This window comes from Ammospiza caudacuta, chromosome 3 (genome assembly GCF_027887145.1).
Source record: "Ammospiza caudacuta isolate bAmmCau1 chromosome 3, bAmmCau1.pri, whole genome shotgun sequence".
NCBI classification, from domain to species: Eukaryota; Metazoa; Chordata; class Aves; order Passeriformes; family Passerellidae; genus Ammospiza; species Ammospiza caudacuta.
The window spans coordinates 116072945-116361302 of NC_080595.1; the positions used below are offsets into that span (position 1 = coordinate 116072945).

Below are 288358 nucleotides of genomic sequence, written 5' to 3' on the forward strand. Positions count from 1 at the left end.
CTGAAACACAGGAGCTGTTTGAAGCGGCATCACTTTGTTCAAACCTCGCTCTTCCCGGAAGGTGGCTGTGGCACCTTCCCTGCGCTGCCACGTTCTGTTCTGCAGCCAAAGCTGGCTTGAAAAGGCTCCCATCAAAAAGAGCAGGAAAATAATTTTTAAAAAACCTCCAAAACTAACAAAGAACACCTTTTTTTTCCTCCGTTTTCCTTCAAATTAACGCCGCTTCCATCGGCCTCGCTTGGCTTCAAACGCTTTGCCATGGGAGGCAGCAGTTCCTGGGCTTCACCCTGAGTGGAGAGAGGAGCTGCCCTGCCACGAGCTGGGCACATTTCCAAGGGGGCTTTGCTCACCTTTGGACACCAACCTGTGAGAAATCATTGGATTTTCTCTGATCAATCTGGTTTCCCACCAAAGCAGGCACAAAGGGCTGGAAGTGCAGCTTCTTTGCAAAGCACAGACCTCCAACGTGGATTTATTCCTCTTGTGTTTTTTAAAACATCTCCAAAATGGAGCTTTTCTGTATTCCTGGTTTTCAGCTGTGAAGGAGGGAGTGGGCTTCATCCAGCATCCCAGGTGCAGCAGACACCCCTGGAAGTGTTTTTCCCATCCCTGGAAGTGTCCAAGGATGGAACTTGGAGCAGCCTGGGACAGTGGAAGGTGTCCATGCTCATGGCAAGGGGTGGGGCTGGATGAGATTTGAGGTCCCTTCCATCCCGAACCATTCTGGGATTCCATGATCCCCAGCCTCCAGAAAATTCCCTCTGCAAACACAGCAGCTCTAGCAGCTGATGATGGGATGATGGGGAGGGTTAAGATAAATTTTATCCCCCTCTTTGATGTCTGAGAGACACAAGGAGCAGTCTGAAAGGTGTTTCCACTCCTGAAGTTCATTATTAACCACCTGCACCACTCCAGAGTTGCCTTCCTCCCTGTTTTGGGGTGTCCATCCTGAGCAAACCTCCCAACCACAGCTGCACATCCTGATTTTAACCTGGGCACCATTTCACTGAATAAATCAATTCCTGTGACTTTGTGTCTCCCCTGCCATCCAGCTCAGCTTCCACACCTCCTGCAGGAATTTCCTCCCACTCTGAGGAAGCTTTTCCCACCCCCCCACCCCATGAACCCTCTCTGAGCCCCCCCCAAGCTGCTCAGGACCAAAGGGCAGCCACAGCCCCTCCTGCCTGGGGCTCCTCAATAATTCAACATCTTCTGGTGTTATCAGCCAAGGGCTGCTCCCTCCAGACCTTCAGCTGCTCAGCAGGAGATTTCATGGTTGGGATGGGGCTCACAGGGCCCTTCCTGAGGCTCTGGTGCCTGCTGGGGGAGGTTCCAGAGGGAAGGGGACATCCCCAAGGACACAACACCTTTGGATGAGCAGCACTTGGACGTGTGACAAACCCCAGCCAGAGGAGGGAAAACTCCAACATCTCTTTTGAGTGGAAAGAGACCCAAAAGGTCTCTGGAATCAACCCATGGCTCACATTCCAAGTGATTCCACTGCTCCAAATCCACCATCATCGTGCCCACCACCTCCATCCCTTCCAGACAGGGAGTGCACAAAGAATCCATTTTTCCCCCAAATAAATCCAAATTTTCTATATTCTCTTTGTTCTCAGGATACCATTGCAGCATCTCCTTTGAGTGCAGAGACCCAAAAAGTCTCTGGAATCAGCCCATGGCTCACATTCCAAGTGATTCCACTGCTCCAAATCCACCATCATCATGGACACCACCATCATCGTGCCCACCACCTTCATCCCTTCCAGAGAGGGAGTGCACAAAGAATTAATTTTTCCCCAAACAAATCCAAATTTTCTACATTCACTTTGCTCTCAGGAGACATTTTAGGTCTCAGACAAGCCCTGCACAAAAAGGATGACAGAAGAAAAGGGTTGGTGTTGAGTTATACGTTTTTATTTTCTAATAGGTACAATACTAAAATAAACACAAATTAAAAAAAAGTTTTATTAAAACAAAACTGTACAAAAAAGCAGTTATACTACATTTTAATTACAGAACAGTCTACTGTCCAAAAGGCACTAATCCAGAATAGGAGATACAATGATACAGGACTCATTTGAACTATTTTAATCAATACAATAGAGCACTTGTTTCTCTGTCCATTCACATACAGAAACAAGGACTTTTGCTACAGTCATTACACATTGTTATAAATATGAGCCCTACGTAGAAAGGTGCAGTATCGCTCTCCCCTGGCCATGGGTCAGCTCTGACAAAGACAGGGATTAAATTAAACAAAAAACCCAAAAGGGCACAAGGGGAGAGGTTGATAGTTCATCCTCACAGCAGCTGTTGCCAGGGGAAGGTGTGATGGATATTGACCCTCACCTGCATTTGGGATGGAGGCTGGACCAGTTTCCTCAAGGGGCTGTGGTGGGACTAGAGGTGAAGCTCCATCATCTCCTGCCCCAAGCTTCCCATCAGTGACTCCACTACATCCTGCGCTATCCAGTCTCCTTGGGCCCTTTGTTTCTCTGTGATGGATAAATAACAATTCCCAAGCACACCAAGGGCTCTCAGGTTTCCTTTTCTCCTCCAAGGGAGCCACCAGCACCTTGCAGGTAAAGGCAGTGACTGGGAGAAGAGTTGGGAATGCTCTTCCCAACACTCAGGGCCTTCACTGCAAGGACATCTGGCAAGAACAGATGGATCCCTCTCAAAGCTGCTCCAACCTTCCCAAAGAGCCAAAGAGCCCCAAAGCCACCAGGGGTGCAGGGTGGATGTTCCTGAGGGGGCACAGGGGGAGTTACAACCCATCATCACCTCCCCAGCCCTCCTTCCTGACAGCCAAGCCCCCATCCAGGAGCAGCCAGTGTGGGAACTCAAGGTGCTTCCTCCATCCCCATGGGGTGGGACCAAGGTTCACCCCTGGCACCACCCCAGCACTTTCTTCCTTCCCACCATGAGGAGCAACTTCTCACCATGAGGATCTGCTCATCCTCCCTCCCAACCTATCCAATCCATTTTTTTCCCCCAAAATGTCAGGCTGGGGAGCAGCAGCAGACCATGGAAATGTGTTTAGGGAACAACTACAGAGGAATCAACCAGAACATGAATATTCAACTTCACCACGAAGAGGAGCTGGGAAATGAAACATCTCATCTTTCAGCTGAACGAGCAGCCCTTAAGATCAAGACCAGGGTGGATCTGAAGGGGATGATGATGATGATGATGATGATGAGGATGATGATGATGATGAGGGGCATCACCTGACTCGTTCCCTGTGGAGGAAGGAGGTTGGACACACGGCAGGAGAGGGATACTGCACCTTTGGAACAGTGTCATACACATAAGACAAAGACAGGCATCTGGATGTTAACAAAAATAAGTAACAAAGAAATATGATTAAACAAAATCTCTTCTCACATCATCCTATACTACATCCTCCTTCTGCTTAGCAGAAAATTGTACGTACACAAAAATACAAATACACAATTTTGTAGAACAGTCTGATTTTAATATATTTATATATATTTATATTTATATGAGTGGCAGGTTAGTTCATTATATAGAGCTTTTTGCACTTTTGGCTCATATGCAACAAGGCTTTATAAATTCAGCTTTAGCTTTCATTCAGGTTTTATAGCTTCTTGAACATTTGTTTTCACATTTAAAGCAGCATCCAATTTGCAAGAGGAGTTGGTGGTGGCTACAGCAAGGATCAGGTCAAGAGGTTATTTGGGGGCTGGGGGAGGGGAATATACATTCCAGTGTGTGTGAGTGTGAGTGTGAGTGTGAGTGTGCGCTAGTGCTCATGGAGAACGGCCCAGAGGGTGAGCACACCACTCCAGGATCCCATGGCTACCCCTTGAGGTAGGCAGGACTCCTACAACAGCAGATGAGACACAGGCCCAGCCGGGGCAGAGCAGCAGCTGGGGGAGAGGAGGAACGGGCAGGGCAGGGGTGGGACACTGGGGGGACACTGGTGGATCTGGGGACAGTGAAGTGACAGGAGGCAGCTGGTGCCACCCCAGCACAGCCCAGACAGGAGATGCACGGCTGGCACCAGCCACAGGGTGAGACCACAGTGGGACAAAGTCGAGGCACACACAGAATTTGGATGTGAGAACCTCCCCAGCCCTTGCTGGGGTTTTGCTGTTTCTGTGTGGCTCTGGGGTTGTTCCACTGTGCCACACTCACCTACAGCACCCATCTGCTGTCACCAACACCCACTGCAGGGACAATCACTCCTCAGGGAAACCTCACTTCCAAAAGGCATCTCGGAGCAGGGCCAAGGGCTGTGTGTGCCACAGTGGGTTTCCATCAGGAATGTCCTCATTCCCATCAGGACCCCAGCAATGGATTCCCACGGGATCACTGCTTCTACCAACACCCATCCACTCCCCAGAGGCTGAGTTCCTGCCCTTTGCAGGGATGCCCTCACAGCTTTCCTTGCCAACAGTCCCTTCCCACCTCAGATATTGTCAGAGTGAGAACATCTTGTTGCTAATGAAAAAATAAAACATTTACACACAGATTGCTTTCATTTGCTGAACCCTAAAGTGTTACTAAAACTCCTTCATAGTGTTCTGTTACCTCCTCTCACTGCGGTCAGAAGAAGTCCTCCTGTAATTAAATATTTTAAACTATCACTGATACCTCTATTCTTTAAACCCACATAAAATTCCCACCTTTACAAAATTATAACCACCTGCCAATAGCTAGGGTTATTTGGACAACATGTTTAGCAGGTGCCACTATGATAAACCTAGAAATAATTAAGAATATAGGAAGAAACTGCCTTTGGGATTCCAGAGGGGTTCTGGCTGCCCCATCCCTGGAAATGTTCCAGGCCAGGCTGGACGGGGCTTGGAGCTGTGTGTGGGATAGTGGGAGGTGTCCCTGCCCATGGATGGATGATTTTTAAGGTTCTTTCCAACCCAAACCATCCTGTGATTCCAAAGGAGGCGATCACAGAAGCACATCAGCTTTTTCCACCCAGAGATGGATGTTTATCACACAGAGCTCTTTGTATCTGCAATCCAAGAGGCAGTTTCCTACTGAATTCCATCCTCTTTGCCACCCACCCCAGATCAGAGATTGCAAACGTTTGGCTGAGGAATGAGATCCCCCCCAAAAGACTGAGAACCAAGGGGGGCAGCACGAGGAAAGAACAGGGAGTTTTTCCAGCCAAATTCTGCTGGGCTCACTGGAGGGATGTGTGCAGGGATGCAGGGAGGGCTCTTTTCTCAAGAGGGAAATGAGGTCTAATCCTATTCCTCCAGCTCACTCTGGAGTCCTGTTCCTCACTTAGGCACTTTTTAAATCGACATTAAGAAAAAAAACCCTAAAATGAAAGAAGTACTGCACGTATCTCCCACTTCCTGGGCTTCGGGAGGATCATGAAGACCAAGAGGAAGACAGCCAAGGCAATGGGTCAGGAAAATGGTTTTCCCCATGGCCACAGCTGGCTTTGACTCATCACCCTTTGACAGAACTGCTGTGGAACTCAACTGAGTTTAAATATGGGCTTTCAGCCTGTCCCATTGTGCCATCCCATGGGATCTGATTTCCAATGGGACACGGGGCTCTCCAGCCTCAGCAGCAGCACTGGGGGCAGAAATGCTGCCCAGAACCATCCAGAACTCCAGCACAAAATCAGAGAGGCTTTGATGACATTCAGAAAGACACTCCTGGAGCCAACAGCAAGGAAAAAGGGATTTTACTTTTGGGTTTTTACTGGGTGATAGAATGGGGAATCTGTCCCTCCCGAAAGACCAAACAGGGCTCTGACCCCACAGCAACCAAAAACCAGCTTCAGGTCAGCACAAGGCTCAGGATGACACCCAAATTCACACAGAAACCACAAAAAAGGAACAGAAAATTCAATGGGTAACACTGGAAGATGGGAAGCTCAAAATCCAAACTGTTTTCACTGTAATTTTTCATTTGGAAAAGTGACTTCAAGATTTTCCAATGATTTTTCAAGCCGAAACCAACTTATGAATAATAATACTAATAATGATAAGCTACTCTGGCTGCACTGAGGGATCCCTAACCCTGGATAAATGAAGTGTCCAAGGGAAGCAGCAGACTCCTGGGAAAGCTGTGCAAATCCAGGCATCCTGTCCCAAACACCCACATTAAAAACAGGCACACAAAGCAGGAAAATCCACTGCTCCAATGAAGGTTCCAACACAAAGGGCAAGCAAGGCAAAACAAATTGGAACAAAAAAAGGCCAGGCTGGATGGAGCAACCTGGGACAGGGGAAGGTGTCCCTGGCCATGGCAGGGGCAGGAACTGGATGAGCTTTAAGGTTCTTTCCAACCCAAACCATTCCATGATTCTATGAAAAAAAGCATTTCCACCTTGTCCCTCTCCCTGTCTCCAACCCCCTGATTTCACAAGGATTGTGCAAGTGAAGAACCTGCTGTAAACTGGCTGAATTTATGAGCTGATTTTTTTTTTTTTTTTAACCAGCCAAAGTAGATAAAATTGTTCATATTTATTTAATATATACTTCAAGTAAGTAATGGATACAGCACCATCTAAAAGGCCAAAGGAAAGGGGAATGTCTCCCAGTAAACAAATCTTCCCAGTGAAAAAAGAAGACAGACCAAGTAATAATAATAATAATAAAAAATTATACTTAAAAATTGCTATTTCTGTGATTTTCTAACCATCCAAACTGCAAGGGGGAAGGGAGAAGGGTCTGAGAGCTGGGAAACCCCAGAGTAGAAAGTTTGGAAGCTTCTGCCCTACGCTGGATTGCTTTTTACAGGGTGGAAACAACATAAATCCCTTTCTTGGAGGCTGCAAGGACAACAGCTTCTGGTCAGAGCACTTCAGAAGAGGCAAACCAGGTAAAATGGGATTACTGGGATGTGAAGGAGTTTGCATGAAAGACAAAAGAAAGAAATTATTTCTATGAGAAGCACTGAAATCTGGGAAAATAATGTGAAAATAATAATTCAGTGCTAAGAATCAACTTCAGAGGGAAGGAAATGGCTCAGAGCAGTTGAGGAGGGCTGAGCTCAGAGTCCACAGGAATTCCTTCCAGGAATGCAGGCTCCATGCAGGAAATAAGGAGACTTCAGTTTAGCAAGAGGGCTTGTGCTGGCTGTGGGATTGTTTGAAGCCCTCTGAAAGTGATATTTGTGGAAATCAGCTGCTGAGGCACTGCAGCCCAATAAAAAGGGTTGTAGTTGATCAAATTCTATTTATGCTGAATTTTTGGGATAATTTTTATTGTATGGAACTGGAAGTGGGGTCAGAGACATAAGGCACAACGTGTTCTCTGATGGAAAGTTCTTGCTGCAGAGAACCCCTCCAGAACTCAAATCTCTATAAACTATTCAATATTCTCAACAAGTTCTAAAGGTAAAAGACACATTTTATCTCTTTGGAGTCACAGATTTACAATTAAGGCCAGAAGGGACCAGGGTGTCACCTACAAGGAGACCCTGAAGGTCGGGTGGCCTCCCACAATCCTGATGCAAACTCCCTATTTCCATCTACTTCATAAAAAATAATAATTAAAAAAAAAAAAAAAAAAAAAAAAAAACACAAACTTAACCCTAATTGAAAGTGTCTCTCTATTCTGCATCACTCTTTACAAATTTATCACAGATATCCAATGGATTTATAAACATTCCCACATCTCAACAGCATTTATTTTCTCCAAGGCCCTGGAGAAAGAGAACTGAGATTTACAAAGCTCTACAGAAAAAAGATTTGTGTAAGTAAAGAGCTCTGAAGGAAGTAAGTGCTGAATTGAACTGTTTGAATTGTTCCTGTGTGCCAAGGTGGGAATGTTTGGTTAAACTGAGAGGGAACCCTGCAGGGAAATCTTCCAGGGCCTAAAGGGGCTCCAGGAGAGCTGGAGAGGGACTGGGGACAAGGGATGGAGGGACAGGACACAGGGAATGGCTCCCACTGCCAGAGGGCAGGGATGGATGGGATATTGGCAAGGAATCCTTGGCTGGGAAGGTGTGGTTGGGATGAAATTCCCAGAGCAGCTGTGGCTGCCCCTGGATCCCTGGCAGTGCCCAAGGCCAGGCTGGACAGGGCTTGGAGCAGCCTGGGACAGTGGAAGGTGTCCCTGCCCATGGCAGGGGTGGGATGGGATGGATTTAATGGCCCTTCCCACCCAAACCATTCCAGGATTCTCTGAACTACCTCTGTGAGAAAATGAACACAAGCACAGCTCAAACACAGCACAGCTCCTAAACCACTCCAATTCTCTCACCAACAAAGATCCCAAGGTGTTTCCCCCTTTCAGGGGGCAGTTCCAGATGCTGTGCAACACCCCTGGGCCCCTCCCAGCAACATCCTTAATTCCTTCACCATTCCAAACCCAAACTCATCCCACTCCATCCCATACCCTGGAGGTGGAGATGCTCCTGCTGCTGTTTTCACTCCATAATTTCACCAATTGTTTTCAAGCAGCTTGGATGTGTCAGGGACAGCCTGTTTGGCTTGAAAAGATCTGTCCAAAATGCACAAGGAAAATGGGAAACCTGGTCAGTGAGGTGATATTGGGAATTCCTGGCTCTGGGCAGCTCCTGAAGAGTATTTTCCACCCTGTCCCTACAGCCCTGTCAAAGAGAGACAGCAAAAACTTCATCAGCAGGCAGACTTAAAAAAAAAATTCTATCCAAAGTCAAACGTGCTTTGAGGAATGGAATAAATGCTTAATATTCTTAATGGAATATACTGGATGAGAAATATTAATTAATAATTTACTTTCATTATCTCTTTGCCCTCCTTGAGCGATCTGATGGATAAACTGTGTAAGTAAAATGTATTTTTAAATCTCAAATGATGTCAAATATATCTCAGAAGGCTGAATCCAACCTCTTAATTAAAGAGGTGGGTTATTTAAGCTACATATGCCATCTTGCCATAACATGGAAGACTTTAATTAGTTAAGGAGAAGGGAGAGGAGGACGGGGAAGCTGAATTGAGGCCAGTGACAGCAGCAAGTGAATGTCTAAAAATATATTTTCTAAAACAGAAGTTGTTCCCATTGGTACTGTGAGTGCAATGGGAACTGTGCTTGAAGAACTGAAGTACCCACAGCCACAGGTCTTCTCTGAACTGGGATTCACAAGGATTTCAGTGCAAAGAAGCTGAAAAGTAACTGGAAGATTTAAATAAAAGCCTAAGGAAGTCCCTAAATTCTCTCAAGGATTTTTTGGTGATAGGAAGCTGCTAGTTTTACTAAATTTGACTCAAGAGTCCCTCTAAGCATCTTTACATGCCAACAAAATGTGGAAACCTGCCTGGTAAGGGGAGAACAGCACTATGGAAAAATCTGGTCAAGAAATTTAAGGGCAGAAATGGAGCACAGGCTCTGCAGTGCTCAGTGGGCAACAGATACTCACAAAAACAGATTTAAAAGGCACAGAACACCCCATGGCAGATGCTTTTGGAGACTACAGCAACAGATCAGGGGAAAATGATGATATTTTGGGTCACCACCAGATATCCTGGGTGAATGGCAAGGATGGTGTCCAGCCAGCTCTCCTGTGAGGGGAATTTTGAGATTTTTTTGAAGGAAAAAGGGGAATTAGCTACCATCACTACAGTGTATTAGTTGAGAGAGCAGAGCTGGAGGAGAACACGGCAAGAAGTGCTGATAAGGCTTCCAAACAGGGAATGGGAATTTGGAATGGCACCCAAGAGCCAGGGACATTCCCTGCTCCAAGGAAAACTCAGGATGAGTCCAGTGGAGCTCATGGCTCATCCTCTTCATCTCCTTAAATCCAAAATGAGCCAGAAGAGCTAAACCAGGCCCTGGCAATCTGTCCCCAGGCTGTCACACCACCAAATGTCCTTTTTGTCTCCCGAACTCGCTGGGAGTGACACGCACGTGGAGCAGGAACACAGAATCGGGAGGAGCAGCTTTGCATAGAAACTGAGCTCGGTTCAGTCCCTGCTGTTGTAAGTCACCATTCACCGAGGTCATTATTTAAGTTTACAGAGGAGCTGTGTTCCAAGTGTCACTAATAACACCGGCATTAAAAGAGAATTAGGGGGCGGGAGATCTTCTGTTTTCAATCACAGAAAAGACAGAAATCCTTTTAATCACGGCCATGCCAATCCCCGCAGTTCTAAAGCTGCTAATTACCCGTCAGGGACACCCAGGCATTGAAAAGAGCTGCCATCACTGTGACTGCCATACTCCCATGCATTTATCCTGCCCATCCCAATTACCCTGGCTGCAGCCTGAAAGGATTCAGCACAAGTGTGCTGGGTGTTTTGATCAGCAGAACACACCCGCTGCCATTGAGCACAGAGGGAATAAATGGCAGGGGGAGGCTTCTGCCAAGGCAGCTGAGGGAGAGATGTTCTGCACATACAGAAACATCAAAGGCCCATCACCAGCCCGCTCCAGCTCAATGGTTTCAGTTCATTCCTGCTCGAGCTCTTGGCTGGAGCACTCCAGACCTCCCTGAAAGAATGGGAAAGAGCTCCACGCTGCAGCCATCAAGCCCAGCGGTTCTTTTGCTGCATCAGCCTGATTAAAAGGGACATTTAAAATGTTCTGTGAGTTTTTCCCCCCCGCGTTTCAAATGGCAAATTATTTTCTAGCTCTGTGGCAGTTGGGGCTGCTCCATCCCTGGAAATGTCCAAGGCCATTGGAGCAAGCTGGGATAGTGGAAGGTGTCCCTGTCAATGGCATGGGTGGGACTGGATGCTCTTTAAAATCCCTTCCCACTCAACCCACTCCACAATTCTCTGATATAAACTACAGAACAAACAATTCCAGGCCATTTTTAAGTGACAAAAACCTAAGGCCAAGGATGGCAACAAATTCTTTAGTAAAAAAGTTTAAATTTTTCTCCCTCTGCCTCACTGCTGCCACTGAGATAAAACTTCCATTGGTTTGATTTGATTTACATTTGTTGGACAAAAACCAACATCAAATCACTGTCACCATACTGACAGTCCTCAAAACACCCAACCACGCTCCTCTAGTTGTAACACATTTCTCACAAAGGAAAAAAAAAGATAATTTCAGTGTATTTTAAATTTGGATTTGTAGCTGCCATCTCTAGAATGCCTCTGGTTTTCATGAATGTGCAACGTCTTTAGTCAGACAGTTCAAACCCCATAAATTTGACAGCAGTAAGAGAGGCAGAAATGAAGGTTTTAGGGCTGTACCAAATCCCTTTTGGCCAATAACTGATCCAATATCCTGAGTAAATATCCCAGCTGCTCAAAAGCCCAAAGGGGAATGTTTTAGGTTGAAATATCTTCTCGGGAACTGCAAGGTATTTTTTCGGTCAGGCGATCAACCTTCCCTTCCAAGGAATCACAGTGAAAACTCCACAAAACTCCATTAAAGTAGCCGGGATCAGGATCCAACCCCTGACTGCTGCTACAAACACAGAAAATCCATGGAAGGAACATATATTAAGGTCACTGACATGTAACACAATTTTAAGACCAATCCTGCCAACAAATATTCCTGCCAAAAGCTGCACCAAACCAAAGATTATTGCCTACAAGCTTAAGACTTTGATCAAAATAATATTATCGAGTTAAATAACTTCAAAGAGTGCAAGAGCTACTTGAGTGAGAAAACTCAGATAAAATGAGAGCAAAGTTTTGACAAAACCCCCTAAAATTTGCTGGTAATTACACAATGAGTTTGAAAGAAGCTGATGAGCACTGGGAAGTGGGGGCTGCACCATGATGGAGCTGGAGTGGGAGGAGGAACATTATTTATAAATATTAATTAAAATGAGTAGGGATAAAGCAGAGGAGGGGTTGGAAACCATCCCTAGCTGAACACTCCCAGCTCAGGATTATGGGCAGGGTCTCACAGTGAATTTAGTAATTTGCAAAGGAAAACGTGACTCCAGTTTTGGATTCCAGGTAGGATCATGCACAGGGAACCAACATCCTGCATCAAGGCAGCAATTCTGAGTTTGGAAAATTCTTACACCAATTTTAGTGGTTTTAATTGTATGAAAAATAAAACCTATTTCAGCTACCACACTGCTTTTCCTAGAAGTGGCCAACAGCATAAGGAAAGGGGGATCCAAGTGAGCAAAATATGACTTTTTCCCAATCAAACCCTTTCAGCTCCTAATAATCACCAATTTGTGATTTATTGACCCAAAATGTCTGGCTTATCACAGCAGTCACCAGTGGTCTTGAGTTAATCTCAATTTTTCCTGAAATAGGTTCAGCTATGTGGAGTTTCTCACTTGCACTCACAGCAGCAAGACAAAGATAAATCCTCACAAATGAAGGCAAAAACTGATCTACAAATCACAAATGTTACAAAAACATGAAAAAACTTACCAGTCTGACGTTAGGTAATGAAACAAACAGAATAAGTCAAATATCCCTGAAGAACTGTGTAAACAGAGCAAATAATTAATGAAATCTCTAACTTATGGCTTGATTGGAGCCTGGAGCCAGACCCTGCAAATAAAGCTCCCCTCTATTAGTAAACTAGAAAAGATAATTTTTATGAACAGCAAAACGGAAAAAAACCTCAACAAATTACCAGGATTTCTTTAAACAAGTCAATATGTACAAATCAGAACTAGGGAACACCTCAGCCTGAGCAGGTCGGCACAGGATCAGAGAATAATTTAGGTCAGAAGAGACCTCTGGAGATCTCTAATCCAACCCTGTCCAGTTGAATTTTGAGTATCCCCAAGGATGGGAATTTCACTGACTTTCTGGACCATTTCTAGCACTGAGCATGAAAATACTTCTATTTATACTCATCTGGGATTTTCCTTCATGCAGCTTTAGCCCTCTGCCCCTCAGGGTTTTGCTGGGCACCTCTGAAAAGAGCCTGGCTCTGCCTTCTCTGGAATCACAGAATATCCTGAGTTGGAAGGGACCCACACGGATCATCAAGGTCCAACTCCTGATCCTGCACTAGGTAAAACTAATTTATTAAGACAGTTAAAACCCAGAGCCAGCCTGGACAACCCCAGCTCCTGCAATCTCCCACTATGTGACATGTGCTCCAACCCTCCCATCTGCCCCCTCCTGCCCATGCCATGGCCCCACAAATGATGGACAGAGGGGTCCAAACCCTTTCCATGACCTCCTGAAGGCTCTTAATGAGATCCCTTAATTGCTGCAAGGGTGCACTGCAGACTCACATCCAGCACAGGATTTCACTGTAACCACATGTGTCTCTGCAGAGTATTCAACAGAAAACAAATCTGCTGATTTTTATCAACTCATAAGGCTTTTGTAAATGTTTGGATCTCATACTTCAGGAAAAAGGGTGGGGGAACTAAAAAAATACCCAACACCAAAACAATCCAGAAAAGAAGTGGAGGTAGAAATTGTTGTTTTAAGAAGACGGTCAAGAGACAACAACTCAAGTAAAAGGACTTTATGAGGGACAAAATATCAGCCAGAACTCACTCTACGAAGGTAAAAGCAATCTGTGACCATCACAGATGAGGAGCTTCTTAAATTAACTTCTTCTCTGTTCACAGAACAAAAAGGTAGCTCGGATCTGCCACCAGAGCCACTTCAACGAAACAAACTGCAGTGACTCCAGCCTGGCTACAACAAACTGCCACTCCACTGCACTGCTACCCAAATGAGGCTTCATTTCCAAGGCAGCCCACAGGCAGAACGACAAAGACAACTCCCATATTGTGGGAAAAGCCCCAAAAGAAAGAATTACAGGATTCCTGAATTCCAGGACACAGCCTCCACTGATTCTTTCACTTACTCCAGATCACATTCGCTCGCCTCGGTACCATCAGCACCTGTCCCATTACAGACAATTCACCTCAAACCAAAAAGGATTGACTAGCTGCAAATGAACTTCCAGAATGAAGGGAACAACCTGCCAGGAGCACCCTGGGGACAGCTGAGGTGCCACTTGTTCCTCTGAGGCGCCACTTGTTCCTTGTACCTCCTGATACCCAAGGAGAAGCCGGAACACACACACCTCAAACACCGACCCCATGGAACCAAGGGGCTGATTCCTCAAAAATTTGACATTTTCCCTAGTAAGATGACAATGTGGGAAAGTAAAAAACTGGGTGTTTACAGCCCAGGAAGATCTGCCAATCTCCAGTTGCTCACAAGGGGCTTTTTACCTGTTTAACCTTCAGAGAAGATGCTGTGTGGGATGTCAGCAGCTTCCTGACAGTGACAAACAGAATTAAGACCAGATTATTCTACATTAGATGGTACAGACACACAATTTCAATGGTGTTACTTTGATCCTGCATCACATGAACCTATAATCAGGATACAGAAGTTATAATGCTATTTTTATTCTTCCCTATTGCTTTAAAAAGGCAAAGCCTCAAACAATGCCTTTTTTTTTACAGATACTATAGTAAGCAATAAGCAATATTTCTTTTAAAATTGCAGCTGTCCAACAGTTTGAGTCTGTTCTTTTTAAAATGAAACAGCCAGAACAAATGGTGGTGGCAAGCCCAACGTAAAGAGGTCATCGATTATTAAAATCTCCTTACTATAAATCGTGGATGTTGCTTGTCAGCTCAGTGTGTGACTGTGGAATGAATAAGTAGGTAAAATTCCACTAAGGCTCGAGTTTGCTCGATCATTCTGCTGTGCAAAAATAGAAATAAAAGCTCTCCCCATCCTTTCACTCCTAAGTACCAAAACATTCATACAGGCAGTAAGAAAATAACTGCAGTGGTGCAATGGTCACTGATCCAAGTCCTGCCTTTCCTGAGTCCGCCCTGATGCTACTCATGAATTTGCCTACTCGAGAAATGCAATAAAACAGGAAAAAAAGACGGCTCCATTCTGCTCCAGTGATCTGTATCTAAGGAAAGCACATAAATTCTCCAATGAAATCCATAAGTGGAAGTCGAGGCCAAGCCCTACCTATAGATCTTCCAAGGGACACAGAGGTGGCACGGCGGTGCCCTCTGAGAGCACAGGATCTCCTCAGCACGTGGGAAAGCAGTTTGCTCCACATGGACAGAGGAAAAGCTGAGCTGGAGGGCTCAGCCTGGCTCAAAACCTGCTGAGGAGCCACACTGGAGCCATCACGAACCTCTCTGAGGGTTAAGAGGGAGGAAGGGATGAGAACAAGGCGAGAAACAGGAATTTCCCCTTGCTCCACCTCCAAAGTGGAGGGGAGCAAAGGGAAACCCATCCTTGAGCTGTTTTCCCCTCTTTAGGCTATCCCCACACAAACTGGGAAGATAAAGAGGAACGTGGAGGGAAATGCTATGCAAACTTTTCTGTATGTGTCTCCATACAAAAATTTCCGTAGGTTTTGAATTTGTTCTCTGTTAATGTAACACAGCCCTGCCCGTCTCTAACGCTTCTCGTGCTGTTTCCATCCAAACGTTTCCTCTTACCGGCAGCAACATATCATTTTATCAGGATGCCAGGAGATCATTTCCACACAATGCTAGCAGATGTAATTTTCTTAGATGCACACACAGTTCATCATTTAGATACTAGATGACAAGGTGATTGCAGGGTGACTCTGTAATGCAAGTTCGCTGTTTGGTATTTGGAATTCTCAAATGATAAAAAAAAGACTTATCAAATATAAATATCTTTAAGAAAAAAGTAACAAAAGTGCTACATATGATCAAGGAAAACAATTCCATTAGTTCCTGCTACTTAGAGTAGGTTTGCTTTACAAATATTACCACATCCATTATCAGTATGGCTTCCAATTATTAATTAAATTGCTCGTAGCAGTATAGCTTTCTCACACCTTAACAAAGACAGAGTAAAGAGAACACAAAACATTCACACCCCATTTCTCAGGTAAGAGATCCTCCTGCCTTCAAACAAACAAAAGAAGTTCGTATTTAGGAGAATAATTATGCTCTGATGGTTATCTAGCAAAGGTCAGATGTCGAATTCTCCAGAAACCTTTCAGGCTAGTCAGGACGTAGGCATTACTTACACAGGCATGTAAAAATCCACTCACCCATTTCAGGACCTTAACAACCTTCCTGGAAAACATTGCTTTCAAAAGTGGCAAAGTGGAGAGGGGAGCAGAGCGGGGACAGAAAAGGTGAGAGAGGAGGAATTAAAGGTGAAATTGTTAATGACAGATGGCTAAGAGTCTAGACCTCTTCTGAGCAGGCACTGCCAGCCATGCCAAGAACAAGCAGTGGTTCTGAGAAGTGGACTTGTTGTCCATTTAGACATTCAGCTCATTTTTCACTTGATCCCAGGCTGGGCTTCAACCACAGTCGCAGAGGCAGAAGGCAGCACTTCTCCACTAAGCCACGCAGCTTGTGAGAGCAGAGGATGTCTGTGCTGAACATGTGAGCATCAACTGAAATGTGGGGATGTGTTTCCAATGGACATTCTCGGCACAGCACCCGAAAAGTAAACGGAGTCACTGTATGACCAGTGAGGCACGGCTTATTGCAGCTGGAAATCATTTATTCCCATGCTGGAGTGGGGTTTCTAAGTGTTCTTTTTACTCTCTGTTGATACTCCCAGTCTGGTGTCCATCGACCCTGTGCCACTACCTCAGCTTGCATCCTTTCAGTCTCAGGGCAGGGAAAGCGTACGGACTATCGGTTTCAACACCATCTCTAAGGTTATCCAAGATTTTAAGTGTAGCCTAAAGACTTGTTATTGAGGGCTGTCTAAAATACCTGGAAGCACTTTGAATGCTAAGACAGAGCAGCAAGATTTTTTTTTTCTCTTTTTTTTTTTCTTTTTTTTTGTTTTTTTTTTTTTTTTTTTTTAATTTTACCTTTCTAGCCACTGGGGGCCGGGAGAGGGAGGTTGGTTGGTTGATTGATTATTTATTGGGAATTAATACTGAGAGAGTATATGCAAAGGCTGAGGGCACCATGCCATCTTCACAGAACAAGACCCTAACAGCTAACTGACGTACAAGAAACTGCAAAGTTATACTGTAAGAACACATATTAAGGACCGAGGAAAGTCTGCTAAGGTGCTACGTCTAAAACTAAGTTACTTCTTGCTTTGACCCTCCCCTCTCTTGGCATCAGTCGTCGTCCAGAGCCTCTGTCTTGATCTCGTTGGCTCCTTGCCGGGCCAGCGCCAGGATGGTGTGGTTGACTGCTGCCATCTCCACTGCTAAGGAAATGGGGTCTTGGTGGTCACTATGGCTAGTGCTGTCATCCTGGGAACCATGTGGGAAGGAGCAGAGAGAAGCAGGGTTATTCCACGAGTCCAAAAAAACACAGCAGAGAAAAAAAAAAAATGCGCCGAGTGATTGTGGGGGGACAGAGCGGGGTCATAACGTGGGTTTAGGACTGGTTTACAACTGATTTAGGACTGGTTTACAACTGGTTTAGGACCGGTTTACAACTGGTTTAGGACTGGTTTACAACTGGTTTAGGACTGGTTTCCCTCACTGTGCAGACAAAGGTAAACCAGGCAGGGAGTGGGGGACCCAGCTCTGGAGGAAAATATTGAATTATAAAGACACAACAAGTGATACACAAGGTTAAATCAGGGAAGTAAATTAAGACAGGAATCACTGGGCATGGCACAGGTACATGCTTATAGGTGGAATATACAGTTCTGGTCATCCCTGGTCATGGCAGGGGGTGGAATGAGATGAACTTTAAGGTCCCTTCCACCCCAAACCATTCTGTGGGTTCTCTGATTCTGTTTAATGCCACAACAGAAAAAGAAAAGGCAGAGAAAAGAAAAATCCCAAGGGAAGAAGTTTCCTCATGAGAAAAAGCTAAACAGAGTCAAGTTCCTCCAGTTTGGGGAAGAAATGGCTGATGGTTGATATGATTAAATGTTTATTACAAATAATTGGAAAATAAGAGGACAATTGTCCTTGGTTTTTTATGATTTAATAATCAAAGACACTGGCTGGAATGATAATGTGATCCAAGGCAGCAGTGGGAAGCACTGCTCACTTAGCACAGCTCAGTTCAGGATTCACTGATTTTTACATCAGACAAAAGTAAAAATGGCTTTAAAAGGTGTATGTTTGACAAATCCAGGGGAAATCAGTCTGCTAGAAATTATGGAAACTCAGGAAACCTCTTAAAACTACTGACTTCCAGAAGCTGGAAGCTACTAGAATGAAATAATTCTATATACATTAGAAAAGTATTTTCTGTAACTGCTACTATTGACCAAAACCATGACACAAACTGAGCCTAAGCCTTGGTCCTAGTCAGCATCCTGTGAAAACACTGAATTCACACAGATATAGGGGAAAAGATGCTGGAAAACTCTTCCAATGCTAAGAAAACCAGTGACTGAAGGGGACTGGAACCACCATAAATCAAATAGGGAATTTTGGGAAAAATCATGGTGCTTTCTCCTCTTTAAAACAGGGACTAATAATTATCCCCCTGTGATCTTGGATTTTTAAATTATTACCATTTACAGAAAGGAAATGATAAACATTTATCAGTCTCCCAACAGCCTTCAAGTGATGAAATTGTGATTTAAAATTTAAAATGTGCATAGACTATTTTTAAATTAAGATGATGGGTGGCAAAAGTTGAGGAGGACAAAAAAAAGTCAGGATTTGGTAAAATCCTGAGATTATTTAGAAGGATTCATTCACTTATAACAAGGGTCTGGTAAATTTTAGGGCTTCTCAGAAATCTTTGTCATGGTACAAATACAGAGCCCTAAAATCTGGGGTTTAGGCCCTTTGTTAGTATTCAGATGAACTTTGTGTTTTAAAGTTTATTAGAGTTTAAGCGTATCTGTGGAAAACAGAATTTCTGGGTTTAACAGCTACGGGATGTTGAATGGTCATCAGGAGAACTTGCCATTTAATCTGCTTTGCTGCTGATGACTAATTACACCTCATAGAGGAGCCCAGATTACTGAGAAATGTCATTTCTAAGGCCTCTAAACAAAGATCTTTAAATTTTAATAACCCATTTATTTCTCTTTCCAAAGTATCCTGGTTAATGCACAGAAGAAAAACATAGTTCAGGAGTCTACATCACGCTCCACCTCAGTATTCCAGTCCTGTCTGTCTGACAGGGAATTTTCTGGGCTTGGCAGTGGTTTCTAAATATTTTATGGCAGTAACAAAGCAGCTTCTCATCACTGAGAGCCAGAAAAGTTGGTCCCACCAAATTTGCTGGTGCTGACCTATAAAAAGGGTCTCAATCCCCACCAGGAGCAGAGCAGCTGGGGATGCGAGCTCTGCCAGGGATCTGCTGCACTGGGCCAGAGCCAAGTGTGCCAGGGACTCATTCCAGGACACTCAGCTGCTGTTCCACTCCACCAGCAGCATTTGCAGAGGGAGAACTCTCAGATTCTCCCAAAAAAGGCAGGGAAAAGTGATCCAGCCCAGCTGTGGGGTAGCACAGAAATATCTCCTCTAAAAAGCAGGAGTGAACTGGTTGAGTCACTGGTGCCAAACACACACAACCATGGGGGTTTGGTTGGAGCTGGTTTCCCAACACTGGAAAACCAACCAAATTTCCCAATACTGGGAAAATTGGGAAGGGGATTCAAACCTGTCAGGAAGGTGTGTGAGGAAGGGTCACCAACTTTAGGGTAGATGAGGGCTCAGAGTGTGGGAAGGGGTATTCTTTTGCTAAGAGGATTTAAAAAAGAAGTTGCTGTCAAGGGTTAAAAATAACCAAGAGAAAGAGAGAACAGGCAAGAATTAAAATGCAAAAGCAAACAAACAAAAAAAAAAAAGACAGATAATATGTAAAGAATCCAAATAGCGGCACACTCTTACAGAACAATATGGAATGGGCCAATTAAAGGTCAAAGCTTAGTAAATCAAATCCTTTCCCCCCAGCCTTCACCCTTTGTCTGCCAGTGTCTGAGGGGTGATCCTGAGAAGCTCCTGAAAGAACAAAGAGGGAGCTCAGGAACTTACAGGAGGGTGCTGGGTGCTCAGAATCCAGCTGGGAAAGGGTGGCACAAGGAATTCTGAAGGGTCCTGGGTAGGGCTCCCTCCTGCTCATGTCTGGGGCTGGGTCAGCAGCTCACAGCAGAGATGGCCCTGGCTAGAACAGGGCCCTTCATGCAGAAAGAAATCAGAGGTGCAGGAGGTACCCAGTTTTTCAGGGATAACTGCAGGTGCCTGACACACAGGACTGTGAAAGACCTGTCCATCCCTTCCTGAGGGAGGGCAACTCGGAGTGACAGGGAAGGAGAGCGTGTGTATGGCAGGGCTCTGGCTGAGGTGAGGCTCTCCTCAGACACTGTGTGTGGTGTGAGGAGTGTAACTTGCTTGTTTGGAGCAGATCCTCCTGTCTTCTTCTACCTTCTCTGCTTCTCTGCCTCCCTCGGAACACCGTCCCTCCTCCTCCCCGTTGCGTACTTGCCAAGTGTCCTGTTGTGAGGCAACAAATCCACATGGGTCAATACTGGGTATTCTCACCCTCTCCTCATCACAATGGCACAAAAGCCAAACAAAACAGGATTTTCAAGAAGCAAAAGGGCCTTTTTGAGGTGTTTGAGTTCTCCCTTTTCGGCCACCAGGCTCCAGTGCTCACCTGCTCTGAGTAGTCGTTGCCGTCCACGTCGTCGCTGTTGGAGTGACCTCCTGGACTCTGTACATCTATTCCATGGCTCTCCAGGATTGCTGCTTCTTCGAAAAAAGCAAATGGATCCCTCATTTATCTGATGCATTGGAGAAGTTAAAGTAACTCAGGGGTTTTTTTTCCCTTTTTCAGGAAGTTAGAATAACTGGAGGAACAGGGTTAGTACTTAGCACCTTTCTCTTCACTCTCCAATACTGGGGAATATAGCACAGGTACAAACACTGGTTTGCCTGAAATCCTTCCCTGCCAACTACCAGACCTGTCTGGGAGTAAAAATCCCTGTATTCCAGCCAGTCCTAACAGAAATCAGTGTCATTTCTGAGGTATTGGGGTGACAAAGGCATTCCCTGTAAATCTTCCCCCATAGTTTGGACTGGCAGGACTCAAGGGGGTGAGGAATGTCTGAAAATAGATGGGAGAAATTTCTGAAAGCACTTCAGGGATTTGAAAACACAAAATATTCCAGCAGGATCCATATATCTAAAGCTCTTCTTGATTCTGTCTGATCTCTTTTAAAACATCCTCTCCACACACTAAGTTTGCTTTATTTCCCCATTCCTTTGAGAAGCCATTTTTACTTGTAGAAAAATAAATTTAGTTAAACTTAAGTGACATTTTAAATGTTGTAATAAGAGCTTTTTTCTTATTCAGAAATAAGGCAAAATAGTGGAACATTTAAAATAATTAAAAATACTGGAAATATGCAGATATGGATGTCTCTTCACCCATGTGTCACTAAAGTAATTCTGCATAATATCTAAGTAAGGGCATCAAACTTTTTATGAATGGCAGGAGTTCGTTGAATCCACAAAACAATAAATCACTGAGGTGTCTTACTCTCCTTACAATATCTTATCCACACCAGACTCCTTCCTACAAGTTCAGAGTCACTTTTGATTTCCCCACAATCAGCTAAGAATTCAAAGGGTTAACTCTGAAGTGACTTTTGTTTTTTCCTGATCATCAACAAAAAATGTGGCTTTTTTCCAGCCACTTGTCCCTGGGCAGAACCTTGGAAAGCTGTCAGGGGCAGAGGTATAACCAGGATAAAAACCACACAAAGTTTGTGAACCTGCCAACATCTTTATCTCCTTTATTTAATATTTTGAGATTTCGTTTCAGATTTGAGTTTGGATACTCAAAGGAGGGAAATGCAACTCTCCTTCCACCTATAAAATTCTCACTTTGCTTTTTAAAGCTGATCTTCCAGTAAAACTTTGTAACTGCATCACTTTTTCCTGCACTGATGACAGAATTCTACAAATTACACGTATTTCACAAAAAAAATCTGGAACAGCAAGTGACTCATTTTCATAATTCCTCCACATTTCTCCCTATGCTGTCAGCACCTCTGGTGTTTTCACTAATTTATTCTTACGTAATTGCCACCTCTCCTGAGCAAACCCCAAGCCCTGCAGGCAGGCTCTGTGATACATTACCAATATTGGCTCTTCTCTTGATCTCCTTCCTCCTGTTGGCAAACCAGTTGTACACTTTGAGGGAGGTAACTCGCTCCAAATCCGACAACTTTTTTCCTAGGAAAGCAACAGGAGGGAAAAATAATAGTTCAGTCGTGTTAAAATAATATTTCAGTGGTGTTACTCACTGGGTTCCAGAGAAGCTGTGGCTGCCACAGCCCTGGGAAGTGTCCAAGAACAGGTTGGACAAGGCTTGGAGCAACCTGGGATAGTGGAGGTGTCCCTGTCCCTGTTCTGGGATTGGAATTTTAGATGAGCTTTGGGGTCCCTGCTCGCCCAAACGAGTCTGGGATTCTATGGGATAAACCCCTGAAACACAAACAGCACTGGCAAGTTATTATAACTGAGAAAAACGTGAACTTTATGTGGATGACATTCCAGTGTCCAGGTGCTGTGATCCTAACTGCCAATTATCCTCTTTTCTTCTGTTTTTTTAAAATCTGAATTACAGGAGTTTCTCTGCAGCTTTAACCAACTCAATCCAGAGCCATGGGAGAATGAAGGGCTGCTTTTCCAGTTTGAGCACAAAACTGAGATTCAAAAACTGAAATTCCTGCCACAAACCCCATCCCTGGGGCTCCTTCTCTTACTACGAGTCATAAGGGTACAGTTGACTGTTTTACACAACAGCAAAATGAATGAAGAGGTTTTGTGTCACCCTTGCAATCTGCTTTCCTTTCTCTCAGCACCCATCAAACCCTCCCAGCTGTACCAGGACACTTGGGATCTTTTGGGAGAACGGGGGTGGATACTGGAAACTGGATTTTTACATTTAAACCAACAAAAAATTCCTAAAAAACCAGAAGGCAGTTATAGGAAACTATGCCTTTATCTGGTCATCAGCATAAATAAGGGAAGACTGGAGGGATTCAGTATTCCAAGGACATCCTGGAAACCTCTTCAGTTGCTCTTGACCCTATATAAAATATACCCCACATCTGCATCCTCAGACCTCTGCAGGCTACACAGGGTTGAGCCCCCCCTGCTTCTGACTCCTTTCCAAAGTTTATTTATTCAGCATACAAAACACCCATGTAATTGCAGCAATCTGCACACTTAAATAAGTTAGGAGAGAGATGAGACAAGTGAAAGAAAGAAAACTCTGGAAATTGATAGCTTGGCTGCTGCCTAATGCTTTGCATCAGCAGCACTGGCAGTATTTTACTGCTCCCTGTCATGGCCTTGCAGCACTTTGTTCCAAGTTGCTCCACAAACCAGCAGCACAGCCAGGAATCAAATCCTCAGCTCTCTGGTCCTCTTACCTAATGGATTTTTCAGGGAAAATTTCAGCAGGTATTAGGGGAAAAGTACTTTGCCATGAGAGTGCTCAACATTGTGGAACAGCGGCCTGGAGAGGGAAAAATCTCTGGTTTTGGAGATACTGAAACTGAACAATCCCATCAGATGAACTCCAGAGGTCACTTCCATTCAAACCTGTCTGACCCTGAGCTATCCTGTGACAGTCCCAGCTCTCCACTACTCCCTGAAAGGATAAAAAGGTGGGGATCCATCTTTTCTCCCAGGGAACAGGGACAGGACGAGAGGAAATGTCCCTCAATGACCTCAAGCTGCACCAAGGATGCTCAGGTTGGATATTGGGAGTAATTCCTGCCTGGAAAGGGCTGTCCAGCCCTGGCACAGCTGCCCAGAGCAGTGCTGGAGTCCCCATCCCTGCAGGGATTTAAAATTCCTGTGGCACTTGAGGACACAGATCAGTGGTGGCCTTGGTTGGACTCAATGATCCCAGAGGCTTTTCCATCCTAAATAATTTTGTGATTCCATGTGCATGACTCACACTTTAGTTGCCTTCTCATTAATTTTTATTCTGGTTGTAAGAAATCTAAAAATATCCAAAACACTAGTTCTGAAATCTATGTAAATGTTTGGTTAGCAAAACTAAGCAAAGGCAGGTGCATCCACTAACACTACACTGAATATTCATGCTCCTCTCCTAAGTATAATTTCTCCAGAAACAGGGAAAATGCAACTTGTTGACCTAAAGATAAGGTCCTGCATTCACACCCAGGTTCTAATCTGAGATCCATGTCTGGAAGCTGCAAAATATTGAAAAACAGGAGAGCTGAGTTCCTTCCTCCTCCAAAAACCTGAATTATCAAAGGTTGATGACCTTGGAGGTCTTTTCCAACCCAAATAATTCTGTGATTCTGCAAACATCAGTCTCAGAACTGAAGATGCTGAAACCTCTTTGTTTTTGGGAAGGACCCCCCAGCAGCTCCTCACCTGGTTTTTGTATAACTGCATTACAGGCGTTGGCAATTTCTTCTCTCTTTGCCTCGTCGGGATATTGATTCTCATTGAAGTAACTGCAAAAGGGGAAAAAAAATCATTTTTTTCTTAAGAAATCAGAGCATGAAGGTTCCAAAGCAGCTCCACTAAAAGGTGTCAGCTGCTGATTAATGCATCATTCCTCCAAAGGTACCACAGTGAATTTTATGGTAAAGTAACATCAGCCTGCACTTATGTCCACATGGAATGAAGGAAACTTCCCAAATCCCTCAGATAAATGAGTATTATCTCAGAATTTGGAATATTGCACTAGGACACCCAAAAATGTAGGCAATTCCATGGGTATCAGAGTTAAGACTGTCAAGTGAAGCATCATTTCCAAGACACCACAGGTCTTTGACTTTACTATAATTTATTTATTATTTATCCACTGACACACCCTCATCTCAGGCACAATGTTTAGCACTTATTTTGATATATTTGTTAATATATACACATCCATACATACTTTTAATATCTGTACTATGCAAAACCCCACAAATACTGCAGAGATAGACGTGGTGTGGAGATGCTATGAAATTACACAGGATGATTTCTACAATCAGATTGGTTTTTTAAAAACACAATTCAAAATTCTTCAATCTTCCTCAGAACGACACATTGAGTACAGCACGTTTCTAACACTATTTTTTCTGGAATAATTGTGATTTTATTGTACTTTATATGCAGTAAACATCCTATAAAAGTTAAAACTGTTTCCTCTTTTACCTCATTGAACCATTCTGCAAATTTTAATGAACTGATTTACATTCCACAGAGCTTATCAGATCTGCATTAAAACCAACAAAAAGTCCTGTTTTCTTCAATGGACTCTGCTAATCACACCACAAGCAGGGATTACCACTGTTTTTTTCTGTAGATTATCTATAATATATAATCCTAGGATTTCTTTTATCAACTTTGATCAGCAGCAGGCCCGGCTGTTGGACAGCTGCTCTGGATTTGAAAAGAAGATATTTATTTCCTTAACTATAGATCATTTGGTAATAGGAGATTCAGGCATATTGAGGCAATTATTATTTTCCATTATTCATCCAGGGGATTGGCCCCAGTTACTTTCTATGGAAATCCAGATTCTGTTCCATACAGGAACTGTTTCTGTCCAAACTTTGAACATTCAGGTTGAATTTTAGGTGCCACTACCTCATCCTCCTGCTCACAGAGTCATTTACAGTCACAGCTATGCCCAAAATTGGGTCCTATTTCAAAGCTGCTGCTCAGTCAGTAGGAGAAATCACACATGAGCTCAGAGAGTTGCACCATTCGTGTATTTCCAGGTGATCTCCTAGGAGAGAGCAAATGGAACCACAGGAATAGCTCAATCTTCCCCAAATGAAGGGCAGCTCTGCCTTAAATTTTAGTTCAAGTGTTGGAAAAGTTTGGAATTTGTGAAATTAGAGCAAACTAATTGCTGGAATTAAGGTGACTGAAGAATCAAAGGAGGAGTTCCCTGACACAGGATTGGTGGTTTTGCTCAGCTTTATGAGAATTTAGAATGAACATCAGGCCCTCTGGACATGGTAATTTTTCAAGTGTATTCTTCCATCTTCCATGTCTATCTCCTTTGTGTGATTCCAGCCTTTGAAGTGATGTGTGTGTCCACCTCAACCTGTAAATTTCTCTTCAAAGGAAACTCAGGCTGAATTTTAGGTGCCACTACCTCATCCCCCTGCTCACAGAGTCATTTACAGTCACAGCTATGCCCAAAATTGGGTCCTATTTCAAAGCTGCTGCTCAGTTAGTAGGAGAAATCTCACATGAGCTCAGAGAGTTGCACCATTCGTGTATTTCCAGGTGATCTCCTAGGAGAGAGCAAACGGAACCACAGGAATAGCTCAATCTTCCCCAAATGAAGGGCAGCTCTGCCTTAAACTTCAGTTCAAGTGTTGGAAAAGTTGGGAGTTTGTCAGCCACTATTAGAGCAAACTAATTGCTGGAATTAAGGTGACTGAAGAATCAAAGGAGGGGTTCCCTGACACAGGATTGGTGTATTTGTTCAGCTTTATGAGAATTTAGAATGAACATCAGGCCCTCTGGACATGGTAATTTTTACAGTTTATTCTCCCCTCTTCCATGTCTATCCCCTTTGTGTGATTCCAGCCTTTGAAGTGATGTGTGTGTCCATCTCAACCTGCAAATTTCTGTTCAAAGGGGCATTTTTAGGGAATGGAGAGCTTGGAAAGCAGAGCAGAAAATGCTTTTTCCAGTAGTTAGTGCTGGAAGCAGAAGCTCAGGATCCCAGTTCAGCAGCCCCATGACAATATTTCAGCTCTCCCACCTACAGAGCACTGTCCTCTGCCCAGAGCCAGGAATCATTTCCTCTTCTGAGCACCCTGAGATAAAGGAACATCAAGAGACCACAGCTGAAAAATGCTGTTCTGTTATTTACATGAACATATTGCCTGCCCTGGAGTCCTGAACAGCACCACATGCACAAAAAAAAACAAACAACATTCATGGAAGAAATTACAAAATACATAAAATTATCAATCAGGGTGACCTTGAAGTGCCCATTCTTGTTAATTCACGAAACTGAGACACTAATTAAAGCAGCAAAGACAACAACAGAGCCACCAGTGACTCTTTTCTTGTCACCTAACTCAACACTGTCCCTTTCCCAAGACACAGCCAGGCCTTTGCTGCCTCCAACAAATAAAAATATTTTCTACCAACAACAAAACTTCAGCCCATGCTTACCTTTCTCTGGGATAACAGGAAATCTCCCTGTGATGGAGCAAACTTCCAGAACTGGACAAGGAATGAGACATCTCTTCTAGCAAATGAGGGAGTTTTGTGTATTCCAATCATTTCTGTGATTCAGAAACTGCTAAAGTAGTAATTCTTATCTCTAAACATTTTACAACTAAGTTATAAATAATTAATTTGCCTGACATTTCTCATCAGTCTGAAACATTTCCTTTAAATTCAAATATGAATTTCTGATCTTTTCATGTAAAATGTCTAAAAATTTCTACAAGAAAACTGATTCTCACTAGAAAATGTGAAATTCTTCTCACCCTAAATCTCAATTTATGAAAAAGCATCAAAAATCTCAGTGAGCTGTCACACAGCTGTCCTGGTCCTTTTTGTGGGGATCCCGAAGCCAAGTGGGTACCAGCTGGAAGGGGAACTAGTGGAGCAGTTAAAACTCTGTTTCTGTATCTGACAGTAATTTTAGAACCTGCCTCTCCTCCCCCTGCTGGGCTATTCCTTTTCCTCATTAATGATGGCACTTTTCCTCCCACACCTTCATAAACTTGGCCAGCCCTCAACTTTGTGCTCCCCAAAACTGAATCTTCTCCTCAGCACTCAATCCCAGAATGGTGTGGGGTGGGAGGGACCTTAAAGATAATTCAGTTCCAACATCCTGCCACGGGCAGGGACACCTGACACCACCCCAGGTTGCTCCAACCCAATCTCGGACACGTCCAAGGATCCAGGGGCAGCCACAGCTTCTCTGGGCAACCTGTGCCAGAGTCTTACACCTTGGAAAGAATTTCTCCCCAAAATCCAACCTAAATCTACTCTCCTTCAGCTTAAAGCCATTCTTGAGGCCATTCTATTCCTCTCCATGACCACATTGTGCTTTTAGTGGCAAACTGCTTTATCAGAGCTCATCCCCTGAAAGGAAAAGGTCTCACAGCTCCAGGAAACCCAAAATATACAACCCTAATTGCTGATTTTCCTCCTCAGCATCCAAATCTTCTGTGCATAAACTCTACCAACACATCACATTTCATCCCCATCCCAACATGGTCTTGTGCCAAAGCACAACATTTTAAACCTCCCACCATGTGGCACTTGAGGACCTGGTTTAGGCACAAATGCTGGTTGATGGCTGGACTTGATGATCTTGAAGGTCTTTTTCACCCCTAATGACTCTATGGTTATATGATTCCATGATTCCTGAGAAGCAGATGAGAATAATTAAGTTTTCAAGATAAGAAAGCCATGGAAAAAAATTCAAGACTTTATCACTGACTGTTTTGTCTGCTCATGTAGAAGTTGTGAAAACACTGTGATTTTTTTTTGGACTACAGTTCTTCTTGCAGTAAATTAATTATTCTGCCTCTAGTTCTGTTTCTTATCAGCCAGGTACACAGGGAAAGAATGCAAGATGTCTGAAATTCCCTTCACAACCACAAACCTGTTCACAGTCTGAAAAGTTTTTGAAAGCTACAGATGAAAAATATGAAGCCATATGAACTTAAAAGGCAGGAAAAAAAAAAGAAAAGGAGCAGGCACAAGTAACTCCTGCAAAGGCACACTGCTTTCTAGACAAAGGGCAGCTGTCAGCTGAATACCTTCCATGAAGAAACCAAATGATCTCTTTTGTAGAAAATGACAGTGGAGGATTAAAATGAAAAGTGGCCAAATAATTTACATGAGATGAGAATCCATATGATGGTAAAGAATGTAGATATCCTTGAAGCCGTTTCATTTCAATAACACTGAAGCCTAGAAAAATTGCAGATTCAGAGAAACCCTCTTTCTTTCAGGGATAATGTGCTTAGGACAATGATGGAGAGGGAATCCATCTCAGCCCAGGGCTCTGTAATGGAAGGAGAAGTCTCCCCCCACTCTTTACCAAGGTGCCCCGCTCTGAATTCCTGCAATAGCTGCCAATCTTTTTTTTTTTTTCCCCTTCTGTTCTCGAGGCTGAGATATCAGATGCATTAAGCAATGCCTCAGTAGTGTTCCTGATAATCCACAGTGGAAGTTTCGTTGCTTCCTATCAGCTTTGCAGCTGCCAGGGAAGTGTCTGAAATGACAACCACGGAAGGATGGGTGGAGTTGGTGCTTTTCCAGGTAAGGGAAGAGATAAAGCCCCCCAAAACTGATCAAAAGACCCCAAGTTGAGGAAATGCTTAGTTTACAGCAGGACCTAATGGTTAAAACTTCCAAGTGTGGGAGTGGAGAGGCTCAAATGTGTTGCAGGTAACAACTGACAGTGCTGCTGCAGCTGAGTCACTCTCAGGTGAGGTCACTCAGGTATGGAGACACACATCACCCTCTCTTGAGGATAACTGCCTTTGAAATTAATGGGAGGTAAGAATACACAGATGGATATTCACCGAAGAACAGCAGACACGCTGCAATCCCTCACTTGATTTTTTGTTTGCATCCCTGGGTTCCCACTTCCACGCCTGTGGGAGCCTCACCTGCAAGTGAAATACCCTGGCACTCTTGTGGGGCTCCAACTCCTCTGCTGGAGATCAACGAGGTCACAGAAGGGTTTGGGTTGGAAGGACCTTGAAAATCCTCTATAATTCCCTCCTCCTTCCATGGGCAGGGACCCCTTCCACTACCCCAGGCTGCTCCAAGCCCTGTCCAGCCTGGCCTTGGACACTTCCAGGAATGGGAGATTCATCTTCCCCAAAACTCAGGCTGCAGTCCAGCTTAACGCAATTTAATCACAGAGCAAAGGGAATGATCCCATGCTCTCCTTCATTCCCTTTCTGCAGGAATGCTTTGTGCCCAGCTGCCTCCCTGGTCCAGCTCCCCACACGTGCCAAGAGCAGCGGTTGTGCAGCCAAGGGAGGCGGGATGACACGGCTGAAAAGGCAGCTGGGCCCAGCTCCTTCCCAAAGATCCTCTCCCAAGGGATGCTGAAAGCAAAGCCAGAGCCACAGGCTGGGCCACCAGCCCAGAGAGGGATGGAAAAGCAGAACTGTCCAGCTCCCACCCCTGTGGATGAACAGAAGCTTGTGCTGTCCCCAGGGATGGAGCTCCCTGCCAAATTCTCTGGTGTCTCAAAATACACGAGGTGAAAGCTGCTCCTTTGGCTCTGATAAGATGCCTGTAATTTCAGCTCCATATCTGGTTTCCCTGCCATGAGTTCCTCTGCTTTCCACTGACAAGGTACAGAAAACACTCCAATGCAGTTACCTATTTATCTCTCATTAGTACATTTATCACCCCAGTATCACCCAGCAGCCAGAGGTCACTGTTCCAGCCTTTGTGGCTTGTAGCACAACTATTATTCAGGCTGTCAAATCAATGGAAATATTTCTGAAGTTAGTCTGTCATCTGTGCCTGAGATCTTATCTCAGCGTGGCGTGAGACAGACTGTCAGAGGAGTGACATTCAGAGCATAATCTCATCAGAAAGTGTAATGACTGGTTTATTTCCCAGTAAATACTGGCCAAGAATATCACTAATGCCACTCTCAGTGAGGTCAGCAGATGACACCACCAGTTTTATCTCCTGATATTTCTACTGATTCCTTAGTAACGACATGGGTGTCAACTAAACCCATGATATAAAGTCATTTTTATTTCTGACAGAAAAATTAAAGCTCAAAGATATCCCCTCCACAGATAAACTCTGATGGAGCTGAGAACTTCCCCCAGGACTGCAAAACACAACCAGGCAAGGATGGGAAGTGCAGCTCTCTGGTTGAACTTCAGTTGAGGCATCAGCTCAACCAGACCTAAGCAGCAAAACAAATCTAAGGAAAAAATCCACTGACAAACACGATGGCTGCAGCTCTCTGCTATTTTTTCCACAGCAGCATCATCTAGCCAATGGATTCCACAGGTCCACGGATTTAAAGGAATGGAGAACCCACTGCAGGATTGTACCCTGACCTCTTTTATAGCATTGACAAGAGGTCTCTCAGCAATTCTGGAAGCCCAGAATTAAGCCCAGATCTTCTGTCCAACCTGCACACATATCCAGTCCCAACATAAAAAATTGGGGATTCATCCAATGTATAATCTACCATAACTTTATATCACCTTTGGAAACAAACTGTAAAAATCCTCATTTTTAAAAATCTCTCTCATTCCCCACCTGATCTTTCAGGCCCAAGGTATGGCCACACTCTGTCCAGGGACAGCACAGCTTTTAAGCCTCTCACTCTAAGAAATGTTTCATTCTTGGATTTCTTTTCATTGCAAGTGCAAATCTAGAGGAGAGATCTCACCAGCACTAGATCACTAAGAGCACCAGACAGAGAGAAACTGAAATTATTTCACACCTCAGGACGTGCCTGCATACATAAATTCCAGAGCCATGTCAGCACACATTAAAAACCTCTCTCACACAACAGAGCTGACTCTCAATTCTGGCTTTACAAGTCGCTGTCTAAACTCCAAGAGAGGCATTTCACTGATGTTTCTTAGCAGGAATCTCCTCTGCCACATAGATTAAAATGCCAAAAATACACCTTGCATGGGAGTGGGTAAAGCTGGATGACCTTCAAAGCTGATAGAACAACGAGGTTTTCATTCTTTCAACATCACTTTCTCAGAATTTTGACAGTGGTCTCAAGGACCACAATCCTATCAAGCTATTCATATTATCCTAAAATTTGTTTAGAAACAGAATTAATTGATAATAGCTCTGAAAGCCTTGTACTTGCAAAAGATAATCTGTGCCTCCTAATCTCTAGCACCCTACTGTCGAGATAATTAACAATTAAAAAAAAGAATAGTTAAGACATCCGAGGTGGCGATTTACTCTTCCTTCTAATTGGATTTGGTGATAAGAGCATTTCTGAAATTACACAACAGGCCTCTCCTGAATGGCAATATTTGGAGTTTGCAGCAATTTGAAACACACAGGTACTTTTTGCTTAAGGCACCTTGAAGACACTGACAGCTGAGATTTTGAATATCCTTAAATTTATCCTTAAACTTACTGGCACCATCAGACTCTCAAAGCCAACACAGGTCACTAAATTGTTCATAAAATAAAAGGGCATTTTTTGAAGCCAGCAAGTAACCAAAACATCGAGGTAAGATAAAGTGAGAATTGTCCTGCTGGTTTGTGTGAGCAAACAGCATCTTCAAAGCTCTTCCTAACAAGGCATCTAAGCATGAATAACAGGATCTCTTGTTCTCTTTTATTTACCAGAAATATTTAAATGGAGACCTCCATGCTGCAGGGATATTTATGTGCATTAAATCCGCTGGACTTTGTGAGTGATAAACAAAACCTTTCTGCAAACAACTGTGAAACAAACATCCAATCTTCATTTTTTAACGTGCTACAGGGCAAGAGTTATTTATTTCAGTTGTATTTTGGATTATCTGGTCCTCACAAGCAAAGGGTCAAGCCCATGGGTGGAACATCTCCAAGGAGGGATGAGCTCCTGCAGGAATCATTCCTGGCCCACCCACTGGGAAGGGCTGTCCTGCTGCTGCTGACCCACAATTCCAACCAGACAAACTCTAGTCAGCACTGAGGGTTTTACACACACCACTCACAGGACAACAAGGATTCCAAGGCTTTATATGGCAACATAAATAAATAGCAAAACTTGAGTTTTTACATTACTCAGAACATCTTTGTTTGCTCTCTGGAACAAAATATTCCACTCAGCAGAGCCAGAGCTCACTTTTCAGCTCATCTGGTTGGGTATTCCTAGAACAGCCTATCCCTGCCTCAAAACTCTGTTTTAGTGGGATGCTCAGCCCTGGATGTGTCGCAGACATCTTTTATGAAAAATCCTTTCCTTAGGATTTTTTCTCCTGAGAAGCTGAGAGGCCTCAGGAACAAAACACAAACATTGATTGTCTGCTGCTGTGGAATGCAACAGGTGCATCTGTGATGGGTCTCATGTGGTTGTTTCTAATTAATGGCCAATCACAGCCCAGCTGTCTCAGACTCTCAGTCAGACACGAGCTTTTGTTATCATTTTTCTTCTTCTTCTTGCTTGCTAGCCTTCTGATGAAATATTTTCTCCTATTATTTAGTATAGTTTTAATATAATATATATCATAAAATAATAAATCAGCCTTCTAAACATGAAGTCAACATTCTCATTTCTTCTCTCCTCCTGGGACCCCCTGTGAACACCACCAACCACACTGGATGTGTGTAAACAATGTCAGTGTGAGCACCAAGGTCCCTCAGGTTCTCCTCACTTTAGCCTCAGTAAGGTTTTAGCTCTTCTGGATGGGAATCTTGGAGTCTCCCTTTGTCCCAAGCCTCCAGGAGAGGAAAAATACTAATAATGGAATTTGGGGTTAATCTTAGTATAAACTGACAGCTCCCAACATCACCACCAGCATTTTCCCTCAAAAATCCACAAGTTTTTATTCTCAGTTTCAGACCACACTTGGTTCAGCTCAGCAGAGCCTCCAGCTGCTGCTGCCTTTTCAGAAAATGAACATTTATTCAGCTAAATGAAAGGATCCTACAGGACTCCACAGACAAGACCAATTCCACCTGAAGTTATCCTACACCTGGATATCCAGCACCTAAAGTCAAAATAAAATCTGACTTTGGCTTCTATACATATAATTTTCCTCACACCCAGTATCTCCAAGATCTGGGCCAAAACTGTTATCCCATTAAGTGTTGTACAACCAGGCAGCAGAAAATATATTTAATTTTTAAATATCAATCTATTCTGTACCTTGCATCTAAATACAACACAAGAGATGGACAGAAGCAAAGGAAAATGAGAAATAATGAATGAACCCAGTAATGCCAGTGGATTAAACTACTACAGTGCCAAGACAAACTTCAGGAGGTTCTTCGTAGACAACACAGCAAAAAGGAGATTTAAGGGACATTTTAAGCCATCAGGAAACTCTGGGGTCTTTAAAGAATATTTCTCAAACCTGGCAGCAGCAACATCATTCTTTATTTGCTAAAGATTGTTCACTGACCATTCACCATCCAGACAGAAAGAGCTGCGTTTATTATCGAACATTTTTTACTATTTTCTTTTTTTTTTTGCCTACAGGATAGTGAATAATTATCTTGTAAATAATAAGCACTAAAGACTCAAAAGATTATTTCATTTACCAACATCCATCATGTTTCATATTTCAAGAGCACTTTTTATACCCAGATCACCATATCCTTTAAAAGTATTCTGAAATTGTCTTTTTTCACCTTACTCTTTAATATTATGACAAGAATTTACAGGTAGAAGAGAAGCAAAGTTAAAAGACACAGAGCCAAGAAACCAGATTAAATCAATCCACAGCTCTTCACTCCAAGATTTGTGCTCCTTGCCCTGGGCCAAGGCTTTTGCCATGTGCTTCCTCTTAAATGTCACTGTCACCCTCACTCAGATCAGCAGAATTTCCTGGGGACAATCCTTTAAACAGTGCTGGTAGTAAAGCTCCAAAGACAACTGAGGAATTGTTGACTAGAAACTAATTATTTTTAGCATTTTTGGACTTTTAGTAAAGTATTTGATAAAGTGACAAATGGGAAATTATTCATGATTTTGGAAAAGACAAAGATTATAATTACTATAAGAATTCTTATTTCATATTTTTATAATATCTCATTATAATTATGAAATAGGGTAGAAAGGAAATATCTAACTAGGAAGAGGCTGAAAAAATAAATTAATGGTATTGAAACCAACAATCAGGGATACTCCTCAAGTATCATCTTTGGAGCATCTCAAAACCAAAACCAATTAATGATCCTGACAGGAAGTCTGCACATGGTGATGAATCTGCTGAGACCCAAGACTGAAGCCACATCAAAGCACCATAAAAAGTAATAGAGAATCCTAAGGGCAAGAACCAAACAGAAATTTAACAGTGCAGCAGCCAAGGTCACCCACTTTGGGAACAACAACTTCACAGGCACAAAAAGATCATCAGCTGGGAAGACCAGCTCTTGTGAAGTCACTGTGACCAAAAGATACAATGCAACAAAAGCACCAAAAAGGCCAAGCCTGACACAGATGGGGATGCTGCTATTCCCTATCCAGGGAGAAAAGCATTATAAAAGACACTTCTATGTGGCTGACAGAGTTCCTCACACACAGCAAAGCATTCAAAATGAATTAAAACTTATGTGTGTTTCAAAGGAAAATCAAACAAATAAGAAAGCTGGGTTATCCTGGATCAAAAAAAAAAAAAAAAAAAAAAAAAAAAAACCACCCAAAAGAATAAAAAAATAATCCAGGATGTGGTAATGACTTTTGTGGCTAAAGCCCATATGGTTCTCTGATAGAACATTTTTTCAGGTGCTCCATTTAAACATTTTCAAAGTGCTCCACAGTCTGACCAAGAGCCCATAAATACATGATGCAACAGCTTAAAGAGTCTGACTTTGGAATTTTCCTCCCTCACTTCTGCTGGTAATGACTCAATGACTCTCTTTATTACTGGTGTAAAGACCTCCCATCTGTTAGTCCATGGCAGGGAATTTCCTCTGGCTGAGTGAGGTAGGGCTGGACTCTGCTCAGAGCTGAGCTGCAGTGAGAGTCAGCAGGAAGGCTCTGCACAGCTCTGGAAAGCAGGAATGGGAAAATCCTATTGTCTGGGATTAAATTTAAATTAAATTAAAATTATAAACCCAGTCTGGGCTGGGTGGTGCTCCTGGATCTTCCCTGTTGACAGGAGGAGCAGCAAAGCCCTGGCTGCAGCAAAGCAGAGTGACAAGGTGCCAGCCTGGTCCTGAATTCCTTCTGAACACTCCCCAGACCAGTCAGGAAGTGAATTCTGTCATTCACTTTTGAGTTTTTGTGGTTGAGATGACCCCCAAGGTATTAGAAAGTGGGTTTTTTTCAGCTTTGGGACTGAAGAAAGATTTGTTGGTTTTGCTTTTCAGGGTTGTTTATTTTTTCTTATTTATTACAATCTTTCTTTGACTTGTTGAGATTTGTTTAGCAGGTTGGGTGTGGCACAGCCACTGCCCTTGGGGTGGTGTTAACTTTTTATACTATGAATTATGTGCACTTTATTTATAATAATTTTCCAATACTTATTACTTATGTTAGACAGTTTGTCTTTACTTTCAGCTAATTAAAAAGTGTCACCATATTAGTAGAAGACGGAGGACAAGAAGAAGGAGAAGAAGAACAGGACACGCCCACATTCTTTTATTTTGTTTTCTGAACTTCCATTCGAAAACTTTAAAATTTTGCTTTTTCACTTTGTGACCAATTAACTATTACTTTACTGAAATTTTTGTGGCTTGTAAATTTTCGCACAAAGTTGGTAAATTTTCTATGGACCAAAATCAAAGGCACAGGTGCTTTTGACTTTGTGCTAAGGTCTTTGAGTTCTTTGCTAGGGATTCAAATCACTCAGGGTAGTTAGAGGAATGTCCTGGGTCCTGACAATTCACTTCAGGGGGTTTGTTCCAGGGGTAATATTACACTGCTGGGAGGGAAACTCTTCCCTCAGCTTGGAGCTGTTCTGGACAGCCCAAACATTATGAACAACCACATAAAATACAGCCTGAACTTGCCAGGGGCCACTTCACACAGTTTGTGTGACAAGTTTGTCATGGCTTTCCCTGCCTCCTGAATCCACGTTAGAATATCTGAGAAAAGAACAATTTAGCTGACTAATACAAGCTTTTTGTTCCCAATTCCTTCTGTGTCCTTTAAACAGGATAATCACAGGAAAAACAACACCATGAAGGACTGCAGCAAATCAAGAAAGCTCCAAGAGACAGAAATCACAGCACCAAACCTCTGTTTTTACACTGTCCTTACAGCAGGCAGCATCTAGAGGTCTCAACATGATTGTAAAGAGCAAGAGGTTCTGTGTATGAGGCCAGCACAAGCCCTTGACTCACACAAGTTGTGCCCTAGAACAACTGGCATTAACAGTTACAGTAAATAAAGTTCTGCAAGGAGAATTATTTATACTGGATACAAATAAAGCTGGTATTTTTGAAATTCACAGCAATTAACACTCCCACGACTGAACTTCATTTGTTATCTTGGCATTAAGCAAAGCTCCGCATGTGGAAAAGAACAAATTCTAACTCTTCACGTACATGACCAGGTCTAAATCAGTGGTAGTTTTTCAGGAAAGAATATTCCAAGATGAGACACTCTTAATCAATACACAAAAATGATCAACAAAAAAAAAAAAAACAGATGCTAGGCTGGAGGTCAGAGAACAACAGGACTTGGATTCAGCTGGAATATTTACCCTGGAAATATGGAAATCAGCTCTGCTTGGGTCCCCACTCACCTGCCCCAGGTCATTAGAAATTGAATGTAAGAATAGAAAAGGTCCAGAGAAGAGTGACAATTAATATTATTAGAGGCAAGGGAAGCCTTGGTGTCTGGGAAGAGATAAGAGAGTGACTGTTAAGTTCAGAGAGGAGATAAACAAGCAGCACATTGATAGCAGAACATACAGAGAATGATCCTGGATAAATGCAATGTTCTGCCTTATTCTTTCTCATGATACTCATGCCAAAGGGACCTTTGACTTTTTAAACGCATTTTAGCATTTAAAATGAAACTAGGTATAATTAGTTCTCCAGAAGTACCCTGAAGACCTTAGCAGGATTTAGAAGGAATTACATATTTATGTGAATAATAAGAACGCCCAGAGCTGCAATAACAGGATTAAAAATACAGGATAGGAGATAAGAGCTTTTGTCCACAGCCACATGGCTGCTGGCCAGGTGTGAGCCAGGCACAGGATGGAGAGCAGAGGTAGAAAAAATGATAAACACCACAACCATCATCAGCTGGGATGAGATCCTGCTTGTCACCCTCATGAGCAGGGGGACAGAACACTGAGGATCTCAACTGCAGCAGAGTATCTGGACTAGAGGAGAATTCTCATTTCTAAAATGTGGGTTTGCAGCACCAGCCAGAGCTGTTACAGACCAGACTGACAAAGTTGCATTTTCTAAATGTTGATTTCAGTTATTTTGACCTTGGCAGACACAAGGATTTTATCTGAGGTCTGCTGCAAGGAGCTGCCCCTCCCACAGATCATCTTTTATTATTTTTAAAAAAAGAGAGAGAGAACACAGGGATACAAAAAGCACCTGAGCTCTCTAGAAAGCAAAATAACTCATTAGGTGCTGGATCCTTGAAGAAACCAGATCCTGGTGCGGCTTTGGACAGACATCCTTACATTCTATTTTACTGCCTGCAATCTGTCAAACAACTGGGATTTGCTTACAGCTGATTAGAATAGGAAGCTTGTATATTATGCATGTCTGAGAGGGAACAGAGCTTGATCTAATGCAAAATAAGGCAGATCCTGTGTGCCAAGCAGAAAATGGCTGCTCTTGCATTTTATGAAGACACAGAGCAATGACCCTGAGCCAAACCACTTGAACCTTCATACAGCCACATGATCCTCAATGGTGAAGTGAACTTTGCTGGGTGCCTTTGCAAAGTGCCTTCTCTCAGATCTCGAAGCATTTCAGGAGCACAAACAGCAAAGATCGTAAAAAAAAAACCCATTCCCTGCATCTCAAAGGATTTAATGAAGTTGAATCTCCCCCTGGAAGTTGCTGACTAACAAACACCTTATGACAGGATTGAAAGAGCTGGAAAAAAATATAAAGAAATCACCTGATGTTTCTCTCCGCATTAAGATCAAGTATCTCAGAGCCATCCTGACAGATTTCAGCTGATTTGCTGCTGAGAAATGTTCTGTAGCTGCTGTAGATAACCTGCTCAGTGCTGTGCCATTCCTGAAGCCAGGAAGTTTTTCCTAATGCCAATAGTCCTCGGTAACGCAAGAATTAGAGGCTTTTGGCACTTTTCCCTTGGCTTGACTCATCTCCTAAGCTGGTAGTGGATATTTTACAGCTCAGAACAACCAGTCACCAAAAGGTTCAAGGACACCTGAGGGTCACAGGGACAGCAGAGATAATTCCCAGCACTCCTGACCTCCCAGCAAACCCAGGAAAGACGAGCAGCATTCCCGAGCCAACCCGTGGCCATGGTTATATTGATGAGAAGCTGCTGTTCTGTTTCTAACAATGTAGCAGCCTAATGGAAGGGGCCAAAGGACATTACTTCCTGCTCTGCTGTCAGCTTGGAAAGGGAGAAACGCAATGAATCCCAAACTTAAATCTCCTCCAAAGCCTTGCACAGGAAACTTAGATCCCCTATGGGGCTGGTATTAAGGTTCTGCTGGAAGACATAACTAAGAGTAATGGGATGAAATTAACTAAGAAAATTTCCTAACTGAATTTCAGGAGCTAATAGAGCTCTCGTGGTCCCCAGGGAAGCTGTGGAAGCCCCGGCGCTCAGGAGAGCTGCAGTAAAAGCGCTTTCACAGTCGGAAGGATTTCTAATAAGGCACGTCAGGCCTCATCTCACTGGGGGCCAGGACCATGCCCAGGGCACTGCCTCAGGATCAGGGTGGGATGTGCCTCTTCCAGGGGGGGAAATGAGGCTGAATCTCCCAGCACGGTGATGGGAATGCAGCAGTGACTGGTCTCGGCATGGGGATGGCCTTCCTCAGCTTTGGAAGGGAAACAAAACCACAAATGGTTAAATCAGACAAAGATGGGCAGTGGTGCCCCAGTAATCACAGAATTACAGAATGGTTTGACTTGGAAAGGGACCTGAAATACCATCTTGTTACAATTCTGACACCTTCCACTATCCCAGGTTGCTCCAAGCCCTGTCCAGCCCTGTCCACTCCATCCTGCCTCAGGATCAGGGTGGGATGTGCCTCTTCCAGGAGGGAAATGAGGCTGGATCTCCCAGCACGGTGATGGGAATGCAGCAGTGACTGGTCTTGGCACGGAGATGACCTTCCTCAGCTTTGGAAGGGAAACAAAACTACAAATGGTTAAATCAGAAAGAATTGGGCAGTGATTTCTAATAGGGCACGTCAGACCTCATCTCACTTTGGGCCAGGACCATGCCCAGGGCACTGCCTCAGGATCAGGGTGGGATGTGCCTCTTCCAGGGGGGGAAATGAGGCTGAATCTCCCAGCACGGTGATGGGAATGCAGCAGTGACTGGTCTCGGCATGGAGATGACCTTCCTCAGCTTTGGAAGGGAAATAAAACCACAAATGGTTAAATCAGACAGAGTTGGGCAGTGATGCCACAGTAATCATGGAGTTACAGAATGGTTTGACTTGGAAAGGGACCTGAAATTTCATCTTGTTACAATTCTGACACCTTCCACTACCCCAGGGTGCTCCAAGCCCTGTCTGGCCTGGCCTTGGACACTTTCCAGCTTCTCTGGGCAACCTCTGCCAGGGCCTCACCACTCTCACAGCCAAGAATTCCTTCCCAATATCCCATCCATCCCTGCAATCTGGCAGTGGGAGCCATTCCCTGTGTCCTGTCCCTCCATGCCTTGTCCCCAGTGCCTCTCCAGCTCCCCTGGAGTCTCTTTAGGTGTTCCAAGCTTTGCCTAGATTCTCCTCCAGGCTGGAAAGCCCTAATTCTCTCAGAGGAAAGGTGCTCCATCCCTCTAATCCTTATGGATTTCCTGTACCTTGGAAAAATCAAAGGACCCCTCTTCCACTACAACCATGCCTGTAAAGCAACCAGGAACTCACCCAACACAAACCAAACAAAATCAGAACAAAACCAAGCAGATCAAACAACTCCAAACTGATGGAATCACCATCTTTTTGTTAAACTTGCCCTTCCTGATGCTCCCAGTTGTGCATTCCTGTCCTTTGCCCCAGCACAACAAGCCAAAACAATTCAGGAAAACGCAGGGGGAAATAAAAAGGATTTATTTTTCCTGAAGCAGGCTGAATTGGCTGCTATTTCCATCAGACAAGAAACATCTCTGGCACAGGCCAGGGTGGCAGGAGCAGGGAAACTGAGGAGGAGGAATTGAGAAGGGTGGTGAGGCAGGGTAACACCTAAGGATGAGCTGGTGACAAAATGTTAATTCAGCTCAGCTGCAGCACGAAACTGTACCCCCCTATCTTGGGAAATCTACACCCATTTCTCTTCTGAATAAAGCCAAGTGAAAACACCTGACTCTGTTTTGCCATCTATGAAATGGGGATGATGGGGATCTATAACAACTCAGTCTTATTTAATCTAAATGCACCTTTACAAATGAAGCTTCAGAAGCTACAGACAAGTGTTAAAATAAAAAATAAATATAAAATAAAAATCCAGAGCCATAAAATCAAACCAAATAACCCTCAACCAGAAAGCAAAGTCCCTGCTCCCTAGACAAACTGAAATGCGTTCAACTGATGAATTATTCATTTTTGTTTAGGGCAGAATTTACAGTTATTTTAATTTAATCTTTTGATAAAGCATATACTTAAAAAAACCCACGAAACTCCCCCCCCCCTCAGTCTTTAACAGCCCTCATGAAAAGTGCCTTAAAATGGGTATAAAATCACTGATTCTGCTGCCAATCTTAGTTATTTTTTTGCCTGAAAAAGAAGATAAACCTCTACTCCAACATATGATTAGAAGCATAAATCACTGGGGGAAAAAAAATAATAATAAAAAAATAGACTGACACGACAACACAGCTTCATTAAAAAAAGAGAAAGCCCTAAGGGAAATTTTCAATTTCATACTTCTAATGAGAAGGGTTGAAAAGAAGAAGCAAAGCAGAGAAAATAAAAAAAAAACAAACAACACAACATTATCTGTGGGACAAGACGTAACAAAAAAAGAACACAAAAGTGAACCAGAAAGAGGCTTTCAAGTTTAACCTCAGGTTTGCACAGAAAGGACTCCTGCAGTCTTAGCTGTGCTCCCAAAGGAGGGCAAAGCCACACAACAACCTCGACACACTCAAAACTCAGCATATTCCACGAGCAGGAGGCTCCAGAAGAGAACAGGTCAAGGTTGGCATCAGTAGCACTGCAGTTGTCTGAACCACACCTAGTCTGCAGTTAAATATAGAACTTTACTTTCTGGAACCACTGCTCCTCTTAACCTTCAGAACATAAATATTCAGGGAGATATCTACAGAAAAATAAAAAGTAAAGGGATAAAGAGACCCGAATCTATTGTCCAAAAAAATCTCAGAGCAGGGATTAATAAACTACCCTGGGAGGATTCCAAAAAAGCAGTAAAGGCTGGAGAATTGAATTAGAGAAACCACAAGCAGCATCCTGGAAGTCCAGTATAAACCAATTAGTTCATTTAATACACATACCCTGTACTCAGACCCTCAGGTACATCAGACATTTCAGGATATGGCCCTAACTCTAATCTTCATTCTATCAGGTTGGCACCAATATAATAATTAATTGAACTGGAATTTTTTTTTGTTGAGTTAAATATTTTTTTAAAAAAGAGAAACTGCCCCTTCAACCCTGACCCTTCTCATCAGTTCATGGATCAAATCCTGACTGGTGCTTGGTCCTAAGAAAGAAATCCCTCAAAATTTTGCAATCACTTTCAGATTCTTCCCTTGAAGTGCTCTCAGCTGGTTTGACACATGAATTCTTAGCAACTATGATTTTTACCTACTGAATCCAAGACAAAAGCAAAAGCAGGGGGCACAATTAAGTGATGGAGCAGGTCAACACTCCCATCCTCAGCCAAAAAATATTTATACAGCATCACAGAAGCATTTCAGAGGGAAGGAGTTTTTTTGCAGAGATTCCATTCAGGTCTGGATTCCACCCTCATCTTCAGGCATTAAACTAAGCCACCAAAGTTAGTTCTAATTGCAGGAGGCAGCCAGGGAGGACAGAGAGCACAGAGCCCTCCTCTGAGTGCATTAGTGGGATGGAATTGTCTCCTGGAGCTCTGTTTCTCCTTCCTGGACAGGTATCAGCCCAAATGAACGAGCACTTTCCTGAGGCTCCCAGAGCAGCAGCTCCAAACCAGGTGCCCAAATCCTTGTGTGCACCAACATCAGAGCCAGAAGCTGCAGGACACACAAACTCACTGCACTGAAAGTTGAATTTCATTAGGGAAAACAGTCCATTAAACTGAGATGCCTCCACTTAGAGTCAAAACTTAATCCTGCAGAGGAAAATGCAAATTACCAGACAAATGGCACCTGCCCACAGGCAATGCCAAACACCATTTCAGTGGCCAAATGCTCATTCCTGATCCTGGGGCACCAGGGAAATCTGATCTGCTCGGGCCAGAGGGGTCTGGTTACCTTCATCCTGCTGCTGTTATGAGCCATATCATGGCCAAGCCTGGAAAACTCCAGTGCCCTGTAAGTGAAATTAGTGATTTTCTTTTCCAAGGGCTCCCAAAAGAGCGTTTTTCTCCCACTCTTTCAAAATTTGTCACATAAAACAGCTCATCCTTACAGCTCAACGAGGCCCATTAAAGCACAACAGTTAAACAACCATATCCCCATTGCTTTATGGTGTAGCTTTACTGCCACACAACACTTTTACTGTGTTCTTGCCTCGAGTAAAACTCCTCAGCTTTGCTTCCCAGTACCCGACACAAGGCTGTGAAACCCAGCACCCACAGTGACCTGCTTGGCAAATTAGTATTGAAAGCCAGGATTAAGGCAATGTGGCAGCAGCAGAATAAGGAGAAAACCCTGGCAGCAAAGACCCTACAGAGAACAAGACATAGAGAAAAACACCAAGAAGAATTTCATTTAAAAATTTGATTGAGTGATTATGTATCTGCATTCATAACTGGATGATTTGCAGTGTCAAGACCAACTTGATTCTTTCAATAGCCAAACCCAAATCTCACACATTTCTAACAGATGCACTAAAACACCAGAGTTTTAATTTCTAGAGTGTCCCAGCAGAGCCTGGCTTGAGGAGAGAGGTGGATGAGGAAAGGGTGACTTGCTCAGCTCTCTATCAACAGTTTCTCCAGCAAAGGAGTCTGAGGCATAATCAGGGTTCAAACAGCAAATAAAAACAGTTACTGCACTTTGGACCAGACAGAAACCTTCAATAAAACCAGCCATGCCCAAAACCAGCCATGCCCAAAGAGCTCCAATTCCACTCCCAATGAGCATTTCACACACAGAGGGTTGATCAGGAGATGGTGCTGCCCTGAAAGCACACAGAGCTGTGGTGGTTCTGTCCTGCTGCACACACAATCAGGACAGTCAGACAAGCATTTCAAAGTGCTAAAGATCCTGTGCTGCCCCTTGCTCTGCCTCTGTGGAGGGGGACACTAGAAAAACACACTATCAGATCACAGGGCATTGCCTTAGCTGGGTCTAACAAAGCAGAACAGATTTTAAACATTTACATTATTTCCTTTGGGGAAACATCCAGGCAAAGCCAAAAATATCAATGCCAGATAAAATATCAGTGCCAGGGCAGAACAGGCAAACAAACATTTAAGTTACTGGTTCCAGACCAGCAAAGACACAGCAGTGTGTCCAGCCTGTATTCCTGAGGGAGCTCAGGAGTTCAGCCTCAGCTCAGGCAAATGATGCTTTGCTGCTCCTAATCAGTTCCCAAGACCCCAATGCAAGCAAGAGGAAAGGAAAGCATTTAAGAAATGGTGAAAACACATCCTACAAATCTGCTGGCTGAGATCTCACTGGGGTTGCAGACCCAGGAGGAGTGTAACATACACAGTCATCCAGCCCTTCCATGGAAAGGAGGCTCTCAGAGGGGAAAAACTCCTCCCAGCCTTTTAGCCCTGGACAGAAATAAACATTCAACCCTAAACTACACTCAAATTCCCCAGCCCTTCTCTACTGTACAGCATTATCCACAAAAGAGACATTCCTGTAAGGAGAGGGAAAGGCAAAGCATGCCCAGGCTCAGAGAGGAGAGCTGGGAGCTCTAATGGTCACCTGCCACTCTGCATATGGATTTGAAAGATTCACTTTGCTCTGTGCTGCTCCCAGCTCCTGTAAGAGGGTTCTAAGAGCCTTTTTGGACCAGGAATTTACTGCTTGTGAGGCAAAGTTCTGCATCCCAAACAATTACAGCCGCTTTAAACCACCACGAGGCATCAGGGACACAAGTCAGGAAAGTGGAAAGGAGAAATGCAGAATGGAAAGAGCTTGCAAGACCCTCCCAAGAGAGCCTGGATCAGTATAAGTGGAAAAGTTTCTACAAAAGCAAAGAGCTGAACACCAACAAGCTCAGACTGAGCTAAGGACATGATGTACACAAAAATAAAGAGCTCCTGTCCAGAGCAGTGTTACAATTTTTTAAACAACACAAGAGGCAAAACAGCTCCTCCCACTCCACCATCACAAATCCAATTCTTACAGGCTTGCAGGAGGCTACAACACATCCATGAAAACAACTGCTGGCATTCACCAGAGCAGGGAAAAGCCCTTCAGAACTTGGCTTTAGGAGTCCCATCTCCAAACCCCCTCAGAGAGCCAGCACATACCTCTCCATAACAGCCAGGCACTCCTTTCTCCACGTGAACCGACTGCCTCGCCGTAGTCTGAAGGTCCCAGAGGTAGCTGTGACTGGGGGAGGCGTCTGTCTCCATTCTGGCTCTTCTATTGGGATGGGAGCGGGTCTCATGCTTAGTGTAGCCCCTAAGGACAATAAACACTGTGTTTCCCAGAGGGTTAAAAGTCAGGCCCATCCTCTCACTCCTGCTCGTGAAAAAAAAAAAAAAGACAGGTGATGAAACCATTCAAAACCATTCAAACTGAAAAAAGATATAAGGTATTATCAAAGACACCCTAAAAATACACAAAGCCTGCTAGAATTCCTATTTCCCAACCTCCAATGCAGAAGGAAATCCAAGGAGCTGATGGGCACTTAGGAAAATCTGTCCTGTCTTCATCAAGAGGAAGAGGATCACACAGACAGGGTGAGCTGTGCCCCAGCTGGGATTCATTTAGGTTGTGCTGCCACCTGAGCTGTCACAAAGTAGGAAACAGCAGCTTCCTTCTATTGGAATGGGAGCGGGTCTCATGCTTAGAGTAGCCCCTAAGGACAATAAACACTGTGTTTCCCAGAGGGTTAAAAGTCAGGCCCATTCTCTCACTCCTGCTCATGAAAAAAAAAAAAGATAGGTGATGAAACCATTCAAATGGAAAAAAATGTAAAGTATTATCAAAGACACCCTAAAGATACACAAAGTATCTAGAATTCCTATTTCCCAACCTCCAAGGCAGAAGGAAATCCAAGGAGCTGATGGGCACTTAGGAAAATCTGTCCTGTCTTTATCAACAGGAAAGGATCACACAGACAGGGTGAGCTGTGCCCCAGCTGGGATTCATGTAGGTTGTGCTGCCACCTGAGCTGTCACAAAGTAGGAAACAGCAGTTTCTATTTAATTACACAGCAGCTTCAGGATGCAAAATGGAAATTTATACCAAAGGTATTTCAGTGTGTCCGAAGAGCTGAGGAAATAACTGAAGCAGCTTCACCAATAGAAACACACCCTGTGGCCTGGGCAAAGGTGGGCTCATGAGTGCCAGGGTGCCTGAAAAAGGCGCTGACAGCAAATTAACATCACAACCTTCCTCTCCTACTCCCCTTCTATGGATGTATTTCTCCTTTCCCTGAGTCTGAGCTGGAAAGCATCAGGCATGAGACAGGATTTGGCAAGATGCCTTCAGGAAAGGCCCCTTTGAAACTTACCCCTGATCCTTTCCACAAGAGCCTCTCAGCTAATAAATCAAGATAAATCAAGACAACACTGGGAGATCGATCTGTCCTACATCCCTTGGTGAGGATGGGAACCTGGGATAGGACACGAGGACAGAAACCAGGGTATGTTCTGAAGGACAGCTTTGTGCTCAGTGACTTCCCCTGCAGGGAAGAGACAGCTGCTCTAGGGTGCAAAAAATACAAAAAAAAATAGAAAAAAAAAAAGTTGTAAGAAAAGATAAACCACCACCTATATCCCATAAGCATCCTGAGCTCCAGTGGAATTTCTGCACTGAGCCAGACCCAGGAGAAGCAGCAGCCCTGCTCACAGGGTTGGGCACACTCAAAGCAGGGCTGTGAAACCCCTCTGGGTGCTCAGGCTCACTCAGAATGGCTGGGATTTAATCATCAAACTACACAGTGTTAGTGCAACCACACTGCTCCTCTAATACACAGAGGAGTGAAAGGGTCAAGGGAACCCAAGAGTTTAACCAATAAACAAATTCCTAGAGCTAAAAAGCAAGAAATGAGCTGTTTAGGCACTTGGCCGTGTTCCTTTTCAGAAATGCACACAGAGTCTTTCCCTCCCTGCCAGGGGCTTGCATCTGTGTTAGGTACTGGAGCCCAAAATAATTTCCAAATGCTCCCCAGGAGGAGTGAGTAGGAAGTGAAGCCCACAATCTCTGCCTTGCACACACAAGGCACGGTGCCTCTCCCTAATTCCCAGCTAACGAGCCTACACAGATTACTCGGTTCCATTGAAACATGAAATATTTCCTATAGTGCCAATTTACTGGGAGGCCATTTCAAGGAGAGCTCCTTATCTAGTCTTTCTGCTACTTGCACAGTTTAGGGGGCTGGGTGGCTATCAAGTTGCCAGGCTTTAAATACACTTCAAAAACTTTAAAAAAATTAGAAATTACAATTTTACAAAGAGACAGGGGAGAACAGGAATAGAAATTAGGTTTTCCTGCATTGTGTTAGCAATATACTTTCCCCAGCTGAAGATGTGGTTTCAAAAAGAGAGTACAGGAGTATCAGTGATCCCTCACATCAAGCCAAGAGGTGCAGAATCCTTCTGTTAAATTTGCCTGAGATTTTTCAGACAAAGGTAGAAAAAAAATCTGCATCGAAAGCATAAATTTTCTGCTGCTGCTACAGGTATGTTCACATACTGCATATAATACACTTTTTTTTAGTAGCCTTCCTAGATCAATTTAGCCATTTCTCTTTTCTATGGGGTAACATCAATATCAGCAGCAGATAAGAGAGGAATATGCTGAGAATTACAAGCAAGTACCCCCACACAGCAAGAGAGGAGGACCTGAATGCATAAAGAGGCCCAAAATGGGCTTGGATGAACGTGTGGAAAATGGGAACATGGGATGGCCTGAGCCCCTTGCAAGCCTGAAGGGGCTGCAGGAGAGCTGGAGAGGGACTGGGGACAAGGGATGGAGGGACAGGACACAGGGAATGGCTCCCACTGCCAGAAGGTAGGAATAGATGGGATATTTAGAAGGAATTGTTGGCTGTGAGGGTGGGAAGCCCTGGCACAGGGTGCCCAGAGAAGCTGTGGCTGCCCCTGGATCCCTGGAAGTGTCCAAGGCCAGGCTGGGTGGGGCTTGGAGCAACCTGGGATAACACAAAGTGTCCCTGCCCATGGTAGGGGGGGGGGAATGAGATTACTTCAACCCCAAATTCATCATTTATGACATGCACATTTGATAAGGAACCTATGGAGCTTTTCCTCATCCTCCTCTCTTCACTGAGCTCCCGTTTATTCTGCTGTTCCAACATTCCATCACAACACTCTCGCCACCCAGCTCCACTTCTTTATAACTTAGCAAGTTCCACCCTAGTCACCAGTTCAGATTCTTTTTTTAAACCATTCAAACAGCTTTTAAGGAGAAGTGAAACTTCTCTCCTGAGCAGACAGAGTGGAGAAGACGCACTACAAGGTTTTCAGTGTGTGCATCAAACAGCAAGACACCTCTGAGGGGTGCAGAGGTGAAGCGCCTGGGAAGAGCTCCTTTCACACACAGAAATGAAAGGAGACAGCTCTCACTCCCTGCCAGTGCTCAGCACCTTTTCCTACAGCACTGCCTTCTCTCTGTGAATTTTCTGTGTGACTGAGGATGCTGCTGGCAGGTTTGGGGGAGAGGAGGCAGGAGAGGTGCCCTCCAACTGGAATGCAGCTCTCTCCATGCTCCAAATTCCTCCTGGACAAGGCCTGAATATCCCAGACCCCATCCTGAAGTGAAGGGAGCTGGTCTAAGAGCATCCCAGGCACTCAGTGCTCCCCATCCCATGCACTCACTGCTCCCCATCCATCCCATGCACTCACTGCTCTCCATCCATCCCATGCACTCAGTGCTCCCCATCCATCCCATGCACTCAGTGCTCCCCATCCATCCCATGCACTCACTGCTCTCCATCCATCCCATGCACTCAGTGCTCCCCATCCATCCCATGCACTCCCTGCTCCCCATCCATCCCATGCACTCCCTGCTCTCCATCCCCATCCCATGCACTCACTGCTCCCCATCCCATGCAATCACTGCTCTCCATCCATCCATCCATCCATCCATCCATCCATCCATCCATCCCATGCACTCTCTGCTCTCCATCCCATGCACTCACTGCTCCGGTGTCTCCCAGCCACAAGAAACCATTTCCTGGCAAGTTTTCATTTGCAGCAAGTACCTGCTGTACATTATCCTGATAAGAACAGATGCCTCACTGTATTTTTAGCCAGGCTGAGCCCAGATCACACAACAAACACCTCTTGGTCAGAGTGAGCCACACTGGATTGAAATCAGCAGCAGCACAAGGTTCCCTTGCAGAGCCCAGGGTGGGGAGAAGGAGCAGAGCAGGGACTGTTTGCTCTGCAGCTCTGTGGAACAGCACATCACCAACCATCCCTTCCCAGTGAAAACCTTGTGGGACAGCCCCTGATTTTGGGCTGGCTCTTCTTTCACAACTAAACAAGAACCAATGAAAATAACAGAAGAGATGCCACATCCTGATAGTAACTCCCTTTTGTTTTCCCTTTTGTTCAAGGAAAAAGCACCCATGCTTCTCTCCAAGGTGACCACAGCTGCCTTCCTATTAGAGAAGAGTGGCAGAAATAAATGCCCAGCCTAAATGGAAGCAGTCTGCATCCATCTGTAACTTTAACACATCATTTTGAGGTGCCACCTTCAGTTTGCACTACACAGAGGCAAGAGACAAGCTGAAGTTACTCCATCACAAACTTCCCACGCTGCCCAACACCCAGTGCCAGGGAAACTAATCAGGCTAACAACTACCAATCCAGAAAAAAAAATATTTAAAACCTATGGGCTCTGAAAAAATAGTGAGAACATTGTAGCACTATTAGTTTCTCAAATACATAAAATTTATCTATTGCCAAAATGCTCTCAGTCCTCCACAAAACACAGGACAGACAAGTGGTGCCTGTGTGAAAAAAAAAGCTCCATCTAAATGAACAGCATCCCTATTAATTGGAATGAAGACCTTTTAAACATCAGCATTTAGCATTTACTTCTTCCCTCCAACAAAAAAAAACTGCCTTTCACCATAACTGGCAACTCCTTCCAGAAAAATTTACAATCAGTAGCAGGCTGGAATTCACAGCGTTGCCATTAACTCTGACATCACTCCTACCAAGAAAACATTGATTAAGACATTTTTTTGAACAAGATTATTGCATACAGTGGGACAAGTGGGTGTTTTTCTCCTGTTCCGTGAGACTCCAAGTCTCCTTTGCAACATTCCAGTCTGGTGCTGTCTGAACACCCACCACACCAAGGACAGGAGAAATGCAGAAACTGCCCATGCAAACCAGCAGTCAAACCAAGGCAAATAACAAACAGCACATTCAAGAGCTCAAAGCCAGCTGGAAAAGAATGGAAGGGATGGAATTGCTGAGTCTGGTCCATATAGGATCAGTATCTGAACAGCAGCAATGCCCTAAAACTGCCCTAAGGCTCCCCAGCACCAAATCCTTTGATTGGCAGATGCAGCATTGCCTGTGGATGATTTAAAGAACATTAAAAAAAAAAAAAGAAAGGGAAATAAATCTCTTTTGATATATTTGTAAGTCATAATTTGCTTATATAAGCACAGTAAAAGACAGGTCCTGCTGTGAGGAGCTGAAGGCAAGGCAGGGGTGTCACCCACAGGAAAAAAATCTCAACTGTACCCAGGAGATGGGAAAGGGAGATAAAAGGTGAATTCTACAAGTTGCACAGAAAAACTTGCACAGCCAAGGGAAAATCTGCCAAGAGACCTCCAGTTCTTTCCCAAACTATTCTCCCTTCACAGTTTAGAAATCGATTACATCTGCTGTCCCTAGTTCTGCAAAACTGTTTCAGTTTTAGGTTTTCTTTCCATTACTACACAAATTCAGCCCAAAAATGGATTTACTCTGAAGATCCAGTTTTTCAAGGTAAGGAATTACAGAAATTGGGGAACCAATAGTTCCCAAAAGCCTCACTTTGCCCTCTGATAACTCAAACCTGCAGGTCCCTCTGCACACAGACCTGACTTTCCCTCAAAGGACTGAGATTCCCCTCCCAGCAGCTGGAACTGGAAAAGATGGGATGTATGAGAACAAAAAGCCACCTCTTAGTAAGCTAGCAACTAGACAAAAAACCATGGCAGTCATTTTATCCCACAAGTTTCTTCCAAAGAGGACAATCTTTCACACCCTACAGAGAGTGTGGTGAGGGCATCATTTTTTGGGAAATGATTTCCTCATTTTCGGGCTCTAAGGAGGACACCAAACCCATTACTCTCTCTACTAATCACAGGATACTCTGAGTAGCAGCCAAAACTTCAGCTCCAGATTGGTTTTGTAACAGTGATTTACATCCAGGATTCTCTGGACAAGGTTGGTACCTCCCTTTACACACTTGTTCATATCCCTGCTAATTATTCTTGGCTACCTGGGCTGACCTGCAATATAATAGATGGCAATAACTCAAAGCAGTGGATTATCCTACAATGAATAAATAAATACAATCCCATTTTCCTCAGGTAGATTTTCCCAACAGCAAGAGGAAAACTGAAGGTTCCTCCCTCTGCCTCAGCCTCTAAAAAGAAATCAAGTGCTGTCTGGCTCTAAAAGGAATTTAAGTGCATCCAAATAGTCCCTGGGCTTAGGCAGAGGAAACAATTTGCCTTTTACACTCCTTGAAAATACTGTTTAAGATCTCTTATTGGGGAAAGGGTTACACTCAAACAACCACTCTTCAAGGAGTTTTTCCATGTCTAAAGCAAAGCAGAGTTAAAGTTGATTCATTTCAATTTCAGCCATAACCTTCGGTGGGGAAAGTTTTCCTTCCTTAGACACCTCTCAAGAGCAAAAGGACAAAGATGATGTGAACTCATGGATATGGGGAAAAAAAGAAGGTAAAGAGGAAGAAGTGAAGATTTTAGAGCTAAGTTGAACAAGGGTTCAGTTATTAGCACAAAATACAATTTCCTAAACAGCTTCGTGTGATACTGTAAATAAAGGATGCACGGCTGGGAAAAATCCACACAACAGGTTTCATCTGGAGAGGGTTTTGGTGGTTTTCACACCTTCCAGAAACTCTCAAGTTTTCTCCACTACTTTGGAGGCAACACCTTTCATCACAGGGAAATGTCAGGGAGTTATTTTGTAGGGTAAAACCTCAGCCTTTCCAAGCAGCTGGTACTGGGTGGCTGTACCCAGGAATTCTGCTGATCCTCAGTATCACAATTCCAACCAGTGATACTGGTGCAAAAATCAAAGCTTCTTGGCACTTTTACTCTTTAAAACAACTTTAAGAAAAAGAAGCATCAACATGCTTAACAGAAAAACCAGGCTTAGCTGTCCCTCTGAACCCACCCAACTTAAATCTGAATTATTCTCAGGCCAACTGTCAGCTGGAGCCTCTTGATTTTCAGTTTACACACAAAGCACAAGTTTTGAGGTTCTGATTCCCCTGGAATTTTTCTTAATAGAATTCTGGATATTGAAGCCAAGTTCACATTAGAGAGCTGAGTTTTAAATTCCTTAAAACAATTACACAGTTAATTTAATCAAGCCAATGTTTAAAGGAAATTAAACATAAATATTTTGATCTTTACAATAAAACTGTTAAAAGGGAAAAATAAGAGCTGTGGTCAAACAAAATCTATGGAGAAGAACAATACAAGGAAATTAACTGAACTGTGATTTTGGAGATTGCTGGTTAGTTAAAGATAATGAGGAGCTTTACTTCTCTTTTTGTATTCAAGATCTATTTTGAGATTTGGAGAAGCAGGTGGGATTTGAAATACACATCGCCAGTTTATCTCTGTAGCTGTCAACATCCCATCCATGAGCTCGAGATCCAACCCACAACCCTCTGAAGATCCTCTCTGACAAAGTGTGTGGGGTTTTTTGCTGCAACTTTATATTATGCAGCCATTATGAATGGTTTCTATTTGTTCATTCTGAAGAGCCTCAGATTCTATTTCACATTAACTGACTACAACTTCACGGCTGCTGCTGATTCCCAGATTTAGTGAGTGGTGGGAGGGCAGGGCAGGTATCTGTGGCTGAGGAGCTGGACAGACAGCTCTGGATGAGGCAGCTCTGCATCATTTGCTGCAAAGCAAAAAGCAGATTTCTTCCCAAAGAAATGGGAAAAAAAATTAACCTGGTCAGAGGGAGAATCTCTGGAGTACCCCAGACCAAGAAGTGAATTATCAGTGCTAATAAACAAAAGGCTTCCATTCTGTAAATAAACAGCAGGAGATGTTCAGGCTGCATTTGTTTACCAGGATTTGTCTTCTCAAGCTGGTACCATCTGTAAAATGCCCTTTTCTTCTGTTCACTCAGGTCCGACCCCTGCTGCAACAGCCAATGGGAGATCCGGCTCTGACTGATACCTGTGAGAAACCAGAACAGAACAAAAAAAGAGAGAAAGAGAAAATTTCTTCTTTACCAAACATTTTAAGTGGTTTATCTACTGATAAAAGATGGTGTCTTACAAAGTCCAGTAACTTGGGGTGCTTCAATCCCAGAAAAAGCAGAGTTGAAGCTTCCCTGCTCTGTCCCAAACTGCCTGAATTTCTCCCTGGGGTTTTGTTCAACCTCACTCAAGGAACACCCTGGAATCTGCATAATCAGCCTCAAAGCAAAGTGGGGAAAAGCTGGGAAGCCAAAGCTATCGTAGACTTGAACTGTCCACACCTTCTCTGATTCTGTGAAATGGGAACAAGTCCCTTCCCCACTATTACATATAAATAATGATTGTTAGGAAATCCTTATCATTCAGTGCTTGAATAAGAAGAGAGATAAACACAGAAAACAGTTTATGTGATATAGATCACATCAGCCCAGAAATGGAACAAACCAACTGTCGGCATCTGTAACAACCCAGAAAACAACCCAGAAAGAGCAGATGTCTGTCAGCAAAACAGGAGCCAAGCTCAAGGTACCCAGGCATGACCAGGGACAAAACACGGCTGCTTTTAAAGCAAGAGTTCTAAGGAAACTGTAAGAAGGAGAAAAAAATTCCTAGAAGTTAATACAGTTATTTGCAAAGCAGGGAATGAAGGATCGATGCAGAAAGGGCAAAAAATGATAAATAAAACAAGAGGTTTAGAAGTGCATGAAGAGGTCAGCAATAGGTTCACCTGAAAATGTAAAAAATGCAGAGTTTGCTGAGTAACTGAAGCACTACTTCAGAACTCCCTGTGCTTTCCACAAGGCCCTTCAGCTATCAGAACAGGTTAACAACATCCAAACTCTCCTGAGAAGTGAAGTTTTAGGAGGTGCTCCAAGTACCAATATACTGCCAACACCACCTGTGCCACCACCTGCTTGGTGATATCACCTGGGCAGGTAGAGGCTGGTTTGCACACAGAACCCAAAGTACCTCCCCCCTCCAGAGATGCATCAAGGTTTTATAAGCTCTCATCATCATATTTAACTCATGAAAAACAGCCCCCTGTAGTTTAACCACTTCTAAAGTGAGGGTTTATTACGCTTTTTTGGGTGTGTTGAAGGTTGTTAACTTCAGAATGTCTCAACTTGACTCTCAGGTATCATATTCAGGTAGGTTTACACCAACCAGATTTTTAGCATCACTGGGTTTGTGCTCTTAATTGCTCTTCCTCAAACAGAATTCTGGAGGCTATGAAGTTTTAATTGTCCTGGGGGAAGGGATGGGTGTGTTTTGTTTCAGATACAGCAGAGCTGTGCCCACAAAACAGATCCTGATTTTCCCAGACCCCACTCCCAGAGACTGCCTTGCCCTGACAGAGTTCAGAAACAGCTGGGGCAGCCAAGAAGAGCTGCCTACCCCCAGGGCCCACAGTGGGATCTAAAACTGAGTTTATACTACTGGGGAAGTGGAATTATTCACCCAAACACAGCCCTCAGACCCTGCCAAGTTTACATCAAGTAACTGTGGGAGCACACAAGTTAATAGCAGAAGAAGGCAGTGTAAGTTGATAACACTCCCTGGCCCAAAACAAGGCTCCAGCCCAGCTGAAATCCTGCCATGTCCATGCCTGATCACCACTGCAAAGTCCAAGGTCTGAAAATGTGCAGCTCTTGGCCTATTATGATTTATAAAAGCCATTTCTTGTCCTGGGCTGTGGGACACAAAGGTTTGTGTCTCACTGCTTTTGGCTGCCCTGCTCTCATTAATTACTCACTGGGTAACAGCTCCAGTCATTTACTTGTTGTTTACTACAGTCCACTTACACTCATTGCAGTGAATTAGTGTGTGTTGAGTGTCTGGATAACAACCTAAGATACAAACACAAAGCACTGGTAGATAAAAATTATAAATAGAGATTAAATGTCTGCCATGAGTGGAAAATCTGAATCGTGCTCAAGAGGCTGCCTGACACTGTCACACGTGGCACAGATGTCACCACTCCAGACAATGTGCTCAAGGGCAAGGCACAGCAGCAGCAGGAGCCAAAAAACTCAAGCTGGGTCTTGCCATGTCCATTTTCATGGAATCACAGAAAAATATGAGTTGGAAAGACCTTTAAAGGTCATCTGGTCCAACACCCCCTGCAATGAGCTGGGACATCAACTGGATCATGTTGTTCAGAGCCCTGTCCAACCTGACCTTGAATCTTTCCAGGGATGGCGCAGACACCACTTTCCTGACCAACCTGTGCCACCTTCATTGTAAAAAGCTGCTTTCCACAAATTATGCACTGTCCCAATGTCCTGAGCTGCATCAAAGTTCTCCCAAACAGAGCTGAATCTGAGCTGGGATCCTTTTGTGGCTGTCACCCACAGCAGCTGAGCCTGTGACCTACTGCAGGTCCTCACAGCTTAAAAAGCTGCTTCTGTAAAATGTTTAAAGGCATAAAATTTATCTGTACTCAGCAAGGTTGAGGCCCCAAAAGTATCCCAACAGCCTGACCAACCCAAGTCACATTCAAAGTCTTTCAGAAGAATTCATCCAGGATCTGCCAGATCCCAGGGCTGTGGGAACCAAACCCATCCTTAACTCCTTTCATTGTAAAAAACCAAATCCCCCAAGCTGTCATGTCAGAATTTCTTGCATCTCAAGTGGGTTTCACACAGCTGACTCACAGGACAGTGACCATCAGGACCTTCCTGTCCCACTGTCTCTAATCACACTCTGCTTTAGGGAATTGCACTGGCAGGAAAAAAAAATCATCCTGCTGCCAGAAACAATTGATGAAATAACTTTTCTGGAGTACTTATATTGATGAAAAAACTTTCTCTAGAGTATTTATATTGATGAAATAACTTCTCTGGAGTACTGAAAATCCAGTTGTGCTGAGGAAATTCACTCTCCAAGTGAAGCAGGGACCTCAAGGAGGGCTGTGGTGCTCTGGGCTCAGCAGGGCCAGGAACACACCTGGTTAAGGACACCAGCAGTTTTCTCACAGAAAACACTGCAGGAATGTGTTATCCACAAAGGATTATTGCAGCTCAGATGCTGACTGCTTGTGTCACACTCACTCCTTCCCACAGCAGATAAACAAACCAGTCTGTGCTCACTCTCCTGGCCAGCCCAGCTGTCTCCTACACAACTGATTAGGGGAGAGTTTCCCCTTCAAATATATAAAATAAATGGCAAAATACATCATCAAGAGAAGGCCACTCTTATGTGCAGCTCAAATCTGCTCACAACCCTCAACTCTGCTATTCATCAAGTCTTTGGGAACTGGTTTTCACCTTCACTGATAGATCTGTTCAGCAGCTCTGCTTTGCATTTCTTTCATGTTTCTTTCAGGAGAGGTTTTCAGAAGCACCTGGAATACGTCAGAACTGGAGAAGAAAGTTAACTGACTGTGTTTTAATTCTTCACTTTGTAAGCAAGTCCCAGATTCAGAGAACAAGTGCTTGCAAAGGACATCTATCAATTTAGGAGATTAGCACAGCTTGTTTACAGAAAACCTGCAAAGATCAAAATCATAACAAACAAATCTCTGTTGTCAGGAGAATTAAAAAAAAAAAAAACAGGAAGGAAAATGTTTCTCAAAATGCAGCTTCATGCCATTTGAGATGATCAATAATTCAGGAATTTTCTGAATTCTCTTCAGAGGGGAACTAGTTAAGTTTCCCTGTGTATTGGCATTTGCTCAGCATCCCTGTGTGTGGGTTCCAAACCTGTGGGGATTTTATTTTTTCCAGCAGTGCTCCAAGGCTGCCCTCCACTGCACGTGTGTTTAGCATAATCTAAAGCCAAGTCTTGGAGATCTCCTATCAATTAAGACAGAGACAGGAGGACAGGGCTGGGTTGTACAAGCAGAATAATTGGGAAGGGTACCAGAACTGCACCCTGGAAAGCTCTCTGTTATTTAAAAATAACCCAAAAAATGACTTCTGCATTTTACTGTTGATGGGTTTGTTTTTTTTTTTTTTTTTAATGGTAGCTTGGTTTAAATATTTTTAAGAACTGAAAAAACTGAATTGAAATTTCTGCTTTGTAACTTCAGGAAAATAAGGGTGGTTTTTTTTATTCCTTCCCTCTCTATGTGTAAAAAACAGGGAAGGTAATATTTCCAAACCTTGCAGAGGCCTCATCCATCAAACCACTTCAGCCCATCTGCAGAGGGCTCATCCCTGTGCTCTCCTCCCTCTCTCCTTTACTGTAGAACAGAAAGACATCAGCTCCTGAAAATATTTCTCCACCCTCCATCTAACTTTGGAAGCTCGGACAGCATCTCTGAGAGAAGTTTACATTTCTCTCTCCATCCTCTGCCTCCTCACCATAACCTGGTGCCCAAGTACAATTTTTGTGGCAATTTCAGCAAATTCCACACAACTTACTTCAAATTAAATTTGATAAATTTTGGCAGCTCACCTGCTCCACGTGGGGCTGAACCCCCAGCCCTGAGCAGGCTGCAGTGATGTTAAAGGAGCTCCAAACACCAGGAGAGGAAATTCCGCAGGAACTATTATTAGCTCCTGTTTATACTGTCATTTTTCTTATCAGTAGGAGATTATTTATACAGAGCCCAACCCAAGTGCTTCTTGTTTATCTTATTACAGACACCATTAAAAAAGTTTCTATAAAAAGCAGCTCCTGTTTTTAGGACCAGCACTAGTAAGTGTTATGCTAAGTTTTTGCTGCTTATCAATCACTCTTTATTTTCAAGTCACTTTTTAATACCCTGTTTACTATTTTCCAACCTGTCCTGTCCTCTCCATACACCAGGCAGCCCTGTAGAACATCTTCCAGGTTTCATTTTTCCTGTCAGATTCATTATCTAAATGACTTTTAGAGTTTCTGGTAATTTTATAAGGATTAAGAGAGCCTCAACATTTTTCTATTGCAACAGCTGACTTTAACCCTCAGCTCTGTGTTCCTCTCTCCTGCATCCTCCCTCTCCATCACTTGCTTACAACAGGAAAAACAAGAGGAAAAGATGTTTACTGATGCAGAACTGCTCTGCAGGACTATGGATTCTGTAAGTGCTCTGCAAGGTTAGAATTAAGATGGGAATAAGGAGAAATGTGTTCCTGAATTAAAGTGTAGTTTGAAGAATTAGCAAAATTAGGTAAAAAAGGAGGTTTTGCTGCAGCAGAGGTTTCTGCACCAAGGACAGAACATGGCAAGTTACAGAATGGGGATAAATAAGGTCATAAGGACAGAGGAAACAGAGACTTGGTGGAGGTTGTAAGGAAAAGTTGCCAGCAGAGGTAGCAGAGGTAGCCAAGCCACTCTCCTGGACAGAACCAGCCATAAATTTTTCATTTCTTTTTTGCCTCTTCCCAGAGCAGAAGGGAGGAAGACTAAAAGCCAATTTTTCTATTTTGCTCTTGTACAACTAACTTTTTACAGAAAATCTTTATCAGTAAGACAGAGGCTGTAAATCCTGAGCTGATGCCATTTGGGATCACACACTCTGCAAAGCCTCTGCCTATACAAACTGGTTTTTTTACTGAACCAGAAGCAGTTTCCAGACATTCCTTGGGAGTCTCTTCCCCAGCTGAAAGGGATGTTGGAGGCATTGAAGAATATTCCAAATCATCCAGCACTCATCAGGCTGAGACAGCTCTGAAGGGACAGCCCTGGGATGCTCTGCCCCGGATCTCTGTCCTGAGCTATTTCAGTCACTCCTCACCACTCCCTGCTTTGGAGAGGAAGCTGATGTTCCTGCCTGCTAGAGCTGAGTACACTCTTTAATCTGCTTTTTCCAAACATCTCTTTGAGATTTGCCATTTCCCTCAGATAAGTCATTACTATGTACTTAGGGGTGGCACATAAGTGCTACACATCTGCTTACACAAGGCTGGGGGTTGATTTAAAATGAATCAGCTCCCACCCAGCCCAGGGAGGATGACTGGGATGCAAAGATGTACTGGTTTCCCATGGATTTGGCTCAAAAACAAGATGATAACACAGCGCCTTCAGCTCAGCCCTCATTCTGTCCCACTGACACCCTGCAGTATTTCTCTGGTCTCTCTGTGAGCACACTGTGGGTTGGGTGGGAAGGGTGTGAAATTCAGGCAGCCACGTCTCAAGGGCATGGTTTGGTGTCATTTACTCACAGGAGCAATAAAGAGAGCTCCCAAAAGCTAAATGCCAACTGAATGCCCACTGAAACCCAAGAGAACAGGCTCAGGGTGGAAGGAGGGAAAGGATCAGGTGTGAAGAGACTGGTCTTGCCTTTCCTACAGCTTCTTGCAGGGCATCAAACACATGCACCAATTAATCAGTTAATTATATTTAGATTCATTCCTTTCATTGACACAGACTTGGATCTGGTGTGGTGATTCTGATTCAATGACCCCACAACTGGCCAAAAAAACCCCAAACATTGGCTCCCTTTGGAAATACTCCTTTTGTGCAATTTTCCCCTCTTTGCACAACTTCTCTTGCAGGGGAAGCCAGCCTGACTTGCTGGGTGCTATACAGAGGTTAATTCAGGCAAGGAATGAACAAAAGCAGGAGAGGGACCCACTAACTACCAAAACTTTAGAGTTCATGTACAATTTAAGCAACTCAACTTATACATTAATTTTTGAAGTATTTGTGCTAACATCTGGTAAGGTCAAAAACATCCCTTACATTTACACAAATTGGTAATCTCAGGATTTTCAGGATGAACCTGAGACCAGGGAAGGACAAGTCCTTTTTCCCAGGATCACAGAGGAGTTGGAGATATGGAAAGAATTCCTGGCTCTGTGGCTCAAGCACCAGTTTGTGCTTGCCCACATCAACTGCTGCCATGTCTGCAAACCCACGGCTCCCAGACAGGTGGATTCCTATGACAATTCAAATCCTGGAAATATCATAAAATAACAACTTTCCTCCTACTGCTTTGGCATTCCCAGACATCTAGGAACCTTAAAAATTATCTATTTCAAGATTTTTATCCAAGCTTGGGTTAAAAAGTTAACAAATCTTAGAGGTGTAACAGGGGATTGAGCTTCCTGAATTTTATCATCAAGTCTTCATCCTAAAGGAAGGGCTGGAGTGAATCCAGAGCAGGGAACAGAGCTGGGGAAGGGGCTGGAGCACCAGGAGGGGCTGAGGGAGCTGGGAAAGGGGCTCAGCCTGGAGAAAAGGAGGCTCGGGGGGACCTTGTGGCTCTGCACAACTCCCTGACAGGGAACAAGGGACAGGATAAGAGGGAACAGCCTCAAGCTGTGCCAGGGCAGGTTCAGGTTGGATATTGGGAACAATTCCTGCCTGCAAAGGGCTCTCCAGCCCTGGCACAGCTGCCCAGGGCAGTGCTGGAGTCCCCATCCCTGCAGGGATTTAAATCCCTGTGGATGTGGCACTTGGGGACACGGATCAGTGGTGGCCTTGGCAGTGCTGGGGGAGTGATCAGACCCAATGGTCTCAGAGGGCTTTTCCAACCAAAATGATTTTGAGGCTGCTCCAGGCAAAGCCTGTGTGCCTGGAACGGGGAAACAACAACACCTCACCCCAGGGAGGAGCAACAGGACTTTGCAACCCTCTCTGGAAAGCTCTGGGAACACACCCAGGGAAGAAGTGGCACCACTGCAGTGAGTTCACCTGTCTGGATGTGAGAGAGAAGGCTCAGGGCACAGGGCACCCAGAACTGCTGCTCCTCCAGGTAAAACCTGAGCTGGTCTGGTCATCCCTCAACCTCCCTTTGGATTTTCATTGATGGTGACTCAAATGATGGATAAAACTTCCAACCCTCATCCTCCAACTCCTGGCTGCAGTGGTAGCAGCTATAGCTGTGTCTCCTGACTATTCATATACTTTTTAATATATAAATACACATTTATCTCTCTCTCTCCATACCCAGAGATGCAGATATGCATCTATTTGCCGCACTCAACAACAATTTAAGAATTAAGGAAAACCGTTTTCATTTTAAGATAAGAACTTCAGGCTTTATTATAATGCTGTAAAATAAAATCTGCCAGCACAAGCCACAGGAAAAAAAAAAAGAAAAAAAAAAGTGATTCACTGGGGAAGTTCCATGATGTGCAGGACAATGGGTCTTAAATCAAAGGCATACATTATCATGACTAAGCTGACAGATCTGCACTGCAATGCAGGAAGCCAAGTGATATTCCAACATCTGCACCGTGCTCAGACAGGCAGCTCAGACACAGAGATTCCCAAAATGAGGAAAGGACTCCCCTCCCCAGGCTCTTACCTGTTACCTGTGCAACAACTGCTTGGGAAATTCTCCGGTTGGCGAGGAAGGCTTTGATTTCCTCCTTTATCACACTGCTGTCCCTCCTACCAAAACAAAACAACAACAGGACACACAAAAAGAGGGACAGACCAAAGTGCACCTGCAAGATGCAAAATGTCTTTATTTCCTTTATTTAGGGGGCAAGGAGTGAGGAAGGCTGGCATTAAAACAGCCCAAGTGCCTCAGTGCTGGACACTTCTTTTAACAAGTGTCACGTTTGATCAAAGAACCATAGCAGGAGAATGGATGACTCATGTCCCATATAATTCATATTAGGTGCAGCACTGCCATATGGAATGTACAAAGTTTCATTACACAGGGATGAATAAATCTCTCATACCAGCATAAAAACCTCACTCGTAAAAATGAGGCAGAAAAATAAAAAATAAAGGATAGCAGGGGCTGCATGGTTAGTTGCCCAAATGAATATGCACAGACCAACCTCCTCCAGCATCCCAAGGAAAAGATCCAAAATTTTGGAGCCTCTGTCCTCACACCCTCCTTTAGTCCCCTACTTAGTCCAGAGCTTGCACTGAATGAACTGAGGTCTTTGCATCATTTTTACAAGGTCTGCACAGGTAGTTCAGAAGGGGCTAAAACTGTGCTAAAAGCAAATAAATTGTGGCTGCACAAGTACTGTGATACACAGCAAATTTCATTTGCAATAAACTCATACTTTGCCCCTCCTCTTCCTCTCTCCCTTCCTGAGAAGGGCAGGCAATTAAAACCAACCTTTATTAGGCCTTATGAGACATTTCCCTTCCCTTTCTCCCCTCCTGCCCCAGCTGCATTGAAGGCAGACTCAAGCTTGCAAACGTAAATGCAAAATGAACGCTGTGCTGTGGGCTCATCTTTATTTCTGTACCCAACACTCATCATCCATATGCCTGCAAACACAAGCAATTTCAGTTTAAATAAGCACTAAAAGCATTACCTGAGACTCACTGCACAGGAACCCAAACCTCAGCCATGGGAACTTGGCACTCTGCTGTACTCACCCCCTTCCTGCACAATTCCATCATCCTGCAGCCGACAGCAAATGAGGTTGATCGGCTTTTCTTACTGCTCATCTCTAATCCTCTCCCCCAAAAGCCACATCTTTCCCTGAAATTTCCAAACTACTTCCAACACATTTCTATTCTGGAGCTTATGGACTCCAGTCCTCCCACAGGTACTTCAGGAATGGAGCAGTTTTTGGGGGAAAAAAGAAAAAAATTCCAGCATTATGACCAAAATTGTTTGGAGACATTTGGCCTTTCCTCTTATTTCTTTGTGCTCTCAAAGCCCACTGACTGACTTTCATCCTCAGGAGTACAATCCCCTCCTTTCATCTTTGCCATAATGCTGAAAAGAAAACTGCTAAAAGTAAAGGAAGGTCAGCCCTGTAAAAAAAAAAACACCCCAATGGCTCTCAGAGAAAACTTCTGCTTCTTCTTTATTATTTGTATTTTCCTGCATCCTTCTGCAAATCCCTGCCACAAACTATAAACAAACAGCATGCATCCTCTCCAGATCCCACTGGATATCCAAGTTGGATTCCCTACTCTCCCTCTATATGGAAGGAATTACAATGGGTGTGAAATAGTGGAGAAGGAGTCATGTGAATTGATATTTGATCAGAATCCTGAATAAAAGTAAAAGAGTGCTCTAACATCAATCCCAACTTTTGGTACAGCACTGGAAAAATGATTTCAACAGTCAGACTGTGGGACTGGGGCTGCCTCCACAAGGCAGGTGAGAGGTTCTGGGATGGTGACCCCTGGAGCCCTGGCAGGAACAATTGCCTGGAGCAGCTCCCGCTCTCCTGATCATCATCAAATCCTCATGGAACGGTGTGGGTTGGAAGAGACATTTCAGGCCATTTAGTCCAAATCTACTGTGATAAGCAGTATCTTCAAGCAGATCAGGTTGCTCAGAGCCCTGTCCCACCTGACCTTGAATATTTCCTGGGATGAGACATCCACCACCTCCTTGGACAACCTGTGCCAGCATTTTACCACCCTATTTCAGCAATCTTCCAACGCACCCACTCCTGCTGAGTGAGAGGCTCTGGGATGGTGACCCTTGGAGCACTGGCAGGAACAACTGCCTGAAGCAACTGTCTGATGCTCTCCTCCTCATCATCATCATCATTATAATCATCATCACCATCATCATCATCATCAAATCCTCATGGAACGATGTGGGTTGGAAGAGACATTTCAGGCCATTTAGTCCAATCCTACTGTGATAAGCAGTGGTATCTTCAACTAGAACAGGTTGCTCAGAGCCCTGTCCCACCTGACCTCGAATATTTCCTGGGATGAGACACCCACCACCTCCTTGGACAACCCATGCCAGCATTTAACCACTCCTGCTGAGTCACTTCTCACCTCCCCACCTTTTACAGAGACCATCACTCACCTCATCAGCTCCTCCACTTTGTCGTCGATGTCCAAGTCCTCCTCGGAAGCCTCGAAGCTGTAGGACCTCTGGGCCAGGCTGTTGGCCAGCGGGTAGCGGGTGGGCGACATCTTCCCGTTGAAGGCAGACAACCTCTCGTTACTCTCCCTCCCGTTCTGATTCGTAGTGCAAGGCTGTGGGGAGGTGTCGTAACTGTTGCTCGGGGACGGGGACATCCCCGAGTGCTGCGTCTGCGTGGAAGCCGTGGCCGTCGAGGATGACGCCGGCACGTTGTTGGTGCTGTTGCCGTAGGAGCCGCCTCCGTAGCCGGATCTTCTCCCGAATTTGTCGCTGTGCTCTTGGTCCAGACGGTCCAAGGTTTCCAGGGCGTGCAGGATCTCATGCCTGGTCATTCCCGTGCGTCTCAGGCGCTGCAGGAGGTCGATCTGCTCTATGGTGAATCTTGGCTCGTCTGTGTAGTGAGACATGGTTTCCAGCAGGCTGGAAATGAGGGAAAACACAAAATACTTCAGTTCAATAATTCTATGTGGCAAATGGAAGGTACTTTATAAATTCTGGCAGCTCCAAAATCCACCTCCACATGGCAGCTCCAAAATCCACCTCCAACCAACTCAGCTGGACACCTGCCATGAATGCCAATCTCACTGCACACAGCAGGAGTGCTCCAACAGCATTTCAGACCTCTCCTCACATTCCCCACACCTGCACCAACCCTGCAGTCTGTGCCCTTTTGTGCTCTAGGGTGAATCTTGGCTTGTCTGTGTAGTGAGACATGGTTTCCAGCAGGCTGGAAATGAGGGAAAATACAAAATACTTCAGTTCAATAGTTCTACGTGGCACGTGGAAGGCACTTCATAAATTCTGGCAGCTCCAAAATCCACTCCACACGACAGCTCCAAAATCCACCTCCAACCAACCTCAGCTGGACACCTGCCATGAATGCCAATCTCACTACATAGCAGAAGGGTTCATTTTCCTTGGAGTGCTCCAACAGCATTTCAGACCTCTCCTCACATTCCCCACACCTGCACCAACCCTCCAGTTTGTGCCCTTTTGTGCTCTATGGTGAATCTTGGCTCGTCTGTGTAGTGAGACATAGTTTCCAGCAGGCTGGGAATGAGGGAAAATACAAAATACTTCAGTTCAATAGTTCTACGTGGCACGTGGAAGGTACTTTATAAATTCTGGTATAAAACTTTAAGATACACACACACACACAAACAGCAAAATCCACCTCCAACCAACCTCAGCTGGACACCTGCTATGAATGCCAATCTCACTACATAGCAGAAGGGTTCATTTTCCTTGGAGAGCTCCAACAGCATTTCAGACCTCTCCTGACATTCCCCACACCCTGCAGTTTGTGCCCTTTTGTGCTCTATGGTGAATCTTGGCTCGTCTGTGTAGTGAGACATAGTTTCCAGCAGGCTGGAAATGAGGGAAAACACAAAATACTTCAGTTCAATAGTTCTACATGGAAGGTACTTCATAAATTCTGGTGCAAAACTTTAAGACACCACACAGAGCAAAATCCACCTCCAACCAACCTCAGCTGGACACCTGCCATGAATGCCAATCTCACTACACAGCAGAAGGGTTCATTTTCCTTGGAGTGCTCCAACAGCATTTCAGACCCCTCCTGACATTCCCCACACCTGCACCAACTCTGCAGTTTGTGCCTTTTTTTTGTTTTTGATAAACCACTGCTACAGAGACTGTGGTTGCTCAGTAATTATGGCTGCAACTTGATCCCAGACAAAATTTTGCCCAGTGTTAAGTACCCATTGGACAGGAATCTCAGATTTCTGTGGTGCCCACAGATCTGAGTTTTTCTGGACAAGTTTTCACCAGTTATGACATGAGATTTATGAATCTCTACTCTTTCAAATCTTAACTACAAAGAGTTCGAGTTGCCCTAACTTTTGTTGCTGCCTTGAAAAAAAAAAAGAAGATAAAAACACACCCAGCGGAAATTCTAGTGGCCTGTAGGACCCAAGCTGATTTGACTGAAGTTGGATTTCTGAAGTTAGGAACTTTTGAACCTGGAATGTTGTCACAGATTGCCTGCCCTGACAAGGAAAGTGCAGCACATCCAATTACTCCTGAGCTTTCATTTAAAGAAATAAGTCTTCAGCTTTTTCTCCTCTAAAGATTGCCTTCTTAGGCAACTTGACCATCCTGGTGGCTCAACAAAATAATTTTTAACTCCTAAACCTCCCAAGGTGCAACAACAATGAATATTATTTGCTGCAAAGCCCAGAAATGGAAATGAAAAAAATCCCAGTATGCTCCCTTAATCGTGCTTCATTCCTAATTCTCCTGGCTACAGATCCAAATGTCACACAAACAACAAGATCTCCTCCTTCAGAACTCTAGATCTTGAGAAGAAGGGATGGCAGATGGAGGGCAGGCAGAACTTGGCAAGCAGAATATGGCATTTTCCATCCTTCTCAGGAATCTTCTCGTGAGTCAAGGGTTTATTGCCATTCCTGCAGGAGAGCAGGGTGAAGAGATCGCTCAAACTCCAGGAGATGTGACAGAGCTGATGTACAATCCCTGAGAGCCAGAGCAAATCACAGCTGAGGGAAAGTCAAGGAAGGATTCCAAGGACCCTGTGAAAGCCAGGAGAGGGACGATAGCTGTCAGGCTGAGAAACCTTCCAGGGCTGCCTATTCCTCCCCACATATTTTGAGGATGACTCCTTATGTCCATTTAGAGGACACAGTCTCAAGCTACATCAGGGAAGGTACAGGTTGGATGTTAGGAAGAAATTTTTCACAGAAAGAATAATAAAGTACTGGAATGCTCTTCCCAGGGAGGTGGCAGAATCACCATCTCTGGATGTGTTTAAAAAAAGACTGGACATGGCACTTGGTGCTATGCTCTAGTTGAGGTGTTAGGGCATAGGCTGGACTCGATGATCTTAGACGTCTCTTCCAACCTCATTATTCTGTGATTCTGTGATTTCTGCCCTGGCACAGAGAAGTTCCTAACAGGAGTCATGGAATGACTCGAGATCCATAGCTGGGGCTGAAGAACAACACTGAAAACTTGCTTGTTGGAACAGAGCTGAAGCAGAGCTGTAAAGACAAAGCCAAGATGCACAAACCCACAAAAATGGTACTTGCAGCCTGGGAAATACAGAAATGAGAAGAAAATCTCATCTTTGCCCTCTGAGCTCCTTACATTGTTCTGTGGGAGAAGGAAGCAGGAGGACAATGCAAGGGGATGACTCCCATCCAAGAAAATGCCTGTGTGAGAAGACAGACGTTCCACATCCACATCAGCGCTTCAGCCCAACGGGAATGTGCTGTCCTCCGGAAAACTGATTACTGGAAACGTCCAGGCCATTTAAAATTTTCCAAGACAAGCACCCAGACTCTGTTGAACCACAGGAGGGCATGGCAGGCAATGCAGCAGTCGAGCTGCAACTGACTGGAATTGTAACAACCACAATTTGGAAGTGGCATCCCAGGCTGAGACCTTCGGAGCCTGGCGGGGAGCGTTTGGAACCAGACGTTGTGTTCCAGGTTTGGCCTCTGGGGGAGGAAGGACTGCTCCATCCTCCTCTCCCAGCTTTGGGAGAAGTATCACAAGGATTTTACTGACTCATCACAGCCAGCTCTGAGCAGCACCATTTTCAAGCAGAAAAATCTCTTTAAACATCTGGCCTTGAGGTGGTTTTCACTGGGTATGCCAGCTCACCCTTCCTCAGGTCAACACCTGGGTTTGGGATTCTTACCAGTGTTTCTAATGTCACCATTTCCCAGATCATTTATCTGTCAATACCAAGTTTCATGTGCTCAGGTTCTTTGTTTGAACTGGAGAATTTAATGAGCCAGAGCCTCCAACCAGAATTACCTCCACTCAAAATTCCTACTTTACAGACTCTTCAACATTTAATACTAAAGTATACTTTAAATTATTTAATCATCCATTTAATCATCCAGACACAGAAACCCAGAACTTTTGTCCTTGTAGCCCATGAACTAAAAAACTCCCATCCGACAAAAAAAAGACTTTCCAGATGGCTTCAAGAATGTCAAGCAACACAGAATCATGGAATTACAGAATGGTAATTGAAATGGGCTGTAAAATCATTTAGTTCCACCTTCCACTATCCCAGGTTGCTCCAAGCCCCATCCAGCCTGGCCTTGGACATTTCCAAGGATGGAGCAGCCACAAATTCCCTGGGCACCCTGTGCCAGGGCCTCACCACCTTCTGCAGCACTTGGTGGCCATGGCCAGCGATTCTCTCTAAAATTTGGGTGTCATTCCTAATTTGTCTAAAGTGCCAGGGCTCAGCTTCTGGATCTGGGTGCCCAGGCCAAATTAATCTCCTTTAGTGAATTACACACAATGATTTGGTGAATCCTAAGTGTCCTTTAGTGAATTCCAGCTAATGAAGTGCAGAGTTCTCAGATGCAGGGGCAGGGATTGACCTCTTGTTGCTCGTGGCCATATGAGGGAAGAGCTCCAGCCTCAATTCCTCAATTTGTCCTTCTTTGACACAGCTGAGCTTGTGCAGGAATTTCAGTTCACAGGGATGCAAAGGCTGCTGGGCAAGGCCACCCTCTGCCCCAGGAATAAAGATATTAAATGATTTCCAACTTGTGTTCTGGAGTCCTGTTCATCAATGGACTTTAAAGCCTTGCAGAAACAAATGTAAGAGCAGCAAACCTAATTAACTCCATGATACTGTGTTTAACCACTGGAAAAATGTGGACAACTTGAAAAAAAAACCAAACTAAAATCAATTTTCTGCTTGTCTGTCCATGCAAAGAATTATTCCAACCCTCCAAAATTTTTAAGGCAACTTCTGGGTAATTTTTAAGAGGTAAGAACACTGAAATTAGAATATCTCCCTGCTGGTCTCACTAATGTGATAGAGAGATGCCCAAGTGCATTGTTTATATTTGCATACTCAGCAAATACTGCACTGACACATCTCATTGGTCTTCTTGATCTGGAACTCCTGTTCCCATCTTCATGTGCTTTTCTACACAGCCATGAGATCTAGAAATAATGCTCCTGAGGGACATTCATGATTGAAAACAGCTGCAGGAACTTGGAATTTTCCATTAAAACCCCAAAACAAATATTGCAAAATGTGGTATTATTGAACATGTTCCAACATTGCCAACTATCCACAACTTTTTAATGAATAACTACAGCAAGCATTATTTCAAACTGTTACTCGAGCAGGGCTTTGGTAATTTTCCCTTTTTAAAATATTTTAATAAACTTATCCTGTTTAAAGATCAATTTACAAAGCAGTTAATTAAATCAACCATTTTAGAATCACCCTAATTTCATTCACCTCATTAATGAGTGAATATTCTCCACCACTTCATCCCCCCCCCACACTGCAGTAAGAGCCTCTTATCCTCCTGCACTCCTCTGGCTACCTGTAATTCAATTTATTTCCCCCTCTTTTTCCTTGTGAAATACAATCAACTGCAAAAGTAGCAAGGAATAAAATAAGATAGAGACAAGCAGAATGATTGGGGGGTATAGGAGAAAATCAAGATGGAAAATACTTTTCCTGAGAACAGGACTATGGACTGACTTTGCTGTAGGCAAACTTTGCTGCCTGTAGCAAAACATCCTCTACATCCCATGCTTTATCTGCTATCAATACTCTCACCACTGACAATGGGCTGTCAAAATTTGCTTGGGGAGACACTCAAAAAAAGAGAGATAGCCAAGGGAGAACAACTGCAAATTTTTCTCCCTGAAATTTTGTAAGCAAAACCTCTGCAAATTTTAACAACTGAATCTTGCCCTTTAAGACAAAGTTTCTTTAGGTTCTGGCAGAAAAAATTGTAAGGAGCCTAAAATATCAAACTTATTTACATTCCTTACACTAATCATCCCCCCAAAAGATGGTCCAGTTGTACCATTCTAAAGCATTAAAACTTCATGCTCATCTTTCACAGCTCATCCAAAAGCAACCTGAGGTACCGGAATATCAGACTGAAGGGAGAACTCTAAGGAGGTAAATAAAAAGGAATTTATTTTCCAGCACAAAACCCACAGATATAAAATATCCAGCAGGTCCCAACCAGCCCAATGCAGTACCACTCCTCCTCCTTCTGAGGGGAGGCTGTTCAGCAGCCTTGTCCTTCTCATTCAATGAAGCTTTATTTAAACTCATTTTTTTAAATTAATTTCACCCTTTGGATGTGGGGTTCCCTCCCCAGTTTGACTGTTCTGATCTCCAGTAGGGATATGTGGCTGGACTGCTCTCCTCCCTTATTTTCCTGCACTATATAGAGAAAAGTAAGGAAAAACACATCAAGGGTTTCTCACCTACTCTCACAGCCCAAGCCCACGCTGATACAAGAATCATTTACCCAACACTTAACTTTCTAGGTGATGGAGCACAGCAGAATAATCCCATAAAAACAGCCACGAGCTAAGTCCATGTCCAATTGAACTCGCAGAAGTTCAAAGCAATTCAATTACCCGTTTGGGAATAAGGCCAGACAGCAGCCTTAACACCTCTAACACTTGAGAAAATGGCTCTGAACTCTTTAATGATCACAAGAAATCATTTTTTCCACTCTTCTACTCACTGTAGATGAGTAGGAAGCACTCTAGCATCACTGAGGAGATGCTCTTCTGCAGAGGTCCTTCTCCAATTCCCATTAAAATTCACAGCTTTATCTAATAAGCAAAGCTCAGGACTTACAAAACCAGTTGAGCTTTCTGCTGTAAGACCTATATTTGATATAATCTGCATAATATGGATGTGGGCAAGAGCCAAAGTGTTCAGAACAGGATCCTAAGTCTGGTAATTGGTTTAAGAATGATTCTGATCGAGTCCCATCAACTGAGGAGAGCAGGATGGGGAGAGATGCCAACATTTCCCCTTCTCTGACACACAGCACAGGGCAGGACACCCCTGCACTGCTCAAGGGACATCCAGGATTGTCATCTCATTTATTACAGCACCAGCATTTTTCACAACATCACAGGCACCTCCTTGGTGTCACTCACTGCCATCTCACCATTTAAATGGGAGAGCAAAATCACGACATAAATTGTGGCTTTCCAGTTGAAATAGGTTTTTCCAAAGTACACAGCTAAAAAAACCACTTTCTATAACGTGTTAATTAAACCAGAGTTTTAACTACCATCACAGTTAGAAGCTGAACTCCTTAACCTGCTAAATTTTTCTCCTGTGTGTCTGTGCATCCACTATTGGTGAGAACTGCAGCCTGAGCAGCTCTGGAGGTGGATGTCCTCCTGATATTAAAAAGAGGCATTAAGGATGGCACTGCTATTTCCAAAGCAATGTAATTTGCTTATCACCCAGCCTGACATTCCACCACCAAATCCACATGAAGGACTGCTCCAGATGCTTCCTATGAGCACCACTGACTACAAAGAAACTCCACTTGCAGCTGCTCACTCTGAATTTTTAACCCTGGTTTAGGTTATGCAAGCTTGTTTCTTTCTCCAGACATATTTATGATATCCAAGGACCAAGCATAGTTTCACTCAGTCCTTCCTTTCCTACACAGAATTCTGGGCTGGTGTTGGTTGGAAGGGAGCTCAAAGCTCATCTGCCATGGGCAGGGATGGCACTGAGAGATGAGGCTGATCAGGGCCCCATCCAACCCTTCACCCCATCCCAAAGAATGCAGTTGGTTCTTACAAGACACTCAAAGGAAGGGCTTCATTGAGCTACAGCTGGTCCATAACAGCACTGACATGTATCACCAAAAAATCCCAGAATCCCAGAATGTTCTGAGATGGAAGGGACACACAAGGATCAAACCCAGAGGCAAAGACTGTGACCCTTCCAGGACAGCTCTAAGGCACTGCTGGAAGAGAATTGGGGCATTTAAGGCACAACAGTATTCTGAAATTCAAGGTTTGACTTTTTCTGTTCTCACTGAACAAATGAATCTCCTTCCATTCAGAGGCTGGGGAGGCCCTGGCACAGGTTTCTCAGAGAAGCTGTGGCTGTCCCTGCATCCCTGGAAGTGTCCAAGGCCAGGTTGGACAGGGCTTGGAGCAACCCAGGACAGCGAATGGCATCCCTGCCATTGGAATGAGATGATCTTCAAGGTTCCTTGCAACACAAACCATTGTGTGCCTCAATGATTCACAGCAATATAAATACTTCAGAACCACCTAAAACTTTGCACCATATTAAGCAAAGCTGCCTTCAAAACCAGGAGCTGATGCTGTGAATTCTGAGGCGTAACAGAGGATTAAGAATCTGACTCATCACTTATGCTCATCAGTTGCAACTCCAGTATTTTCAGAGGACTTGTATCAGTTTTCAAAAGAGAGAAAGAGAAAAAAAGAAAAAAACCTCAGGCCTGAAGTGCTCATCATGTCAACGAACACAGAGCCATCCTCACCCATACGTTTGCATAATTATCTCCTGCAGTTGTATCTCTGGCTTCTGATTTTCAGAAAAAAAAAAAAAAGGCCTCTACTCCCATTCATCCTGATTCACAAACAAAATGTAATTCTTGTAATGACTGCTCTCATCTCAGGGAAACTCAGGGAAACGAGAGCCTCGTGCTGCAGCAAGGGGGGAAATCAGGCTCTGAGCTGAGCCCCAGAGCCCCAGCATCAGCAGCTCTGTTTAGGGATGCAAAACAGCAGCTCTGGAATGCAGAGCTGTGCCACACGCCTTCGATCAAAATGGGGACAATTAATAAGAGCAGCCTGAAACTTCTGAAAATAAATCCGGCGTAATCAAATACTCACCGCTACACAAATTAGAGGAGGCAAGCTGAGAGCAGAATATCAACACATCGTTTCTTCAGGAGGCTTCAAGTTTCTCAGCTGGTTAAAGAGCCCCAAACCCCGACTCACTGTTCTACACAAGCTGCTCTTCCACTTATTCTCTGAAATTCTCTGCTGATAAAATAATTTTAATGGATGCTGGCAGTGAGCAAACCCAGTCGTTTTGCCACTTGGGTGAGTAACTTACTCTGCTTTACATCTCTGGGAAAGAGAGAGAGAACTTGAGATTGATCTTACAAGGCAAAAATATAATATAAATGGCAATTATTGTCATAATCCAAGTCTTACAAAAGGGACTGACCTCTGACTAAGCACAGGGCTGGCAGCCAGATACTTCTGAATTCTACTCAAGGCACGCACTGTTTCATACTGACACCTTATCTGTCTAACCCTAACCTTCCCTACTTCCAAAATCTGGGTTTCCTGCTATTGTTGCAATTCTACAGCAACAAGGCAGGAATTCAAACTCTGAGCCTGGATTCAAGGGCAGAATGAGGGATCAGCAGGACTAACAAACACAGAGAAAAACTGGAGTGGCAGCTGAGTGCTGAACCAGGGCCCAAAGCCCAGACCTGTGCCAAGAGCAAGAAGGAGCTCTTGGGTTTGGGAGCCAAAGACTAAACTTTGGATATATAAACTCTGTAACAGCTCTCAAAGCAGGACTTGTGTGCTTTAGTTACAGTAAATGTCATGAACACACTGAAATAGTGTAATCCATGTGAAGAAACAGTAATTTAAAAAGTCATCAATAAAACTGAGACGTGGGCCTGCCCTAGAGACCAGACTGACACATCCCTGGAAGTGTCCAAGGCCAGGCTGGATGGGGTTTGGAGCAACCTGGGACAGTGGGAGGTGTCCCTGCCCATGGCAGGGGTGGGACAGGATGAGCTTTAAGGCCCCTTCCAACCCAAACCTAAACACTCTGGGATTCTACAATAATTCATCATTTTCAGCCGTCAAGATTACAGGGTACAGTGCTGTCTTCTGCCTCCTCCATTTAATTTCAAAATTTTACCAATCCTCTGTTAAAATGTAGGCAGAATCTCAGAACTCTTCCCCAATAATTCTGCCACTTGGGGTATGTAAATAGTCCAATCACAAGATCCCTGTGAGGCAGGCAATAACACTGCACTAATTTTTGTGACCAAGAGCTCCCAGAGAGGGGCTGCACTTTGGACAAGTCCAAATGACTCCTTCAAAGTCACTCAGGAATTTTGCAAGAAGCCAGAACAAGAGCCTGGCCAAACTCTGAGCATTTTCTCACCACACATACAGGGTCCATCCATCTACAGCATCACACATGACAGAGTGCAGGACAACTTCCAAGCAAAGCCATCACCAGGATTTCCACCACCTCTTCCATACATGAAGAAAAAGAGACAGTCTGAAGTATTTCAGGCACCTTCATTCTCCTTCAGGACTTATCACCAGTACTAACAACTAAAACACTTCCTTAAAAGATAAATTAATTACTTCAGAAAACTAAAATCCAAACCCAGCAAACAGCTGAACCTCACCTACCTCTGCTTTTGTGCTTAACTACAAAGGAAATTATTTTCCACTAGAAAAACAGTTTGCAAGTGCAGTATTACTGGCACAGCCTTAGTGAAGACAGAAATTACACTTGGAGAACTCAGAAATAGATACCAGTGTCTCCTTGAAGAAAATAAATCATAACAGCAAAAACCATGGGCTTCTGGCCACTGCTGCTTCCATACTGGAGTTTTATTTTAGTTAAAAGCACTTCAGAAAGAAATTAATATCCTAATTAATGCTCTTAATTAAGCAACAAACATGTCTTTGTGTAACCCAGACCCAAACCAGGGAAATTTCCGACATGACAGACAAGATCCAGTCTACATTTCACATTGCCAAGGCCACCAGTAACCCATGTCCCCAAGTGTCACATCCACACAGCTTTTAAATCTCTCCAGGGAAGGGAATCCACCACTTCCTTAGGCAGCTGTGCCAAACCTTTTTGAGGAAAAAAAACATTCAACAAGATTTTTTTTTAGGTCACTTTTGCTACGAAATAATGAATTAACTCATCTGGTTTATCCATTGTTTCAGTTAAAGAAGCTAAAAAAGCCACATGAATGCTCCCAGAGTCACCCACTATTTACACAATACCTTGTCACCGAAGACAAAAGGAGAAAATCAGCTGAGTTTTCTGTTACCTGAGTTTAATTAACCTGTTCTGTGTCACATCTCAAGGACACTGCACAGGCACAGCTCAGCCTGTGGTGATTTTCTGAGGCACTCTGTCCAGTGCCTGCTCTTCAGTCTGTGCTGACTTGGTAGAGTTCACACTCTTGTTCTTTTCTTCCTGTTGTTTTTCCCAAATGATGAAAAGGCTTCAATCCAGCCCTTCTCCACCTGCATTATTCACCCTGATTTTCTTTTATTCACTCCCCAGACTCCCCTGCCACTGCTGGCAGTTAAATTCATAAGCACTGGCCTGGTCATCCAGGTAAATTTGAAGTGATGACAGTGAAACTGTCTGGTTCTTTCAGAAATCATACTTTGAGGGATGTAAAACATACTGATAGTTGTAACTCACTATTAACACATATTAATTAATCAATATGGACTACAAAGCTCAAGTAATTACTCCCATTTTTATGGGGAGCCCAATAGAGATAAAGTTGTTGGCTCCAGGACTTTGTTTTAGATGAATTCTTAATTCCTGAGAGGCCAAGATCAAGAGTTCTGTGTTCACACCACACCTCAAATCCTCTCCAGCACTGACTCTCATCCTACTAAGGGTAAAATGAGGCAGTGAAATGATAACTTGCACCCAGGTAACTCCTACTCTTAGGAGTAACCCAACTACTCTCTTACCACAGCAGCTCTGCAACTCTTCAATCATTATTTAAATTCAAACTTCTAAATTTTTTTTTTAAGGTTCCATTTTCTTCTTTGCCCTTCACAATCCCATTTACCCTTTTTAAAAGATATCTGTGGTTTAATCTGGAAACTTTCTATCTAAATGGGTCATCTTGGCCCATTTCCTCTAATTTAACACTCTCTAATCCCCTCCAAATAAATTCCCCCCAGTTTTCCCTCAGTCAAAAATGATTCCCCTCTACTTCTACAGCATCTTCCATGGCCACACTGACTGCACATACACTGGAATAAATCAAGGAAGCTGCTACTGCTCTGCTGGGAGGTGGCAGCAGAAAAGTGCACAGGGGCAGAACATGACTGAAATTGAGCTAAAGCACAGGAAATTCAAGCTATGCAATTCCCAGTCTGGAAATTTCTGACCAAAGCCTGACACAAAGCTGTGAGATGTCCTTGTGCTCACTCCAAGCACAGAGGAGCTCTGAGGTCACCCAGCAAACTCCAAATTACTGGGATAACAAAGATGCCCAGGGTGATGTGGCCTTACCTTCAGACTTCTCTCCTGCTGTGAACCAGATCTTTACAATTTCAAGTGGTGATTTTACTACTGAACTCCAACATACTTCCACAGCTAAAAGGAAGAAGAGGAGGTGGCTCAAGGGACTGGCAGCAAAGTAGGAAACCACCAGCAACAGAAAATCACTAATTAATGGCTTTTTGAAATCCATTGGAGTTTGGTTTCCAACACTAAATCCCTGTCAATCGTTATTTTTTGCTGTGACTTCTTCTACAGAAGGTTGTGGCTGCACTGTCACTTGCACTATCCCTGTCCAAGGATACATGTTCATCCTTGAAATAATCCATCAAGGAAAATGTGATGGTAGTTCCTTGCTACCTATCCTGCAGAAAAGGTTTCTCTTTCCAGACCTGACAGAAGGAACAATCTGAAATCAAGAGGTCCAAGTATCTCAGGAATCTGATTGCAGGGGATGAGCATTTGGTTGTGCCTGTAACAGGGATATTGTGAACAGCCATGCAGGACTGGCCAGTGACAGCACAATGCAGGTCAAGCCCTTCCTTTCAGCCTGACAAGCTTCAAAATTTGAATTAATTTGCTTATTTATTGAAGAAACAGCATGGAAACCAATGAAATTGAAGATATATGACAGAAGTAATTAAAAGGAACAAACTGATTTGAAATTCCACAATGAGATTTGGACAATTGGCACTGAAGATACTTGAGTTGCTTGGACCAACACATCCAGCACCAGGATTAGGTGAGGTGCCCCAGGTTTTCTGTCTCTGCCAGAGGCTACTAAATGAAGGTGGCTCATCCCTTTCAGCAAAGCTAGAGTGGTGTTAAACTCTTTATCCCTCTCATTTGTTCAGCTGCTGTATGGAGATCTCTCCTTTAACACTGATTTTTCTCTGATCAAGACTGATTTTCTAAGAAGTGCATCATTGTCCTTCTGTTTCAGTGACAGAAATGCAGAAGCACAAACAATACATGAGGCAGACCAAGTGAGCAATTCAGTGTTACTACTCCCTAATTTAAATGTTCAGTTATTTTACTAGTTTTGGTTTAAATGTCTTCCCTGGTTTAAATCTTCCACTAAACCAGTGAAACTCTCCAACTCAGCCAACTGCTCATAATCATTGTAGCCATTTCTCTGCTTTTTTAGACAATTTAACAGAAGAACACCACAAAATTACTCTGAATTGTTATGAGTTTCTTCAGCTTGTACTTACACTACTGGAAAAGTTCTGAGCATACTTTACATGAGGATGGGACGTTACAAAGCCTCTTGAGGGTCTTCAGTGTTATTCACCATTCTGGAAGACACAAGGAAAAGATCCAAGAACATTAGAGAGGTTTGGGAGAGGCAAAGGGATCCAATCACATCATTCTGGATAATCTGTCACTAACCCAGACTCACAGACTTCAATGATTCTTATGGAGAAAGTTGATGTCTGGTGTTGTAATCAGTCCAGAGACAAAAATTTAAATTACAATTGATTTCTTTCGACCACAAGTAAATTAATCTATGCAATCATTTAGCCTTATGACAGTTACCTACCCTTTTAACTCACAAAAGCTATTAAAAGGATTATTTGGCCAACATCCTCAAAGAGCTCAGGAGACAGGTACTGTGTTCTGAGGAGGAATGACCTAATAGAATTTTCCTCAGCTATCACTGCTGATGTCTTTCTCCACAAACTAACACGGACTGAAAGTGCTCCAAAAGTCAAACTATTAACAAGAGGGAAGAGAAAAGCAGGATGTTATATCCAGACAGAGCTAGAAAATGAGTGGATACAGCAGCATAGGGAGTTGCATGGGATAATTTTCCTCTGCTCCATTTGTAACATCAGCAATTGTGGATTGCTAATCCATGGAGAGCAGCCGTGGATGGACAGATCTTGGCTGTTCTCAGTGGTTAAAAGTGGTCCAGACATTAGAGAATGACTGTTCCTCCCTCAACACCTGCTGAAGGTGTTGGGGAAGAACTGCACCTCTCCCAGATGGAGCCCACTGGGCACACAGGGATGCAGAGGCACTGAGCTGGTCAGGCTGGAAAAGCCCCCTAAGATCACAGAACCCCAAAATGGTTTGGGTTGGAATGGACCTTAAAGCTCATCCTGTCCCTCCCCCTGCCATGAACAGGAACATCCTCAACCATCCCAGGTTCCTCCAAGCCCCATCCAACCTGGCCTTGGACACTGCAGCCACAGATGGGAAACCTCTGTCAGGGCCTCCCACCCTCACAGGGAACAATTCCTTCCCAATATCCCATCTATCCCTGCAATCTGGCAGTGGGAAGCCATTCCCTGTGTCCTGTCCCTCCATGCCTTGTCCCCAGTCCCTCTCCAGCTCTCCTGGAGCCCCTTTAGGCCCTGGAAGGGGCTCTGAGCTCTCCCTGGAGCCTCTTCCAGGCTGAACATTCCCAGCTCTCCCAATCTGGCTCCAGAGGGGCTCCTGCCCTCAGAGCAGCTCCGTGGCCTCCTCTGGTTTCACTCCAACAGCTCCACATCTCCCCTGTGCTGAGGAACCCAGAGCTGGACACAGAATTCCACATGAGGTCTCACAAAGCAGAGCACAGGAGGAAAACCACCTCATTCAAGAGCATGAAGAGAAATTGTTACCCCAGCACTCCCAAGTGCCACATCCACACGGCTCCTAAATCCCTCCAGGGATAGTGATACCATTTCCTCGTGGGTTTTTCCTCCAGGAAGAACCTCATGAACTTTCAGGACCAAAGTTTGGGCTGAATGAGCTTTCCCAGATGTGGAAGCACTCAGCTTTTGACCACCAGCTTTCCTGGGAGGTTCAGGTCTGTCCATAAGAACTTTCTCCTAACCACCTGTGACCAGGGAAAGCTCTGGGTGTTTCCAGGGAGGGGAGGTGCTGAGAGTTGGCTGCTGCTCTTCCAGAACAACTCATTTGGACCACACTGAGGTCCTGAGCTGCCTCTTTCTCTCCAGGAATGAGGTGACCAAGATGAATGGTCCCAGCAGACCCCCAGAGGCCACGTTCAGAGAGAATCACTGACACCCAACCACTGAGGGATGGAAGAGCCAAACACTCAGGTCCCTCCCTGTCAGCCACCCCAAACCTTTCAGAGAGACTCCCCCACCAAACCCCTCCTCTGTCCAATTTCTTAACTGCATTTTAAACATATTCCCCCCAAGGCAGTCACAAAAAACATGAGATCATGCTGCTGACTTCTTGCCAAATTTTAATACAGAGAGCTGTTTTGTTTTCCAAAGAGGAACAAATTAGACTTGAATATATACAAACTTTCTGAAGGTCAGAGGGGCTAATGATAAAGAACTGGATTCCTCAGAGAGAGATCTGCTTCCAGGGTGAGAGGTATGGATGTAGAAAAGAAGAAAACCCAGAAAGGAAAAAAAAATCACCTTCCATCATCATGAAATGCAGGATTAAAAGTAGAACATGAGGAGATGAGATAAGAGAAGCAAAGAAAAGGCTGCTGTAACTCAGGTTTTGAGATGACAAAGGCAGGAGGATGATATTAGTGATAGCAATGAAAGAGGAAAAAGCTGGTATGGACCTCAGATGTTTTAAGAGAAGAGCCATTAGGATCCAGACCAAATTTGGGACGTGATTAGAGGAGGAAGATGAGCTTTTCCAAGAGACTGCAGATCTGGGAGTGCAGACAGAGAACATCAGGATTTCCGCAGAAATAAACAGCAGCAAATCCATGCGAAAATAGAGATAATTCTCTGGTTTTGTTACATTTAAGTGTCAAGCAGGTTTACTGCATTCAGAATTCAACCACAGATGAAGCAAGGGAGGACAGGGAAGGCTCAGGTCTGCCTTGGGAGCAGGGCTGGTGAAAGGAAACCCAGCTCCAGAGAAAGGAGAGGAAGCTGGTGCTTCCTCCGGCCGCTGCCAGCCCCAGCGGCCGCTATTGAAAAGGGGCACAAACAGCCTTTGACTCCACGTTGGTCTAAAGTTCAGTGGCACAGAAATACCTTCCCCACCCCCAGACACATGTGAGAAGTTGCTTCAATGCTTTTGTAGCTTAAGGGCACATCAGGCAGGGAACAAGCAAACCCTTCACCTAAAATCGGAGTCAAAACAATTCAATCCTGACCAACATAAATTCCATCAGCAACAAATCCTGACTCTGAATCATGAGTCAATGTCCCTCTTTCCCTCAGCCTCCTTTTAGCACCAAAGCACTCTGAGGCAGGTGTCACCACTCTTTGTGGTGATATGGGAGTAAGAATTCACAAACCTTTGCTCTTTTCGCATTATTCATTAAATAAATTATCTGCTAAGCCAGGGAAAACACAACCAGCTCCCCTTCCTATTTCTGGTAGAGACAATAAAAAAAAAAACAGTCACTATTAATATGGAAATCGTGGCTGCAGTTGTAGAATCAGATGTAATGAACAATCTTGTCCCCAGCTTAAGTTGCTATAAAGGCAGCTTAAATTTACAATGGATGAGTCTTCATGGCAATCTGTTTTTCAGATATTAAAAATCTCATTTTCTCAGTGCCAAGGACAAGTGGAAGTGTGAAGCACTGGAGTATCAACTCTGCATTTGTCTCACTTGACATGAAATCATTCTCATTTTAGTTCTGATTTTTAATACATTCTTGGGATCCCCTTCAGTTTTCTTCATTTCTCACTGTGTGCAATTAAATGTTTTGAAGTAGAGTTCACCCTGATCCACAACACCCAGCAAAAGCAAGGAGAAAGTCACTTGGTAAAGATGAGGCTGATATCACTTATTTGGAAGAGAAACTAATTTTCTCTTTTAATTTCTGAGTGACTCACACAGTATAATTTTTTTTTTTAAAAAGCCATCACTTTGTACTTCACTAATACCTTCCTTGGTGAGTTCTTAAAATGGGATTTACAAATAACAAACTAAAAGCTTTTGTCCTTGGGGAAGACAAACATCAACATTTTGACCTAAGTAAAACATGAACAGAGGGGCTAAATTCTTGGCTTAAAGCCACCCAGGGCAGTGTCAGTGGCTGAACACAGCAGAGGCCCCAGCACTGCAATTGTCACAGCACTCCTGAAATGCAGAACCACCAAGAAATTCAGCCCTAAGAACAAAGTTCTACCACTGCTGAACTTGCAGTAAAGGCAGACCCCCAACTGCATGCATAATTACAAACCAATGCTCTCCTAGAAACAGGAAAAATTAAAAATTTAGGCCTTTTACTCAATGTACAGCTTAAGGTCTGTAGGAATTGTGAGGTCTTCTGGGCAGATCCTGGGCACATGTGTGCACACATGTCCACGAAGATGTGTTGGGGAGGTTCAGGCTGGACATCAGGAGGAATTTCTTCATGGAAAGGGTTGCTAAACATTGGAGTGGGCCCAGGGAGGTGGTGGACTGGATGTGTCACTCAATGCTCTAGTCTGGGTGACAAGCATCTGTCAAAGGTGGGACTCATTCCAACTGGATGATTCTGGAGGTCTTTTCCAACCTAAATGATTTTGGATTCAATAAGTTTCTCTCCACTGAGGGCAGTGTGAAGTAAAGCTGTTACCTGGTTTAACTTCTGTCCCAGAACATCCTGCCTCAAAACCAGCAAGAGACCAAGGATCCATCCACTCCAGCTCATCCTGGTGATTAATCACCCTCTCCACTACAAATTCATACTTGATTTCTACTTTGAATGTGTCTGGCTTCACATTCCAGCCCTCCTCTGCCAGCTCCAAGTCCTTTATTCCTGGGAGATGTTCAGACAGGCTCTTATTTACCCAGTGCTTTTCAAAGCCCAGGTACTGCATTTGTATCAAAACTCAAATTCTTCTGGGTACACACACAAAAGTAGGACTAATGTCCAAAATACTGGAGCTAATCTAGGACTCTCTAGCCCATTTTCCCAAAATAGGCATATTAGGAAAAAAAAAAATTTAAAAAAAGCTCTGCCATATGACTCAAGGATGTGTTTTATTTGTGCCCTGGGAAGCAAGGCCAGGAACCTTCTCCAGGCACTGCCACCTCCTGAGCACACCCCATGGCTTGGTGACGTGCAGCATCCAGTTCCACGTGGAAATCCTTTTATCCAAGCTCCCTGCTCAAGCAGGGCCACCAAAACCAGCTGTTCAGGACCATGTCCTGAGTATCTTCAAAATTTAAGACTTCGTTCTCTCTGAGCAAGCTGCGTCAGTGAGTGGAAACACTTTTTGTGAACACAAAAATCCTTGGAAAAAATGCTCAGAAGTCACCTCCAGCCACTGCTATTTTCATTCTTACTGTGACTGTGTTGTTTACCAAACCTTTCACAGTACAACCCTGGAGCAGGCCATATTTTGGGATTATGGTGAGGGAATGCAGCAGCTCCTTAACAAGTTAACAAGTTTACAATTTTTTTTATGGAATCTTTTTTTTTCTCTGAACTCTGAGGGGAAAACATTGGCAGAAACCTCTCCCCTTTAGAAAACAAACACCTCATTCTTATGATACAGCCACAGCTTATCATTTATTACAGGTAAACGTAGAAAAGCAAATAAATGATTGCTCCTACAATATGCCGTGCAGCTCACTAACACAGGACAATTAGCCAAGGATCAGAGTCAAAACTCTTTCTCCCATCTTCTCCCTCCCAAATCCCATGCAAAAGAAACCTCCTTGCCCAGATTTATTGGGATTTCCTAGAGCACGAGGCAGAGGCCAGGCTCCATTTTGAGGCAGAGTGGCAACAGATCCCACTACAGAAAAACTGAGGTCACAAAATCATGAAGTTCCCCAAACTCCAAGATTTCCAGACAGGCAGAAGTGACCATCAGTAAAAGGACCAGAAGTCCCAGAGATCCATCAAATGCAATGCAATCCCAGTAAAAGGATGTTATTTAGTGTCGCTTTGTCCTTAATGGCAGCTGGAAATGAAATTCTGTCACCAAGCCACCCCTGCAGACCCATGTGAGCAGAGCACCTGGGTTGTACTTTGGTTATTGCTCACAACTGAGCTTCCAACCTTAACATCCCAACCTCCTGTATCTCCTGGATTGCTGCATGTTGACCCCTCCAATCATGGCTAAAAATTTGCCTGGAATCAAAGACCAGACTTGAATTGTTTTTTTTCCAGCTGAAATGACATGTGAATGTCACCAGCAGAAGAATGGCACAAACTCCTGACCAGTAGGGACAGCCAATGACTGCTACAACTCCATTTCCTGAGGGATCAAACAGGTTCTGAGCCACCTCAGATCACTTTGAGCACTGAAATGGGGGAGGAAAAGTGAATTAGGAACCACCTGACTCCTACAGAGCTACAAGAGGCAAGACAGGCCCTGGAGTGGAACTGAGATTTAAAACCCCCACATGACACCAGCAGGGTTTGCACCTTGAACTCCAGGTACACTCCAAGGAACACTTCTTCATCCATCCAACAAAACTGATGGATGGGAGACTGCCAAGTCCTTGAGTCCAAACATACAATAAATGAGAGGCTCCTTCAAAACCCATCGAATTAGCACTAATTACCTTGACAGTTTTCTGTGAGAGACACAGGAGCCCTGGACATGCCTAGTGAAGTGAGGTGCTCTATTGCCCAGCACCATGAATCCACCTCCACTGCAGACTGCTTGTCTCAAAGGGGATTCGGGAGTCCACCAGCAAGAGGAACTCAGAGATTCTGTGTGGGGAAAGGGTAGGTTCAACAAGGGACACTGCAGAAGATACGACAGCTCCAAGAAATCCACCTGGACAGGAAGGGACCTTCCTTCATCCCTGACTCTCCAGGGAACACCTCTGTAAATGCCCCAAACCCTCTTTAGTGGAATTCCAGAAACTGCACTTGGCATTGGGTCCTTGACAAAGGGAGATTAATTGCAAGACAAGGGCTTTGAAATGTGTTGATTGAATCAAACTTGATTTCCTTTTTATTTGACTTGATTTTAACTTTTCCTGTGCCAAATCAGGCAACACTTCCAAAAGCTGCATTTTTTTTTCATAGAGTGGTCCACCACGCTTGGAATTTGCATTTGCATGGATGTAAAACCCTTGGCAGAGACAGAGAACTGCAACTACACAATCCAGTGAAGATGCTCAATACAAGAAGCACATTCAGGTGAATTGAGTTCAAGAACCTACACCCAGTTGCTGACCCAAAAAAAGAAACCAGAATTGTATCTGCCATCACTTGTAGCAGAAACAAGCAAGAGAAACAAGTTCATGCCTCACAATCCTTTATTTTTGCACTGCTGTATGGCACAAGAGAAAACATTAGGAGGAAAGTGGTATTGCTTGACAATAGCAAATTCACTGCATAAAATTTAAGTATTATCTGTTTTAAAACAGGCTTTGGATTTAAGATCATCATTACTTTTTCCCAAAAAGGAATGTGATAAAATGCTGTACAAACAATAAACTTGGTAGGAACTTTACAAAATATAAAATGGTGTTCTGAAAAATGCTGTGAGCTCTCCGTTACTTGTAATAAAATAAGAATGCAGCTCTTTTTCACCTCCAAAAAAAAAGTCTACATAAAAATTGTGCCATAAAAGGAGGCTGAGAGCAGGGCAGCATCACCAGGGTCTGGTGGTCATTTCTGCTGGAGGTCACAGGGCACCCAGGGCACCCCTGTGTTGTTCACTTCAGAACACAAGGAGTTATCTGAGAATCCTGAGTGTGCCAGGGATGCTGGAGCAGGGCTGGGCTGTGGCAGACATGTCCCCATTGCAGCAGCACAGATCAAACACGTCCCCTCTCCCCGCTCCACCCCGTGCCCTTGTCAACCTGTTGTGCTGAAAATATCGATCTGCGGCTCCACCGTCCTTTTCTGCTTCCCCTCTTCTTCCTCCCAGCTGACCTGGACTTTGATCAGCTTCCCCTCTACAGGAATTATCCATGGCAAGCAAAGAGGCCGATCAAAGTTTCCTTTTTCACAGCTTTGCCAGAAAGCCTGAGGGGCTCTGCCACCCCTGCAGAGGAACAGCAGCAGATACAAGGGAGAGCTTGATGAGCTTTTAGTCCAAGGTGAAGCTGTGCTCTGGTGACTTTATACCAGAGACTTCAGCTTGTTTCTACCCAGTGACTCATGCAGGACAGAGATGACTTGTCCCTGCACGGGGCAGGGGTGACACTCATTCCATGTGTGACACCCACCCTGCTGAACTGCAGGTGGGAGCAGCTGGTACCCTGACCTGAGCACAGAGTCCTCTCAAAGCCATGTGAAACAAAATACTAATTCCAAAGTTAAGAGCTAGAGAATCATGGAATCACAGGATGGTTTGTTCTGGAAGGGACCTTAAAGCTCATCCAGTGTCACTCTGTGTCATGGGTGGGAACACCTTTTATTACCCCAGACTGCTCCAAGCCCTGTCCAACCCAGCCTTGGACACTTTCAGGGATGCAGGGACAGCCACAGCTTCTCTGGGAATTCCATCTCAGGGCCTCCCTACCCTCACAGCCAAGAATTCCTTCTCAATATTCCATCCAGCCCTGCTCTCTGGCAGTGGGAAGCAATTCCTTGTGTCCTGTCCCTCATGCTCCTTACCAAAGTCCCTCTCCAGTTTTCTGCTGGCCCCTTCATACCCCCTGTTAAACACATTTTTCCCCAAAAATAAATAAAATTCCCAAGCACCTACTAGAAATGGCAGTAACATCCAAGCAAACATCAACTGGATGCTCCAGCCACACACTCCAAGAGCAAGCACAGTCACTTCCCCTACCTTAGCCCAGACCACACACCCAAATGGAGATCACTCGCCAGCTAAATATTATTCTTTCAAAGGCCTTGTCCTGCTTAACATATTAACAGGATTTATAGGAGTGACTGTCTGGAACACTGCTTAACAATGTTAATAGCAGAGTTCCAAGAAATCGGTAGTTTGGCAATTGCAAATCCAGCAATACACGCTGAAGTATGTGCTCACGCTTGCTAAACCTGTAATCCGAGTTCTCTCTTTTTTTTTTCCCTCCCCATAATAAGTGGTTTAAATTTAGTAGGAATGATTCACTTGCTGCAGGTTCACTTGCTTTATTTCTTTTTTTTTTTTTTTGCACTTGGAATCCATCTTGGATGACATCTAACAGGAAGGTTGGAGGAGGGAGGCAGAACCTGGCTTTTTAAAGAAAAGCCAATCTATAACACTGAGGATCTTCTGTAATTTTAAGTTAAGTATCTCCATAACTCCAATTTTCTCCTTCAATAAGCAGCAGAAACAGGGCAGACACAGACCCAAGCAGGGATCCAGTGGTGCTTGTGCTCTAAAAGCTGATTCCAGGCTAAAGAACAGACCATTCCCTCTAGTCTTAACAAATACTCCATCCCCAGATGTTCTGTTCCAGCACTGGGATCCCAGAATCCCAAATTACTGAGGTTGAAAAAGGCCTCCAAGATCATTGAATCCAAGCTGTGACTGATCCGCACCTTGTCACCAGTCCAGAGCACTGAGTGCCACATCCAGCCCTTCCCTGGACACCTCCAGGGATGGGGACTCCAAACCTCCCTGGCAGCCCCTTCCAATGCCTGACCACCCTTTTGTTTAAGAAATTGCTCCTTATATCCAATCTAAACTTTCCCTCGTACAACTTGAGGCAATTTCCTCTTGTCCTGTTTCGACCTGGGAGAAGAGGCCAATCCCCACCTGGCTGCTCCCTCCTGTCAGGGAGCTGTAGATCCAGCTGGGACCCTCCTGTGCAGTCCAGTCCTTCCTTGGACACCTCCAGGGATGGGGACTCCAACCCTCCCTGGCAGCCCCTTCCAATGCCTGACCACCCTTTTGTTTAAGAAATTGTTCCTAACATCCAATCTAAACCTCCCCTGGCACAGCTTGAGGTAATTTCCTCTTGTCCTGTCTGTTTTAACCTGGGAGAAGAGGCCAATCCCCACCTGGCTGCTCCCTCCTGTCAGGGAGTTGTAGATCCACCCAGGATCCTCCTGTGCCATTCTCAATCTAACCAGGCTGAGCAGCACCTTTGCTCTGCATCAGCCAGGAATCATGGACTCCCAGGATGGTTTGGGTTGGGAGGGACCTTAAAACTCATCACATTCCATCCCCCTGTCAAAGGCAGGGACACTTTCCACTATCCCAGGTTGCTCCAAGCCCCATCCAACCTGGTCTTGGACACTTCCAGGGATCCAGGGGCAGCCACAGCTTCTCTGGGCACCCCGTGCCAGAGCTTCACCACCCTCACAGGGAAGAATTTCTCCCCAAAACAGAATCCAAACCTACTCTCAGCTTAAAATCATTCCCCTGATCCTGTGCAGAACTCTGGCAGGCGGCTTTTGACGCATGGAAGGGGCCAGGGAAGGAGAGAGGCAGCAGAGCAGGTGACAGCTTTGGGACAGCACCAGAGGATTATTACGGCAAAACTTTGCTAAATATATCAGCAATGCAAAGTAGGTGGGTCAGAACATCCCTCCAAGAGAAATCCAGATTTGGAAGCATAGCCCAAGTGACAAGGTATACGTTCAAAGTAGCTATAAGCACAAACATAAGGGCTTTAAGCAAGAACACTCAGAGGATTTGGAGTTTCCCTTCCCCCCTCACACATACATATTCAGCCAAAAGCACAACACAAGTGTGCAATGGAAAACGCTCTTTAGGAAACAGGCAAGGAAAATAAATGGATGCACAGAGATGTGAACTGACCTCCAGTCTCAACTGAAACTGTTTAGGAAGCTTGAGACCAAATTTAGACTGAGCTATTGGCCTAAACCCCCTCACCTGTGAGTGGGCTGAGACTCAGCAACTCATTCCACATATGTGACACCAATCCTGTGTATTTCCTGAGCACTCAGGACTGTAAGAGCGCTATAAACCAAAATACTGATTCTAAAGTCAAGGATTATAGAATCACAGAATAGTGTGGGACAGAAAGGTGGTTTAAAGCTCACCTCATTCCAAACATGACACCTTCCACTATCCCAGGTTGATCCAAGCCCCATCCAGCCTGCCCTTGGACATTTCCAGGGATCCAGGGGCAGCCACAGCTTCTATGGGCACCCTGTGCCAGGGCCTCCCCATCCTCACAGCCAAGAATTTCTCCCTAATATCCAATCTAAACCTACTCTTTCTCAGAAAGAACCATTCAGTAAGATGAGGACAAGAAGGTGAAGTTGTATGATGGAGGTTTCTGAAAAACTGATGAATTTCATTGGGCTGTGACAGAGTTCTGCTGAATCTTCCAACAGGAAATCCAGCTTCAGCTGTGGGTATGTATTGGAAGTGTTGATAAAAGCCAAAATTGCAGAACATTTGGAAATGCATAATTTAGTAGAGGACATTCAGTACGGATTCATAAAAGGAAGGTCATGCCTGACAAATCTGCTGAAATCCTTTTTATTATACGACCAAATCGTTAGGTTAGACAAGAGTGAAACAGTGGACATAAGTTATCAGGATCTCAGGAAAGCATTTGATTTTGTACCACTCAGGCTGATTTACAAAGTCATAAAGTATTGTGCAGGGAGAAGGAATTGAAATGGATTAAAGAACATTTTAGGGATAGGCACAAAGGCAGCAGAGTGAGTGGAAGGAATCTGAAACAGAGAGGTGTAAAGGTCAGGCTGCTGCTAAAGGTATAAGAACAAGCTCTGAGAATTGTAAAACTTCAGCTCAGCTACCACTTGAGGGGCAAGAACACCCGAATTTGGTGGCAGAACTGCAGAAGGATATTACTAGTGGTAGTAAATTTGGAGGAAAACAGGTGCAGAAACTGGCACTTGCCAAGGTGCTGCACCAACCTGTGGGATTCACCTGTACTAGAGCTGAGGTGTGAAGGGAACTTCTGGCTGGGAATCCACACTCATTTTAAAAAGGATTCAGTAATTTTATGGTCATTAATAAAATCTGCAGCTATGCCTGCTGTGGTAATGATTTGGGTAATTAAATCTGAAGCTTCTGGGAATTGAGCTGATGGCCTGAAAGGGTCAAAAAGAAAGCTCCTCTGGTGCTTAATCAGAGGAGCTTTCCAAGCTGGATGGGTGCATTAATTGTCCCACACTGGCCACAATGTGACACACAAAGCTACATCCCATGGCTCTCTGGGCTGATCCAGCTCAACTCTCCACAGAAATCATCACGGTTTCATTCATGTAGGACACACCAAAAGATAGCAGCTTGGCTTTGTTAGCCCCTCTGAGACAGTTTTCCACAGACAAAAAGAACTCCCACTCATCCTGAGGTTTTCCATAGGCTGCTGGTAATATCTTCTCCTGAAAACTTGAAAACTGCCAATTATTCTCATGGCTGGCAGACTGGACACGAGCTGTGTGGCTTGATGACGATTCAAGGAGTTTTTATCCTTTGTCTTTTCTCCCCTTAGCCAGCAGCAAACCTTTACAACAACGTGCTCGTGAGCTGGGGTAAAACTCCCCCCAGAAAACTGAGCCTCAGCTGCTGCTACTTGACTCAAGGTCAGCTGAGATAAAGATGAGAACAGAATGTGGATCTTCTGATTCCCACTCCTGTGCCCTGAATTCCAGGCCACAGCGCTGCTGCCACCACCTGTGGGGACAGCCTTTCAATCTTGAAGGCTGTCAAAAGGCAGCAGCTTTTCTAAGCACTAAAAACCACTTTAAATAAACTTGTTTGAAAAAAAAAAAAAAAAAAAAAGTTAGGGGAGAACAGGTGGACTCCTGTGACACCAGAATTCTTCAATGCACAAAGAATCTTTCATCTCACTGTTCTACACGGCACCTTTAAATATTCTTCTACATAAAGGCATGATATGCAAGAGCAAAAGAATAACTGAGAAACAGTAATCCGTAACAGATCAACTGTGCTTTATCTACACAGATTCTGCTTTCATAAAAGCACAGAGGAAAGAGGGGAAAAAAAAAAGAAAGTACATTCTTATTGTTTTCTGAAGCTTAAAATAACCACAAAGTGAGAAAAATCAAAGCTGTTCCACAGAACAACTAGGGGAAAAAAAAGTCTCACTGAGCATTTGAGAAAGACAGTAAATGGCTGAAGATGGAATTAGAGATTTAGTGAGGGCCATGGTCACCAAGCTCAGATCCTAAATTTGGTCTGTGCTTAAACCAGGGTGGTTAAATGCAAGGATCTGCTAGAATGTATGTGCCCCATATATAATTATAGATGTCACTGGCAGCAAAGGCTACAGCTCTGGCTGCCATTACATTCTCCATTTTCACTTGCTAACTTCTCTGAAAACTTTCTTTTTCTCCATATATAATGCAAGTGGGATGCAGGTAATTGTCTGCAGGAAACCTGCTAACTGTGAGCCAGTCAGAAGGCAAAGGGATGGGAAGAATTAGGAACAAATCATCTGTACTCAACACAGGCAGACTTGCCATCAATTCTCAAAGCTGATTGATTATGGAGTTTTTGCACTTCCAGAAACAAGAAGAAAATGCATTATCTACTACAGCTGGTTTATGAAACAAACATTTGAGCTTAGATTAAGCACAAGGTCCAGGTCAGTGCTAGGGGAAGCAGCAGCAAAGGGGCCAAAATAATATCTAAAACCCATGAATTTATCCCCCACATTTATATATTTTGTATATTCCAAAGCATTGAGCTGTAACACCAATGGGCTGTTGACATCAGATTTGTCCAAACCCTCCTTAATTCAACCTGTGTTACCTGCTGGAATGACAATCCACAGACAAAAACTCTGCAACCAGCCCTGTCTTCCATCATTTCCAAACACGTTTTTGCATTTCCACACCTCACTCTGTGTTTCAAAGATCTGAGAAGATTCTTTATATTTGGTCATTCAGACTCCTGGAAGGAGGTTTGTATTTATGTAATTTTATTTTTATGTAATTTTTATGTAATTATATATTTTTATGTACCCATTTTATTTTCATCCCGAATAAATGGAAGAGTCCCATTAATCTCATCCCATTCAGTTGCACTCTAAAACAAGAGAAGCAGCAGTTGGAGACAAACCCATATTTACACAGGTGTGTCATTCAAATATTAATTAAAGTTACAACAACTGTCAATTAAAAATAGGTGCATGATCTTTCTGTGGTGTGAATGCTTCCATCCTTCACTTTCCAGCTGCTGGGGCACCAAGATGAGCCAGCAGCATCCCCCCAAAACTTATTTCAAGAGTTGTGGCTGTACCATCAAGGAACTGCATTTTCCCCCTGCAAAACTGGCTGTACCAAGAAAATTCAAAAATATTTGTGCAATATCTCCAAAAAAACAATGAGCTGCTGTTAACAAGCTTCCAGTTTTAAGGCAATGAAAGAAAAAGCCCAGTATTTTTAATTCAAACCTGACTTCCACTTTGATTCTGAACTTTTATTTAAGTTTCCAGGCCTTCTCCAAGTGCCTGGATATTGATCAAAAGGACAGCCAAGATGTCCAAAGGTCTTCACCCCAAAATCCAGGTGGGAATGAGTGTAAAGCCTTTCCTGTGCACGTTTTAGATCCATCCCCATCATCACCTTATGGTTTTTGTCTGAGCTAGACAGATACTGACTTGGAAAGTTACTCTTCCTGTCTGAGAACTAAAAATTTTAGTTACTCAAGAGAGGTATCCAAGTTTGGAAATTGGATGTCCACCAGAGGACTGGAGGATATATAAATCAGCACATCAGGCCTAAAATATATAAGAGCTACTGTTTAATGCAATATGCCAAAAATAAAATGTGAGTTCCTCTAGACAGTCTGCAACAGGCCATTATCTAAAAAAACAATTTTTCACAAAGTTCTGCACATTCTTGCTGACCAACAATTCTGCTGCCAAGCACAGGAGACGGGAGGATGAATTTTTATCTTTTTAGTTAGTTCTAAGAATATTATCCAAAACACTGACTTATATAAAGGGGTACTTTCAACTTCATTAATTACTTAGTTCTTTATGATTCTCCACACCCAGTAAAGAATGGCACACTGGCACACTTATCTTTGTCATCATCCACCCAAGGAGACAATTTGTTAAGTCAGTTTAACCCCTGCTGAAACATGACTTACCACTGAAAGCACAGCCAAATTCAAAGCCTGAGGTCAGTCCTAGAATTTAAACAACGCCTGAAGAAATTCCAAAGTTACAGCAGCCAGACTGCTGCAAGTTCCTCTAGAGAACAGAACAGCTCAAATGTCACTGGCTATGAGTTCTCATCTCATAGTCAAAATAGATGGATCTTCCTAGACTGATTTTGTATTTAAAAAAAAAAAAAAATCTGATTATCCCAGAATACTGGGATGGTTTGGATGGGAAGGGCCATTAAATCCATCCCATTCCACCTCCTGTCACAGGCAGGGACACCTTCCACTATCCCAGGTTGCTCCAAGCCCTGTCCAGCCTGGCCTTGGACACTCCCAGGGATGGAGAAACCTGTTTTAGCTTTTCCCCTTTTGCTGCCACAAGATTACACATAATGAGCTCTACAGGAGAGGGGTGATGGAAATAATGAAATACCTGGATCACTGGAAAGGGTTAATAATTGCACAGTGCTGGTTGATGCCCTGCAGTTCTCACCCAAATTTGCACCAAGAGAACCATTTCAGGATTTGAGAAAGAAAAGGACAAGTGGGGTAACTGTGACAAGGCTCTTTTTTTAGGACCTCCTTTACAATCCAAAGCAGAAAGTGAAACGTCTTAGCCCTTCTCCCACTGTCCTCACAAAGTTCACATTTGCTCTTATTTCAGCTCCAGCTCGTGGAGTCAAATGATCTGAAGTGAAAAAATAAAAGCTGAGAGATGTAAAGTAAATAAATACATCATACCTTCCTGTGTCCTTCACTTTGCCAAGCCCTGACTTAATAAGAATTTATTTGGTATACCTGATGCTGTAAATAACAAGCAGCAGTTAATATCAAAAGACTACTCAGACTTAATACTTTGGAATATAAAGGTCTTGGCAAAAAACCAAACAGGATTGATCTAAAAAATTCTCTTAACCTGTAAAAACTTGTTTGGAGCCACTTTTACTTGTGACTGAGACTGATCAGGCAAGAACCAGCAAGTGCCTTTGCTGGAAAGAGCTCACAGAGGAAGAGCTCCAGAATGAGGGTCAAGGATTATCAGGAAAAATTATAATGGAGAGATTTGGGCAGGAGCAGAAAAACGACACCTGATGGCCCAAATTTTGCCCATCCATAAATCACAAAATCATTTTGATTGGAAAAGATTATCACAGAGACCTCCAAGATTATCACATACAACCTGTGACCTACCACGACCTTGTGTGAGTGCCACATCCAGGCCTTCCTTGGGACACCTCCAGGGATGGGGAATCCAAGCCCTCTTTGAACTGGGGACATTCCTCTCCATGGAGAAACTCCTCCTAATATCCAACCTAAACTTCCCCTGAGGCAGCTTGAGGCTGTTTCCTCTCCTGTCCCTGTTCCCTGGGAGCAGAGCCCAACTCACACCCAGCTGTCCCCTCCTGTCAGGGAGCTGTGCAGAACCAGAAGGTCCCCCCAGGCCTCCTTTCCTCCAGGTTGAACAACCCCAAAAGCTGAAGCTCTGGGTGTGGTTTCTGCCAGCAGAAGGCTGACTTTGTGCAAGGAGTGTTTTTACTGCCATCACAGACTGGTTCCTGGGCTCCTCAGCCAGTCTGACCCCGCAGGATCCAAATTTTGCCAGTCAATCTATAAATCACAAAATCATTTAGACTGGAAAAGACTATCACAGAGACCTCCAAGATTATCACAACCTGTGACCCATCATGACCTTGTGTGAGTGCCACATCCAGGCCTTACTTGGACACCTCCAGGGATGGGGAATCCAAGCCATCTTGGAACTGGGGGAGTTCCAAAGCCTGACAATCCTTTCCATGGAGAAATTCCTCCTAAACTTCCCCTGGGGCAGCCTGAGGCCGCTTCCTCTCCTGTTCCCAACTCACACCCAGCTGTCCCCTCCTGTCAGGGAACTGTGCAGAACCACAAGGACCCCCCTAAGCCTCCTTTTCTCCAGATTGAACAACCCCAAAGCTGAAGCCCTGGGTGTGGTTTCAGCCAGCAGAAGGCTGACTTTGTGCAAGGAGTGTTTTTACTGCCATCACAGACTGGTTCCTGGGCTCGTCAGCCAGTCTGACCCCGCAGGATCCGATGTTCCGAAATGGCCTGGGCACAATTTATGTGCAGCCGTTGAGGAGCGTGGATGCACTGTAAAACATGGAACGGCAGGAAAAGCTCTCTCCACATCCACAAGGAGAAAACTGACACCATAAGTCACCATCCAGTTGGCTGGGGGAGAAAGGGGGATGACACACACACGGCATATAAATGGATGAGATCACAGCCTCAGCGCCCGCTCTAAAGCAATCGAGTAAGACTTGCCCTTAATATTCTTAAAACGTTTTTATTTTTGAAATATAAGACGTGCAAGTGCCCCATTTTTCACTGGCTGAAGCCAAACTTGAAATAACAAAACAGTCCTAAGTAGTTAACGGGCTACAAAACTGCCCCTGATTTCCAGGCAGCACTGCAGACTTGCAGAGTAACACTGTGTACCCATTAACTCCAAGTCCACAATTTGGCCAGAATTTGTTTTGCCGCATTACAGCCAAATCACTTTTTGTGTCTGTCTTCCTCCTACGTGGGATTGCCTGAGCAGAACAGGATGCCAATGCTGAAAGCACTGACTGTCTCAGACGTTACCATCTCTGATTAAGAAGGCCCTTTTATTGCAGGATCACTTAGACTTTACAGATAACTGTTGCTGCATTGAGATGAAGTTACTGGCAGGAAAAGCTTATGGCAACTCAGGGAACAGCAACCAGAATATTAAGGCTCCCCAAGTGAGCTATTTCAGAAGTCCAGCACAGAAATTATTTTCCTAATATTCTTTTTTTGAATCAGGTTGACTCTTTCTTGTAAAACATCATATTCCTCATTTCCCTACAAGAAACTTCCACGTTGGGTTTGCCCAACTCTTGGCAAGCGGGGTGGGTTATTGAAAGGTTCACTTGAAAGGTCCCTGCTCTTTCCTTCCAACGTAGGAATCCTCCCAGAATTCATCTCTCCATCCTTTTACTGCCACATTCTCAGCTTCTACATGAACTTCACAACATCTTGTTTCCAGTCCTGTTCGTGCCCCACATTCCCATTCTGTTTTGCTTTGCTTGTGCAGCTGAGCAAGAGGAAGTGTGTGCTGCATCTGGATCTACAGGGGCTGATGAGCAGGGATCAAAGACTGCAGCTCCCACAGCCACATCTTCAAGGGACCAGACACAAAACACCACCAAGAATCAAGTGTTTCACAGCAATGGACAAGAAATCCTCATTTTTTTATCCAGGCTGGCACATATCCTGAAGGATATCCTTCCACTCTGTTTTACATCTACCACTCTCTGTGTTACAAGTATGGGGAAACAGCTCTTCCCACTTAATTTCCCTTTACCATTTGACATTTCTATTCCATCTCAACTTGTTTTTATGGCAAAGGGATATTCCAATATATAAACCATCTCAGCCACTAACATATGATTTGCAGTCATATATGGATGGAATTTTTTGATTCAGAATCAAAAACCTAATCTAGGATGTCGGACAGAAGCACCCAGAGGTGTAAGGTCATATGGACCATTAACTTCCCCTTTCCAGTTTTACAGATCTGAGCAGCAACAGCGTTTTGCATTCCTATAAAGACATTTTGTCCTCATCAGAAAAAAATTAAGTGTTTTCTAACTTATTAAGCACAGCTTAATATCTGCAAGAGCCTGGTTCCTGCATCACTTTGTCACTTCCAGCAGAAGGCACTTGAGTGATGGCAGGGACAGCTATTTATCACCCCATCACCAAGGAACACAAACAGCAGCAAATGAATGACCTGACAATACAGAACTCGAGTGAAACTGAGAGTGACAAAACGTTGGGACCTCACTTTTGCCCTGATTTACAGCGCAGCACGTCCAGCAACTGGAGTTCATCAGCATGGGGAGGGAGTTTGCTTTAAAGTGCTACAATAGTAAAAAAGTACAATTAATATAATTAATTCTCATTTTCTGGGAGGAAGAAAGGGAGGCCCTGCAGCATCTTCTACCCAAATGCTGGCAACTTTCACCAGAGGCTCTGCACTCTAAGCAGCATCACAGGTTTGATATTGTTGAAAATGGGAATTATCAGCTCAACACCTCAAACTGTTGCCTTTTTTCCTAAACATAAATATTTACACAGTGCTGAGGATGCAGAGTAATAAGCAGAAAGTTAATTACCAAAGGATTTAAGGTGCTTTTTAGAGTTGAGACAAAGCTATCATCATCCCATCAATGTTAACAAAGTGTAATAGAAAATCTAAACAGGCCAGGATCTCTTGTCTGTGCTTATTCCATTTCCACTGAAGCTGCTCTTAGGCTGCAGTAAATCCTGTGGCCCAGGAACAAAAAAATACAAGTGTGAAAGAGTTTTGGTTTTAATCACAAGAACACAGAGTAGCATCTGCCTGCCTCGTTCGCTCGGGGAATTTAAACAGTGACCAAACCACTTGAACTCATCTGCGAGACACACTCCACACTCAAATTAAAAAAATCTGCTGCTGAACTCCTTCAGAGAGGAAATAAGAAATTCAATATGTATTCCATAGCTTAGTGCTTTTTTCACCTTGACTACCAAACCAGGATTACATTCACCATGAAAAAAATACTAGGAAACTTCCTGAATTAATATCAGAATTTATAAGGCAAGATGTGAAAAAAAGGTTTTGAATTATATTTTAATTTTTTAACAGTTACATTACAATTTTGATCAACTACTCCAAAACATAAACTTAGTACAATGTTATTTAAAATTACATGGAGAATATTTAGCAGCATTAGCTATTGCTGTGTTTTGGAAGGCAAGAAAGGAAGGGAAATAAATCCCAGTCCTAGCTGGTGAAAACTAGAGAAGCACTGGGAAGGAGAGTCAAGTGCTAAAGCACTTTTGCCCTCCTTGGCAGATATAAGGAATAATTTGTTCATTTATAAATGTAAACGTTACAGAATTTAAATGAGGATTTGTTGAATTATGTACCTGCTTCAGGACATATTCCCACCCCATTTCCCCTACCAGCTAAGCATTCCTGCTCCTGCCCAAAGAAAGAAATGAAGGAATTAACTTAAGAGCTGTACCTGTTTGTGAATAAACACGCTTCCAATAGTTACCAGCCAATGAAAATCAACCTATCTTTAGGAAAATAATGAAAGTACAATCCCAAAACAAGATTAAAATCAATGATTTAAATCAAAGCTTCCCTCTTGCTGATGTAAATCAAAGTGATTTAAATCACCAGTTTTGATCAATTCACTGATTTGCATAACATTGATCGTTTATCCCTTAAAATGTCATCTAGGGGCCAAAGTTAGCTGTGTATTTCTCTAAATCGCAATTCAGCCAGCATAAATAAAGCTTGTGTGTCCTTATTCAAAAATTTATAAAATTCCCTATCAGCCCTAACATTCCCATTCCTGATGTGCAATCATCTTGGGGCAGCCAAAGTGGTTTAGAAGATGAGCGGAGGCGATTCCGCAGCGATCCCGAGCACGGGCAGAGCCACATCCCCCTGCCAGGGCCCTGGAGACGCCCTGCCCATCACCACACACACACAAACATGCTGATGGGACAAACAAGTGTTTACAAGATCCCTCAGCCCATCAATTCCCTTTAATACAGTTGGGTAGCCAGGGCTTATTGATCTCTGGTGGTAAATTTTCACAGCAGGCTGTTTTCCTGCATTGATCAGGGGAGCAAGGCAGGGATTAACCAAGTGCAGGAGCTCCTTCACTCCAGGAAAACTGCCTTTGCTGAAGGCACTGCAAAGGTTACCCAGAACTGCTCCAGCCCTGGGAGTGTCCAAGGCCAGGCTGGACAGGGCTTGGACCAACCTCGGCTCATGGGAAGGTGTCCCTGCCCATGGCGGGGGTGGAATGGGATGAGTTTTAAGGTCCCTCCCAACCCAAACCATTCTGTATGATTCTCTTAACCTTGTGGAAGCTGAATTTTCCTCCCAGTCCTCCCTGGCTTGCTTTGGTCTTTACTACAAAAACCATTTTTGATTTGTGCAATCCTTCACATCCACCATCATTTTTGTCTCCTTTCCTTCACCCTCAGACTCTTCACATGAATTTTCCAGTCATTCTCATACTGTCCAAACTCTTTCAAATACCAACTCTTTCCCATGGTTCTGCTTCTGCTTCAAGGTACAGCAAGGAAGGAAATGCTGGAGAAGCTGGAAGGAGGTGAGAGCACAAAGGATGGCAGGATGATGCAGAATGAAGCCAAACAGATCCTGTGAGGGCTGGAATGGATTTCCCAGAGAAGCTGTGGCTGCCCCTGGATCCCAGCAGTGTCCAAGGCCAGGCTGGACAGGGCTTGGAGACACCTGGGATAATGGAAGGTGTTCCTGCCCATGTCAAAGAGTGGAATGGGATGAGTTTTAAGGTCCCTCCAACCCAACCCTTCTGGCATTCTATGAATTTTCAAGCACAGGAATCTACTAAGAATTCAAACAATGCTCTGCTCGCACATTTTATGCAAATAACAGCTCTCAAAAACAGAGAACAACCACTGAGTGCTTTTACCTATTTTACTGGCATACACAAAAACACGACTGTCTCGAGTACCAAGCAGGTTTTTTAAAAGCAAGCATTTTAATGCAACAGCACAAAGCCAATAACTCTATCCTGGTCACTTTGATCCAATTACAATACATTTTAAAGTATTACAGTACTTTAAAGATTAAATAGTGCTGCAGCTTCTCCATCTAAAGTTACCATGCTGTAAAGTTCTTGGTTAGAGAAGGCCCAGCCCTGACTGCCTGAGCTTTTCCACTTGGGAGATTCAAAGTGGATTTAGCAGGATTACCAGCATACTTCAGCATTTTCAGGATCAGAGCTTAAATGGTATCTCCAACACACATGTGGGACAAAAAACACAGGAGGAAAAATAATTCTGTCCCTAAGAAAACCAGGAAGATATTGATCCTAAGCAGCTTTGTGCTTTTGACTTCAAACTAAGAGGGGAGGGATGAAAACAAATACTCTGTGTTTTAGTGAAGGAGTTTTATCAAAATCTATGTTTCCATGATCTATTCAGTTATCACTAATTGGTAAAAAAAACCAAAATATGCAATTGGAAATGACAACATTTTTAGATGACAAAACTCAGTTCACACTACAGGTACTTTTCGGTTCAACACAAAAAAACCAAAAAAGACCCAAACTTTATAAATATCAGATTATTCTGCTGACCTAAAATATCCTTGCTGGACAACCCACCAAAACACCCCTACCTCAAATCCCTTTGTGTAGCAAACAGCATTTTCCCCCTTTTTAAAAAGCAGATGGAGCTTCAGGAGAGCAAACAGCCCAGAGCTAAGGAACAGAAGTTAATATCCCAAAAAAAAAGCAGAAGCTGCTCTTATGGCTGTGTACAGGCACTTCCTGCCTCAAGATCTTAAAATTTCACTCCCCCAATGCACTTAGAAAACCAGAGTTGTCATAAACTGATGCCCAGATTTGTTTCTCAACCTTTTTTTTCTTGTTAAACTGCTCACAATTTATTTTTAACTACTGCACAGAAGCTGCATCTGTCGAGGATGCTCTTTTTGCAAGCAGAGCTCCTGCTCAAGAGACTGCAGGGAGAGCTGCCTGCCTTGCCTTCAGCAGAGTTAAACCATTTCTAAATAAGAAATTATTTTTCTACACAGTAATTCCAATTTTAACCTTTACAGCTCTGCCACCTGCCAAAATCCCACTGATTTTTTTAGGAAAAAGGACACAAAAGGAAGAAGTTGTCCCATGTCTGGAAGGATCCAAAGCCGGGTTGGACAGGGCTTGGAGCAGCCTGGGATAGTGGAATGTGTCCCTGCCCAAAGAAGGGAGTGAACAGGATGAGCTTTAAGGTCCCTTCCCACCCAAACCATCCCACAATTCCATGATTCCATGCTGCTGCTGCCTCTAATGTCTCACGTGAGCACAAAAGGAGGATTCAGAAGTAGATGGGTCTATGTTTAACTCACATTTAGAGCCTTTAAAAGTTAAAGGAGTGCAACGAATGATGCCAGGACAAGCATTATCTACAAAGATAAACGAGCTCAAAATAGCCAGCAGAGCGCTGTCAGCCAGGAGCACCAGCCCTGGATGTGGATTCTGGAACAATTCAGGAAGTTCCTTCCACCAATCTTCCAGAGACTCATCTTAAAAACTTCAGAGCAGGAACAACAAAGAAGTCAAACCAAATCCTCTCACTGAAAGGCCTTCACACAGACATTACATTAAGAGCTCACTCTTACTTCTTAATGTAAAATACTTCAGGTGTTTTTGAAGTCCAGACATGCCATGAACACATTCTCAGCTGTAGGGTCTTTCCCCTCAAGGAAAAATCCTTGGAATACTCAAAGCTGGGCAACACCCAGAGTTTGAGTGTCCAGCAGGGAACATTTCCCCTCTGCAGCTGCAGGACAGCATCAGCTCTCACTCTGAGGGTGGTGAGGCCCTGGCTCAGATTGCCCAGGGAGGTTATAGAGACGTTCCCCAGCCCTGAATTGTTCCAGGCCAGGATGGACAGGGCTGGAGCCCCTCTGCTCTGGAGCCAGGCTGGGAGAGATGGGAATGTTCAGCCTGGAGAAGGCTCCAGGGAGAGCTCAGAGCCCCTTCCAGGGCCTAAAGGGGCTCCAGGAGAGCTGGAGAGGGACTGGGGACAAGGCATGGAGGGACGGGACACAGGGAATGGCTTCCCACTGCCAGAGGGCAGGGATGGGATTTTGGGAAAGAATTCTTGGCTGTGAGGGTGGTGAGACTCTGGAATGAATTCCCACAGAAGCTGTGGCTGCCCCTGGATCCCTGGAAGTGTCTAAGGCCAGGCTGGACAGGGCTTGGAGCATCCTGGGACAGTGGGAGGTGTCCCTGCCCATGGCAGGGGGTGGCATGGGATGATCCTTCAGGTCCCTTCCAACTCAAACCATTTTATCATTTAATGCACATTACAAGCTAATGAGACAAAGCAATGTCTGCAGCACATTAAAGAGTCTTTGGAAGCAAAACAGAGTCCTGAACCCCTCCAGGGCCTGCTGGTGGCAAGAGATGTGTGGCTCTGGGCTAGCAGAATTCCCCAAAGGAGAGTTGGACTTCTCCTTACTTCATGTAAGGGCAGGAATGGATGGGATATTGGGAAGGAATTGTTCCCCAAGAGGGTGGGGAGGCCCTGGCACAGGTGCCCAGAGAAGCTGTGGCTGCCCCTGGATCCCTGGAAGTGTCCAAGGCCAGGTTGGACAGGGCTTGGAGCAGCCTGGGACAGTGGAAGGTGTCCTTGGCCCATGGCAGGGGGTGGGACAGGATGAGCTTTAAGGTCCCCTCCACCCCAAACCACTCTGTGATTCGATAATTCAATGACTTCCAAGTCCTTGGCTCCCCATCCCACTGAAAGGCTGATCTCAGAGGAGCTCCCAAATTTGGGCTAAGAGGTCCTGGAGCAGGCACAGCAGTGCTGGGCTGTGTGTTCACCAATCCCACACCCAGCTCAAAGCTATCCACAGAGCAGGGCTGGGGCTGCTGCCCCACGTGCCCTTGACTTCACAAACACAGCTGCAATACTCACAAGCAAAGGTGCATCTGCATCACTGCAGAGTCATGCAGTTTAAAAATAAAAGCTTGAAAATTACTTTCTAAATTGAAATAATTTAAATTAGAAAAACGATTTTAAGATGCGTATTTTGCAAAAATTTTCCAAGGGAGAAGGAAGAATCTCAAGGCAGTGAAGCAGTGGAAGTCACTGGGTAAGCACTGGGAACCAGTGTGTGATGAAGTGCCAACCCATCTTTCAAGCAGAATCCTTGTCTGCAAGTACAAAAGAACAAACATTTTCTTTTTACTTTGCTTATTTAGCTCAGTTCAATGACTGCTGCTTTCAAAGTTGAGAAATCAGCTGGGAATTCAGAAAGCAGGAAAAACAGTTCCTCGCTTTTAAATGAGGAATAAAAATAAGGTAAGTTGATGAGTTCTGCCAGATCTATGGTTTTGAAGGACAAGGTAACCAGAAATTAGGTGAAATTTAGCTTAGCAAGACTCACTGTATTTAATAAATGTACTTTAGAAGAAAAGCTCTATTTTGACAGAAGTGTAACACAGCCTTAACATCAAGTAAAACTGCACTTTCAACTGAATTACTTTCCATCCAAATGGAGCTTGACACAATTTTAAATAGGAATCAGCTGGGAAATAGGCAGGATTAACCATGTTCTAATTCAGCACGTAATAAATGTATAGGAAGCAATGTAATTGCTCAGGTTATATCCTGACACCTGCTACAAACCCCTGAAGTTCTCAGCAGAGCCCAAGAAATACAAGTGCAAAACAAAAGGAAGGATCAATTATTCAAACCAAAGTTTCCTGCCTGCTCTTTAAACCACTTTGATTCGCATCGATCCACGTGCTGCAATGTTAACTTTGTACAATCCCCACCCTCTGAAGCCACAATCAGGTCCCTGCAACATCCATGGGATGCATTTATTGGGGGAACAGAACTTCTGGGATGGATTTCATGGATCTTATTTATCTGGAAGATAGGTAAATAAATAATAAATTACTGGGAGACAGTCCTACTTCTGCTCTGAGCAGCTGAGGGGAGTAAAGGAAATGCTGGGAGAGGACAACAGGACAACCAGAGGAATTTGGCTCTTGAGTATATTTGAGTAAAAAAATGTTTCATTCCTTTAGAAAGAAACATGCAAGTTAAAACCAAATCACTTTTTCTGCCACCTTCTAAAAATATGAACTAGAAGGGGATGATTCGCATGGATCCCCGCGCTGCAGCGTTAACTTTGTACAATCCCCACCCTCTGAAGCCACACTCAGATCCATGCAACATCCATGGGATGCTTTTATTGGAGGAAAAGAACTTCTGGGATGGATTTCATGGATTTTATTTACCTGGGAGACAGTCCTATTTCTGCCCTGAGCAGCTACGGAAATGTTGGGAGAAGACAACAGAACAACCTGAGGAATTTGAGTATATTTGAGGAAACAAATGCTTCATTCCTTTAAGAAGAAACATGCAAATTAAAATCAAACCACTTTTTCTGCCACCTTCTAAAAATATGAACTAGAAGGGGTTGGGCATGAGTTTTGTATCACATGGAATACAAAGGAAATGTGCAAACAGGTGTAAGAAGTGGTTTAGAAATTATTAAACTGCTGTGAGCAAGCAGAGTTGGTCATTCCCAAGCTAGGAAGTTGCAAAAGCAATGTCAAGAAATTCAGGGGGAAATTTACTCACTGTCAAGAAGTAGAGAAGGTTTTAGTCTAAATGAGGAATAAAGCAATTGATAATATTTCCTATCAGATCTATTTGAGATACCAAAATGAAACATCAACACTATCACAAGCCAAGGCCAGAGCTTTCCAACAGCCACACTGGCAAACTCAAGGTTTTTGGTCAGGAGAGCTGTTTGAGAGGTTTCTTTTAAAACAAAGGCCCTGTAATGTGCAACCTCTCCATACATATCTGACTAAATACAAAGCAGCCTGGAGGAGAAGGAGCTGGGGGTGCTGCTGGATGAGAGGTTGGACATGGCCCAGGTGGGTGCAGTGACACCCCAGAGCCCCCCATGTCCTGGGCTGGTTCCCCAGTGTGGGCAGCAGGGGAGGGGGAGATTCTGCCCCTCTGCCCCTCTCAGGTGAGACCCCACCTGCAGAGCTGCCCCAGCCCTGGGGCCAACAGCAGGAGGACCTGGAGCTGCTGGAGAGAGTCCAGAGGAGTCCACAGATGTTCCAAGGGCTGGAGCCCCTCTGCTCTGGGGCCAGGCTGGGAGAGCTGGGGGTGCTCAGCTGGAGAAGAGAAGGATCCAGGGAGAGCTCAGAGCCCCTTCCAGGGCCTAAAGGGGCTCCAGGAGAGCTGGAGAGGGACTGGGGACAAGGGATGGAGGGACAGGACACAGGGAATGGCTGCACACTGCCAGAGGGCAGGGATGGATGGGATAGATTGAAGGAATTGTTCCCTGTGAGGGTGGTGAGGCTGCGGCACAGGGTGCCCAGAGAAACTGCGGCTGCCCCTGGATCCCTGGAAGTGTCCAAGGCCAGGTTGGACAGGGCTTGGAGCACCCTGGGACAGTGGGAGGTGTCCCTGTCCATGGCAGGGGGTGGGATAGGATGAGATTTAAGGCCCCTCCCCACCCAAACCATTCCATGACTCCACAGCCTTGCAGAGGTGAACCCTGCAGCTCTGCATGCCAAGAGCCACATCTGCAGGGACACAGGGCTGGCCATGGAGTTTGGATCCATCCCATAATATCCCAGCTCTGAAATGGCCTGGAGAACTGCAGCACTGTGTTTGCTGTGCAGAGCATTTGCAGGGTATTTTCAGGGATGTTCTCCAATGGCCTTGTCTACACAAATTGGAAGGATTAAAGCAGACCTCAGAGCAATTTAAATAAATCTGCACAACCCAAGTGTCACTGTGAGTGCCTCACCAAGCTTCAGCTGAAATTGGTTCCCCATCAGCTTAAATTTGTGTCTCCACACACAGGAGCCCTGCTGAGCACAGGAGGCAACACCCACAAATTGACCTCTAACCACTGCCATGTACAGAAGTAAAAGTGATTTACACCTGGTTGTAATCTCACCCAGTGTAAGGTGTTTATATATAAATAAATTTTATGTACATACAAATGCATTTGGATGTATATAAAATGTACCCAAATACAGGAAAAGAAGCCACCCACTTGTGCTCCAAAACCATCAGCTTCTCACAGCCATTCCATAAACCTCACAACCAAATCCAGACCTACTTTATGTTTTTATAAAGTCTGCAACTAAACCTTGAAATAAATAAATAATAAAAGGTCATAATTCATCATCCTGACATCAAATCAGCAGACTGGGACTCCAGTATATCAGAGTGATGGATATAGACTTGTTTTAAGGATGGTTTAGTCTGCATTATGCCAGAACATTTATTGTTGCCTTTAAGACTGTTTCCTTTCCAAGATGTTTCAAATAAAAGCAATAGTCTTCTTCTCCCTTAACTGCCTGTCTGAGAATGCACTATTCAGCAAAAACAATTTTCCCCAAAAAATCCTGACTAGAGAAGCAACAGGACAGCGAGTGCTAGAAAACACAATTTCTTGTTTTTCCTTATTTTCTCTTGCTTGCCAGGTGATCTAATAACCACTCTGTGATGGATATCACGATTTAAGCCTCTCTAAGGCAAAAATCCTTCCTAATAAATGTCCAACCAGCACGAAATCTCTCCCTCCATCACTTATCACTGCTGACATTTTGCTTTGCCACAGAGGCAGAACACTGGAGCATCCTGGGCCCCACTGCCCCACAAAGGACCACAACCAGTCCTCCCAGTCCAGCCTCCAGCTGCTCCCTTGCCCTTCTCACTCTGCTTTTCATGGGGTGGGATAAAAAAAAAGCTGTTTTATCTCTCTAAACATAAACTCTGCTCTTGTATCAAATGCTGTTCAATGAATGAATACACACTTTCAGTTCTGATTCATATATACATACATATATACACATACACCCATATATATATATATATTTTTTTAATATATATTTCCATCAGCAGATCACACTCCAAATTATTAATTCTCATCTCAGCCTCTGATGATGGTAAAACACATCAACTTTACAGGCACAAAGAGGTCTGACAACAACCTCAGATGTCCTGTCCACCTTGGCTGCTGTGTACAACACTTCTTCCCTTTGCTTTGGGTTAAGATCACATTTCTCAACCTTCAAAAAAGTCCAACTTTTTGCAAACAGCTCCATGGGCCACCCTGTATCCCACTAATACTACAAGACACAGCAGATTCATAAAACCACTCACCATTTTAGCCAGAACATTTTCTTAATTACAAGTATTGATAAAAACCTGCATTGCTTCTGCTTCTCAGACAATCCCAGCAACACTGACAGTGCTGCAGAACGTGCCCACGAGACAGAACACTCACATTTGCTGCAATTATTTCAGGGACCTTTTCCTAACACCTCACAGTCCACCAAGAGACAGCAAGTCAGTACCACCAATATGGGAAGTTGCTGTTTGATCCAGATCTGAATGAGACCCCCTCAGGTTTGATTTCTGCTGTAAATGGTGCTTTGTAAGCACAACTGGTAATCAATTTGGGAAAGAGGAGAAAATGTAAAGGAACAAATTATCATTTCTACCTGCTTCTCTTGTTCCCCCTGCCCCCATCATGGTTTTACAGCCCTTCTTTGAGCCTGTTTGGGGCAGCAGACAAACCCAGGAGGGAGAGGAGCAGCAAAGGGAGGAGAAGGGGCTGCCAGTTCTGCAAATGCAGACTTGGGGGATGATCTGTTCTGGGAATTGTCCCCATCTTCTGGTTGCTCCTATCACTCCTTTCCCTGCAGCAAAACTGAATTAAACCTTTGTGAGTTAAAAGGTACAGGAAGCTGTTCACAGATGTGGAGGTATTTGCTCTTCAAATGAAAAAAAGACAAAAACCCCACAAAGCACCCATGTTACAGCAACCCTAGGTCTGCCTGCACCCCCCTTGTGAGAGCACTGTTGTATATCCTTCATTATAGTTATAAATAGGGCTGGTTTTGTGTCACAGGCTGTCATTTACACTGACCTCCCCTTCTCTCAGCTCCTGCACAGGAGCTCCCTGGCCTGAGTTTGTAAATACAGATCTGTACAAACAGGAATAAATCCACCATCACACAACATGAGGCCATAATTCCACTGGGGAGAAAGCGTGAAAGGAACCCCAGGTAATGGAATTGTTTGTACATATTCACACAAATAATCTCAGCCCTTGTCCTGACACTAATATAAGAACACAAGTCTTATGGAGCTTGAAATCTTCCCCTGGAGAAACAACTTTGCAAAAGCAATGGAAGAAAGCACACTGGGAAGAAAAGGCTGTTTGTAGCTCTGCTTGTTATTTAAACCAGGCTGATTAATCTTTAAGATCCAGCAGCTTTTCAGATTTTTGCCTTTCCTCCCTCCCATATTCTACAGCCTTTAAAGCAGCAGCACACCAAGGGCTCAGCTACACCCAGGGCTGTGCACACAAAGCCCAGCAAGTGCAAAAGCTGCAGCAGTTCATGTGAGAGCTCAGGGACCACCAGGCAGCTGGGAACAGGGGACAGAAGTGGGACACAAGGAACACAAACCAAAAAAGAACTGGAATGTGTGGATCTCTATGAGATGGTCGAGTACAGCAACCACAGCCCTTCAGAAACCATGACATGGCAACAGGACAGAGCCTCAAGCTGTGCCAGGGGTGGGTCAGGTTGGACATCAGGAGGAATTTCCTCATGGAAAGGGTGGTCAGGCATTGGAAGAGGGTGTCCAAGGAGATTTGGAGTTCCCATCCCTGGAGGTGCCCAAGCAAGGCCTGGATGTGGCACTCAGTGCTCTGGGCTGGGTGACAAGGTGGGGATCAATCACAGCTTGGACTCAATCTTTTCAGTCTTTTCCAACCTTAATGATCCTCTGGTTTTAGTTTTTCCAGTTATCTTCTCCAACTGGAACCATCAGGGTTCATGTCTAAGCTTTCACTTTGAAAATGAGATCGCAGGTCCTGGTAAAATTTGGGATTGACAACCAATATATTCTCAAAGCTAACACATAAAAAAAAGTCTCACTCCAAAAATTTGATAAAAGATGCTAATACTGACAAGCTTGCTTTCATATGCAGCAAGGTGGGAATGGAGGGCAAGAAGAAGATATTCAGAGAAGAAACAGGAATGAACAGAAGGCATTTATGAGGAGCCCAGGACATGGAGTGTGGCACAAAAGCCAGGCCACCCCTTCCTGAAAACCTCTTGCAGCCCAAAGCCCTGACTGTGGGGTGATCCACCCCATAAGGTGAAATATTCTCTAGAAATATTTTCAGGTCTGGGCTTTAAGAAGTGAAAGGTAGTCCAAGGAAGTCCTTGAGCACACCAGTGGGAAACCTAAACCTGGGCTATGTGGAGCACTAAAACAAAAAGCTGTAACAAAACCTCAGCGTGAAGCACAGAAGATTTCAACCAGGAAACAAGGCAAATGCAGCACCTCACTTTCCCTGAGTTACTTGGGAAATAAGGAATGGAGAGAGAGAATCAGACCACCATTAGTCACTGGGATATAACTGCACCATGTAAAGGCTGTTTGCCTTTGCTAGAACAAAAAATCCTGCCTAAACTATATAGATGCAATGCATATGTTGCACAAAACCAAGTTTACATAATAAAGAGAATATATATTTGCTTTGATCTCGAGCTGCCCCATAAATTTTTAATAACAGCTGTAAAACAGAAATCTTTGGCTAGAAATCCTCGGCTAGAAATCCTCAGCAGCAATGAAATTTAAGCTCCCTACTCATTACAGGTTAAGGAAACTCATTTCCAATCCATTCCTTGTAGAACTGTTACCAACTTCTTACAAGGAGAAATGCAAATGTCATTCTCAGCTATTTATTTGCAGATTATTCTCTTCAGCCTGGCTCTCTCCAAAACAGAGGGATAAGGGACTATTCAATCTGGTTTGTCATCTTTGGTCCTATTAGCAGAGGCACTGCTAAATTCAGATATCACAATCCTCTCATTTTATATTTCACTGGAAAGATGCCTCAATCTGGTTTTTCTTTTTTTTTTCTCAACAGAAAAACTGTTAAACCAAAAGTACTAAAAAATAACTTCTCTACGATGCACCACAAATAGATTACAGTTTCTAGTTCAAGTGCAAGGGGACAAAGAAACCAAAATCTTTTTATATGCAGACATTAAAGTAAAAGCAGGAAACAGACTTAACAACTGGCAAGAAAAAAACATTAACCCTTGTGCTGTCAGTGATGGAACTCACAGAACTTCCTTTCCTTTCAGCTCCTTCCCCCCACACTGAAGAATCACCACTGTTGTACAGCATTGCAAACAGTGTGTTTACACATCCCCTATAAAAAAATAACCTTTTAGGTAAATTAGGAGGCTCCAAAAAGCACAACTATCAAATACATTATCTAGGGGAAAAATTACAATGAAATAGATATGAAATTCTTTGTTCAAGTCTTACATATATCACTGGATGCAAGGGAAATGTCACACAGAGGCAGTTTTTAGGAGGAAGGTTTTTAGAAAACAGTATTTAAAGCCAGGATTTGGGGGTAGAAAGAGAACAGATGATTACAGTGCTGTGTGATAAGATGAGAAAGAGCGAGCTAATGGGATATAAAACTGCATACACTGGAGACAGCTTTACAAGTTAGAGAAATGACAGGCAAATAGCAATCACATCCACACCAAAAAGGCACTGACAGGTCAGAAAAAACCTTCATTTTCTAAAGGACAGCAGACTTAGTCCCTGCGAATGAAGAGTACACAGAGCTGGAGTTAAACAGTAACTGAGAGTCCAGGAGATGTTTGGAGAGTGCCCAAAATGGAGAGAAATCATTCCCTGCCCTTATCCCACAGGGTCTGTGCCACTCTGGACACAGCCAGGTGTGTTTTTCTGGATGCAGATCCACCAGAAATCCAAGCTGTGCCCTGCCAGGGATGAGCACTTGCAGGGTCTTGCTGGCTCAGAACTTTGGACACTCCCCTGATCACTTCCAGCAAAACTATCATCCCCTATTTCAGTCAGACCATGAAATTACACATCCATGTTCTCCATGTGAACCAAGTACCAGAGCTATTAAACAGCCCTGTGAACACACTGCTGAGGATGGGAATGGGAAGGACTCACTGTCCAGCTCACAGAGTCTAAATCCTGTGTTTGTTACTGCTTAAAGTGGCACAGGACTGAAGAGGGATTGAAGGAAAAAGACAACAAAAATAATGTAACAAGGGTGACTTAAATTAGAAATTAAGGACACTTCTTCACTAGGAACTGACCTAACACCTCCAGATCCATCAGAAATCCAAGCTGTGCCCTGCCCTCCCTCCTGCCAGGGGTGAGCACTTCAGGGTCTTGCTGGCTCAGAACTTTGGACACTGCCCTGATCACTTCCAGCAGAAGTATCTCTTATTCCAGTCAGACCATCAAGTTCCATATCCATGTTTTCCCAACTGATTCCATGTGAACCAAGTACCAGAGCTATTAAACAGCCCTGTGAACAGACTGCTGAGGATGGGAATGGGAAGGACTCACTATCCAGCTCACAGAACCTAAATCCCGTGTTTGTTCATGCTTAAAGTGGCACAGGACTGAACAGGGACTGAAGAAAAACACAACAAAAATAATGGAACAAGCCAAATTTAATAAAAAGGTGACTTAAACTAGAAATTAAGGAGACTTGCTCACTAGGAACTGAACTAACACCTCCCTTCACAAGGGCTACCGGGCCTCCAGGTATGGGACATTCAGCAGGGGAAACCCTGCAATGGACGTGGCTTGGGATCAAACACATCTGGACCTCCCTTTGGGTGGAAAAGGGGGGATACAGAGAATATCCAGAACACCTGCAGCACACAAAGGATGGCTGCAAGGATGTGCTGGGGTAAAAGGTTTGCCTTGTTCTTCCAGACTCTCCTCAGCATCCACCACTGCATTTTCCAGCCTGTGCCAGAGATAAGAGAAACTTTTAATCTGACCCCACAGCACATTTCCTCTACCTGATTTTAACTGAACTCAGTTCCTATGCTGAGTTTTGCAATTCTTGCATAAGTTTTACTTTATAGCTGCCCAAATGCAGAGTTCCAAACCTGCACAGCCCTGTGGTGGTGCAGCTCAGAAGCAGCTCCAGGCAGCACTCTCAGGACATACCCCCTTTATTTTTGTACCATTCTGCCCTACAGAAACAGAGCAGCAAAGCAGGAGCCTCACTCAATCCTCAATTTCAAAGTTTATAATGTAAAATATCAATTAAACAATTTCATTCTAAGTCTCCCCTGTGCCAGCCATGATGTTCAATCCAGTAAGAGTTGCTTAATGTCTTTAAGAACTACAGTAAAACACTTTAAAAGCTCTCCTTTTCAAAAATAAGGTGAGAGAAAGAACAGGGGACAGGATGAAAAGCACAAGAATGCATCTCCATGAAAATGATCAGTTTTAATTTCCCCCTTTGCACAGACCACAGAACTGCAGAGGTTGGACAGCACCTCTTGAGCTTGTCCAGTCTAACCCCCACCTTAAGTGCAATTTTCCAGTGCGACCTGCTCCAAAAATAACTGTGCAGGAACATGATGATCCACCTGGATTTAGGTTGGTGCTGGGGTAATGACTGGGCTACAAAAATACATTTTCCTGCAAAGCCCAGCAGCCTCAGAGCCCTGGGGTAAGCATGGCCCAGCAGGGTGGATTCTGAAACCTGAGGGAATGTTGCTACATCACTTTTGTTTGGTGGCTGACTAAGGCCAAAACCAAAAAGTCAACTCAAAACTGGGTTCAAGTTAAATTTAGAACTGGGAACTCTGACTGCAAATGATACAGGAGTGGATACAAAAGAAAAAACATCAACAATAGCAGGGAAAACAGGCAAAAGGAACTCAAGGTGTAGCATCAAAATACATAATATGCAATTTCTCTGCTTTCTGCAAACACCAGTCACAGTCCAAGACTCTCCTCAGCAGCTGTAAGAGCACAGAACTCACATCCAGCACTTCCAGATTAATGCAGGAGAGTTGAGGAGGTCTGCCCAAATAATGTCTCCACACAATTATAGCTCAGAAGTCATAACCCCTCCCTTTAATATTAAAGGAAAAAAGAAATCACATTTGCAGCCAAAATGTACTGATAATACTGCAATGGCAGCATGGCCCTGAGCCTGCAGCCTTCTCAGAAGTCATTCTCATTAGAAGAAAACTGAAGGATCATCCTCTCCATCCAGTGATTTGCAGGACATGTAACACACCCTGCTCACTGGAAATGACCACTGTGGAATTTTTCAGGAGTTTAAGTGTTTCAATCCCATCCCTGAGCACGTTTTATTTGGAAAAGATGGAGAGCGTAAAGCAGAGCTGGGAAACAGCACCCAGGAAGACACCAGAGGCAAATTTCTGCCATGAGGGGTGGGGGAAAGGCTGCTCACAGTAAATTGTTTTGTCAGATAACTGGGGGGAAGGCCAATGTCTCCTCTGGAAGGCTGACAGTAAAAGTCTGTCAGAAGCAAAAACAATGGAGAATTAATTATTCTTAAATGTGAAAGGATCTAGAACTCAGTGATCTGCTAATTAAAAACAAAATATCCACAATATAGTTCCAGTTCAGTTCTTGTGAGAGCCAACAGAGAGCAATCCCACTGCCTGTAACGTCAGTAAGAGCTTGTTTGAAGGACTCATCCCTTAAAGATATCGAAATTTAATGGAAACTGAAGATATTTAGTACTCATCTACTCCATATTCAAATATCTGAGCTCATACAAAATACACAAGAGAGTCTTCACCAACTCATTGTGTTTCAGCAGTTCTGGAAATCACTGAAAAGTAACTGGCAAACCAACTAAACTTCATTAGTGCAAAGCTGCTACTTGAAGGCAGTTCTGGAGGGGCTCAAAGCAGGGAAATTTTATTTTTGTTTCAGCTGGTCATGCAGTGAGTGAGAAGCAGCAAGCAGCTCTGATGTGCAAGAAGTAGCACAGACAAGCTCTGTGACAGGGAGAAGGAAAGATAAATTGTGACTTTCTGTGAAGATGACAACACTTAAAATTAAATGTCCTTGTCTTAATTTCTGCTCCCACGTAGCCAGTAGGTTGTGTGAGGGACAGAAGAAAACTCAGGTTTTCTCCTGACTCTCCAGCCTACCTTTGCCACAGTGTTTTGGAAGATAGAGAGGTTTTCCAGATAAATCAGGATCTGCAGGCATCCAGCTGCAGGATCCCCAGCCTTTTGTGAGAAGTTCTCTCCTCACAATGTCTACAAACCATCCATCAAAGGATCCACAAAAACCAAAAAAAATCCCAGAATCATTTGGGTTAGAAAAGATCTCTGAGATCATCGAGCCCAACCTGTGACTGATCCCCACCTTGTCACTGAGTGCCACATCCAGCCCTTCCTGGGACACCTCCAGGGATGGGGGCTCCAAACCTCCCTGGGCAGCCCCTTCCAATGCCTGAGTGCCCTTTCCATGAGGAAATTCCTCCTGATACTGGAGGGGACTCCAGCCCCTTCCAATGCCTGAGTGCCCTTTCCATGAGGAAATTCCTCCTGATACTGGAAATGCTGGACAAGCAGCAGTGCAGAAACACAGAGCAGGATGGAAGGGTTCAAACCCACCCTCCCTGAGTGTGGTGTCTCAGTGTGGGCTAAAGGGAGGCAGCTCTCACAGTTCCAAGATTTGCAATATCCCAATTTGGAGAAGGTGCCCACATCCTTTGCTCCAAGCATTGGACAGCAGCAATTCCTCTAAGGACAAGCAGAGGAGATGGCCATGACAACTCCACGGTCACTCCAAAGTCTCCCTTTCACCTGCCAGCTCGTGAGTCAGACACCTCTAAATTAGGAGGGACATTAATTGAGGGACATTCATTGAGCTTTTCTCTGAACCATGGACACCTCAGAGTGACTGACACCACCCTGAACATCACTGGATACCCCATGCTCAGGGCTTAAATCTTCCCCTAAAGATTTTCCACTACATTAAAAAAAACCAAAAGCCCAAAATCTGGAGCTTCATCCTCCAGCCAGGCAAAGGCCTGAAGAGCAGCATACCTGCATTCCAGTTTCCACCCTGGGTTATTAGCCAGACTGTTTATAAAACAATTTTAAAATGCCAGCTTTTATGTATTACAGTTTTATTAATCTTGAATGATACATCATAGGTGCAGGATGCATAAAAGGGTTACAGAAACATGGTTTGCATTTTAAAATGCTTTAGTGAAAACAAATGAATTCTCTTTATTAAATGAATTGAACCTTGCTGTGTCCTCCACGGAAAGATTTCAGTATTAGTGAATCTCCTCCCTCACTGTTCTTTTTTTCACCTTATGTTAAGGGAGGAAAACAAGAATTTCAGCATTTAAAGCTCCCAAATGGTTTCTCAGTTTTGAATTAAATAGGCTGTGATATGAACACACAGAAATAAAGGAAATATTCTCTATGCACACGCAGAAGAGGCTACTCCTGACAAAAACCAGGTTTGCTGTTTCATCAGACTCTGGTTCCATGTGCTCAGCCAGGAGTGACAACCACCACTCCACTGGTTTGACTTGATTTGAGATACTGGCAGTAAATACCATGCTGAGGTTCTGCTGGTGTCCATTACAAGAACAGAGGCATTACAGCAAAAAACTTAGGCTTTAGAAAAAGGAATTTTTATATTTTAACCTATTTAAAAAGAAAACTTTTTGTAACAAAAAAAAAAAAAAAAAACAACAGATTTTGAATTCTGGTTATAAACTCAGGTTTAGGTGTAATTACAAAGAGAAGGTAGAGATGCTTCATTGCTGGTTTTATCAGCCAACTTAGCCAGCAATCAGCTTTTATTCTTATCAAAGATACAGATGCATCCATTTGCCATTAAACAGATCTGTTTCCCACTAACTGGACACAGCCTCCAGGCTCCAGATAAGCAGGGAATCTGCCTCCCAGCATCCAAGTACAGGAATTTTAACACCTTCCTGGAGCAGCATTTAAATTGATCATTAGTGTCAACAAATACAATCCAAATGGACTGTCCCAAACCTCTCTGGAAGCGGAGACTCTTTCCTGCTTGCTCAGTGTTTAACACCCTGGAGGCCCAGTCCCAGCATTGCTGCCACTTTAATCTTCATTTTAACAATTTTATGAGTTTTATACACCAAGGTAACCCACCTAAGCAATCAAATACAACCCAAAAAAGATCTGGATCCCAGTTTTCTGTTTTACAACCTCAGAGGGGAATGAAGATAATGCCTGAACAAGTTCCATGTTCCAAGCCCAAGGTTTTATGGAGGAAGAGGAGGTTGGAAGGGGAGAGAGGGAGGGATGATCTTTCCATAGCCCTGCAATGCCACAGGAAAGCACCACATTTAATGTAATCAGACTCTACGTTGCAGCCATATGGAAACAATTTCAGTCAATAAACAACTCCTGCAAGAAGACAGCAGAGGAACAGGATATAACCAGGAGGCAGGAGAGCTGCTGGCTCAGCTCAGAGGCTGCCATGACATGAAATATCCACATCCACCAGAACTCCACAGCTTTGGGTCCTCATCACTTCCACACCTCAGAGTGCAGGAGCACAAATGGCCAAGATCTCTCACAGCTTCCTCCCCAGCCTCCAAGATCCTGTGTCTCAGTGCTCTCTCCCCTTTATTCTCTCTTCCCAATCTTTCCTCAAAGCCTATCACCATGGCCAGCTTCCCACTTGATAGCCAGAAGGGAAGCAGACACCCCAAACTCCAGATACAGGCCCGACCTCGCTGCAATTTATCTGCCTGGAATTTGCAGGTTTCAAAACAGAGATTTTCCTCAGGGAGAAAATCCTTAAAAACACCCAACTTGGAAAAAAAACCAACAAAACCAACCTAAAACACCACACATTTTACTGCTTCCTGTTAGTGGTATTTAAATGAGGTTTGGTTTTAAGATTCCACATTATCCAGGATCCTAAAAACCAATGGTAAAAATATTGCCTCTCCTGCAGAAGACAACATTCCTGTGCACTGCTGATTACAGCTGCAACACCGAGGGAGTAAAAGCTAAATCAGTTTGGGACAGGAAAAGGGAAATTCAAGGGAACAGCCAGCAAGCAAAGGCAGCTGCATTTTTAACAAAAAGCAAGAAGGCACAGTGCTATGAATAAATCAGAATTTCCTTGAGTGTGACAGAGGAGTGACACCAGTATTTATGAGAATAATGCCCATGAACTGAAGGGCAATTCACGAGTGTCTTCAGAAGTAGCTGCTTTTAAAGGTGGGAAGTTCATCACTTCCACAATTCCACAGGATCTGGCAGCAGATGCACCACAACCACCCCAAAAACGCTGTCATTTTACACTTGAGGACATCCAGGGGAAAAAAGGCCTTGGGATGTTTCTCTTAAAAACAAAAGTGCAAGACTCAAGGTATCTTAAAAAACAAACAGTACCAGTAATGAAAGTAGCATTCTAGTGGAAGGAAAAACCACTGGGAACAGTTTTCTGTTGACTGGGGCAACATGTCTTTGTCACACTTAGCACCTTCTAATTCACGCGCAATAAAAGTTGATTCCCAGCAAATCCATTAGCAGGGAAACATTTAAATCAGCCTCAAACCCATGCACCAAAGAGGCCTTTCACCCCAGGCCAGGTGGATGTTTCTATTTCACCAGTGCTCAGCAGGGGATGGAGCAAAGCTGTGAGCTGGGGTATCCATCCAGGCAGAGAACAGGAAAAGACAAATCTGTGCTTTCCCAGTAAAGAATTACCAGCACAAGGACACCGGTAGTGCCAGTCAGCACGTCTTAATGGCAAATGTCTTGATAAAGGACTAACTTTGTTCTTTTGAGATTGCAAATGCAGTTGAGCACAGTCAAGTGCACACACAGAGCGAGCTCTGGTGCTGGTGGAAACCCACACTGGCTGCTTCATATCCGAGAGCTGTCAGTCAGACACTTCTTCATCTACTTCCTGGCATTGCATCATGCTAATTTTTTTTTTTTTTTGTCACTAAATTTAAGGTCTGATGCAGTTCAACATTTTTATCACTGCAGATAAAAATCTGTGAGTGACACCAGGACTGTAGCACAACAGGACATTATGAGGAGGAAAGGACAGCAGGAGAAAGGAGGCTGAAAACCTGCCTTAAGTTAGCTCAGGAAAGCCAAACCCATCAGAATACAAAGGCTAATTTATAATCTAAAAAATGCAGACTGTAACTAATAAATGGCAGACTTTACTTGAGTAAAGAATGTCAGTGCTCAGGCAGAGAGGCTCATGAACAGGATTTCCCTATGCAAAAGGGGCTCCTGGGAACCCTTTCAGTGGCTGTGCAGCAAAAAGGGCAAAAAGCACCTCAGAATTTGGTCCGGATCAGGCACAGGCTGGAGCAAGAACCTTTTTTGGTCTCCACAATGTTAAAAATAAACGGAGCGCATGAAGAATCACCGGATGATCTGAGTGCTGGAGAAAATGCCTCAGAGTGAGACAGACTTAAAAGCTCAACTCTGTTTCCTTATCTATCAAGTAACTTGATTACAGAGTGTAAGTACCTTCATGGCAAGAAAGTCCTGGATACTAAAGGGCTCTAATCTTGTCAGGAAAATCCTAACAAGAACCAGCGGCACAACTTAGACTAATTCAAATTAGGCATCAGCCTCTTCTAACTACCAAGAGAAGTGATGAGCCTGAAATTACCAGTGATGGACACTCAGGGCTGGAAAGCTTTCAAATTGTTTTTAGCCAAACATCATTTACTGGTCTCAGTTTCAGAGTAAATGATTAAAATTTAAAGGCCTGTGATACAAAGCATATAAAACATATCAGGGAAGGCAATTTAATTATCTGTTCTCACCTTAAATTTTATGAATCTTCAATATGTTAACATCACTCAACTTCTGTGGACCAGGAAATTAAAGAGGGAGGGATAAGTTTCAAGTTCAGCAAGTTCCCTCTTTTTCAGACTTATCACTAAACAGCACCACTCCAGCAAACAGACAGAGCTTCCATGAAATACAAACAGGGAATGACCAGCTATGATGTCTGGAAACCACAGGTAATGCAATTTAGTTGGGCAAACTCTGATCAGCTACTTACTCCTCCCACCTGGGCCATGAAAAATCAGTATTAGCTTACACAACCAGTTCTCATTCTGGGTAACTACAGCTCTGACATCCTTGTACTCCCAAGAGCAGCAGCACCCATTAATAGCCAGCTGAGGATCTCAACATACTTCTTAAATATAAAAACATCTCAACAGCCCTGAAAAGATTATTTCCATATTCCACACTGGAACAGGGGCAAGTCAAAAAGTTTTCCTTGGGTCATAAAATACAACCTATGGTAGAGCCTAGAAAGGAAATTTCACTGCCAGAAGAACTTCCCAAGACTCAAGCACCACTTCCATGTCAGAGCTGCTGCACACCCAGTTGCTCAAAGCCCCAAATCCTGCCAGTTAAATCACAAAGATTTCTGGTGAAAGCAGACATTGTAATCAGAGAATCTGACCATGGCAGAAAAACTGTCCAAAGTAAAGGTCAGAATAAACATCCAAGCAGGAACAGCGCTTGTGTTTGATGAACTAACTAACTGCTTTCTGCTGCCATCAGTGGTACAGAGGCACAGCAAGAACAAAAAGCAGATTCAGGGCTTGCCTCAGAGCTCAGAAGGAACGGGCAGCTCGAAATGCAGGAAATGACTATATGCTGCACTTCCCAATTGATAGGGCAAGGCCTTATCAGAAGAACAAAACTGGCTGTTCACAAGGCCACTGAAAGAGTGGCCTGCACTATTGTTTCAGGGGTAGTTATCCTGCTGCTGAGCTTAGAAATTCTGAGGAAGCAAAAAGAAAAGAAAAAAAGGCTTCTTAAATATTAAGTTCAGAAGTGCGGAGAAGACTGACACCAGGAACTCAGGACAAGCAAGATTCAACTGGGGGCAGAGCCAAACATAATTAATAGAATTTTTATGCCTGGCTTGTAAATTCCTTCCTCAACCTGACATTAAAATCCCATCTACCACCACAGCAGCAAATAGGATTCATGTATATTTAATAAAGCTTAAAAATGCATCTTATACATATGGAGAACAAAAAAATGCCACCTCTGTGCATGAGGTAGGTGTCAAAATTTGTTTCCTCAGGCTGGAAGAAACTCTTCCCTGGAAGCAACACTCCACCCATTGGGCAAATGGAGATCGGAAGCACCACCTGCCAGCACTCCATGGACACACACACCAAGAGGGATCTTTGTCAAGCCCTGTTACAGAAGTGATTTCGGTATATTCATGTACAACCTGCTGGAAGGGCTCTGCTTGGTAATGAGTTTCAGGCTGGTAATTGCACTGAAACTAAAATGAGATGATGAAGTGAACATTCAGAGTGGAATTCTGTAGGAAAAAGTGAACTGACCTTCCACAGCTCCTGGCTGGCTGCACAGGAAGATAAAGCAGAGCTCACTCTGTCAGGAGCACTACAGCAGTTCCCTGTTTTAAGAGCAGACTTTAAGTTCAGACTCTGCCTGCAGCTTTGATTTAGAACTGGGAAAGGGAAACCTCCACACAGACAGGGAGAACAACCAGTTATAGATTATTTCTTTTAATTCTTAATAAAGCACATTAAAACAGCAATTGTTCAACCTGCTGCTGTGTCTGTATTAACATGGGGCTGACGTAAAACAAGTAACAGACATGCCTGTGCATTCCTCACATACATCAGAAGTCCAACACCAAAAAAATCCTATTAAATGAAGCAGAAGAAAAGCACTACAAGAAAGAAGGGAATCCCTCAGAGTCTTGTGAGAAAGTTTGCTTTTCGCCTGATGGAAGGTGGAATACAATGGATTTAAAAGCAAGAAAAATAACTGAGTAAGGATGAGAGGTGTCGAGCCACAGAAGTCAGTGGGATATCCTCCCATCATCATAAAAAAATCATCTCTGGACTTAGATATTCCTAATGACCACAGCAGATGACCAGCAAATAAATTCCTTATAATTTTCCTGTATATCAATATATCTCAGATGCAAAGTGCCACAGATGGGGAGGAGACACCTGTGTTGAAGTGCTGCTGCCTCAGTCCGTGACCTTACCTGAGTCACTCGGCCCTCGTGCCTCAGTTTCTCCATTTGTAAAACACCAATACTTCTGTCAAGCACTTCTAGAGATTTACAAAGAGGCACAAAGTATTGCTTTGACATGGAGCAGCAAAGGAGGGCAGTGGCTCAGCTGAGTGGGAGCCACTGGAGCCACGCTGCTCCGGCCATAAATCGATGAGCCCTGATTAGGTCAGGCTTTACAACGCTGTCATTGTCACAGCAGTGGCTCTGGGACTGTGGCACAAGCCCTGAGCTCGGCGGTGTCACACAGGCAGCCAACATCAAACCTCTGCTGAACCCCAGTGCAACAGCAAAGCACAGGAGCTGCCCAAACCCAAGAGACTTTGTAAGGTTATCAAGGATAAAAGCTTCTCCACGTGCTCATATGAGCACAGGATAACGCTGTGTAAGCGCCCAGCTAAGAGGGGAAGGATAAAATCAGGAGCATGTTTAAAGAAAGGGATATATTCACTTGAAATCTGCAGGCACAACACAAAAATAAATGTGTTTCTCACAGTGACAAGATGAAATTTTCGGTTGGTCAGCGACTACAAAGCTGATTCTCTACTTCTGGCTGGGGACCACATGACAGCCTCAAATACATAAGAGCATTTTATCTGCCAACTTGCAATGAAGACCACAGAGTTAATAGTTTGCAACCTCCTTTCCCCCAGAAGATCTTCAGAGTTGAGTAATAAAATTCCTCACATGATTTCAATGAGAGGGTTCACTTGTCAGGGGCTGTTTGGAGATAGTATCATATGTCAGGGAGGTGCTGCTCAGATCAAGTTTTCCAACCTTGTGTTTTCAAGGCTTGACAGAAAATGAAAAAAAAAAAAAACCAAAAAAAAACTTGAGGCGATAAAGTTTGAAACTGGAGAAAAGAGAAATAATCTCTAGATGTTATTTTCAAAATGTCAAAGCTAGCCAATTAATGAGGGGAGGAAGAAAAACTGATTAAAGCCCTGACAAACCCTTGAGATCACAGACTGATTGCGAGTTCTGCCGCAGACTCCCTGTAGGAACCTGGGCAAGCTGATCCCTCTACACCTTTGTTTGCCACCTGCGAGACAGAAAATAGCACTTTCTTTTCATATCCTGTCATTCTTGCTTGTATTGTTCCCCAAATTAAAAGCATTTGTCAAAACACTTATCTTTAGCATTAACCCTGGGAACTGCATTCACAGCTACCACATACCCCGTTTGCATGACTGAGTGTTCAGATACAAACTCTTGGTACACTTTGCTACCCACCCATCCTAATTTAACAGGAGTCAGAAGGGAGTTTTAGTCAATATAGGAATGCTAAAATACAGTTTATTACTAATCTTACAAATAAAACCAGCTTTAGGGTTACGAGTTACACTGACCCCCCCTCCTCAAAAAAAAAAAAAAAAAATTCAAATTCTCCTCGTTATGTCCTAAAAATCCTGCTGTAATCACAGTATCGGTCCCACTGCATTGATAACCCACAAGATCATATTATCAGCATAGGTATAATTAAAGCCCAATCCCACGAGGACACGTATGCAGAATCCAATCCCGCTCTGTTAAAATCAGCATAACATGAAATAAACTTCAGGGACTTTAGAATCAAAGCTGCATGAACTTATCGACAGAAGGAACAAAGGCATCTCGTTTTTTTGCAATAAGATTCTTAAACTGACAGTATTTTGATTTCAAAATCTAAAACTTTGCAGATGAAAAAGATTTTCTACGAATGCCAATACTGTAGCCTGTCATTCTGCAATGTCCTTAAAAGCTCTGCACAGAAATCACTGTGAAGTACAGGTTGCTTTCTTTAGATTAAAATGTGCTGTTGTTTCCTAAAAATTCATTTGTTTTTAACATATACAACCAAACACCTTCCCAGATCCCTTGGTATAAGGAACAGCACAGCTTCCTTTCTCATGGTTCAGTTTCATTGAAACTCCCAATTCTCCACCCAAAGACCCAAATTTCACCCCTGCCCCACTGACACACAACACAAAAAGAGCAGTCCCAAAAGTTAACAACAGAACAGTTTTTGACAGTCATGCTTAACAAAAATGCATTTTATTAAAAAGTAGATTGGTATTAAAAATGAATGTCAGAGCCCCACTCTTTTCCCAAATCCAGACAGCAATGAAAAAACACACCAAACACTCCCATGAACCTATGGATTATCACTATGAAGTAAACACTTTATAATAATTTAGTTTTCAAAACACTGCACAGCTATCAACTTTTAATACCCCTTTGTAAGAGACCACTAAGACCCACACTGAAACTGCCTTAAAAATGAGCTCCCTACAGCTGACAGCAGCCACAGATTCTATGGAATTATCAAAATCACAATGCTAGAGAGATACACGTTGTCCAGAAAGGTCAATAAACCCAAGGAGTTGCTTGACACTGCTCAGTGAAGCAGTTCTAGAGAAAACCAGGCCTCATTCACACAGGATTTTCTCCCAGATTTCCTTACCCCTCCTTAAAAATCCTGCCGTTTCACCTAGGGTAGCATTCCTGTAACCCAGCTGGCAGCCTGCATACCACAATGTCGTCTAGACCTGCTCGGAACAGTGGGATGACACAGGAGGAAAAATGCTGATGCCTGTTCTGGTGCTTGTGCTGGTGCTAAGGGAACGAGGGGAGGAAGAACAGGCAGCACGGAGTGAAACACAAGTTCCTTGTTCCCAGCCTCCTGCCCGGGCTCCTCGGGTGATTCTGTCAACCAGACAGAAAAAGTTGTGGCCGTCGCAGGGCTAAAGAATAATCTTCACATAAGGGAAAAAGAACATTCCCAAATCCCAGTTTTCACGTGCAGAAACAAACCCTGCCCTTCCCCACACATGCAGATAACAAATGCATCCCTGCACAGACAACATTTTCCATCCCTTTCTTCCTTCTCCCCTCTCTCCATCTCAGAAATGTTTTCTTAGCAATTTGGAAGAGAAATGGTAAAAAGGGAGATGTAAAACACAGAAATAAATTAAGTTTGTTCTCTGCTGTTGATGGCACGATGGGAGGAAAAAAAAAAAGTTAGGAGTGATAAATCCATATATACCTACTCCAAACTACACCCCGCTTCCCAAGGGACACGGTATAATGGTAAATAAGTGTAGATGCAGTTCCTACTAATGAGGCAGGGTACAGCAAGGCCAAAGAAAATGCAATCATCTCGGGGAAAAAAACTGCACAGGACTCCTCCTCTCCCATCCATGGAGGAAATCAAATGCCAGCTGCACCATCCCAGGAAGGAAGCAGAGCCTGTACCTGATGAGCCCTGCAGAAATGAGCGAGTCATATCACGGGACCCGAGCAGGCACTTCAGGCTTTTGCCAGCCCACAAAGCCTCTGCAGAGCACAATTCCTCGCTCCGGTATTTTACATGGCATCACTCATGCAAATTGTAGGGATATTTTTCCCCAGCGTTTTCTTTTTTTTTTCCTTCCCTCCATCCCCACTAGTTTGAAGCAGGGAGACGTAGGTAGCGTCTCCCAGATCCGTGTTCCCTAGCCATCACTTTAACGCTTTCCTCCCTACAAAGTTTAAATCTCCCCAGTTTTTTGTTCATAAACGTTTTGTACTTAAAAGCCACCGAATCACGCTCCCAGTGTTACCTGAACAAACTGAGACAGACCCGACTCCACGAACATGCTTAAACCTTCATTTCCTCTTCCTTCTTCCTTCCCCACCCCCCAAAACAGCAATTTTTTTTTTGTCCCTAACACGAATGAACTGGGGAAGAAACAGCACGTCCAACCGAGCCTTTTCCAGACTTATCGCAAAGAACAAAATGCTTCCGAAGAAGTGCTCTGCAAACATACCAAGAGACACTCCACCAACTAGGGGGAAAAAAAAGAAAAAAAAAAAAAAAAAAAAAAAAAGAAAGGAAAGAACCCATCAGACAAAACTGAGGTCGAGGAACTCGGCGGGGTCTGGCTCGGATGTGTATTCTGCACCTAAACACACTCGCATCTTGTTTTGTTTTAAGCCCGAAGCTGTGGCAAACACTCCAGCAGAACGTCCTGCCGCCTCCCCCGACCGCTCCTGCGGTCAAACCGCTCTGACCCAAACCCATCCCGGACACGGGACACGAAAGCATTCACCCACCTCTTCCCAAGAAGTACAAAACAAACAGGCGTCTGACACCCCACCCAAGTTCTCCTCGCACATTTTGGGAATGACTTCCCTCCGGGTCCTCCTCCTCCCCCACCCGTTCCCACGTTAAACTCTCCAGCACACCGACACCCTTCGGGGCTTTCACGCCTGTGCCCTCCCCGAAAACCTCCCGAAGCCCCGGGAGGTGCCAGAGAGATCTGAGAGCCGGAGGGGTTCGGGGCACCCTGAGCCCCGTTCCCCGACCTCCAGCGGCACAAAGCTCCCGAAAAGGAGCCCCCAGAACCCTCGCACAGGGTAGAGCTCCCCGGCAGAGCGAGGGGGCTCCGTGCCCGGCTCCATCCCCTCAGGTCGCAGCCTCCCTACTTCCCCCGCCGTGCCCGGGGATCCCCGGGACAGGGAGCGCCGGGGGTCCCATCAGCCCACCCCAAAACTCCGCGGCGAGCAACACCCGAACACCCCAAACCGCAGCACCCACCCAGGCTGAGGGGGCTCCGCGGCCGCCACTCCGTGCCCCACACCCGGGAGATGGGAGGAATCAGAATAAATACACAAATGGCAGGAACAGCGAACCCCAAAGGTGCCCAGCCCTCCTGCTGCAGCTTCCCGGGGACAGCTTCCTCCTCTTCCTCCTCCTCCCCCGATCCGGGGCACCCGCGGAGCCCCCCAAAGCCGCGGCTCCAACTCTGCCGCCCGAGCTGAGGGGCTCCCCCTGCCCACCCTTGCCCGCCCCCGGCTGCCCCCCTCACGCACATCCCGCTCTCCGGCTCGGAGCGACTCCCGGCGGTGCTGGCGGAGGGGGGACCCCTTCCCGCTGCCCTCCCTCCCTCCAGCCCACCCACCCGCCCGCCCGCCCCCTCCCCTCGCCGCCGCCGCCGCTCCCCCCCCCGTATCCCCCCTCGACACTCACCTCTGGGTGCTGCCGGCGCCTCCGCCTCACCATGGACCGGCGGGACTGGGGGGGTCCCCCCGCCCGCCCCTGCCCCAGATTGAGGGGAGATTAACGGGGGGCGCGGAGGGACGAGAACAATAGGGGGGAGGAAATCCCTCAGCCCCCCCACGCCCCCCGAGGACACAGCCCCCTCCCCGCCCGGCGCTCCTCCTGCCGCTCCCTCCTCCTCGCCCGCTCCCTCTCTTTTTTTTGGGGCTTTTTTTTTTTTGGCTCAATCACACCAGACCGACTGTCTTTGTCTGTCTGACAAGCGCCATGTTGATATCAACATCCGAGCCCCCACCTGCTGCAGTTGTGAGACCCTGGGACTTGTAGTTCCCCCCTCCCCAGGGTGACGGGAAGACCCACGGCGCCGGGACTACAACTCCCAGCGTACCGCTCGCGCGCGGAGCGCCAATGGGGCGGCGGGGCTGCGCTCGGGGCGGACTACAGCTCCCGGCACACGTCGGGCGGCCATGACGTTATCTAGGGCGGAGGGGAGGCGGGACTACAACGCCCATGATGCCCCGGGGCGCGGCGGGGCGGGCAGGAAGGGGGGCAGGATTGTCCCGGTAAATAGAACCGGGGGACACGATGAAGCTGGTGAGTGCCCGGGGCGGGCGGCCATGAGGGCGGGGAGGGGGCTCGGCCTTCCCCCGGCGGCGGGAGCACTCCCGGGGTCGCCTCCGGGCTGCGCAGTCTCAGCCTCGCCGGGTGTGAGGGCAAACTGAGGCGCTGGAGGGGGGCCTGAGGGAAAAGAGGGGGCAGGAGATGCTGAGGGAGTTGGGGGGTGGGCTGAGCGATAAGGGGGTGTCTGAGGGATAACGGGGTGATAGTGGGGCGGGGAGGGGCTGAGGGGTCGGCCCTGAGGTGTGGGGGAAGGCGGGGGTCGGCCCTGACCCGGGTTTGAGGTGTTGGATGGGATCAAATCTTAGTAGAATTCTGGAAGAGGAAGAGGAGAAAATTTTTCTCAGCTTCCTAGCCCTTAACGTGAGTCTGGCGTGGAGCTGTTCCCCTGCACGTGTGGCTTCTGCTGGACTGCAAGGAACGTGAATAAATGCCCGTGGTTTGTGATAAAGACGTTTCCTATCTGTAGTGTGATAATGCAGGGAGATGGTAACAAAAAAAAAAAAAAAAATCAGCCTGGAACAGCTTTGCCAACCTTGCTTGTGTCAGGGCGTTTTGTTCTGATATTACAGTCTTCTGTCAGAAAGTACATGACCCATGATATTGGTCTCCTCTCTTGAGCTGTTTCACTTTCCTGGAGACCCTGGATTCAGGAGCTGCTTTGTTTTCCAGGTCAAATTTCAGTTTCCCACAATGTGCTGCAGTTCTTGGTCTGGAGGTGAAAACCCAAGCAGTTTTCAACACACCTGAGCATAATATTTGATTTATTTAATCTGAAGTGACACTGTTATTCAATTTAAGATTGTCTCTTGATTTTGAGACTGAGCAGTGCGTTATAACAAAGCTTCATAGAAATAATTGTGCAGTTTTAACACTTAGAAAACTACTCTTTATGGAAGTGTGTACAATTAAGAGGCAGGTAGTCAAGGAGCTTGATCCTGTTTAATCTTACCTTTGTGATAAGGATCTGTGCAGGGATGAATATTTCCAGTGGGACAAACACTGCTAAGTCAAATACTTCTGGATGTGATTTTAGAGGCTGATAGAATTCAGTGGGGAAAAGCAAACTGGAAAATCTTTAAATAAAGACCCCAGCGGAAATGCAGAGCTCTTTTAATGTTTAGAGTTAGGGACAGAGAGAAGGGAAATACAAACTGTCCTGTTTTTAAATTCAGGTACTAAGAATTATGAGATTCTTCACCTTATATTTCTCTGGAGATGTGTCTGAATTTGGGGTTGTAAGGAGAGGGGTCAGATGCTTTTTATTATCTTTTCTCACAGATTTGGGTTGAATTTGGAAGAACAGGGTTGAGGTGAGGGACTAATGGAATGTTCCCTGTCCATGGCAGAGGGGTTGGGATAAGATGAGCTTCAAGGTCCCTTCCAACCCAAACCACTCTGAAATTCTGACTCCAGGTCTGCTTCAGAACCCAGTGAAAACCTCAGACTCCCACAAACTCAGATGTGCTTTGACTCAGGCAAGCCTCAGTGCTCACTTCCCCCCAGACTTTAAGCTGGCATGTGATACTAATACTGGAGGAATGCACTGCAGGATTTGTTGGCTTCCCTTGGAATTCCAAGCTCTGCCTTTAACCTGCACAACTCTGAATGGTTTGGAGCTGCAAGTTTGAGCCACCATCTCTGTGCCCTCCATGGAATGGGGTGTCTGTGGGGAACCTGCCTCTCCCAGGCCCTGAGCATCTGGAACGAACCCCTCAGCTTGTGCCCCACTGCCAAACTTCCATCCAGTTTGCAAATCCTGCCAGGAGAGCTGTGGGCTGAGCATATTTATCCCTTTTGTGTGTTTTGTGTTATTTTTTATGTGACTTTTTGAGTTAGGAGATGAGGCACCTTTGTGTGTTGGCTGCACCAGCCTTTAGCCATAAGGGAATCAAGCTGGAAGCAAGCAAATCTTGGAATAAAAAACTTCATTTTAGTCCAGCCAGGAACATGAGTGAAAGCTCTGGATCTGTTTTAAACAGTAACAAGAATAAACTGTGTGGAAATGATCACATTTATAAAGTGTAGAGACACACATAGTGCAAACACTTCTATTCCTGCATTCCTAACCCAAAATTCTAACAGAGCTGCAGGCCCAGCAATGTCACCTGTGCCAACAGCTGGATAGAAAATACAAATTGTTCTTTTTTATTTTTCTGTCACTTTGTTTGAATCTAGTAGAAAGAATCCATTGACTCCCAGGAATCCATTTACCTCAACATGACAGCCACAGAGAGAGATGATTTTAGCTGCTTTTAAAGAAGGAAAAAAGGAAGATTTTCCAGTTAGGTCATAGATGTCAGGGGTGTGATACCACTCATGATTACAGAAAAAGGCAAGAAAATATTTTACTGATAAAAGTGGTGATATTTCATTGCCTTTTTTAATTACCAGTAGTTTTAAAGCCACAAAAATAGAACTTATTTTTCCCTTCATTTCTTTCTATTTACTTCAATTTACAGCTTCATTTGTCAAAGTTCTGGTCTGGTGAGAACTTAATTTCACGTGAGAGTGTTACATTTGTGAATAAACCAAGTGAATTCCTCACTCCTTCACCAGCTTGGCTTCACATATTTTTTTAAACTTTACTAAAAGAAAGACAAAATGTGCTGTAACCCCTTAATAATTAAGGCTTTGTGAATTTAAAACAAAACTCTCTGTGATATTTTAAATTTAATATTTGAGGCTTAGTCGGGTTTACTATTTAAATACAGTTTAAAGCAGGTTTTTGAGGAATGTATGTAAATAGATTTCTTGAGGGCTGTTAATCCAGACAGTTGCAGTCCTGTGTTAACATTATTGTGAGCAGAGGTAGAAAATGAAATTATTCATCTCCCTTTTTTTCCACTTGGTAGAGGGAAGTATAGAACACAAGCTTAAGGGATAAATTACTTAGAAAAAGACCGAGTCTGTTTTTAGTGCAGTGCACGGCCGAACAAGTGAGATTTTTCATCTCCATTGACAAAAACTGGAATTTAAAAGCTCCAATTTGAGCGCCTGAGCGTGGCTGCGCTGCCAGATCCCGCACTGGGGAGAGTGGAGATGCAAAATTCCCTGCGCGGAGCAGAGGAACCTTCCCGCAGAGGTGGCCGCGCTCTGCTCAGACCTTTGTCTCTAATCCCACGTTTTAAACCCGACCTTTGTGTTGTGCTGTCCCTCGAAGCTCCCGCGCCTGGTGAAATGTTTGTCACCGCAGACAGGAGGTGGCTGCATCTCAGTGATGCTCAAGTGCCCCCTGCATCACCTGCTCGCCGCCTCATTAAGCCTGCAAAGCCTTTGGGCTTTGGATACACAAACGCTTCCATTCAGGTGGGGCTGCGCAGTCCCTCCCGCTTCCTGTTTGTGTTTAGCGAGACAAAAAGCAGGTGAGAACTTGCCCCACAGCTGCTGCCCCTGTGCAGGGGGTGTTGGGGCAGGTTTCTTACCGAAATAAAAATCTGTTCCTGCAGGGCTTCTCTGCCTCCCTGTCCACCTCGAGTCGTTTTCAAATTTTCTAGTTTGGCCAGGAGGACTGAGTTTGAAAGAAGTTGATTTCCTGGGTTTTGGGGAAAATAGGTGATTGCAAGAAAAAAAAAGTATTCTGCATGTGTCCTAAACCAGAGAAAAAGCTTTTTCACTCAACCCTTGGGATCAGAAAAACTGTCTGAAGAAAATCTGCTCCTTAATACCCTGACATGGGGAAATCTCAGTGAACACACAGAGCTGAGGGACACTGATGGGAAATCATGTTTTATTTTGGTGTGTAAGGAACTGTGTTTAAAAACAAGGGGGGGAAAAGACCTCCACGATCGAGTCCAACCTGTGACTGACCCCACCTTGTCACTGAGTGCCACCTCCAGTCATTCCTTGGACACCTCCAGGGATGGGGACTCCAAACCTCTCTGGGCAGCCCCTCCCACTGCCTGTCCCCCCTTTCCATGAAGAAATTCCTCCTGATGTCCAACCTGAACCTGCCCTGGCACAATTTGAGGCTGTTCCCTCTCCTCCTGTCCCTGTTCCCTGGGAGCAGAGCCTGAACCCCCTGGCTGTCCCCTCCTGTCAGGAGTTGTGCAGAGCCACAAGGTCCCCCCTGAGCCTTCTTTTCTCCAGGCTGAGCCCCTTCCCAGCTCCCTCAGCCCCTCCTGGTGCTCCAGCCCCTTCCCCAGCTCCATTCCCTTCCCTGATCACCCTCCAGCCCCTCAATGTCCTTGCAGTGAGGGGCCCAGAGCTGACACAGGTTTCAAGGTGTGGCTTCAGCAGTGCCCAGCACGCAGGAAAGGGTCATGTTCTGAATGGTTCTGAGTAACTCCTCCTCATTCTTCTTCCAGTACTGCCTGTCAGGACATCCCACCTTGCCATGCAACGTGCTCAAGTTCAAATCCACCACCATCATGCTGGACTGTGGGCTGGATATGACGTCCACCCTCAACTTCCTCCCCCTGCCTCTGGTCCAGAGGTGAGTTCTGTGGCCTGTCAGCACTTAGTCTGCATCTTCTTGGGTTGCTGTTGGGGTGCTGTGCCTGAAATGGTGTATTGGAAAGAGGGAGGGGATGGGTACAAATGAACAGCATCATCTGATATCATAAATAGACTTTGTTCACTTAAAAATTCTCTTTATCAAAATAACGTCCTTTGGCTCAGTGGACGGAAGACATTTTATGGATTTATTGATTGGTTTTTCTGGATAATTTATTCTAAGCTTCAGTAAAGTATTGCTGCAACTGCTCAGCACAAGTGAGGTCACATATCTGTCATCTTTCTGGCTTCTTCATGCAAGATGAGATAAATGGGGAACTGAGATGGAGCCCAGCAAGTCCTGTTTCACCACCACCTTCTCAGGCTGTTCTTCAGAGCACAGACTAATGCAAAGAAAAATAGCACTTAGCAGCCCTTGTTAGTTGCCTGCATGGCATAATTGTTCCCTTTTTAAAGTTAAACAAATAAAAGGGCAGTGCAGCTGGGCATGGGATTGGAACAGCAGAGAAAGAAAAATAAGTCTAGAACAGAATCCGGAGATCTCCTTTCTATGCCCTGTTGCAAAGTTGTGTTTCCCCAGGTTTTTAGACTAATTTGGGTAGTAAGTTAGGTTGGCATGTTTTGTGTAAATGGAATAAATGACAAAAATTAGCAGTTGGAAAGGTGGGAATGAGTCACTCTCAGTGATGGGGAGGAGTAGGAGTTTTCTCAAAAGCCATTTGGTAACTTTGATCCACAAGGAAATAAGTGAGGAACATTCTGGGTTCGGGGAAGGCTTGATTGAGAGGGGGAAAATACAATTGGAAAAGGGAGTTTCCTAAGTCACCTAGTGAGGTTCAAGCACTTTGTCCAGCACTTCCTATGATTTGTTATTTTTTGGAAAGCAGAGGAAAGGAATAGACAATGTGGGCATTGTTCTGCAAGAACCTGGAGTTCAGGATCTGCTGTAGAGAGGCAACAGATGCCCTCAGAGGGATCAGTGTGAAAGCCAATTTTTGTCCCATTCCATGGTGTAGCTGCTGACTCCACCAACTGGTGCAGTAATAAATTTTGAAAATTTGGGAAATCCAGGTACAAACAGAATTGCCTTGCATTTGCTTTCTCCCACCCCCCCCCCCCCAAAAAAAAAGGAAATTGAGAGAGGAAGTAGCAAAATGAGGTGATTGAACAAAGGCTTAAGAGGTTCTTTAGAGCAGCAGGAATCAGCTTTCCCCTGGGATGTGGCAGCTTTGTGTGCTGATAGCAGACCCTGGGAATGAACAGCCAAATTGCAGGTCACAACCTGGAATTCCCCAAGCCCCTCCTGAATGTCGGCACTAAAATGACTCAAACTCAATAAGAGAGGATGTCAGGTTTGACCCCTGATGGCCCAGTGGAATCAGAGCAAACATTTGGATTTAAATCCAATCAATCTTGTCGGTGAGGTGACTGAACACCCCTCAGAGCAAGGATTGGCCTGAGCACATGGACTTGGGCAGGTAATTGATCTCCTCTGCAAACCAGGTGTCCTGCAGAGAGCTGTGGAAATAAGTCAGAAATGTGAGGAGGAATGTGGCTGCCCCTGCAAAGTCCTTATCTCTGTAGTACTCATAGTTGTACCATTTGAGATTAGGAGTCCATTACCATGATGTCCAAACACCCCAGAAATTCAAATGTGTGTTACCAACATAACATGGGGGACAGAGAGCTGACATTGTCATCAGATGCAGGTAAGGTGACAGGAAGGACTGAGGGGTTTGAACACAGATCTGGTGTCCTGTCCAGCTGCATCCTCTCAGAACCAGATGTGCTGATTGGAGATGGATGAGTGAGACCTTAACCTGAGAGCAGCCATGCTTCTGTCTGCTGTCTTTAGCCAGAGATTCCAGCAGGATCCATGAACCCCTTGGATTCTGCAAATCTCAGTATGTGATCTGCTCAAATGTGTGATATTACAGAGGATCTTTGCTACACAGCTCACTCCTGTGTCCTACCTGGCATGGGACCCTCCTTGAGCAAATATTTTGAGAGCCTGTGCTCTAATCTATAAGAGAGGAAAGTGCTGCAGTGTTTGTGGCATTAAAAGGACTGGGCATTTTTCAGAGTTCTTTGCTCCTCAAAGAAATGCCAGTGCAAAGGCATTTAATTCCTCCTTGCCCTGGAAATGGCATTCCCTGTTCTCACCAGCCCATGGAGCACGTGCTGAGCACCTGCAGCTGCCCAGCTCTTTGTGCTCCTGTACTTCAAAGGAGGTTTGTCAACTGGAGTTTTCTCCCCTGCACCAAAGTCAAATGCAAAACAGTAAAATGAACATGTGGGAAGCTCTTAACCTTCCCTGTCTAGCCATGACACACTTGCTCACATTATTTATGGGACAGTTCCAGCTAGTTTGGATTAATCAATCACTCTATTACAATGTCACAATGATGGCAGGAGGAGCTGTGTTGCTTCTTGTCTCCAAGGTAAAGAGTCCTTTCTGTCCTGTGTTGCTTGTTCTGCTTTCAGCCACACACAAGACACACCTGCTCATTTTGCCTCCCCTGACTCTTCACTCCTCAGTGGATGCCAGTTTAGTACAAGTTTAGTGCTCTTCCATCATGAATAAAGCAAAACTTTTGCTAGGTTAAATTATGGGGAGTAGGACAAAAAAATGAAGTTTATTCTGCTCTGCCTCATGCTGCTGAAACCACAGATGGACCCAGGGATTTGCAAGGCACAAGGCCCTGACCTGACCTTGTGCTGGTGTTGGGACATTGGACTGCAGCCCTCCAGGTGGCCCTTCCACAGAATTGTTGCATATCAGAGTGGTTTGTTCTTGCTTTTTCCATAACTCTTTTAGACTCACTGCACCAATTGTACTCAGCCCCCCACCCCAGTCTCCAAATTACTGCTCCTCAGTTGTGCTTTTGAACAATCCACTGGGCAGCACATTTAGTCACTTCATCTTTTCTGCCATCAGACTTCTTCAGCCTTGCTCTTTATCCTCAGAAGGGAATTGTCCTTCTGGCACAGCTCCTCCATGACAGATCCTTCTGCTCTCACCTCTTACCTTCTGTCTTGACCCATGGATTTCCCCTTTTGCCTTCCTTGTGACTTACTGGGGTGTCAGAATTTGTTCTTTTATATTGCTGTTAGTCTGAACACAGCATTCCTTCGAGCCCTTGAATCACTTCCTATTTTCAAGATGTTGAATTTGAAAGTGCTTTTAGGATATAAACATGCCTGTCTGCAGAGCTTAGTGCACAGCACTTGCAAAGTGCATTGCAACTGGGTTCTGTGTCCCAATCTGAAGTTGCTGCAGGGTTTGGTTTCAGGTGGGTTCAATTCTCTTGTTTACTCAATAGTTGTTTTTATTTGTGTAAATAAACTTCAGTCTGGGCAGAGAGTGTGTTTAGAGCTAAGTTGTAGGCTCATACAAAAATCAGATGTCACTGTGAAATAGAAATAAGTCTCTCAGTTATGGTAGCAAGAAATGCTGAGCCATTACTGCTGTAAACTCAGAATTACAATGTCTACCTTTAAATTCCTTTGTTAGCATTTGAAACAATGAAAAAAGGGGCTCAGCAAAGCCTCCTTGCCCCTGTGTCCTGTGCAGCTGTTGGTGTGGGTCTTCAGGGTGACACCCAGGCACAAAACCATGGTTTATGTGGATATAAAATCCCAACCTGTGTCTATAAATGACTCAGTCCAGAGCATCAGTCTTTCCCTGCCACTGCTGATGGGAATATTTGTCTGTTGTCCTCTGTCCCAGAACAGTTTTATGGTGCTTTTGTGTTGTTTTGAGCACAGAGTTTGTTGCTAACAGCCCTAACTTGTGTTTATTCTTCCACTTTCACCACAGGGAACTCAGCAGCACTGAGCCTTTTAAAAATCCTCACCATAAATGACTAAAAACTCCCTGTGTGCCTTGTCCTCTGATTTATTTTTACTTATAAGTGTCATAATCATGATTTGTAAAAGTCATTTTGGTGAACACTTAACCACAGTGAAACTGTCTGTCTGTTTTATTGGGCCTGTTACTTCCCTGAGACAGGAATGGTGTTCTCTGCCTGTATGACACCAAGTAGAAGGACTGTGCTTAGCCACTGATAATAATTCAGTTCATATTGAAATAATTTTTCTTTCTTTCTTTCCACAGCCCCAGGCTGTCCAAACTTCCTGGCTGGGTTTTAAAAGATGGAAGCATGTTTCTGGACAAGGTACAGGAGTGATGCTTGGAATTTTCTTGCCATGCAAAAAGCCACCTGACAGGTTGAGAGCTGGTGCTGCAGGAGCTGACTCATCCCAAAGGTTTCTCTGTGTACCTCCAGCAGCCAGGATGTCCTTGCAGAGCAGAGAACATTTTGAAACAAAATGCTAATGGCAACTCTCAGGCTTCAGAGGTAGCCTAGATTATAAAAAAATATGCTTAAAATGCAGAAGTCGTCAGTGTGAATATTTTTGTATTTCATGAAGCTCCATAAATAATAGTGCTTCGCCTTCTTAGAATGCCTTTTATTCCACAGTCTCACTTTTCTGACACTGAGGTTTCAGAGCATGCCTATAAATGAGGTTGGTTTCATACTTTTTTCAGGCAGAACTATGGGAAAGGCAATGGTTTGCCTATGGGAGGTCTCTCAGAGAGGAAAAGCATGGCTTTGGCCTCTGAAATCAACATGTGTTCTGCTGCTGGACATAGCAGGGAGGATATTATCTCCAGCCTCCTGATTCTAAGACACAGAACTTCCTCCGCAGCATGAGAGACACAGAATTGCTCTTTTTTTCCCCCCTTCTTTTCATTGCATCAGTTTTGGAGGCAGAATTTATCTGAGGCTTCAACCAAAACTTGGCACTGCAGCGGGCAGCTTGATCTGCCATAAGGGAACAATGAGCACAAAAAATATGTCAGATGTTAGTAAAATAGGCAGATACATTTCAAATGTGGGCAGCAATAGGTACCAGTGGAGAAAATGCTTAATAGACTGTTCTCTGACTATGGGAACATTAAAGCAAACAGTGATAATAGTTGCTTTTGTAGGGGACTTTGAGGTGGACAAAATGGATTGATCTGATTTTTCCAGACAAGGGAGCTGAAGATCATAGATTAAAGACGCGATTTTTCTTCTCATTGGAGACAAAAGAAACTGTGCAGGCAGCATTTCTGTTGGTAAAATAGTAACAGCTCTATTCAGAGCACTTGCTAACTGGCAGTTGCAGGGCTGCAGAGGCTCAGGGGCAGAAATGGAGTTGCTCAGTTTGAATTCCCTGGAATTTGTGTCTCCTGAACCCCAGCTTTGGTGTCAGAGCTCTGAGCTCCAAAGAATGGACAGATTGTCACTCTAGTTTCATTTGGAATATATTTAAATTTCTGGGATGCTGCTGCTGCAGTGTGTGCTCAGGAAAAACCTCCAAACTCAGACAATGGCCATGGAAATCATGTTAAAAATTCAAAGGCAGCTCTCTTAACTTCACCTTGACCACTGTAAGTGCCTGGAATGGTAAATTCTTTGACCCATGCTGGAAAAAGCCAAGGGAAGGAGTCAAAGGGGGGTGTTTTATCATGTGGGGTGGACATTCCTGTTACAGCACTCAGTTTTAAAACTTCAGTCCTGGAGAGGCATTGAAATGTGCTGTGATCTACTTTTAATCATTTTGAACTCCCTTGAGATGAGGTTAGGAGACTTCTGCCACTAGATGTAATTGCTCATTCGTTATTAGTTGGGAGGTGCACTGTAATTATTAAGAATTGGATTCAATCTTTAATTCTGTCTCTCTGTAGCTGGCTGAGCCCACTTGCTGTGGGACAGGAGAGAAGGCAGGGTGGGTGGTAGGGAGCCTGTGAGTTGTGCTATGAGTAGAGTTGAGAATGTTTTTGTTCCACCCTGAAGAATGTGACTTCTCATGTGACAAAAGTTTTTGATGTCAGCCTTAAAAAAGAGGAAGAAAATAGGGGCTAGAGTTTAACAAAATGTGCCATGTGGAAATTAGATCCCCAAAAATTGTGCCACCAAATACTCTGAAATAGGTTTTATAAATTGTATTTAGGTTCTAGTAAGACAGAAGAGGTTGGATGTTATTTGGAACCAACTCCAAACTTCCCTTCCTGGTCATTACAAGGGCTCTTTCTTTACCTCCCAGAGTGCTCTGTCTGTCCTGCCCAAGGGGAATTTGATCCCTTCAGGTACCAAGCAGCCTCATCTGCCATGAAAGCAATTTCAGCAGATCTGCCTGCACCAAATCATGTCTAGAAGGGGAATAAATGTCCTGTAGTAATGGGCTGGAAATTACCTGTGATAAAGAAAGTATCTGGAAAATCCAAAATGTGTTGCCTTGGATAACACTGTGTTGCATTTTTGTGTCTCCTCTGTTGGTGTGGTTTTTTACAGGAGCTGAAGGAGTGTTCTGGCCATGTGTTTGTAGACTCTGTGCCTGAGTTCTGCTTGCCAGAGGTGAGTTTGTCCAAACCCTTACTGAAAAATCTGACTCCATTCAATCACATGGGAGAAACCTGTGAAATTATTATTACCAGGTTCCTGCTAATTTATTAATACTCAGTAAATAACACTGCTAAAACTCTGTGTTGTTAAGGTGCTTTCAAGTTCTATGACACTGGAAAAAGGATGGAAACAACCCTTTTGGAGACATGGAAGGTCTCCTTAAACAAATAATCTGACACAAGAAGAAGACTGAACTGTCCCTTTTTGTAGCTTTTTAAAGACAGCCAGACTGAGCTGGGCTGACTGACAGGATCCATGTGCTGATCTAGATGAGGGCAGGGCATGAAGGTGAGGAAAGCAGCTTGTCTCTAACCACAGATACAGGACATCCCTGGGGAGCCAGCTGTGGTTAGGCCAGGTTGGATTCTGCTGGCTGCTCTTCTGCCAGCAGCACTTTAAAGTTAAAAACTTTTACAGCCTCCTTGAGGGAAGAGCTGGGTCTTCATATCCACATGCAAGTGGCTGCTCAAGTTGGTTTTTACTGGAATTTCTGGATTAAGAAAAAGCAACCAAGACCATTGAAGATGTTTGGATTACCTGGAATCACCCAGTGGATATGGGGAGTGCTGTAGGAGAAATAAAGACGTAAAAAGCTGAGCAGAGAGAGGTGGGGATAAATAATGGAGAGCAGCATGGGAATAGTGTCCCTTTCCTCAGTGTGTTCAGGGGGCAGAATTATTTTTTTCCTTTCTGCCTGACCTTGTAGAAAACACAAAACACAAAAAAAACCTTGCAGGAAGCCCAAAACACTCCTGGAAGGTTGCTGTCAGCCTGCTGAGGCTCTGGCAATATTGTTCCCATGTGTGGATCCCATGGCACTCACTTCTGGCATCACTCTTGTCATCTTGATTCTTCCCAACAAGCTGGCAGCTCTGGAACTGACTTTGGCAAGTGGTTCCAACAGATTACAACCATTCCAACCCAGCTGGAATTGTCATAATCCAATCAAACTAAAAAAGACCAGCTCAAAACCCTAATAATTCTGGGGTTTTGTGAATTCTGGGTTCTTCTCCTTTTAGTTACTGTCCTGTGAAGCTGAGGGAGGTGGGAAGCATCTGTGTCTGTAGAAAGTGCCATTATGGCCCAGATGTGGGAAGGACAGGGTTTATGTGCTGGATTCTCTTTGGAATTATTATCTGCGGGGGTTTAGGATGCTTCAGCCAGACTTTCTGGTTACTTTGGGCTGGAAAATACCCACATGTGTAGCTCTGAATATGACAGACAGGGAGTCACTGCTTCGTCTTACTCCTGTTACCACTGCATGAAGCTGCTTCCCAGCAGCCCATCCTACAACCAGAACATGACAACCAACTGCACATCACCATTGCAGGAACTTTAAAATTGGCCTCTCAGATGTTTCCCAAAATTCCCAGCAGATGCCACATGTCCTCCATGAACCCTGGGAAGAGATCTGCTGTGACACCCAGCTCACACACCTTGAGCTCCCATCTGCAGGAGCTTCAGGAGTCGTGGCCAGCTGCAAACAGAGTGGAAATGTTGCAGCTGTTTGACAACACAGGATAAGAGAGGGAGCTTGTGTGAAAGAGTCTTTTACTTGATCTCCTTCCATGCCACTTCTTTTGAAGAAACTTGTCTGCAGCAGCAGTTAGCCAGAGAATCTCTGTATCCCTTCCAGAACACCACTGCCAGAGCAAGCCAAGATTTGGGTCTAATCCAGCAGCCACAAGGTGAGATGAGGCTGTCTCAGCAGCTGAGTACTCTCACACATGGCAGAGTGCAGGGTGCAGCCCTCTCTTTGCTTGGCACCTTTCTGCTCTCTCACTTCACATGCAAGAAACATTTTTAAGCCTCTTCAGCTCAAAGGCACTTTAGTGAAATCGCTGCAAGCCCCAGGGAAGATTTCACTTTGTTTTGGTTTTGACACCCTTTTCATGGTATCAGTAAATGCTTCTTGGGTGCTGAGATGGGGCATGCTTGAGGTTGGAAAGTGCTGCTGTGCATCCTCCTGATGGCTCTCCTGGGCTGGGATTCAGCTCAGCGCTGGAGCCCCTCTGCTCTGGAGCCAGGCTGAGAGCTGGGGGTGTTCCCCTGGAGAAGAGAAGGATCCAGGGAGAGCTCAGAGCCCCTTCCAGGGCCTAAAGGGGCTCCAGGAGAGCTGGAGAGGGACTGGGGACAAGGGATGGAGGGACAGGACACAGGGAATGGCTTCCCACTGCCAGAGGGCAAGGATGGATGGGATATTGGGAAGGAATTATTCCCTGTGAGAGTGGGGAGGCCCTGGAACAGGGTGCCCAGAGAAGCTGTGGCTGCCCCTGGATCCCTGGCAGTGTCCAAGGCCAGGCTGGATGAGGCTTGGAGCAACCTGGGATAGTTGAGATGTAGAACAAGTTGGTCTTTAAGGGTTCCCAACCTGGGTGGAACAGGTTGGTATTTAAGGGCTTTCCCACCCACACCAGTCTAGAATTTGATCCTGTACAGTCTGGACACAGCTGAAATCTGTGCAAACCAAGGTGTGCACAATCCAAGCTTTGGCAGGAGCAGGCATCAGCAGATGCTTTGATACTTTCCAGGGATGTGTTCCTGCCTGGAAGCCCAGGAAGATAAAAGGTTTCCCTGTCATGGAGCTGAGGGTAATGTTTCACCTCCTGTTCTCAGCTCAGAGATCATTGCTGATCATGGATTGAAACCATGAGTGCTTAGGAGGAGTTAAGCAGCTTGTCACCAGAGCACTGTGTCAGCCCTCTGCAAAGCAGAGTGACCTACTTTCTTGCCTTTTTTATTCAAATTGCTGGACCAAGCCTTGTAATCAGATAATATGTGCTTGATGAGTGTTGAATTCCATTAGCTGCTCTATAATAACTGAGTTAGAGGTCAGTAATCTTGTAAATTTCTGACTTGACACCATTTGTGTTATAGCATTACCAGTAAATATTTCTAATTAAAATTCTTTTAACAATGTGTGAAATCTTCTTTCACTCTCAGAACTCTTGTCTAAACTGTCACATCAAAACTAATTGAGCCCACCCATCCATTTTGTTGTATCCTGTGAACGGGCTTCATCTCCTGCTGTAGAAAATGTGAATGAGAAAGATGCCAAACATTTACTTTGGGAAAATATGAGGATTATTTTTAAGCATATGAATAAATACAATCTTCATTCATCTCTTTCTTGGGGTACAGTATGATGTGCTGCATAAAAAAAATGAGACACCCTAAATCACTGATGCAGAAATTTTGGTGTCCCTTCCTAAGGAGGTGCATACATCAATTATTTGATAAAAATAAATCATGGATCTCATAACAGCAGCCATTTCATCACCTGGAAGACAGAAAAACCCAGGACATGGTTTCCTTTCCAGGCTGGAGAATGGAATAATTTTAGGGAGCTTTTAAAATAATTCTTGTTAATTTAGAGGCAACATTAATCTTTGCCACAGCTGAGAGATGCTTTTACAAACCAGTTACATTCCTGCAATAAAGTTTAAAAAAAAGAGGAGAAGTTTTTCTGCCATTTATTAGACTGCCTGAAAGGGTTACAAGTTGCTTATCTCTGCTCTTGTTTTCAGACTGAACTGCTTGACCTCTCCACTGTGGATGTGATCTTGATCTCCAACTATCACTGCATGATGGCCCTGCCCTACATCACAGAGTACACAGGATTCACTGGAACAGTTTATGCCACTGAGCCCACTGTTCAAATTGGCAGGTAAAAAACCCCTTCAGATTCTCTGCTCCTCTTTCATCACTGCTGAGGAGAAGGTGTAAAGGACAATGTGGGAGAGGAGTGGTGTCTAATGTTCCAAAGAGGCTTTCAGGCAGGAGCTGAACACCAGCCAAGCCCTTAGTGCTGTAAATGTGTTAACTCCATGTTTCCCAGCCTCTGGAAGCATCAGCATTTCCAGCAGGTGCTTTGTGTTGAGTCCAGGCCACAGATGTGGGACAGTGGAATTTGAGTGGGCTGAGACACCTCAGTAATTGCCACATAGGCAAACTCAGACCTTCAAAAACCGTAGATCAAAGAGCTCTCCTGCTCTTCTGTGTTCCCCTTCACCAAAAGGAGACTTCCCAATCAGAAAACTGCACTTGTTCCCCACAGAAGCTGTGGCTGCCCCATCCCTGGAAGTGTCCAAGACCAGGCTGGACAGGACTTAGAGCAACCAGGTCTAGTGGAATCTGCCCCTGCCCATGGCAGGTGTTGGAACTAAATGATCCTCAAGGTCCCTTCCAACCCAAGCCATTCTAGGATTTTATGATTCCATATAATCACACCTTCCTCCACTCCACAGAAAGGAATTCAGGCTGACATCATCTCAAATGACAGCTGAGCTGTGTGAGCTCTGAACTCCAGAGAGAAGCACTGAGAGAAATGGCAGAAAGAGGAGACTGAGGTAGAAAAAGATATGACAGTGCAGTCAAAACCAGAACAGTCATCATGCCTGCCAGTTTATTTTTACAAAATTGTCTTGTTGATTGGATGGGTCAACACCAAATGCTGCAGGTGAGGCCTAACTGGAACTGAGCTCTGTTCCTCTCTCCTGCAGGGCTGCTACATTCAGTAATTAGGAGCCAGATTAGGCCCTCCTATCTGGACTACTCTGGAAGCACTTTAGGGCAGGAATCTTTGTCCACTGAAGGTCCTGTGCAAACTTCCCATGCCAGAGTAATTCCCCCATTGTGTGAAAGCAAACAGAAACTGAAGGCCCTTGTAGGTGAAAGGAATTGTGTAAATAGGAATAGAGTAGTAAACCTCTGGTTTTACTGCTCCAGAGCTGGAGATAACAAGCACAGCCTTGTGGGAGAGTGCACTGGTGTGTTCTCCCCACCCCAAGTCGGTCCAGATACTGTCCCTGTGCTCCAAACTTCAAGGGAAAGCCTGCACACAATCACAAATGCTGTTTAGTTTTGGGCAGGGAAATCTGCAGTGACTATTTCTAAGGCTTGACACCTTTTCCTGTCTCGAATCTGCGTTGGCAGATGAGCAGAGCTCACTCTGACAGCATGCTTGGTTTCCCTAAGTGACAGACAGGCAGCAGCTGAGGAGGTTTTGTTGTGTGTTTTGTCTCATTAATTATCACAAGCAGTCAGTAATGAAGAAATTACCTTGCACTTTCCAAATAGCCCATAACCCAGTGGGCCAGATCCTCCTCTGTTGCAAGCAGATGGAATTGGAAAACACTCCTTGGATAAACAGGGCCAGTGCTGGTCATGGCCTCTGTGGGAAGAACCCCTCAGAGTGTTACAATTTCTGTGGTATTTTGGAAAGATTTGGGCCAGAGTTCTCTCTCTCCTGTGTGAGAGGAGGCAGCGCTAATTTAGGTTTGAGTTTTTCAGGCTCCTGATGGAAGAGCTGGTGAATTCCATTGAACGCGTGCCAAAGGCTCAGTCTGCCTCCATGTGGAAGAACAAGGAGGTGCAAAGGTAAGGAAGGAGTCCCAGGGAAGGTGATTGTGCCAAAGCACCAAAGTATGGGAGTCACTGTGAGGATGGCTCTGCTCCCACCACTTGAGATTTGCTGCTGTGACTCCTTGGGTCGATTATTTCTTTAATCATTTCTGCACGTTGTTGGTTTTCCAACCTCACAAATTTGTTTCTTGGAGAAAGACTTGGAAAGAGCAAAGCTTCCCCTGATCTCTCCTCACACAGTTCAGCTCCATGATGGTAGATAAAACCATCAGATTTTGGTAGTAACATCATAAAAAATTATTGAAATGAGGAGGCTATTTAAATTTAATGATACTGCATTGGAATAATTTAAATTTAAATGATATTTACATTTATGTTTGCTGACATACTAAGAAAGTCAAGACCCAGCTGTTGGAGGTCACTGGTGTTACCTTTCTTCCCATCTTTACACCTGAACAGCAGAGGTGGGATTTTTGGCTCTACAAAGCTTAAAACCAAATTAAAATCTGAATAAAAAAGCTTATTTTGCAGCACCATGTCCATTATTCCAGCTATACATCAAAACAAAATGCTCAGAGTTTTGAAAGCCTATGGAATCGAAAACTTATCTATACAGTTTAATAATTGTAGATGATGCTTTCTTGGGAATAAAAACAGTTTCAGGTGCACAGCTTGTTCCTTGGAGGAGACAGTTTTGTTTTTAGCACATTTTAAAGATAGGATTGGTTGATTAAAAAGTTATTTTTAAAAGCTGCTTTGTGCATTTTAAATTGATCTCCCTTTTTATACTCCTAAATTTTAAGATGGCTTGATTTAGAAGTTTCCTAAAAGTGAATTATTTCTTACATTAGAAAAGTAGCCTTGATATTTCCCAATATCACAAAGCAAAAATTAAAAATCCAAATTACCATGGTTTTAGCTGTATATTGTGTTCCCCTGCTGAATTTAGGAGCAGTCTTTACACCATAACTCTCACTCTTCTGAAGAACACAAGCAGATATCAAGTTGGATGTAAAGCAAAACCAAATACACTGAAGTTCAGCGGGATTTTTAGAATAGTGGGGTTTATTTTTTAAATTTTGGGGTCCACTGGCCTGCCCAGAGCCACTGCTGACACTCGCAGTGTGTGGGGAGAGAGGACTGGAGCCATTATTCCTGTCACAGCAGGCATGTTTTGTATGCATGGTTTAAAGGAGAATCATATATCTTGCAGCTCATATAATGTCACTTTCCTGGTGGTCGTATTTTAGGAAAAGTGCTGCCTGGCACTTTGCATGCTGCTGATTATTCCAGAGGAGAACACAGAGAGGGAATTTTTGTTCTGATTCAGCTGCTGTAGAAGACTGGAGCCTTTTTTTCCTTGAAGTGCTATTTAAAATACATGTTCCTCTCTGCTATTGCTGGGCATGTCCTCCAAAATTCATAGTTCCATTTTAAAGGGGTAGCAGGGAGGTGGGAGCTATAAACATCAGTTTAATAACATAAATTTGTGTATTATTAACTCTGCTGGTCTGAACCAATGTTCAATGTCTTTGAGCTGGAACAAGGGGACAAATGTGACCTCCCTCTCCACCTCTGCCCCACCTGTGCCCTGAGTTTCCCCCTTCACCTCTGTGTGCATCTGTAAAACAGCTCCCATCCAGCACAGAGGGCACCCGGGGACTTTAATTAATGTTTGCAAAGTGTTTTGAGATGCCTGGTGACAAGTGTCACGCAGGCGTGAATGGAACTGATTATTAGAGCAAAACATCAACTGATCCCCAAATTAGCACCTGGCTAATGGCACATGCAGCCTTGGACTGACATCCGTTACTTAGGAAAATGTGATCTTGATGAATTGGGTTTTTTTTCCTACTTGGCTGTTGCTAGAACAGAATACTTATTACTTCTGAGTCTAATTTTTCAGGCTGATCAATCCCCATTACTGCTTTACAGTTCAGCTAGTTCTCCTCCAAACAGTTAGTATAAAACACAAAGTATTATCATCTTCATTAGATAAAGCACTGGAGCATTTAAAATGCAAATACTGTATAAAATATAATAAGTTCATTATAGTGGTTTACATTTTTCCATTATCAGATCCAGTCTGAACTAATTGCTTAGCCTGTTTCATTGCCACTGGCTTTTATTTCAAGTGAGCAGTCTCGTGGAAGCTCTGGAGATGTCAGCCAGGATATCTTTCACACTGAGTGGGATTCAGGGGCTAAAGAGGAAGTTTGCCTTGTGAAAAGCACTTTTCTTGTTGATTTCTTGATTTCTTTTTTGATGGTTTCCCATATCTTTTAAAAGTGTTTGAAACAGGCTGTTTCCTGAGGCTGAGCCGGGCAGAGAGAGGCCGTGGCCTGATGTAGTTTGGTGCTGCCATCCTCCTCTCCCTTCAAACAATTCTGGGATTTTACATCATACATTAAATGCCACCCTTTGCATTGACCAGGAGGGGCTGTCTCCATGCAGATCCCAGGGAAAAATACAAATCCCTGAGTTTTTAAAGGGTGAATTTTGTATCCTCAACCATGTGGATTCATGGTACCTCCCCGTTTATGGCAGTCCCAGAGCTGCCCTCACACATCTGGCTGTTGTGAGGTGATCTCTAACACGATGTTGCCATGGTGGCAGTAGATTTACTCCAGACCACAAAACATCCTCTGGTAACTCTGTAGGGATTTTAGAAGTGAGATGACAGACTGAATGCACCTGAGGGACCAGCACCTCGTTGTCACTCAGCTTCATGAAGCCACTGGAGACTGGTGCCCCTGGTCTCTGCCAGGGATCAGAGTATTTTCAGTGTAGCCACAGTCAAGGCTAAGAGAAACTTCCTTCAGTCACCAAGGACAATTCCCCACTTTCTCCATTACCTGGAGAAACATTTTCCTCTTCCCAGAAGAGAAGCTCCTGAAAGCCTCCAACACTAAATGCTTCTTATGGTAGGTTAAAGGCTTTTACAGGCAATTTGCTTCAGTGCAGTGGTACACAACTCTCCACATTGTGTCTCCTTTTGTTGCTTACGACTTCCCAAAAAAGACCTTGAAGGCTTTGTTTGTTTCCTGAAGCACAGGGTGCTTTCAGCCAGCATGTGCTGGAATTGCAGTTATCGTTCTGGACCTGTGCTGTGGTCTTGGCAAGAGCTGTCCTTAATCCTTTCTTCAGTATCTTAAATTATGGAGGAGTTCACTGACCTAGTAGATATAACAATAAATTAAATTCCTTTAAACAAATTGATCAAAGAAACTTGACCAATTTCCATAAATCTTTGGAAATTGGTTTGAATTAGCCTTTGATTTAGCATTGGTTTAATATACAAAAAAAAAAATCGTATTCTTCTTATGCATTTGGCAGCTGTTCTGCTTCCTGCCTCAGTTCATGTTGCTGAGGAAGATTTATTTCCCAGAAGTTAGCCATCCCTCTTCCAGCCTGTGACATTATAGTTCACTTCTTCCCTTGACAATGCCGGCCAGCTGACTTGCAGTGTCCGTGAGGAGCAGAATGGATGGATCTCACTTTGGTGTAAAACATCTTAAATACTTCCGTGGAGGGGATTTCTCCCCTGCACGGAGAAATGCAGTGTCTGCAGTGTCAGCTCATGCGTCCCTGCCAGGGCACTCAGGAGGGAAGTGGGGTTGAAGGCAGGGAAGCTGAGCTGAGCTGCAGGGACATGTGCTCTTGGAAGAGACCAATGGCAGAAATCACGGCAGGGCCATCCCTGCTCGTGGTCTGGTAGCTGTACTTTAATCACCAGATTGTTTCAGATTACTAGGGAATTTTTCAGATTATTATGATATAAAAAATGATATTATTATGATATAAAAAATGGACACTGATCTGAGATCCTAGTGCTGGAGGTGTGTTTCTTGTTGACATCTCAAATCAACCAGCACTTTTCATCAGGGATGAAAATACCCCAAGAGTTGCGGTAACACCTTGATCACAGCTATTTCTTTGATGCAAGGGCTGGACAGAACATCAACAAAGAGAGCTGGAGAGCAGTCCTCAGGGTGAGGGAAATGTGGCTTTGCTCCTCACTTTGAAGCACCAGGCACACTGAAAATAAAAATTTAAAAGGGTAAAATGAAAGATGTGGAGAATGTAAATGGTTGTAGAAGCTGGTCCAGCACCAGCTGTTGTTCTGGATCCCCACAGAACCTTCCACTGGTGTTCACAGGTTGCTGCCAGCCCCGCTGAAGGATGCAGTGGAGGTGTCCATGTGGAGGAAGTGCTACACCATGCCTGAGGTGAATGCAGCCCTCAGCAAGATCCAGCTGGTGGGCTACTCCCAGAAAATCGTGAGTACCTGGACAGCTGCCCTCAGGGCAACACCAAAACTCCTCAGGGCAACACCAACAATTGTTCCCCAGCTTTTCCCCTCTAAATCCTGTGTTGGTTGGATCTAGTTACCCTGGCACAGGCAAGCAAGACAGGATTACACAGACTGCCCCTCAGTCTGCCTCCCAGGAAGGGCTCTTGTTTGGTGAAATCAGGGAATATCCATTTGTTTCTTCTCTTCCTTGGGGAGGCCAACTTTAAGGTGGTGTGCCCTCAAATTTGGAGCTGATGGCTGGCCCACTGAGAGCTGGGAGGATGCAGGGAGTGAATGTATCCTCTCTGTCTCTAAGCCACATCCCCTTCCCAGCTCCCCAGTCTCACTTCTGGGAATCTTCAGAGTGCTTTAGCCTCCACTTTGTTTCATACTGTAAATTAGGGACTGTAAACAAAACCTAATGGTTCAATGTGAACTTCAGAAACTCCTTTCCCAGGGCTTCCAGCTCACAGTTATTGACTGTAATGCTGTTGACTATAATCCAGTGTAGTTTCCAGAATGAACTGAACCCACAGTTCCATAGCCTGCAGATCCCATATGGATTGTTGGCAGCATGTGTGCCATGATCCCTGCTCTTGTTTGGGCTGTGATACCTGGTTTTGCTGCTCAAAGGCCTTAAAAAATAAAAATATGGGTTAAAGTAAGTTGTGACTTCTCATTATCCATGAATTGTTTCAGTTAATTTTTGACTGTCCTCACAGTGTGGATGCATCTCCCTTAATTTTAGATATGTGTGTCTCAGCCAATCATTCTTTTGTAGTTATTGGGGAAAAAAACTCTATTTTTTCTCTTCCCAAAGCTAACTTTTCAAATAATCAAACTTTAGAGCCTTGGCTTGCACACTCTGAGGAATGAAGGCACCCTGCCTTGTTTTTCAAGGCATCCAAATATGTATTGAAATACTAGAAAAATCATTGTATTGCATGAATCAGGTGCTTGTTCTATTATTCAGTAACCAGAAGGCAGATCACATTAGGGAGGTTTATTTTCCTTTCTCCAAACAAGCATTCCACATTCCTGGGTACAGATGAAGGAATACAATTCCTAATGACACCTGCAAAGGAGGCAACTGTCAAGTTGCTTACACTGAAACTAAAATGTGGTTTGAGTTTGCAGGATGTTGTTGCTAAATTACCAGCAGGTAGCATTTGAAAAGAAATAAAGTTAGAAAGCTGGTGAGTTTGAGGTTAAATTTGTTTTCCACAGTAAAATTTGCAACCCAAGCAGAGTTTTTATATCAATATAGAAGTGCTTGTCCTTCCTTCTCTCCTGCTGGCCAATACCAATTTAATTTGACTAAAGGAGAATAGAATCTTCAAAGATGCAAAGCTCCCACAAACTTCTTCAATACAGCAGAGACAAGCAGAAGATCAAGATTAAGGATCAAGATTGATTCCTTCACTTTGAGGTGTTGTTCAGTGTGAACTCAGATGCCATAAAATTCTCATGGAAGAGAAACTTTATGGAGGCCCTGCCTCAGGAAAAGCTTTTTTAGAGCATGTGTCCTGCTAGACATGGGTGGGTAAAACCAGCAGGTGTAATTCTCAGCAGAACAGCTTCACAAAGGCTTTGAGCAGCAGAACTGCTGTTGAAATTCCTACCACTGATGACAAAATGACCTGTCCTGATTTCTTCTGGGGCTCTCTCAAGTTCATGTCTCTCACTGTGTGTTTCAGGAGCTGTTTGGTGCTGTGCAGGTCACCCCTCTGAGCTCGGGCTACGCTCTTGGGAGCTCCAATTGGATTATCCAGTCACACTATGAAAAGGTTTCTTATGTTTCAGGATCTTCTCTGCTTACAACACACCCTCAGGTACAGCCCCTGACTTTCCTTAGTCTTTAGGAGGAACTTTTGCTCCAAAAAAAGGGGTTATTCCAGCTAGGATCAGGTTTAAGGTAGAGGCCACTTTAAGGTAACTGTGTTATCAGTGCCTGGACTGAATGGGCATTGATAAGACATACCCTGACAAATGACAGGTATCAATAGTTATGAGGGAAAGATAACTAAAATTCTTTGTTCTTAGTGATTTGATGTTCACTTAAAACTGTGGAATTGTCTTTCACTCTAAAGAGGACATTTTCAATAGAGTTAAACAAAAGAGCATTAGTGACTTTTTTAAAAAAATCCATATTTGACTGAAGAATCTTCACAGACAGTTCACAGACTGCTTTATATCACTTCTGAAACATCCTTCCTTAGGAGGAATGATAGCTCAGTGGCTGCCAACTTTTCCACCCTGCTCTGCTAAGGGCAAAGTCTTTATAGTGCTGTAGATGTAATTTCCAGTAAATTAATTCTCTCTAGATCCATAAATTGTTACTGCAAAGAAAGGCTTGAAGTTTGCAGTGCCGTGCGCTTCAGAAGTTGTCAAAATAGTTAAAAGCATTATTGCAGGAGGTATTTAAAAATAATTTAGAAGATGTGTCAGGTTTTTGATCACTAAGTGATTTCCCCCAAGTGGGTGTCTGCTGGAGAGCTTTGCTTCTGAGCATCCCTCATTTAAAAGCTTGTTCTCAGCTGAGAAACTACAGTAGATAAATGATCCTTAATAGTATGGCCATCCTTAGGTGCACAAAATGTATCAGAGCCTCTAAATCCCTGTTTCTCATCAGCCTCATTCCATCCTGGGCTGTGCTCTCATCCCCTCCTGGAGAAGGAGCAGCAGTAGTTGATAATGTGTGAATGGAATATTTCTGTGAGGAGAAACTTTGCCCTGTACGAAGTAATTTGGTAGCTGAGAATGTTTTCTCCTCACTGACATGAAAAGAAATTCAGTTTATCAGGTCAGACTTCATTGTTTTCCAAAGGTGAACATTTCTCTGGAAGCTTCTGGTAAAATCTCTGGTTTTAAGGAAATTAAGTCCCAGTAGCAGAGAATGGTGTGAGCTGCTCATGGGCACATCTGTGAAAGGAAATATTTAACAGATAGTTAAAATCCCATTCAGTTTGTACTTTCCTTGTTATTTACCACATCACAGATGTTACCCCATATCATCATTGTCTTGCATTTGCTTCCAGATGCTTTTTGAGGACAATGGACAATTTTTGTCCTGGGGTTAATCCCTGGGAGCACAGGCTGCTACAATCTGGTGTTTCTGTGTGTGGCTTTTGGGAGCTTCCAACCAGCTCTTCATCATCTCTTTGATGTTTGACAGACAATATGTAATGATAACAGTATCTCTTGAGTGGCACACAGTCAGAATTGTGAGCAACAAATCATTTCTTCCTCAGGAGTGAAAAGTTGTTTGTCTGTCCTGGTTCTCCATATGATCATGATGAAAAGTTCATCATGAAATTCCCATTTTTTTAGCAGGGTGTGAAAAAAGTCACTGCATTTTGTTTTAAAAAGGATCTGCTTTGAACATATCCAGAGCTGCTTTTGCAGTGAATTGGGATTTAGGCCTGGCACCACTGACTGTTCCCTGTTCTTCTGGCAGATGGTTTCCATTGAAATTTTGTCTCCCCCTCTCCTGAGGCTGGATTGACACCGTTGCCACTGAAGTGGAGAACAGGAGTTGACAGCACAGGTTCAGACATGTCACTAAAAGCCTTTTAAGACATATTCTTTACATTAACCCACAAAGATCAATGCAGGCCCTCTCAGTGCAATGGCATCTGAAATTATGGGGATCTAATATACCATAATCATTATGTACATTATCACAGGCAGATTCCATATTATTTTTTATCGCATTATTGGCATTTCATTTTCATGGACACACTGGAGAGAGTCAAAGATTGTGATAAATCTCACGTGTCAGGTCTGATCCTACAAGGGGGTGCACAGTTTCAACTCCTGTCAGAGTTGATATGAAATTCCCCTGCATGTTTAACAGAGCAGGGTCCTTCTCAACTGCTTCAGAATGGCTCTGGAGAGCTGTGAGCAGGGTCTTGGGGGCTCAGCAGAGGAAATCTCTTCATCTGTCTCTTCTGGCAGAAATCTTTCCTGACTGATGAGACTGCAGAGAGTTGTTTATTGAGAGTAAATAACCATAAGATACCACACAGCTGCCAAGCAGTTGCCCACTTTTGCTTAATCAGTAGCTGTGGCAAGGACATCCCAACCCAGAGTGAGGCTCAGTTACCTTTTCACCATCTGCAGACAGAGAATTGGATTTCACCTTATCAAGATTGGATCATGCCACGTTTTCAGTGTCAAGAATGTGTATTTAGTGTCACACTAACATCAGATTTCTGAATATCTACTCTCTGTTTGCTAATGCAGAGAAATGGGTTTGCAGTTTCATTCTGCTTTAATAAAACAAGTTAGTTTTCCACAGATGGAGGAGTGTGAGGTATAAAATGTTTGGTGACTGTATCCATCATGTCCTGCCTGGAGGAACTGTCCCATTCCTGATTTTATTTCCCTGTGCTCTGTTCCAGCCCATGGACCAGGCTTCCCTCAAGAACAGCGACGTTCTCATCCTGACAGGGCTGACCCAGATCCCCACTGCCAACCCCGATGGAATGGTGGGAGAGTTCTGCAGCAACCTGGGTAGGTCACTGAGAGAAATCTCCTGCCTGTTTTATCATCTTATTCATGGCTTTGGGTGGGAAATAATTCTGAGATTCCTGGAAATGAATAAGTTGTCCAGCTATAGCTCCTGGCATAAAACTACCTGTTTAGATTTTACGATGTGCTCTTGGTGTCATTAATACAGTAAGTGCTTGGAGAGACACAAGTTGTACCTAAAATGTTTTGGAATGGAACAGGTATAATGAGATTTAATCACTTGCTGCTCCTGGTTTGCTAAGTATGTCACTTGGCTGCCAACAGGCTATGTGGATATTGTTCCCAGCTGAAATATTACTATTTCCTTCCTGTGGATCAGCCAGAGTAAAATCTTTATATGCTTTTTATGACTTTCAGTTTTGAAAACAAGCACATCTGCTTCCCTTCTTACACCTGACTTTTAAATATATCGAAAGCAAACAGCACAATCTCTGTTTAAAAAAAAAAAGTCAAGATATATTTATAGACCCCCAGATATATAAAACCTAATCAGACGCTTTCACAGCTGGAAAAGCTGATAATTGCAAAGCTGTGATATCAGTGTGAATGGCAGCATTTTCCAGCCTGTTTGGAATGTCACATCCAGTGCTGTTCTCTGCTTTTCTCCCCTTCCCCCTGCTCAGTTCCTCTGTGCTCTCATCCTTCTTTCATCAAACCACTCTTCCATGGCTGTCCTGCTCTATGTTCCCTGTTCTTTCATCAGAGATCTTCCCTTTTTTTAAAATTCACTACTTTTTACAAATAAAACTAAAAAGCTCATGATGGAAGGATCCTGACAAAGGTTACCAAAAGACATGAGAAAACTAAATCACACTAAATTCCTGGTCTGGTGGAATGGGACCCTGCCCATGGCAGGGGGTTGGAATTGGAGGATCCCTAAGGTCCCTTCCAACCCAGTCCGCTCAATGATCCTAAATATCTGTTAATAGAGCACATTTTGGCATTTTATAAGAATGGTAATTATGGGTTTTACTAAAGATCCTCTCTGCCAGCATCCTGGCTCCAGCAGGGACTGTGTGCATATGCCTGCAGGAGAGCAGGGTGGGATTCTGGGATACTTTGCTCTCACGATCTTTAAGTTTTTTATTTCAGGAATTTCCTGAATTAGATGTGTTGGTGTAGCTAACAATGCCCAGTGGTTTTGTTCAACCTCCCCTTGAAGCTGTGTTAACACCTGTGACTTCCTTTCCTAAATGTGTGTTTTTACATGTGTGTATGTGTGTGTTTCACCTGCCTTTTCATTGTTTTTAAACACTGAATTTTATTACCCTGTGAGCTGCCACAGATCAGCTCTGGTGACATTGTGTTGGTAAATCCAGATGTGCTGCCCTTCTCTGGACCTTCATGGGGGTCACTGTCCCTCTGACAAACAGTGGCACAATCCCCTCCTATAGCACTGAGTAAACAAGAGTGAGACTGTTCATTAAAATGCATTTACAAATTAAAGTCTTAGGGCTGTAGTTGAGCCAAGGCAGAATCCAGAAGTTGGCTGTGTATAAATAAACATGTTACATGTGTCAGTGCAGGTGGCTGTTTGTCTGCACAACTTGTTCTGGTTTACAGAAACATTCTGAACTCTTTTCAGGGGTTTGCAGGTCCTCAAACCAGTTTCTGTCTTGAATGAGACAAACTCAGAGAAATGAGAAAATCATTAAAGACCAAAGGAAGATGATAAAATAATGCCATTGTAAGAATCTGGAATTTGAGTGATACTTGCCAAAACCCAGCAATCTGAAGAAATTAAATATTTCTATATTAATGCAGTTTAGGGCTGTCTTTTACATGACACCAGCTATATTTATCTACTCAACATCAGTTTTCTTTCAAATATATAAAAAGTCCAGAAGCAATGGGTTAATGGGAAAAGCAATTGAGCAGGCAGGCTGAGCACAGTGGTTTTCATCTATGTTTTCTCACTTCCAAAATATTCAAGGGAGTGCACAAGCAGCTCAGAACACTCAAGGTAAAAACTCTAAAGCAGACCAAAATTCCCCAAAAGTGTGTATGAGGAGGTACCAGCATGCTTGTGAAGGAGGGATGTGAGGCACAGAAATGGAAGTAAAAATATCACCTCAGTGTCTGTTTTCATCCCAGAAAACTCCAGCTCACTCTCTGTTTTCATCCCAGAAAATTCCACCTCCCTCTCTGTTTTCATCCCAGAAAATTCCACCTCACTGTCTGTTTTCATCCACTTTACCCCAAGCCCCTTTTTTCCCTGCTCAGCTCTGCAGCAGCAGCACTCTGCAGCTCAAGGAGAGCAGTTTTATTTCCACATTGCCTTGGGCAGTAGCAGCAAAGCTGCCAGTCTGTCTGTGGGGACAGTTGGTGATATTTTGTGTGAGTGTGAGGCTGTGTGTGTTTATAGAGAGCAGAAAAGAGCACAGTTTGCTTTTTAGGTGCCAACTCGACCTTGTGGCAGCAGCTGTTGGGAAAGCAAGGATCTCTTTGTGAGTTGTAAATTGAACAACTTGTTATGGAGCTGCTGAAGGAGACTAAATTTGAAATGCCAAGATTATTATACAACTTTTATCAGGAGAGAGCATCCGTCAGTCACCAAGATAAATTGGGCTTTAAACAACTTTCAGATAGATGTGTCCTCTTGCTGACAACTCTGAAAAGTTGTTTTAGTGCTGCAGAGAGCCAGACTGGACCTGCTGCTTGTGTGGAAAGCATTATTTTTGGAAAGGTTGTCACCCCTGTTTTGCAGAAGCTGGGAGGTGATTCTTAACCCTTTGTGGATCCCTGGCTTGGTGGGCATCTGGCTGGAATCTTTCTCCACTCCCAAGATTGTGATTTTATATCCATTATTGCTCAAAACAGCTCTTCAGTTTTGCTGGGGGCAGAAACTCAAGCTGACATCTCCTCCAAGACTTTACCCTCTGTTATTTCTTCTGTGGCCCCAGGAATCTTGAACTTGTGCTTGTTTTCAGCAGAAAATGTTGGGGTTTCCAGGGAACCAGTGGCTGTGAGGAAGGGAGAGCTGGGAATTCAGGCTGTGTTGGCTTTGGCATGGCCAGGTTTTGGTAGTGTGGGGCTGCAGGGCTGGTTTCTGTGAGGGGTTTCTAGAAGTTTTCTCCATCCCAGCTGGCTCCAGGATGGACCCACTGCTGGCCAAGGTGGCAGCACTTGTGGGATATCAGAGTGAAGAGGGGAAGGAAGTTACGGTGCAGGAGCAGTTGCAGCCAGGGAAGAGGAGAATGAGGATTAGTGAGGAACAGCCCTGCAGACCCCTAGGGCAGTGAGGAAGAGGAGGCAGGAGCTTTTTCAGGCACCAAAGCTGAGATTCCCAGCCCAGGGAGAGGCAGCTGTGCCCCACAAGGGTGCAGAAATCCACCTGGAGACCCCACACTGGGGCAGGGGGATGCCTGAAGGAGCTGTGACCCCACACTGGAGCAGGGTGCTGGCCAGGCCTGTACCCTGTGGAGAGACATGAAATAAATTAAACTGATTTCCACAAGTCTATTTTGTCCGTAATGGTAATAAGTCATTGATCTCTCCCTGGGTTTAACTCTCCCCACAAGATTTTTGTTACATTTTCTCCCCTGCCCAGCTGGGTGATAGAGCAGCTTCGGTGGGCACCCAGCCTCCAGCCAGGGTCAAAGCACCACAAAGGAATGGAATTCAGGTTTTCTGTGGCCTGACACATTCTTTTACCTCTATTCTGCATCCCATCCCTGGCCTGTGCACCATTCCTGCTGCAGTGGGTGTAGGTACTTCCCTCTGCAGAATTTTTGGGTGTGTGATGTCTCTGTGTAAATTCAGAGCCTCAACTTCCACCTCCAGATGGCTTTGAAAATATTCTTAACCTCCTCATTGCTCTCTTCACATCCTGGTTACAGCTGGGATAGTTTAGATTTGCCCAGGTGAGGGGGATAATGTCACACATTGCTGGGATGTTTGGGAACATCTCAAGTTCTGGACAAATGTGAGCTGTTGCTGCTCATCTCCACAAATATTTGGGTGGTACAGTTTGCAAAGGGCCTGGAGAAATAAATCCCCTACCCTGCAGTTGTATTATAAGTGATAAACAAGGGGCCTTTGATCAGCACAGTGTCAGAGGTACTGACTGCTACAAGGAGTAAAACAACTACAAATGCATGTGAAAATTCCTACTAGGCTGTGCATCCTCCCGAACTCCATAAAACTTAAACATTCAGCCAGAAAAAATCTTCCTTGAGGAAGATTCTGCTCCATCAGGGGCAAAAAGACCCTTAAAATGTTAAATCCATACCCCAGCAATGCTCAGCAGGAAATTGAAGTCAAGGAAGGGATTTGGGGGGATGCAATATTTGTATTTTCAGGCTCTTCCACAGCTTTCTGTGGAATGCTTGGTGCATGCTGTTATTGCTGCACTGCATTTAACAGCAGTGGATGGTTTTACCCCACAGGTGAAATTGCTCACTGAGCTGAACAAAGTATTTCTGCTTTCCCAGAAGGTGCAGTGTTTTTGTAATTCGTTCTGCCAAAAGAACACAATGTTTGCTCTGCTTGCTTTTGCTGTTGTGCTCAGATCTGTCTCAGTTACAGAGTAAACCTGTATTTCCTTTTTCTTCTCATTTTTATCTAGTCTCATGCTGTCTACAAGTTTTAAATTGCTCTTGTTATACAGAAAGGACAGAAATATTTAGTGTTTTTAAAAAAACCAAACATTCCATCACCCATTTCTGGCTCTGAGTGCTGTTTGAAATAACCACACCTTCAGCTTTCCATCTGAAATGCAAGCACTGAACAGCACACCATGTGCAGTGCTTTTGGCTGAGACCTGGGAGCTGTTGTCCTTCCCCTCTGGAGGCAGCTGGGAGTAGGAGCAGGGTTTATTTCGATGGTGAGGTGGTTTGTGTCACTCCTTTATCCTCCTGTGCCAGTGCACGGCTGCCCTCTCCTGTCAGGAGTTTTCCTTGTGCCCCCAGCTAAAGGAGTAGAATCACTCCACTTAGCCTGGAACGGGCAGGAAATAAATGTATTTAATGATCACAGGTTTTCTTCCCAACTCATGTGCATGATGTGTTGTGCTAATTCGTGCAAAAGCTGCTTTTTGTATAAATTTGGGTGAAAGGAATTTATTAAAAGTTTAAATTCACAGGCAGTAAACTGATTTCTCTCATTGTTTCTCCCCTGGCAATGACAGTCCAGGATGGAGGCAATGTCCTGGTTCCCTGTTAGTTCCAAAGTTCTTCCCAACTCATGTGCATAATGTGTTGTGCTAATTCATGCAAAAGCTGCTTTTTATACAAATTTGGGTGAAAGGAATTTATTAAAAGTTTAAATACAAAGGCAGTGAATTGATTTCTCTCATTGTCTCTCCCCTAGCGACGACTGTCCGGAATGGAGGCAACGTCCTGGTTCTCTGTTACTCCCAAACTTCTTCCCAACTCATGTGCATAATGCATTGTGCTAATTCATGCAAAAGCTGCTTTTTCTATAAATTTGGGTGAAAGGAGTTTATTAGAAGTTTAAATATAAAGGCAATTAATTTATTTCTCTCGTTTTCTCTCCCTTAGCAATGATGGTCCGGAATGGAGGCAATGTCTTGGTTCCCTGTTACTGCCAAACTTCTTCCCAACTCATGTGCATAATGTGTTGTGCTAATTCATGCAAAAGCTGCTTTTTATATAAATTTGGATTAAGGGAATTTATTAGAAGTTTAAATTCAAAGACAGTGAACTGATTTCTCTCATTGTCTCTCCCCTAGCAATGACTGTCCGGAATGGAGGCAATGTCCTGGTTCCCTGTTACCCCTCTGGAGTCATCTACGACCTGCTGGAGTGCCTCTATCAGTACATTGACTCTGCAGGACTCTCCAATGTCCCCTTTTATTTCATCTCACCTGTTGCCAACAGCTCCCTGGAGTTCTCCCAGATCTTTGCTGAGTGGTAGGTGTGCCAGGACAGCACCCTCAGCTGTGGGAAGAGGCAGGTGCAGGTTATCTCTACCTGACGGATTCTAAAATAATCCTGGCTAGGATTGTGAACATGTTCCTGGAGTCACCAGGGGGTGGGTGTGTGTTTGTGTAAAAATATATTCTATAATTAGGGAAGGATCATTTCCTATAGAAGGTACAAACTCAATCTCTGCTTTTTGGTGCTTACCCTAATGAGTAAATTATGTTCCTGACTTGAGTGAGTTTTAGCTGTGCCTGTTTGCAAGTCTTAGCCCCCCCCAGTGTCCCTGGCTAAGCAAAATAGACTTTTCAGGCTTAATTTTGCTGAGCCATGGCAAGAAAAGGCCAAGAGCGTCCTGGGCTGCATGAGGCAGAGCAGAGTCAGGAGAGGAGATCCTGCTGTGCTCAGCGCTGCTGAGGCCACATGGACAGTGTTCTGTGGGGTTCTGGTCTCCCCAGTACCAGAAGGATGTGGGATTTCTGGAATGAGGCCAGCACAGGGCCGTGGAGATGAGGGGAGGCTGAGGGAGCTGGAACTCTCCAGCCTGGAGAGCAGAAAGCTCAGGGGGATTTTATCATTGTGTATAAACACCTGATAGGATGTAATGAGGATCAGGGCTCAGTCTCTTCAGCAAGGCCCTCTGGCAGAACAAATCAAAACACGTGAAATTCCACCAGGGATTGGGATTTAAACTGCCAGAGGGCAGGGTTAGATGGGATATTGGGAAGAAAATCTTCCCTGTGAGGATGATGAGCCCTGGCACAGGTTGCCCAGAGAAGCTGTGACTGATCCTCCTGGAAGTGTCCAAGGCCAGGTTGGATGGGGTTTTGAGCAGCCTGGGACGGTGGAAAGTGTCTATATCCGTGGCAGGGAATTGGAACTGGGTGATCTTTCAGATCCCTTCCAACCCAAACCATTCCATGGTTCTGTGAAACACTGCAGCCTCTGTGCACAGAGGTTATGGAGACTTTGCTATGGAGACATCAAAATCCAGCTGGACACAGTCCTGGATGATCTGCTCTGCTGAAAGTGCTTGAGCAGGGTTGGACTTGGTGATCTCAGGAGGTTCCTCCCAACCTCAACCATTCTGTGATTCTGAGCCCTGGAAAGGAGAACTCAACCACTTGGAATTCTTTCCACATTCTTACCAATGGAGACATGCTCTGCAGTATTAAACACAATAAGGTAGCTCTTCTCTTCTTCCTCTCCAGATTTGGGAGTTCAGGAAAGAAAAGATAGATCCTGGAAATCTTGTGGGATTTGATCCCTCAGGAGAATTGTAAAGATTATTGAAACCTGGTAGATTTATGGAAATGGAGGCAAAGGTTGAACATCTGTAAAATAGAGGTTTAGGGTCAGAACTGTGGTTGATATTCAGGGATTCCAGCTTTTAATTCTACCCCTTACTCAGCTAAAGGAAGTGCCTTGCTCTTAGTATCCCTTAGACTTTATCAAAATTAGTTTGACCCAGGCTCATTTCTTTTTAATAAAGTGCAAGAATGAGCCAGGCAGTGTTTCCCAGAAAAGCCACCAGGACAGTGTCACTGCAGATCATTGTCACATCACCCAGACCTCTGATAAGCAGCTTTTTTTAGCTGCTGTAATAGGATGAATCAGGAGTCTGGGTAGAGCTCATCCACAGCTCTCAATATCTGTTTTAAAGATAAGTGATTGATGGAAAATGCCAGGTCACTGTGAGCCTTGGGCCGTGGGGAGAGGCAATTTACCAATAATAAATGCACAGGAAAATTGGATTAGAATGACCAAAAAGACCAAGTCACTGCTGAGAAGTGGATGAGGCAAGTGGGATTTTTCTGTTGACAGGCTTTTAAATCTGGATGAGGAACCATTGTGGATGCTGAGTTACAGATTTACCTTGAGCAGCAGAGGAGCTGTTCCAGTGTGTACAGAATTACCTTCAGCTGCCCTGCACCATCTCTGTGTGATCCTGCTGTGACTCAGGTGTTGTGTCCTGTTGGTGTGGGGTCTCCAACCAGAAACCCTGGCAGCAACAGGACAAATTGGGTATTTTGCACCTGGTGCCCGAGATCCAAACCAGTTTGCTCCAAGAGTGTAACAGTAGATGGCAGCAGATGCTGCAGGATGTGCTGCACCTCTAACTCTGCCTGCTTTCCTTTTCTTTTAAAGGTTGTGTCATAACAAACAAACAAAGGTGTATCTTCCAGAACCTCCTTTTCCCCATGCTGAGGTGAGTTACCATGGTCTTGTTAATTTTCTGGATCACAGTCCACCCACTGTAGCTGTCATTTTTTCATTTTTCTCATGAACCCATTTACAGCTATTTAAGTTTTGTTTAATTTTTCATAAAAGTGTTTTTTTTTTTTCCTTTGCTTTCTGTGATGAATTTGGGAGCATGGGGGAGGAATGAGTGATGGTGTTCCCTAAACTCCAAAATTACCCTGTTTATTCCAGCCTATCACTTGCACAGGCTGGCCTGGTTCAGTCCTTCCCCCACAGAAAGAGATCTGGTGTGGGATGTTTGCTCTTATCAGCTGCAACCACGAGCATTCCCTTTGTCCAAGCAGTTTATTTCCAAGTCTGTGAAACGAAGAGCTGTTATCAGAGACAGCTTAGTCATGCCAGCTCCTTCCTCCCTCACTGAAGCAGGCATCATGTCTGCTGCAGGAGGAATGATATCTTGAAAGAGAGATTTTGATATCAAAATATAAAGTTTGCAGCACTGAGTGCTGTCTGTGGCAATTTTAAATGAAATTACTTGAGTGTTGTAATGAAGCAAAGAGGAATGAGGATTTGGAGGATTTTCCTGCAACAAAATAATAATTTTAGGAGCAGCTTTAGCCAAGCAGACATTAAATAAAACTGATGCCTTCAGAGTTACCTCACACAGCAGGACAGGAAATTCTCCTCTGGGAACAGGTAGCTTTCCCACTGAAGTAAACAACAGGCAGGCTGGGAAAGGAAGAAACAGGACTGAGAATTTTAGCTAAATCCTCCTCCTGTGAGCCACTGAGCCATTTGGGACATGCAGAAACTTGGCTCTTTCAGCTGCTGTGGTCCAGACTGTTTGATGAGATGTGCAGAGTGGCCATGGCAGGTTTAAGAGCCCAGAAATTCAATGCTTTTACAGACACTGGGTGGGTATTTTCCTCTGATATAACTCATCCAGGGAGTTGTTCTGGAAATTGCCATTACCCATCATATCTATCATCTGTAGGTGCTTCAAAGGTTGTTGGAAGTAGGATCTGACCAGGAGCCCTCGCTCTTTCCAGATGCTTGAATGTGTTGCAAGCAGGATGTGCAGTGAATTATGTATAATCTGTTACCAAGAATAATGTGGACTGCAGGGCAAGCCACCTGTTCACCACTTATTTTATAACCAAAAAATTCATTCCCACTGATAAATCAATTCCAAACTCTCTGAGTATGAGGCTCTGCAGCCTTGCTGTGGCTGTGCTTTCTGTCTTGCCCTCCATCCCTCCTTTCTGGGATGTCCTTGTTGATCCACAGTGTCATTGGATTCACTGCCAGCCCATATTCTGATTTACAATATTCACTGGAACTGGCAGATTGAAGTGAAAACCCTTCCAAAAATGAGAAGCCAAACATGCAGCTGTCAAAGAATGGATTAATTAACCCATCTTATACAATGGGTTTTTGTGTTTATAAAGTGATAACTCTGTCCTCTAATTCCTGGGACATTTTATAGTCTCTGGGGGCCTGTTGATTGTGAGATTTTACTAAATTATTGGAACAGCTTTGCAAGAACTGTTCTGTGCTTCATGTGTAGATCAGGTAATTATGTAGGAAAGGCCTCCCAGCAGTGGATCCCTGCACAGAGGGAGGAATGGGATATCCCATGGAATATCCCATGGGATGTCCATGCCAAGCCCCAGTGCTCAGCACATGCCTTGTGTCCCTTGTTAAACCTCCAAAATCTCCCACCTGACACTCCATTTCATTCACACAGTGTGAAACATACAGAAAATCTCTTTCCAGCACAATCCTGGGCCTCCACAACCCATCTCCCCCCCAAGCAGGAGCTTTGCTTACTGGCACTTCAGGGGATTTTTAATGAGTATCAGAAGCAGACAGTGAATGATGGTTTCTATCAGAGAGGTTGTTAGTGGAGAATTGCTTGGCTTTTTTCAAAGTAATGCTAGGCTTGTGCAATGTAACCTGTGCTGAAATTGCCCATCATGAAAAGATGTGCTTAACTGCTCAGTTGTTGGAGAAAAATAGGGAATTACTCAGACATGCCTCTTACTTCTTAGGAAGCATTAATAACATGCCTGGCATGATACATCAGAGAGGGACAGGCCAGGAAATAAGCTTCTAATTATCCACAGAACAAGCCCAGCCCAGCATGCTGCTGGTCCTGAAATTTGATGTTCCTGTTAGTTGTATAAACAGCAAGATTTAAAAACAAGGAAGGCAAAAAAATCCCCCAAATCCTCGATGTTGTCCCTTGCAGCAATGAGTTCCAGCAGTGCCTGATGTGTGGTAGAACAGAATAATTCCGTCCTTTAATCAGCTGTGATTGTATTTGGCATTTCACTTAACTATGCCTTTATTATTGTCACAAGAGGGTAAATAAAAGCATCTTCATTGTCTCTACAATTACTATTTTTATTTCTCCTCACTCTCTCCGCTCAGTTGTTTGAAGCTTTTGCATCCTCTCTGCGTGGAAATTTTCCTTTCATGATTTATGTCGCGTGTTTTGAACTCATTCCTTGTTCTGCTCTGCTGAATAAAGCCAGACACATGTTCAGCTCTGCAGAGGACCTAAAACATTTCTCCCTGCTTGTTTAATTCCACTTTAATGGAGCAGTAGATGTTCATCTTACCTCCTCCTACACAGTCCTGGTACAGTTCTCGTGGTGGCACTTTGCTTCCTAACATCAGTCTGAGTTGAGTGAACAGGGAATACTTTCCCTCTGTTAGGAGCAGGGAATGTGGGCTGAAGTGCTTCAGGTTTATAGGGATGGATTTGAACATCAGTTCATACTAAAATTAGTAAAAATTGAGTGTCCAGGTTCTTGTTGAAGTCTCTCCTGCAGCCTTTTAGTGGTGCCCTAACTAAAAGAGCTTCTTTTAAAAGGTATTTCTGAGGGAAGAGTTGATCTGACTGCAAAGTCAAAAGCTGGAGATCCCAAATATTTATCAACACAGCTGGCAAGGCAGGGGGTGGCTTTCACTTCCAAGCCCCTGTATCCATTCTATCCAAGGTTCAACTGTCTAAATTGGCTCAGATTGAGGCTCCACAGTCCCTCGCTAGATACTGTGGAGCACAAACCAGTAATTTGTTTAGTTTAGATTTGTTATTCTGGTATCCCAGAACCAGAATTTGGTGTCTTCCCACATTCCATGTGGGAATATCCCAGCCCAGCACAGCCCCAGATGAGCAATTAGGGTTCTCCTTGATAATTTTAACAGGATCCATGGATTGTACACTCTGCCCCATCCCTTTTGTGGAGCTGGAGGCTTTGTGTTTATAAAGGAATGGCTCAATTGTTGGAGCTGAATTGTTCCTCTCCATTCGATCTGCACATGGACAATTTCAGGCTCTAAGATAAGTGAATCCAGACTCCTCTAAATGTCTGCAACAATAAAATCTGAGAGGTAATTTGTATTGATCAGTATTTGCCAGTGGAGGGAGGATTTGGATTTACTGTGCTCCTATTAAGGATTCTGTTAGATAGATCTAAGAGAAATGGCTGCAAAACCCCTTTTTTCTGACTCAAAAAAGAGCCAGGGTGGGAGTAATATTGATTTTGTGATCTTAAAAACCACCATTTGTCTTCTTCATCTTTGATTCCCTCCTCCATTTACCAGTTCCTGCATAACACATTTAAATAAATACCTGGAACCAGGTGATTGTGGAATATTATGGTTTGTTTTATAATAAATATTATCATATAGGAGTTCAATGATCCATGGGGGTCTCTTCCAACTCTGGATATTCTGTGATAAAATTAGGCCTCTGTTAGTGTTGATCTGATGGAGTGAGGGAGGTGAAGTAATAAATGCATCTCTCATTCCCTGATAGGAGCCACATCTGTTCCACATTCTGGATACAGAGCACACACACACACACAGAGTAAATATCTGTGTATTTTGGCTCACTTCAACAAAGGATACACAAAGGCTCTGGAGATTTATCCTGTTTATAGCAGCAGTTGCTGACCCTGTAAATCAAGTGTACAGCTTTAAAGGGAAGCACAGAACCATTTGGGATTTCAGAAAAACGCAGCTCTCACTCTCTTGATCCAGTACTTTACCAGCCCCTATCTCTTAAGCTTTCAGTCAATAGTGGTTCTTTCTGTAAAAAGATGTTCTGAATGTTGCTTGTGCTCTCCAGAAAAAGCCCACTGTGGAAATACTGACTGGCTCAATGCCAGGCATTGGGTTTGGCCCAGCTGGAGGTCTGACCATGGCACAGCAAAGTTTACACACCCCATCTCATCTGGAGATAACAAAAAAACCTGCACAAATCATTCCAAACTCAGTCCCCTTAATGACTTGGGAAATTTTGTTGGACCTGTTTTGCAAGTTGAGCTCCGTATATTTTTGATGGGGTGATTAGAAGAGACTTTACTGTAGATACTAAAATCTACCAGCTGCTTTCCCCTTGGAGTAAAACATCTCTAAACTTATTTTTGTAGCCTTTCACCCATGCTCTGTCCACCTGTGAGAGTCAGGGATTGTGAGCTGAGCTCTGAAGCCTCACCAGACTTAGCAGAAAAGATCTGGCAAGATAAAAAGAAAAGATGAAAAAAGAATCGTCACCAACGAGCTCCTGAAAACTGGATTAGAGTTCCTGTGTCTCTTTACAAAGCAATAGGAGAGGATTTGAAGCTTCCATAAGGCTTTGAAGAAAATACAGCTTTTATGTTGCTGAGCAGTGAATGTTTGTGGAGGGATGGCAGGGAAATGAGCTGTTCAGTGCTTTCCACATCCAGTGCTGCCCTCAAATCTTCCCAAAAATCTGAATGCTGCATACAAATTAATATCATTTGAAGCGGCCTGTGAAAGAAGAAGCTGGAACAACAGTTTTGTGATTTTTCAGGAGTGTCTTAGGTCAATGCTGGATTTAGAAATGTCTTTCCCTGACCTATCTGCTTGGTCCTGGAAAAGTTTTCCCCTGGAATGTCACATATCCCATTTAATGCTTGAAATAGAAATTATCCTCCTCTTCCAGTTTACCCAGTTGAAAGTGCTTCTGCAATTTCAATTTTGAGACACTTGACTTCCCTCAAAAAAAAAAAAACAAACAGAAAAAAGCTTTTTGAGGCCATTTCCTACAAGTTCATTTAAATGTCAGTATTTTATGGATTCAAATTTGTTTTACCCATTGTCTGCTAAACTGCAGTTTTTATTACTGAAACTAAGTTTAGATTCTAAACCCTGCACTCCAGATGTGTTAATCAGAAATCTTTACCAGTATAATTGCAGGAATGTTTTTGAGATTCAGTGCCTATCAACTGCCAGAGCAGTTATTGGGTGTTTTTTTTCCAATTTCCCTCTTGAAGATTAAATGGGAATTAGCTATTCCTTGTAAACTGCAGAAAATGTAGTCCAGTTTCTACCTCCTCCATGATTCAAGGATCCACGTGGAAATGATCCATGTGCATCTACAGAATTATGGAATAACCTTGAATTCTGCTTTGTGGTGCACAAGTGGCTGAAAATTCCCAGTTTCTCTTAATTTCCATGCAGGAACCTTAGATCAGCCATGGTACAAAGTAACACAGGACATGGGGAAATGGCTTTAAGCTGAAGTGAGGAAAGTTTAGATGAGAAATTTCCATGCAGGAACCTTAGATCAGCCATGGTACAAAGTAACACAGGACATGGGGAAATGGCTTTAAGCTGAAGTGAGGAAAGTTTAGATGAGATATTAGGGAGAAAATGAGAAAATCTTCCCTGTGAGGGTGGAGAGGCCCTGGCACAGGGTGCCCAGAAAAGCTGTGGCTGCTCCATCCCTGGAAGTGTCCAAGGCCAGCTTAGATGGGTCTTGGAGCACCCTGGGACAGTGGAATGGAGGTGGAAGTGGATGAGCTTTAAGGTTCTTTTCCAACCCAAACCATTCCAGGATTCTATGATTTGTTGAACAGCCCAACCTCGTTTTGAAACTGGCTGACAAAGGAAGCCCCCTTGCCTCCCTCCTTCCCTCACACTCTTTATCTCCATGATCTTTCTCTCATCTATTCAGTCTGTGATTTCATGTGTTAAATTCCTTGCTTTTTAAACTGTGTTTACAGTTATTTTCATGCTGGAGATGGATGCATATACCTGCCAAGGAAAAACTTGCAAAATATTGCATGAAAGTGCTTCACAGCCTGGTTGTTAAATTGCTTTTTAAGTTGCACCTTGTTTTGCAGATTAGAAAACAGTGGCAGGAGAAATAAAGCAAAATTCTTTGAAAAGTGCCTTGATAAATAAATTTCTCCATCTTAGTAAAGAAATCTGTTCCACCTGCAGAGCTGATTGCACTGTGTCTGCAAAACATCTTATTGCTCTTAGTTCATGTTTATTGCTGGTTTCAGAGACAGTTAAGGAAGGGAAAGTCAGTCTGTTCTTTTTCAGCAGCTCTGATTTTGTGTGAACCCTTTAGACCAGGGAAGCTCAACAACATTCTGTTGAAGGCAAAAGTGCCTGCTACTGCTGTGATGCAAGAAAAGCAGGTTAAACATGAGCCCAGAGCTCTTTGCAGACATAGCAAATAGGAAAAAAGGAGCTTATTGTGAATTTGGCAGCTGAGCACTCTGCTCACACCAGGGAAGTCGAAGCAGGGAGTGTTTGCAGAGTTTCCTCCCAGTCACCACCCTGCTGGTACCAAAGAAGTGAGAGCAGGGACTTGGAGGCCCCATGTTCTGACTTCCTTTCCATAACATCTATGACAGTCATGACTAAATTTGTTGGAAAAATCTAAGGGACTCTCTGATGAGTTAGGAATAAATTGCAGAACATTTATAATCTCATGTAAACAAACACACTCAAGCACAGAGGCATGAAAAGTTGCACTGTCTGGATTTTTTTTGTTTTTCTTTCAGCTCATTCAGACAAACAAATTGAAACATTATCCCAGCATCCATGGAGACTTCAGCAATGACTTCAAGCAGCCCTGTGTGGTGTTCACTGGGCATCCCTCTCTCAGATTTGGGGATGTGGTGCATTTCATGGAGCTGTGGGGAAAATCCAGCTTGAACACTGTTATATTCACAGGTAAGTAAAATGCTGATATCATTATCAGATTAACAGTTCATGCACTCTGGTTAAGTGTGGCCACATCCTTGGGGCTTTGCTCATTTGTTCTGGGACAGAAGTTTTTCACTTCAGTAGGAGCTTATCTAAATTAGGGCCCCAGGACTGACTGCAGGGACAAATGTAATTATTGTGCCATTTAATTCAGTGTAGCCCTGCAGAGCCAACCTTTGCCATGCAGAGTCTATTCCTGCCACGTCTGAGCAAAATCTTTGTTATGCGCAGCAGTAAAATGCCTACAGGAAATTAATTTTTGAATTAAAAGCAGCTGGCTGCAAGTTAAACCCAGGCAAGACCTAATGGATGCTGGTCAGAAAGGAAGAAACTGTTCCAGGAAGAAACTTTTCCTCATCCCTTCTCCTGCCTTTTCGTCTTTCAGGGTTTCTGAAGAGGTTTCTGTGCTCTCTGCTGTCCCAGAAGTGTGCACCCCACACAGACCTGGCACAGGGATCTGAGCTCTTCCTGCCTTTGGGCTGAGCTTTGTTCAGGCAGTTTTTGCCTGGCAGACACGTTTGTAGCTGAAGGTACATTCTGGCTCATTCCCCAGGGGAGCTGTTTCCTTTCTCAGTGCTCAACAGGTCTTTTAAGTTCTTCCACTTCTCTCCATCTGCTTCCAGTGCTGACCCTGATTAAAAATCCTTCAAGGCTTTCCCTGGAGCTGATCAGGTGTATTTGTACCTGATGTGTCACCCTGACAGAGCCTTGCAGTGGGCATTGTCCTGATCTGAGAAGGCAAACAATCACCCTTTAGGTCCTCACTCCTGATTTTGTGTCTGAGGAGCTCTGAGATAATGGGAGGTGTGCTCTGTGTGACCTAGCCAGGTAAAAATGGTGTGGATTTTTGGACAAAGTAATTAGAACTGGGGAGGAGAGCCCTGAGGAACAAATCAAACCTACTCCCACAGCACGGGTACAATGGAGTCTCACTGTTAAGTTTATTTTCCTCCAGTTTTTAGTGAATAGGAAAGCTGCTGGAAAGCACAAAACCTGAATAAAAGAGGGCTGGGAAAGGGTTATTTCCTTTTTCTTTCTTTTTTTTACTGTAGACTCGAGGCTAGTGACAAGCAAGTCCCTTTCACAATACTGCCACCAAAAAGTGTGACAGTATCATGATACTGTTAAGCCAATTTGGGGATATTTTTAGTGTATAATTAACCCTGTTCAATGGGAGGGGAGATACAAGGGAGTTCCTGCAGGGAACTTAAATCCAGACTGGTTTTGTGCTGGGGAATGGTGCAAGGTACCACAGCACTAAAGGTACAGCTGCTGCAGGGCCCATCCCTCCTGACCTTTGAGGCAGTTCAGGAGACATGCCTTAATTACAGTAATTGGGTAAAATTGGATATGCATTGTCTGAAAATAGTGAATTCTACTCCAGTCAGGGCTTCAATTAAGCCCGAGTTTGCAGAGCTTTGCTGGGGTGTGTGTTCCATGAATCCCAGGGGAAGCAGTGGCATTAATCATGTTGTGAATGTGCTGCCCAGGGTGTCAGGAACTGGCCTTTAATGGCAGGAACTCTTTCTCTGTGTCTCCCGTAAGGAGAGGCACTTGACCTTTCTGTGTGAGATCCCAACCCTTCAGTGAGCTGAGGCAATCGAGCACTTCTGTCAGAGCTGGCCCTGGCAGCTTGTCAAGGCATGGAAATGTCACTCCTGACAGCCTTGGGGTGCAGCAGGTCATGGGCTTGGAGATTCATTCCCAGTTAGTGAAACTCCAGTTGAGAGCTGCTTTAGTTGGGTGACCTTGGAGTGCACAATGATTCCAGATGTTTGTGGGGTTTTTTCCCCTAAATTCTGTCTATCCATGGCTTTTATGGACTATCCATAAGTCCAGTGCTTTATGACTATCTAGTCCTAGGCCTATTTCCTTATGGTTGTCTCAGCTGGAACAAAACACAGAATTTAGTGTTGAGTTTGGCAGTTGGACTTGATGACCTTTGAGATTTTTTTCCCAGCCTAAATGATTCTATGTCTCTAGAAATTATTAGCAGATTAAATTCTCCTGTTCTTAGTACTAGTGAAAATCTGAAGCACCTCCACTGATGCCACTGATTTCCATTATTTAATTACTTTTTGTTTTAAGCTAAAATCTCCTGTGGATCTGAAAGAACCCCAGTCCATTGGAGCAGTGTGTGAGAGCAGATGATGTTGTGGCTTTTCCTGTGAAAAACTCCTGGTTTCTGGTAATTAGATCCTTTAAACTCCAGACCATCCTGCATTGTTAATGAACCCTACTTGTTCAGTCCACAGGAACCAGTCAATCTCCACCTTTCCAATCTGTAATGTAAAAAAAAAACAACGACAAGAACATAAATTAAAGCAGCCAGCAGCCAGGACCTGGCTGTGAGGGAACTGTGGTGCTTCTCTGCTGGCTGGTGTCACCTGCAGACATCAGTGCTGGAGCAGTATTGAGGAGATTATTGATTCAAAATATCGAATACCACTGAGCCACAAAGAAATTCTAGGAGAAGACACAGTACAAAGAAGTCTCCTTTAAAAACCAACTCCCTGGGAGATGTTTAAACCAGCTCATGCACGTCACTGCTGCACAGTGGAAGGTTTTATAACTCAGTGTCATGCAGCAGTAAATCAGGAGTCTTGAGGGAGAAGCTAAAGACCTGTAATTCTGTCAGGAAAAGTCAATATGTGTCCTTGACAAGCACTTGCTGCCTCCAGACAGGTGACTTTGGGATTTTGGGTGGTTTCAAAACAGCAGCTCCTGTGTGTCACATGAGTTCCCTGTGAGCCCAGCTCAAGTTGTGTTTTTAACATTCTGAATCTCCTCAGTTCTGTGTTAGGATTCCTTCCCTAGAATTTCTCCCTTTTCCAAGGCTCTCCTGTCCTTATTAGGAGTTCGGAGAGGCTTTGGACTGGATTTTATATGGGATTCCTAGACCAGAACTCCGTGTCTGTACATTGAGAAATGCTGAATAGGTGCTGCCTCAAATCTCTGTGTCCTCCACAACCCCAGATGGGATGTAAAACCTCCCTTCTGGTAACTTTTTAAACTCAATTTTTACAATTTCATGGCACATCTGTAGTAGAGAACCTCTGCCTGACTTAAGCTTTCTGTTTTCCCCTAGTGACATTTAAAATGCCTTGTTGTTTAACCCTAACTGATCATTCTTCAACCAGCAACTTTCTCAGTACTCCTATTTTTACATTTCTATCCATGGCTATTAAACTTAACTGACATAAAATGCCATTTTTACATCGATATTTTTGGGCTTTGTTTCATTGCCACCACCACATCTGCTTTTAATACCATGGCTTTTTGCCCAGTGTAATTTTACTTCATGTTTGTGGATTCATGGCTTCATGTACACGTCCTTGTACAAGGCTCATTTTTTGTTAATATTTCTCACTTTAATGTTCCCAGGCAGCTACTCTGACAATTGCTTTAAACTTGGGGAAATTATCCCTTTGACAGTTCCAAACATTTGTATCATTGCCTGGTGCCATGTTCTGCTCTCTCAGGGTAAATATCCCCACGTGGTGCTCAGTGCTGCTTAGCCAGCAGCAGATTTGGAGATTTTTAGATTTTTAGGTGAGCAATTAACTTGTCTTTTTGTTGGATGTCATACTGGTGCTGAACTTCCCCTGGTAAGGTTTGAAGGAGATTTTTTTTCTTGCTGTCTGCATGAGGAATCCAAGCAGTGTTCTGCTCTGCTGCCATGTCAGAACATCTTAGATGGCTCTTTAAATCTGGACCGGAGGCTTTGAATTTCAGTTTCCTTTAATTTCATCCTTTCAAGTAAAGCAGGTCCCAGAGAATTCCTCCAGCCAGGCTTGAACTACACTTTGCTCTGCCTGGTGTCCTTTGAGGCCCTGTGGTTCAGGGTAATCCAGCAAATGAGACTTTTCTTCTCTTTTCCCATTCTGTACTTATCAAACTCATCCCAGTCCCTTTTTTCCATCATTCCCTTTGTTCCATCTATCCCACAATTATCAGGGAGATAGGGATGGCATAATCTTTTCCACTATTAGTTGGTGACCCCCAGAATCAAGAGGTTACCTGTATCCTACACTGTGTCACCTGAGATCTACATTTGTCATTCACCAAAAAAAAAAAAAAAAAAAGAAAAAATTCTTTTTCTGAAGTGTTCTCAATGTTTTATTACTCTCTGTGGGAGTAAAAGCCCCATTGAGTGCCTGACTTTTCCCTGGCAAACCTCTAATCCAGTAATAAAAGAACCCTTGGTTTCCCACCAGTCTAAACCTGACTCTTAGATTGAAAAGAATAAATACATATATATATTTATATATCAAGATATCATATTTATGCTGCCTTTTTGTCATACTGAAAACCAGCTTGCCATTTGAATCACCTCACAAGACTCAAAATGTCTACATTTTGCCTTCCTTTTCAGGATCTGATTAAAAATAAGAGATGATGGTTTTGTCTTGATTAAATTTGATCTAAAAATCATGCAATAATGTGTTCAAATGAAATAGTATTGCTCTGTTGCTTGATTAAGGTAAGACTAATTGTGGGCGTAATTTTCATCAAATTAATTGAAAATAATGGGTGGGGGAAGGAGGAAGGGAAGAGAAATCTGTAACAGAATTAACATTGAGCAACAGCTCTGACTAAACTGGAATTAGAGAGGAATTGGGGCATTTTTGTTGTTAATGGGCTTTGAGTGTTTTCAACATTTCTCTTTCCAGAACCTGATTTCTCTTACCTGGATGCTTTGGCTCCCTATCAGCCCTTGGCAATGAAATGTGTTTACTGCCCCATTGACACCAGACTCAACTTTATTCAGGTGTCTAAATTACTCAAAGAAGTCCAGGTAATGAATTTTCTGCTGCCTTTTCTTACATTTCTTCATACAGCTGAAATTAAACAAATGAATTGTGGGGAAATGTTGCATTGAACAAAAATGGAAACAACACCCAGATCCTCTTCTCCATGAAGAAAACACAGCATTGAGCTCTGCTTTAGGAGAGGTCTAAGAAAAACAAATTTCTTGTAGTATCTGCTGTTCCCTCTCAACTCTTTGTGCTTTAGTGGCCCATCCCATTTGTTTCTACTAAAATTTGCTTTCTGACTCATGACATAATTAAAATAATAACCAGATTTTTTTCCTGGCTGAGTATTTCCCTGTGTTCTATCTTGCTGAACTCTGAAATACACATTCTTCCAAACCTCCTAACAATGCCTGCATCTCTTTATCTCATTGTTCTGCAACCTGGCTTGTCACTGCAAACTCATAGAGCTGCCCCTGCCTGCCTTTGCATAAATCTCCTTCATGTTACTGCTGATGTGTTGTGCTGTCTCTAGGGCAGATTGCAGAGCCACTGGCCTCTCTTTTGGCTTCCTTAAACCCTGCAGGGACAACCAGCCTGTGTATGCTTTCTTAACATATTTCTGGAAAACTCCTGGAGTTGTTTTTGCAGCCTTGATTGTTGAGGTTTCTGCAGCCCCACATGTTGACATTGGGATGGTCTCCACCACTGTTACCATTTCCTTCCAGTTAATCTGGCAAGGATCTGGCAGAAAAACCTATTTCAAATTTATATTTTTTCTCTCCTAGTGGCAAGTATGATATCAAAGTGGAGACAAGACATAAATTCCAGGAGGGTCACTGCTTCCAGTTTGCAGACCTGGCTTCTCCTTTGGCTTCCAGTTTGCAGACCTGGCTTCTCCTTTGGCTTCCAGTTTGCAGACCTGGCTTCTCCTTTGGATTCCAGTTTGCAGACCTGGCTTCTCCTTTGGCTTCCAGTTTGCAGAACTGGCTTCTCCTTTGGCTTCCTTAAACCCTGCAGTGGCAACCGTCCTGTTTGTGCTTTCTCAACATATTGCTGCAAAACTCCAGCAGTTGTTTTTTGCAGCCTTGATTATTGACAGCCAAGGTTTCTGCAGCCCCACATGTTGACATTGGGACGTTAACATTTCCTTCCAGTTAATTTGGCAAGGATTTGGGAGAAAACCCTATTTCATATTTTTATCTTTTCTCTCCTTATGGCAAGTATGATATCAAAGTGGCGGCAAGACATAAATTCCGGGCGCGTCACCCTGCACACATCTCCAGCTCCTGGAGCAGTTTCTGGCAATGCTGATGGGAATTCCCCCCTGTTTCCCTGCAGCCCCTGCACGTGGTGTGCCCTGAGCAGTACACACAGCCCCCTCCCACGCAGTCCCACCGCACGGACCTGATGATCGACTGCCAGCCGCCGGCCATGTCCTACCGGCGCGCCGAGGTGCTCACGCTGCCCTACAAGCGCCGCTACGAGAAGATCGAGATCATGCCCGATGTGAGTCCCTGCAGGGGGGTTTCCTGCTCACACACAGCCAAATTCCAGCTCAGCAGCCTCTGGGAAGGGGTGGAATGGCTGAGTTGCTGTGGTTGGAAAAGGTCTTTTAGGGCATCCAGTTGAGCTGTCAGCCAGTGCCACCGCTGTGGTTGGCCTCGAGTGCCACTTCCAGAGGTGGGGACTCCTCCACTTAACTTTCCATGAGGGAGTTTTTCCCAATATCCAACCTAAAACTCCTCTGGTGCTACTTGAGGCTGTTTCCTCTCATCCTGTCTCTGTTCCCTGGGAGCAAAGCTCAAATTCCCTTGGCTGTCCCCTCCTGTCAGGGAGTTTTGCAGAGCCACAAGGTCCCCCCTGAGCCTCCTTTTCTCCAGGCTGAGCCCCTTTCCAGCTCCCTCAGCCCCTCCTGCTGCTCCAGCCCCTTCCCCAGCTCTGTTCCCTTCCCTGGACACTCTCCAGCCCCTCAATGTCCTTCTTGTCGTGAAGGACCCAGAGGTGTCCTCAAGACTGGAGGTGCAGCCTCAGAACTGAAGGTATTTGTCCTTAAGATGTCTTGTGGCTGGAATTTACAGTTGACTCTCATCATGTAAAGCACATTCTGTCAACTGGAGAGCTAGGAAAGAACCATTTTTGAGAGATAATTTCACTCTATAAACTAATGGAAACTAAAAAAAAAAAACATTGGCTGGCTGAGAGAGATGTTCAGCCTGGAGGAGAGACCCCAGAGCCCCTTCCAGTGCCTAAAGGGACTCCAGGAGAGCAGGAGAGGGGCTTGGGATAAGGCATGGAGGGACAGGACACAGGGAATGGCTTCCCACTGGGAAAGGGGAGATTAGGGTGGGATCTTGGGAAGGAAATGTTCCCTGTGAGGGTGGGGAGGGGCGGGCTGGGCTGGAATTCCAGAGAAACAGTGGCTGCCCCTGGATCCCTGGGAGTGTCCAAGGCCAGGCTGGAGCAGCCTGGGACAGATGAAGGTGTCGGGATTGGAGTGGGATGAGCTTTAAGCTTCCTTCCAACCCAAACCATTCCATGATTCTGTGATTGTGAGCAGGCAAAAACTGTGTTCAGGTGAGTTGTCCTTTGCAAGAAAATCCCATCCCACAAGACAAACAGTGATGTCTGCCATGTGTGAAGTAACCAGTGACCACCTGATGAAATTTTAGGCAGAGCAGTTTGAATTAGTGGCCCCATGGACCCAGGAGCATGAAAAGGATCCAGAGAATCCAGGAGTTAGTAGCCAGAAATTGTCTTTCTCCTTCCCCAAATTCACCTGCTGTTAGAAATACCCTTCCCATTAAGGATCAGTTTTCAGTCATGGAAAAGAAGCAGTGAAAAGGCTTATTTGTATTCCAACAATTTCCATAAATGGTTAATTCCTACAGGCTGCAGGAGCCCAGCAGGTTAATGGATTGCTTGTAGCCATCTAAAATGTGTATTACTTATCCCTACAACATCTATTAATGATTTATTAACACCATAAGTCAAATCCAAATGTACCCATATTACCAAGGGTGACCCATATTCTGACAGACATGAGCTTAAAATATTTTTTTGACAATCCAATCAGCACAAATGTGTCCTTGGATCAAAGGTGACAGTGGCTTTTTGCAAACAGGCATTACTGCCCTTTAGAAACTGGAATATTGAGTGACTTTTCATTGGAGTGTAGCAGGAGGAAGCATCCTTTAGTTGAGCCAAATATGAAGTGCAGAACTGGGAGCCACCCAGTAACAAATCCCTCAGGCAGCCCACAACACCCACTGCCACCATTTCACAGCATTTCTGTGAGGAGCTGCCCAGCCCCACTGCTTGGAGACAAGGAGAGGGCTTTAATTACAAAATATGCTTGGCTGCAGCTCCATCTTGCCATGTATATTTAATTGTTTGGGAAATTTACATATTTATTGGATCCTTTTAAACCTAAGACTGGTGAAACTTGGCTTCAATTCACCAGCATGAAACCAATCCTGAGTTCAGAGTGCAGGGAGCCAGCCTGGGGCTCACTGATTATTCAAATCCCACTGAGGCTTTGGGTTTCCACCTAAACTCTGAGGTGGAGCAGGTGTGAGAGGCTGTCCCTTGTGTCAGCCTCTGAGAGGATTGGATTCCAGCTCTCCTGCCCTTCCCAAAGCTGCAGGGAGGGAGGATGCTCTGCAGGGAATGTGGCATCACCAACCTGGGAACAGCAGCTTGTTTCTGTTGCTCTCCATTTAACTTAGAGAGGTCCAGCAGAAATCTGGAAAAAGGACAGAAATGGCCTTTTTTTCTCCTCCCCTAACAACTAAAATCCAATTATATTCACACAACAGTCCTTATTTCAGAGCTTTCCATGCTCAGGGAGGAGAAATATCTTGTGATTGTCCATACCCAGGGGTTCTTCAGGCTGATTGTTCACCTTTCAGCACCTGAAGGGGACTCCAGGAAAGCTGGAGAGGGACCTTGGGCGAGGAGTGGAGTGCCAGGACAAGGGGGAATTGCTCCCATTGCCACAGGGCAGGGTTGGATGGGATATTTGGGATAAATTCTTCCCTGTGAGGGTGGGGAGGCCCTGGAATAGAATTCCCAGAGAAGCTGTGGCTGCCCCTGGATCCCTGGAAGTGACCAAAGTCAGGCTGGATGGGGCCTGGAGTAACCTGGGATAGTGGAAGGTGTCCCTGCCTGTGACAGGGGGTGGCACTGGGTGAGATTTAAGGTTCCTCCCAACCCAATCCATTCTGGGATTTCCCTGGTTCCAAAGCTGCTCTTCACAACTCGTTGCAAAAGCTGCTTGGTCTGTGGTGATGCTCCTGAAAAGGCTCCTGAGAGCCAGGCTGTGCTTCAAGATTGTTAACAGGATGCCATTCCCCAGCTCCAAGACATGCAAATCATCCTCCAAAAAAAGGATCTTGCTCCTTCTTTTTAAGGGAACTGCATGGTCCTGGTAAAAAATGGATGCAGCTTCCCCTTGTGCTGAGTGGGTTGTGCAAGACAGATTTCAGACATGATGGATGGGGCTCCCTGGTGTGGGAGTATTTGCTGCTTAATGTTCCCTTTTCAGTAGTTTAGGGTTTCTGAATATAGGAATTTCTGTAGTGCAAGGAAAGGGCATTTGTTTAATATGGGCTCCCACCAGCCCTGGGGTTCTCTGCAGGCTCAAGTGGCAATTGAAAAGGGCATTTTATAGCTCCTAGAAACCTTGCAGTGGCTTGTTATTTGTCAAAACCATGTTAGCCTGAAATGGAATGATGAATCCACCCTGGAAAAACCAGTGATTGCTAGATGTGCTGCAGGGCTGGGATTTGTGTGTGAAGTAAACCTGAAAGTCTCATAAAAGAATGGCTGCTGCAATGAAATCCTGACCAGACCCCCCTCCTGACATCCCCAGTCCCTTTCCCAGCTCAAAGCTCTGCCTGGATTCTTTGAAAACCAAAGGGTTGCTCAGTGTGGCTCCACTCAGTGCAGGCTGATGCCGTGGTAGAGTGAAATTTCCTTCCCAAAACCTGCAGTGATTCAGATGCTGGCCTGTCAGACTGATGGAAATTTACTTTTTTACTGCTGGACCTTGTCTATATTTCAATCACCTCAGCAAGGAACAAAGGCAGGTCAGGCAGGCCTGTTGTATGATAATGAGATTTACACTCACAGCAGCCTTTGTTTGGAGAGAGTTTTTAACAGTCCCAAGGCATCAGGCTGGAATGGCTCTTCCAGGGATTGTGCAAACTTTTACACTTTAAATAATTTCTTCTCAGCATCTGCCTTTCACTTTAAAAAAAAAAATTATAAAAAAAGACTGCTTCCTGGAAATTGGTTAGGCATTGTCTGCTCACAGGAGAAAGATGGGAAAATGGAAAACACCTTCTGGAGCAAACAGATAAAATTAAACAGTAGTGTCTGAGCAAATAAAGTGCCTCCAGTTTAATTACAGCTGAACAATGGTGCGGATCACTCGGTGCCCGCAGCTGACACTTCACTCAGGGCTCTGTGCTCCTCAAATACTCCATTTTGTGTTCTTCAGGACACAGCCCAGTCAGGAGAGTGTCAGTGTCCAAGGCACAGCCTGACACCAAGTGAAATTATCAGAAAATACTGCGGAGAAGAATTAGGAAAGTTATTATTTTTCCTAATTCTTCTCCGCAGTATTTTCTTTCCTAGCCATCGTAATTATGGAGGTTTCATCTTGACTCCTTTTCCTTACTTTTACCTGACCCTTCCAACTTCCTTCTGTGTTTCAGGGACTAAGGAGTTTTGAATTCTGTCCTTCTTCCCACCCTCAGCTCATTTTGGTGACCCCACATTATCCAGTCTCTGACCTCTGTGTTCCTTTTTCCCTGACAATTCCCCCTGGGTTCAGTGTGCTGTAGCCTCACAAGAAGTAAGTGAAATACAATCTGGTTAAATGAAATACAACCTGGTTAAATGAAATAGAACCTGTTTAAATGAAATAGAACCTGTTTGCTTCTGCTGCTCAGCCCTGCTCCAGCTCCTAGCTCTCTGCAGAATTGCCTGGGGTCTCTCTGTGAGTTGGACCTCACCTTCTGACATTCCACCAAAACTGCTCTTTCCCAGCTTTTACCAACTTCCCTCACACAAAGCCAGAACCAGTGCTGATAAATCCCCCTGATTTAGCTCAGCAGAGCTCAGTGCAGCCTTTATTTTCTCCTTAGAAATGTCTCCCACCTCCCTCTGGTGTCTCTTCTCTCCTGGCCATTCAGCCTGAGAGAGTTCTCCTTCCTCCTCCTCTCTTTTTTGTGCTTGGAATGTGTTATCCTTCATTTCCTTTGCCTTTTTTTTTGTTGCTGTACCTTTTCTGTGGTTAGTCTTACCCACAGGTTGTCCTATTTAGTCAGGTGGAACTCAGATCTGCTCTTCTGCTTCCAGCCTGCCTTTGCCTGCCTGTATTAATGTCTAGGTTTGTTTTTCCTTTCATTTTTGATGGCTGGCTGTAAGATAACACTTTTCTAGGCAGGCACTCAGCTCTCTCTTCCCAGTCAGCTTCAACAACAACATCCCGTTCTGACTTGACATTCTGACCCATAAAATGGTTACTATATTTTGAATATTTTGATTTATGCAGTTTTTATGTCTTTCAAATGACTCATCTCTTGCATCTGCCTTTACTTTGAAGATATTTCATGTCCTTGCTTCTCCTACCTGTCATTTTTTGTTCAAATCCAAGCCTAATTTCTGCCTCTGCTGGTTCTGTTTTCCACCATCCTTTTTTAAGTTCCTCAAACAACTGCTCCCTGCCTGCTTCCAGGCTCCTGGGGAAGAGCTTCATTAAACAGCCATAAATCTCCTTCATTGCACTCTTTAAATACTCCTTAAACTGCTTTTTTGGCACAGGGTTGGCAAAAAGCAGTGGTTAGAGTTAGTGTTGAGTGGTTAGAGTGAGTTCTGGTGCTTGGAATGCCACCCAGGATTATTCCCTGGTGGGTGGCTGGTGTCTTTCTGATTTGGGGACAAGATTTTGGGGACAAGGGTTTGGGGACAAAGTTCCTCCTGCTGATCTGGAGCCCTGGTCCAGTAGCTGCATGTGGAACATGCCCATGGAAAAGAAGAGCTTTAATTCATTGCTCAAAACTGCAGAGTGCACCCCAGGCTTTTTTATTTCTTCAGTGGATGAAAAAATTTGGGCTCTGTGGAAGCCCAAAGCCAAGATCACTTTTGCAAGTGATAATTGCAAAATCTTTAGATACTCATGGTAGGGTTCTTTCTCCACTGAAGTTAATGAGACTTTAAAATCTGCTCCAGAGAGAGCTGTGGGAGACCCCCAGCAAGTGACAGCTCTGTGAAGTTGGGGGTAACTCAGCAGCTGAATTAAAACCCTTGGATTGTGTCAAATGTGAGGCTGAAAGCCCAACAGGACCTGACTCAGATCACCCACTAATGATCCCACAGATGCCCTTCATTTCTGGGCTCTTCTCTGCTGGAAAAGCCTTTGTTCCTTTAGGTCTTAAAAGCAAAATTCCCCAATTTCCATCCTGCCTGCAGAGTGCCTGTGCCTTGTTCCCTGTGCCTGCTGGTCACAAATCCACAGGCACATTTCAGTTCCCCTTTCACCCCTTGTGTTGGACCCCACATTTTTTGTCACTCTGAAGGATCTGATACTTGCACAATTCCTGCTCTTGGCCCCTGGTTTAGCTGTGAAACCAAGGCTGGATCTGTTGGAGACTCCTCCTGTGTCTGACCTGGCCATCAGAGCTGCTGGTACTTAAATAATTAATAAATTAGTAATTAAAACACTTTAAAAAATAAGGGATAAGAGGAGGCAAGGAAGTAAGAGGTGAGGGAAATTATCCTTCTGTCCTTAGACCACCATCCAAATTTAAGTGACATGGCAAAGACCATGGTTTTAATTCTGCTTACACTACTGACTGCTTGTGAAAAGGCTGCTGCACAGCCTTGAAGCAATTTTTGTCCTACTAAAGATGTTTTCCTGCACCCAGAAACTGGATTTGGTGTGTGTGAGGAGCAGGAGGGATGGAGGGATGGAGGATGGGGCAGGTTCTCCATGCAGGTTTTGCTGAGGAGTAGTTACAATAAAAACCTCTGCAGGTGTGACCTCCAGGGCTTTCTCTGAACTCAAGCAGATTTTTAAGTCCTTGGGCTTCTCTGATAATTGGCAGGGGATATTTTTTTTTTTGTCCCATACAAATTCCACCCTATTCAGGGATCTGGGTGGGAATTGCTTCATACCCAGCAAGCTCCAAAGCTGTATTCCATCATCCCCACCTCGAAATGGAAGTGCCCTGAGGGCTCACGTGGCCAGAACCCAGCTGCAGTTACCAACAGTGTTTATATTGTGCCTCCAAAAACTGTAAGACTTCAAATTGCAGAGACTTTTGCCCCTGCTGTTCCCAATAGATGCTGTTCAAGCCCCCACTGTCTCTGATGGCCAAAAACATCCTAATTTCCAGCCTACACATACTCACTGCTGGCCTGCACACATTTATTCCTAACATCATGTTTGGGCATAAATACATTTTCCCTTTTGTTGGTATTTTCCCTGTGGTGTTTATGTAGAATAATCAAATTCTCCCTTTGGTTTTCTTTTTTGCCGGGCTAAACAAGCCATGATATTTAGTTTCCTCTTACAAGACAGCTCCTCCTGCCTTATTTTACCCTTCAGAATCTCTTACTTGAACTGAAATTACCCACAATTTACAAGAAGTTCAGATGAAATCTTGCCAGGCCCAATGTAAAGTGTGATGGCTCATCTCAGAAAGAATTACCTGATTCTTTCTGTGCTTGCATTTACCCTTTTTCATGGCCATGTCATATTTGTGACTCTCCTGGGATGGACTAATAAACCTGAACCCTTCACCTCTGTCCTTTGCAGCAGCTGCCAGCCCACAGCAGAAATTCTCAGTATTAGCCCCATCCTTGGCCTTCATTTTGTGCTATTGAATTTAACCTTGGTTTTCTCACTCCAATTCTTGTCTTTGAGTTTTTCCTCTCTCACAGCCTGGTCCCGTTTTTTGTTAAAGGTGCCCTACAAACTTCAGTGGGACCTTTCTGAACACTCCTCCTCACTCTGTGCTGAGGTCATTAATGAAAACTGGGAGTTTCATTAATGGCCCTTCAGGAATTGCAGCAGCAGCAGCCCAGGAGTTCCCTGGGAATCTCTTTCCTTGAACCAGAGCTTTCCCCACCTCAGGACTGCCAGAGGAATCCTCAGTCTGGGGTTTCCCATCTGCTTCTCTGCTTTGATTCCACCTTTAATGCAGAGTTCCCACATTTATGCATTTGAAAATTTGAGTTTGGAAATCTGGAAAACACATTTAATGATGTAAAAACCCAGCAGGGCCCTTTTCTAAATACACATGCTATAATCTAATGTACACATCAGTGATTTCAGATCCTACAGTTTCAGGGGATTTTAACTGCTGGTCACTTTGCTGTGCTCCTGCTTGTTCTCCATATCCAGCTCACCTCACTCAGCCCAAACTTTGCCTCTCCCTGCTGGGTCAGCCTTCCTGCACCCTCTTCAGTGTAAGCCAGAAGAGAAAAATGAAAAGCAAGGAGTTCTGGGAGGTGTTCCAAAAATCTAAGAAGAAATTACTGGAACTAGGATGTTAAAATGCTGTTGTACATCCAGCATGTCTGTCCCTGGGAGAATCCTCCAGAGAACCAAGACCATGTGTGCTGGAAGTCTGGTCCTGCCCTGATTTTATTCACTGATTATTCAGCCTCATTTTATTTTTACTGTGAAGTTTCAGGTCCCACCCTCAGGGGTTGTTCAGCCCCTCATTGCCAACAAGAGGATTTTTGGCAGGTGACTGAGGACAGCTTAAACCTGGGGAGAGTTGTCCCCATTGAAGTCTCTAGGAAGGTTTTAAGAGTGACTTAACCCACATTGTTCTTTATCAATATCTGTAATTTGGCCAACAGCAGTGTTTGTGCTCACAGGGTGTGTGTCAAATCCTCTTTTGGGGTGGGAAATGCAACAGGAAAGACTCCATGGTAAAAACATCTTTACTCTGCTTTAGCATGGGCAGGCAGCTCTGATCACAGGAGGAGAACATCCCAAGCTGAAAACTGAAATAGTGCACACATCCCCCCCAGATTTCTCCTAAGGCAGTCCAAGTGCTCATCCATGGGCAGGGGACTGATTAATGTGCTGTTAGATCTCAGTGTCCCTGCTTTGGTGGCTTTCCTGGTGCCAGCATGTGACACTGGGCTGGGGATAATGACTGGAAGGAAGACTCATTTATTCCTGCTTGGTGGGGGGCTTTTCAATCTCACACACAAAGGCACAACAAGAGGCAGCCACTGCAAGTTGGACAAATTCAACCTTGAAATGAGACACGGCTTCCTGGCTGCCAGGAGAATTAAAGTTTGAAACCATTTGTGAGGGGAAACAGTGGAGTTGCCATAGCTTGGAGTTCAGACAAGACTTGCTGCCTCTGTGAAAAGGATTTCTTTAATGCAGCATTCTGGAGGAGTTCTGTGATTTGTGTGTGCAGGAGGTCACTTGAAAGGAGTGGAGCAGTGCTGCCTGGCCTTGCTGGGTGAATTACTGGATGTGATTAAATGACCTTTTTGCTTTGGGTCACTGAGTTTCTGTAATAAAAGGATTGGCTGCCACATGGAGAGGGCTGTGAGCTGGGGAGGAAATCAAAATGAATGCCTGTCCTACTGTCCTTCTGACTGTAAATAATCCAAGTGTTCCTGTTTAGCCTGTTTAAAACCTGCAGAGCTGTTAATAGTAAAATACTTCAGTGGCAGGAGAAGGCTTTGGTTCCAAGCCACTCCTGTTCTTTAAGGATCTTTCTCTTGACAGGATTTGTCGTTTTGCTCTCCATCAGAGCCTGGTTTGTATCGATCCTCCTCAGGAAGGTGCTTGGGATGGAAAGTGCCTTCGACCACTGGGAAGGCAGCAGAACTCACTGCTGCAAGTGCTGCTGGTTTTAGATCCCAGGAGAAATCTGAAGCAATGATTGTCATTATATTTTCATTCTCTTTGCCTTCAACAACAAACCATAAAGGCTATATTCAGATTGCCTGCTTTAAAGATCTTGAACAGAGTCCCAGAGTAACAGTGAGATGAATTGCTCCATCAAAGTTTTGATTTCTAGGATTCACCACGGCTGAATACAGACAAGATTTAGGGATTTTTAATGCGGCCCGTGTTTTTTCCAACACACCAACTGCTTTATTCCAAAGAGCTGCTCTCAAAATGTTCCTGTAGCTTTAACAGTGGCAGGTGAGAATTGTAGAACTTATTAAAAGGACTTTGCCACCATTGAAACCAACAGAAAAACCCTCTTAGTGGTTTCATGGCAAAAGGATTGGGCATCCTGGCACCTTGCATTCCCTTGGAGGGGAAAAGGGAATAATTTCCTCCATTCATGAGCACTGTTTTCTGCAGAATTCCTTTGGAAAAGTGGTTGGAAGAGGTTCTTCCAACTGGCCAACTTCCTCTGGTCTCAGCAGGTGCAGCACTGCCCACCCAGGCACTGCCAGCAGTGTCAGATCCAAACTCCAAGCCAAAATTAGATTTTATGTCTTTCAGGGAAGAATTATATAAAAAGGCAGCGGAAAGGGTTTTGTGCAGCATTGTTGGAATAATTTCAAACTAATCAACTGTGGGTTGATTGAAAACATTGGGGTTTTAAGGACAAACAGTTCTTATTCCAGATATTCTTCAGTCAGGAACTGAAAGGAAACTCACTTTGATTTTTCATTGTCCATCAGCATCACAAATATAATAATGCTGGATTAGACCACGAGTGTTACTAACTAAAATTATTAATGAAGCAATTGTCTTTTCACACAAGGGTTCTGTGTGTTTATTATGGTTTTTGAGACCAGCCCTGGTTCCTGCAAACCTTGTGCTGCTCTGCCCATGGTGTGAAATCCATGATTTTGGGAGCTGGAAGGAGGCTGGGCAGGTCCGAGGAGCTCTCAGTCTATCAGTGGCTTTGTGTTTACAGTTCATTAGCCCATGTTTAAAAATACCACACTGCCAATTTATCTCACAGCTGGGTTCATGCACATTTTGAGCTGATCACTTGCTGAACAAAATCTCCTTTTGCTTCAGCTTGCAGATTCCCTCGTGCCCTTGGAGATCAAGCCTGGTATTTCCTTGGCAACAGTTTCTGCTGTGCTGCATACTAAGGACAACAAGCACGTGCTGCAGGTACAGTCTAATGGGAAAGGGAGAAAAATATCCTTAACTCTGGCTTTTCCTGCCATCCAGGACCCCTCCTGCAGCTCCTTCCCTCTGGGGCAGAGCCCTTGGCAGAGGCTTTGCCCTGGCATTTGCAGGTGAGGAATTACACCCAGAGCAGGGAGTGGGATGCAAATAAATCTCTCTGCCCTCTTTTCCTTGGCCATGTGCCTGCCTGAGATGAATGGGGAAGTGAAATAATTCCTGCAGAGAGGCTACAGATCATCCTGTTGTCTTCCAGAGTCAGGAACAGCAGCAGTCAACCTCTCAGGACCAAGGGTTAGAGGAGAGAGATGGCCTGGGACATCAGGCTGGGGAAGGGACCATCTGCCCTCAGTTTCCCTGGAGGTTGTACATCTCTCCTCTCCCTTCCTGCCACCCCCTTCAGGCTGGCCCTGGAATTCCTGAGTGCCCTGCAGGAGGAGGTGATGTCCAGGGACCTGCCCTGGTCCCCTTTCTCTCGGATCCACGAGCCTGCAGGGCCTCACTGAGCAGCCCTTCCCACACTTGGGCAGAGAGCCCAGTGTGGAAATGTCAGGGCTGTGAAGGTTGGTGAGGATTTCTGTCACAGCACAGCAGACAGGCTGCCCCCCTCTTCCCAAACAAACCATGGAAACCCTCAGCAGCTCTGGGAACCTTGAAGTGCTGCAGTGGGATTGGTCTGAGACTGCTGTTGTTCATTTTCTCCCTTCTCCACTCATTCCTGCTGCCAAATAAACTGAGACCTGGGCTTGAAATGCCAGAGTCCTCATAAATGGCTGGAGCTAAGCCATTTCTCTGAGTTCTCATTCCCTGAGTAGTTGCTCTCTCTGAATTTCCCTGTTTCCAGCCTGTTGCATCCTTTAGAGTGGGAAACTTGGCTGTTTCCCAACCTGTTACATCCCTTTTTTTTTTCCTTTCTCATCCATCAGCTCCCTCCAAAACCTCCCCAGCCTCCTGCCAGCAAGAAGAGGAAGCGGGTGAGTGATGATGTGCCCGAGTGCAAATCTCTGAAGCCTCTGCTGAGTGGCTCCATCCCCATGGACCAGTTTGTGCAGACTCTGGAGAAGGTGAGGAGCCTTTGGTGGGATTGATTCCAGCAGATTTCTGCACATCTCAGAGAGAGGGGAAATCATTTTAGTGCAGCTTGAAATGGAGAAAGGCCAGTGAGTGGTTAAAGTGCTCCAGGGTGTCCCTGCCTATCTGAATAGAGGGAATTGTTCCCTGTGGACCCTTGTCCTGCTGTGCAGGGTTCATGTCAGTGATCCCCTCCTGTTTCCCATGGAAGCAGAGCTTTTGGGTGGGTGATTTGCCTCACAGAACTTTTGGATTCAGCAGCTGAGGGAGTCTCAAAAAGCATTTAAATTTCCACAAGAGTTGTAAGAAGGTGACTAAGTGTAGAACAGATCCTGGAAATGTCTCCAGTGGTGGAGGAGCCTCCTGAGGAAGCTGCACAAATTTGGTTGCTGCTCTGTGGAGTCTTGTTCTCACCTGTAGGAGATAAAGGATTGCAGACTTCCAGTCCCTAAAGGAGCTCCAGGAGAGCTGGAGAGGGACCTGGGACAGAAGATGGAGGGACAGGACACAGGGAATGGCTGCACACTCCAGAGGGCAGGGATGGATGGGATATTGAGAAGGGATTGTTCCCTGTGAGGGTGGGGGGGCCCTGGAATAGAATTCCCACAGAAGCTGTGGCTGCCCCTGGATCCCTGGAAGTGTCCAAGGTCAGGCTGGACAGGGCTTGGAGCAGTTTGGGATAGTGAAGTGTCCCTGCCATGGCAGGGGGTGGCACTGGATGAGATTTAAGGCCCTTCCCAGCCAAACCAATCTGTGATTCCATGAAATTCCCCCTCACCCCTGTGCCTGCTCTCTCCTCTGTCCCAGTTTCCCTGAGCTGTGCTGATTTCCCTCTCTCTCCCTCTCCCTCTCCCTCTCCCTCCCCAAATCCAGCACGGATTCAGTGATGTCAAGGTGGAGGACACAGCCAAGGGCCACATTGTGCTGCTGCAGGAGGCTGAGACCCTGATCCAGCTGGAGGAGGACTCCACCCACATCATCTGTGACAACGATGAGCCCCTGAGGGTCAAACTGAGGGACCTGGTGCTCAAATTCCTGCAGAAGTTTTAGCTCATGGACATCAGGAGGCTCTGCAGGGAGAGAGCCTGGAGCAGCACAACTTGGAGCTGTCCAAGGAGAAAAAGAGAGAGAATTTTGTGATTCAGAGAGACCAGAAACCACCTTCCCCTTCATGGAGGAGCAAGGGAGTATTTTTTAATATCTATTTTTAAATCTTATTTTTAAGCTGTTTTGGAATACTTTGGAGGAGATTCCTGTTGTGTAAAATTGGGAGCTGGGAATCTCACAGGAGACAGGAGCTGCAGAGTAAATAACTGGGGTGTTTATTTACACCAGGGTGAACTGCTGCTCCCTTGTGTCCTTCAGCAGTCTGCCCCAGTCCTTCACCTGCCAGAACTCTGCAGGAATATTGAAACAATGGTCTTTTTCCTCCCACTGCTTCTTCCCAATCCCCAGATCCCATTCCCTGCCTCTCCTCCCTGTGTGTCCTTCACTGGCACGAGGACGGGAGAGCTGGTGAGGCAAAGATTGTACAAATAAAAATGGAAAAAAGGAGTCTGGTGGACATGGAGAACAGTCTGAAGAGCCTGGCCATTCCCTGCACCAGCAGGGGCACTTTGGAAAAGCTTTATCCTGTAGGAATCCAAGTGTTTATTGATGCTGCAGCCTCACCTGTTCCATCCACGTCTGTCCATGGAGCTCCAGGCCCTTCCCTACAGCTGGTTCCTCCTGGCTTCCTCCATCACCTCAGGAGGACACTTAGGGGAGTCCATAAAGTAGGAAAATTCCTAATGCTCATAAAAAACCTTTTGAGATTTAAGTGCCTCTTGTTTCTGCCTTCCAAAAACTTGTCCTTTCAGCCCCCCATCTCAAATCCTGGATGGAATTCTGAGTCTTTTATCCAAAGCCATCTGTACTGCAGACCTGGGGAGGCTTTTCCCTCCCCAAATCACTTATTTGGGGCCTCACCTCAGTCAATAGTATTGCTCTTTAAGACAACCCATTTCTCAGATTTATTGCTGTTCATTTTTTATTGGATTGTTTTGTATTTATTTGGTGTTAAAAAATAAAAAGCAGAGTGAGACTGCCCAGGAGGGAGCACATCCTGTGGTTAATAAAAGCCTCTCCATGCCCATTCCACATCCTTGTCCTGACACCTTTGGGAAATGAAGCTGATCCTCCAGTTCATCCCTTTGAGGAGATGCAGGCAGTGGAAGCAGCTCTAATAAAATCTCTGCTGTGTCCACATCTCATTTCATTCCCATAAAGAATTTCTGTTGGGTTGGGTGTGCAGATCCCAGCACCCACACCTTTATCCTGTGTGTGCCATGGCTGTGTGAGGAGTGGTGTCACCAATGGGAAAAACTTGGGGCACTGGAATAATTAAATCCTCATCAGAGTTTGCAGCTTTGCTGCTTTAGCATCACTTAAAAACAAAGAACTGGGATAATTTCACTTTAATAAACTGCAAAGGGATTATTCCTAACCCAGAGAGGCAGTGGGATAAACTCATCTTTCTGCTGGTTACCTCAGCTCCAGCACTGATCCCATGCTCCAGTGCCTTCCTTTGCACATTCCCAAGGCTTTCCCACCCTCCTCAGGGAGAGAAAGTAAAAATGAAAAGCTTTTACATTTTTCTTCCTGTCATTTTGAGCAGGAAAACTTCTCATTGTTCCATCAGTCCAGCAGCTGAGAGTGGATTGTTTTGTTATATTCAGGTTGTGTGTGCTGGAGAAACAAACATGCTGGGAGGGGAATTCTTTAATGAGAAACCCTAATTAAACTGGAAGAAGAGGTGCTTGTTCCTTCTGCACAGAGAGAGAAGAACAAACAGCATTTCTCCAGGCTGGGTCAGTCCTGCCAGGGGAAGAATACCATGGATGCAATCCAGGCTTTATCCAGAATTTAATGGCCAAAGAACAGCAAAGGTTCCTGGCTTCACTGTCCTTCTTCCAGAAGGGAAAATAAATCCCCTTGGCCCCCATGTGATTCCTTGTGCCATGGCCATCCCCATTCCCTCCCTGAGCTGCTCCCCTCATTAAACACAATTAGTGGGGTGTGTGGCAAGTGATTAATTCCCAGTGACTTCCCAACCTGTGCTCCCACAGAAATAATGGGGAGGAAAGGTGAAAATCAGATTTCTGCTCTTGGATGGCTTTTATGGAACACCTGTTCCTGGGTGGAGAGAAATTCATTGTGTTTTCTCTCCTCCATTAACGTGAAATGAAAATTAAAACAACTGGACCAGATCAGTCAGTGCCAGGTCCCTGCCCAGGCTCAGTCACTGTCACTGGGATCTGTCCCCTCTGTGGGCACATGGATGTGAGGAGCAGAGGGAAATGGAGCCAGGTGCTGGATCTGTGCCCCACCAGCAGCTCAGCCCTTGGGAGGAGTGGGAATGAGAGCAGAAGGATTTGGGATTGGCTGCACATCATGGCCTGGGCAGGCACATGGTGGCAAAGGTGGGATCTGACAGGCCCCATTCACCTGTCACAGGTGAGCTGTCACCTGGGATCCATGGTCTGTGACTTCATCCCTCAAGGATCCATCAGCTGTGGCCTCATCCCTTGAGGATCCATGGATTGTGAGTTCATCTCTTGAGGATCCATGAACTATGAATTCAGTGTTTGAGGATCCATCAACTGTGACCCCATCCCTCAAGGATCCATGAATTGTGACCCAGTCCCTCAAGGATCCATGGACTGTGACCCCAATCCCCAGTCCTTGAGGATCCATGAAATATGAACTCATCCCTCAAGGATCCATGGACTGTGATCTCATCCCTTGAGGATCCATGGACTGTGACCCCATCCTTCAAGGATCCATGAATTATGACCTCATCGTTTGAGGATCCATGGATTGTGAGTTCATCCCTCAAGAATCCATGAACTATCAACTAACTCATTGTTTGAGGATCCATCAACTGTGACCCCATCCCTTGAGGATCCATGGACTGGGACCCAGTCCCTCAAGGATCCATGGATTGTGACCCTGTCCCACAAGGATCCATAAACTGTGACCTCATCCCTCGAGGATCCATGGATTGTGAGTTCATCCCTCAAAGATCTGTGAACTATCAACTCATTGTTTGAGGATCCACCAACTGTGACCTGAATCTCTCAAGGATCCATAAATTGTGACCCCAATCCCTTGAGGATCCATGAACTGTGACCCTAATCCTTCAAGAATCCATTGACTGTGACCCAGTCCCTCAAGGATCCATGGTCTGTGACTTCATCCCTTGAGGATCCATGAACTGTGACCCCATCCCTCAAGGATCCATCAATTGTGATCTCATCCCTTGAGGATCCATGAATTGTGACCCCAGTCCTTCAAGGATCCATGGGCTGTGACCTCAGAAGACCATGTAGGGGACAGGTCCTCCCTCAAGGAACCATCACCTGGGGCCAGTCACCCAGAAGGGGTGGCAGCAGGTCCTTTCCTGGCCTCCAGCAGGAACTGGTGGCTTCCATGGCACTGCTGGGCAGACCGGGAGCAATTCCAGTGAAATTGCTTTTTATCAAGGATCATCCAGAAGGGAAAATGGAGGGCACTTTGTAGTGCAGAGGAGTGGAGTGTAAAGCACTTCACCCTGCCCTCCTCTGGGAGCAGGGAGTGAATTATTAACAGGATTTATTGCCTCTGTTTCCTCATCCCAGGGCACAAACCCTCACAGAGAAACGGAAATGGAACCGGAGCTGTGGCTCCTCTCACCAAACACAGCAGTTACAGCAGGACAAAATATTGATCAGGAGATTTTTACCTCAGGAAAAGCCTCAGGAGAAAATGGGCTCCAGCTGAGTCCGTGCCCAAGATGCTGCTGGGCTGGTTTGGGAGCCAGATCCCGAACCAACATCCCATTGCTGCTGCCAGGCCGGGGTCCTGGAGTGGGGAATTCTGTGCCCTGCCCTGCCAGGGATGGCCCTGCCTCCCTGCAATGTTCTGGGGAGAAATCACAGGCATTTGGGAGGCTGAGCATCCACCTCCTCCCTCCAGCACTAAAATCCTTTGGGCTTTCCCTGAAACCTCTCCTGGAAACAAACCCAAGCACAAAGCAAGCCCTACTCCAAGGCAGAAGGGAAGAGAAAGGACACAATTCCCAGTGGGAGCGGCAGCAAGGGCAGGAGACACAGAGGTGAAAAATGACAACAGAGTCAAAAAGTGACCATGGAGGAAGCAGCTGCTCAGGAGGGAGGGCAAAACACAAAAGGCAGCAGGAAGGAAGAGAGGAAATCCAGGCACATGCAGGAAATCCTGGGGGATTCCCAGCCAGCATGGAGGGGATCCCATGGCTCATGGCCCAGCTGGCTCCATTCCTCCCTCTGCTCCTCCCTGCAGGTTTGAAGCTGGGAATCTCCTTCCAAACCTCATGGATCCCTTTGGTTCTCCCATCCCAGCCTCCTGTACAGGAAAGGGACCAGGAGCATCCTGAGCCAGCAGTGCCACAGTAGCTGTCCCTAAAGGTTCTGGGCTCTGGATCCCTGGGATGGGATGGGATGGGATGGGATGGGATGGGATGGGATGGGATGGGATGGGATGGGATGGAATGGGATGGTGTCCCTGGAAGCCACTCAGGGTCCAACCCTCCCATAAGCTCTCCTGGCCCAGCCATGAGCTCACCAGAGACACAATGGGGTTCAGCTCCAGGCACTGCCATCCCTGAGGAGTTTCCAGCATTCCAGACCAGCTCACCTGCCCTGTGGGAACAGGAGCCCAGGAGATGCCTGGTTTGGCTTTGGGGTGTCCCATGGCCAGGAGCAGCAGCAGCCCCGTGCTGGGCCCCTCTCCCAGCCCCAGCAAAGAGGCACCGAGACGCTCCCAAGTTAAACTCTCCATTTATTGGAACCTTTTACAAAAAACTCAACATTGTGCTCGTGTCGAAGGAGGAGTGTTCCTTGTCTCTCAGTTCCTGTTGGATTTGAAATCCTGGTGCTCACAGCACCGTGGGCACAAGGGGAGGGCAGGGGCCGTGTCACCTCGGTCGTTGCTATTTACAGCGGGAAAGGCCTCGCTCCGTGCCCGGGGGGAGCAGCAGAAACTCTGGAACAGGGAACAGGGGCAGCTGCCAAGAGCCCTTCCCGTCTCCTCAGGGCTGGGATGGTGGAGGCCACGGGCCCCAGGAGCTGGGATGGATCATCCAACCAAACCTGAGCTTCTGAGTGAGCCTGGGATGCCCTGAAAATCCCGGGAGAACAACGGGTGGGAGCAAGGAAGGATGTTTGGGATGGTGGCACGGGCAGGAGCACTCTCTGGAAAAGCCCCCTCTCCTCCCAGGTGCTGGCATGTCTCAGGAGCAGAAAGCTGGGTGTCAATCCCAATCCTGTACTCCAGGGGTTCCGTGGTGTTTGGGATGATTTGGGAAAGAGCTGCAGCAGCTCTGGGAGGGGCAGCACCAGCCCTCCACCATCCCACCACCAGTGGGTGGGGAAAATGTTCCTGCTGGCATTTCATTTCCCCACAGAATTCCATCCCTCCCTACACTGCTGCTGCCCAGGTATCTCCCAGGAGCAGCCTCTTTACCCCTTCACCCCAAATCCTTCCCCTTTAGGGGTGCTCAGCAAGGAGGAATTCATTCCACAACACACAGAGAGATCCCACTGCACATCCACTGCACATCCTGTCTCTGCTCCAGCACAGTGGACAGGGGGACCTTCCCAGCAAAAAAAAAAAAAAACAGCTTGGGAAAAGGCCAAAGAGAAGGAGGCAGAGCAGCTGGATTTGTTCTGATGATCTCTGATCTCAACTGGCCTCAAATCAACACCCAGCAAGGGAGAGCAGAATTTCCAGCCTGGGGCTCTGACCCCCTGAGCATCCTGAGCCCCAGGACACCCTGGGAATGCCAACACTTCCTATCCCATCCCATTTGTGCTCCCCCAGGCTCTCACTGGAATAACATTTCCCTTTGGATTTGAAAGGCTGAAGGCTGCTGAGCAGTGCCTGTGTTGGATGAAGTTCATCCATCCCACATCACTCCATGCTCCAGGAGGGCTGGGAAGGCAGAGCTGACCCCGGGCCTGGGCTGTGCCTGAGCCACGGCATCGCTGCTAACGAACCCCCACTAATGAGGAAGGAATTAAAGCCCTGGAGGAGCAGCTCAGGCCCCTCAGGATTGCTGGAGCTGACACAGCTCCTGACCAGTGCCACATTCAGAGAATCCTTCCAGTTGTTCCAGGGCGTGCAGGAGTCTCTCATGGCATTTTTAAGGAGACTCTGAGACTTCACGTGCTGCGTTTTGGGCATCTGATGGAAATGGAAAGGGGAAAAACAACACAGGAAAAGATTCCTTGATCCATTTTGCTGTGGTCAGTGGTGCTGGTGAAGGCACGAGCCGTGGGCTCTGCTGGGAACAGGCTGCTCCTTCCCTCCCCTTCCCACAGAGGAAGTGCCAGTGCTGATAGGAAAGCCTGGGGAGAGCAGTTCAGGTGTCAGCACTCACCCAGACCGTGGTGCAGGAGGGGCACGGGCAGGGCTGACCTTGGGAATGAGCCCAGGAGCTGCTGCTGGACCATCCCTGCTCCCACACAGCAGGGGTGGCATCCAGGGACATCGAGGTGACCACACAAGTGCCACCTTCCCACCTACCCAGCAACTTCTCCAGGCTGCTCACAAACATCTGGGATGAGGGCCAAGCTCTGCCCTTCCCTCCTGTGCTCCCCTTGTGTCCAGTGGGCCTGAGGCTGAGCTCGGGTGGTCACAGTGTGACAGCATTTTGCTCTGGAGGAGAGGAACCAGCTCCAAACCCACGCTGTGAACCTGATCCCAGCAGCATCTGTGTGAAGATGAGATTCTAGGAAACTCCTGTTGGGATTAAGCCTCAGACACAGCCCAGAGCCAGGCTGTGAGGATGGGCTGGAGTTAAGGCAGCTGTGCTGAGGCCCACGGCAAACCCGACACAGGCACGGAGAGCTCTGGGATGGGGACGAGGCAGAGTGGGAACTGCAGCTCTGGCACACCCAGGCTGAGCACAGAGAAGGGTCAGAGCCTGCAGGAGCCCTGGCTGTGCTGCAGGTGGATCTTCCCTAAGCCCCAGACACGCTCCCTGTCTTTAGAGGATCAGCAGGACAAGGTGGGAAAGACACTGAGACAGCAGCAACTGAACCCCCTGGGCTGCAGCACGGGAACAGCACAGGGGCCAGAGCTGGAGCCAGGCAGGACCATCCAGGCCAGCCCCACCCCGGTCCAGGGGCTCAGGGTGGGGAGCAGAGCAAAGGGCTCCTCACCTGGTGACACCTGAGAGGCCTCAGTAGCAGCCACAGGCAGGAGCAGCCAGGATGTGGTGGGTGGGAAGGGCTGTGCCATGGCAGGAAGGATGGGGACAGCAGTGCTCACAGGAGCTGCCCAAACACCTCCAACCTGGCCTTGCTACAGCACCCTGGGATGGGCTGAAGGGTCCAGAGGGGAAAATGGGGTGGGGATAGGGGAGGGAAAAGAAAAGAAAACAAAAAAAGCGCCTCACGTGGCAAATCTAAAACACTTTCATTTTAAATAACAATAATTATAATTAAAAAGAACGGCTGCCCTTGGCTAGTGAAGGGGCAGAGCCAGTGGCCAGCGAGCCGTTCCTCAGTGTATGATCCGTGGGTGTGTCCTCACAGGAGCCATGGGGTCCCATTCCCTGTCCAGGTGTGTCCTCACAGGAGCCACGGGGTCCCATTCCCTGTCCAGGTGTGTCCTCACAGGGGCTATGGGGTCCCATTCCCTGTCCAGGTGAGCCACTTTGGGAAGAGGGAAGAGCCCATCCCAATCCAGGCTGGCCCATTTCCCACAGCCTTCTGCACTCACAGCCCACCAAAGCAGCCCCGTGCCGGCCTCTCCTGCCTCAGCTGGGAGCTGGCAGGGTCCAGCTCTCCCATCCTAGATGAACTTGAAGCATTTGGTCTTGTCGTGGGGCAGGCGGGTCTTGAAGAGGACCGAGTCGACGCGGAACTGGGTGTAGAGCAGGGGCATGTACCCGTACACCTTCACAAAGAAGTTGATGCACTTGTGCCGCTCGTGGAAGTGGGAATCGTCGTGGGACAGAGCCTGGGGACAGCCGGGGCAGCGGAAGGTCCAGCGGGAGGTCACCTGCCAGGAGGGACACAGGTGTCAGTGCCACACTGCCCACAGCCCGGGCACTGCCAGGAGGGACAGAGGTGTCACTGCCATGCTGCCCACACTGCCCACAGCCCAGGCACTGCCAGGAGGGACACAGGTGTCAGTGCCACACTGCCCACAGAGCCCAGCCTGGGCACTGCCAGGGGGCTTGGATACAGAGGGAATCTCAGGATTCAGAAGGGAGCTCAAAGCTCATCCAGTCCCACCCCTGCCATGGCCAGGGACACCTTCCACTGTCCTAGGGTGCTCCAGCCTGGCTTTGGACATTGCCAGGGATCCAGGTTCAGCCACAGCTTCTCTGGGCACCCTGTGCCAGGGCCTCCCCACCCTCACAGGGAACAATCCCTTCCCAATATCCCATCCATCCCTGCCCTCTGGCAGTGTGCAGCCATTCCCTGTGTCCTGTCCCTCCATCCCTTGTCCCCAGTCCCTCTCCAGCTCTCCTGGAGCCCCTTTAGGCCCTGGAAGGGGCTCTGAGCTCTCCCTGGATCCTTCTCCTCTCCAGGTGAGCACCCCCAGCTCTCCCAGCCTGGCTCCAGAGCAGAGATCATCTCTGCCACGGGCAGGGAACCTTTCACCAGGCAGGGAATTCAGTCTGAGCAATCCTGTCAAGTCAAACCTCACTTCACCTGCTCTGTGGCAGATTCCAAAGGTTGAGCTTTCCCCCTGGAGCTGGATTTCCCTGGATCAGACACCACCCACTTCCCAAGCAGAGCTTCTCCAGCAGTGCCAGCCCTGGGACAAGGCCCTGGCTGCCGGTGCTTTACCTTGATGGGAGGTTTCCTGGTCAGGTGGGACACCAGGAAGTTCATGGCGATGTCCTCGCAGTTGATGTACTCGTCCACCATGTCCCTGATGGCCTGGGGCATCACGTAGGAGTACAGGTAGGCATAGTACTGCAATGGGAAAGGCACGGTGTCCCCCAGGTGCCCCACAGGTGACAGCAACAATGGGACATGTGGGGTGTGGCTGGCTCAAACCTCAAGGATCCCAGTGGAGATGTTCCCCATAATGGAGTTAATCCCACACTGAGATCCACAGCAGCAGCAAATCCCCCACAGCCACCACCCTCTCCTGGAAGCTCAGGAATGGAGGAATGGGGGTTCCAGCCCCCTCAGATCCTGCTGTGGATTCAGCATGCCAGGAACAGCCACTGGAGATCCTTCCCAGTGCCCTCAGGGCCAGGTTCTGGCTGTGTTGTTTCAGTTTGGAGAAGGTGAGGGGGAAGGAGCAGAAAGCTCCCCTGTCACAGACATCTTTTATGAAAAATCCTTTCTTTAGGACTTTTCCTCCTGAGAAGCTGAGAAGCCTCAAGAACAAAATGTAAACATTGATTATCTGCTGCTGTAGAATGCATCAAGTAGATTTTTGATTGGTCCATGTTGGTTGTTTCTAATTAATGGCCAATCACAGCCCAGCTGGCTCAGACAGAGAGTCCAAGCCACACATTTTTGTTATTCATTCCTTATTATTCTATTCTTAGCCAGCCTTCTGATGAAATCCTTTCTTCTATTCTTTCAGTATAGTTTTAATGTAATATATATCATAAAATAATAAATCAAGCCTTCTGAAACATGGAGTCAGATCCTCGTCTCTTCCCTCAACCTGAGACCCCTGTGAACACCATCACACTCCCCCATTTGTCCTTAAAAAACCAAAAACCCCCCAGATCTGCAGCCTCAGAGGTGGCTGTGAGCAGGAAGGGGCAGCCCTGGTGGGGAGGTCTCACCTTGTGGAAGAAGGCAGCACCAGTGAGCACCATGGAGAGCTCGCAGGAGTAGTTGGAGTTGTAGAGCCAGGACTGGTGCGGGATGTCCCAGGCGTGGTAGCGGCCCGGGAAGCCCACGATGCGATCCCTGGCCTCCCTCCACACCCTGCAAACACAGAAATGTCCATGAGGCACCGACCTGGGAGCCCACCCAGAGCTCCTGAGGGGCTGCGAGGGGTGCAGGGTCTGTACATAAAGGAGTTGGCAACTGCTTATCCAAGGAATGCCCAAATGGCAAAAAGGAAAATGTGTTAAATATGCTCCTGTCCTAGAGCACAGCCCAGCTGCTCATGCACAAGGAAAGGCTTCCTAACCCATAAATCAGGGATTTTGTAGCTCATAATGAAGGTTTAGTGAAGAAAACTTTTAAATGAAGGTTTAAAAGAAAACTAAAGCCAGAGCAGCCCAGGCTCAGCTTGGGAGGAGCCCACCATCTCCTGGTCTCTTCCCCAAATTCCTGGGACTTTCCATCTCCCAGGAGCTCAGTAAAGCCAAGATAACATTAGCCTCCCTTAAGGAAAGCTTCAAGGCCAGGTTGGACGGGGCTTGAAGCACCCTGGGATAGTGGGAGGTGTCCCTGGCCATGGCAGCGTGGGACTGGATGAGCTTTGAGTCCCTTCCCACCCAATTCCAGGACTCTGGAAATTCCACAATTCCCTAATTCTGTGAAAAGCTGCTGAGATGCTGAAGGCCCCGGTGTCTCCCGAGGGAAGACCTGGATATCCAAGGTGCTGGCTCCTCATCCCAAACTGCAGCTCCCTGGGCTCTGGCCCCACAGGAAAAGCCTCCAGAGCCCTCTCACCCCGACACGTGCCCACAGCCCAGCCTTGGGAATGAAATCCTGAATTTTGCATGTGGAGCGTGGGATTGCTTAATGCTCTGCTCTCATCTGCAGCTCACGCTCCTCCAGAGGAATCCCCCAGGAGAGCTGCAACACTGGCTGCAATAATTAGGGAAAAAGTCAGAGCCTGATGCCTGAGCTGGGAAACAAACCCAGCTTGCACAGGCAGGGGTGCTTGGCTTCCTTTGGATCCTTCATCCCCCTCCCTGCTGCTCAGTGCCCAAGCTGTGACCCCAGACTGCATGGACAACTCCCCGTGCACACACAAGGCTTTTCCCTTCCTGCCAGGCACAAAACTGGGCACTAAGTGCCATTTTGGGGTTTTTCCCTCATTTGGATGTGAGTTTCTCCCACAAGCCCTGTTCTGGGAGAGCTACAGGAGGAGAGCAGAAGATTCCCTGAGCTTTCCTTACACTGATGGAGCACAGACATGTTTGCTGTTCAGTCCTCCACCCCAATTAATGAAACTCCAAGATAATCCCGAGGAATCAACACCACCAGCAGCTTCCCTGGCTCTGTCCTCCCCCCAGCACTTTTTTGCTGCAGTTCCTGTCAATCCAGGGGGATTGTTTAGAAAACTTGGAAGTTGAAACCATTTATTCCCTTTCACTTCTCCCACATCTTCGCCTTCCTCCCAGCTCAGCCACAAAAACCAGGATTTCTCTGGAGAATCGTTCTGGGGGTGCTCAGAGAGCTGCCTCCAGCTCCCTCCTGAGTGGCAAACACGATGCTTTTGGCCCCAAAAATCAAAGCCTGGAGCAAAGTTTTGACAAAGCACAGTTGCTGTGGGCAGAGGTTCACTCCAGCAGCTCCTGGGAATGTGTTAACACAGGGAGGCTTTGTGGGAGCAGGGTGTCTGTAAGCAGGGACATGAAAGACATTAACACAGGGCACTTAATGACCTTCATTTGATGCTCTCCAGGGCTAATCAGCAAAACAGAGACCAAAAAAAGGGGAGAAAACAGCCCAGTTTGGATAAAGAGCCTGGAATGGGGCAGGGAAGGGAAGCCAGGAATCCTGACACCTCCTCCTGCACTTTAATCCCTCTCACACCTCATTTCTCATCCCTCTGAAGGAGCCTGGTGGGTTTCCAGGCATTTTGTGCCTTTAAATCCCCCTCCCAAGCAGGTTTTGGTCCCCATGTCCCACCCCCAGGCAGCTGCTGGGTGTTCTCTGATGGGAATGGCAGCTCCTGCTTCTTGAGGCTCCTTGTGGCTCCTTGAGGCTCCTTGAGGCTCCTCAGTCCCCAGCAGCTCCTGGCAGGGAGGGAGCTCTGGCTGCAGGAGCTGCAGGAGCAGCTGGCACAAAGCTCCCCAGCAGGAGCCCCCTCATCCCTGTCAGCAGGGAGATTCTGCCAGGGAAAAGTCAGGGGAAAGCTGGAGCTGGAGCAGAACAGGGTGGGAGTGAGAGCAGCAGAACCTGCCTTTGGTGGGGACATCATCTGCTTTTGCTGTGGGACATCATCTGCCTTTGCTGAGGGACATCATCTGCCTTTGCTGGGTGGCATCTGCCTGTGCTATGGGATATCATCTGCCTTTGCTAGGGGACATCATCTGCTGAGGGACATCATCTGCTTTTGCTGTGGGACATCATCTGCCTTTCCTAGGGGACATCACCTGCCATTGCTGAGGGACATCCCCCTTTGCTGAGGGATATCTTCTGCCTTTGGTGGGGACATCATCTGCTTTTGCTGAGGGACATCATCTGCCTTTGGTGGGGGACATCATCTGCCTTTGCTGGGGACATCATCTGCCTTTGGTGGGGGACATCATCTGCTGAGGGACATCATCTGCCTTTGTTGGGGGGCATTATCTGCCTTTGCCTGCTCTGCCCAAAGAACTGTCACACCCCAGTGTCACACGGAGCAGAGGGTGGCAGCCACCACCACCACCTGAGCACCATCCTGGCTTTGCCTCTGGCTCATGGATGGAGTGAAAGCCTCTTGGATTTCTTTTCCAGGCTCTGTCCACCCTAGCAAACCACAGGCCTTAAAACCATTCCAGGTCCATTATCAGCGTAGTAAAAACTGAAGAGTTGGGCTAAGAAATGTGGGAAATGGGGTTTCCTCACTGGGATCAGGTTCCCCACCCCATTAATGTGTGTTTCTCCAAGGAGCAGAGCTGGGCAGCCACAGGAAGGGATGTGCCAGCCCCTGGCTGCTCTGTGGGCAGGTCCTGGCCGTGGGGAGGAGCAGTTTGTGGGCAGGGCTCACCTGAAGCCGAACATGATCTCGTCGTGGCGCAGGTGGGCGTCGTCGTCGATGGACAGGATGGCCTCGGTCTCGATCTCGTCCCAGGGCAGGAACCGGTTGTTGAGGCTGTTCTTCTCCGTGCGCACCACCTGTGGGGACATCAGGGACATTTATGGGGCTGCAGGGAACAAGGTGAGTCTTGGGTTTTGTGTTGCTGAAATGGCTCCTGAGGTATTAAAGAGGCTTTTTTTCCCAGCCCTGGGAACAAAAAAGAAGTCGAGATTCCTCAGCTCTGGTTTTCAAGGTTGTTTATTTTCTCTTATGTATTACATTCTTTCTCCAACTTGCTGAGATCTGTCCAGCAGGTCGGGTTGTGGCACAGTGCCTGCCCTCAGGGTGGTGTAATCTTTTTATACTAAAAACTACATGTACGTTATTTACAATAATTTTCCAATACCTATCACCTATGTTAGACAGTAAGCTTCTACTCTAAACCAGTCCAGAAGTGCCAACATCACAGCAGAAGAGGGAGGACAACAAGAAGAAGAAGGACAGGACACGCCCAGATTCCTCCATCTTGCCTCCTGAACCCCCATTCTAAAAAAACACAAAATTCTGCTTTTCCACCCTGTGATAAATTCACTAACATTCTACTCAAACCTTTGTGGCTTGTAACTCCTCACACAAAGTTGGTAATTGTTTCCAAGGGTTAAAATCAAAGGCATAGGGGTCTAACTCTGTGCCAAGGTCTCTGAGCCCTCTGCCAGGGTCTCAAGCCATCCAGGGCAGCCAGGGGAATGTCCTGGGTTCCAGCAGGTGAGGGTTTGGGGCTGGGCTGTGCCAGCTGTGGTGGCGCTGATGACCTGTGGGTGACAGTGACATTTATGGGGCTGCAGAGCCCAGAGTGGGGGGTTTGGGGCAGGGCTGTGCCAGCTGTGGTGGCCTTAAGGAGCTGAATTGCTGCTGGTACAGTCCAGGGTAAGGAAGCAAAAAGGACCTTTGCATAATATCCACAATGTTCTATTCAGATGTTCAGGTGCCAGCACTCACCCAGAGGGGCTGAGTTTGGGTCTGACCCTGGTCTCAGGGCAGTACAAAGGTGAGATTCAGACAGGGAATAGGGAGGAGAGGCTCAGGGACACAGGAACAGACACAGGAACAGGGGAAGGAGCCAGTGGGGTCTGAGAGCTTTTTGAGGAAAGCTTCTGGTGTCTCCCTAGACCAGGGAATGTCCCCCAGGGTCTCCCCAGTGGGCCTGGGGTGGGGAGTGCTCCAAAGCCACAGTGTTGGCTCAGCCCAGCAGCAGCTCCAGCAATTCCCCCATCCCAGCCACACAGCTGGAAAACCCCACTGAACTTCCCCCTCTTCCAAGAACCACAGAACAGAATCATGGGGCTGGAAGGAGCACACCAGGATCATCCAGTCCAATCCCTGCACAGACACCCCAACAATCCCACCCTGTGCATCCCTGAGAGCATTGTCCAAATGCTCCTGGCACCTTGGGGAATGTCACATTGGGAATGTCACCATTCCCTGGGGAGCTGTTCCAGTGCCTGACACCCCTGGAGAAGAACATTTTCCTGATATCCAGCCTAACCCTCCCCTGGCACAGTTTCACATAATTCCTGACAGCCCCACCCACCCTGGATCCTTTCCCCTGCTGATCCAAAGTCACTTTGTCCATCCCACATTTCCCACCCCATTCAATCCCTCCAGTCCTTTCCCTGCCTCAGCTCTGAACAATCTCCATTTAAAAAATTAAGCCCAGCCTGGTGAAAAGACCAAAGCACCACAGCAAGAGAGCTCCATTAAATAAGATCACATCTGATCCCACAAAAAAGCCCACGCTGAAACCATTAACAGGGGAAATACTTGTATCGGATCTGCGTGACAGCTGGGATGATTAAATTCCCATGGAAAGCCAGCCTTGAAGCTTTCATCTGCTGACAGCTCCAGGGGGGATGGAAAACTCAGCAGGAACATGTTGAATGTTGAATGCTGCACTGAAGAGGCATCAAAAGCACCAACAATTCACTGCAAGTGAGCAAACTGGGCAGCTCCGGGCTGTGGGAAAGCAGGGCCAGAGCTGAGGCAGCAGCATTCCCACCCCAGGAGCTCTGTGGTTCCATCAGGACATGGAAAAAGCAGGGCAGGGACACCTCCCCAAGGTGGAGAAGCATCACAAAACCCAGCTCAGTGGCTGAAGGGTTTTCCAGAGGCAGCAGATGCTCCCAGGGGTTCCTTCTCTGCCTGGGAACTGCTGGAAAATGGGATGCAGGAATCGGGGTGGGATGGGGTGAGGAGGGAAGCAGGAGGAGACAACTCCACACTCCGTGCCCAGCTCTGGGAAGGACCTGGAAATGCTGGAGTGGGAAAACGCCAGGGAGAGCTCAGAGCCCCCTCCAGGGCCTGAAGGGGCTCCAGGAGAGTTGCAGAGTGTCACCATCTCATTTTCTGGAAAAATCACTTTGCCCAGGATTTCTTCTCCTGTGAGAAGCCTCAGAGAAAAGGAAAACAATAATTATCTGATTTGCTTCTCCTGTGTTTTGCTACTTTGGAATGTGTTTGGACATTGTTTATCCAACAGGTGATGGTTTGATTGGTTTCATGTGAATTGTTTTGACTCATTGGCCAATCGGGGTCAAGTTGTGTTGAGGCTCTGGAAAGAGACAAGAGTTTTCTTTAATTTGTTTTTATTATATTTTAGCCTTCTGTAAGTATCCTTTCTGTACTCTTTAGTACATAATATATTCATGTGAATTGTTTTCACTCTTTGGTCAATCACAGCCTGGCTGTGTCAAGGCTCTGGAAAGAGTCATGAGTTTTCTTTATTATGTTTTTATTATCTTGTAGCCTTCTGTAAGTATCCTTTCTGTATTCTTTATATATAATATAATATAATATAATATAATATAATATAATATAATATAATATAATATAATATAATATAATATGGTATATAATATGGTATATAATATGGTATATAATATGGTATATAATATGGTATATAATATAGTATCATAAAATAATCAATTAGCCTTCTAGGAACATGGAGTCAGATTCATAATTTCCTTCCTTCATCTGGGAACCCCTCAAATACAAGAGGAGAGGGACTGGGGACAAGGGATGGAGGGACAGGACACAGGGAATGGCTCCCAGTGCCACAGGGCAGGGATGGATGGGATATTGGGAAGGAATTTTTCCCTGTGAGGGTGGGGAGGCCCTGGAATAGAATTCCCAGAGAAGCTGTGGCTGCCCCTGGATCCCTGGCAGTGTCCAAGACCAGGCTGGGCAGGGCTTGGAGCACCCTGGGACAGTGGAAGGTGTCCCTGCCATGGCAGGGGCTGGCATGGGTTGATCTTTCAGGTCCATTCCCTCCCAAACCATTCTGGGATTTGAATTCCCATCTTGCTTTGCAATAAACTGTGTGGGATAAAACCCCACCTGCTGTATAAATATGGCTGATCCAACACATGAAGTGATTTAATTTTCTTGGTGTGATTGATCAGGCTGCCTGGAACAGAACAGCTCTCATTTAGGTGGTGCTGAAGCATCTCCAACAAGTGCAGCAGACCCTGATCTTGACATTGACCCCGTGCAGCTGAGAGAGGAGGGAGGAGCTGGAGCTGGGCAGGGATAACGTGGGAGCAGGTGGAGGAGCTGTTTGAGGGAGGGAAGGGACATTTGGAGCTGGGTAATTTGGCCCTGTGGCACTGATGAATGTCACTGAACCTTGCTCAGATGTGGCAGCCAGGGCTCCCAGGTTTCTCTTGGCTTTCCCTGGATGTGAACTTCCCGCTGTCCCTGGGTTGTGAAGTGCCCCTGGAAGTGTCCAAAGCCAGGCTGGAGCACCCTGGGATGGTGGGAGGTGTCCCTGCCCATGGCAGGGGTGGGATGAGATGGGCTTTGAGGTTCCTTCCCACCAAAGATCATTCTGGAATCCTCCAAGTCACCAACATGAACCTGCTGTGAGCCCCAGGGCAGAGGAGCTGGCACTGGGAGAGCTCTGCCAGGAGGGTGTCCTGTCTCCCAGGGTGGCAGAATTCCCCTTTTCCCTCAAACACCAACGCTGCTCGGTGGGAATTGTCTCCCCTGAGCTCCCACCCCCTGCCCTGCTGGGCCTCACCCCCAGAGAGCCCAGAGGGGCCATCTCCAACCCTCTCTCTGTCCTCTTCCAGACTCTGGGGTCTCCATCTCTCCCCCAGCACTGCTTCTCCTGCCTTTCCATCATTTTAACAACCAATTCTGCCACAACTTTGTTCCTTCATGGTCTCGAGCCAAGAGCTCTGTCAAACCCCAAGGACAGATGTTCCCTCAGCCCTGGGAGTCAGCAGATTCCTTCCCAAGGAGATTCAAGCAGTGAGGAGGACACAAAATCTGCCAGAGAATCCCAAGAGAGACCCCAGCCCATCAGCAGCCCCATCTCCCCTCACAGCACGGGCTCCAAACTCAGAGAGAACATCAGTGGTGGGTCCTGCACCAAATTCCAATCCTTCCAGACTCAAACCCACCCCAGACTCTGCCCTGCTCACCTTATTTTGGTTATTTTTGGCTTTTGTTTGGGATTAATTCTGTTTAAAACCCTTTGCCATCAGCTAAAAGGTCCAGAGCTCAAAACCATGAACCTCCTGAGCAGTTTGCAAAGTTTGGAGACACCTAAAATGCCTCCAAGCACCCAACAGACCACATCAGAAGCTTCTTCTCCTTTTAGGAGGAGAAGAAAATCAGTCAGAAAATCAGTTCCAGGTGATTCAGTTCCACAACCTGGGATTTGTTTGACTAAGGAGCACAAACCCCACAAATCCACAACATCCATTTCCTGCCAGTATTTTGTTGCTCACAGACACCCCAAACAAATGGATCTTAAAAAAACCTGAGAGAAAACTAAACCAGGGCATAAATCCAGAGTCTGCCCAGCAATAATGTCCTTTTACCAATACTGTAAAACACATTTTTATACATAAACACACAAAAAAAAGGCAGCAAAATCAATACCTTCCAGCCGTCTCCTTGCTGCTGAGGCTCCATGCTCAAGCTTTAAATGAAGTGTCACATATCATTGGATGGTGGAAACACGAGGAATGCCCCTGCCCTTGGAGAAGCTCTGACAGCTCAGTGGACTGGATTGATTCCCGGGCAAAGAGCAAACTCTGCAAGAACCTGGGTGCCTCATTGCTCACTTCAGGGGAAAAACGCCTGGAGGATGCCCTGAGGAGAGCTGGGTAAACTGGGGAGACACTGAATGAGCTCTCAGGTAAAGGAACCATTTCCATCTTTGCCAAAAATGAGAGATTCTACCCAAAGGGGCTGGGGGACAAATCAGGGTGGGGTGGGGACACCACGAGCTCCCTTTGCTCCACTGAAGAACAGGACTTGGATCCTCTCCATGCAGAAAGGGTTAACTCCCCTCCTGGATCAGAAAGGGTTAACTCACCTCCTGGATCAGAAAGGGTTAACTCAGATCCTGGACCAGAAAGGGTTAACTCAGATCCTGGATCAGAAAGGGTTAACTCAGATCCTGGATCAGGGGCTCTTGGTTTTCCCAGCTTTTACAGAGAAGGGGCAGCTGAGAGGCTTTTAAACTATTTTATTCCATTTTCAGTCTTGATGAAGGGTGAGACATAAGAGATGTAAAACTCAACACCATTCCAGCAGAAGCCACCCTATTTCCTGGTTACAACACCTCAGAAATGTTTCCCAGCTTTTGCCACACAGTGCTGCTAACACTTTCAACACCAATCACCTCTATTTTTACCCCACAATGCATCTTTCACAGTTCTAAATTCTCTAAAAATCTGGTGTTTCTGCAAGGCCCTATTTTGAAACCTGTTGAAACTTGTTCCTGGTTCAATCTCTCTCTCAACAACGTCATCTCTATTCCGTGGCCTTCCTAATGCAGCTCATCTCAAAGTTTGCACACAGATGTACAAAACTGTGGGCCTTCTGTCAGGAGATTTTGAGAATTATTTTTAAATCAATTTCTCACAGTAGGTGACCAGTCTGAGCAGCCCAGGCTTGGAACTTGGCTCCAGAGGTGCCACCATTGTTGATCTTCATCCCACCCACATCCTCATTCCCAGCTGAGCATTCCCACCCTCCTTCCTCTCTGCCAACGCTCCTCCAGCTCTCCCATGTGCACATGTAGGGAAGAAATCAATTAAAAGTCGGCCAATCAAAGCTTAATAGAGGTCAGGAAGGGCTCTGTTGGAGGACTTTGGGAGGTGGCAAACTCTGGGAAAAGGGAACAAGAAGTTCCAAGTATCCCTGAAGCCGCCCTGTCACATACATTTATTTTCAACTCCTCAATTTTAATCTTCATCCTTTATTTTCAACTCTGAATTTGGCCAAATCCAGACATGTTTTGATGAAGAAAGTTGCCCGGATTGGCACTTGAGACCCACAGACTGAGATTCACCAGGGTCCCTCCTCTACACATCAGGCACAAGCGCTGGGATGGATTATTGACCAGGCTCCCTGGAAGGAGGGGAGGGTGTGCAGATCCATAAAGTTAATAAACCACATCCTTTATTCCCACTCCTGCTCCCTCTGCAGCCGAGCTGTGAGATCAGACTGGCACCTGCTGCTCTGCAAATGCAACCAGAGATGGGCAGGAGGAACACAACGACTCTGCCTGGTGCCACCAAACAGCATCTCCTGGAACTGGGTCATTGTTTGAGAGTGAAGCTCTCAGAACGAGTTTGCACTGAGCCAAGCAGCAAATGTGGGGTGTCAGACAGGGACAAAGCCTCAGGCTGGGTAAAGAGCAGGAGTTTCCTCATGGAAAGGGTGGTTGGGCATTGGAAGGGGCTGCCCAGGGAGGTTTGGGGTCCCCATCCCTGCAGGTGTCCCAGGATGTGGCACTCAGTGACAAGGTGGGGATCGGGCACAGCCTGGACTCTACGGCCCTGAAGGATCTTTCCAGCCTGGAGGATTCTGGGATTCTCTCAACATCCTGGCTCCAGCAGGAATTCTGGCACTGGGCAAGGCTCCACATGGAAGCTCCACCCTGAGGCTCCCTTTGCTTTGATCCTGGTGTCTCTGAGCTCATTTCACGGAAGGACAGAAGAGGCTGAGCCCAGGCAGGCTGGCTCCATGACAAGCAGCCAAGGCCAGGTGCCAAGGAGAAGCCAAAGGAGCTCTGTCACCACCAGAGATGCCACCCAGAATCTCTGCAGCCATTCCCAGTGAGGTGACATTGGAGTAAATCCCGTGAGCCCGAGCACGGCCACATTTTAAACTCCATTTTCTCAGTGTTTTATCACTACCTGTTCTGGGCAGGCTGAGCTGCTCCACAGGAGCTGGCAGGATCACTGTGGCTCTCAGCCCAGACCTCAGATCTGCTTGGCTGCCCCCACCAAGGACAACCATGGTGCTGCTCATTGAAGGTTTCCCAGGGCAGCCTCACACCCGCCCTGCCCACGCAGAACCTTTTCCCTCCTGCCAACCCCAACTCCCACCATGAGAAAACCCTCAGAGGACACAAATCCATCCAGCTCCTGCTGGCCAGCATCCTGCTCTCCAAGGCCTTTGGCTCAGCCAGGAGTTCTTAATTTCATGAGAAATGAAATAATCTGGATTCACTCGATACAACACGAGGCTCCTCCGGGCACATTGGCAGAGCCTCATGGGCAGGAGGAGATGGGGTGCCAGCACGGCATTTCCACCACAGCCAAGGCCCTGGCATGATGCCTTTCCTCCCCAAAACCTTGCTCTTTTTCCCAACACAGACCCAAAAACTCGAGGAAATGAGTCTGGCACAACACAGCACTCCAGGGCGTTTGTGGCAGCTCTGGATGAGCTGCAAATCCAGCAGGAATTGCTGCCCTGCACTTTGACACTGTGTGAGCAGGGTGTCAAAGCTCCTGCCAGACACACTGCTAGATCTGAGCAAGCTGGCATTTTGTAAAAAAAAAAAAAAAAATAGATCTTCTTTTGTGTTTGTGATAATGAATGTTTAAAAAACCTGGGACGTGGAGGTGAAATTGCAGATGCGCAAAAAGCAGCTCTGAGGTGTTTGTTAGGACAGTGACATTTGGGTGTTACCCCGGGGTTAACACACTCAGATCCTGATAAATCAATAAATGGGAATGGCTGGGACCTCAGCTCCTAAAGGCACATCCTGAGGCAGACCCTGGATCCTCCTGCATCCAGCCAAAGCCACAGGGGATGTGCCCCTCTCGTGACTGGTCTGTCCCCACCAACCCCCCTCACCATTCCCAGCCTCGTTCCAAGGCTGATGAGTCCCAGGATGCGCCTGGATGGAGCTGTGGTGTCCAAGGGGGACATCAGTCCTCACACATCCCATAGAAATCCTCTGGATTTTCCAAAAATTCCATTTATCTGAGCATCCAGCCCAACCCTGACACTCTGAGCAGGATGTTTGTGGTTTTTAGGACAGTGATATTTGGGTGTTATCCCAGGGTTAACACACTCAGATCCTGATAAATCAATAAATGGGAATGGCTGGGACCTCAGCTCCTAAAGGCACATCCAGAGGCAGACCCTGGATCCTCCTGCATCCAGCCAAAGCCACAGGGGATGTGCCCCTCTCGTGACTGGTCTGTCCCCACCAACCCCCCTCACCATTCCCAGCCTTGTTCCAGGGCTGATGAGTCCCAGGACGTGCTGGGATGGAGCTGTGGTGTCCAAGGGGGACATCAGTCCTCACCCATCCCATAGAAATCCTCTGGATTTTCCAAAATTCCATTTATCTGAGCATCCAGCCCAACGCTGACCCTGCTAGCAGGATGTTTCCTCAGCCATGCACTGCCTGAGGAGCTGTCCCTGCTTTTTACAGTGGTTTCCCCTGGCAATTCTTCACCTTCTTGTTTTCCCTTTAATCCTGCCTTGTAAAGATGGATTGGGGAGTTCCTGTTACCCCTTTCTCATGTATTAATTATTCCCTGCTCCTTCCTCTTCACCTTGAAACAGCCACAGCCTTTATGCCCTGAACCTCCAGCTTTGCTACCTCTGACTTCGATCATTTTCCAACTCTGAATTAAAAGGATTTATAGACTATTTTAAGACTCATCTCCAGAGGTATCAGAAGGGTATTTAGCTCCAAAGCCATGCAAAGGCAGCGCAGGCTGAATGTAAATTGGCAAAACAGAGGCATTTTAAAAATACGTGTAATTAAATAATGCAACATAAAACCCAGCATAAATTATCCCCTGCTGAGAACAAAACTACACAGGAAGAGACCATGGAAAGGCTTTTTTTTTTATGATGCTGTGTCCATGCACAGAAAATGTGCAAACACTTGGTCTCCCTTTAAACTCCTCAGCTGAGATCTGTGGGTCGCTCGTCTCCGAGAGGAGCGCAAACAGCTTGAGATCCAAATAAAACTGATTATTTATTCATTTTCATCCAGGAGCAGCTGTGCATCTTCCCAGAGAAAGGAGAGGAGAAGGATGCTCCTTTTAACATGAAAGGGATGCAGCAGACACTGATTTTTATTCCCTGTGTGTTACTGTTAGTGGCTGTGCAATTAGAGATGCACATGGAGCTGCTTGTCCAATTAGATTTATTTTACAATTAATTGTAATTATTTGGCTCAAAGAAGGTCCCTGGAATAACACGCTGTCATGTTCCAATACTTCCACTGCTGCAGCTCATTCCCTTCTCCACTTCCCAAAATTCCTGTGTGTGCTTTTCATGAAAGCTCACAGGGAAAAACCGCAGAGCGCAAAGCTCATGATCCAACTTCCACTGGCAGGTCCGGGACCACGAGCCAGATTTATGAGCTGCTGTTTGCTGGGAAGCCAAAAAAAAGTCATTTCAAGAAGAAAGAGCTCGTTCTTCGGGGAGTTTGGATACTGATGACCCAAATCTGAAACCCAAATCCAAACTGAACCTGGCATTGGAGGTGCCCCAGTGTGATGTCCTGACAGATGTCACTGTCCTTTCCCAACTCTCTCTCAAGCTGCAGCTGGATGAACCTGGCTGTTTTCACCTGGCAAATCCTGTCTTGGCATTCAAGGGCTGAAAATTCCAATGGAATTCTGCCCAGTCCCAGATGCCAGGGCTGAAACATCCCAGGGTGACAATGGATGGCAGCAGGAGTGTCCCCAGCATGGATTCAGCACCAGCAGGACATCTGCACACTGTTATTTGTCAACTCTCAACTTCACCCTCTGTGCCTCTTCTTCCTCCACAAATACCCCCTGGCTGCTTTAGTGGCAATTTTAACAGCAAAAATGTTGTTCTGATGGAATGGGGACACCTTCCTCACACTGCCTGTACCCAACCCACTCTGCTAATATCAGGTAAAACACAGAGATGCCATTTGGGACCAATGTTGAGAAAGAGAACACACAAAGACGCAGAAAGAGGGCAGGCAGCAGCTCCTAACTCCATCCAAAAGATGCAGTGTCACTGCCTGCAGCTCAGGGATGAGGGATTCAAACCATTTGTGAGTAGCAAAAAAAACTTCCCAGCCTGGTAAATACCAACAATTCAGGCATGATGTGTGCAGTCACTGAGCCTGGGGACAGATCCCACCCTCCTGCTTCAGACTGGACCCAACTCAGCAGATTATTATTTGTCAACTCTCAACTTCATCCTCTGTGCCTCTTCTTCCTCTCCAAATACCCCCTGGCTGCTTTAGTGGCAACTTTAACATCAAAAATGTTGTTCTGATGGAATGGGGACACCTTCCTCACACTGCCTGTATACCCAACCCACTCTGCTAATATCAGGTAAAACACAGAGGTGCCATTTGGGGCCACTGCTGAGAAAGAGAACACACAAAGACACGGAAAGACACGGAAAGAGGGCAGGCAGCAGCTCCTAACTCCATCCAAAAGGCGCAGTGTTCCTTCCTGGAGCTCAGGGATGAGGGATTCAAACCATTTGTGGGTAGCAAAAAAAACTTCCCAGCCTGGTAAATACCAACAATTCAGGCATGATGTGTGCAGCTACTGAGCCTGGGGACAGATCCCACGCTCCTGTTTGACATAACTCAGAGCCTGGGACTGAGCAGGAGTTTGGCTGGGCCAGCTGCACATGCCTGGAGCAGAGAGAGCCTGAGGAACACACCAGCTTGGAGTGACCCCTGCTCTGAAGTGGCTCCCAGCTCCTGGATCTGTTTTGGGAATCACAGGGAAGCTGCCACAAGGAACTGGCTGGGAAAGCCTGGCTTTATTTTGGCCAAAATCTTCATTTCCCTGCCTGCCTCAGTGTCCCAGTGGAGCACTCAGAGCTGTGTCAGGCCGGGTAGGAGCTCCTTGTTATCCTTGAAGAGCCAAAGGAGAGCCTGGAACAACCACACAAGAGCCCAAGAACCACTCACAGGCTGCAACTCCCCAACCAGATTTCAATAAACATTCAAAACCTCAAAACTTGTAAAGTTTGAAAGCCCAGATCTCCCTCAGTTAATTCCTGCACCTGTGATTTCCCTGGAAAAGGCACATTGGCAGTGCCCTGATCCCTGCTGAGCAGGCTGGCAGCAAACAGACTGGGAGCTTGGGGTGGATCTGAGAGGGGCTGTCACATCTCATCTGTGAGACAGGAGATGGAGAAGTCAGGAGGGGGATCAGGAGCACCCCTGAGGTCTCCTGCCCTTGCCAGGACATCAGAGCCAGGTCATGGCATGGGAGGGAACCCAGCAACTTCCATCCTGGAGCCACAGAAACGCACAGCAGCGAGGCAGGGAAGAGCAGAGTGCTGGGAATCCAAGGGCTGGGATCCCAGGGGATTATTGGAAATGCCTCCTTTGTGCTCACTAAGTGAGGCAGAGCTTATCTTTCCACACTTTGCTCTTTGGCTCACGGCCCGGCTGCTTTAATTACCAGAGGCTTTCGTCAGTGCAAATCCTCTGTATTGTTGTGCAATTACTTCTTCAGCAGGTTCCTCCTGGAGATCTGTCAGACAGGATTTCCACCACAGCAGGAAAACAAAACACCTGACAGAGCAGGTGCCATTATTTGTAAATTTGCTCCCATTGGTGCATCTCATTCTTTGGAATGCATCACACCCAAGGATGCTCCAAGATGTTTCCAACATTTCAAAGCTGCTCCGACCCATCCCACAAAGGGCTTCAGTGCAAACATTTGTGTCTGAGGGCATCCAAATGAACATCACAGCCCCACAAAGGGAGGGGGGAATTGGAGTCAGGCTATAACTCACTGAGCAGCTACTAAAAACCCGGAATATAGACTCTGATACAGAAGCAGAGCCATCAAGTTTGCAGGCAGGTTATTGTTTTGATGGGAAGAGGACAGAGGATTTATTAATGTTTATGTGCCTGGGAGCAGCAACCATAAAGCACTCAGGCACAGAAACTCACTTTTGGCTGCCAGGTGGATTCCAGACCAGGAGCCTGCCAGGGATTTCTGAGCTGAGAAGGCTGAGATCTCACTGGGGAAGCTCTGGGTGAAATGAAGCTTTGCTGCCCTCAAATCCACCATGCAGGGATGAGAGCTCCTTTATGGAACTGTCCCAGTGCCCACACCACAATTCCCAAACTGAATTTTTGTCCCTCGTTGTTGCTGTTGTTCCAGGAGCACAACTCATTGAGAACTGCAATTTCCAGCAGCTCCAGCAGCAGAGGACGGGGCTGGGATGTCCCCCTGGACGTGGCCAAATAAAGGGAGAGGCATCTGCCCCAAATTTTACACAATTTTCCCTCCAGGTGCCAGAGCCAATCTGGATACCAGGTCTAGACAGGTTTCTATGAATTTCCCTTTGCTCACAAACTTCAATTTCTGGATCCTAATTGTTGGAATCCTTGGCTAATTCCTGCTTTACCTTGTCCACATCTCACACCAGCCCATCACTCTTCTACCCAGGAGAGCAGAGAACTCAAGCCATGAACAATGTCATGTCCTTCAAACCTTGATTTATCCCAAGACTTGCTTCAACAAAACCCAGGAGGAAAAAATGCTTCCATCAATAATTGGTGCCAAACACATGGTTGGGATGAATCCAGACTCCCACAAGCCAGTATGGGTTGGGAATTAAGGACCAGCATGTGTTAGAAATTACACAGATCACATAAATGAGTCACAATTCAAAACAATTCCTTTTATAAATTTCTGATAAAATCAACCTAATTAATACCAGTGGATTGAAAGCAGTTTGTGTTGTCACCTGCATTGAGAGCAAGAGGAAAATGAGCCCTGTTGGAAAGAATTATCCAGTTTATGGCTGTCCTGGAGGCTTTTCTTATTCCCCCTCAGCTCTCTCCTGTCACAGGCCAGGATGGGGCTGTCTGTTATCACAGAGATAAGCCAGGCTCTCACAAGCCAGGGCAGCTCAGAGATCAAAGCCATGATCGGGCTGGAAATGGAACTTCCCTGCCCCAAATGCTTTCAGTGTGGAGAACAAAACCCATTTCTGTTCCCTCCACGAAGCTCAAACCCCTCAGAGTTCAGTTCAAATGAGCATTCAGGAAGATGAAGAATTTGCTGAAATATTTGGATGTGAAAGTCTTATCTGGGAAGATAAAAGCTTCAGATTACCCATCTTTCTGCTGTTAGAAAATCTGGGAATAGGTGAAAACAGCATTTCTCTGAATTTATATGGAGAGATACAAGTGGATATTTCAGTGCAATGGTTTTTCACAGGAGATGAACCTTTTCCAGAAGTCCAGGAAAATCCAGGTGCTGTTTTTTGGAAAGAAGAGTGCTCCATATGCCAAGCAGGGCAGGGAGACCAAACAGGTTTTATCACCAACCACAGTTTGATTTCATGAAAATGGGGAAAAAAGCATCCATGGGTTTGACTGATTTTCATTAATTACCTAAAAGTTTTAAATAAATGGAAGTTCTAAGATGACATCCCCTCACTGTCATCAGGAGAAAAAGCTCCATCCTTCCTGGGTGCTTGCAGTGAAACAATTCCAGGGATTCTGGACACAAGGGGAAAACAAACTGCAGCCCTTGGCTCTGAATCCAGCTACTCCATCACCTGCTCTCAATGGCTTTTCACAGGAGATGAAATTTTTCCAGAAGGCCAGGAAAACCCAGGTGCTGTTTTTGGGGAGGGGAGTGCCCCATATGCGTCAATCAGGCTTTATCACCCAGCACAGTTTGATTTCATGAAAATGGGACAAACAGCATCCATGGGCTTGATAAGAGAGCAGCAGCTGCTTCCTCACCAGACACAGGTGAGGGAAGGGGAAGGAACTGTGGGGAAAAGGGGTAGGAGAGTGTCCCAAAACCTTTGGAGCAAATCATCCCCTCTGCTGATCGACCCACAGAGCCTGGGGAGCAGCTGGGAGCTCCATCAGACCTCAGCAACAAGCAGTGACTAAAACCTCTCTCCTGCTTCCCTAACCTCACATCCAAGAGGCACCTTCCTCTCTGTAACCTCCTCATGTCCCTCACAGCTGCCTCTTTGATGTCCCAATGCCCCACGAGGCCCCTCCTGCTCCAGCAAACACAGATTTTCTTTTTTCCTCTCTAGTTAATACCCAAAATTCCTGACCTCAGCGAGTCCTGCTCCTGTGCCAGGGGATCCATCTGTGTCCTGTGGCACAACATCAGCTTATGGCCACTCTGGGAGACCAGGCTGCCTTCACAAACAAGGCAGCCTGTGCAGAATGCACAATCAAACGGCTTTGCACAGCACAACTGCTCCACCAGGACAGATAAAAGCCTGGCAAGAAAGGAAATGCAGATACCCAGGCTCTGGGACTTTATGGGAAAGGGATGTCAACACTCAGTTCCATCATAACAAAGTCACGCAGGATGAAAAGCAGGTGAGAACAAAAGGAAAAAAAAAAAGAGAAAATGCACCCACACACTCCATTCCCCGCCATGCTTGTCCCAGTGCATGGAATAAATTGGGGACATTTGGTATTTCAACAGGTCATAATTCAAACCCTAAAAGTAGCAAAAAGGCAGCCCTGGAAAATCAGTGTGGTCACAATTCAAACCCTAAAAGTAGCAGGAATGCAGCCCTGGAAAATCAGGGCTTTTGGGTTTTGCTGCTGCCCTGCCTCTGGTGCCAAAAAATATCCTCACTTTTTTTACAGGACTAACACAGATCTGCTGCTTTTGTCCCCAGCAGTTGTGACAGAGCTGCTCCAAACAGAGTGAGATGCACAGGCAGCTTTTGTGGTGATGTTTAATGGCTTCAGCACAGGGCCTGGCCCCTGTGACACCTTCACATGTGACAAAACCCACCCAATGATGTCTCCAGCAGCACGCAAGGATGCTTCCCTCCCTTGATTCTCCTTTCCAATCCAACCACGCTTCCTTCTGGTCACCCACCCCATCAGCTGCATCCTGAGCCAAGGGGATGCGGAGAACTGGGGTTTATCTGTGGAAAAGCCACCACAAACCAGCACATGGCACAATCTGGGGACATTTGGTATCCTGTTGGTATTTCAACAGGTGACAATTCAAACCCTACAAGTAGCAGCAATGTAGCCCTGGAAAATCACTGCGGGTTTTGCTGCTGCCCTGCCCCTGGTGCCGAGTCCTGTTGAGCTGCTTTTGTCCCCAGCAGCTGTGACAGAGCTGCTCCAAACAAGGAGAGTTTGAGATGCACAGGCAGCTTTTGTGGTGATGTTTAATGGCTTCAGCACAGGGCCTGGCCCCTGTGACACCTTCATATGTGACAAAACCCACCCAACGATGTCCCCAGCAGCATGCAAGGACATTTCCCTCCCTTGATTCTCTTCTCCAATGCCCCAGCCACGCTTCCTTCTGGTCACCCACCACCCCATCAGCTGCATCCTGAGCCAAGGGGATGCGGAGAGCTCAGTTTTATCTGTGGAAAAGCCACCACAAACCAGCACATGGCACAGGGGAGAATGCAGGGATGGCTCTAGGCAGGAGCAGAGAGGAGTGTGAGGTGCTGGAGTTAATATTCCAAGTGCAAACTCCGAGGAGTCAGCGCTGCTTGTTCATTATCATCCCGCAGTCTCGCATCACTGCACCTCTGCTCGGGCTCTGCAGTGACAAGCATCTGGATTTTAGGATTCCCAGGTAAACTAAGCAGCAAATTTGTTCCTTCCTCTGCTGCTACACAACAGAAAAAACCCATATGGAGACGGTGAAACTCGCAGGGATTTCAGAACTCGGTTCCCTCCCCGGCAGCTCCGCGGGCAGCAGGTGGTGCTGCAAACCTGACAGCGGCACCCAGCACTGCTGTGGAACATCTCCCTGCCCTCTGAAACTGCTCCCGTGGAGAAACTGAGCCCACAAACCTGGGACACACTGCTGGTAATGCTGGTGCACTGAACACAGGCTGTCCAACCCAGGGATGGGGCAAATCTCCTGTGGGAAGTGACTCGGTGCTAAGAAACAGGGATTTTCTCAGCTGCTTTTGTGTGAATTGTTCCTTCTGGAAATAAACCTGGAGCTCCCCATTCTCAAATGCAATCCAGGAGCTCAAAGCAAAGTTGGGTTTTTCCTGATTTGGAACACAAGAGTTGTGAGTCAAAGTAAAGCAGGATAAAGCTGGGACTCACCAAAGAGTTTCTGCAGGTGCAGAAAAGCACAAGTCACACCAGCAAAGAAGAGTTTGGTAAATGCTGAATTGCCAAGCTGAACCAGGCCCTGAGCTGGAATTTAGGCAAAGTTCCCAGGAAGGAAAAGGATTGACTGAAATGGTGATGTTGATCAGCATGGAGGTTTTATTCTCTTTTTTGACTCCTGGTCAGCGTGATGATCTCACTCTGGATCACACACACCACTGCAGCTTATCTCCAGCTGCTGGTTAGTTTGCTGCTGCCCTTATCAGAAACCAAGCTTGAGGATCCAGCTGCTTGCTGAAGGACAAGCAGAGAAGCTCAGTGTGCCACTATGAAAAATGCACGTATTTTATGATTGTCTTTTTGCAAATATTCAAATGAATATTAGATGTGTTGTGTTAGAAAGTAATGCTGGATTCATTCTCTTAAGTAGTGTGGTAAATAGAGTTTTAGCTTATAATAAAATGTTCAAATAGAAACTAGGCTATATAAGATACTTTTTTTAAAGAAAGGACTCGCAGCAAGATAGCAGCCCAGGACACCTGAATCTTTCAGCGATAAAGAATTTCTTGCCCTCTTATCAGCAGAAATGAACTTCTTCCCACCTCGAAGGCGCTGTCAGGATTCAGAGGAAGAAGCTGAGGATGAGCAGACAGAATCCTGTGTTTGAATGGAATTGATGCATCATGGATGAGGTGTATGAATATGCAACAGGCTGTTGTTGTTAAGGGTTAATCCTTTGTTAATGTTTGTCTCTTTTCAGGCTTATTTTGCCCAGAAAAGGTACCTGGACATCCATAACTCTTTGTCTCTATTGTCTCCTATTGTCCTAATTCAAATAGTCCAAATTACTACTCTATTATTATTACTCATTATTATTACTCTAATTGTATAACTATTTTTATTATCATTTTATTACTATGAAACTTTTAAAATTTTAAAAACACGTGATTGGCGTTTTTCACAGCCACCATGGCCACCAGCCTGTCCAGGTTCTGTCCTCCTCCTCCTCCTCATCAGCATCACCTACAGATCCTGCCATGCTCCTTAAAATGGAGATCTAAAAACCCTTTGAGTTCTTTCTGCTGGAAAGATGTGCAAACCTCAGAGCCAGCACATTCACAGAGCCCAAAGAGAAGGGAAAGTCAGGACAGCATTCCCTGGCCCTGATTAATGAATGCCATGTGCAGCCAAACAGGTCTGCAGGCCCAGCAGCCTCAGGATGAGCCGTTTTCCACAGCTGATTCCTTTCTAAACAAGCAGCTGAACGGAATGAGCCCTCCCAGCCAGCAGCAAGGATGTCACACCACTGGAAGTGGCTGCAGGGATCAAAGGCAGAGGTTTATTCTGGAACAAAGCTGGAGGAAGGGATTAGTCACTGCTGGCAGCCTCAGGAGCTGGCACTGAACCCAGCCCAAGTGCTCAGAGATGCCTCCAGCAGGAGGAGAAACCAAACTGCTGCAGGGCTTTTCCAGCCTCCGAGGGCCCTCACAAACCCAGCACAGGGAAGTTCTGGCTGCCACATCTTAGAATGTGAGCAGAGGTTGTGAAAATATTGCTTTGGGCTAAGTAAGCTTTAGCCCCAAATCAGAGAATCCCAGAATGGTTTGGGTGGGAAAGGACCTTAAGGCTCACCCAGTCAATCACAGAAAAAAAATTAAATCACTAATGTGTTGGACCACCCATATTTATACAGGAGGTGGGGTTTCATCCCACACAGTTTATTGCAAAGCAAGCTGAAAATTCAAATCCCAGAATGGTTTGGGAGGGAAAGGACCTTAAAATTCATTGCATTCCACCCCCTGCCGTGGGCAGGGACACTTTCCACCATCCCAGGCTGCTCCAAGCCCCCTCCAGCCTGGCCTGGAATGTTTCCAGGGGTCCAGGGGCAGCCCCAGCTTCTCTGGGCAGCAAAGAATTTCAGCAGTGGCCGTGGTGTGGCTGCTGGAGCTGGCACTGTCACACTCCTGTCCTGGGGAGATCTCCTGAGGCAGTGCTAGAGATACAAACACTTGGGGGAAAGTCAGGTTTTGAGCTTGCACAAATAAGATTTCTCACTCACAGCCTTTGGGTTTTGCTGCAATCCCGATTAATGTGAGATGGGAAGAGTTTTTACAGCTTTAAATGTGAGGGTAAAGTGCCAGCATCTGTTCCAGGGGCAGCCCTGAGTGACTACAAACTACTTCACATTACACTGGATTTCCACCTACTCACTTCAGGCTGGGGACAGGGACAGAATATTTGATCAGACTTCTGTGCAGCTTAGGAATTTTACTGATGTTTTAGTAAATTATGCCATCTATATTTAAGTCAAAGTCTTTTTTAAAAATCAAATATATTCCGTAGCCCTGTTTATCTCGTTATCCATGAAAGATTCAAAGTTCCAATGCAGCTTTGAGCTTGGCTCTTGATTAATTCCCAGCCCACCAGGGAAAAGAATTCTGCTTGGGAGGACAACCCCAAATCACAGCCAAGCAGAGCAGTTTGCAAATGCTGTTCCAAGGAGCACACCAATAAATAAGGTCAACACATGGAGGAAGGAGAAGTCCAACTCTCCTTTGGGGAATTCTGCTAGCCCAGAGCCACACATCTCTTGCCCAGCAGGCCCTGGAGGGGTTCAGGACTCTGTTTTGCTTCCAAAGGCTCTTTAATGTGCTGCAGACATTGCTTTGTCTCATTAGCTTGTAATGTGCATTAAATGATAAAATGGTTTGGGCTGGAAGGGACCTGAAGGATCATCCCATGCCACCCCCTGCCATGGGCAGGGACACCTCCCACTGTCCCAGGTTGATCCAAGCTCATCCAGCCTGGCCTTGGGCACTTCCAGGGATCCGGGGGCAGCCACAGCTTCTCTGGGAAGAAGAGTCTCACCATCCTCACAGGGAACAATTCCTTCCCAATATCCCATCCATCCCTGCCCTCTGGCAGTGGGAGCCATTCCCTGTGTCCTGTCTCTCCATCCCTGTCCCAAATCCCTCTCCAGCTCTCCTGGAGCCCCTTTAGGCTCTGAGCTCTCCCTGGATGCTTCTTTTCTCCAACTGAACACCCCCAGCTCTCCCAGCCTGGCTCCAGAGCAGCTCAATGGCCTCCTCTGGACTCACTGGAGCAGCTCCACATCTTTCTGAGGCTGAGTTTTCTTCAGTGACCTTCTGGCTCCAGGTGCTTTGATCCTGGATCACGCTGGCACACGTGTGCTGCTGCTGTGCTGCTCCTCAGAGTCAGGTGGTGCCTGGACCCACTTCAGTCACAGCCCAAACCCACCCTCATCCCCTTCTCTTGACCCCCTCCCGCTCTGTGCTTTGGGACCTGAACACGGAGCAGTTCCTTGCATCCCAAAGTCGCTGGGAACGTGTTTGTTACACAGAGATGCAGCAGCACTGGCAGATCTGAGAGAATTGGATATTCCCCATCAAAAGAGCTTTTTTTCCCTCATAAGGAAATCAGAATCACAGCTCCTCACTTTCTTCTGACACTGGCACACACTGGCTTGTGTCTCCTGCCAATCCCACACCCCCAGCTGCCTCTTCCCCTAGCCAGCACAGCCCACAGGCTCAAACAGAGCCTCACCTCTGCTCCCAGTGCTCCTGTCACCCTTTCCAGAGCAGATTTTGGGATTTACCACTGTCTGATGAAGCCCAGGAAAGTTTTCCATCATTGCTACACCAAGCCATCCTTGTGGAGGAATAGTACAAACTCCCAGCAGGGAAATTTTCCATCACTGCCACACCTTGTAGAGGAATGGCACAAACTCCTAACAGGGAAGTTTTCCATCATTGCCACACCAAGCCATCCTTGTGGAGGAATGGTACAAACTCACTTCAGGCAAGTTTTCCATCATTGCCACACCAAACCATCCTTACAGTCCCAACAGGGAAGTTTTTCAACATTGACACACCAAAGCATCCTTAAAGAGGGTGATACAAACTCCCAGCAGGGAAGTTTTCATCACTGCCACATCAAACTATCCTTACAGAGGAATGGTACAAACTCCCAGCAGGGAAGTTTTCCATCATTGCCACACCAAAGCATCCTCAGAGAGGAATGGTACAAACTCCCAACAGGGAAGTTTTTCAACATTGACACACCAAAGCATCCTCGGAGAGGAATGGTACAAACTCCAACAGGGAAGTTTTCTATCACTGCCACACCTTGTAAAGGAATGGTACAAACTCCCAGCAAGGAAGTTTTTCAACATTGACACACCAAACCATCCTTGGAGAGGAATGGTACAAACTCCCAACAGGGAAGTTTTCCATCATTGCCACACCAAAGCATCCTCGGAGAGGAATGGTACAAACTCCAACAGGGAAGTTTTCTATCACTGCCACACCTTGTAAAGGAATGGTACAAACTCCCAGCAGGGAAGTTTTTCAACATTGCCACACCAAACCATCCTTGTAGAGGAACGGTACAAACTCCCAAAAGGGAAGTTTTCCATCATTGCCACACCAAACCATCCTTATAGTCCCAACAGGGAAGTTTTCCATCACTGCCACACCAAAACACCCTTGTAGATGACTGGCACAAGCTCCCAACAGGATTAAACACCCAGTCTGGAGATGGGCTTAGCAACAGGGGGATGGATGCCTGGAGGCTGCTCAGGGTTAACCCTCCTGTGAGAAATCCCAGATTCGGGCTCTTTTAAAAATTGGGATTTTAAAATAGAAAGACGGGAAGAATCAGAGCTATTATGAGACCAACATGCCCCTTCAGAAAGGACCTGGCAGAAGCTCCCTGTGACCCAGCCACCCCACAGTGTCACCATCCACCTCCCCAAATCAGGCCCACAACAATTCCCTCCTCTGGAACCACACATGTTCCCAAATGTTGGCTCCCAACACTCCCCCAGCGCGTGGCTCGAAGGTGACACAAAGCAACTCGTGTGTGTCAAGTCCCCAAAAACCCAGCAGGGCTCCAACACAACAGATGTGCGGATGGGAGCCAGGTACAAAAAGCCATTATCTTCCATCAACACAAATGCATTTTTCTTTCTCAAATAACACCCATTAGCAGCTCCAAGGAGAACAATCCCCGCTCCGAAGGAGGACGCGGTTTTTTTGGCAGACACAATGCAAAGATTTTGTAGAATTCACAGGTTCAAAAGCACTAATGTGAAAGATTATTTCACAATTAACCAAGCAATTTTCTCTCCTCATTGTTCCCGGACCATAAGGGTTTTTAAATGTGAGCAGAAGGATTTATTCATCACAATAATAATAAAAGGAAATATTAAATCAATGAATCTCTTTGCATGCAGCATAAAGCTCGCATTGCTATTAAGCTCAGTAGCATTCTGTCACATAAACCACATGCAGTTTGTGTATTTAAGCACCATCTCCCTCTTTTATTTTTCCCTTCCCTAATTTGTAAGGCATTATCCTTCCATTTGTCCTCTAAACACAACCAGATTCAGAGCACTCAGTTCTTGTTAGTAGCTCTCTGCCCTTGCTCTCTTTATGAGGGGAGATTTATATTTAATTTTGATTTTTAACAACGGCCAGTGAAGGAGGTTATGCTGGGATGACAAGGGAGACCTAAAATAAATAAAAATTTGGAGTAGAATTCACTCCTTACAAGTCAATGTCCAAGTGAGTACATTTTTCATGGGTCTGAAAATGAATGTCGGCTTTTGAAGATGTCACTTCCTCAGCTTGGCTGAGGAAAAAAAATAATCAACTCAAATATATGCAAAAGTCAGCTACAACCTTGGGAGCATGGAAGCTCTCACAGTCACGTCAGCCTTGGCTTCTAATTCCTTCTCTGCCATCCCTTGTAATATGAAGTGAGAATTGAGTTTTGAGTTCTTTGCAGTCGACACTAATTCAGCGGGTCCCTCTTTTGTTTTAATAAAAAATTCATCTGGCAAAGTGCAGAAACAGTTACTGCTTAGGAATTTATAAGGTGTCAACTGTCCTCACAGGGAGGCACTTAAAGAGCCTAAGCAAAGATTTCCAACGAGCACCAATCTTTAGCTTTCAGCATCAAAATTCACATTAGGCTCCTCAAAAGCAATTTGCATTCTCTGAGTGCTAAATACCTGGCACCTCTTGTTTTTCTCCACTGATAAAAGTACCCAAAAGAGGTACAGACACCTTCAGCCATCCCCAGGACTGAAGCTGAGCTGATACAGATGACTCCAACATGCAAACCCCACCACAAATAATAAGTCTTACCATGATTGGGACGCCAATGTCCGGCCACAAGAGATCCTCGGAGGGAAGCTTGGGAGAGTTCCACACCACCACAACTTTGTTTAAGTAGGGGAGACCATTGAGCCTTTCTAGGGAGTTCATCAGCACTTCCTCCCGCTCGTAAGTCAACATCACCACCGTGAACTGCTCCCGCGGGACGTTGCCACCCAAAGCAGCCTGGAACTCCTTCCCAGAGCCACCTGCTCCTCCACCAATTGGTCGAAATCCAGTCCCAGACCCCAAAAATTTTGCCTCTGATGGTAAAACGGGGTCAAAGGGAGTGTAGGGGAAGAGGTGGAAAGGCCCCGGGGCAGAATTCCAATTCCTGTAGATATCCATCGCGGTGAGGGTGAAATTGCGGAGATATTTGGGAGAGGCGTAGGGCGGCTCTGTTTCCACAGGCCCCAAGTCCAGGTCACCATTGTCTGCCATATTGGGGTCTGTACCAGCAGCTTTGCCAGACCGGTGGGGGATCTCCACGGCGGGCTCTTCCCGGATAGGAGCAGCTGGGATTTGGATTCGAGTCCTTATGATGGCTAAGACTGTGCTGAAGACGTTGTCGGAGGTGGAGAAGTAGGTCTCCCACAAGAAGCGGCCCTGCCTCCTCATGGCAAGGAGGTCGTTGTCAGAAATGCTTCTCAGAAGAAAGTGCACTTCTGTGATACGTGGCTTTGGTATGATTAAGGCTGCCTCGTTCCACCGGATCACATCGTTGTAGGGTAGCTGAACCTGCTCTCCGAGAACCACCGGGATGGCCCCGACCTCCAGAGCCTCAAACAGTCTCATGGTACACCCGGCGGAGATCACTAAACGGGTGTCCCCGGGGGTGATGATCAGTGCAAAAGTAGAAAGCTTCAGTAGCTCTAGTCTGTCTTCCCTTTCTCCACACAGAGCCCACTCAGTGGGCAGACTCGCCTTAGGCTGGTTCTTACACGTGAACTCCACCAGAACAAAGTCCAGCTTGCTGTCCTGAACAGCCTTTAAGGTGGTGATGATCCGGTCGTCGTAGTCGGCCGGGGCGTTGCCTTCGATCTCCTCCTCGAAAGAGCGAACCTCCTGCAAGCTGGAGCGGAGGGACTCGATCTTCTCCCCCTGGAAACTGAACAGGTACTTACGCTTGACCGGCACCTGGGGCGGGATCTCCAGGAAGTTGGGCTCGGACATGGCGTGGACCAGAGGTGACACCACGATGTCAAAGCCCGGTCGATACTGGGCGTCGTAAAAGGTGGACTGGGCGATCATGGCGCGCCCCGTGCTGATGTTGTAAATGAAGTTCTGAGTTTCCGACTTCCTCGATAGATTGATGATGAGATGGTTGTGTCCATCAGTCCTCCAATATGGCAAAGAGTGCAACTGTTGCTCTAGTTCAGTAGGTTTTGGCATTACGGGCTCTTGCATTTCCCCCACTAAAATTATATACACACAAGCAATATTTGCATTTTCAGTAACATAAACATTAGTTCTGACAGTCGCCTCAAAGGCCTGTTTAATCAAGGGGTCTAAGGAACTACCAAAAGGGTAATCGTCACTGTTGTAGACATAGACTGGAAAGCCAGACGTCAGCGGGCAGCGCGAGTAGTCAAAGCAGTTGTGCAGCCTGCAGTTCCTGTTGGATTTCGGCAGGGGGAAGGTGGCGTCGTCCTTGTCTGGCAGCAGCCGGATGGGCAAGGAGAGCTTGGGCTGGTTCTGAGCCATCAGCTCTTTGTAGGAATGCTCAGTCTGACTGATGACGTTCTTCAGCTGCAGCAGGTCCTGCTTGGCATTTTCAATGCTCTTCTTGCAGGCCTCGATCTTCAGGTTGAGCTTGGCGATCTCGCTGTTGAGCTCCTGCCGCTTGGCCTCGAGCTGGAGCAGCTCCTCGCTGACCGACTCGCGGATGCGGCACAGGTCCTGCACGTGCTTCACCTCGCACAGCTCGTTGCCGGTGCGCGGGCCGAAGATGCGCTTGCCGGCATCGTCCGCGTCGTCGATGGTGGTCAGGTAGTAGTGGGCGATGAGGGGGAAGAAAACGAGGATGACGAAGAGGGTGAAGCTAAGCCAGGTGAGCCGGATCCGACTGGACCACCTCAACACCCACGGCTGGCCTCCGTTCCCCACTCCCCCATTGCGCAACATCGTATAGCCAGTCATGAGTTCCAAAGTCGCCGCGCGCGCAATCACGTCGGATCAGTAGCCATAACCAAAAGAGTTTTTACAGCGAGTCTCTCGAAGGGAAATGTTATTGTGCCTGCTCAACAAGAAGCCAATGGAAGGGGAATTTCATCTTCTTGCCGTGCCGGCGGCTCTTCCACGGTCGTTTTGCTGCAGGTGCAACTCCTGACCCCGTCAGACTCGATCATTGACCTTCTCGCCCACCCCCAGCCCACCCTTGGTCCGTGGGCAACCTTTGCTGGAAATGTCACAGCGTTGTCATGGTGATCCAGAGTCACAACTGGCAGGAGAAAAACGCAGTGGGACCGAGCCAAACTCTACCACTGCTGCCGACATCGTGCATTACCATCCGATGAATATGCAGCGGCAGCAGCCGTCGGGCAGACGGAGCCAGAAGGGACTCGTAGCATTGTCAGTCTCTCTCATCGCTGCTGGGAGGGTGAAGCTCTGCCATTCCTACAAGAGAACAATCACACAGTCAGGCAACCCAACCAAAACGACCCGCTAGTGACCTAAGACATGGTTAGATTTAAAAGCAATTGTTGTCTCTCAAAATTACAACCTCTGGGCTGTCACCTGAGAAGGCGGTGGGATCCATGAGATGTGGACACACATTCTGCTCCTCGTTAGGGTTGTGTAGGGCTGCTCCAGACCACACAACCTCCTCAGTTCTGGATCTGGATCCCTGTTTTTCCCACCTCTCCTCACATCCAAACCAGAGGCGCTGACGTACACCTGCTCTCGCTGCCCGCCCCACTGTGATCCCGGGATGCAGCAGGGCTGGGAATTTGCACTGCATAACTGAGTGTAATCGCCATTGTTCTGCTCTGGTGACTAGAGCTGATGAGGAATTTTTAGATGGAGTGTTTTGCTTTCATTTCCTGCTGGAAAATTTTGATTCATTGCATGAGGAAGTTTAAAGGGAACGTACTCGTGTTGGTTACAATTTAACTGGCTGGCTGAGTATGAGGGAATTTCTGGTCAACATTAGAAAAGTTTACACCGTACATCAAAGCAAAGATGCTGAAGTTAGGATCTGTTGGGAACCTACCTCTTGGGAGAAATTGTTCCTTGTGAGGGTGGCACAGGTTGCCCAGAGAAGCTGTGACTGTCCCTGGACCCCTGGAAATGTCCAAGGCCAGGCTGGACAGGGCTTGGAGCAACCTGGGATAGTGGAAGATGTCCTTGCCCATGGCAGGTAGAACTGGATGAGTTTCAAGGTCCCTTCCCACCCAATCCATTCTCTGATTCTATGAAATTCAGCTCTGACTCAGCTCTAGGCCAAGAGATTTAAATCTAGGCCACATCAATATGCTGTCACTAGAAAATCTCCCCTTTTATTGGCATCCCCCAAGGTACTGAAGTTTCTGGGATATTCTTTCATACACTGGACTTCCCACAGCACTGATGAATATAGAGCTGGGCTTAGCACCAGCTCCTGCATGGCCTCAAGAGAAGCTCATTCATTTCCATTTCAATTTTTAATTAGAAGAAAGTCATCCACACTGGTGACGGTCATTTTTCACTAAATCTATTTAATACCCTTCTCATCTACTCATCAAGAATTCCCAGAAAGAAGGTGAGGAAGCAAATCTCAGCTGAAAGAGAGATCTGGAAATGGGCCAAAGCAAAAAAAGTTCACCTTAAAGCAGCAGAGAGAAGTCAGGAGGAATTTTCAGTGTTGTACTCAAAAACAATGTTGTACTCGGAGAAAATAAAGGGGAAATTTGATTTTATCCATGAAAAATCATCATGAAGAGGGGAAATATGTGGGGTAGTAAAGCACAATCCCCAGAGCTTTTGTTACACAGCCATTTGTTGTCACTTACTTAACACCCCATGATTAAATGGGATTTCCATCCCCTCCCACCAACGTGACCCACAACCCGGTTGCACAGCAGAATGAACGCTCAAAACTAAGGCAGATTTTAAATTCATGACATTGGCAAACAGCAGTGGCGTAAATCTCAGAAAGCCAGGAGGATAAAGGGGCTAAAAAGTCAGTAAAAGGCTAAATCAGCTTTCTTGGATCTTGGCAGCACATGGCTGTGGGCAGATGGGAGGCTCCAGCCTCTGGGACTGCTCTGCCCAGCAGCAGGATTTTAGCAACCAAAGGCAAAAAAAACAATAATAATAATATTAATTTTAAAAAAAATCTTTTATTGTTTTTCTTTTTTCCCCACCTCTTTTCAGGCCCTCTGCAGGAATTGCAGCTCATGCTGGGTGTGTGTGTGCCAGTCCCTGCTATCTCAGGTCTCACAGGGGCTGCAAAGATCCCCCAGTTGCCACCAGTTTTCTGCAAACAGCTGGCCAGGAGACGAGCTGCCCTAATAATGCTTTTCCTGAGAGAAATGCCAAAGCACACACTCACTTGAACACCACCAGAATCTAAAAATCAGCTTAACTTCGAGGGGAAAACAAGCTTTGCTGGGTTTTTTTTTTTTTTTTGTTTGGGTTGCCATGGGGTAAGTGGGGTCAAACACTGCAGGGTGTTGAGGCAACACAGAAATGAAGATTATAAATGTGGGCATTGCAGCCCCAAAGGTAAGATTGCATCAAAATCTTATTCCTTTGTGGTTACTTTGGCTATTTATGAGTTATAATTGGTAATGAAATGGCAAACTGGACTCCCTAAAATGGCAGCTTGGGTCCTTGAAAAGCCAAATCCATCACCCCACAGCTGATCCTCAGCAGCTGTTCTGACAGAGTGGCTCCTCTGCTCCTTCTCTTCCTTCACACAGAACAAAATTCATCCTCCTCACCTCAAAATATGGGTTGTGAATTAAAAATATCCGTGTGCTCAGGAGTCTAAAGTTGCCAATGTGACTCCATTGCTCTCCTGGAAAACACCACAAGGGAAAGACCAGAGCAGGCTGAGAAGGGATTTAAAATGCATCACACGTGGCTTGGGATTAGCTAAAAGTATGGACTGTCAGTATGAAATATGTGCTGGTGATAAAATGAGCACTTTAGACACACTCCTGGACTCTTCTTCACTATTAAGACTTTATTCCTCATCAACTCAATCGAGCCTGAGGTTGTCACATGCTGCCATTAGGACTTATAAAAAAAAGACAAAGTAAAAACCCAATCTGTGGTTTTATCAAGAGAAACTTCAGGGCTGTGTTTATCAGCCTTGAGGGAAAAGGCTGCTGATTTCCCATCGTTCCCAAAAAGAAATTTGGGAGGAGGAGGAGCAGGATAGCTGCTGGGCTTTCCAGGCAACTCATCCCTCTCACTCCCAAGTAATATTTAGCTCTTTAAACTCACCAATTTCCACGCTGAAAACTCTTGTTGATGTTATAGCACAGTGTTGCTGCCTGATGGAGCTGATTACACACACACAGAAAGAGGAAGGAAGATCTCTTAGGGGATCAGAAGATCAATAATTACCAGAGCCTCTTCCCAAATGCCAGCCTGACTGAATTCTCAGGTTTTCACACTGCAGCTCCTTCTCCCACCAAACTCAGCTGCTCAGAGCACATTGTCAAAGCCTGGGCTGCATTCCCAGGCATCCCAGTTTTCCTCAGCTCCACAGCAGGCACACCCTGTGCCAGTGGAGTTATGGGAATTACCTGAGGTTCTCCCTCTTTCTGCATTTCTAGAAATAACCCAGCTGGTCTGATCTGTGAGTGTTTGTGGAGCCATTACTCTGCAAGTGTTCAAAGACTTGAGCACTCCCACTCCTCCCTGCTTACACCTCTGTTATCCATCTTGCTATAAAATTAGGGAAATGCTTCTCCTTTCTCAGCATATTTGTGAACAGAGCCTGGAAAATTTAAACTTAGGGTCCTTCAGAGCTCAGCAGAGCAATGCACAACATGAGGCAGAGCAGGACTGCACTGTGGGGAGGAAAATCCACAGGGATCCTCCTGCATTTGCCAAATCAGAGTTCCCAAACTCTCCGTGAGCATCCATACTCATCCTGACTCCCTCTCTCTAAGAAATGAGGGGTCTGCAGTGTTATTATCCACAAAGTTCTGCTGCTGTCCATGGAGAACAAACCAACCCAGCTTCCTCCTGGCGAACAGAACAGGACCTCAGGGAGTGTGGAAGTGGCTCCCATGCTTTATCTGGGCTTGGAGAGACACCTTCTACTGCCAAGTCTCTCTTTCATCAGCATTAGGAATGAAATCAAAGAGAGAAAACAAAAATACAGCACATTCTCCCCTTCAGAACAGGCTGTAGTGGAAGAAAACCAACTCCAAACAAGTCTTCAGCAATGATAACTTTCTATCTCCTAATGCTCTCAAAGGGAAGGATTACATCCCAAATCTCCCAATCACTTTGGGAACAGGAGCAGTTGAACAAGGAGAATAAATCCATCAGGTGTGTGCTTTAAGGCACAGTTGGTTGGGAGCGGATCCATCAAAGGAGCAGATGGAAAATTCACTCTGAAATCGCATGCAGCAGTCTCAGGGATCATCCTGAGGGATTTGTAGCATCTCCAGAGCTCACAGGTACAGAGCAATCCCCCCAGGCTGAGATCAATGCTGTTATATGCACAGGTAAAAGGTTCTGTAATGTGGAAATTCCAGGGATAAACTGCACCCCTGCCTTCAGGGAGTTTTATCCAAAGCAAGGAACATTCTGCACGCTTGCAGCTCCATGCAAAGCCAAACCTGCTCCCAGCCCTGCTCCTCATCCACACGGGCATGTGTGGGGTAAAGGGATCCTGGAAAAATGCTCCAAGAGCCCCTCCATGTGCTCATCCTGGAAAAGTGGGAAACCACAAGTGCTGAAGTGGATTTAGAAGTGGCATTTGAGGAACTTTGAGTTTTCCACCCCAAGTTCTGGAGGAAGAAGAACACTCCCTCCTGCCACCACATCACACAAGTGATGTTCTCTGCCCTCCCAGCTGCAGGAAATGATGAAGGAAAAAGCAGGAAAAGCCAAGAGGTCAGCACCTGGCTCTGAGCAGGAATTCTGGGGCTTTGGATCATGGATTGGTTTACACCACACCAGGTCTGGTGGCAACAGACAGGGTTCAGCTGTTTCAAAGGGAGAAAATGATCATCCTGCAGGAGTTAGGAGGACTCAGGGAAAGAGATTTAAATAGGATTTGAAGGAGGATTTGAGACCAACAGATAGCAAAACTCACTAGACAATGCCCAGGTTCACAGACATCACAAGGTCCCTTCCCACCTGAAATATTGTATGGCTCTTTGTCCAGGCTCCCAGGTGGCAGCAATTCAGAAATGTGAGGAGAAACCTGGAGTTAAGAAGTCCTGAGCCTTCCCCCAGCTCTGACACTGCCTCTCTCCAGCCCCCAGGGGAAATCAGGCACCCCCAGGCCTCCACCTCTGTCTCCACCAAGCAAAGGTGACCTCAAACTCTTCAAGGCAGACGAGTGAAGAACTGAGTCTGGCTCTCAGCTCTGTGCTCTCATCTGGGCACTGGGACAAGGTTGTGCTCCAGAAGATGCTCAGTGTTGAGAAAACACAGAAACTTCTCCCCCAAGTGTTGAGAAAACACAGAAACCTCTCCCCCAATGTTGAGAAAACACAGAAATCTCTCCCCAGGTGCTCACAGGTGCCTGAACTCTGCCCTCTGCCAAAGGCTGTCCCTGTTCCTTGGCCCAGCTCAGCCCAGCGCTTCACAAACACTCCTTTATTCTGATGAAATCCTGGAGACAGGAAAACCACATCCTGGTTTTAGAGAGCAGGTAATGGAGGTGTGGAGAAACAACTTGGCCAAGGTCACTTGAGAAGCTGAGCCAGCTTGGGATTCACTCCACATCTCCTCGTCCTGTCTGCAAGATCATCCATCTTCCCAGCCTGCCTTCTTCAGTGGATTCCTTCTCCGCTGCCTTTCTGCTTTTTGCATAATGCATTGTGAAATCTACTTTACATATAGAGCTTTTAGCTCTTAAATTTATTATTTAGTGTTGTTTTCTGGTAATAAAGCAGTCACAGTGTTTTATTTGTTCTTCCAGGCTGTACACAAGCACTCCTCCGCTCAAAGGAACATCCAGCATAGGAGCAAATCCTTCTGTGTCCTGTGGGATGGAGTGGCAGAAAATCCTGGATACAAAGTTCACCCCTCTCCTCTCCAAAGCTCAGAGCAAGGGAGCAGAGGGCAGAGTTTTCCAAGAAAGCTGGAAAATCCCTAAAACCACCATGGCTGATGTTGCAGTGCTCACCACATTCCCGCTTACAAAGCGCTGAGGATATTTTGGGACGTGGGAAGCAAACCAAGGATGCTCCAGGATGCAGTGGCACAAGCTTTTACTCGCTTCTCAAAGGGATAAATTAGGTGTGGGAGGAAGCAAAGCCTCTCTTTGCTTTTACCTTGCAGTAATTAATGAACAAGAACTCTCTTGAGGTTAAACCACAGCCAAGAGCCGGGCGCTCCCCATCACATGAAAGCAGCATGAGGAGGTCAGCTCAAGGAGGGCTGGTTTCCCAAACACTGACTCAGCGAGACAGGTCAAATCCTTGGCATTCTTTGTGGTTTCCAGCCCTAGATTGCTCAGGCACGTTATTTTCCCCAAGGCAAAACCACAAAAGTCTCTCACCTCCCCTAAAACGCCCTCGTGGCTGCTCCCATAGCAGGAAACAACCACGTGGCAGGTTCAGGCTCCTGCTCTCTGACAGAAGCTCCAGGTCATCATTAAGCACAAATTAAAAAGTTTCATTGTCCTGGGGAAGTTGTAAGGAAAAGGAAATACTGCCTGAAAAGCACAGAAACACACAGAGAGTTTAACGGCACCTCACTCAGCAGGGTGGGTCTCTATGGGAAATAATCCATCTGTGTGGGGTTTATGAAAGTTTGCCCCTTTCCTGCACACAGGGAATAAAGTTCTGGAGACTCAGCACCTCCACTGAGAGGTCTCTAACAAACATGAAATCACACAGATGGTTTCTTGTGCACCTCAGGGGGCAAGGAGGCAGCACTGGGTCCTCACAACCCAGGGACAGCGGGAAGTTCACATCCAGGGAAAGCCAAGAGAAACCTGGGAGCCCTGGCTGCCACATCTGAGCAAGGTTCAGTGACATTCATCAGTGCCACAGGGCCAAATTACCCAGCTCCAAATGTCCCTTCCCTCCCTCAAACAGCTCCTCCACCTGCTCCCACGTTATCCCTGCCCAGCTCCAGCTCCTCCCTCCTCTCTCAGCTGCACGGGGTCAATGTCAAGATCAGGGTCTGCTGCACTTGTTGGAGATGCTTCAGCACCACCTAAATGAGAGCTGTTCTGTTCCAGGCAGCCTGATCAATCACACCAAGAAAATTAAATCACTTCATGTGTTGGATCAGCCATATTTATACAGCAGGTGGGGTTTTATCCCACACAGTTTATTGCAAAGCAAGATGGGAATTCAAATCCCAGAATGGTTTGGGAGGGAATGGACCTGAAAGATCATCCCATGCCAGCCCCTGCCATGGCAAGGACACCTTCCACTGTCCCAGGGTGCTCCAAGCCCTGTCCAGCCTGGCCTTGGACACTGCCAGGGATCCAGGGGCAGCCACAGCTTCTCTGGGAATTCTATTCCAGGGCCCCACCATCCTCACAGGGAAAAATTCCTTCCCAATATCCCATCCATCCCTGCCCTGTGGCAGTGGGAGCCATTCCCTGTGTCCTGTCCCTCCATCCCTTGTCCCCAGTCCCTCTCCAGCTCTCCTGGAGCCCCTTTAGGCCCTGGAAGGGGCTCTGAGCTCTCCCTGGATCCTTCTCTTCTCCAGGTGAGCACCCCCAGCTCCCCCAGCCTGGCCCCAGAGCAGAGGGGCTCCAGCCCTTGGAACATCTCTGTAAATCTCCATTTCTCCCTCCTGAGCAAGGCTGAACCAGGGCTTGGAGCAGCCTGGGACAGTGGAAAGTGTCCCTTTCCATGGCAGGAGTGGAACAAGATGAGCTTTAAGGTCCTTCCCACTCAAACCATTTTGGGATTCTATAAAACCTAACCAAGGTCCCTGCAGGACACTCCACTCCACTCCACAGGACTTGCAGATGTGGACATGGCCAAAAACTTCAAAACACCTCAAGAAGACACCCAGAAGTCATTAACCAGCAACAGAGCGGATGATAGGAGATAAGAGCAGCACAACCCATGGTAATTAAATTCCTACAAAGCTCCACCACCGCTTGGATTTGGGATGCTGGATCAGGGATCGTTCCACACACGCTGTGCTCTGCCTGGTCACTGCTGCCCAGTGCTGCCCTTCCAAGAGATCACAAAGAAACACAACAAAAAAAAACCTCTTCTCAAGCTGTTCCTGGCTGGAGAAGCCCAACACACTTGGACAAGGCAGGAGGGGAGATGGCAAACCCCACTCAGATGTGCATCCTGCATGGAAACTGCTCCTACCAAAACAGGAAGGTAGAAAATATCCAGAAGATGCTGCAGGGCAGATGTAGCAATAACAGCAGTTGGGAAGGGCACAGTGACACTGTTCTGGTTATTGGAAGCTAAGAGAGAGGTCAGGCAAGGAGGGATCCAAGGAACCTGATCAGAGCTGGAGGTGAAGGAAGGAATTAACTTTTCACCTGCACAAGGTGGATTCAAGCACCGAGCGAGATGAGATGGGTTTTGGAAAGATGGGTTTTTTGCGGGTTATAGAAGTTAAGCTGAGGGTTAGATTGAGCCTGCAGGGAAAGAAATTGATCAATTTAAGACCTACTCATCAAATATTTAATAATGCAGCATCGACCAAAGGAGGTTTCTGCTCTGGAGCAGCACCCAGGCCTGTGCTGTACACCTCTGTGATGGTCACTTCTGGGAAGTGCTTTAGGATCCTCCCAAGTCAGAGGCGATTCTGCTGGCTCCCAGGGCTGGGATATTAGGAAAAATACAGCAGGACTCTCAGTTTGAGGGCTGCAAACTTAATGAGCAAACACAGCACTTCTTTTGACCTCAAAATTTACTTTTTAGGATAAAAGAGAGGTCTAAAAAAAAAAATAAAAGCACGATGAAATGCTTCAACCAATGGCACTACTGCATGGAGCCTCTTCCTCAGCATCCCCGAGCAGATGTGCTGCACTCAAAATGTCTTTGTCTATTAAAACTGTGTCAGCTTCAGAGACTCCAAAACTCCCTGTGGCATAAACAGAATTTCTAATGAACAGCTGCAGGATACAGGACTGGCCGCACAAAATGCAGCTGCTGAGATGGTTTTCTTTGCCCCCCTCTCTCACCAGCCTTTCCCTGCTGTCCAAATCCCACTTCCACCCATTTGGGTCTCTCCTGTCCTCCCTCTCCCACAGCTCTGCTGCCTCACTGTCCCTTCTGCACCCTCCACACATCTCCTGGTCCAAAAGAACCCTCGACCTCTCTCCTGCTGGAGTTTTGCTGCTGCTTTCCCTGCTCGCACCAAGGAAGTGCAAAAGGGACAAATTAGGGAGAAAATTGTTATCATGACAAACCCTGTAATTCCAGAGAACAAGAGCAATCCTCAGGGAAGGATTTATCCTGAGTAAATTGAAATTCACTAATAGATTTTTTAGCTGCCACGCTGCCTTCCAGGCCAAGGCACCAAAGCATGGCTCCTTGTGTGAGCTGGGGGAGCACTTTTAAAATGCCTTTGAAACCCAAAACTTGTCAAGCTTAAAGCCTGGTCCAAATGCACTTCCCAGATGCTCTCCTGAATGTAATGGTGTCCTCCTAGTTGGAGAAAGAGCTGGAATGATTATTTAGTCAAGTGCTTGTAATGGCCCTGCAATGCTCAGCGTGGGATTTTGAGAAAAATATCTGTGGTGTCAATGTGCCCCCGTGAGTTCTGGGAACAGCAGCACAAATGGAGCTGAATTCTTAATGTTGGATGCCTTCAGTTTTCCATGGGGCTCTCCAGTACCCCATAAAGAGTTTCAGTTCCTTATTTCCAGAACATTTCTACAGAGTTACTGCTTTGGTGAGCTCCATCCCTCAAATCTGAGTGCAAACAGCTGATGGATTCAACAGTCATTGGAAGACTAACAGGTAAGAGCAGATGCCAAAGCCCTGTTTTATTAGAACCCTCTGACAACATTAAAGAGCATCTCAAGCTCAGCAATGTGTCTTTTTAAGGAAATTTTTATTAACTGGTATTGAACATGAAAGCCAATTAATACCTTGTGGCTTTGAGACAATCTGTCTGCTGCAATCACAGCGAGCCCAAATGCTTCAGCCACGAGTGCCGAGGCTGCTGCTGTCACTGAGCACCTCAAAGCAGCCAAGTTTTTGCAGAGTTTGTGGTTTAACAGCTCCCCTGCACTGGCAGCAGCATTTTCAGGACAGGGCTTTGAATAGTTCACATCACAAATGTGATTCCATGGCCAGGAGGGGAAATTCCCAGAGGAACCACGGATATTGTGGATAACCCTGCACTCCAGACAGCACCCAAATAACCCTCACCATGCAGCCCCTCCTGCCTGCCCATGGCACAGGGTGGGGGGAACCCAAATGTCAGCAGAGAGGGCACATTTGGGAAGGCTGGAGCTCCCTTTGGCTCCCAAATCCTCCAGGCAGGAATCTCCGACACACAGCAGCTATTTTGGGAGGGAAGAGGGGCCAAATGTCCTCAGAGCAGCTCGAAAAGTGGGCCACAGTGCCAGCACAAGGCTCATGCAGATGAAGGAACTGCTTCCAACACAAGCTGCTGCCTCCCAGCCATCATCCCAAAGATCAGACTGGCTCCAACTCACGGAACTGGCTCCAGCTCACTTCAGGAAAATAGATGGTGAGAGGTGCTAATGGATGAGCAGTCCACAAACGCCTCTCCTGGCCATTCCCAGCAGTTATTTTGGACAGGAGAGCCAACCCCAGCATCTCAAGCTGTGCCATCTCACCCTCATCTCAGTGCTGGAGCCACGAATGGCTCTGATTGCACAAAATGTCCCTGAGGGACAGCAGAGCTCTCTCCCTTTCAGTTCACACCATCCCAGGCTGGGCAGTGTGTGAGTTTTCCATTGCCAGACCAGGCAACACCTGATGGGCAGCCAGGGAAAGGGGAGCCATTCCCAGAGCTGGGAAAGCTGCTGGCAAACACAGCTCCACTGTGAACGCGCCACAAGGATGGACACGAAGGCACCAGCCTGGAACAAAATCATTGAGATGGGCACAAAATTCACAGCTCAATTTGGCCTCTGTAGAGAATCCAAAAAAAATATTAAGGAAGCACCAGGATGGCTGTGTTATATTGGAATAAAACAGTATTAGATCAAGCCAATGATCCGTTCACTTCAGCCCCTCAGTCCTCATTTGCAGCCTCTTTGGTGTAAAATAACCATAAATCAGGCATAGAACAGTTTATTCAGGACAATTTCCTCCAAACCATTAACAAACAGGAGTTGTAGGAGCCCTTGAAGAATAACAGCTGTCCACCAAAATACCTTTTTATTTTTGAAGCAATCAATCACAGACATTCTCAATAGTAGAGAGTCTGAACTGTAAAAAATAAAAAAGGGAAAGGGAAAAGGGAAAAGGGAAAAGGGAAAAGGGAAAAGGGAAAAGGGAAAAGGGAAAAGGGAAAAGGGAAAGGGAAAACACACCAAGCCCTCAGTTTCACAGCTTCCTGCAGCAGCAGCTTCCACAGATGAGCTCTGCAAGTTGCCCAGAGCAGCTGTGGCTGCCCCTGGATCCCTGGAAGTGTCCCAGGCCAGGTTGGACAGGGCTTGGAGCAGCCTGGGATAGTGGGAAGTGTCCCTGCCCATGGCAAGGGAGTGGAATGGGATGAGCTTTGAGGTTCCTTCACCATTCTGTGATTTTAAGGGATTTCCTTTCACCAGCTCCAAACCCAACACCTCCTAATTTAGTCCCTGCTCCCTTCTCCAGCATCACACACATCCACAGGGATGGGAATGACAGGACTCACACCCAAATCACAGCAGATCCAAAGGAACAACAGTCCCAAAGCCACCACGGGAACGAGAAGTGCCACCTTACCTTCTCCAAGCTGCCTGACATCCCACCACATGCTCCTCTCTGCACCAGGCAGCACAAATCTTCTCAATCCTGGCAGCCAGCAGAGCTGGCAGGGAGGCAGAAATACAAGGATCCTACTGCCAAGGGATAATTCCAGCACCAATCTGCACTTCTGCTATTGTCTCCCCCTTCCTGATGGACACCCTGGTTTCTCCAGAACGCTCCTTTTGCGGAGCAGCCCTCCCTCTCTTTTATCCAGCGTCCTCTCTAACATCTTTGTTCTGTTCCCATTCCACTCATTTCCCAAATTTGTGCCTAGTTTCCCTTTTTTTTTTTTTTTAATTGCTCTCAATATGTCACTCTATATTAGTCAACAGCAGATTTATTTAAACGTGTCAATGCTGTTGCTTAGCAGATCTGAGTGTGCTTTACCATTTCAGCCTCCTTCAGAGTCACATGTTCCCCTTCCCAGAGCTCCCCAGCATGTTTGGATCACCAGGAAGTTCGAGGAAAACAAAAATAAGTCTGAAATCTAAGCCTGGGAAAGCTTCGGGAAAACAAAAAAAACACCTCCAAAAACAACAACCAAGAAGAGGAATTCTGCCCCAAAACCCACATGGTTTTATTTCTCTGTTAGGAGCAGCACCAGGTTCTGGTTTTCTTCCATTTTCTACCTTTTACCCATGAGTTTCAATAGGAGTAATCAGGTAAATGATTATCCAGAGCTTTGGAAAGGGTCTGATACAGAGCCAGTATCAGCTTTCCCCTGCAGCAGCTAATTTTAGGAAATGGCCTTCAAGCACTCTATAAAAGGCTGGGAACACCCAGGTGAGAGCATGTTCTGACCTTTGAAATTAGATTTGGGGCTTTGCTGAGGCAGAGAGAGAAGATAATGTGCACTAAATCCCCCACAGGAGGTTTTCAGCCCGGGCTCTCCGAGCTGCCCACAGTGATGGTGTTGATTTGGCCACTGCCCCCAGATTCCAACCTGCACATTCACAGCTGAGGGGCTGGAGAGCCCAGAGGCTCCAAGCAGCATCAGCTCCACACATAAACTGTGCCACAGCTGTCCCAAAATGCTGATGGAATCGTGGAATCACAGAATCATCAAGGTTGGAAAAGCCCTCTGAGATCACTGAGTCCAACTCACAACCCGGCGCTGCCAAGCCCACCTTGAACCACGTCCTAAACATGGCAAAATTCTTTATGAAAAGGACTTAGCAAAACCAAGGAAGCATCACCCTTCTGATGATGTTCTGATGAACATCACACAATCCACTGAAGCAGAACAATCCCAAACTCACAGAGCACCCCAAAACCTGCCCTTGGCCACCAGCAGATGCCAAGTCTGCACATCCATCAAGGGTTCTGACTATGAGATCATCTCCATGGCTTGGCTCCACTCCAGGTGCATTTCCCACGTTGCCCATAAGCCAACCTCACCTTCTGCTGTCCCAAAATGCTGATGGAATCATGGAATCACAGAACTATCAAGGTTGGAAAAGCCCTCTGAGATCACCAAGTCCAAATCACAACCCAGCGCTGCCAAGCCCACCCTGAACCATGTCCTAAACATGAAAAAATTATGAAAAGGACTTAGCAAAACCAAGGAAACATCACTCTTCTGCAATCCACTGAAGCAGAACAATCCCAAACTCCCAAGAGCACCCCAAAACCTGCCCGGTGGCCACCAGCAGATGCCAAATCTGCACGTCCATCGAGGGCTCTGACTATGAGATCATCTCCATGGCTTGGCTCCACTCCATTTCCCCTAAGCCAACCTCATCTTCTGCCCCAAAATCTGCAGCTCCACCACCACCCTGCATCCCTCCCATCCAGGCTGGCTTGGAATCCCGGAATCCCAGAGTGGTTTGGGCTGGAAAAGCCCTTAAGGCTCATCATTCCAGCAGGGATGCCACTCACCAGATCAGGTTGCTTAGGGCCCCATCCAACCTGGCCTGGGGGGAATTAAATCCCAGGAACTGATGCCATCAACACCATCTCCAGCAGCTGCTAATTCCACATTCAGAGCCCAGATCACATCCAAGGAATGAGGTTCACATCCAAGGAATGAGGTTCACAACCTTGGGAAACGACACCACAACCTGAGACAGCCCAGCTGAGGAAGACAAATCCCACAGCAGGACCTGCCAGCACGGCTGCTGATGGGTTTCCAAAAATAACCCAGTCCCCTTTCCATAGTGCCTGATGTCCATTTGCTTACAGCCACCCAAAAATAGCCCTTCCCACTCGGATCGATGACGGGAGCAGACACAAGTGAAGGGAGCTCATCACTCCACAAACACAGGGCTAAAGGAGATGAAATACTTTGGAAATGCAGCACAGGGAACAATCCCACTCTGGCCCCGAGACAGCCAGCTGGATGGGCTTAATGATTCTTCTCCAGCACCAGCTGTGAGTGAATTTATTTCCATTTGGTGTGATTAAAAAGAAAGAAGACAGATAAAAGGGAGAACAAAAAGTCCAAGATTTCAAAAGACACTAAAATTAAAATAGTTTGTGTGCACTTGGCACCCTACCTTGACAATTTTTATATGTGTCAGCCAAGCTCAATAACCCAAAAGGAAGTCATTTCTAGGTGGGGAAACAAAGGCATGGAAATGTTCAAATACCAATTCAATCATCAATAAAATCAACAGCAGGAACAGGTTTAAAGGGCAGGAGTTCCTGAGGCACCTGCCTATTTCCATGCCCTAAAATCCTTGTGTATTTACTCTTTCTGGAGCCATTTTAATAGTTTCCATTGCCTGGCAAGTGCAGATGGATGCTGAGGAGTTCAGTGGCTCCTCACCACGAGCTCCAGCCCATTTAGCTGATCAAAGGCTTTGTTCCCACCTCGCGGGGAAAAGGCACGTCCTCAAAATTCCAACGTACAAGTTCAGCAGCAGGAGGCCTGAAATTAATCCCTTTATTTAAACATTAACAACTTTTAAGTGTCCCTAAGCAATTGTGAAGGTTTTATTAGAGAAGGCAATGAAAGCTCATGAGCAGCCCAGTCAAGAGGAAGCCAAGGTTACCTGCAGTCATTTTCTGAGAATTAACTTTGACAGCACAAACTCACCCCGCAGAGGGTTTGTACCTGGAATAAAGAGGACAGCAACGCCTTGCTGCCAGCTGAAGGCTGTGGGCAGGGATGGATGGAGCAGATCCTCCTGGAATCCATTCCCATGAAGGGCAAAAAGATGTGCTGTGGGCAAACTGAACCTCATGGATTTGTCTTCTGAAACCATCCTGGGCAGATGCTGGTCACCCTGACAGCAGCAAGGCTTCTGAGTATCCTCCTGTGTGGATATTCAGGTTGCTGAGTATCCTCCTGTGTGGATATTCAGGTTGCTGAGTATCCTCCTGTGTGGATATTCAGGTTGCTGAGTATTCTCCTGTGTGGATATTCAGGTTGCTGAGTATCCTCCTGTGTGGATATTCAGGTTGTTGAGTATCCTCCTGTGTGGATATTCAGTAGGAAAACCAATGACTGGAACAGGAGCCTGGGGAGCTCCAGCCCAGCACAGTCAAACCTGAACAGGACAAAGCCTTGAGCAATCCCATCTACCTTTGCCATAAGCAGGACATTGAATCAGAGACTTCCAAAGATCCCTTCCAAACTTGTTTGTTCTACAATCCACAGAAATGCCAGAGAGAAGGTGGAAGCCTTTCCTGGAGATATCTGAACTAGATAAAGCTGTAATGGGTAATAAAAATAACTCTTAGTAAGTCTTTCACTGGATGTTCACTGGATGTATGAGCTGGTGGCAGAGGAGCCTCCCTGCACACTGTGCTTCCCTCTCCCCACCATTTACCTCGGGACACAGGAATACATCTCTTCAGTTAAGACATTTTCACCCCTTTCACACTAAAATTCAACGTGTTTTAGTGGCATTGTAGGACTTAATACTTGTAGGAGGTGATAAAACATTCATGAGAGCAACACTGTGAGATTAAATGGGTTGGGCTGGCATTAAAAGACATTTAAGGGACGGCCTTTAAGGATCAGCTCTCTGCTCAAGCACTGCACAATCATTTCCCCAGATCCTTCTGTGTATCCAGCATACAGGGAGATACACAAGATGCGCACATCCCACCCTGGATCCTGTCTGGTTGCTGTAGTGGGAGAAAAAAACCGCAAGGATTAGATGCTGCCTGAATTGCAGATGTCATCAGGTTTGGCTTTTTTTTTAATGCCTCCCTGTTACTGAAAAGTAACTATTGAGTTTCACCAAAGTTAAAAGCTCCTCTCAGGTTCATTTCCCTTTCAGCTGCTCCAACAACTGCCTTGCCAAAATCCATAGAAGACAAAATCTATACTTCCTAGGATTCACATTTTGGAATGGCTCCAAATGCAAAGCAAAGGTTTCACCCTTAAGACACTCTAGCAAGGCACACAGGTGTCTCCCTGACTTCGCTGGTCCTGATCCAGATATTAAAAAAAATCCCAAAAAGCACAAGTCAGTTTTTTTGCTGACCAGGATTACCTGGCTTAGCATCAGCAGCCTTCAAGGACACGGTCTAACACACCCGAGTGGAAATCACCAGTGCTGGATGCAGCTCCCTTAAATCCTCTAAGCCTCTGCCTCTCTGCTGGAACAGCTAACTGCTGATAAACTCACTTTCAGACTATTTTCATAAAACTGAAGGTCAGCAAATGATTTGCTAATGAAATCTGTCACATAATTCTCAGCCTGATGCAGAACTCAAGCCAGCTGCGCCGAGCAGGGAGACAGGCAGGGGTCAGTGCCTGCTCTGAGGTGTGACAGGGCTGTGGGGTCACCGGGCCCTGGTGACACATTCCTCAGAGCCACATCTTGCAGCAAGCTGTGTTCTGCAGCCTCTCCAAGCCCTGCACCCACCCATGCAGAGTCTGTCCATGTTTGGTGATGTGTTCTGGCTTTGGTGCCTCCCTTGGCTCTGCACAATTTGTGCCCATCCAGCAGCTCAGAAGTCGTCCCTTGCCCAGGGTGGCTTTGCAGATGAAGGGTGAGACCTTGCACTGACCAATTCCCAGCATCTGCAATGATCCTGACTCTTTTCAAAGTCCCTCTGAAGAAACACAACAGTCCTGCCCCCAAAAAAGTCTCCAGTCTCGGGAGGTTGTTCTGTTTCCAACCAGAGGAGGGCAACCACACACGTTGACAACAGGCAGCATCCTCCTGCCTGATACACAAAAATGCACTTTATCCCCATTCCCAGCCACCAGAAGAGTTGTTTCATCTTTCCCACTGTGCCTTATTTATGTCTATTCCCTTCCTTGTGATATTTAAAGAGTTTTCCCCATACAGAATCACAGAATTACAGAAAGGTTTGGGTTGGAAGGGACCTTAAAAATCATCCAGTGATGATTTTTATCATCCTGCCATGGGCAGGGACACCTTGCTCTATGCCAGGTTGCTCCAAGCCCCATCCAACCTGGCTTTGGACACTTCCAGGGATCCAGGGGCAGCCACAGCTTCTCTGGGCACCCTGTGCCAGGGCCTCACCACCCTCTGAGTAAGGAATTTCTTCCTAAAAAACCAACCTAACTCTGCCCTCTGCCAGTTTAAAGGAGCAGAGTGAATTCCCATGTTAAAAACAACCTGAATTCCTCATTTCTCCTGCTCAGCAGCAGTTCTGCTGGCTGGACCCAGAAACCATTGAGCTTGTCAAAACTGTGTGGGCCACTGACCTAAGGAGAATTCATCAATCCCAACTGGGAGCAAGGAAATGCCTGTGACATGGCTATAAACACAAAGGGACTGGGGATATTTTCTCCCTCTCATGCACTCCTGCCTGCCCTGCTCACACAAACCCTTCAGAGCCTGCATCGAGCTGCTCTGAGGCTCTCCTGCCAATTTAGAATCATGAGAAGGAGGTTAAAGGGTTTGTTCAGGAGAGTAAAACAACCTTAACTTTTATATCTTGAGGGGGAATATCCTGCAAGTAACACCATTCCTCAGCACTTAGCTGGAAAACCCAGGGAAAGGCAGGAGTTTGTGGGAGAGGCCCCAAACTCTCAGCTCTTCACCCTCTCCCTGTGGACATTTCAGCAGCACAAGGCACTGGAGGCACAGGGTGAGACACGGGGATTCACTCAGAACACAAAATGGAAATTCAGCAACCCCATCAACTCTGATTTTTAAGGATATTCACTTCTCCATCATCATCATTGTGCTCTGGGGTAAAAGCCACTTTATGAGCTCAGCTAATCTGGGATGCTGTTGCATCATCACCTGATGTTGATAAACAATTATTGAAGAGAAAAGATAAAAAAGACGCAAACAAATCCATGCTTCTCCTCTGGCCTGGGGTGGTTTTCAGTACCATTATCAGGCACAGATAAAAGGGGAAGAAGGAGCTCTGTGTTTTTGTTATGGGCTGCTGTGGTCCTGTTTTGGGCCTGTTCTCTGGCCCAAATCCAGGGTGTAAGTCAGTCATTTTCATACTCTTGAGCTTTCTCCCCTGCCCAAACACCCAGGCCAGGTCTGACCTGCCTTGGAGGTTTCACTCCTGGTTGTGCCAACTTGTGGATCAATGGCAGCTGCCTGAGGCCACCTCTGAACCGTGAGTGAACAGAGCAGCCCCTCACGTCCCAAACCTGAGCTGTGCTCCCATCTGGGAGCAAAACCTCCATTTAAAAAATCCCACTTTTACACCACTCCATGGCATTCAGTAACAAATAAATGCCACCAACCTGGGGAGGGTTTTTACTCCAGCATGTATAAAAGAGATGTTGAAGTGACAGGGAACTTCCCTGCCTGCCTTTTGTGGGGACAACACAAACCAGCAGAGCAGAAAGACATCCAAAATATCACTTTTCAAAGCAGCAGCAGATCTTTCTGTCAAAGGAGACATCTCACAAGGAGGTTTCATGGCAAAACAATCAAGCAAAGCGAGAGATGTGCGACCGTTTCTCTTTTCTGAGCGTGGAAAAGCTTTCAGGAGATTTATAAAATTAAAGCTGCTGCTGTTGAACATCTCAAAGGGAAAGGGAGGGAGAGGAAGTGTTTCCCCCATGCAGCTCCCCAGCAGCAGACTCTGATTGTACTCAGTGGGAAACAAGGAGCACTCCCAGCACCTTCCCTCCCATGGAGCTCCAGGCAGAGCAGTTTGCAGATTTTGGGTCCTTGCTTTTGTTTCCCATCCTCCCTTTGGATGGAAAGACTGAGGAGAACACAGCAATTAAGGAATTTGAATGCAGGCACATGAAGCAGCAGGATTCTGCTGGTGACATTTGGACCACAAATGAAGTCCCCAAGAGTAATAAACAATCAGGTAAAGGAATCTGGGAAGAAATTACCCAGCACACCTCGTCCTCCTGGCCCCCATGAGATCCATATAAAATGTGTTAATGCATCTGATTATGATCTAAATTATGTACAGAGACTCCTGCCAAGCACTCCGTGAAGTTTCTTTATTGTTAAGTTGGAAGCTGCTTAAGAATGGTCCAGTCATCATGTTTCAAATTAGATTTGGGGGAAAAAAAAAAACAAAATATTCCTATTTTACTGCTGGCTCAGAACATGGGAGAAGGTCAGGATATGGGTTTTCTGTTTCTATGGGACAGAACACAGAAGAGCCACTCTGTTCCCTGTCCTTTACTGTCACCTGAGCTCTGTGCCTTTACTGTACCCACACATCCCAGAGAATCACTACAGTTTCAGGTTTCTTTCAACATTTTTTTTCAACTTTCAACATTTTTTCCTGAAAAGGGGGATAAAACACCAAGGTGCTTCCATGCACACTCTCCACAGGCCCAAAAACTTTGAAAGAAAGGATTTCTGGAGGAGTTCTCTGAGAAAACACAATGTGAGATTTCCCTCACACCTCTGAGGGCTACCTGAGCTGTCCCTTATGCTGCCAGTCCTTTGTGCTGCTGTGAAAAAGCTGCTTCTCTCTCCACTTCACGACTGGAGCTTTTTGAAAAACAGAGATACACTACTGCCAGGTGTAAATTCAAATTTGGGAGAGCACCCATAGTTTTAACAGCCTGACAACTTCAAGAGTGCTGAAAACTCCACCAGCCCAACCTGTGCTTTCCCTTCTGTCTGGCCAAGATTTTGCTCCATAGATCAGCATCTCCTTCCCCTGCAGGGCTGGATTTCCAAGTCAGAGCCAAGGTCACCTTGCTCAGAGCAGCTGGATTTTAAAAGGAGGGTCCCTACAGTTATTAAAAGTCCTCCATCCATTATCTCTGCCCTTGCAAGCTCACAGCTGCAGCCACAACTGCATAAATCTGGACTAAGCAGGGAGCAGTGGAAGTGGAATAGGATATAAATAGTTCTTATAGGTTTGTTTTGTTCTATATATGTATATAAATCATATAAACACACATATATATATATGCCAGATATGTCTGCACCTCATTGAATCATGGAATGATTTGGGCTGGAAAGGACTTTAAAGAGCATCCCAATATCCCCCTGCCATGGGTAGGGACACCTTCCACTGTCCCAGGCTGCTCCAAACCCTGCCCAGCCTGGCCTTGGACACTTCCAGGGATCCAGGGGCAGCCACAGCTGCTCTGGGAATCCTATTCACCTCACCACCACTCTTAGAGTAAAGAATTTCTTCCTAAAATGTCATCTAACCCTGCAGATCTGCAGGAAGCCAGGGATAAGAACTTCCATTTCCAGCCACCGTGGTAATGCAGTGGTTTAAACACCCAAAAAATGCTTTAATGTAGGATCACAGGCTGGCTCCCAGCCAGGCAGCAGCTCTGTTTTTAAAGGAGTATTTATCTCCACAAAACACTTCCTAAACAACGTGCTCAGTGCTTGAAAATAAAGCCTTGCTAAACAACCAGATTTTTAACCTGGAATTCTGCATGTTGGCATTCTCTGCTGCTCCAGGTAAGCCTGATTCCCTTACACAGCATGGTGATTTTTCTTTTTAAGAAGAAAAGGAATTTTCTCTTTCAGTTTAACTCTGAGGCAAGATGGAAGACCACAGCCTGGCCTCAAAGCTGTGAGATCTTTTGAACTCCAAGTCAGCAGGCTCTCACAGGAGCTGAGCTCGAGGGCTGCTCTGGAATAAATCAAAAAGGATTTACTCTTTCGCTTGAACAAGGCAGGGAGAAAAAAAACTCCATAGAAGCACAGATATGGGGTTGGGGGTGGGGAGACAGCTACCAGGTTTTTTAAAAAGTAATGAAAAAAGGCAACTTAGGAATGCCATGATGGTTTGATAGTCACAGTCCCACAACCTGAACACCACCCTGCATGGTTGGATTTCCTGCAGGAAATCACAGGCACACTTGCTAAGCCTGCTGGAAGCAGCTCAGCCCCAAGAATATCCAGAGCAGATGCTCCAAGCACGGCTCCCAAGGACACAGAGCTCCTGGAGAAACCCTCTGACAGGGAGTCACAACAGGGGCTGGGACTGGCCATGTGTCTGTCAGTCTGTCCTTGGAGCTGCAGCTGGGATCTCTTCACAGAGGAGCAGAGCTCATGGCCACAAGGGACCCTGAGAGCACCTCGTGTGCTCTGTGCTGAACCACAGCCCATCACAGCTCATCCAAGCTCTCCTGAGAGCAGGAATCAGATTTAGCAGCCAGATTCCGACTGGAGGAACTCTGGTGGCTCCCAGTCACAATCCATGTGCTGGATTGGGCTGACAGAGCAGCTTTGTGCAGGATGCCACTGCCCCGTGCTGTCCTCGTGTCCCTGTGCCAGCAAATGCCACTCCCTGACTCCTCCGTTCACTCCTGACACCTCTGCTGGAGCCCAAACTCATCAGCAGTTCTGACAACACTCCAGAGCCTGAGTTTGCCTGAAGGAGCTCAGCACAGAGAACAAAATCTCATCTCATCCCCTGGCTGCCTTACAGGAGTGAGAAGGAAACTGGGGAAGTCCACAGGCTGGGACTGGCCATGTGTCACTGGAGCTGCAGCTGGGATCTCTTCTCAGAGGAGCAGAGCTCATGGCCACAAGGGACCCTGAGAGCACTTCGTGTGCTCTGTGCTGAACCACAGCCCATCACACCTTTCCTGAGAGCAGGAATCAGATTTAGCAGCCAGATTCTGACTGGAGTAACCCAGTCAAAATCCACATGCTGCTTCCACTCCAGAACTTGGGCAGCTTTGTGCAGGATGCCACTGCCCCGTGCTGTCCTCGTGTCCCTGTGCCAGCAAATGCCACTCCCTGACTCCTCCGTTCACTCCTGACACCTCTGCTGGAGCCCAAACTCATCAGCAGTTCTGACAACACTCCAGAGCCTGAGTTTGCCTGAAGGAGCTCAGCATAGGGCACAAAATCTCATCTCATCCCCTGGCTGCCTTACAGGAGTGAGAAGGAAACTGGGGAAGGAGAAATGTGCTGCTGGCAGCAATTCCAGCCTCTGCAGTGAGATTGGAAAGCTCCCAGAGAACCACACACCTCCACCCCAGAGCTGTGATCAGCACCCAAGGACTCATCCTCACACCTTGATTACAAAGAGTTTGGGGACAAGAATCTGCCCAGAGAATGATGCTAAAGAAGAAAAATGTTCAGAGCCCAACTTCCCCCTGAGCTGTGTGCAGGGATTTGGATCCTGAGGCACACAGACACTGAGCTCAGACCATCAGTGACATTCAACATTGCTTTTAAAATCAGAATTGAAAAGTGCTGAAACCAGAATATTGTGAAATGCTGCTCCTTTGCCTGCAACTTCTGCCAAATGAATTTGGCTAAAACTTTCAGCAATTAATGGATGATTAAATGAAAGAGCTGATGGCCAAAAAATATGTAAGGAGCTTGATTAAAGCTCTGGGGGTGACACTGTGCTGGTCCTGCCCTATTTTTACAAGCTTTTCTCATCTCAACATTATTCCAACTGGACTATGGGGAGGAGGAGAGTTTTGCTAGGAGGGTGTGAGATGTTTTGGTGAATTATGTTAAAATCCAGCAAGGGAAGAAGCAGCTTAACCGCAGGCATGGGGCAGCCTGACACTGCAGAGCTCCTTTGTGCTTTACCTGCTGTCCCTCAGCTCCTTGGCTCAGACCTGTCCCACATCCCACATCGACTCCTTCTCCACCTCTCTTCTTCCTCCCAGTGCTGATATCAAGGTTTTCCCTCCTGTTGAACAGAAAAACACAGACAAAACCACATGGAGTCATGAAATAAGTTCTGCATGGCCTTGAGGCATCGTGCAGGAGAGGAACTCTGACACAAACATTCCTTCCGGACCTCTCCAAACAGGGATTGAGCACCCTGGCGGAGTGGAAGGTGGCCCTGCCCATGGCAGGGTGTGGAATGAGAGGAGCTTTAAGGTCCCTTGTCTCCCAAACCATTCTGGGATCCTGTGATTTATGATGTGGTCCTAAGCCTGGAAGCTCCTACAAGTTTGACAGTTTGAGCTGCCGGGGAGTAAGGGAGGCTGAAGGGGGAATCAGGCACAAATGAGACCACCTGGAGAAGGGAAATTGCAAACCTCAAAGGGATCGGATGTGGGTCAGCAGCATCTCCCTGCTCCATCACTTCTGAGCCCCTTCCAGGCATTTTCAACTCCCTCACTTCACCCAAAAATCCTCCTGTACAACACCTGATAATTGACAGCTCTCACATTACATCCATGGGATCATTTCCCACAAAAATATTAAATAAAGTCATTATCTCCTTTGTTCCATGAGTGCCAAGGTCCAAGAGGATCATTGCAAACCACCCAGCCCAACCTGTTGTGTTCCAACCACGAGTTCCACCCACCAAGTCCAGCCTCAAGCCCAGCAATTCCCACCAATTCTCCATCCAGTTTCTCCCCTAGCTCAAATCCTCTCTCAGCCACACCTCTGCTGCAAACAACCCCTCTGATCTCAGCAGACAAACAGACCAAAAAAAAAAAAAATTAAAAGAAAAATAAAGTACCTTTTGTTAAGAAAAGCCCAAGGCTCCAGGATTATCCTTCTCGGGCGAAGTCAGTGGCATTTCCCTTTGTTTTAAAACAAAAAGGATCATCCACATCCTGCCTTCATCCTCCCACACAGCCTCTGGGACAGCAGAGCATCCCAGCCTGCCTGTCCCCACCCTGACTCTCACTAATGTGTTCCATACTCGCAGCCTCTCCCCAGCCCCAGCTCCCAGCAGGGACTCAGGGCTGGTCCTTGGATGCTGCTGCTGCTTTATAAAGGCTGCTTCCATCCCCTTCCATCCCTTTCACTTCCATCCCTTTCACTTCAGCTGGCAAAACACTTGCTGAGTGCCCACATCTTTGGGATACAAAGAAGGAAACACTTGGTGATGGGAGCTGGTCCCTCCTGGCAGGCTGCAGGTCCTGGCACGGCTCCATCAGCTACAAAATGTTTGCAGAAACAAGAGCAGCCAGGACCCTTCTAGAGAACCCTCCTTCCTCCCCTGATTGCAAAGATCCTCCCAGAGTTCTCCAGGAGAGTGAAGATGTTTCTCAACAGCCACAGCTGAGGTTTTATCTCAGCATGACCTGTGAAATACCCACTCCAAACCTCACCCACGCTGCAGCATCTGCACGGCCCTCGCTGCCTCTCCCAGCTCTGGAGATGTTTCATGGCAGGCTTGGAATGCTGACAGCTTACAAAATAAAAATCTGTCTTTTTTTTAACTCAAAGCCATCAATTATTGTCCCTGAAACTCTGGTCACTTTGGGCAGAGGAGCCAAGGAATCAGAGCACGTGGCAATGGGATGGCCAAATCCATCAGGCAAACAAATCACACACCTGAGAGTCACAGAACGGTCTGGGTTAAAAGGAACCCTGGAGATGATTCATGGAATCTTGGAATGCTGACAGCTTAAAAAATTAAAATCTGCCTTTTTTTCCTTCAAAGCCACCAATTATTGTCCCTGAAACTCTGGTCACTTGGGGCAGAGGAGCCAAGGAATCAGAGCATGTGGCAATGGGATGCCCAAATCCCAAACAAACCACTGTTCTGAGAGTCACGGATTGTTTGGGTTAGAAGGAACCTCAAATATCATCTCATTCAACCCCCTGCCATGGGCAGGGACACCTTCCACTAGAAGAGAGCCTAAGAGTGTTTTTTAAAAAGCCTAATTTTAATGTAAGCTCTGGAAAACATTTATTCTTCATAGAATAAATGCCACTTCATGATTAAAGTGAAGGCCCTTGTCTAATAAACACTATATAATTGATATGATGTCAAAATTCCAGCAAATATTAATATTTTACTCTGATCACTGTCATTAAAGCAATAACAGCACCCCAGCAGAGGCTCACCCCCCAAAAAAAAGTGTGATTTCTCCCTACTCTCCACCCCAGAAAAGGCGGCCAGTCTCTGTTCTAACTTCATTTTATATTTTATTAGTTTTTACAAGCCAGCTATGCTGAAGGGTTGCACCAGTAATTTAAACTGCAGTTGTCAGCAGAAGTGAAGGACATTGAGGGATACATTTTATTCCAGCTCTTTTATTGCCTGGCTCCTTGGAGTGATTGAAGCAGCTTAAGGATTTTAGAGGCACTGCCACAACACTTTCTGGCCCATCTCAAGCTGCTATTTGAGCAAAAAAAAAAAAAAAAGTCCCCAAAAATTCCAACTTTCAAAGAACTGCCTGGACCAGCAGAAGCTGTTGAAGATTCAGCAACTCCAGGCACTTTCTGCAATGTTATTCCCACTTGGCAGAAGGGGAGGGGGGTCCATAAAACAATAAAACAGGGGGAAATGCTGATTTCTGCAGCTCTGCCAAACCACAGGAACACACAGAAACTCTCCCCATCACCAGGAGCCAGCAGTGCTCTGTCACATCTGCTGGGACACAGCAAGGCAGGTGACAGACTGGAGCACAACAAGGCTGGCACAGACCCAACCCAGAAACGCCTCCAGGAGTGCTGGCCAGAGGAGAAATGTTCTGAAAATTCCCATCCCAGCGGCACCCCAGGGTTCTGCTGGACTCTTCCCTATGGATGATCAAAATAAAATTTATTCCTTGAACTCAGGGACCAGCCTGACCACCCCAGGCTGGTGGGAAATGTTGGTTTTCATCCCCATTGATTGTTTTGCCATGAATCCAGCCATGCCCATCCTTGTGAGATGTCTCCTTTGACAGAAAGATCTGCTGCTGCTTTGAAAAGTGATATTTTGGATGTCTTTCTGCTCTGCTGGTTTGTGTTGTCCCCACAAAAGGCAGGCAGGGAAGTTCCCTGTCACTTCAACATCTCCTGGAGTAAAAACCCTCCCCAGGCTGTGGGATTTATTTGTTACTGAATGCCATGGAGTGGTGTAAAAGTGGGATTTTTAAATGCAGGTTTTGCTCCCAGATGGGAGCACAGCTCAGGTTTGGGACGTGAGGGGCTGCTCTGTTCACTCACTGTTCAGAGGTGGCCTCAGGCAGCTGCCCTGGACACTGCAGGGCTGGAGGGGAGGAACACAGAGATGCTGAGATGTCTGCTGGCTGCTTGCCTGGCACCCCATCCCACATCCCATCAGGGAAACTATCCCAGGAAAACAGGGAAATGTCACTGTCTCTGTTTGGAAAGACAGGAGTCTGCTAAGGAAGGCAGGAGCTCCTCTGAAATGGAAAATGTAAACTCTCCCCACCCCTCCCAATTCCTATAAATTTTATATTTAGGGGCTCCTGCAAAAATATGGGAGCAGGAAATAACACTTCTTTAATAGGGAAGAAAATAAAAGGATAAAATAAACAATGCAGTAAATTAAAACACTGACAGAGTCAAATACAACCTGACACTCTGTGGGTCAGGGTGTTGGTAGCACAATTGGAAATGTGGCTGCAGCCCTCCTGGAATTGTCAGGTGTGGTTCTGCTGGAGCAGGGATCCTGTAGAAAAGGGGGCAGTTGTCACAGACATCTTTTACGAAAAACCCTTTCCTTAGGATTTTTCCTCCTGAGAAGCTGAGAGGAACAAAATGTAAACATTGATTATCTGCTGCTGTGGAATGCAACAGGTGCATCTGTGATTGGTCTCATGTGGTTGTTTCTAATTAATGGCCAATCACAGCCCAGCCTTTGTTATTCATTCCTTCTTTTCCTATTCTTAGCCAGCCTTCTGATGAAATCCTTTCTTCTATTCTTTTAGTAGAATTTTAATATAACATATATCATAAAATAATAAATCAGCCTTCTCAATATGGAGTCAACATTCTTGTCTCTTCCCTCACCCTGGGACCCCTGCGAACACAGTCACAGGTATTCTTCCTCCAAAGATCCAGAAGAGGCAGCTGCTGTTCCTCTGGGGAATCCAGTGGAGGATCTGTGTTGGTGTTCCAGGATCTCCAGATTATATCCAGGTAGGAATGCTCGGCTCCTCCCTCTGGGTGGAGCATCTCCCAATGGGATGCTGTAGTTCTTATCAGCCATGCAGTGCCATTCAATAGCTGTTATCAGCAGATGTCCCCTCCCGAGGGAGGAGTGGGTGTGGTCACTCAGAGAGAGAGATAAGGCAAACTGCCCACTTGACAAAAGACAACTGCCATAGAGATGGTGATAGAATACATCTTGCCTTGCAATCTGGAACAGTTTCTTTGTGGGAGGGTGGAAGGAACCAGGGCCATTCCAGGGCCATTCCAGGCCAAAGGAACAAGGGCCATTCCAGGCCAAAGGAACAAGGGCCATTCCAGGGCCATTCCAGGCCAAAGGAACAAGGGCCATTCCAGGGCCATTCCAGGCCAAAGGAACAAGGGCCATTCCAGGTCACAGGAACAAGGGCCATTCCAGGGCCATTCCAAGGCCGTTCCAGGCCAAAGGAACAAGGGCCATTCCTGGCCCATTCCAGGCCAAAGGAACAAGGGCCATTCCTGGCCCATTCCAGGCCAAAGGAACAAGGGCCATTCCAGGGCCATTCCAGGGCCATTCCAGGCCAAAGGAACATGGGCCAATCCAGGGCCATTCCCGGTCAAAGCTCTGCAGGGCTTTGGGCAGCAGCCAATGGTGGGACTGGGCCTGGTGTCCCCATTGTCCCCCAGGGTGCTGAGCTTTCCTGAGGTCCCCATTTCCTATGCACACACAGCAAGCCATGGAACACATGTGGGTCACCCCAAACCGGCTCTTGGGGTGCTTGCAGAGAGGGAGAGCCAAGGGTGACAATCCTGGAAGGGCTCACAGGGACCTGCATTGATCCTGACTCAGCACAGAGGGGACACTGCAGGACCCTGGTCACTCTGTGCCATGGGCAGAGGAGAGAAATCCTCATCCTCACCCCATCCACCCTGGCCTTGGGCACTGCCAGGGATCCAGGGGCAGCCACAGCTTCTCTGGGCACCCTGTGCCAGGGCCTCCCCACCCTCCCAGCCAGGAACTCCTTCCCAAAATCCCATCCAGCCCTGCCCTCTAGGACATCAGATGATGCCACCCAAGTTTTGGAGCATGGATCATTCTCAGCTGTCCCCTGCTGTGTGTCCCTCCATGTCCCCCTTCAGCACATGCAGACATTGTGCCAGGAGAGAGGCCCATGGTTCACAGAGCTTAAGATCTGTGAGGACAAGCAAAACTTCCTTTCAAAGAAACATCTTTTAAGCAGAGGCAAAGTTCTTAAACCTGGACTTTGGCATTTTTAAGTCTGGGACATGTTTTAATGTATTGAAAAAAGTTTTCCAGGTCACCTTTGATGCAGAGCTGTCTGGAAGGGGGAGGCTGTCAGATGGTGCCTTAGCAAGGGAATATCTGTTCCCTGGGCACAGACTTGGAGCCTTGTGAACCCCCCATGGCACCTGAATATTCCACGGTTGTGCTCCAAGCCCCACGGACACTCCTTTGATGTGGTGAGCTGCAGCTCCTAAAGGTCTCTGGAGATCACAGGAATCTGTGTGATGGGATGAATTCAGTGGGTAAGGAGCCTTCCATCCTTTGAAACAGAACTTTGCTGTTGTTATCTTTTCTAAAGAACATTTTAATTGCCTTTTTTTTGCTTTGTTTTTTCATGGCTGATGCAGAGAGCAGCTGTGCAGAGATGCCCAGGAAGGCTCCTCTGCTCCACGGGGAATCCAGCCCTGCTCTTACACACATGGTCCCTTCCTGGCCTCTCCTGCTTGCTGCTCCAACACAAACAAGACCTACATCCTCCTGGAAATTAAAGCCAGCCTCTCAGACATGCACACAGATCTCCTCCTGCCCCACAGGACACAGGGATGGAGAATTTGCAGCCCCAGGTGGCCTGGAGCAGTCCCTGTTCATGGGGGAGGGAACACACAGCACTAAATGGCATCTTGGGATATTTAATGCTCTCAGTTTTATTTTCTCACCTCATCTTGTCACCAGCCAGGGAAATTTGTCCATTTTCCTCTGCTCATCCTCACAGAGTTCACCAACAAGCTTTTTCCTTTACTCCTGGTCACAAAAACATCCCAATCTGCTTCCATCTCACTCTTCCCTGACAATTATCTCCACTTGCTTCCCTATTTTCTTTTCTTTCAAAGCTCTTATCCAGACCGGTTTTTTCCTTCCCTCACCTGCCTGCACCACCATTATTTCTCCCACTGTCAGAGGTGCTGCTGAAAATCTAAAATTTGGTTTCAGTACAATTATTTAAGCTCATTCTCCTGTATTACTGCAGACAAATATTACAACCTAACACAGAATTATGCCCAGGAGATAATTCCTGGGATTCTCCAACCTGATGGGGACAGAGCAACACAAACCCAGATCCACAGCCCTGGCACTCCCACTCCAAGTGCCATTAAGGAGATGCCAAAGTCCAGCAGATGTCTGGACAACACAAAACATTAAATTGAGCTCTGATATTTAAGAGCAGAAAAATTTCCCAGGCTAATTCAGGCATCGTGTCCCATAAAAATGGCCAAAAAACCATCAGGGTCCATTAACTGCATTTGCTCCTGAATTGTTTATGCACAGAGGTTACCCAGCACATTAATCCTCCAGAAAAGGACATGTAAAGCAGAGCTGGAAATTAAAGAGTGCTTGGAAATCCTGATATTATGAGTGGGATAACACAGGAGGGGTCTGTGGGGGGAGAAATCCCCATAAAACACTCCAGAGAGCCCCAATGTCCCACAAACAGGGAAATCAAAACCTGTTGTTGCAAGCAGAGAGAGAAAGTCAAAGGTTTTATGATCCTGTTGTGAGAAAGGAATTTTAACAGGCTGGTGAAGGATGAACTGTTAGTTTCTTCCATAAACCTGAACAAAACCAAGTGATTTCCCAGAAACAAATTGGGTAATTATCCTCCCTGGCCCCAAGAGTCAAGTCCAAACCTGCCAAGTTTCTCCTGCCTTGTCCTTATCCTGCAACTTCACAGACTTTGCTGGGCTGGGTTCAGACTCAGATCCAAATTTAGGCAGCTTGGAGATGCCCTAAAAGCTGCTGAGCCACCAGAAGGGAAAGGGATTTAAGGTCATAATTCACCTTCAGCTGAGCAGGAGCCTGCCAGCACACAAGGCAGGGCGTAACTCAGGCTGGAAATGCTCCACTGAGAGCTCTGTGTGCTCCCCATCACCCGCCCCAGATGCCAAAATTCTCCTTTCGTGCCCTCTTGCAGGAGACACAACTCTCAACCTTGACCTCTGGATGGTTAAGCGACCACTGAAATCCCCAAAGGACAAAGATTCCCTTTTAAAATCCCTAAATTCCCTCAGCAAGCTCAAGTCTGAAAACCACAGAGAGGAAAAAAGGAATGCACAGGGATTTCCAAGGTGGAAATAAGGGTGGATGAGGAAAACAGGACATTTGCCATGGAACTGTTACTCCTAACATTTATCAACAAGGAGCAACAAGACAAAAGACAATATTTCAGCTGGGCATTAGGAATAATTTCTGCCTCAAAAGAGATGTCCAGCCCTGGCACAGCTGCCCAGGAATTTAGATTCTGTGTGGATGTGACACTTTGGGACATGGATCAGTGGTGGCTTTGCAGAGCTGGACTCAATAATCTTATAGAAGTCTTCAACCTAAATTATTTCATTTTTAGGACTTAATTTTGAGAGGAAAGAAGAAATTTTTCCCCTCTTATCTAACTCAGAAAAACTTTATTAAAGAAATCACTTTGCACACTCCAGAGGCTCAAGACATTCATGTTACTCCCAACATTTATCAACAAGGAAAAACAAGACCTAAGACATTATTTCAGTTGGATATTAGGAATAATTTCTTCCCCAAAAGAGTTGTCCAGCCCTGGCACAGCTGCCCAGGGCAGTGGTGGATTCCCCATCCCTGGAGGGATTTAGATGCTCTGTGGCTGTGACACTTGAGGACATGGGTCAGTGGTGGCTTTGGCAGAGCTGGACTCAATAATCTTAGAGAAGTTTTCCAACCTGAATGATTCCATGATTAGGATCTCATTTTGAGAGGAAATACGGATTTTTTTTTTTTTCCCTTATCTAACTCAGAAAAACTTGATTTAAAAAATCACTTTGCACACTCCAGAGGCTCAAGACTTTCAGGGATAAAAACTGGACCTTCAAATTAAGGTTCTTGGTGTTCCTTTTCACCTGGACCAACAGCTGAGGATTTTACAAATCCTTTTCACCTTAAAGCAGCTGAGTGGCACAGAGAATTACCATGAAGTCAGGGATGCTCAGCAGGGGTAAATGAACTGCTGCAAAGAATAACTCGAAGCACATCAGAATCTGTCTTGGCACAGCTCTTCCTTCTCCAGCAGGAAGAACACACAGAAGTGACAACAATCCCCTTCCGGAAAATTCTCCTAAGCTCCCAGCCCACTGCCAAAATCCATTTGAAAGGAACTGATCCAAGCAAGAACTTCCAGGATTTTATGGTGCAAAGCCACCCTCTGTTCCATGACAGCATTTTGCTTTCACAGCAGAAAATGCACCTTGAGATTTTTATCTTCAAGAAAGGCAATGGAAACCTCATTTGCTCACTGCCACCAAACTGGTGCCACCCTCTCTGGATATCTCAGCATTCCCACAGGTAAGGAAGAAGCAAGTTCAACCCCCAAAGATAAATTCAGAGGCAGCAAATCCATCCCTTCCAGGGAATTTCATCCCAGCCCACGTCCACCTTTCAATGTCACCTTCCAAGCAGCTTTTCCCAGAGAAGGGATTCAAGTTCTGCTCTCTCTCCTGACCCATAAGCAAAGTGGGAGAGTTTAAAAGTTCAGCTCCAGATATTTTTACCCTGATCCAAAAGCTGCCCTGCTGCTCCTCCTGCAGGATCTCCAGCTTTTCCCACAACTATTTTAACACACAGATATCGGAGCTAATACTTGAACAGTATTGTCAGAAATTCAGTTTTTGGTGTAAAAACATCCTTTGTTCCTATTTCCCAGCTCACAGAGATGGCATTAAACACTTGTTTTTTGGGGAACTGAAGCAGATTTGGCTGCTCAGTGCAACCAAAAGAACCTTTGCACAGTTCCTGGAGGGCTGAGCCCTCTGCCCCAGGCACAGCCCACCCTGCTCACTCCAGTTTAAAAATAATCTGGATTGCTCCAAGTCACTTTTCATGTTCTTGGAACAATTTATTACTCCACTGGTGTTGTGAGCTCCACAGATTTTCTTGTTCTCTGCACTTGATGAAAATCACAAGGGCCAGGATGCAGCTACTCCTAAGAGCTCCCATGATCACATTTACAGCTTTATCAAAGCCTTTCCATGACTTTTATTTCCTATCCTGATAAAAAAAGAGCAGAGACAGGGGCTCACAGGACCTTCCTGACAGCTCTGATGCTGCCTGGTCACAAAAAGATGGATTTGTTCAGAGCAGCTCACAGAGAACCCACTCCTCCCTACAAGCACAAATTTGACACTCAATTTCTTTTCACTACACACAAGAGAAAATTGATTAAGCACAAGAAGAGGTCCTTAAAAAATGAATCTGCTTATCTGCCCTCTATCAAACAAAAATAACATGAAAAACTGGCAAATCTGAGTGTTTGCCCAGCAGATAAGACAAATCATCCTTCAGTGACTCTCACATTTCCCTCCTGTTCCCTGGAATTCCTGCAGGCTTTTGTCACCACAGGAGCGATGGGTGGTGCCACCAGCAGTGATGTTCAATTCTGTAACTTCAACACCTGCAAAGCCTTTATTAGAGGCTGTGAAGTCCAGAGCTCTGCTCATTTTGCCACAGGCTCCATCTCAAAGCCATGCAGGTTTTTGTTGGTTTGGTTTGTTACACAGGAGCATCTCCTGCACTGATTCCTGCTGGGTTAACTCAGCATGGGGGACCTGTGTGGTCATCTCAGATGTTGTGCCGCAAAAATTTCCTGTATCAGGAAGACAAAATACTCTGTAATGCTTATTTTGCCATGTTTATTTTTCTTAGAGGTCGCCACCTCCACCAAAAGAAAAATAAAGATTTTTATCCCCATTGTCCCCCATAAGGCTCCAAGCCAAGAGCCCAATGCACCATCCCACCTCCAGCTGGATTCCTACAGAAGTACAATGTGTACAACTGTGCTTTCTAGAATCTTCTGAAGCTGTTTCAACCCAAATTTGGCTCTTAAATTGTCACCAACATTCCACAAGGACAGGAGCCTCAGAGGATGGGCAGGGATCAGCAGCTTCTGCTCATGAGGGGATGCCTCAGATTTTAATATCTCACAGAATGGTTTGGGTTGAAAGGGAGCCAAAAGCTCATCCAGTTCCACCCCCAAGCACGAGCAGAGACACTTTCCACTACCCCAGGTTGCTCCAAACCCCATCCTTAAACACTTTCACATTTATATACAGGGATATTTTATCATTCTCACCACCATACACCTCTATATAAATACATATTTTCACATACAGAGAGGGCAGTCCCACTGAATTCCATTATCCCTGCAAAAACTGAATCCAGGCTGTTCAAAACCAGTGCTCTGGGAAGAATATTTCTGCAGAGATTGTTTCCAGCAGCTTCCCCAAAATGACACAGCCCATGGGAACAGCGAGGACAGGATCCAACCCGAGGGTGGTATTCAGTGATGATTAAGAAATAAAATTTGTCTCCCTCCTCTCCCTCTTCATTCCCTGCCCTTATTCCCTCATGTTTTCAAACTGGCCCAGCTTTGGTGGATTTTTATGGGAACTGCAAATGAGGTATTTGCCAAATATCCAATCATTGCTCCCAAGTGCAGAGGCACCGTGACTTGAATTGGTCACCCTGCCTTTATTTGTATTTATTTTTAATTGTGAGGAAATGTATTTGCTCAGTCTCATCCTCCAAAACAGCTGAACAGTTTGAATTACACTTCCCAAAAAGCACCAGCAAGCAATTAGCTGGAATGTTCTGTTCTACCTGAAGTTTGGCATGATAAGAACAATTGAAAACAGGATTTTCAAACACAGAAAAAGCTTAGGAATGGCACCAATCCCCTCTCCCAAACTAAGAACATCCATCAATCCCCTCTCAGGGCTCCTCACCCACCCTTCTCTGCTGCTTTGCTTTGCTGCAACACCCAATTTAGGCTGCCTGCTCCTTTGGAAAAGACCTCAATAGTTTATTTATCTGTAACATACACATCAGTGCTGCTTTGCACCCAAAACCATCATGAAGGTTTTGGTTTCACACAGCCACCCCAAAAAGCTTTTTTAAAATTCCCTTTAGATGCCCAAGCACAGGCCACCAGCAGGATTTCTGAGCAGGCAGAACATGAATGTGTGTTGTGATCCATTATTCACATTTCCATAATCAGGATTTCACGTTACTCAAAAGCAATTTGGTGTTTGGTTTGTTTTGTTTGGGTTTTTTTTTAAGTCTCCAGCAAACCCTGAAGCTGGGGATGAAGAAGAGGAAGGGCAGGTCAAACATTATTTTTACAGGACCCAGACATTATTTTTACATGATCCTTGCCCAAATTTTATTTCTCCACAAAAAAATCCCTCTCACAAAAATCAGATGGCACCGTAACCAAGCCCACCATGAAAAATAAAGAATCAGAAGGAGAAGGGATGGGGCAGGATCCATCTGATGCCGCCACTCTTGTGTCAGCTCATTATTTGAGGCAGCCTGGGCTCCCCATGAGGTCCCACAGAGCACTAATGACTTAATCAAGGGACCTCCCTGGGGCTCAGGGAGATGCTCATGAAAAACAGCAGCAAATCAAAGCCTGGGAAATCAGTGGCACCCTATGGAAAGCTGATGGGATCAGCTGGTAAATCCTGAAGCTGTAAGTGGTGCCTCGCTCCTGCCTCGTACCAAAAAATTGCCCCGACTAGAGGTGGAGGCACAAAGAATGTTAAAAAGCCAAAAAAGGGGGGAGATGGGGTCCAGAAACCTGCAAAAAATGATTCACACCTTTGGATAGTGCCATGAGGGACAGGACACAGGGAATGGGACAAGGGCAGGACACAGGGCAGGGTTAGGGTGGGATACTGGGCAGGAATTCTTGGCTGGGAGAGTGAGGAGGCCCCTGGAACAGGGAATGGGACAAGGGCAGGACACAAGGCAGGGTTAGATGGGATATTGGGAAGAAATTCTTGCCTTGGAGAGTGGTGAGGCCCCTGACACAGGGAATGGGACAAGGGCAGGACACAAGGCAGGGTTAGGGTGGGATACTGGGCAGGAATTCTTGGCTGTGAGGGTGAGGAGGCCCTGACACAGGGAATGGGACAAGGACAGGACACAAGGCAAGGTTAGGGTGGGATACTGGGCAGGAATTCTTGGCTGTGAGGGTGAGGAGGCCCTGACACAGGGAATGGGACAAGGGCAGGACACAAGGCAGGGTTAGATGGGATATTGGGAAGGAATTTTTGGCTGTGAGGGTGGGGAGGCCCTGGAATAGAATTCCCAGAGAAGCTGTGGCTGCCCCTGGATCCCTGGCAGTGTCCAAGGCCAGGCTGGACAGGGCGTGGAGCAGCCTGGGACAGTGGGATGCGTCCCTGCCCAAGGGATGGGATGAGATGACCTCTGAAGTCCCTTCCAACCCAAACCATTCTGGGATTCCATGTTTCTAAGGCAGGAGGATTTGTGCACATCCACAGAATTTCCAAAGTTCAAGGCACATTTTTTGAGTGATCTCATTTTCAAGCCAAACCGGACAGCGGCTTCACAGTCACCGAGCTCCTCGAGCACACTCAGTGCTGCAAAATCTGCAATGACTTCAAATTCCTCACTATTAACACATTCTCCATATTAATCTCCCCCAAATGATCCATACTGGGAATTTATGTGTGAGTCAGTATTAAAATCCAGTGTAACTGTGTCTCTGAGCATGTCATGGAGCTTAAATACAGGTGAGCAGAGGGCATTAAGAGGCTGCTGAGAATCATTTTCTAGTACATTGGAAAGGACAAACTGTTTTTATGAGTGTGTGTTTTACAGTCTGTTTTTTCTAATTACATCTAAAATAGTTCCCAGATGGAAGTTGTATCATTTCAGCTTCAATCTGAGGAATATTTTATTTCAAAAAATTAGAAATTAAATAAAAAGAGGTGAAACTTCAGAAAATCTGAGTCCACTGAAAAGTCAGCAGTGTCTTGTGCTGCTCAGAGAGGACCCAGAGACACAGTGAAAAAAAACCTTGAGACTTTTTTCTGAGCAAAGATTCAAATAATAAGGAAACAGTCCTAAAACAGTAGCATCAAAATTTGTCCTTAATTCCACAATGAGTGCATCAGACTGTGGCAAATTTCTTTACAAAGCTCCAGGCATCCACGAGGCAGCTGGAGAGAAAAAAGGGATTCCCTTGCCCACCATGTTCTCATCCACTCCCTCCAAGCAGCTTTCCTTGTGCAAATCAGTATTTTCCATTCATTTTAAGTATCCCATACAGCTGTAACGTGGCTCTAACACTCTTCCCAACTCACAGCACCTCCAAAACTGGAACTCAGCTTTTAATGAGCACCAGCAGTGATTCCAGAGCTGGAGAGGTGATGCAGATCTGGTTTTGCCAAGTAAACTAATGCTTGGAAAAGCAGAGAGCAGGAGAACAAACCAGGATGCTTGGAGCTGTAGATGGGGATAAAAGTGCAATCAGCACCTGAATTTACAGGTATTATAATACAAATACCCTCAAGTATTTGGGATTTGGTCTGGAGAAATGTAGTTGGGGTTTGATTACAGGACCCCAGGAATGGAAAAATCAACTCCCTTGGCAACTTCCAGCCTGGCTGCTACAGGACAGGAAGGGAATCATTACAAACATTTGCTTTTCCACAATGCAGAAGGAATAACTCCTGTGCCCTACATGCTGAGTGTGAAAAATGCATGTATTTTATGATTGGCTTTTCACAAATATTCAAATGAATATTATCTGTGTTGTGTTAGAAAGTAATGCTGGATTCATTCTCTTAAGTAGTGTGGTAAATATAGTTTTAGCTTATAACAAAATGTTAAAATAGAAACTATCCTGTGTAGGATATTTTTTTAGAGAAAGGACTCACAGCAGATAGCATCCACAGGACACCTGAATCTTTCAGAGATAAAGAATTTATTGCTCTCTTATCAGAAGAAATGAACTTCTTCCCACCTCGAAGGCGCTGTCAGGATTCAGAGGAAGAAGCTGAGGATGAGCAGACAGAATCCTGTGTTTGAATGGAATTGATGCATCATGGATGAGGTGTATGAATATGCAACAGGCTGTTGTTTTTAAGGGTTAATCCTTTGTTAATGTGTGTCCTTGTTTGGGCTCATGTTGCCCAGAAAAAGCTACCTGGATATCTGTAATTCTTTGTCTCTGTTGTCTCATGTTGTCCTAATTCAAATTGTCCAAATTATTATTACTCTAATTGTATTCCTATTTTTATAACCATTTTATTACTATGAAACTTTTAAAATTTTCAAAACAAGTGATTGGCATTTTTCACACTGAGCATGGTTTACTCTCCCTCCAGTCAGGATGGCCACAGGCCTCTCTCAAACCCCTCCTGGGTGTCCTGCCCATATCCCAGTCATGGCTATGCATGGATCAAAGCAGCCCAGCACTCCTCATCACATCACCCTCCAGCCCTCTGCCAAAACCAGACCCCTAGGGATGGCCAGGGAACAGAGTGGAAACAAACAGGTGGGATTAGAAAGAAAGGAACTAAAAGCAGATTCACATTTCCTTCACTCTCATTTGCCACAGACATCTTTTATGAAAAATCCTTTCCTTAGGATTTTTTCTCCTGAGAAGCTGAGAGGGCTCAGGAACAAAATGTAAACATTGATTATCTGCTGCTGTGGAATGCAACAGGTGCATCTGTGATTGGTCTCATGTAGTTGTTTCTAATTAATGGCCAATCACAGTCCAGCTGTCCAGACTGTCTCAGTCACAAGAATTCGTTATCTTTCTTTTTCTATTCTTAGCCAGCCTTCTGACGAAATCTTTGCTTCTATTCTTTCAGTATAGTTTTAATATAATATATATCATAAAATAATAAATCAGCCTTCTGAAACACAGAGTCAGAGCCTCGTCTCTTCCCTCATCCTGGGACCCCTGCAAACACCACCACTCTGATTTCCTCTCTGTGGAGCTGATCTCCTACCTGCTAATGCTGTCCTCACTCCAGCTTCTGCCTCCTACCCCGAATTTCTTAAATTCCTCATCCATTACAGAATCATGGAATATCCAGAGTTGGACCGTGAGGATCTCAATCCAACCCTGGCCCCGCACAGAACCCCAACAACCTCAACTGTGCATCCCTGAGAGGGTTGTCCAAACTCTCCTGGAGCTCTGGCAGCCTTGGGAATGTCACCATTCCCTGGGGAGCTGTTCCAGTGCCTGACACCCTCTAGGGAAGAACCTTTTCCTGATATCCAATCTAAACCTTCCTGGTTTAGGTTGGATATTCCTGGCTCCAGCCATTCCCTGTGTCCTGTCCCTGCTCACAGAGAGATCAGAGCTGCCCCACTGCTGCCCCTCAGGAGGAATTATCCAGCCACCCTTCCTTCTTTCTGATGTCCTCCCATCCACATCAAATCCCAGCTGACATTACAAATTCTGCTGAGCACAGAGATCCCGTTACAGCAAATTACCAAAATGTTGCTCTGCTTTGCAGCTTAGAGAGGATCAAGTTATGCCCCAGCTCACTCCTGTCAGCACCAGCAGGAAAGCTCCACTCTGCCTCATGAGGGACAAAACCATTCTGGACAAAGCAGAGAGCTGGGAGAGAAGAGTTTTGAGGAGAAATGATCTCATTTCTGGGTAGAAATAGTGCTGTCAGCAGCAGGCAGACACACCATGCCAGAAGGAGTTATCCTCTCTCCAAACCATTTTAGGCAGCACAGTCAGGAGTGGCAGCACCAGTTTATTCCACGCTTGCTCCCTCCTAAAATCAATTTTCCAGCCACACATCCACGGTTCATGTGGCAAGTGGCCGTGTCTTTGCTGTATTCACAGTTCTGACTCCCCTCAGTCAGAGCAGGGGCTCTCCTGGAGCTGGGATTAAACACAGACATCCATGAGCAGGATCTTTCCCCTCTCCATGTCACCCACTCTGTTATTTTTCACAATCACTGAACAGCTCTTGAAACCCCAGCCTCACGTGAGGTACAGCAAGCACAGCACAAAGAGCAGCTTTCCATATTCATTTCTGTCCCCTGGAAACCCCAGGACACAACAAGAGCAGAATAATAATACCAATTACTGATATTTGCTGCAGTCATTTCAGAGCCAATTAACATAATGAACCTCCATCTCTTTCAGATAAGCAATCTCAGAGCACTCCAGCTAAAGGTGAGGGGCTGGAGCACAGAACAAGAATGTTAAACACAGATAACAGGAATGGAATTGGGAAAGATTTCCACACAGTCCTTCCTCCAAAAATCCACCTCCCTGCCCCTCTCTGCTCCACACACACACCAAGGAGGACCTGTAGTATTTTTTATCTGTGTTTTTTGATGGCACACTGAGGGATTAGAGCTGGAAGCTTTTTATGACAAAGCTCCTGAGCCCACTGAGCCTGGCAGTGAAGAATTCAGAGGAAAAGAAGGAGAGGAAAAATCAGCAAGTTCTGGATAAGAAGCAGCACATTCCACCTGCTGCATGACAGAAAATTCCCTGCACCAGAGAACAGAGCACAGATCCATCACTCTCACAGGGAACACACCTGGAGCCACGTGTGCTCCTTGCTGCAGGCTGTGTCCTCTGCAAAATGTGGCCACAGAGACCACAATGGACCCACACTTGACACACATTTGTGACACTTCAAATCATCACAGAATGGTCTGGGTTGGAGGGACCTGAAAGATCATCTTGTCAAAGACCCTTCCAAAAAATCGGGCAAGGGGGAATTTCATGGAATCACAGATTGGTTTGGCTGGGAAGGGCCTTAAAGCTCATCCCATGCCACCCCCTGGCATGGGCAGGGACACCTCCCACTATCCCAAGTTGATCCAAGCCCCGTCCAGCCTGGCCTTGGACACTTCCAGGGATCCAGGGGCAGCCACAGCTTCTCTGGGAATTCTATCCCAGCCCCTCCCCACCCTCACAGCCAACTATTCCTTCCCAAATTCCCCTCTATCCCTGCTCTCTGGCAGTGTGCAGCCATTCCCTGTGTCCTGTCCCTCCATCCCTTGTCCCCAGTCCCTCTCCAGCTCTCCTGGAGCCGCTTTAGGCCCTGGAAGGGGCTCTGAGCTCTCCCTGGATCCTTCTCCTCTCCAGGTGAGCACCCTCAGCTCTCCCCACCTGGCTCCAGAGCAGAGGGGCTCCAGCCCTTGGAGCATCTCCGTGGCCTCCTCTGGAGCCACTCCAACAGATCCACATCCTTCTTGTGCCAAGCATTCCAGTTCTGGAGGAAGAAAAACATCACACTAACATTCAGCACACTAAAGAGCTTATTTATGCTTCCCCCGAACATAAATCTTTCTGTTCAATCAGTGTTTGTGGGGTGAACATGAGAATTCACCATGGATGTGGGACAACAGAACTGCTCTGAGCAGGGCAGTGTTTGCTGGAGCTGTCCAAGCCTGTCCATTCAGGATAGCCTGGATTTCTCCAGAGAGCCCCAGCAGCCCAGGCTGAGCTCACTGTGCCATGGGAAGGACACCTGAGGATGGCAAAGCTCAGGCCACCAGTGTGAGAACGGGCTGATAAAGCCACACCACAGTAATGTGGATTTCCTGCTTTTGAAGCTGCCAAAACAGTTTCAGTATTTTATTTCTGTTCTTAGAAATTAATGAAAAGTGTGGTACAGTGCACAAGAAGGAAGTAAAAAAACCCCAAAAAAACAGGAGAAATAAAATAATGAAATCAGGGTGTATGGCCTCTGCCCACAAACTGAATGTGTCTCCTCATCCCCCATTCCTCCTCCAGGACATTTCCCTCCTTTGTTTCCATCTCCACACAATCCTCATTCCATTTCTGAGTTCCTACACATTTGGCCTTCTCTGTCTCCTCACAGAAGTGCTCCAGGAAGCTCCAGAAAATCATCAGGATTTCTTCCTGAGCTTTGTGTAGGGTCACCCCAAAATGCTGATCCTTGCTGAAGCACTGCACAAGAGACCCACAACACCCACAAAAACCAGGCAGCCCAAGGAGAACACACCATAAACATGAAAGATCCAAAACATAAATGTGAAAGATCCAAACCATAACCATGAAAGAGCCAAAACACTGGCTGGGCTTTACCCAGACCCTTGAAAGGCACAGCCTGCCCAGGGGATGGGGTTGGAACCACATCTTTAGGGTCCCTGAAAACCCAAATCCTGTTTCTACTCTTGGGCAGAAAGGTTCCATCATATTTAATAACCACAAATCTGGCAGTTCCTCAAAAAATACAAAATGTAGGCACACAAAATGCGAGTCTAAGCTTGTGAAATGAAGATAAAAGCTTCTGCTCTGTCACATGGAACCAAAAAATCTACCCCATGATCCAGAAGAGGACAAGAACCAAGGATGGTTCTGATCCTTGCTGAAGCACTGCACAAGAGACCCACAATACCCACAAAAAACAGGCAGCCCAAGGAGAACACACCATAAACATGAAAGATCCAAAACATAAATGTGAAAGATCCAAACCATAAACATGAAAGATCCAAACCATAACCATGAAAGAGCCAAAACACTGGCTGGGCTTTACCCAGACACTTGAAGGACACAACCTGCCCAGGGGATGGGGTTGGAACATCTTTAGGGTCCCTGAAAACCCAAATCCTGTGTTTCCATGATTTCTACTCTTGGGCAGAAAGGTTACATCGTATTTGAAAAGCATAAATCTGGCAGTTCCTCGAAAAATACAAAATGTAGGCACACAAAATGCGAGTCTAAGCTTGTGAAATGAAGAGAAAAGCTCGTGCTCTGTCACATGGAACCAAAAAATCTACCCCATGATCCAGAAGAGGACAAGGACCAAGGATGGGTTTCAATGAGGATTAAATTAACAAATGGATGAAAATAACACGAGGTTTGATTTTCAGAGACGAGGTCACAGCAGTGCAATCTGAGTGCTGGAATGGCCACAGCCATGCTTTGGGTTAAACTGTGGCTGCCCCACGCCTGGAAGTGTCCCAGGCCAGGTTGGAGCAGCCTGGGACAGTGGAAGGTGTCCCTGTCCATGGCAAGGGGAGGAATGGGATGAGCTTTGAGGTCCTTCCAGCCCAAACCGTCTGGGATTCCAAGCTCAGGCATCACCTCCAAGCTGTCACATCAAACAGCAAAAGGAGTTTTGATGTTTATTTGGCTACACACTAACAAGGAGCCAGCTGAACATGCCCCGGGCTCTTGGTCACTGCCTTGGTGTACAACCAGAAGCAGCAATTACCAGAAATTTGAGACACCTTAAAGGCACTAATTAGGCCAATTAAGGCCAGAAAGAGCTAAATGGCTTGCCCAGCGCCACAGAAGGCAGTGACCCCAAGCCCTGAGAGAACCCCCACAGACCAATTCACAGGCAGCTGCGGGGTGAGAAAGCTGCAACCAAAACCGACTTCCTCCCCTCTCCCTCCCTCTCTGCCCACAAAGACAAGAGTTTCTGATGAGTGATTTCACACAAGATGTACAGCCTGACTTCAACCAGAAAGAAACCACTCACAAATCCGTCACCCCCAGTGCTCAGGGCACCCGAATTCTGCTCCTTTGTGAGTGAGCAAAGCTACAAACAGGAGGAAAAAATAAAACTTCCCATGCGCTGCAGCAGCAGGAAGCACTGCCAGGGATCCCCCACTGCTGAGCCAGGTGAGGCTCTCCTGACCACACAGCTTCCTTGGGAAAGGAACAAAAACAGGATAAAGCTTACAGGGCTCAGGCATGCTGATACTCCCAATTCCCCTGGAGATGGGAATAACTAATTAATCAGGAGTCATGGGATCAAAGTGAGCAGCTAGATATTCTGGGTTAATTTAATTACTTCACCTCAAAATAATCCCAAAGTTCCAGCAACAAGAGATTCCCTTTTTCCAGCGTCCCCCAGCACAGCAATACTCACACTACCTGAATTCCAGCCCCTCCTGCAGCTCCTGACATCTCCAGCGGTTCCAGGTTTCCCTGGGAGAGGTTTCTGGCAGCCTCGCTGGTTTTCAGTGTTAGGATGTAATAAAAAAGGAAATTCATGAATTGTCTGCAGCAATTTGAGGGAGATTTGTGGCCATAGCAACATTACTATAATCTATGCTGCAGGGAACAAAAGCCACTTTGATCACGTTGTTCCCACCCTCCCCACCCCACCCATAATGCTGGAAAACGCTGTCCAGACGCTCCCCAGTCCCCCAAATGTGCTCTCCCACTGGCTGCCCGTGACATGAAATCACTGAAAAGGGGATTTAGAGTGACTCTGGAAGGTTGTGCAGGACATTCAGCATCCACACAGACCATCCCAAGCAACCCTCCTCCTGTACTGCTGCAGGAAGGGGACAGTGCCTGCTTTTCCCAGTTATCCACCAGGCATCCCACAGCTCCCAGTGAAGAGCTGAAGGCATTCACTGACAGAAAATAAACAACTCACCCCAGGTTTATTGCTGTCGGTGCCACGTGGCTGCAGGTTGTGTCCCCTCCCTGTCACTCACTACATTCCCTCACTCTGAAATTCATCTTTAGGCTCACGCAGCTGCACTCAGGCCTGCAGGCACTCCTGTAATGCAAATAAAACAAGGAACCAAGGCACTGAGGAATTAATCTAACGAGCTGCCTGCCCTGCTCCCTGTGCTCAGGGCTCCCACAAGGAAGATGCCTCTGGAGAGGCCGGGCTGCCCAGCCAGCTGAAAGCAGAAATTTGTATTAATGCTCTCACTATTTTTAGCTTCACAAATCAGGCAGAGCTGACTTGTGCTTCCTGCCCCCAGCCACAACATCTGGGCTCTTGCTGGTCATTCGGGCTCTTTTTCCCACAGGCAGAGCCTGGAATGTGGCAAGGTGGAGCTCTGGGAGGGAGAGGAGGGGGAAGAGGCAGCAAACTTCACAAATTAGTAGGGGAAAGCAGAGGGCTGCAGTAATTCCACCGCTGGGATAACTCAGCAGCAGTGATTGCAATCTGCCCACTTCATTTGGCCCTGCAGTTTCTATTAGAGGCACAGCAGGAGGAAATTCTTGTACAGTGGTTAAGGCAAGGGATGGGTGTTGGGTGACTGGGGTTTGGTTCCCAGCTGTGCCCCAGACCCTTCTGCACGACCTCAGGGAATTCTGCTCCTGTTCCCTGGCTCACAGCATTCCTTGGGAATTCACCAGGGAGCTCATGGGTCACAAAGAGCAGCTGAGAGGAGAAATAAAATCAAAAGCTACTTCCCGTTCAGCAGGATGTAAACCATCTAACAAATTTGTTTTGAGCAAAAGATGTAAGCACTACACAAAACTGATTGATTGGCATCTTCCAACCATCCCAGTTTTACAGGAAGGAAAGGGCACAGCCTTGCTCAGTCATTCCCATAACCTCCACACTACCAGGGAATCTATTTGAGAACATATGTCTTGATAGTCTCCAAAGATGATCTAGGGAGACAGGAAAAATTAATCATCTTGTGCTGGTCTGCCTTCAACTATTTCATAGTTCTGACTGAAATAAAATCTGAGCATGGGAACAAGAAATGCCAGCAACAGACAAAAACTCAAACTGGAAACATAAAAAAATAATTAAAAAAAAGGCATTGAACACCAACAAGTTAAACACAATAAAAGAATGAAAGGAAGGCAGAAAGGGTGCTTATTGCTGACCCTTCAGTCATGTAGTGCTGAAGTTTGGGGGTTTTTGGAAGAGAATATATTCTAGTACATATATTCCAATACAATATATTCCAGTATATTCCAGGACCTTCTGCTGGTTTTCCAGAGCAGGGATAGTTCTTTGTAAAATGCTTTGAGATCCTCAAAATGAAGGCAAAACAATGAATAATAGAACTTCCAATCCAAAACTCTCCCACTTTGAATTGCTGAGACAATGTATTAACCCCTCACAGGGGCTTCACCACCAGGGAAGCAGCATGGGGTAATCTGGAATAAAAGGTTCTGGGAGAAATGGGAACCCTTTGCCAGCATTTCCTCCCATATCCAGACCCAACAGCAGCACAGGGATCCCGAGTCCCTCAGCACATTGAGGGATGAGGGGCTCAGAGCCTCAGCAGAAAGGCAGTGCCACTTTGTGCTGTGGGATGAGGGATGAGGGGCTCAGAGCCTCAGCAGAAAGGCAGTGCCACTTTGTGCTGTGGGATGAGGGGCTCAGAGCCTCAGAAGAAAGGCAGTGCCATTTTGTGCTGTGGGATGAGGGGCTCAGAGCCTCAGCAGAAAGGCAGTGCCACTCTGTGCTATGGGATGAGGGGCTCAGAGCCTCAGCAGAAAGGCAGTGCCACTTTGTGCTGTGGGATGAGGGATGAGGGGCTCAGAGCCTCAGCAGAAAGGCAGTGCCACTTTGTGCTGTGGGATGAGGGATGAGGGGCTCAGAGCCTCAGCAGAAAGGCAGTGCCACTTTGTGCTGTGGGATGAGGGGCTCAGAGCCTCAGAAGAAAGGCAGTGCCATTTTGTGCTGTGGGATGAGGGGCTCAGAGCCTCAGAAGAAAGGCAGTGCCACAGCAGCAGACTGCAGCCATCACCCTGTGCCAGTTTGAAGGCCAAACACGTAACCCTGACTAAAGCCAGAGGCCAGGGAACAGCCCCAGAGCTCTGCTCTGCTTGCAGGGGGAAGTGTCACGAGCAGCACTGGTGCCACTGACCTACTTATGCCCACAAAAGGGCCACAGGAAAAGGCAACAGCCCCAGCTCCCACAGTGCCAAAATCCCTCTGGAAAATGCACTGTAAGGAACATAAAGGAGCTATAAGGAGCACAGAACAGGTGGGACCTTCCAAGAGTGCTCCAGTTTTCCCAGAAAGAGCTGCTATTTTTGCCACTGTGTTACACAAGGGCAGAGCTGGAGCAAGGCAGCGTTTAGGAAATCCCATTTGCACCTCTGCCTTCCAACAGCAGCTTCTGTCCAATATTCTCCCTAAAGCTAAAACCCTTCTGTCATCTTTCCAGGAGGAAAGGGCAGACAGGCTTCATTTTTTCAGGATGAAAGCTTGCAAAGCTGAAGGAGTATTTTAAAAAATGGAAATTCCCACTTGCCAATCCAAACACAAACCCACAGACAGGGACGTGGGAATGCTGAGGAGGAAGAGCCCACACAGAGTCCCACAGCTCCAGCCACAGCCATCACCTCAGGGATCCATGGAGTCAGGAAAAAAAGAGCAAAAGAGCCTAAACTCATCCATCTGGCAACTCAGGAACACACCAGATACAAACAGGACACCAGGATGAGCAAAAATCACCACAGAGCCCGAGAATCCCTTCAGGGCTCCTGGTGAGGTCTGAATCAAATCTGGAGTTATGGCTTTGAGTCATGGCCAGAAATTCAGTCCTAAAGGAAACCTTGCAAGCAGCAAAAAGATAAATGAGAACTCCACAATAACTAAGAGACAAGGCAACACTAATTTAATTAATCAATTTAATAGTGCAGCCAGCAGGACCAGGGCAGTGATGGTCCCTCTGTGCTGGCACTGCTGAGGCACCTCCAGCCCTGGGGACACTTCTGAGCCCCTCTCAAGGACATTGAGGGCTGGAGGGTGTCCAGGGAAGGGAACAGAGCTGGGGAAGGGGCTGGAGCACCAGGAGGGGCTGAGAAAGGAGCTCAGCCTGGAGAAAAGGAGGCTCAGGAGGGACCTTGTGGCTCTGCACAACTCCCTGACAGAAGTCAGGATTTCTCCCAGGGAAGAAGGGAGTTACAGGCACAAGAGTGGGAGCCAAGCAGGTGTCTCATTTCATTTTCAAGGAAAAGAACTTCAGAAAACTCTTCCAATAAAAGTTTCCTGAACAGCAGCCATGGCTTCTGAATCAACACTCAGGGAGCAGATTCCTCCTCTCTCCCAGCTGATGGTGTGATGGCTCCTTCCTTGCCAAACACCTGCTCACCAGAAAGTGAAGCCGAGCACTTTGCAGCCCAAAACAGACTCTGCAAACATGTGAGCCCACCATGCAAATGAGCCATTTGTTCAGGCTCCACACACACAGCCCAGCCCTGCTTCCCTGAGCCTGCATGGATCTGCCATGGGCAGAGAGGCATGGCCTTGGTGGCTCAGGGGGGTCACTGAGCCAGGCCTTGGGGGCTTGTGGGGGTCATTCTAAACCAGGCCTTGGTGGCTTGTGGGGGTCACTGAGCCAGGCCTTGGTGGCTTGTGGGGATTTCTCTGAGCCAGGCCTTGGTGATTTGTGGGGGTCACTGAACCAGGACTTGGTGGCTCCTGGGGGTCACTGAGCCCGGCCTTGGTGGCTCATGTGGGTCACTCAGCCAGGCCTTGAGGCTTCATGGGGGTCACTGAACCAGGCTTTGGTGGCTCATGGGGGTCACTGAGCCAGGCCTTGGTGATTTGTGGGGATCACTCATCTAGGCCTTGGTGGCTCATGGAGGTCACTCCAACTTAGGGAGACACAGTCTTAATGGCCCATGGGAATCACTCTGAGCCAGGCCTTGGTGGCTTGTGGGGGTCATTGAGTCAGGCCTTGGTGGCTCATGGGGGTCACTGAGCCAGGCCTTGATGGCTGAGCCAGGCCTTGGTGGCTCCTGGGGGTCCCTGAGCCAGGCCTTGGTGGCTCATGGGGGTCACTCCAAGTTAGGGGGACATGGACTTGGTGGTTCATGGGGATCATTACCAGTTAGGGAGACATGGCCTTGGTGGCCAGTGGAGATCACTCTGAGCCAGGCCTTGGTGGCTCATGGGGATCATTCCAAGCCAGGGAAGCATGGCCTTGGTGGCTTGTGGGGGTCATTCCAAGTTAGGAAGACATGGCCTTGAAGGGATGACATGGCTTGAAGGGATGACTCTGAGTCAGGCCTTGGTGGCTCATGGAGATCACTCCAACTTAGGGAGACATAGCTTGGGTGGTTCACGGGGATCATTCCAACTTAGGGAGAGATGGCCTTGGTGAATCATCTTAATTTCTCTGAGCAAGGCCTTGGTGACTCATGGAGGTCACTCCAAGTTAGGGAGACACGGCCTTGGTGGCCCATGGGGGTCACTCCAAGCCAGCGAGGCAGAACTTGAACCCTGAGAGCTCCACTCAGCCCTGGATTCTTCTAAACCCTCGTGCCTCATCCCAGCCCAAAGGCAGAGTCACGACTCAGAACAAGCACTACAGAGAGTGCTCATGCAGTAAACACTGCCAGCTGCCAGAGCCTCCATCCCCTGATCTCCTGGAGATGTGACACTCTGGTGATGCTTGGCAGGAGTGCTCCAAGGTGCCACCAAGCCAGGCAGGGACAGGTGGCTCTGCCATTAACGCCCTGCTGCCTTCAATTCCAACGCTCCATGGTCCACGGCACGGGGGGAGCTCCTGTCTGATTTCAGTTTGTGCCACACACTTCACAAAGCACACACCTCTCCAAAGACTCTGCTGAGCTTCACACCATCCCAGAATCATTAAGGCTGGAAAAGTTTTCCAAGAGTCCAACCATCAACCAGCATCACCACTAAACCGTGTCCTCAAGTGCCACATCCACACAGAATCCACACAGAATCACAGAATAATGAGGTTGGAAGAGACCTCTAAGATCATCAAGTCCAACCATCAACCATCATCACCAGGGTCACCACTAAACTGTGTCCTCAAGTGCCACATCTACACAGAATCACAGAATCAAAGAATCACAGAATGATGAGGTTGGAAAAGACCTCTGAGATCATCAAGTCCAACCTATGCCCTAACACCTCAACTAGAGCATAGCACCAAGTGCCATGTCCAGTCTTTTTTGAAACACATCCAGAGATGGTGGTTCTACCTGGGAAGAGCATTCCAGTAATTTATTATTCTTTCTGTGAAAAACTTTTTCCTAATATCCAACCTGTACCTTCCCTGATGCAGCTTGGGATGTGTCCTCTGGTTCTGTTAGTGCTGCCCGGTGACAGAACAAGGACACACATTTTTAGTGACACCACTCCTGCCCTGAGCAGCTGTTCCAATGCTTTACAACCCTTTCCATGATTTTTTCCCTCCTCATATCTAACCTAAACATCCCCTGGTGCAGCTTGAGGCCATTTCCCTTTCACCAAAACATAACCTGGGAAACTTCACAGAAGTAAAAGTTTTGAGGATGGTGGGAATTGGATCAGCTGGGGGTGTTCACCTGGAGAGGAGAAGGATACAGGGAGAGCTCAGAGCCCCTTCCAGAGCCTAAAGGGGCTCCAGGAGAGCTGGAGAGGGACTGGGGACAAGGGGTGGAGGGACAGGACACAGGGAATGGCTGCACACTGCCAGAGGGCAGGGATGGACGGGATATTGGGAAGGGATTGTTCCCTGTGAGAGTGAGGAGGCCCTGGAATAGAATTCCCAGAGAAGCTGTGGCTGCCCCTGGATCCCTGGAGTGCCCAAGGCCAGGCTGGACAGGGCTTGGAGCACCCTGGGATTGTGGAAGGTGTCCCTGCCCACAGCAGGGGTTTGAAATGAGATCTTTCAGGTCCCTTCCCACCCCAACCATTCCATGATCCTGTCACAAACAAAGCAGTTTGCTCTTTCAGCTGCATTTTTTTTCTGCAGTATGGCTGCAACAAGAAACAGACACACACAAAAGGCAACTCAAAGGCACTTAGCTGACCTAAATAATGGTAATTTCCTGGAAATTTCACTTAACTACTTGGGAGTTTGCAATACTTCAAGCAATCAACACACAGCACTCCACAGATAAAAGCTGAGGGTTTCACTTCCCCATCTGAAACATCTCTGAGAAGCACCAGCTGTGCAAAGAGAAGAACCACAACACTGAAAACCTCAGATCTCCTTTTGATTTCATGTTCCTTCTAGAAGGAGGCACTTGCAGCCTGCAGAAGCTGCGAAGAAGCACTAAAGAAATAAAACCAGTTCCTTGCTTCCACTGTCACAGCCCACAGAGTCCCACATCCTCAGAATGAGACATCCCAGCCAGGAAAGGTGCACATGAATTTAAAAGCTCAGCATCCCTTACAGATCTGGATTAAACATTAAAAGGTAATGTTTTGTTCAAAACAAGTGAAATTGAAATGGGAATTTCACAGCCACAGCAGACAGGAGAAAAATATCTATTTTATTACACTTTTATGTATTAGCCTCAACTGTGCCTGCTTCTGCCAACATGAGATGTTTGACATGCCTCAAATATGAATACCTAAGATGTTTCAATATTTGTCTTGGATTTCGCCTAAAAAAAAAAACCCAAAAAAGAAACAAACCAGTTTTTGTAAAGTCTGAAGTTGTAGCCATGGGATGAAGAAATAGTGAGGCATCACCTAAGGCAACTATTGCTTTTGAATTTCTTTGCTCACCAAGTGAAAGCAGCCTCACTCTTTCTTCCCACAAACTTTAAACCACGTGGGATTGCATTTTGTAAATTATTTAATGGATTAAACACACATAAATTGGGAAATATACAGCCAATTATCTCTCTTTTGGTGCTGAATTTAGCATCTTGTGCTGAGGGAGCCCTTGGATGTGCAGATTTCCATCTGCACTGCTGCCCCAGCCACCCTGAGCCACCTCATGACCAGAAATTGAGTTTTTTGCTGAAGTAGTTTGGATTTCTCATGGTTTAATTTCATATTAAAGCCTGGGCACATTGGCAGAGGAGGAAATTTGGCATGTTAGGATAAAGAACAACCATAGAAAGGTCCTGTGTTGTGACAAAATTAAAGTTTTGAGGCTCCAGGCAGGACTACAGAGAAAGCCTCCGACACTTTAACACTTTTATAGTCAAATCAGACAAGGAAAAGTAGGAAAAGGGCAACCCTGCCATGGGAAGATAATTATTACCAGCAAATTTCATGCCAATATCAGTGTGAACAGAGATGGTCCCAAGAATATGGTCCATGTTCCATCCTGGAGAAGTGTCCCTCACCTGGAAGGGCTCAGTTCCCTCACAGAGAGGTGACACAAGGAATAATCAGAGGTTAAATGACAGGGACAGGGACTAAACCCAGGGGCTGTACCCATAATAGTGAGTTAAACCAAGCCAGAGTGGACCCCAACAGTCCAAGATAAGGATCAGGAAATGGCACAGGCTGGGGAATGTCCTAAAAGAGAGCTGGGACCAGGGTGTTCTGATTTTGGAGTTGGAAATTTATCTGTGGGATCATGTCCAGGGTATGCCAGGGGACAGGGCAGGAATGTCACAGCTTGGCTGACAGTGACATCCAGAGCTGCTCCCAGACAGAATCCAGGGAAGGACCTGAGGACGGGACAATGCAGGTAAAAGTTTCTTTGGGGAAAAACCCTCCAGTGCCCGTGCTCATGAAATTCTAGCAGGAATACATCAAATCCTCAGAAGAGAGGATGTGAAGTGGCTTCACATCCTCCCCCAAGGGCAGCAATTGCTCCCCATGGCATCAGACAGACTCCTGTCTGGCTGCCTGGCACACTGTGAACCCACGATGAGATGAAAGAGCCCTCACTGGAAAGGTCCTGCCAGAGCCACCATCAGGGACTGAAACACTTTATCCTGGAAAAGATCTGAGGAATCTCCCCCTTTGAGCACTTCTGGAGATACTTCAAGCTCTCTCTGCTCTGCATATCCCAGCATCACCCTGAGACACCTCAGCTCCAAGGGAAGCAGCTCTGGGCTTCTGGTGAGCCAAAAAATCCTCCTGGCTTAAAGAAAGAAAGAGAGGAAGGAAAGAGGAAGAGGAGAGAAGAGGAAGAGGAAGAGGAAGAGGAAGAGGAAGAGGAGAGGAGAGGAGAGGAGAGGAGAGGAGAGGAGAGGAGAGGAGAGGAGAGGAGAGGAGAGGAGAGGAGAGGAGAGGAGAGGAGAGGAGAGGAGAGGAGAGGAGAGGAGAGGAGAGGAGAGGAGAGGAGAGGAGAGGAGAGGAGAGGAGAGGAGAGGAGAGGAGAGGAGAGGAGAGGAGAGGAGAGGAGAGGAGAGGAGAGGAGAGGAGAGGAGAGGAGAGGAGAGGAGAGGAGAGGAGAGGAGAGGAAGGAAGTGTCGGAAGGAAGTGTCGGAAGGAAGGAAGTGTCGGAAGGAAGTGTCGGAAGGAAGTGTCGGAAGGAAGTGTCGGAAGGAAGTGTCGGAAGGAAGTGTCGGAAGGAAGTGTCGGAAGGAAGGAAGGAAGGAAGGAAGGAAGGAAGGAAGGAAGGAAGGAAGGAAGGAAGGAAGGAAGGAAGGAAGGAAGGAAGGAAGGAAGGAAGGAAGGAAGGAAGGAAGGAAGGAAGGAAGGAAGGAAGGAAGGAAGGAAGGAAGGAAGGAAGTGTCGGAAGGAAGTGTCGGAAGGAAGTGTCGGAAGGAAGTGTCGGAAGGAAGTGTCGGAAGGAAGTGTCGGAAGGAAGTGTCGGAAGGAAGTGTCGGAAGGAAGTGTCGGAAGGAAGGAAGTGTCGGAAGGAAGGAAGGAAGGAAGGAAGGAAGGAAGGAAGGAAGGAAGGAAGGAAGGAAGGAAGGAAGGAAGGAAGGAAGGAAGGAAGGAAGGAAGGAAGGAAGGAAGGAAGGAAGGAAGGAAGGAAGGAAGGAAGGAAGGAAGGAAGATTAGGCCAATGCTTTTTTCTTCCCCAAACCTCTCTGAAACCAAGACAAGACTGAAGAAGTGCTAAGAGCCAGCACAAATTCCATCCCTTATCAGTACAGATAACCGAGGGGGCCTTACAGGAGAGCTGGAAAATGACATTTTACACAGACATGGAGTGACAGGACAAGGGGGACAGGCTTTGGGCTGAGAGAGGGCAGATGTCAATGGGATATTGGGGAGGAATTCTTGGCTGTGAGGGTGGGGAGGCCCTGGCACAGAATCCCCAGAGAAGCTGTGGCTGCCCCTGGATCCCTGGGAATGTCCAAGGCCAGGCTGGAAGGGGCTTGGAGCAAGCAGGGACAGTGGAAGGTGGAGCAGGATGAACTTTAAGGTTCCTTCCACCCCAAACCAGTCTGGGATTTTATGATTATCCACTGTGCTGAATTCTGTAATTCCTGATGCCAATCAGAGCTATCCACAGCCAAATATCAGGCAGGCAAAATCCAAGCTTTTGAAACAGTCACCACATTTAAGCTTGGTAATTTATTACAATTAAACTGCAGTAGTGTAATTCAAGTGGAAAGGATGATACTCAAGGTAAAACAGCCAAGGTCTAATGCTAAGAGGGGCTTTCACAGAGAGAAATTGTGTTTAATCTGTGCTTGAGAGCAGAGGCAGGTCCCTCTCCTGCTCACACTTTTCCAATGCCATCTGCTCGAGTTCAGCTCAGTGCAAGTGTTCCTCTCCTTGCAGGAACTGGAGAAGGAACAAGATTTAAAAGTCAATACCTACAGAAAAGAACAGCAGCTCGAGATGAGGAAATTGCCTTAAATTTCATTTCTCCCAAGTACCTGCAAAAGCAGCAGCACACCCCTTCACTCGAGCACTTCTTTTCCCTCTTTATCTCTGTTTATTGATTTTACAAGGAAAATCAGCACCAGGGCTTGTGCAGGAAGGATGAATTATCTGTGTGGATTCAAGAGGTTTAAAGCAGACTTGCACTGAAATCTGAGAATCAAATTGTGAGCAAGATTTTTCAGCCTTTATTACATCCACAAGGAAAAAGCATTTTCCATAGGAAAACAGATCCGTGAAAAGCTGCCCAAGCTTTCATTTGGATTCTCCTTAAAACCTTTACATTGCACAGAAATGTTGTTTTCATTAGAGATTTCAGAAAGAATAAAATGAAAAACAAAAACTGACATTTCCTACAAGCATCCAGGGAGCTTTTCTTCTTTACTACTTTACTGTGCCAGAAAAAAAAAACAACAACACTGCTTGCTTTAAAATAAATTTTCAATTAAAACTGCTCTGCAAGACTGAAGCATTTCATTTCTCAGGGAAGGCAGATTTTCCTTGGGGATGGGGTGGATTTGCTGTGCACAACACACACAAGCCCAGGGTCAGTGACAAACACTCAGGGCCCAGGCACCACAGAAATGGGGAATAAATCAAAGTAAATCAGAATCCCTTTGAAAACAGCAAGAATCCTTGGGTCCTACCCCAGCTCTGACTTCACTTAGTGAAAATGACTCTATTTTTAAGTAAAAAGGTATTAATCCAAGTCAATTAGTCCAACAATACAAAACCCCTATTTGCAGAAGCGACCTTCTTTCCAATTACCTTAATTTTACCTCTGGAAGTAAATTAAGACAAACCTTCAGGCAAATTTCATTCAGAGCAAGAACTAAATTTCATAAACTTCAAACAATTAAACCTGAGAAGCTGAATTCTCATTAATTTGCCTGTGTATCCAAATGCAGATGAGCCATGAACCTCCCAGCACCCTCAGCCCAACTTTCTGCTCCCAGACTGATGCTGCCCTTCCTGTCAGTAATTGTTTTTTTACCAATTAACCTCCCAGATGGTTGCATTTCCAGAGCTGAGAGTGTTGAGCTGTCTAAAACTCCCAGATCCTGGGAATGGGAAGCATTACAAGATGCTTCAGGCCATTAAACGTGTGTTGAGTGCTGGAGCCCAGAGCCAGCCATCAAACGAGATAAAAACCTCCAACAAAAGATTTCCAGAGGAGGTTTCTGCTAAAATAAAGTAAAAAATGGGAGGCTGGGGAGTTTGAAATATTAAGGAGTGAGAAATCTGTTTTCCAAGTTCGTTTTAGTGTGTTGACTCTGCTAAGTGAAAAGGGCTGCTTAAAGGGAGTGGATGGAATCAATCATAGCAGTTCAGGGAAAAACGGCCCAGAGGTGGGGGGGGGATAATTCAATTGGCTTCAAAAATGCCAATTTGCTTAAAATAAAGAGAAAAGGCCACTGGGGCAGGCAGGCAGTGAAGAGGTCTGACTAGGGATGGATTTCTGAAGACCAGCTAAAGTTCCTGAGACTTCCTTTCCTTTCCTTCCTTTCCTTTCCCTTTGCCTTTCCTTTCCTTTCCTTTCCTTTCCTTTCCTTTCCTTTCCTTTCCTTTCCTTTCCTTTCCTTTCCTTTCCTTTCCTTTCCTTTCCTTTCCTTTCCTTTCCTTTCCTTTCCTTTCCTTTCCTTTCCTTCCCTTCCCTTCCCTTCCCTTCCCTTCCCTTCCCTTCCCTTCCCTTTCTCCAGCCCCAAAAAACGCTTACAATGAGACAAAAGGAGAGAAAGGAAAAATCTCTCAAGTGCTGTAATTAAGGAATATGTAAGGAAACAAATAATGACAAACTCGCTTGCTGATCACCTCTGCTCCAGGAACAGAAGAGTCCCAGAGTGAAGACAGATAAAAAAGGAACATGCACGGATGGCCTGGGGTATTTGGAGAGAGAGGAAAATATCTGCAAATGACACACGAGGCTGTGCTTCTGTGACACCATCACAATTTCACAGATGTAATTCTGAGCTTTCTTCAGGTGAAGAAGCACAGCTGGAACATCACAAAGTCCCTTAAGGGAGGGAGTGGGAGCCCCATTTTTCAGCAGTAAAACCACAGGATGACACAGCTGGAGAAGCAGCTTGGTTCCCAGGCCAGGGGCAGAACTCAGTCACTGCCCTGGATGCTCATCCGGGGCTGGGAGGGTCATTGGGGCACAGAGCTGCTCACAGCCAGGGCTCAGGGTCACAGAAACAAGCTCTGCTCAAAGAGTTGCTCGATTTGCTCTGTGAAAAATGCCAATCACTTGTTTTTAAAAATTTAAAAGTTTAATATTAATAAATGGTTATGAAAATAGTAATACAATTAGAGTAATAATGACTTGGACAATTTGAATTAGGACAATATGAGACAATAAATACAAAGAGTTATGGACAGTCTGGGTACCTTTTTCTGGGCAAAATAAGCCCGAAAAAGGACACACATTAACAAAGGATTAACCCTTAACAACAACAGCCTGTTGCATATTCATACACCTCATCCATGATGCATCAATTCCATTCAAACACAGGATTCTGTCTGCTCATCCTCAGCTTCTTCCTCTGAATCCTGACAGCGCCTTCGAGGTGGGAAGAAGTTCATTTCTTCTGATAAGAGAGCAATAAATTCTTTATCTCTGAAAGATTCAGGTGTCCTGTGGCTGCTATCTCACTGCAAGTCCTTTCTTTAAAAAAATATCCTACATAGGATAGTTTCTATTTTAACATTTTTTATAACCTAAAACTCTATTTACCACACTACTTAAGAGAATGAATCCAGCATTACTTTCTAACACAACACATACAATATTCATTCGAATATTTGCAAAAAGCCAATCATAAAATCCATGCATTTTTCACACTTTCTTTCCCTCTTCCAGGTCTTTCCTCACAGGCACTTGTCCTCAGAGCAGCTGTGGCTGCCCCTGGATCCCTGGAAGTGTCCAAGGCCAGGCTGGATGGGGCTTGGAGCAGCCTGGGATGGTGGGAGGTGTCCTTGCCCATGGCAGGGGTGGCACTGGATGAGATTTAAGGTCCCTTCCAACCCAAACCATTCCAGGTTTCTCTGATTCCCCCACCCAGGGCTGCTGGGCATGAAAATCCAAGTTGCTTCAACACCTTCACTGCCACAGGCATCAGACAGGAAAGAGGAAGGGAAGACCCAACCCTTCCAAAATGGACAAGGAAGCAAAACTGACTCCCAAATATCAGGTAACATTTCCTGACTGTGAAAAATGTGTGTATTTTATGATTGGCTTTTCACAAATATTCAAATGAATATTGTATGTGTTGTGTTAGAAAGTAATGTGGGATTCATTCTCTTAAGTAGTGTGGTAAATAGAGTTTTGGGTTATAAAAAATGATAAAACAGAAACTATGCTATGTGAGATACTTTTTTTAAAGAAAGGGCTCACAGAGAGATAGCAGCCACAGGACACCTGAATCTTTCAGAGATAAAGAATTTATTGCCCTCTTATCAGAAGAAATGAGCTTCTTCCCACCTCAAAGGCGCTGTTGGGATTCAGAGGAAGAAGCTGAGGATGACCAGACAGAATCCTGTGTTTGAATGGAATTTATGCATCATGGATGAGGTGTATGAATATGCAACAGGCTGTTGTTTTTAAGGGTTAATTTTCTGTTAATGTGTGTCCTTTTTCGGGCTTATTTTGCCCAGAAAAAGGTACCCAGACATCCATAACTCTTTGTATTTATTGTCTCATATTGTCCTAATTCAAATTGTCCAAATTATTATTACTCTAATTGTATTCCTATTTTTATAACCATTTTATAACTATGAAACTTTTAAAATTTTAAAAACAGGTAATTGGTGTTTTTCACATTGATATTTCTCAAGAAAACATCAAAAGTTTTTTAGCCAAGAAGGTAACTGGAAAACCTCCCCCAGGTGAGAGCAGCACTGGGAATGCCCCTCTTGGACACCATACACAGCAGGAAAGGGGCTGCCATCAGCTCAGTCTCAGCAGCTGCATGAAGAGCAAATGATTTTCAAGGTGCTCAGATGGGCTCATCTCAATTTTTTTTTGATTTTTTAGTCGAAGTTTTTGGTTAAGTCATCACTCACTCAAAGATTTTCCCTTCCCCCTCGAGCGCAAAGCACAGGAGGCAGTGGTGGATCTCATCCCAGCTCCTGCTGCACTCACCCAGCACATCCCAGTCCCTGGTAGGGAGGAAGTGCATGCACCGTGGTCAGATTTATTATCTTTAAAACCACCATTGACACACTTGGCAGAACTCAGAACTCTCCTCTGGGAAGATGAAACCTGCCACGTTTGACGTGGGAGTCACACATCCCTTCTCCCATAACGGAGCTCACACTGACAAACACAGACACAAATCTTGGGGAAGTCACAGCTCCCCCCACCCTCAGTGGGAACCAGGGCTATTAATTTCAATTTGGAGCATCCCACCCCTCCAGCCAAAAGCAGCAGGCAGAGAGAATAACCACATCTCGCTGCGCGCTCTGCGATTTATGACCTGGAATTTCAGCAAGGGGAAGAGGAGTTCTGGTCCTGCATTTCATTTTTCTGCCTCTAAAACCCTTGCCAATAACAACAGAATGTCACCAAGCACCAGCTCCCTTCCCAAAGGAGCGGCACAGGGTGGGACAGAGCCCAGCTCCTTCTCCCACAGCTTTATTCCATGTGAAGGGCAAACAGGAGCAAGGGTTTAAGTGCTAAAGCAAACAGAGGCAGCTTTAACACACAGCTGGATGAAAGAGGCTGAACACAGCTGCTCTTGAAGTCATTGCTTTGTAGTCTTCATTCCCACAGATAATTATGAGCTTAGAGGTTCCAAGACTTCAAATGATACTTTGTGCTTCCTTCAAGTATATATATAAAAAAATACATTTTAGATCTCATATGCTTCTTAAGTCAGGATTAATGAATCCTCACAGAAATCACAGCAATGGCCACAGTTACCTGAGTGATGGACTGTGAGGGGCTCTGATGAGCTTCTGGTTTTGCAGAAAGGCTGAACCTTAACCTGGCTAGGACCTGGACCCATTAAATTAATAAATTTGTGCTTTCTTCAAGTATATATATATAAAAAAATACATTTTAGATCTCATATGCTTCTTAAGTCAGGATTAATGAATCCTCACAGAAATCACAGCAATGACCACAGTTACCTGAGTGATGGACTGGGGGGCTCTGATGTGCTTCTGGTTTTGCAGAAAGGCTGAACCTTAACCTGGCTAGGACCTGGACCCATTAAATTAATAAATTTGTGCTTTCTTCAAGTATATATATATAAAAAAATACATTTTAGATCTCATATGCTTCTTAAGTCAGGATTAATGAATCCTCACAGAAATACCACAGTTACCTGAGTGATGGACTGGGGGGCTCTGATGTGCTTCTGGTTTTGCAGAGAGGCTGAACTTCAGCCTGGCTAGGACCTGGAACCATTAAATAAATGATACTTTGTGCTTTCTTCAATTATGTATATATAATAAAATACATTTTAGATCTCATATGCTTCTTAAGTCAGGATTAATGAATCCTCACAGAAATCACAGTAATGGCCACAGTTACCTGATAGACTGGGGAGGGCTCTGATGTGCTTCTGGTTTTGCAGAAATTTCAGAATTTCAGCCTGGCTAGGACCTGGAACTATTAAATTAATAATTTTTTAGGGGTAATATTACTGCCTTGGAGACTACACATGTACAAGCGTTCCTTTAAAAGTAGATTTGAGAAATATTGATTTTCAAGAGGATTTCACAAAGCACTGTTAGTAATAAAGGCAGCATTTGGGAGAACAAAGCTGGAAGTTTTAACTCCCCAAATGCTGTGAGTGGGGAACTTGGGAGAACTCGAGTCCAGGGAATGAAGGAATTCATCTGGTTTTTCACATCCACCTTGAAATAAGAAATGACAGTGCATGGGGCCAGCAAGCCTCTCTGGAGTGACTGGTGTTTAATAAATGATGGCAGTATTTTAAAAAGAGATACAAGAAAACAAGACCAAAAAAGGACCAAAAGTGTTTTATGAACAAAGAAAAAAAAATAAAAATAAGACAGTTCTACTCCAAGGGCATAGACAAAAAAAAGAGCTACAAACAAGAACTAAACACAAGACACAAGTTTGTGGAGGAAAAGAACAGGTTATTCTCTCCCTCAGATCTGAAGAATACACTGTATTTTACACAGCAATGGGGAGAAGGAGTAGGGGGAAGAGAGTATCAAAATCCAAACAAGTCACAAGGCATCAACAATCCCTTGATGACAGCAGAGTAGTTTTTGTTGGCACAGCTCACGACAGCTGGAGGAATAATTGCGATGCTGAGCGAGGATGCCGAGAATATTTCGCTTCAGAGCCTCAGATGAAAGATGTTATCCACAAGCACTTTGCAAATGTTAATTAAACCCACACAGCCCCTTTTTGGCAGATCAAGGAGTATTTATCCCTCTTTTGCAGAGAGGGGAATGAATATCTCAGGCACTTTTAACTTCAGGTTAAAGCTGCTCTTTGTAGTTAGGAAGTGCCCCACAGAAACACCACTAAAAACACAAATTAACCTTCCCAGTCCAGCACAGCCAGGATGGAGCTGATCCCTCTCACTTCTCTCTGACCACTGCCCCAACAGAAAATTTTTCTGATTCTACAGAAAAAGCAAACTCTGAGATGAATATGGGCACTACAAATGAGCTGTAAAACAACAGCGACCCTTGGTGAGTTGGGAAAAAAAAAATTCAAATAAATTCAACTGCTCTTCCTTTGGTGACAGCTTTTCCAAGGCTTAAAATCATGGAATAACCTGAGTTGGAAGGGATTTATAAGGATCATTGATCCAACTCCTGGCTCTGCACAGACACCCCAATAACCCCCCCTGGGAGTGTTGTCCAAACCCTCCTGGAGCTCTGGCAGCTCAGTGACCTCAGCCCCTCCTTGTAGCTGCTCCCACCATTCCAAACAAGCTTCCTATTCCATAAAACACCATTCCCCAACAGGATGAAACAGTAACAGTGTCAATTTAAGCAGAACCAGTGGAAATAAAAAGGAGCAGTGAAATCATTACCAAAAAAGACAAAAGAGGCACAAAGTATTTGAGGTACCTGCACTGGCAGGGCAGGAGCACCACTGTGTCACAGACTTGTTTTATAAAAATCATTTTTTCTTCTTGAGAAGCTGAGAGGCCTCAGGAACAAAATGTAAACATTGATTATCTGCTGCTGTGGAATGCAACAGGTGCATCTGTGATTGGTCTCATGTGGTTGTTTCTAATTAATGGCAAATCACAGCCCAGCTGGCTCAGACTCTTTGTCCAAGCCACAAACCTTTGTTATCATTCTTTCTTTTGCTATTCTTAGCCAGCCTTCTGATGAAATCCTTTCTTCTATTCTTTTAGTATAGTTTTAATGTAATATATATAATAAAATAGTAAATCAAGCCTTCTGAAACATAGAGGCAGATCCTCATCTCTTCCCTCATCCTCAGACCCCAGTGAACACTGTCACACCACTGTGTCCTGGAAAAAAGAGCTTTTCCTCAGAAGAAAACCACTCCATTATTTGCTAAAGGGAACATTTGGTATTTAAGAGGGGAAGGGTCAGTTTGTTGGATCTATAAAAGAGTAGCTGAGAACATCTGCAAGGTCAGGAAGAAAATGCATAAACACACATGTGAACTAAAACACCAAAACACACGGTGGTGGTCAATGCCTGTGATCTTACCATGAAAATAAACATATTTGGAGTTCCTTCCTGTTAAAAAAAAAAAAACAACCCAAACCCCTGAAGCAGCTGATTTATATATATTTCAGTTGGAAATACATTTGAGGATGCAGTTGGAAAGGAAACCTGAGAGTGAGAGGAGCACTTTCAAAGGCTGTCCAGCAGAAAGGCTGTGGGACAGGGTCCCTCCCCCAGAGGCACACACTGATCACACACACGGGGTGTAATGGGTTTATACATCTGTATTTATATTCCACGCGTGTTTTCAGTGTAACCCACAGGGCACAGCACACAACTCACCAGCACCCAGCAGCTCAGGAGAGTGCCCAGGGCTGCAGGCTGCATTTAGAGCAAGTGCAGGGCCTGAAAAGCTTTTCCTGGGCTAACCCAGTGCCTCAGCTTGTGGTGGTGCTCACAGGGGTCCCAGGATGAGGGGAGAGATGAGAATGTTGACTCCATGTTTCAGAAGGCTGAAATATTTTTAAGACATATATTATAGAAAACATATTATTTTATGATATATATTATATTAAAACTATACTAAAAGAATAGAAGAAAGGATTTCATCAGAAGGCTGGCTAAGAATAGAAAAAGAAAGAATAACAAAGGTTTGTGACTGACCAGACAGTCTGGACAGCTGGGCTGTGATTGGCCATTAGTTAGAAACAACCACATGAGACCAATCACAGATGCACCTGTTGCATTCCACAGCAGCAGATAACAATTATATAATTATAATTATATAATCACTGTTTACATTTTGTTCCTGAGCCCTCTCAGCTTCTCAGGAGAAAAAATCCTAAGGAAAGAATTTTTCATAAAACATGTCTGTGACATCAGCTGGCTTTCTTGGGAGCTTGCATGATCACAGGAATTTTAGGAGCTCCAAGATCCTGCTTGCAAAACCAGGCTGGTACATGCCACAGCAAAGGGGCCATCACCCCTAACTCAGCTTTGTCACTGCCCCACACAGGTGCCACCATTTCCTCACTGCTAATCCAAGGAACGGGAAGCTCCAAAGAGCCAGGGAAAACCTGAAACCTCCCCAGGGAAAACCTGAAACCTCCTCAGGGAAGGAGGTTGTGCAATTCCAGCATTACCTGTTGTGAAAAACACCAATCACTTGTTTTTAAAAATTTTAAAATTTTCATAGTAATAAAATGGTTATAAAAATAGGAATACAATTAGAGTAATAATAATTTGGACAATTTGAATTAGGACAATATGAGACAATGAAAACAAAGAGTTACAGAGGGTCTGGGTACCTTTTTCTGGGCAGCAGGAGCCCGAAAAAGGACAAAGGACACCTGTTAACAAAGGATTAACTTTTAAAAACAGCCTGTTGCATATTCATACACCTCATCCATGATGCATCAATTCCATTCAAACACAGGATTCTGTCTGATCATCCTCAACTTCTTCCTCTGAATCCCGACAGCGCCTTCGAGGTGGGAAGAAGTTCATTTCTTCTGATAAGAGAGCAATAAATTCTTTTTCTCTGAAAGATTCAGGTGTCCTGTGGCTGCTACTTTGCTGCAAGTCCTTTCTTTACCATGGAGCTGCACTCCATGGTCCTCATGAATCCCTTCCAACTCAGGATATTCTCTCTCTGTGATTCTTTGCCCTCCAGCTCAGAGATGCTTCTCCAATGTGCTCACTCATGCTACTATTTGCACTAAAATTATATTACAATTTTTTTTTTTTTTTTGGGTGCAGTTTTTAGCAGCCAAGTCAAAGTATTTTGGCTGATAATTCCATCTGCGCCCTTGGCTTCTGGTTATATTAGAACTACACACAGTGAGGCAGATATTGAGACATTATTAAAGGTGCTGTGCATCCAGAGCAATTCCCACAGAAATGTATTTGCAGCCCACTTCATCTGGATGACAAGGCTGGAATTGGGGCAATTCCAGCTGGGAACACTGCTGCGTTTAACACGTGCTGCAATGCAAGGCACTGCACTGACCTTGCCTGGCTGCTGCTCTGGGGCTTCTCCCACCAACATTCTGAAGGGTTTGGGCTGGTTGTGATCTGCTGCCCCTGTGCCAGGTGAGCAGCCCCGTTCCAAACCCTCAGGAGAGCCGTGGGGCTCAGCACTGGAGGCTGCAGGAGGGGCAGGGGGCTCCAGGCAAGGGGCAGGGGCCAGGCTTTGTTATTCCACGCTTCCCGATAAGAGACCCAGCACATTTCGGGCCTTCCCACACAAATCCATATTTGTATGGCTGCCAGATCTTTATCACTTCCCTTTTTGCTTTTTTTTTTTTTTTTTGGTTGCTTGTTTTAAACTTTGCCCAAGGTTACATTCAGCAAAAGCTGCTCCCTCAAAATACAGCATTAAACCCACTATCACACAAACATCTGCAAGTCACATTTAAATCCTTCTTGAAAGCCAGTATTTTGCAAAAGAAAGCCCCAAGTGAGGCAGAAAGCAGAGAATTTTTGCAGCACGTCCCTTTGCAAGTGAAGCATTTTGCAAAGGCCCCCCTGCAGCTGCTGCTGTGACCTTCTGGAGATCAATGTCCCCACCTGTGCTCGCCCTGTCCTGGGGGAGCAAACACCACACACAAAAACAAGCAGCGCTTGCTAGCCTGGAATTTGACGCTGGGTATAAACGAGCTCAAAACCTCCTGCATCAAGTACAACCTGCTGCAGTCCCCAACTCAAAGCCCCCTCGGAAAGGGCTTAGAAAGAGCCCAGCAGCTGTTGAACTAATTCCCTTTTTTTTCCCCCACCCAAATTAATGTTTGGAATCTGCACATCTCTGACTAAAAGCCACTTTGTAACTCTCACTCACTGCTCGCGGCCTTTTACGATTTTCCTTTGGGGGATCAACACCGCCCTTAAGAGTTAAAGCTGGGGGTTTTTTTCAGCACCACAGCATCATCTGTATTTCTTATTTACAGAACCAGACATCATCTGTAATTAGTATTTTCAGTAACGCCTGTGCTGGCCCTTCACCTCTGCTGTCACCCTGCAGCTGCTCAGGGAGGCCTGACAGGGCCCCTTTTTGCAGCTCCCGTGTCCAGCAAATGTTCCAGACGAACAGGAGACCATTCCAGATTATCCCTCACCGGATTTAATGACTCTGGAAAGATCCCCAGGGAAGGAGTGTTTACTGCCAACGAGCTCCATTAAGTATCCAACAACATCCATCAAAAAAACAGCAAAACGTTGGGGTTTTAATTATTTTCCAAGCTGGCTGTAGCACACAGAACATCACAGAGCATGTGCCTGCCCACAGTTCTCTGCATTCTTTTGGGGACTGTCAGCAAAAACAGTGTGAAAAATGCATGTATTTTATGATTGGCTTTTGGCAAATATTCAAATGAATATTAGGTGTGTTGTGTTAGAAAGTAATGCTGGATTAATTCTCTTAAGTAGTGTGTTAAATACAGTTTTAGGTTATAAAAAATGTTAGAATAGAAACTGTGCTATGTAGGATTCTTTTTAAAAATAAAGGACTGAGCTAGCAGCCACAGGACACCTGAATCTTTCAGAGATAAAGAATTTATTGCTCTCTCATGAGAAGAAATGAACTTCTTCCCACCTCAAAGGCACTGTCAGGATTCAGAGGAAGTAGTTGAGGATGACCAGACAGAATCCTGTGTTTGAATGGAATTGATGCATCATGGATGAGGTGTAGGAGTATGCAACAGGCTGTTGTTTTTAAGGGTTAATCCTTTGTTAATGTGTGTCCTTTTTCCGGCTTATTTTGCCCAGAAAAGGTACCTGGACATCTGTAACTCTTTGTCTTCGTTGTCTCATATTGTCCTAATTCAAATTGTCCAAATTATTATTACTCTAATTGTATTACTCTACAATAATATTATTAATACTCTAACTGTATTAATATTATTATTACTCTAATTGTATTCCTATTTTTATAACCATTTTCTTACTATTAAACTTTGAAAATTTTAAAAACAAGTGACTGGCGTTTTTCACAGCAGCTACTCCCAGGAGGAGTAACTTTACTCAGGATAACCCAGCAGTAGGAAAACCCTGATTTTTGCCCTAAAATGCCAGCAGGGAGGGAGCAGAGTTACTGGGAGCACTTTTAGACAGTGACACACTCCTGGCACGAGAGGCTTCGTTTGGGATGTGGTTTTGCATTGCTGCTCAGCTGATCCCATGGCCTGGTGCTGCTGAAAAGAGGAATCTCCATCCCAATTTCCAAGCCTGAATCAAGGAGTTAGGCTGGAAGGAAACTGTCTGCACTGAGAGGGAAGGGAGTGGATCTGTATCAGTGCAAAAAGATCAGTGGGAGCAAAAACCTTTCCTTGCATCACCAGCTTGCCATGAGATCAGTTCAGCTACAATGCACAGGCACACTCTAAATTTAGAGAGCTTTCTAACTCTAAAGCTGAATCCCACGTCCATTATTCCTCTCCAGCACAAGAATGAGCCGTGCTATTAGAAATGCTTTTATCCCAACGTTGTGCTCTCCACCCTACAGGAGCACACATCAATTGTGGATAAAGTGGTTCAACTTTGGAACGCAGACAAAAACTGAGACCACGCTAATGGTGGTGAAAGACAGGTTGCCTGGGGAGAGAAATGATCAGAGATCTAAGAGGAAAAGGGGGGGGGGGGAAAACCCTACAGATAATTTACCTGTGCTTGGGTCACTGCTCATTAGTGCTCTGAAGAGAATCACTTCACAAGTTATAAATTAGGCTGCTCTCGCATTACTCCCTTATTATCCAGCTCAGGCAGGGCCGGGAGCCTTTCACATGCACGGGATAATGGGAACACTTACTCTGAATAAAATGAACAGAGCAAAGAAAAAAAAAAACAAACCAGGGGCCTTCATTTGGGCAGGAAAAACCATCAGGAGACCCAGCAGTGGCACTGGGTTTCAGCAGTCACCTCTCTGTCACTCTGCATTTCCTCCTTCTCCGGAGAAGGGAAAACCTCTCCAAAAACAAATTCGGGCTGTGCAGAAATTGTTTTCTCCTGTTGATATTTCCATCTACCCCCTGCTGGTTTGGGATTTCCAACAGATTTTTTAAAAGCTTTCCCCATTCTTAAGAAGTTTCTGGAGAGACTGTTCATAAAAACTTTTAATTTTGGTTATTAGGCAGAGAGCTCACTGTTCAACAGCAAGTCAATTTTTATCTCAATTTTTTTATTCTTTTGTAACCGTGGCTTAAAAAAATGCAGCTATAACACTTTTTTAAACATTTACTGTTTTTTTATTGTATAGAAATAAAATGCAGCAAACTAATATACAAGTGAAACCGGTCAGAGTTGGCAAGGGCAAGATCACTCTTTTCCCACACATCTTCTAATCTCCTGCTCATATCTCTGATAAAATAAACTCATTGTTTAAAAGT

The 288358-nt window shown here is 45.7% G+C and overlaps 3 protein-coding genes across 14 annotated transcripts in view; 1 reads left to right on the forward strand and 2 right to left on the reverse strand.

Annotated features, from left to right (window-relative positions):
* Positions 1-14341: 14341 nt before the first annotated feature.
* HMBOX1 (homeobox containing 1) lies at positions 14342-124682 on the reverse strand. 6 transcript variants are annotated; one of them, XM_058801719.1, is made up of 11 exons: positions 124521-124682; positions 77312-77395; positions 63947-64426; positions 61502-61587; positions 53189-53299; positions 45177-45330; positions 24168-24250; positions 21888-21983; positions 20401-20489; positions 20169-20237; positions 14342-17075 (listed from the first exon to the last, which is right to left on the reverse strand). In XM_058801719.1, the coding sequence occupies exons 2-11, from the start codon at positions 77332-77334 to the stop codon at positions 16938-16940; spliced, it is 1329 nt and encodes a 442-aa protein (XP_058657702.1). In that variant the 5' UTR covers positions 77335-77395; positions 124521-124682; the 3' UTR covers positions 14342-16937. The 6 variants fall into 6 exon arrangements, with proteins under 6 accessions (XP_058657702.1, XP_058657699.1, XP_058657701.1 ...); XM_058801716.1 differs by having other exon boundaries at positions 20136-20237; XM_058801718.1 differs by having other exon boundaries at positions 20401-20492.
* Positions 124683-125037: 355 nt separating this feature from the next.
* INTS9 (integrator complex subunit 9) lies at positions 125038-185449 on the forward strand. Its single transcript, XM_058801866.1, has 17 exons — positions 125038-125144; positions 129476-129603; positions 133741-133801; positions 135968-136030; positions 139606-139745; positions 141371-141457; positions 145602-145722; positions 147434-147568; positions 150140-150251; positions 155962-156142; positions 158300-158360; positions 165187-165358; positions 170065-170189; positions 171487-171654; positions 182177-182275; positions 183217-183354; positions 184235-185449. Exons 1-17 carry the CDS (start codon positions 125136-125138, stop codon positions 184409-184411), a joined length of 1977 nt encoding a protein of 658 aa, XP_058657849.1. The 5' UTR covers positions 125038-125135; the 3' UTR covers positions 184412-185449.
* Positions 185450-191293: 5844 nt separating this feature from the next.
* Positions 191294-288358, reverse strand: part of EXTL3 (exostosin like glycosyltransferase 3) — a 131049-nt gene continuing 33984 nt past the window's right edge. For 2 of the 7 annotated variants that reach the window (XM_058802143.1, XM_058802146.1), the window contains 6 exons: positions 244797-244899; positions 219851-222475; positions 197276-197403; positions 194184-194328; positions 193222-193350; positions 191294-192424 (listed from right to left, as the gene is read on the reverse strand). In XM_058802143.1, coding sequence (XP_058658126.1) covers positions 192215-192424; positions 193222-193350; positions 194184-194328; positions 197276-197403; positions 219851-221998 — 2760 coding nt within the window. In that variant the 5' untranslated portion in view covers positions 221999-222475; positions 244797-244899 and the 3' untranslated portion in view covers positions 191294-192214. Of the gene's footprint in view, positions 192425-193221; positions 193351-194183; positions 194329-197275; positions 197404-219850; positions 222476-233877; positions 234239-235779; positions 235876-236956; positions 237167-244796; positions 244900-245685; positions 245806-288358 lie in introns of those variants that run through there. The other 5 variants (XM_058802145.1, XM_058802150.1, XM_058802149.1 and 2 more) reach the window with 5 other exon arrangements.

Bases quoted from the DNA above. Each gene is read 5' to 3' on its own strand.
- HMBOX1 (XM_058801713.1), bottom strand. From the start codon at position 77,334: ATGCTCAGAACTTTTCCAGTAGT. The intron at 53,300-61,501 runs GTAAGAGCCTGG...GGTTTCTCACAG, and splicing joins AGTTGTTGCACAGGTAACAG to GTATCAGTCAGAGCCGGATC. The intron at 24,251-45,176 runs GTATGTGCTGGC...CCCCTTTTGCAG, and splicing joins TGCCTGGCTGTTATGGAGAG to TTACTTCAATGAGAATCAAT.
- INTS9 (XM_058801866.1), top strand. The intron at 139,746-141,370 runs GTAAAAAACCCC...TGAGTTTTTCAG, and splicing joins CCCACTGTTCAAATTGGCAG to GCTCCTGATGGAAGAGCTGG. The intron at 170,190-171,486 runs GTAATGAATTTT...GTTTCCCTGCAG, and splicing joins AATTACTCAAAGAAGTCCAG to CCCCTGCACGTGGTGTGCCC.